General features: G+C 42.4%; 7 protein-coding genes across 7 annotated transcripts in view; 2 read left to right on the top strand and 5 right to left on the bottom strand.

Annotated features, from left to right (window-relative positions):
• The window catches only part of mRpL14 (mitochondrial ribosomal protein L14), an 89,146-nt gene extending 55,178 nt beyond the window's left edge, over positions 1–33,968 (bottom strand). The window contains exons 1-3 of the mRNA XM_080283470.1: positions 33,801–33,968; positions 27,760–27,963; positions 7,778–8,042 (exon numbers count right to left, since the gene is read on the bottom strand). Coding sequence (XP_080139596.1) covers positions 7,789–8,042; positions 27,760–27,961 — 456 coding nt within the window. The 5' untranslated portion in view covers positions 27,962–27,963; positions 33,801–33,968 and the 3' untranslated portion in view covers positions 7,778–7,788. The remainder of the gene's footprint in view (positions 1–7,777; positions 8,043–27,759; positions 27,964–33,800) is intronic.
• A 20,942-nt stretch (positions 33,969–54,910) lies between these two features.
• On the bottom strand, positions 54,911–90,698 carry LOC145413797 (inactive pancreatic lipase-related protein 1-like). Its single transcript, XM_080283450.1, has 8 exons — positions 90,523–90,698; positions 85,561–85,661; positions 78,233–78,330; positions 77,856–78,009; positions 76,834–76,946; positions 75,809–75,896; positions 58,210–58,426; positions 54,911–55,029 (listed from the first exon to the last, which is right to left on the bottom strand). The coding sequence occupies exons 1-8, from the start codon at positions 90,696–90,698 to the stop codon at positions 54,972–54,974; spliced, it is 1,005 nt and encodes a 334-aa protein (XP_080139576.1). The 3' UTR covers positions 54,911–54,971.
• A 2,069-nt stretch (positions 90,699–92,767) lies between these two features.
• LOC145413801 (pancreatic triacylglycerol lipase-like) lies at positions 92,768–169,681 on the top strand. Its single transcript, XM_080283459.1, has 9 exons — positions 92,768–92,947; positions 102,578–102,698; positions 103,088–103,242; positions 146,587–146,684; positions 155,986–156,139; positions 156,482–156,594; positions 159,394–159,514; positions 165,362–165,533; positions 169,502–169,681. Exons 1-9 carry the CDS (start codon positions 92,881–92,883, stop codon positions 169,566–169,568), a joined length of 1,068 nt encoding a protein of 355 aa, XP_080139585.1. The 5' UTR covers positions 92,768–92,880; the 3' UTR covers positions 169,569–169,681.
• On the bottom strand, positions 124,004–137,454 carry Polr2J (DNA-directed RNA polymerase II subunit RPB11). Its single transcript, XM_080283471.1, has 3 exons — positions 137,339–137,454; positions 131,676–131,825; positions 124,004–124,199 (listed from the first exon to the last, which is right to left on the bottom strand). The coding sequence occupies exons 1-3, from the start codon at positions 137,414–137,416 to the stop codon at positions 124,071–124,073; spliced, it is 357 nt and encodes a 118-aa protein (XP_080139597.1). The 5' UTR covers positions 137,417–137,454; the 3' UTR covers positions 124,004–124,070.
• Positions 169,682–180,752: 11,071 nt separating the features above from the next.
• On the bottom strand, positions 180,753–213,062 carry eIF3k (eukaryotic translation initiation factor 3 subunit k). Its single transcript, XM_080283405.1, has 5 exons — positions 212,994–213,062; positions 205,060–205,279; positions 203,051–203,152; positions 189,695–189,812; positions 180,753–180,946 (listed from the first exon to the last, which is right to left on the bottom strand). Exons 1-5 carry the CDS (start codon positions 213,053–213,055, stop codon positions 180,789–180,791), a joined length of 660 nt encoding a protein of 219 aa, XP_080139531.1. The 5' UTR covers positions 213,056–213,062; the 3' UTR covers positions 180,753–180,788.
• A 336-nt stretch (positions 213,063–213,398) lies between these two features.
• On the top strand, positions 213,399–246,626 carry BBS8 (tetratricopeptide repeat protein 8). The gene is made up of 10 exons (XM_080283473.1): positions 213,399–213,525; positions 224,248–224,432; positions 232,676–232,812; positions 233,776–233,933; positions 234,216–234,338; positions 241,140–241,291; positions 241,590–241,739; positions 243,836–244,007; positions 244,534–244,740; positions 245,618–246,626. Exons 1-10 carry the CDS (start codon positions 213,424–213,426, stop codon positions 245,732–245,734), a joined length of 1,503 nt encoding a protein of 500 aa, XP_080139599.1. The 5' UTR covers positions 213,399–213,423; the 3' UTR covers positions 245,735–246,626.
• A 1,909-nt stretch (positions 246,627–248,535) lies between these two features.
• On the bottom strand, positions 248,536–285,253 carry LOC145413806 (proteasome subunit alpha type-6-like). Its single transcript, XM_080283468.1, has 7 exons — positions 285,145–285,253; positions 276,474–276,568; positions 270,268–270,349; positions 266,848–267,003; positions 255,385–255,520; positions 252,822–252,959; positions 248,536–248,797 (listed from the first exon to the last, which is right to left on the bottom strand). The coding sequence occupies exons 1-7, from the start codon at positions 285,218–285,220 to the stop codon at positions 248,740–248,742; spliced, it is 741 nt and encodes a 246-aa protein (XP_080139594.1). The 5' UTR covers positions 285,221–285,253; the 3' UTR covers positions 248,536–248,739.
• Positions 285,254–288,358: the final 3,105 nt, after the last annotated feature.

The raw sequence follows: 288,358 nt of genomic DNA, 5'->3' as shown, positions 1-288,358 counted from the left end.
TCCCATCTACTCCATATGTTCTTAACACTTTCCACAATCCTTGTCTATCCACCCTGTCATATGCTTTCTCCAAATCCATGAAAGCCGCATACAACTTCTTTCCCTTCTCTAGAAACTTTTCCACTGAAGATCTGAGAATGAATATCTGATCTACACAACCTCTTCCCTTCCTAAAGCCTCCCTGTTCTTCTCCAACTAATTTCTCTGTTCTTTCTCTAACTCTGTCAATAAGTATCCTACCATACACTTTTCCTATTATACTAAGAAGACAAATGCCCCTATGATTACCACACACTTCTTTTTCCCCTTTTCCTTTGTACAAGGGAATAATTATACCTGACTTCCAATCCTCCGGGACTCTACCTTCCTCCCAGACCAATCTGCACATCTTCCACATCCATTCTACTACTATCTCTCCCCCATGCTTCAGCATTTCACCACACACTCCATCAATTCCTGGGGCTTTCCCTGATTTAACTTTCTTCATTGCTTCCACAACTTCTATCCTACTGATTTCTTCCTGTCTTCTCACCTCCCTCCTTCTCCCAGCCATTCCCCAGCCACTTATACTCGCATTACTTCCATCCTCCACGTTCAACAATTCCTTAAAGTGTTCTCTCCATCTGCTCACTTTTTCTCCCTTCTCCACTAGTAATCTACCATTTTTATCTTTCACTCTCCAGCTAACTTCACTTCCACCCTGTCTTACTCTTTTCACCTCTTTCCAGAACATTTTCTTACAGTCCCTCCACTTTACACTCAAATTCCTTCCAAATTCCACATCCACTCTCTTCTTACTCTCTCTTACTAATCTTTTCACCTCTCTCTTTCTTTCTACATATAACTCTCTCTTCCGCCTCTCAACTTCTTCCACGCCCCTATTTTTCATTACAAACTTTATAAACTTCATGAATTACTTTTATTACCACTTACTATTATAAAACTTATTGATATAATGTCATGAGTCATTTCAAAGCATAGACGCAAAAATGTTTGCCAGCTAATGCGCTTAGCATATGACTTCTTTGATTATAGCAAAAATATCACTAAATCACTTGTATTTTATCACAGTAATTCACAGTATAATATAAAATTACACTTTCAGCCACCACAGTATGATTTCACTGCAATTTGGGTGCATATTACTTCATATTTTTACCAGAGAGAGAGAAGAGGGGGCCGCAAACTGGTTTAGACCAGCTCATCGAGGGTGTGTGTACACGTGTGTGCATGTACGTATACTATTATTTACACCCACTGAAAATTGACTTAGGACCTACACACAGAATTGCTATGGGAGAGTTGTCTGTCTTTGCTTTGTGTTTCCATCTCTACCAAGTGAATTTTTTGGGCAAGAAGTAACTGGCAACTCCTCTGGTGTTGGCAGGAGGCAGTGAAATACTCAGCACGTCAATGCTTGCCCAGAAGCAAGAGTGGGAGTGTATGTTCGCGTCACTCTGATCTTGCACCTTCCTCTTTTTTCATATACATTACTGTTTGCCCTGTTATTTTCCTAGAGTAAAGTTGTCATGCCTGGAAAGTACTACTCAAGGGAATGAGAGGGTCCATATCATTGCATGGAGGCAGGATAATGTCCGTATCAACATGATCTGTGAACGAACTGGATGCGCAAAGTCGACCGTCATGAAGATTCTTGCTGCAGCGCGCGGCCTGCCACCTGATGTCGTACCAGAGCACAAGCATGGCGGTGGAAAGAAGAGGACGACTTCCAAAGGTACAGATACGCTTCTGAAGAGGGAAGTAATCAAGAATCCTCAACTAGCAGCAGCAGAATTGAAGAGAATTCATCCCCAGCTGTTACAATATGTCTCAATTCGAACTATCCAACATCGCTTGCAGAAGGAACTGGGTTTGCCAAGCCACACCACAGCCAAGAAACTGCTTCTCACTGACTGCATGAAGAAGCAGAGCATTCAATTTGCCAAGAAATATGCACACTGGACATCGGATGAGTGGAGAAAAGTTATGTTTTCCAATGAAAACACATTTCTAGTGTTCCAGGTGCGTTCTGCCAATGTTCGTTGCCCTGTCTCCCATAGTCGATATGACCCTGCTTACATGGTGCTGACTGTTAAGCACCCACAATCAGTAATGGTATGGGGGTGTTTCTCAGGTGAAATGGGAAGGGAAGGCCTCTACTTTCTTCCTAAGAACTTGATGATGAATGGTGACCGGTATATTCAAGTTCTGAAAGATCATTTGTTAAACTTTTTTCCTATTCATGGGTGCAACTTTTTCATGCATGATTCAGCTTCATGTCACAAGTCAAGAAAGGTGACAAAATGGCTTCAGGATAATCGGATTGAGGTCCTCGACTGGCCTAGCAACAGTCTGGATCTAAATCCGATTGAAAACTGCTGGCCAGAGATGAAGAAAATCATGGCAGAGAAGAAGACACCCAATCTAGACAACCTCAAGACTGAACTGACAATTGTTTGGTGCAAAGAAATGTCCTTAGATTACTTCACACCTCCACAGGCAAACCCACCGATCTTTCACACACCATCCAGTCCCCCAACTCCTCTCATTCCAACCCATCCTAATCCACCTCAACCCTAACCTCCATCACAACCTCCTCCTACCCCTTCCCCTCCACCTCCCCCCAGTGCTGCAACAGCCAACACACATTGCACACACAACATAAACATCCTTCAGTTAAACACAGATGGCATAAACACCAAAAAACAAGAACTCATACAATTCATCAAACAACAGAACATACACATTGCCATCTTACAAGAAACAAATCTACACAGAGCACAGAAAACACCGACATTTCATAACTTCACCACCATTCAACAAGAAAGGGCCGATGACGGTGCCGGTGGACTCACCACCCTGGTACACAAATCCATCAACTTTGCAGATACCAGTGCATACACAAAGTCACTTCTCCCCCCACATGACACCACAACAGAAATACAATTAAAATACGCACTGGTAACAAATCACACATAACAATCGCTAACACATACATTCCCCCCCAATCGTCTCCCACAGTACTGTACCACACAATTACTCTCCACAGATACACCACATCACTAACATACCCATCATCATCCTGGGTGGTGATTTCAATGCCAAGTCGTCGGCCTGGCATGTCAACAACCCTGACAGAGACAGAGGGCTGGTACTACAATCCCAGACAGATCATCTTTAGAACAATCTAGACTAATATACCCATATCCCACACCAAGCCCTCTTCCTCCCATCGTCCCCAGACATCACCTTCTGCTCCCCAAACCTCGCCCCCACAATATCCTGGAGACTGGTCAAAACCCTAGGTTCTGATCACCTCCCAATCATCATCACTACCAAAACCAGAATCACCCCAGCTGGCCACAAACACACATACACTAATTATAAGAGAGCCAACTGGGAGGCCATTGTAAATGAAACAGAACAACATTTCGAAACACTAAACAGTACACCCATCACAGATATCAACACTGCTGTGCACACTTTCAATACAATTATACAAAACACAGACAAAAGACACATCCCTAGAGGCAACAGAAAGAGACACAACCCCAACTTCACACCAGAAATTCAAGGCTTCATCAGACAACGGGACACACTGCGACACTCCCCAACACCCTATACACAAGACACCGTACAACAAATACAAGAACTCAACATTCAAATAAACAATAAAATATCAGAACAGCAAACACTAAACTGGAAAAATTACCTCTAAACACTTGACCACAAAACAAACATCAGCAAACTCTACAAAACACTAAACAGCATCACAATTTCCAACAGCAACACCACACAATCACATGCTGCCATCACAACAACAGACACCATACCCTCAAACAAACAAGCAAACACTCTTGTCAATCAATTTTCACAAGTCAGCCATCTAAACCCCCATTCCGAAGACCGATGTATCATCCAATGTAAGAGACAGTTCCCCACAGACCCAGACTACGCACCTTTCACTTACAACCAGACGAAGCATATCATTAACAACCTTATGCACTCATCTGCCTGTGGACCTGACAACATAAGCAACATTCACCTTAAACACTTTGGACCACAAGGCATACAAGCACTCACCAACATATCAAACTACAGTTACTCACACAACATAATACCCAACATCTGGAAGCATGGCATTATCATCATTATCCCTAAACCCAACAAAGACCCCACGTTACCCTCCTCACACCGCCCCATCACACACCTCTGCACCCCCTCTAAAGTCACTGAACGACTGGTCCTACAACTATACAGTACCCTCGCGTCCAACACGGTAATATTGTCATGCATGGGTCACGTGTTGGACCAAAAACGTGTTGGACAAACAATAGAACTTATGGGGAAAAATGAATTATGTCAGCAACCCTAGGAAAAGTCACCCTAAATACCTACCATATACCTATACATATATTGGTACTATTGTAATCATAATAAATGGTACTATGCTATGAATGATAACTAACCTTTTAGGATAGTGTTGGTGGGCTTGCTGGGAATGGAAGGTGGTATCCAAGGCTGTAGGTAGTCGTACTGGGTCCCCGGAGGATTTCAGCTGGCATCACTAGCGGGTAATGGCTGCTGCTCCTCCTCAACCTCCCTCATAAATTCTTCGAAATCACACTCAGAATCACTATCTTCGTCCACAGCCATGGAAGGTCCTGCTTCTGCCTGTCCTAGCACTCTGTAAGGTATCACATGGTACCTCGTATCAGGAACGGCCAAGGAAGATTTAAGTGGAACAAAACTTGGACATTATCACACATGTTCCTCGTATCCTCGGCAAAGGGCATGCTTCTCACACTGTTGCCAGAGCCCCGTCTCGTGACTGTGGAAAGTGATCACTGTCGCTGACTCGGTAGAGAATAAGGAGTAGCAACTTTGTTTATAAACTGGTACGCACGCCAATGAGAAGGGTTTCAAAACAACTGATATTTATTCTAAAATATTAATATGTATTCAGTGTCAGGCTAAATGTTCAGTGCTGTAGTACGATACATTCTCTGTCGAGTCGCCTGGGTTTTGGTCACACTGTTTTGCCCGTCGGATCCTCGGCAGGAATCCATCCAGATGAATTCTAAATGCCCGTGGTATCGTCGGCAATTTTACCACGTTACCGTTCCGATTTACCATCATATCCTCGGCAAACCTGGTATGAAGTGCCGTGTGATAGCCTTCGGCTGCCAGGATCTTGTCTTGGTTTTTTATTATGGTCCTCACGTTGGCTTCATTCATGTCGTAGGCCTTGGCAATGTCAACTTTCCTCTCCCCTTCCTTCTTCCTCTCAATGCTTTCTAGCTTGGTAGCCTGAGGGAGGTGCCGACGCTTCTTGGGGTTCTCAGAAGGCTTCCTAAGCATCGTGAGCAGGGTAAAATGCAGTAACAAGGGCAGAAAATGCAGCAAGAAAAAAGCACCTTCCAATGTGAATTATGCAACTGAGTGGCGCTGTGGCGGGAGAAATTTAAACATCACGTGACAGCAGAAGCGTTTTTAATTGGGCGGCATCATGATCACGTCACGATAGCGGGCGGGGAAGACTACTTGATCAGAAGTTTTCATTGGCTATCATCATCATGGGAATGTCCAGTATGACCGTGTTGGACTGTGGGTGATCGTGCTAGAGGTGAACTCTGGGGATTTCGCCCACTTCTTGGAGCTCTGTGCGTGTTATGCTAACACATTCGTGTTGCAGTAATTAAATCGTATTAAATACTGTAATACTAATTATTTGCTCTCCGTGCTGGACGTGAATCGTGCTGGACTAACACATGTTGGACGCGAGGGTACTGTACATGCCCCACATTCCCCTCGCTGAATCACAACATGGCTTTAGGGCACTACACTCCACAAACACCCTTCTTACAGACTTTACACAGAGAGTTTTTGATGGCATAAATTCCGCTAGGCCACCAAACAGAACACTCCTAATCACACTAGACATCAGCAAAGCTTTTGATGCTCTCCCCAGCCACAACCTCACAAACATGCACAATAACACAAAAAGATGTTTGACAAACTACTTAGCAGGTGGATGTGCACAATTAACATTTGCCGGTCAGTCTTCTAACGTCAGAAACTTCACAAACGGCATCCCCCAAGGATCTGTTCTGTCCCCTACACTCTTTAACCTATACATGCACGACATACCCACACCCCACACACCACAGATACACTTAGATTCCTATGCAGATGATATAACACTTACATGTACACACCAAAATGCAAACACAGCTGCACACATCATCCAACCTTACCTCAACACACTACTCGAATGATTCACCACAAACAGACGCAAAATAGCCCCAGCCTAATCTACAGTTACCCTTCTCACAAACTGGACAGCAGAAAACAGTCACATCCCACACCTCACCATAAACAACACTCCCCTAACACACACACACACACACAAAATCCTTGGTGTAACATACAATACATCAATGTCATTTAAACAACACATCACAAACATTAAAAATAAAATAACACCAAGACTCAATGCCTTAAGGTCACTTGCCCATACAACATTCAGACACAACAAAGAAACCACCACCACACTATACAAACAATACATACGTTCAGTGATGAATTATGCAAGCCCTGCCTGGGCTCTTAACCTCACCAAAACACACTACAACACTCTACAGACCATACAGAACAAGGCCCTAAAAATAATCACAGGCTGCACAGCTACTACACCCACAGACCACCTACATGAAGAAATCAAAGTCCTCAAAGTCAAGGATCACCTAGACATGAGAGGCACCCAGATTCTTGCTGCAGCTTCCACAAACCCACAACATCCACTACATTACATGGCAACACATCCACCCACACCAAGGAACATTAAAACAACACCCAGCACACGATATCATTCACAAATACTGTCATCTCTCCCCCCTCGCCCACCTTAGACCAGCTGCCAGAAGCATATCCACACTCAAATCACTCGCCGCTCCATTCATTCACTTAATGACAACACACAGCTGCAAACACGGCCTCAGCACATCCATCCTTCTGAATCCTATCTCCCTCGTGAGGACAGGGTCAACCTGGCCAGGCTGAGATGTGGGCACCATCCAGCCCTCTTTAAGCTACCAGAAGAGGCTGGATGACTCTGTCGCTGATGCCTGTCCAGGATGCAACACAGCACCCCATACTATTAAGCACATTATGGACGACTGCATTACACACAATCACCTACGCCAACAACACAACATACATTCTTTGAGAGCTCTGTGGGAAAGCCCGGTCTCGGCCATGGCCTTCCTAAAGGACTCGCGGCTGTTTGGCCAGACTGCCTAGGGAACAACTACTACTACTACTACCATTTCATCCACTTGGCACTCATATATAAGAAAGTGAGGAATGTGGAGAGATAAGGCAAATCGGAACAGTGATCAGGTGAATGAAGAATCTTGGTACAATGACAGACAAGAATGACAAATAATGAAAGAGGAAAATAATATGACTCATTACAGAGTTCCCCCTTCTGCATCTTCCTGGCCATTTCACATTTTGTTACATCTCTAATGCAGCAATCCATCAGCTTATGCACTACAAACATAAAGCTAACAAAACTAAGATTCTTCTTCTCTGCTTCCACTGTTACTTTTGTTACCAATCAACAACATAAATCTCAAAACAAAACTCAATTACGTGAAGGAAATCAATATAGTCAACTATTACAGACACAGATTCATTGTGTTAAAATTATACATGACATACTGAAACTGTAACTGCTCTAATGTACTTGATACAACAATAATAAAACTAATACCTTCTACAGCTTTATACAAATCTTGTGGCAATTGCTAATATTTTTGTATAGTCGGCTCCTTTTGGTCTGGACATATCTGTCAGTTTGCGACGCAGCATAGTAGGGATAGGGACATGTATCCTGGTGCCCAGAGGGGATCCATTATCATCAATGAGGACAATGTTGTTGGTGTCAAATTTGGGTACCAGTGGCTTCTGATCCTGATGGCACCCTGTCAAGATGGCTTGTCTCTTCTGCCCTTTGATGGCTACAAGCACTTTGTCTCCTGAAACAAAGCACACACACAGCATCACAGTAGAGGCGCTGTAACAGTAATACTGTATTTACGTTATGGATGTAGGCAGGATTGGATGAATCTGAGAAAGATAGATTTTGGGATGATTTAATACATGTAGTAGGTGGTATGCAGGATGATGAGATAGTGGTTTTGGGAGGGGGCTTAAATGGTCATGTTGGTGAAGCAGCACAGGGTTATGAAGGAGTACATGGGGGATGTGCATATGGTATATGGAATGCGGAAGGGGAAAGGATACTCGAGTTTGGGGAGGCAATGGACATGATTGTGTGCAACACATATTTTAGGAAAGGAGAGAGTAGGTTAATTATGTATGAGTCTGGGGAAAATAGCAGTCAGATAGATTATTTTCTGGTAAGGAGGGCTGATAGGAGGTTAGTGAGGGATGTTAAAGTTATAGGAAGTGAGGAGTGTGTGCAGCAGCACAAACTATTGATTTGTGATATGGTGCTTAAAGAACGAGCGATCAAAATGAGGACTTGTGTGCCTAGGAGGAAAATATGGAAGCTGAAAAACCAAGTAGTAGGGGCTGCCTTCTATAGCAATAAGGAGAATGGTGGCTGATTAGGGAGCTGTAGACAGAGGCGTTAATGAACAATACAGAGCCCTCAGGAACAATTTCTTGAGAGTTACTGATGTAACATGCGGTTGGACAAGAGGACCACCAAGACATAAAGTAACTTGGTGGTGGGATGAGGGTGTAGAAGCTGCAGTTAAGGAGAAAAGAAGGCTTTTCCGGGAATGGAAGAAGGGTGGTAGCAAGGAGGGATACTTGGCTGCCAAGCGTAGGGCTAGAAGAGAGGTATACAGGGCGAAGTCTAAGTCACAGAGACTTTTACTTGATAACCTAAATCATGGGGAAAGGAAAAATATGATATTTAAGGTGGCAAATCAGATGAAGAGGGATAATTGGGATATTATACAGTAGGTGAGCAGTGTGTGAAGAATGATGATGGAAGGGTAGTGGTGAACAGTGAGGATATTAAAGATGCATGGAGAGAGCATTATAGCCGGTTGTTGAATAAGGTGTCTGACTGGGACAGGGAAGGTTTGGAGCCAGCAGATCCAGTGTTTGGCCCTTGGCCTTTGATTGATGCTGCTACTGCGAGTGAGGCAAAAGGCAGGATGAACGTGGGGAAGGCAGCAGGTGTGTCTGAGTTGCTCTCATAATGTTGAAGGCGTCAGGAGATATAGGGGTGAGGTTAGTCACTGACCTGATAAATATGATTATTTATGAGTGTGGTGTCCCAGATGATTGGCTGAACAGTGTAACTGTAAATGTGTATAAAGGGAAGGGTGATGCCCTGGAAAGAGGAAATTATAGAGGTATAAAGCTTTTAGATCAGATAATGAAGGTAATGGAGAGAGTACTAGAAGGTATGATTAGAGAAAGAGTGAATATTGATGAGATGCAGTTTGGGTTTATGCCAGGTAGGGGGACCACTGATGCCATACTCATTGTTTGACAGCTTCAGGAAAAATATACTGGTAGGAGAATGGATCTGTATTTTGTTTTAGTTAATTTGGAAAAGGCCTTTGACAGAGTCCCTAAAGAGGTGGTGAAGTGGGCAATGAGAAAGCTTGGCTTGGAGGGGTGGCTGGTTAGGGTGGTTATGGCTATGTATGTGGGTGCTCGCATCCAGGTAAGAGTGAATGGAGATTTGAGTGATGAGTTTTCCGTGAATGTTGGTGTGCATCAGGGGTCAGTTTTGAGTCCCATGTTGTTTATCATGGTACAGCTCCGGACAGATGAAACGGCTACACCCCATCCACCAGCGACTTGGTTTGGGTCTCAGTGGTTCTGGTAACAGTTGCAGGTGGAGGGAGGGGGGATGTGGGAGGGTGAGGAGGGGAGAAATGTGGGCGGAGTTATATAGGGGGTAGTGTGGGAGGGTGAAGAAGCAGCACAGTCTGGCTGGTGGGAGGGGGAGACGAATGGTTGGGTAGCGGAGACGAGAGTCTGCTGGAGGATAAGACAGGTGAGTGTGATTAGATGAAAAGAAATTACAAAAAATGAATTATTATAATATCTGCTGCATATATTGCATTTTATCTACTAAATAAAAACACTGTCTATTATTCACCACCGTATTTGGGTATCCTACTCATTATTATTATCCTTTGGATATTAGGCAATAAATAGAGATATTGGACGGTCTTTCGGACCCGAACCAATTTTTTCATAATTTTTTTCTTCAGCTATTTCCGTATTCCTATTATCCCTCGTGCTTGAAGTCTCCCTTTTTATCACTTTCTCCTACGCCCTACATTTTTTTTTAGGCATAAGGCAGTTTAACTTTCTCTTTAAATAACCATATTTGTCAACAAATATTCCTTTCATTAATCTATTTAATTACCTGTTTTCTTTCAATATGCATTTGTCTAATAATGGGTGTTACACCTTAACTGGCGCCGCTATTTGACGTTTTGAATAAATTTGGTCTAAATTTACGCATATATTGCAGTCTCTCTCAAGTAGGCTGGCAACCTCACACATCCTCCCCCCTGCTTTCTCCTTCTCTCGCTATCCGTTCCCTCCTTTCCTTTTGTAGTACTGTTTATCTATTCTTTCTCATATTTTTAACCTCATTCCTTCTTACAAACTTTTAGTGCCATAGGAATTTCTCCCTTATCACCTACAGTCCTACTACATGAAAGTGGAAAAAACTGCCATCGGGAAAAGAATAACTGGAAATTTATGGCGAAGGCTACGATATTAGTTATTTAGAATGAAAGTGTTGGCAGATACGCATTCTTGACGTGATTATCACAGCCACAGCATTTCGCCTTCATAAAACAGAAGGACTATAGGTTTCATGCATTACCTCCTTACGTCCAGCATTACTGTGCATAACGCCATGTATAACACATTAAGGACCACAAGGACAGTACTGGTAGTCATCGTGATTCTCATGAATCTCTCCATAGGCTATTGAAAACAGTGCTTTATGCTCAACTTCAGAAATGTTCTCATCATGGCAATGATAGGCAAAGATAAAAATAACAATATATACAACCAAATTATCATTAATTATACAACAAAGCTCAAACTGCCTCCGTGCTACCTGAAAAAAATAAATACCTGATAGATATATATATATATATATATATATATATATATATATATATGGATGATGCCATGTCGTAGCGCTTAAGGGAATAACAGGGATGACGACGTTGATAATTGTCGCATGGGAACGAGATGAAAGGAAAATTTTCTCTACCTGAAGTAAATTCTAATGGACAGTAATAATTCGAGACCCCGTTTATTGACAATAATTTTTATAGATCTGCATGTCGCCGTTATTGCGTCTCGGAACATTTCGGTAGATGATATAACTGATATAAATTGATAAATGGGTAGAGAGATATCCTTATCGTCTATATTACGTGATAAGTATGATATAGTAATGATAATCGGTCCTGATAGAGTAAATCTCGCTGTGACGGAAGGATATTTGTAAAGCGAACTAATTTATACCACAGACTGTATCAGAAGTGTTTCTTCTTCGTAAATTGAAGCTCGATGAATACTCTAGACTGTATGCCAGGAAGCAGGTGACCTTGGTGTTTCTCATGAGGGATCCGGTTCGTGGCATAGTATGGAGGATGCATAGAGCTCAAATTTATCAAATAGATAGTATCCTCGTAACTGGCCACCTCTTCACCCATTTCCTGAAACTCAGACATGGAGTACCGGGGTGAGAATAACGCCATAATGACTAATACACCACAAACACATGGATATTTATACATCAACGAGAAACGGCTGTGGTTCACTTGTATTTTCTATGGACTGCAATAAACACCGTTACTCAGGGCAGACCACCAGTTCCATGTTTTGTCAGTATATACTGAGATGAATGATTCTAACCGAATCAGGTAGATCCTCTCCGTCAACTGAGACAGTGGCATATGAATTAATTGTCATGTCTGGTTATTCTTTAGAAACAGTAAAAAAAAATAATGACTTTTTGTTTACCTGTAGAAACAAATAAAATAGTAGTTAGAGGACAAACTTGTGCCACGTGACACTATGCGAAGTCTATCATTGCCATGATGAGAACATTTCTGAAGTTGAGCATAAAGCACTGTTTTCAATAGCCTATGGAGAGATTCATGAGAATCACGATGACTACCAGTACTGTCCTTGTGGTCCTTAATGTGTTATACATGACGTTATGCACAGTAATGCTGGACGTAAGGAGGTAATGCATGAAACCTATAGTCCTTCTGTTTTATGAAGGCGAAATGCTGTGGCTGTGATAATCACGTCAAGAATGCGTATCTGCCAACACTTTCATTCTAAATAACTAATATCGTAGCCTTCGCCATAAATTTCCAGTTATTCTTTTCCCGATGGCAGTTTTTTCCACTTTCATGTAGTAGGACTGTAGGTGATAAGGGAGAAATTCCTATGGCACTAAAAGTTTGTAAGAAGGAATGAGGTTAAAAATATGAGAAAGAATAGATAAACAGTACTACAAAAGGAAAGGAGGGAACGGGTAGCGAGAGAAGGAGAAAGCAGGGGAAAGGATGTGTGAGGTTGCCAGCCTACTTGAGAGAGACTGCAATATATGCGTAAATTTAGACCAAATTTATGCAAAACGTCAAATAGCGGCGCCAATTAAGGTGTAACGCCCATTATTAGACAAATGCATATTGAAAGAAAACAGGTTATTAAACAGATTAATGAAAGGAATATTTGTTGACAAATATGGTTATTTAAAGAGAAAGTTAAACTGCCTTATGCCTAAAAAAAAATGTAGGGCGTAGGAGAAAGCGATAAAAAGGGAGACTTCAAGCACGAGGGATAATAGGAATACGGAAATAGCTGAAGAAAAAAGTTATGAAAAAATTGGTTCGGGTCCGAAAGACCGTCCAATATCTCTATTTATTGCCTAATATCCAAAGGATAATAATAATGAGTAGGATACCCAAATACGGTGGTGAATAATAGACAGTGTTTTTATTTAGTAGATAAAATGCAATATATGCAGCAGATATTATAATAATTCATTTTTTGTAATTTCTTTTCATCTAATCACACTCACCTGTCTTACCCTCCAGCAGACTCTCGTCTCCGCTACCCAACCATTCGTCTCCCCCTCCCACCAGCCAGACTGTGCTGCTTCTTCACCCTCCCACACTACCCCCTATATAACTCCACCCACATTTCTCCCCTCCTCACCCTCCCACATCCCCCCTCCCTCCACCTGCAACTGTTACCAGAACCACTGAGACCCAAACCAAGTCGCTGGTGGATGGGGTGTAGCCGCTTCATCTGTCCGGAGCTGTACCTGAAGCTCTCTCACGTGACTTTAGAAACGGACTCCCGTGGGAGATGTTGTATGCTGATGATTTGGTGTTGATTGCAGAGAACGAAAGGGAGGCGGAGGAAAGGTTTAGGAAGTGGAGAGATGGTATGGGGCACAAGGGCTTAACCCCTAAAGCGGGGGTCGTCGCGTTTGCAACTATCGCCAAAAAGGACATAACGGCGGATCGTCGCGTTTGCGATTCGAGTTAATTTTGAATAAACGCGGGCAAGGACGTTCCAGCTGGTATTGTCTATCAGTACCACCACCCTTTAGCTACAATTAGTATACTTCAGCTTTGTACTCTTGACCTCCGTTGTTGCCAAGTATCGCGTTTTTCCCCCCTCCCCCCCCCACCACAGCCCAGCCAGCCTGGCTGTGATATATGGCAGCGCTCTGACTGTTCAGAACTGTAAATCTGCGCTCTCCTCTCACAAGCAGTTTATGCTAATAGGAAACGCTTGTTTCCCCAGTTGTCACACTAGCTTTTTTTTGCGCGGTTTGCCCCTGTTTAGCGTCAGTTTACCGCAGGCTTTCAAAGTGACATTATGGCGAGTTCTAGCTCTTCCGAGTCAGTGTGAGCGGCCGACAGGAACGAGAATAAAGTGACGGGCGTAAGGCAGAATAAAAAGCGCGCCGCGGTGATCTTTTGGGAAGTAATATGATTGAAAATAATGTAGTATACGTGTTTTTAGCTGTGAAAATGGAAATGTTTGTTAAGTGACGGGAAGACCGCCGCTGCGCTGCATGTCGGCCATACGCTTCATTGAGTTTAGCCTTATTTTCAGTGCTTATTGTACAAATACGGATTCCAAACTACCTGTACGTTGTAGTATAAAGTTTACTGTGACAGTAGAGGGGAAACCGGGTTGCTGGAGGTGTGAAAGTGAAGTTTTTGTTACCCAACTTTGCAAGTCTCCACAAGTCCTTGGGTAGTCCACGAAGGCTCAACACCTGTCTCTGGAGAAAGATGAATGTAAGTACTATCTGCCATACCAAGTATAATGTTCTAGGGTTAATCTCTGATTTTTGGCTAATATTTTCCAACAGGTACTCAGACTGCGATACAACCCCGCCACCCGGGGGGGGTTGGCTGTCCATTGGCCACGCTTTAGGGGTTAAGGGTAAATGCAGATAAAACAAAAGTGATGATATCTAGGGTTGGTGGCGGTACTGTCAAAGACAAGGGAGAGTGGCCATGTGCAGTTTGCCACAAGGGCATGGGAAGTAATTCCACCTTGTGCAGTGTCTGTGATAATTGGGTGCATAAGACATGTAGTGGTAATAGAGGCAGACTGGGAGATAATGTTGATTTTACGTGGAGAGCAGGTGGTAGTTAGGCGTGAAAGGATTGAAGATGCTGGTGAGTCTCTTAAGTGTGTGGAAGAGTTTTGTTATTTGGGAGACATGTTATGTGCTGGAGGTGGGCCTGGAGCTAGCTCTGTGGCTAGAGTAAGAAGTGGTTGGAAGAAGTTCAGGGAGCTATTGCCTCTCCTTACACTGACAGGGCTCTCCCTCTGTGCTAAGGGATCTTTGTATGTGGCATGTGTTAGGAGTGCAACGCTGTATGGCTGTGAAATGAGGGCAGAAAGGAAGAGGATATTCACAGGCTCAAACATACAGAAATGACAATGATTTGGTGGATGTGCAGTGCGTCCCTGCAAGCAAGGCCTGAGTTTACGATGGAAGAGTTAAGAGATTGGGTGGGACTGGAGTGTATTGGTATTGTGATAAGGAGAGGTAGATTGAGGTGGTTTGGGCATGTGGAGAGGATGGGGGATAATAACTGGATGCAGAATGTGAGAAGCGTTAATATTCGGGGTGGGGCTGCGAGGGGTCGACCGAAAAAGACGTGGGACGAGGTTGTTAAGTGTGACCTCAGGGTTAAGGGACTGAATAGGGAAGCTGCCATAGATCAAGCAGCATGGAGAGCCGCCATTAGGTGACCAAGGCTGACACAAGTTGGAGCCTTAAAAAATGAAAACGATATTTTATATATACATATGCATATGTATATACTATATACAGTAATCACTCCAATATCCGGATCAATAGAGCCATCGGTAGGTTCGGATATTGGTTTTGTCCGGATATTGGGCCCCAGCTTATGGACTTGTACTTACGGACCCTAACACAGAGAAACACCTATACAACTCCCTCCGGACATGCATAGCACCTATTTAACACCCAAATCACACCAATAAGGCACATAAATGACTGAAATAAATGCAATAGACACATAAAATGTGGGTTTAGAAGTATGTTCATACATTAATAAACATTCTGGTACTTATGGACTCTAACCGAACCTAACCTAACCGAACCTAACCGAACTCTGAAAAACCCATTCCTACTGCACATGCATGAGGTAAGTTTAGTATGGAAAGAAGTACAGTATGACACTTTCTGGTAAGTATAGTATGGGAAAAATACAATATGAAACATTCTGGTAAATATAGTATGGAAAATAGTACAACATGAAACATTTTGGCTACTTACAGCAAGTCCCTGGCCACCTCGATGAATAACCGCCTCCTCTCGGACTCTGACAGTAAGAACGATTTCCTGAAGCACTTGCACTACACTCTTCCTGAAGTCTTGCACTGAACTTAGTCACTAACACACAGAAGTCCGTTCTTTTCACAGTGTTCACTTTAGTCCAAATAATGTTCCATTAAATTTAAGTGTTGCACATTAACTTTTCCCAAGTTTTTTTAAGTTTCCAAAGCCAAAACAAAGAAGGTTAGTTACGTTAAATTTCTTTTCATCTTACTCATTTACCCCAACTTGTAAACCATAACACAACACACCGTTTTTTTCACTGCACAACACTCAAAATTCCCGTGTGGTCTAGTGGAGAAGTTCTTGCTGTTTATTCACTGTCAGAGCCCGAGAGTATCACTGGCAGGCGTCCAAGGGGTGCATCGGTGGGTAGTGGTGATGGCGTACCGACTACAGAAGACTCTGAAGACAGCTGCAAACTTCACGCCGAAAGGTGACTCCACTGTAGCTGATGTGCTGGGCTGTGGCTCGGAGCATGAGGGCCTGTCTTGGGGAGGCAACGGAGTGGAACCAGGGCTTGGCACAGCGGGGGTCACGGGCCTGAAAAACTGTCAATCGTTGACTGACGCAAGGACCGACGATTCTGGCGATTGATGATGCGCTGCCGGAAAGCACGCACTTCCTCCACGAGTCCCAAGGGCCCCATCTCCCTGTCGCAGTCCGGGTGTTCCAGGTAGTCTAGGGACGAACTCTAGATGTTCCCGGAGTGCGCTCAGCTTGGGGATGGCTGGAGTAGTGTCCTGCTGGGCGGAGTCTGCATCATCATCGCCTTCGTGCCGGAATCTTCAAGTTCGGGACTGACACCAGCAACCGAAGACGCGATCTCGATATCAGACAACGTCTGATACCCAGGATCGCCCTCGTCGTCGTCCAACCACTCACGAACATCGTCCACATCAACATCGTCGCCGTGCGTAGCCGTGCATGGAAGTCATCCACGCCAAACCCTAGGAAATCGTACTCCACATCTGTTCCGAGAAGCAGACGAGACCAACCATTTTCAAGAGTTTTCACAGGGACTTCCTTCCATGCACTAGCCCAGTTGTACAGCGCAGACTTGATGTTGTAGCGGCGAAGGTTTTCCAAAGTCCGCTTGCCTCGAGTGTCACGTCCTTCCCTGCGCTCGTCCTCGGTCCTCGAGAACCACCATCACCTCGTCCAGGAACTTCCGACGGTACAGGCGCTTTGTTGCCACGATCACTCCTTGGTCCATTGGTTGAATGAGAGCAGTCGTATTAGGTGGCAGAAACATGCACCTAATACGGCCATTCTCAGCAACCAAGTCCTTGTCGCACGGGTGGGCAGGTGCATTGTCGAGGAGAAGGAGAGCCTTTACCTGGTCGCGAGGAATTCCCAGTGTCTTCGTCTGGTAATGTATGACCTCCTTGACGAAGTGATGGTGAAACCAGTCTTTGAAAATCACAGCTGTGAACCATGCTTTCAAAGAATGGTACCATACGACAGGAAGGACATCCATCACCCCACGAAGGCACCGAGGCTGCTTTGCACGGCCAACAATAACGGGCTTAAGCCGGTGCATGCCGTTAGCATTGGCACAACACAAAGCAGATATCCGTTCCTTAGAAAGCTTGCGGCCAGGTACACGCTTCTCCGTCTCATCGGCGAGAGTGTTCGTTGGCACCGAGCGATAGAATAGGCCAGTTTCCTCACAGCGTTATAGACTTGACCGAGAGTGAGGCCCACCCTGTCGATCAAGCCTTTCACCTTGTGCCGAAACTCGTCCACTCCATCCTCGTTAGCGTCCAATGCTTCGCCATGTGCTTTACTGTTAGTAAGGCCATGTCGCAACTTGAACGCGAAGAGCCAACCCTCGGATGCCTTGAAGTCTAGGGCGTCGTGAAGCCTTGCAAACTTCTCAGCAGCAGCCTTCAGCTCCGTTCCACGTACCATCACACCAGCTGCACGTTGCTGTCGATACCAAATCAACGTGGAGGCGGTCGATCTCTGCATACTTGGGAGTAAACATAACCTTCCTCTCCACGTTGCTTGCTTCTCGACGAGAAGTCAGCCGTGTACTGCATGAGCTTGTCTCGGGAACGCTTGATATCAAACAAAGTCGACCGGGCCAGGTTGAACTCGCGGAGAATGCGAGAGGAAGACCAACCCGCATCAACCTTCTCCAATATCTCCCGTTTCTTCTCCAGAGTCAACACCACTCTCTTCCTTTTTCTCAGGAGGCGGGGCCATCATCACACACACTAAGAGTAGGGCAGAGAGCAGCAGGAGGCCTTGCAGCAAGTACGGCACCACCACAAAAGCGAGCACGTGGGCAGCCATTACGAAGAGCGCAGGTCCAGTCGCGGTGAGAGACAGGCGGGAAGTGGGGAGGATGCAGCGGCGCTCTATCGGACGTCGGAGGAATGACGAACCAAAACAATGCTCTCACGCGGCGCGCGCGGCAAGTTCAAATTACGGACGGCAAAAAATCGGTTTTTTTTCCAATTTTTTTGGATTTTCGGACCATTTTGGGAATGTTTGATCCCAGGACGATAAGGTTCGGTTAGTGGGGATGTTCGGTTATTGGGCGTCCGGATATTAGAGTGATTACTGTATATATATATATACTTGTGGTAGGTGGGGGCGCTCACCATCCACTCACTCGATGTAGCGCTGCTGTCTGGTATCTGCCCTTTCCTCTCCTCCATCCTTCTTTCCTTCCAGCCTCTGCTGTCTTCCTTTACTTCATTCTTTCCTTGTCCTTCTGCCTACGGGTAATTATACACTTCCTTTTCTGTCTTTCTTTCCTTCATTCTTTCCTCTTCCTTCTGCCTGTGGGTGACTCTACACTGAGTGACAAGCCAAATGGCTTCCTGTACACCAGGAAACCATTTACTATGCTGGGTGGTAATCATATAACCAAATTTTGGCGCCTGGTGGTTTAGTGAGTAATTATTGCGCTCCAATAGGATTGAACCAGTGAAGGTTTATATCCAAGGGGTGGTTGGGGTTGATTGCTCATGTAATGCCACTCAGGGATGAATGAGGCTGGTCACTCTCATCTCAAATGCCGGGACCAACTGCTTAGCCCCGGTCTCCTACGCTCCTCATTGGGCAATGTAGGATTGAATGATGGATGGATATATATATATATATATATATATATATATACTGTATATATATACAGGGAGTCCTCAACTTACGAAAATAATTGGTTCCTGAAGGTCTTTATATGTGCATATGCATATATATATATATATATATATATATATATATATATATACATACACACAGGGAGTCTTCAACTTACGAAAATAATTGGTTCCTGAAGGTCTTTCATAAGCCATTTTTTTTTTCCTAAACTCCTATCAATCTTAGTAGCCCTTATTTTCATGCATGTATGGTTAATTTAAACAAGGTTAAATACAGAGACTGTGATATTTTTTTTTTCCCTTAAACTTCTATCAATCTTAGTAGCCCTTATTTTCATGCATGTATGGTTAATATAAACAAGGTTAAATACAAAGACTGTGATATATTTACGTATTCTGTATAGTACTGCGTAAGAGAAGTTCCTTGTCCTTTAAAATTGTTCTTACATTTGAAAGATTCAGTTTCAACACACGTGCCACATCACTCAGCCTCTCTCCTCTCTCCACTCCTGTAATTATGTCCAGCGGAGGCGGTGGCTCAATTGGTAGTGAGGTGGCCTGCAGTCCTACTGGACCCAGATTCAAATTCCTGCTGGGGCAGGGAACAGTTTAAGGATTTGAATTTCATGTAAAGCAGACTTTACCGATCTACCAGAAGACCTGCTGACATGTCGTAAAAACACCCCCGCTAATACCAATACAGGTACACCAGTCCTGTATGAGACAGCCCTAGCATGTATTCAATATGGATGGTGGGGTGTTAGCGCTGAGGTGGTGACATGTAGAGGTGTATGGTACGTAGGAGGACTACTGGGCCTTGGGAGCAGGCTGTGAAGCCTATGCCCAGAGTTGAGGGAAAAAAAAAAGAAAAAAAGTTTCCATTGCAATTGCATGCCGTTTTCTCCTGCTACTACCACCATTTTCACTACTTTCCGTTTCTGAGACATTTGGGGCAAAATGATCCAGTCTACAGTGCTCGACAAAAGTATTAAGCGCCCTGCGTCCCTCCTACGAAACAAACCTTTCAACATTGAAAAAGCATGTAAATAATGCATTATATTTACCTTTAATGCTTGGTAGGGTATCCTTTGCGCTTCTTCACGGACCTGAGACATGTGGATGTGAAAGGGCGAGGTTCCTCAGGTGCTGGGGTGGTATTCTTGCCCAGGACTCACGAATGGCTGCTTCCAGCTTAGGCAGAGAGCTCACGTCCTTCCCTTGGAGATTCTTCTTTACGAGGTACCAGAGGTTTTCTATCGGGCTGAGGTCTGGGCTATTGCCTGGCCAGTCTTTCATGAAGGAGACCTCGCAGTCACGAAGCCAGTTGGTGACAGATTTGGTTTGTGAGCAGGTGCACCGTCCTGCTGAAACACTCGTGCACCTGTGGGCTCGAAGGACTCAGATAAATGATCACCAAGAAGCTCCAGGTAAACGTTCTGATTCACCCTGCAGTTCTTGGGAAGCACAACAAGCTTCCCCAAACCCTTCCCAGAGAAACAACCCCATACCATAAGTGAATCAGGGTGTTTAACTGTGCTCTCCACCCAACGGGGGTCAAGCGGGTCACTACCTCTGCGCTGGTACACGCACGCTCCTTGATTACAGGTAACAGTAAATGTTGCCTCATCAGACCACAACACTGACAACCATTGGTCCTCACCCCAGTTAAGGTACTTGTTACCAAAGGCAACCCTACGAAGTCGCTGGTTACATTAAAGAAGAGGCTTTCTCACAGGCCTGTGGCTTGTGTAACCAAGTTCATAGGCTCTTCGAGAAACCGTGCGCACTGAAACCTCACCAAACACTTCTGGGTTGGTCTCCTTAATCTTCCTTGCACTCACACAAGGATTAGACTCCACTGCACGTTTTAACACATTAACAGATCTCGGGGAAGTTTTCCTGGGCCTACCAGACCGCAGTTTCTTTGTAGGAACGTCACCACTATTTTCCACTCAAAAACGAGCACATCACCTCCGCACTGTTGATCGAGCCACACCAACCAAATCACTAAATTCCTTCGTGGGGTGGCCTGCCTCCTTTAGAGCAATTATCTGTGATATGATTTCACTCGACATTTCACGGGTAGGGGCCATAATAAAGTGACGAAAGCCAAAACACTGCGGGACACTAGGTAAAAAATGGCGCAAGAAGAGAGGGAGGAGCGACGGAGTTCCTCTCTCTCACGCAGCCTGTAGGCAACTGAGGCAGCAGCCAACCAGCGCGCAGTAAGGCTTCAGGCTGCCGTGACGTCATATTAGCGGCCCAAACTTCTGGCTCAATTTTTAGTCCAAAAAAAAGGGTGATTCTTTTTTCAGCAAAAGTATTGCGCACCCTGACATAGGCGCTCGATACTTTTGTTGAGCACTGTAAATGCCAAAATTGCAGTTGATGTTACATATGTTGATAACAACAATGCTCTAGGTTTCCAAGCAGGAAGAAGGCTGGAACGCACAGTCAGCATTTGTTGGGGACCATGGACTTGTACTTGGCACAGTTTGAATTGGTAAGACAGTTTTTTTTTTCTTTTTCTTCTTTTTTTTACCCTTGAAAATTATTTCTTTCGTATCTCCAGAATTTTCAGAAGTCGATACTTCGTAAGCAGGTCTGACCTTGTGTGTATATATATATACAGGGTATATATATATCCTGTATATATATACAGTATATATATACTGTATATACAAAGTAATCCCCGTACTATCCGGACGCCCACTTTCCGGACATCCCCATTACCGGACATTATCGTCCCGAGATCCAATATTCCCAAAATGGTCCGAAAAACGCAAAAAATTTGAAAAAAATCCGACTTTTTCCCGTCCGTAATTTGAATTTGGCACGCGCGGGGCGGGACAGCTTTGTTTTGGTGCATCGTTCCTCCGACATCTGCTAGAACACCCCTGCATCCTCCCCATTTACCGCCCGTCTCTTGTCGTGAGTGCACGCTCGTCGTCATCGCTGCCCAAGTGCTCGCTTTTGTGGTGGTGCCTTACCTGCTGCAGGCTCTCCTGTTGCTCTTGTGCCTCTTCTTCGTGTGTGTGATGATGCCTAAGAAGAGGAAGAGAGTGGTTTTGACTCTGGAGAAGAAGAGGGAGATATTGGAAAAAGTGGATGCAGGATGGTCTTCGTCACGCATCCTTCGTGAGTTCAACCTGGCCCGATCTACTTTGTTTGATATCAAGAGATCGCGAGACAAACCCATGCAGTACACGACTGACTTCTCGTCGAAAAACAAACGCAACATAAGAGGAAAATAATGTTTACTCCCAAGTATGCTGAAGTCGACTGCTCCACATTGATTTGGTATTGACAGCAATGTGCTGCTGGTGTGATGGTGCGTGGCACAGAGCTGAAGGCTGCTGCTGAGAAGTTCACAAGGCTTCACGACGTCCTAGACTTCAAGGCATCCGAGGGTTGGCTCTTCGCATTCAAGTTACGACATGGCCTTACCAACCGTAAGTCTCATGGCGAAGCTTTGGATGCTAACGAGGATGGAGTAGAGGAGTTTCGGCACAAGGTGAAGGGCTTGATCGACAGGGAGGGCCTCACTCTCGGTCAAGTCTACAACGCTGATGAAACTGGTTTATTCTATCGCTCTTTGCCTACAAACACTCTAGCCGAGGAGACGGAGAAGCGTGTACCTGGCCGCAAGCTCTCCAAGCAAAGGATATCTGCTTTGTGTTGTGCTAATGCCAACGGCATGCACCGGCTTAAGCCCGTTATTGTTGGCCGTGCAAAGCCGCCTCGGTGTCTTCATGGGGTGATGGATGTCCTTCCTGTCGTCTGGTACCATTCCTTGAAGGCATGGTTCACAGCCCACATCTTCAAAGACTGGTTCCACCGCCATTTCATCAAAGAGATCATACATTACCAGATGGAGAAACTGGGAATCCCACACGACCAGGTAAAGGCCCTCCTTCTCCTCAACAATGCACCTGCCCACCTGTGCGACAAGGACTTGGTGGCTGATAATGGCCACATTAGGTGCATGTTTCTGCCACCTAATACTACTGCTCTTATCCAACCAATGGACCAAGGAGTGATCGTGGCAACGAAGTGGCTATACCGACGGAATTTCCTGGACGAGGTGATGGTTGTTCTCGAGGACGAGGACAAGCGCAGGGAGGGACGGGACACGCAAGGCCAGCGGACTTTAGAAAACCTTCGCCGCTGCAACATCAAGTCTGCCATTTACAACTGGGCCAGTGCATGGAAGGAAGTCCCTGTCAAGACTCTAGAAAATGGTTGGTCTCGTCTGCTTCTCGTAACGGATGTGGAGCACGATTTCCTAGGTTTCGAAGTGGATGACTTCCATGCACGTCTACGTGCGCATGGGGACAATGTTGATGTGGACAAAGTGCATGAGTGGTTGGATGACGACAAGGGCGATCCTGGGTATCAGACCCTGTCTGATATGAAGATCGCATCTTCAGTTGCAGGTGTCAGTACCCAGCTTGAAGATTCCGATGAGGACGGCGACGATGATGCGGACTCCTCTCAGCATGACACTACTCCAGCCATCCCCAAGCTAAGCGCACCCCGGGAACACCTAGAGTTCGTTCTGGACTACCTGCAACACCCGGACTGCGACAGAGAGATGGGGCCCTTGGGACTTGTGGAGGAAGTGCATGCTTTCAGGCAGCTCATCATTAATCGTCAGAATCATCGTTCCTTGCGTCAATCAACGATTGACAGCTTTTTCAGGCCCGTGACCCCCGCTGTGCCCAGCCCTGGCTCCACTCCATTGCCTCCCCAAGACAGGCCCTCATGCTCCAAGCCACAGCCCAGCACATCAGCCACGGTGGAGTCACCGCTCGACGTGAGTTTGCGCCTATCTTCAGAGTCGTCTGCAGTGGGTACGCCATCACCACGACCCAGAGACGCACCCCTAGGTCACCTCCATGTGCTACTCTCAGACTCTGACAGTGATTAAATGGCAAGAACTTCTCCACTAGACAACACGGGAATTTAGTGTTGTGCAGTGAAAGAAAAACAGTGCATATTGTTAAGAAATTAGAATTCTGAGTGAAAAGAGACTGATTTAATAGACTTTCAATGTAGCTAAAATTAACTAGTGTGTGTTATGTTTAGAAAATGGATTTATGAGTGCAAAGACTTTAAGTGCAGAGTGCAACACTTATTTCATAAAATTACAATGGAGCATAAGTAAGACAAGAGTGTGCAGTGTTAAGCGAATGGAATTCTGAGTGCAAATGACTAAGTTCAGTGCAAGACTTCATGAACAGTGTACTGCAAGTGCTTCAGGAAATCCTTCTTACTGTCAAGAGTCTGAGAGGAGGCGGTTATTCATCGAGATGGCCAGGGACTTGCTCTAAGTACTCAGAATGTTTCATATTGTACTGTACTGTATTTTCCATACTGTACTTACCTCTAACACCTCATTTCACTCTTTTATGTCCCTTATTGGTGTGAATAGGGTATTAGGTGCTATGCATGTGCATTAGGGATGTGTTTTTCTGAGTTAGGCTAGGTTAGGGTCCATAACTACCAGTCCAGGAGCCAGGGACTTGTTAAGTACCCAGAATGATTAATATTGTATAAACTCACCTCTAAAACCTAATTTTATGGTTCTTTTGCATTTATTTCAGTCTTTTATATCCCTTATTGGTGTGATTTGGGTCTTAAATAGGTGCTATGCATGTCCAGAGGAAGTTGTATAGGTGTTTTTCTGAGTTAGGGTCCATAAATACAAGTCCAGGAGGCTGGTGCCCACTATCTACAGGACCACTTTTTGGACATGCCTTTGTCTCTATTACGTCGGATAGTGGGGGGATTACTGAGTAATCCCTGTACTTTCCAGACACCCACTTTCCGGACATCCCCACTTACCGGATATTGTGGGCCTGGACCTTCCGAACCCCCCCCCCCCAAAATCTGAATTTTTTCCCACCCGTAATTTGAAATTGCCGCGCAAAGCTGAACAGCTGTTACACCACAGACCCTCACCCCTTCCTCCCCCCTCCCCTCTCCCCTGTCAGGGTTGCCATTTGGTATTTTTCATTAGCAAATGTGGGCCAAATTGATCATGAAATATTCGTTTGGTAATGAATCAGAGTAATGCATTACCAAAAGGATTTTTCACATGTATGAGGATACACAGGATGGAGATGGTGGATTGTTTGCTCTCTCTGATTAATCTCCTAACGTACATAGTGTGAAAATAATCAACATGCTTTTAATTATAAGAGTGATTACATTTACTTCCACTTGTATATATAATTAGTGAAGAATAAATGTTAGCTTTACGAATTTGGTAATGAAAACTGAGGAGTTTGGTAATGTGGCCCTTGCAATCTGGCAACTCTGTTTCCCCCTCATCAACACCCAAACAGTTATTGCCTAACTCTGATCGCGAGTGGTAGCTTATCGTAATGGAAGCCACACATGTTCATTTATTTATGAATAAACGGTGAATAAACTGCAATACCTCTCCACTAGACCACACGGGAATCTACAGTGTTGTGCAGTGTTAAGAAATTAGAATTTAGAGTGCAAAGGATTAACTGTGGAATGCAAACCTGGTGGTTGAAACTGAACTGATGCAATTAACAATGTGCAGTATCAAACAGTTATAACTCACAGTGAAATGAATTACTGTAAGTGCAGCACAACACTGGATTACTGTACATGCTTCAAGAGCATTTTCACCACTGCCAAAACCTTACAAACGGCGGCCACAAACGTGCTGTAAGTACCCTGGCTGAGGTACAGTCACTTCTAATTCCTTATTCTTTGGTTCCTTTTCATTTATATCATGCTTTATGTCCATTATTGGTGTGAATAGGGTCTTAAATAGGTTTAAATAGGTGCTATGCATGTCCGGTAGGGAGCTATTTAGGTGGCTTTCAAAGTTAGGCTGGGTTAGGGTCCATAAGTACCAGTCCAGGAAGCAGGGGCCCACTATCTGGACGGGACCACTTTCTGGACATGCCTTTGGCTCTATTACATCGGATAGTGGAGGGATTAGTGTGTGTGTATATATATATATATATATATATATATATATATATACACACAATACCCTCACATCCAGCACGGTAATATTGTCATGCATGGGTCACGTGTTGGACCAAAAACGTGTTGGACTAACAATAGAGCTTATGGGGAAAAATGAATTATGTCAGCAACCCTCGGAAAAGTCACTCTAAATACCTACCATATACCTATACATATATTGGTACTATTGTAATTATAATACATGGTACTGTGCTATGAATGATAACTAACCTTTTAGGATAGTGATGGTGGGCTTGCTGGGAATGGAAGGTGGTATCCAAGGCTGTAGTTAGTCCTACTGGGTCCCCGGAGGATGGCTGCTGGCGTCACTAGCAGGTAATGGCTGTTGCTCCTCCTCAACCTCCCTCATAAATCCTTCAAAATCAAACCTCCCTCATAAATCCTTCGAAATCACACTCAGAATCACTATCTTCGTCCACAGCCATGGAAGGTCCTGCTTCTGCCTGTCCTAGCCCTGTAATCCTTGGCAAAGTGCATGCTTCTCACACTGATGCCAGAGCCCCGTCTCGTGACTGTGGAAAGTGATCGCTGTCACTGACTTGGTAGAGAATAAGGAGAAGCAACTTTGTTTATAAACTGGTATGCACACTGATGAGAAGGGTTTCAAAACGATTGATATTTATTCTAAAACATTAATATGTATTCAGTGTCAGGCTAAATGTTCAATGCTGTAGTACGATACATTCTCTGTTGAGTCACCTGGGTTTTGGTCACACTGTTTTCCCCATCGTATGCTCGGCAGGAATCCATCCAGATGAATTCCAAATGCCCGTGGTATCGTCGGCAATTTTACCACGTTACCGTTCCGATTTACCATCGTATCCTCGGCAAACCTGGTATGAAGTGCCGTGTGATAGCCTTCGGCTGCCAAGATCTTGTCTTAAGTTTTTTATTATGATCACGTTGGTTTCATTCATGTCGTAGGCCTTGGCAATGTCAACTTTCCTCTCCCCTTTCTTCTTCCTCTCGATACTTTCTAGCTTGGTGGCCTGAGGGAGGTGCCGACGCTTCTTGGGGTTCTCAGAAGGCTTCCAAGGCATCGTGAGCAGGGTAAAATGCAGTAACAAGGGCAGAAAATGCAGCAAGAAAAAAGCACCTTCCAATGCGAATTATGCGACTGAGTGGCGCTGTGGCGGGAGAAATTTAAACAAAACATCACGTGACAGCAGAAGCGTTTTTAATTGGGTGGCATCACGATCACGTCACGATAGCAGGTGGGGAAGGCTACTTTATCAGAAGTTTTCATTGGCTGTCATCATCATGGGAATGTCCAGTATGACCGTGTTATGCTAACACACTCGTGTTGCAGTAATTAAATCGTATTAAATAATACTAATTATTTGCTCTCCGTGCTGGACGTGAATCGTGCTGGACTGACGCATGTTGGACGCGAGGGTACTGTATATATATATATATATATATATATATATATATATACCGGTATATATTTATATATTTGTCACACTCATCTTAATGTCAGGACAACTTGCCAAGCCCCGGGTTCCTATGCTCCTCATGGGGCGACACAGGACTGGATGAGGGATGGATAGATGTACTGTATTTTTTTAATGCAATATAGAGTAATGATGAAATAAAATACAACACTATGGTAAGAAATGGTTATAGCACCGGACAAGAAACTATATACAGTATATGCAGACCAACCTGTATATCCAAATCCTGTCTTGTTATAAACATGGATACACTTAGGTGGTCGTCCTTCCAACATGGCTGATTTCCCAAGCTGACTATTATCCACCACTCGCAGCCGGGTCTGTTTCTGGATATATTGAAGGGAAGCACTGGTGTGCAAATGCATGCTCTTCCCACATCTCATCATCTTCTCCATTCTTGGTGCAACATTCATATCTGAGCAACAATAAATGTGACACAGTTACAAAAAAATTCTATCATCTGAAAAGTTTTATTAATACTGTAAAATACAGTAGACATCCTTTGGCTGAGACTTTATGAATGTTACTTCTAACCTCATATGCCAAGGACATCTCTGTTACGCTGAATAAAATCGTTTGGCATTACCTAGAGAGAGAGAGAGAGAGAGAGAGAGAGAGAGAGAGAGAGAGAGAGAGCATTCTGAGGCTAACAGAATAAATACTTTCAAACTATTCTTTCATCCCCAGAATGTCCATGCTTAGCTGCTAAAATGTGATCATGGTAACTGTTTGTCAAAATGAAATGATTCTCATTACTGCACCTACTGAAGACTTGAATTCACATGTGAAATGTCTTATAAAACCACTCCCATGGGCCTACTACCTACCAATGCTAAGCTACTGTAACATAACCCAACCTGCACAGTGTTCTCTACAGTGACCCAAATGGTCCCAGCGATTCTGTAGAAAATATCACAAAATTTAATATACTGTACAACTATATGAACCAGGACTCTATAAATTCAAAATAAGAATATAAAACTGCTTGGAAATAAAGCCACCTCGTTTGTAACGGGTCTTATCTTTGACCCGTGGGTGAAGGTAGAAAGCTCCTAGTGATGCCCCAAAAGTTTAGGTGGAAAGATTTTTGAACTCGAGAACAGGAAGCTGTTTAACCCATTAACTGCTCTATGCAGCCTAGGCTGTGCCGAGTGCAACTGCTCAATACAGCCTTGGCTGCACATGTGAATTTCGAATATAGTGCCATGGTGACCAAGGCCAACCCATGCAAGCATGTTTGAGTCTTCAAACCGAAGCCGAAATCGAAACCAAAAAAGCAAACGAAAATCATACATTCCAATAGGGAATCAGACACTTCGATGTTCTTCCACAGCTTTGCCAAGGTAAATATTGAGCTAATATTTCGTTACTATAGACTTTGGCATATGTTCTCTCAATTCCTAAGACAAAATTTGGCCCTTGGGAAATTTCATATTTACCCCTATGTCTGCCCACCATGGACACCTCCAAAAAACCGCCATGTGCAGTTAACGGGTTAAAGATATGAAGTAATGTTATATTTTAAGCAGCAGAAATACTGTACCTTGCCAATTTACTTCCTCTTCTTCCTGGATGTTTTCTATATTTTTCCAATCATTTTAATGATGGTAAATGATAGTTTTCTGTTGATTTTGTTTACCTAATAATTATATCAATACTCGGTAAAATTTCACAAGTTGCCAATACACCCCCCAGGTTGTGCAGTATATTTTGCTGATAGTTTTTTATGAGATTTGAGTGATTTTGACCATCATTTTTGTCGGAAATGCTTCATTTTGCCTCTTTTCCAATCATGAACGTTTACTGCATGTGGAGGTGAAATGAATCATTTTTGACAGAAAACAAAGGCAAAAATCACTCAAATCGCATCAAAAACCACCAGAAAAATATATTGCACAACCAGTTAACCTAACCTAACCAACAGAAAACGAAGGCAAAAAATCAATCAAATTGCAACAAAAAACACACAAAAAATATACTGTACAACCTGTCAACCTAACCAAACAGACCTAACCTAACTTAACCAAACAGACCTAACCTAACCTAACCTAACAACCAAACAGACCTGACCTAACCTAACCTAACTTAACCAAACAGACCTAACCTAACCTAATGTAACCAAACAGACCTAACCTAACCTAACCTGACTGACAGAAAACAAAGGCAACAATCACTCAAATCACATAAAAAAACACCAGAAAAATATACTGCACAACTGGTTAACCTAACCAAACAGACCTAAACTAACCAAACCAAACCTAACGTGCTGCAGCAGAATGCTTACTTTAGAGATACATTGGTCTAGGTTGTGCAGTATATTTTTCTGGTGGTTTTTGATGTGATTTGAGTGTTTTTTGCCTTCGTTTTGTCAAAAATGCTTCATTTCACCTCCCCATCCAGTCAAAGTCAATGATTGGAAAGAGAGGCAAAATGATGCATTTCCAACAAAAATGAAGGTCAAATTCACTCAAATCTCAACAAAAACTAGCAGAAAAACTACACCATGTTTTCTCAATAACTCAACGATATCCTCAGGTTCCAAGTGGAAATGCTTAATAAAGCGTAAGTAATCAATATTACAACCGGTGCACAGCTCACGTCCTACTTCGTCGGAAACCATAGTGAGAAGGATTTGAATTTTCCACCCAGAAGGAATCAAAGACCGTGCTTCAAACTGATTGGCAGAATACCATCATGTGACATAAAGTATGCCTATGAGTTGGTGAAACAGACCTAGCAGACATATGCGCAGTCGACGTTATGAGAAACACACATACAAACGCATGCTTTCTTACACGGACTGGCTGAGTCAAGATCCACGGTATGGTTTTGGGGAAATTTTAATTAAATTCATTATCTCTGTAAATATCAATTTCCAAATGGGCTTATGGGGGTTCATTAGCATTCCTAGGTAATATACTATGCGGTTATGGTGGTAATATCCCTGAAATGCACATTGGCAACTTGTAAAATAACACCCAATATTCTGTATTTCTCTAAGTTTGTTTCTCATGTGCAATGGTGGCAACTTACCAAAAACCTACTCATGTCTACCAAAATTTACAGACTAACCTATCTTTAAATAATAACAACCTAGTCTTACCCAACCTAAATTAACCCACCCCTTACCAATCAATTTATTACAAAACCAACCCCCAAAACCCGACAAATTTTCACCTTTTTTTTTTTTTTTTTTTTTTTTTTTTTTTTTTTTTCCCCCTCAATCCTCTGCTTTTGGTGAGAAACAATGGAAAATCACCAAGAAAGTGCTCACCTGTGGTTAAAAATGGTCTAGACAGGTGCCCCGCTGAACATGTGATCTAGTGTATTTTCTGTAGCCGTGCTGCTACTGTCACGTTTTCTATGGTAGGGTAACTATTGGAAACCACTCAAAATACGTAGATATTTATTAATTTGGTACAAATTTACATGTGGTACATGAATATATTGGTTTTCACACATATATATATGCGATACAAGCGTTGTTTCATTCACGAACACATGAAAATCGCTGAATTCTTGCACAACTGACTCACTATGACTGTTGTTTCAACTTACATTCTATTTTTCAACTTACATTATACTTTTCCACTAACATTATACCAGTTTCCACCACAGGCCTTGCTATTATAGTGAGCATCATATTATCGCATATTTACAGGCCTTATAATTATTGTGAGCCTAGTATTATCTCAAGCACACATATTATCAGTAATGTACTAAGGTGTGGTAGAGGAAGGTGTCCCGTGTATGCATACCCAAAATCACACACGAAATTTGAATAATGTACAAACAATGGACCTTGCAACAGCAAAACGTACATCGTACACTGTGAGGACTGAGCGTGAAAGAAAGTTGCAACATGCATCGTACGTTGTGGGTACCGGATGGGTTAACTTTACATAAGTTCATCTAAACGAACATTAACCTAAATCTATCCTAACCTAACAAGCTAACCCAAACGAACATAACCTGATATAGGTATTATTTTACTTTATTCCTACCCGGCGGCTGGAAATTATGACTTTCCTCTATATGTAGGGTGTATTGAATACATCATTTTCTTCTCAGTACACATCCGTTGCAAATAAATATTTTCCGAAATCTATTTTTTTTTTTCTTATCTGAAGGAGCCAGGATGCTGCTCTAAGGTTGGCCAGCATGGTGGAGTAAACACCAGGTTCTGGTCCTGCCACCTACTGCCAGATTCTGGTAACTAAAATTGAACTTAGTCAATCACATTCCATGACGTCATTTCAAGTCAGTCACATGCCGAGATTTCGTATGTGAGCCCGCGCATGTGCGGGAAAGTTTGAACTCAGAACTGATTCAGTTACACGATAGCTGCCCTTTGTGATGGTTGTTCCCCAAGTTTCTTTGATGTAATTAAATAAACACACAAAGATAACGTGGCCAGCCTTCACATTTTTAGAAACCACGGGATACTGCCGAAAGTAGTAATGTGTCCTCAGTGCAACGTCATGTGCAGCTACAGGGAGGACAAGAAAGTTTGGAGGTGCACCAGGAAATACCTACTCCCCAAGACCAAGAAGAGAAGGTATTGTGCCTTCGAAACCACAGATTGTAAAGGATCAGTCCAGTGAGGAGAACAGTTAAGGTACGTGATTAGGTTAGGTAGGTTAGGTTAGGTTGTTATTTTAGTAAAGTGATGGAGATATATATAAATGGTGTGTAATATCTGTATATTTCGGCTGCTCTTAGTAATTCGGTGCCGTTTAGGCCGATGTGGGTTGTTTCGAGTAATTCGGGAGCTGTTCCTTTAGGTTGGTTGTCATTTTCACTTTCACGGGAGTTTCAGAATGCAATGTTTTATAGTGTTATTCATGTGATTCTGGTGGTCATTTTCAGTGCAAATTACTCGTTTTCGTTGTATTTTCCTTATAACCTTGGTACAGTGGGGGGGGGGTTACGGAAAACGAGTGATTTGCGACAGAAATGACTATCAGATTCACATGAAAAACACTATAAAACACTATAAAACATTGCATTCTGAAACTCTTGAGAAAGTATGGCAGGGTAGGACTAAAGTAAAAAATTACCCTAATATAACCTGACAAACTACTGTATCTATCTATCTATAGCCAGATGCCATAATACTGTATGGGAGGAGCTATCTGTCTTTGAGTTGGTGGTTTTACAGGGAGGGGGCACTCACTGTCCGCCAACCCACTTGCTGACACGTAGTGCACGTGTGGGTTGGTTATACGGTTACCACTCAGTGCTGTAAATAGTTTCCTGGCTTACAGGAAATCATTAGGCTTGTCAATGAATGTAAAGCCACCTGAAAAGAAGAGTAATAAAAAGTGACAAGAAATAGGAAGAGTGGAGGGCAAACAGAAAAAGAATGATAATGATCAAGGAAAAAGTAGGCAGCACTACATCAAATGAGTGGATGATGGCACCCATCACCTACCACACTAACCTGTCAAATTGCAAAAGTATATGAATTTCAGTCTTTTAAAGTAGGCTATCCTAAGTGTCTGCCATTAGGCCAGTGAAACAAGATGCATCAGAAAAGTCAACAATAGAAAAAAAAAGAAAAAAATGGAGACAAAATCACAATAAAGTGATTATTTACTATCTATCTATCTATCTCTTGCCAGATGCCACAATCCTGCAAGGGGTGGCCATTTGACTCAAGTTATTTGTTTTACAGGGAGGGGCACTGACCCTCCACCAACCCACTTGTTGACACATAGGGAGCATGTATGGTTTGGTTATATGGTTACCACCCAGCGCTGTAAATGGTTTCTTGCCTAACAGAAAACCATTTAACTTGTCACTCAATGTAATGTTACCTGTAATGGAAAGAAAGGCAGTAAGAAATGACAGGAAAGATGGAAGAAATAGGAAGAGAGGAGGGCAGGCACAGAAAAAGAATGGTAAAGGCTAAGAAGTAGGCAGCACTACATCAAGTGAGTGGATGATGGTCACCACCACCTACCACTTATTATTTACCAACCAAAAAAATAAACTGAAAGAAGTGATTTGGTATGCTCTTTGATACCTAAACTAAACCCTTATTTTAGTTAGGAAAAAAAAAAAAAAAAAAGGTACCTCATACCTGCACTGTTTTCCAGTTAGCATAATTTTCAAAAACATCAATCGTGATGGAAGACTTGGGAGTGAGGGGAGGGCCTGGACCCCCCAACTACTGCAGTATAATCACCTCATACTATGCCTAAATACGCTTTGTGAATAATAATAATAATAATAATAATAATAACGTACCCTGTATCGAAATCGATGGCTGTGAATGCTTCTTCTCTACTGAGCCTGCCGGCCTGCCCGCAAAGTCGCAAGGCTCTTTTCAGCTTCATTCGCCGTCACAACAATAACATGACGCTGTCAGGACGATTCCCCGTCAACTATGGCCGGTCAGAACAAGAAGCTGGATGTTGTCATTCGAGATGAATATATACTTGTAACTCTTTGGTGTCTGGCAATAGATAGATAGATAGAACTCTTCTGTCATTTTAAAATATACCCAAGATGTTGTAGTACCAGTAAAAATGAATGAAGACAGATATGGGTGACTATCTATCTATCTATCTATTGTCAGATGCCTTAATCCCGTAAGGGGTGGCCACAAACAAATCTCCTCCATGTCGCCCTGTCATCCGCCATTTCACTGCCCTGCTCCCAGCTCACACACCCCTCTCTCATATGCCTCTCCACTCCAACCCTCCGTCTCATCTTTGGCCACCCCCCTCCCTCTCCCCTCCACCTCACTCACATGCACTCCTCTCGTTAGTCTCTCACTTTCCATCACTCAGCATGGCCAGACTACCTCAGTGTGTTTCTCCTAACGCTTCCTATCACATCCACATCCACACCACTACGGTCCTTCACTTCCTCATTTGTCAGTCTGTCTCTCCATGTGACTCCGCATGTTCATCTCATTTCCACTGCTCTCATCTCACTCTTGACTTCTGTCCCTCCAACAAGGTCCAAGCTTTACTTCCATACGTTAGAGTTGGTATCACAATACTGTCATGTAGTAACTTTTCACTTCCCTGATTCTTATCACTGCTTTCAAGGAACCAGCAATCTTTCTTCCTTTATGAACCCTTTCAGGCACTCCACCCTCTAAACTTCCATCCATACTCAACACACTGCCCAAGTACTGAAACGCACTTACATTTTCCATTTCCTTCTCATCCAACCTCACTGTACATTCACTGACTTCACTTCTCTCGAAGACCACAACTTTACTCTTCCATACATTCACCTTTAGATTCCGTTTCTTACACACTCTCCCAGACTCATCCACCAAGCCTTGTAACTCCCCTTCGTCTTCACATAACAACACAGCATCACCTGCAAACAACAGTACAGGGAGTTTCCAAACACTGCCCTCTCTCAGTAGGACCGCTCCAACATCCACTGCTCTATCTTGTATCTCTTTTACAACCCCATCCATTTACATATTGAACAACCATGGAGACATGACACATCCCTGCTTCAATCCACCCTTCAAATAGAAAAATTCACTCGGTTCACTATCCACACTCACTGCAGCCTTAGCATCGTCATACATACTCTTCAAGGCACCCTATCTACTCCATATATCCTTAATACTTTCCACAATCCTTGTCTATCCACCCTGTCATAAGTTTTCTCCAAATTCATGAAGGCCGCATACAACTTATTTCCCTTCTCTAGAAACTTTTCCATTAAAGATCTAAGAATGAATATCAGATTCTGATCTACACAACCTCTTCCCTTCCTAAAACGTCCCTGTTCTTCTCCAACTAATTCTGAAATGCCCACACCCCCGGGACACCCAGGGAAAGGTGTCACAACACCCACCCCGGGATGGACCCACGGCCCCACACCCACCCCAGGAAGACTCCACGGAGGGGCATATGAAGAGAGCGTCTGGCCCAAGCAAGACGGGCCTAGGTGGCCCAAGGACCTATGCTCCTATTTCACGGAACACGACCACCCGCAGGAAAGCAGTCCCGGCCAACTACAACGCAGCCGGACCAGCCCTCGCCAGGATCGGGGTAGGACTTGTCCACAGACAGTCCCAAGCAGCACCGTGGTAACGACCACTGTACATACCAGGAAAGGGACGGCCACTGTACGCCCTTCAGCTGTTGCCCCCTGCAGCACCACGGTAACGGCCACTGTATGTACCGGGGAAGCGACGGCCACTGTATGCCCATCAGCTGCAGCCACCCCTGGAACCTGCACCACGGTAACGGCCACTGTATGTACCAGGGAAGGGACGGCCACTGTACGCCCTTCAGCTGGAAAACCAGGCAGAGGCAGAACCACGGTAACGGCCACTGTTACGTACCAGGGAAGGGACGGCCACTGTATGTACCATGGAAAGGACGGCCACTGTACGCCCTTCAGCTGTCGTTCCTAGGGTCCGTGGAACCATGGTAATGGCAACTGTATGTACCAGGGAAGGGACAGCCACTGTACACCCTTCGTCCATGGCCCTTGGAACTACCCCTTCGGAGGAAGTCCCTGGCTCAGCCCATTACCCATCCAGAGGACGAGTGGGACGCCTCTCTCCTCAAAGGTGCAGTCCTTCAGAGGAGCTGCAGCTTAAGGAGCTGTGGCATGGACCTCTCCTGGACATGGGGATCCACGCCTTATGGATCGCCCTTGGACGACGCCCTACACTGACGGATGCTGCAGGGAAGGGATGCGGTAGGCAGCTCCTGACAGCGGTCCAACCAAGTGGTGACTGCAGCCCCCAGCCCTCCAGGGACACCCCCAGGACCCCGGGGCGTGACCTCCGAAGCTCCAGTTCCAGATGACCCTCTGCCAGGTGCCAACATGGACAGGCGCTCCCATTGGCCCTGTTTGGTCCCAGTCCCGAGGGCCACACCGCAGGTCGAGGCCCCACCAGGAAAGGGCCTTCCTGTACACTGACCCGGGGCCAAAGCACAGGTCGAGGCCCCACCAGGGAAGGGCCTCCCTGTATGCTGACCCACGGCCCCAGCCAGACAACCTCTCCCCTGGCAGTAGTCCCGTGCCTCCTGAGGGAGGACATGCCCGATGACCTGCCTCCCATGCCTGGGCACCACCTATAACCCAAGGCCTTGCTGTAACCTACCCAGGCCCAACAGTTCAGGAAAACTGGACAGTGTGTTTCCCCTGTGTATAGTGAACCCTGACAGTTTCCCTAGTACCCCAACCATATAATATCGTGTGCTCCCAGGCCTTACAGTATCTATATCTATCTGGCCAATCACTGTTGCGTATATCTAGCCCTGACAGTGTCCACATCCATCGGGCTGTATAGTGTTGTGTGTACTCGGGCCTAACAGTTTTATATCCATCTGGCCAAATAGGCCTACCATTGTGCATATCCAGGCCCATCAGTGTCCAGATCCAACAGGCCATATGATATTTATGAGAAACGGAACCTGACAGTGTACATATCCACCTGACCATATGTTATTGTAACAGCATGTATAGTGTGTGTATAGCTAGGCCTGCCAGTGTTCATATCTATCGGGCCACATATTGTGTCTATCGAGGGCTGACAGTGTCCCTCCTTACGTACCTATATTATTGTGTATAACCAAAGCCTGACCGTGTCTGTATAATATTGTGTACAGTATATACCTGTTGTGTATTGTTAAAGGTCAGAACTAAGGCAATATATGTGTTATGCTAGGTGTTTTAAGGGCGACTTCTCGTCTTAGAAACACCAACGATAGATCCAGGGTCCTCTTTTGAGACCGGAGCTAGAATACACAACGAGAAGAGGACATAAAAACTCTGGACAACAACCTTACACGTGTATTTTCCAAATTACAACCTTCGCACAATGTGGATGGGAGTTGTACACGACACACTATTTACTATCAACTGTGCTGGGCAGACTAGAGGGTCCTGACTGGTTTGTGGGTATCACACAGGATACTAGCCAGTCAGAAGGACACTGGATGGACACTGCACAATGAAGGGTATCAGATTTCACACAGTTTGTTACTTGGGCTCTGACATCAGTCTGAATACAAGTGTCTCACCACATATCACACAGTGGTAAAAGCACTAGTACAACACAGTATACACACAGACACGTAGGCATACTATATAGTCACTAGGGCACTAGTTCGACACGTACATATATATATCACGAGCACACTATAGATCTGGGCAGTCACTATTACACTGGGTAGGCTGGGGGACTCCAGCTAAGCTTTAGGGGCCGGGTGGTCTTCATGTGTTGGAGGGATCCCGTCTGGTGACCCTTCTCTCAAGGGCCATGGGATGACCCTCAAAGGCGACGTCATCTACTGGGAGCTGTGGTCGGGCGTGGTGGGAGGTACTCTACTCATGGGGCCTGGCGGGGTAGTCTGATCCTTGGGGCTAGGACCAAACAGAACAAGCAGGTGCGCTTGTCTGTGCCTACCCTGGGGAGAAGGTTGCTGTTGTCTGGGGCTGGAGAGGTTGCACCCCGGGGTTGTAGGGGCGCCTCAGGGAGTCCGGCGTATCCGGTATCCCTTCTGTTGGGCTGCCATCAGGGTAGGACTGCAGCGTCGCCTCCGGCAGGAGTCCATCAGGTGGTCATCTCCCATGGGCACTGGCTGGATGGCACACACTCCCAGGGACAGTACAGGACCTCGCCACACTTCCTCCAGGCAGGGAGGTTCCTCCTGAGGACTGCCTCGGTGGAGAGGGGTGGAGGAGCATCCCGCTTGGCTACAGGAGGGGTGAGTGAAGCGAGGGTCGACCTTCACTGGGGAAGTCACAGAGGGTGAGAGGCTTTGGTGGTGATGCCTCTCCCTGGCGCAGCTGGAGGCAATCACCGAGGTCCCGTAGGCAATGGGGAGGGCGGCTAGAGGCCGTCCCTTCCCTGTCAGTGCGGCTGGAGGCCACCACTGAGGCCCGACTTCCTAGCAGGACCATAGGCTAGGTGCGGGCGGAGGCCATCACCTGTGTCCTGCAGGGGGAGTGACGTGTAGTCGAGGTGTGGGTGGAGACCGTCACCTGCCTGCTGGTGTGGTTGAAGGCCGTCACCAGTGTTGTACTCCCACAGGAAACTGCAGGAGAAGGGATGTGCCTAGCTCTCCCCAGGCATGGCTGGAGGCCATCGCTGGTTTCTGCAGGAGAGGGGGGGGGTCAAGCAGCACCTGAGCGGCTGGAGGCTGTCTCTAGAGCTGTGCAACTGAAGGCCGTCGTGTACATTTGGTGTGCGGCTGGAGGCTGTCACGTTTTGGTGTGTGGCTAGAGGCCGTCACTATTTTAGAGCGGCTAGAGGCTGTCTCCTTGTTTGTGCGGCTAGAGGCCATCGCAAGGGTGCTGCACGGGACTGTTTTTTTAGCCCCACCCCAAACCTGTCGAAGGCTAGTCCAGTCGGAGGGTAATGCGTGTGGACTTCGGCACTCCCACTGGGTCTGTTCCGAGTAATAGGGGCACAAGGTAGTTGGGGACATACGTCCGTACTGCCTTGACATTGCGCGTGCTCTCGGAGCCCCTCCGTGGTCACTTCCTGGGGGGGTGTCAGTCTGTCCCGGTGGTGCTCAGTTGCCACAGTCGATATTTCAATATGTATAAGGTTGGTCTGCCGAATTTTTATACCCTGTTCCTCTAGTAGTGTGTTCTAGTCCTGGTCTTGAAAGAGAACCCCACTCAGTAGCTAGTGTTCTTTGGATGAGAAGTAGACCTAAAAACACCTAACATAACATATTCCTCTGTTATTTCCTTAACTCTGATTATCATATACTTCTTTGTCCCTTTTCCTTTGTACAGGGGAATAATTATACCTGACCTACAATCCTCCGGGACTCTATCTTCCCCCCAGGCCAATCTGCACATCTTCCATATCCATTCTACTACTATCTCTCCCCCATGCTGCAATATTTCACCATACACTCCATCAATTCCTGGGGCTTTCCCCATTTTAATTTTCTTCATTGTTTCCACAACTCCATCCTACTGATTTCTTCCTGTCTTCTCACATCCCTCCTTCTCCCAGCCATTCCTCAGCCACTTATACTCGCATTCTTTCTAAAATGCAGTATAGTGTCCCTGAGAATGCCCAGACACCCCTACAAGGAGCCCACAGAGGAGCAACGACAGCACGCCGGGACTCGGAGTGACAACGGCATAAGTCAGCCCGGGCCGCGCACCCCTATGACCCAGAGCTTGCCTGCCGTCACCATTGCAGGAATACCAGACTACCTTCCGGGCGAGCCTTCACCAATCAGCTAAGGAGTGGAGCTGCCTACCCAGCTCCTGCCAGCACCCCAGGGACGGCCTGTAGCTGCTCACCCCTCTTTAAGGAGACGGCCTGTAGCCGCTCTGAGAGTTCAAAGGAGACGGCCTGTAGCCGCTCTGAGAGTTCAAAGGAAACAGCCTGTAGCCGCTCTGAAGGTGTGTTCCTTGAGACGGTCTGTAGCTGCTCGCCCCTCGCTAAGGAGATGGCCTGTAGCCACTCGCCCCTCGCTAAGGAGATGGCCTGTAGCCGCTCGCCCCTCGCTAAGGAGACAGCCTGTAGATGCTCTGAGAGTAATCAGGAGACGGTCTGTAGCGGCTCCCGCCTTCGTCAGGAGACGGCCTGTAGCCACTCTGAAGGTGCTCTTCCGGAGACGGCCTGTAGCCACTCCGAAGGTGCTCTTCCGGAGACGGCCTGTAGCCACTCCGAAGGCGCTCTTCCGGAGACGGCCTGTAGCCACTCCGAAGGTGCTCTTCCGGAGACGGCCTGTAGCTGCTCCAACCCCCTCCTGAAGGAGACGGCCTGTAGCCGATCCCACCTTCACCAGATGGCCTGTAGCCGCTCCGAAGGTGTTCCCCCTGAGACGGCTTGTAGCCGCTCACCCCTCCTGAAGGAGATGGCCTGTAGCCGCTCTGAGGGTAACAAGGAGACGGCCTGTAGCCATTCCGAAGGTGTTCCCCCTGAGACTGCCTGCGGCCGCTCAACACCCCTCCTGAAGGAGATGGCCTGTAGTCGCTTCCGCCTTCGCCAGACGGCCTGTAGCTGCTCCGAAGGTGTTTCCCCTGAGACGGCCTGAAGCTGCTTAACACCCCTCCTGCAAGAGATGGCCTGTAGCCGCTCCCACCTTCGTCAGACGGCCTGTAGCCGCTCCGAAGGTCCCCCTGGGTTTGCTGGCTGCCACCCACCCTCTCAGGCCACAGCCAGTAGCTGGGACTTGGCGACGGCTTGTAGCTGCGCCCCCAGGAAGCCACAGCTAGTAGCCAGGCCCTACGGCAGGAGGCGGCTGGTAGCCACTCCGCCACCTGGAATTGATGCCCGTTCCCCGACCCCTGACACAAAGGGAGTCTTGGGTGTAGAGGAGTATTGGAGAGGCCCTGTAGTCTCACCCGGCTCTGCTCCCTACAGCTGGCTCTGGAGGAGACCCACCTGAGGGACCCTGATGCAGATCGGTGCCGCAGCCCCTTCCTGTCGGCACCGCCCAGCCCTGGGGACCGCAGTCCTCGGGAACCCCAGACCACCCCCAGAACTCCTGGGCGGGAACTCCCCACACCTCGATGACGGAGGCCCTCATCCTCCATCAGGAGCCTGAATGACTGGTTCAGACAATTGTTCGGCCCCAGCCCTGAGGGCCGCACTCCTGTCCCCAGCCCTGAGAGTGTGGGACCCTTCGCCACCCACAGCCCTGGACGAGAACGGACGCCCCTGCGTATGATCCCATGCCCTCTGAGCACGGAGTCTCCCGGTGGTGCTCAGCCCCGTCAGTAGCAGAGCTGTGTCGCCCCTCCGCCGCACCCCTGGCACCAGATTCAATCGGAGTGACAATAATTGTGCAATGATAGTGATCGAGCAGTGAGAAGGCAGAGTAGTGAATTGACAGTGATAGTACCAGGTGTTGGAAAGAAGAATGGATACAGTGAACAGTGTACGGAATAATTCAGTAGTAATATCAACCCCAAAGCGGTGAAGTAAGTGATAATTGTTATGCGGGGTGTTTTTAGTCTGACTCCTCGTCCTAAAAACGTCCGCAAGAGCAGGGTCCTCTTTCCGGACCGGAAATAAAGTACCCACAAAGGAACAGGGCATAAAAACTAGGCAGTACACTTTCACACATCTATTATCTTAGTTCAATACACCGTTACAACATAGAAACGAAGAGATACAGGATATGATTAAGACAGGTTTACAGAGTTAACTTCTCAATACAATGTGCACATATACATCAAGGGCAGAACGCGGGGCTTTTCAGATATACCCAGATGGTGAGTTGTAAATACACAATACCCGTATTATGGTTATAGGCAGAACTGATATTTAATATTCTAAACCAGATGCACTAGGAGTAAAAAAGGGCCAGGGGTCGAGAGAGTGAATGTTACTATAACTTGTCAGGGTGCAGGTCGCGACACTCGGGATAGTCACTTAGTCGCGGTAACACTGTTCACTGGTTTTAGGTTTTTCTCGGCATACCCCCAGTTCTGATCCACTGTTTCTGTATGTCTCTGGGCCCGTGTTCACTAGTCTTTTCTGTTCTTCCTGGATATTCGTCTCACTGTGTGTCACTTATATTATTCTGACCTCACTCTTTCACTGTCACTGTTCACTCCCGTCTCGGCAGTTTAAGACACAAGAGATGCATTGAAATCACTACTTGCCCTTGTTTCCTGGGCTTAACAGAGGAGGCGCCCAGGTGTGGGAGGGGGCCCTACTGGGGAGCCCTCCTGTAGGAGGCAGTGCACCGCCCACAGGGGCGTCACTGCCCGGGCCTTCTTTGTCAGGGGGGTGCAGGGAGGCTCTCCCATCTGGGGGCCTCGACCTGATAGGAGGCCCTCGTGCTGGAGCCTCGTCGGTGGGGTGCAGGTAGGCCCTCAGGTCTGGGGGCCTCGACCTGAAGGGCAGCCCTCAGGGCTGGGGCCGAACAGCTGCAGGAGGCAGACCTGTCTCCTCTTACTCTGGGCGGAGGGCTGTGGGGGAGTGGAGCCCAAGTGGCCCTGCTCTGGGACCTGCTGGTCAGACCTGGGAGTCCGACTACTGTGGCCGCCTGTAGGGTGGGGCGCCGTCAGGAGTAGACTGCGGCACCTGTTCTGTCGGGCATCCGTCAGGGGCCGGGACCATCCAGGGGTAGGCGGCAGGACAGAGACAGGACCACGCCACCACTCCGGCAGCACCTCCAGGGAATCACACCTGGAGGGAGAAAGTAAAGGGTGTCCCACGCAGCCGAGGTGGAAGGCCGGCCGCGCAAGGGACCTCCTTCTCCGGGAGGACCCCAGGAATCGCAGATGGAGGGCGTACAGTGGCTGCTCCTTCCCCCACACGTACAGTGGCCGTTGTGGCGGTTCCGCAATTCCTAAGGTCTGCAGCTGAAGGGCATACAGTGGCCGCTCCCTCCCCGGGACGTACAGTGGCCGTTCCCGCAGTTCTGCCTGCCCAGTGGGAAGTAACTGAAGGGCGTACAGTGGCCGCTCCTTCCCCGGCACGTACAGTGGCTGTTACCGTGGTGGTACTCCCGTAGGAGGAGGAGGAGGTAGTGGATGAGGGGCGTACAGTGGCCGCTCCCTCCCCGACACATACAGTGGCCGTTATTGCGGTTCCACTCCTTCTTCCTTTGCCAGTCGGAGCGCGCTCAATAGCTAATGCTCCAAGGCCATCTCCAGATGTGGCTGTAGCTGAAGGGCGTACAGTGGCCGCTCCCTCCCCGGCACGTACAGTGGCCGTTACCGCAGTGTTGTCTGGGACTGAATCTGGTTCAGTCCCACCCCGAACCTGGTGAAGGCTGCTCCGCCCGCAGGGTCATGTCTTTCTCCTGCGTGGTCGCTGTCGGAACGGTTGGGTGGAAGAGGGACTTAGGACAGGGGAGCCCCGGCACCCTTCTCACTCCGGGTCAGTCTCCCAATGACCTGGCCTGCCGTGGTGTCCTCCTGGGGTGGTGGTGAGGCGGTGGCTCGGTGGTAGGGAGGGGGGTGGCGGCTTGGTAGTAGGGTGGGGGGTGGCCGGTCCGGCAGCGGCAGAGTTATTTCAATAATTACTGATAAAAAGTCACATACGAGTAGAGGGTAACAAAGTAAATACGCTACCATCAGAAACTACCTCGTACTACCATAATCATAATCAGACCCCAGTGCCTTACACAACCCTCCCCATTGAGAAATAAGTTTACCCGCTCCACCCGCATAAAGACCCGGGACTTCCCTGATTTAGAACGTTCTCCTCAAATGCTATTTCACTGTGACCCCAAACAGTATCCAGCGAGATACTATTAACCATATCTAGATATAAGAGTTTATAATCGCCCAGTATACTTGTGTTTGTAACATCTACTGATTCCCCTGTCTAACTAAGCAATATACGTGTAAGGTTGTTGCCTGGAGTTTTTGTGTCCTGCCTCTCTCTTACTTGTCTAAGCCCCGGTCTCGAAAGAGAGCCCCGCCTGTAATGCTGTGTTTTTAAGGCGACTTCTCGCCGTAAAAACACGAGCACTGGGACGGGGTCCTTTGGCTAGACCGGATGTAATGCACTAACAAAGGACCAAGGCATAAAAAGAGACAGTACACCGAATCACATCTATTGCTTAAATTCTATCCCTTTCAGTGCTACATACACAATATTTGATACACAATAACACAGAGATACAATAATACACTTATAATTGGATTCAATCTACTTTTGCACAGGGCACAGGGCAGTCAGGGATATGGGTTACTGTTATTGAGGAGAGATATCACTTCACTGCGATGGTCAATCGAGAACATTTGTCGTGTCACTGGTGGATAATAATAAACAGGGGAGTTTCACTTATATTCACTGTGATCGGGAGTCTGTGGGGGATATGATACTATAATAAAGGTAGGGTGCGTGTGGCGACATCCGACACCGTTACCTAGTCGCAGGGGAGCACTTCACTAGCCTTTCGGCTCGCTCACACACCTACCTTCGACTCCACAGAAAACTCCCCGCTTCCTTTCTGAGAGGGGGAACTGAACTGTTTAATGTTCAAGCACGACTTACTCCGATATCACTGTTTAACATAACTTTTATTTGTCACTGCCACTGTGCATTGGATCACTGTCACTGTATTAGGGGTCACTGTCACTATCACTGTTCTACCCGTGTTTCTTGGGTAGTTGGGTCACTAGTACTTACTGTCAGGGAGGCTCCCTTGTTTAGGGCCTCGACCTGAGGGGCGGCTCCTTCCTAGGGCCGCGCTGGTGGGGTGCAGGGAGGCCTCGTAGTCTGGGGGCCTCAACCTGATCGGGGGCCCTCGGGACTAGGACTGAACAGGCGGAGGATTCGGGCCTGCTTCTTCTTCTGCCAGGGCATGAGAGAGCCTAGGTCGCCGTTGTCGGGGACCGTGGTGGAAGGCCTGGGCGTCCGGGGTCTGCAGGTGCTCAGGGGGAGAGGCGCCGTCAGGGCTGGGCTGCGGCAGCGACTCCTGTAGGGCTCCAACAGTGCTAAGGAGCGTCCGGGTGTGGGCAGTAACTCCGCAATCGGGCCTTGCCACTGCTCTAACGCCTCCGCTTGGCCAAGAAGCCTGGATGGCGACGAAGGGCTCCCCGGAGGGAAAGAGGCTTGAGGGAGACTCACGCTCTTCGTGGTTCCCTGAGTGTGTTCATTGGGCTGAGGTGGGGCTCCACTTCCCCTAGTATGGACTTTGGCTGGTGCCGTGAACTTGTCCGGTGTGTGAGGGACACCAGTAGGGTGATCGGGGTCGCCCTTTCGCCGAGGCAAGCGGCCGTCAGCATGGTGTTCCTCCCGCAGTAGGGAACAAGCCGGAGTGAGGGGCACGAGGGCCGCACTCTCTCTAATACGGACAGATCCTACCGTCAGGGAATTCTCCACCCTGGTACGTGCCCCAGTCGTAGCTGAGTGTCTGCCCATACGGGAATCGACAAAACGGAGAAACGGGATCACCCGTCTGCTCCGGCGAGAGGCCGGCCCCGAGTCGCCGCTTTCGTAATTGGGTAGCGCTACACGTACGGTAGCAGGGTCTCTCTACCCTGGACCGTATTCTGGCCGTACCAAAGTACAACTGGAGAGGGATGCACACAGGCAACTCTCTTTCCTCAGCGTGTTAAGGTCTGACGGTCACTACCCCGCCCGCACAGTAGTTCAGTTTGCCTGAACGCCTGGGGTTGGGGCACTTGCGGGGAATAGGGGCTCAGGGTCGGGATGCCCCGATGACCCTCTTGCCCGGGGTCACTAACCTCACCGGTGTGTCCTCCCGGGGTGGTGGTGGGGTGGCGGCTCGGTGGTGGTGTGGGGGGTGGTGAGGTGGGAGGTCCTGCGGCGGGCATTTTACCACCTTCCGCGTTGTTGAAGTCACGGCCCCGTGACTGGAGGTGGTAGGTGGTGGAGGTGGAAGTCTGGTAGGCCGGGGTGAGGTGTTGGGTGAGGCTGACCCAGTGGGTGGTGAAGGTGTTAGCCTCCTGATGGGGACTGAGAGTGAGCCGGAGGGAGGATGGATGGTTGGTCCGGCGTAGGAGTCGGAGAAGGTGGTGGGTCCCTCAGATTCTGACAGGTGGGCGGTCGTGGCGGCGCCATAGCACTCTCTCAATTTTTGTTTCCGGTTGTAAGGTGTTGGTGGCGGGCGTAGCGGGCGGTGATTGAGAGTGGCGGGTTGGAGGAGATGGGGTGGTTGCGGTGAAGGATCAGAATCGGAGGAAGGTGGTGGTGGGTCAGGCAAGGGTGACGTGGGGGAAGGGGTTTGTGGGTATGGTGAGGTTGAGGGTGGGGTGAGGGAAGTGAGCGAGGAAAGAGAGGGTGTGTAGGTGGGAAAAATGAGTGGCGGGGATGTGGTGGTGGTGGGTGGTGTGGGGTGGTAGGTGGAAGGGAGTAGACAGGAGGAGGCAGTTTTGGGAAGTGGGTTTGGGAAAGATGGGGTAAGGGTTCTAGGGGGCCTGCGAAGGGGGAGGCAGGCTTTGTGTTGGGGAGGAATAGGAAGGGGGGAGGCGGTAGTAGTGGAGAAAGTGGTGTGTGAGGTGGGAGGGTTAGGAATAGTAGTAGGAATAGGGGAGGGCAAAATAGAAGAGATAGTGGGAGGAGAGGAAATGGAAAGATCACGTTTTCCCCTGTCATCGACTGGGGGAGATGTGAGGTGGCCCCCGTCATTACGGTGAGATGCGGGGGCAGTAGGGGGGCGCCTTCTGTGACTTCCTCGTTTCGCTTTTCTTCTTTGAGGCTTGGGGCGATCGGCGTATGGTGGGGAGGCTTGTGGGCGCTCTTGGTTTTAATTTTGCTGCCCCGGGCAGCTTTTAGCTGCTCACGAATGTCGTGGATTGGGCACTCAGGGCAGCAAGGAGTAAATTCCCAAGGATTTACAGGGATGAGATCCGTGGGGAAGTGGTTGATGATGCCGATGCGTTTGGGGGAGGAGTGGACGGTTAGAAGGCGCCTTATTAAGTTGATTTGTTTATCCAGGTCTCCCGTCGGTTCATGTATTATGAAGTGTTTTTTAATGAAATCGGGGAGGATCCTGAGGAGTTTGTGGAATATGAGTTGTTCCCGGGTTTTTGCGTCTGTGCCCGGGTACGCAGCGGTGACGAGCCGCCTAGCCTGGATGAAGGTGTCATCGAGGCTTCCGTCGTATGTGAGGGCGTCTAGTTCCGACAAGGCTACAACTGTGCCCAGAGATGGTGTCGCCGCCTGTTTCACAATTTGTTTGAATTGATCCCATTTTAGTCTCGGGACGATTTTGGGAGAGACACTAGTGATTATTTTACCCAGGTTAGGTAGAGTGACAGCGATCTTTTCTCTGTCTGAGTCAAACCCTATGTCCAGGAGGGGTTTGACCATGTCCAAATATACGTCTATGTCACACTGGTCCGGGTTGAACCTCGGCAATTGGATGTGTGGTTTAGCTGCCATTGTAAGTTCCCTTTCGTGTTCCTCCGTGCGTTACTCGGATCTAGAACCACCGCTTGCCACCAGTGTAAGGCGACTTCTCGTTGTAAAAACACGAGCACTGGGACGGGGTCCTTTGGCTAGACCGGATGTAATGCACTAACAAAGGAACAGGGCATAAAAAGAGACAGTACACCGAATCACATCTATTGCTTAAATTCTATCCCTTACAGTGCTACATACACAATATTTGATACACAATAACACAGAGATACAATAATACACTTATAATTGGATCCAATCTACTTTTGCACAGGGCACAGGGCAGTCGGGGATATGGGTTACTGTTATTGAGGAGAGATATCACTTCACTGCGATGGTCAATCGAGAACATTTGTCGTGTCACTGGTGGATAATAATAAACGGGGGAGTTTCACTTATATTCACTGTGATCGGGAGTCTGTGGGGGATATGATACTATAATAAAGGTAGGGTGCGTGTGGCGACATCCGACACCGTTACCTAGTCGCAGGGGAGCACCTCACTAGCCTTTGGCGACATCCGACACCGTTACCTAGTCGCAGGGGAGCACTTTACTATAAGTCTGACAAATCTAAACGTAGGGTTTTGGTGGAGTCACCCCCTCCCTGCACTGTTGCCACGTTTCCGAGCTGACCTCTCCATCAGCGATGACCTTGACACTGTTTCCCTCTTGTGATCTCCGTTTTTCTAATACCCCCTATACCCCTGCCACCAACACCCCCTATACCCCTACCCCCAACAACACCCCCATCAACAACACCCGCTATACCTCCACCACCAACACCTCCTATAAATATAGACCCCCACCATCAACACCTGTATAATAATTAGCCGTTGATAATTGCTATACTTTTATTGAGAGCATACATTCTACCCTATTGCTCAAACTCCCTAATCTTACAATCCCATCTGTCTTAATCCTTCCCACTGCCTTCGTTCCTAAATCCCTTAATTGATCTATTTTTAACCTAAGTGTCCCCACACCTTTTAAACCATTTACCTCTCTGTCACTATTCTCCACCATATGTATCAACTTGTATTATATTGTGTATAGAACTTTCATACTGTATGCTGTACTACTGTATAATGTATAAGAATACCCACTGTTTAGTGGAAATAAAGTTTTATTATTATTATTATTTCTCTCTCTCTCTCTCTCTCTCTCTCTCTCTCTCTCTCTCTCGCTAGATTTTGTTATGTGTCATCCATGGTTTTTTACTTCCATTTTTATGTATGGATTATAATTTTGACTTTATTTCCGCACCACCCTTGAGGTAAAAGTCACGGCGCGTTTTTTTTATAGAGGTTTCCCCAATAGGCCTAAATCCTGTAGGGGGTTGGTGACCTCCCATAGCGTACACACAAACACGTGTCGCGTGAGTGCTGCCACCCCAGAGCTGTTTGATATATTTATTTTAATTATGAAAGGATCGCCTCTTCCCACTTTTATCCCTTCAAATTTTCTTGCAATTATACTTGCTAAATTAATTAGCAATGTTAGAAGTGTTGGGGAAGTAAATAATAATTAGAATATTTTTAGAGCAACACTGCCAAATTTTTATGCCACGTTTCTCTATTATCGTATAATATAGTATGCAGAATAGTTTTATTCTTCCTTGATACATGTCAGCACTTTCATTACAGTTATATTAGTATGAGTTATGTTTATGTATCATTCCTACTACACAAACCACAGGCGTTATACATCGTAGGGTTAGGAAACATGGCAATAGTGTAGGGAGGGGGTGACTCCACCCAAACCCTACGTTTAGATTTGTCAGACTATAGCCTTTCGGATCGCTCACACACCTACCTTCGACTCCACAGAAAACTCCCCGCTTCCTTTCTGAGAGGGGGAACTGAACTGTTTAATGTTCAAGCACGACTTACTCCGATATCACTGTTTAACATAACTTTTATTTGTCACTGCCACTGTGCATTGGATCACTGTCACTGTATTAGGGGTCACTGTCATTATCACTGTTCTACCCGTGTTTCTTGGGTAGTTGGGTCACTAGTACTTACTGTCAGGGAGGCTCCCTTGTTTAGGGCCTCGACCTGAGGGGCGGCTCCTTCCCAGGGCCGCGCTGGTGGGGTGCAGGGAGGCCTCGTAGTCTGGGGGCCTCGACCTGATCGGGGGCCCTCGGGACTAGGACTGAACAGGCGGAGGATTCGGGCCTGCTTCTTCTTCTGCCGGGGCGTGAGAGAGCCTAGGTCGCCGTTGTCGGGGACCGTGGTGGAAGGCCTGGGCGTCCGGGGTCTGCAGGTGCTCAGGGGGAGAGGCGCCGTCAGGGCTGGGCTGTGGCAGCAACTCCTGTAGGGCTCCAACAGTGCTAAGGAGCGTCCGGGTGTGGGCGGTAATTCCGCAATCGGGCCTTGCCACCGCTCTAACGCCTCCGCTTGGCCAAGAAGCCTGGATGGCGACGAAGGGCTCCCCGGAGGGAAAGAGGCTTGAGGGAGACTCACGCTCTTCGTGGTTCCCTGAGTGTGTTCATTGGGCTGAGGTGGGGCTCCACTTCCCCTAGTATGGACTTTGGCTGGTGCCGTGAACTTGTTCGGCGTGCGAGGGACACCAGTAGGGTGATCGGGGTCGCCCTTTCGCGGAGGCAAGCGGCCGTCAGCGTGGTGTTCCTCCCGCAGTAGGGAACAAGCCGGAGTGAGGGGCACGAGGGCCGCACTCTCTCCAATACGGACAGATCCTACCGTCAGGGAATTCTCCACCCTGGTACGTGCCCCAGTCGTAGCTGAGTGTCTGCCCGTACGGGAATCGACGAAACAGAGAAACGTGATCACCCGTCTGCTCCGGCGAGAGGCCGGCCCCGAGTCGCCGCTTCCATAATTGGGTAGCGCTACACGTACGGTAGCAGGGTCTCTCTACCCTGGACCGTATTCTGGCCGTAGCCAAAGTACAACTGGAGAGGGATGCACACAGGCAACTCTCTCTCCTCAGCGTGTTAAGGCCGGAGCTTGTCAGGCCGTAGCCTGTGTCTATTTCTCTTTTAAGGCCGTAGCCTTGGGCCTCTTCCAGTCTTCCTGCCCTAGAGGGTGTAGCAAGACCGTCAAGACGGTGTTACTTGGGACTGACCTCTTTTCAGTCCCACCCCTGGTCTGACCCGTCACTACCCCGCCCGCACAGTAGTTCAGTTTGCCTGAACGCCTGGGGTTGGGGCACTTGCGGGGAATAGGGGCTCAGGGTCGGGATGCCCCGATGACCCTCTTGCCCGGGGTCACTAACCTCACCGGTGTGTCCTCCCGGGGTGGTGGTGGGTTGGCGGCTCGGTGGTGGTGTGGGGGGTGGTGAGGTGGGAGGTCCTGCGGCGGGCATTTTACCGCCATACGCTAGGCGTTTATGGAACGGGAAGCCGAGTCAAAAAACACCTACCATTACACTTTCATTCTCTATGTTCAGCAATTCCTTAAAGTGTTCTCTCCATCTGCTCACTCTTTCTCTCTTCTCCACTAATAATCTCCCATTTTTATCTTTCACTGCCCAACTAACTTCTTTGGCACCCTGTCTCTCTTTACCTCTTTCCAGAGCATTTTCTTACATTCCCTCCACATTACACTCAAATTCCTCATCCACTCTCTTCTTACTCTATCTTACTAATCTTTACACCTCTCACTTCCTCACTACATATAACTATCTCTTCCGTCTCTCAACTTCTTCCACGCCCGTTTCTCATCCACTCACTATATGCTTTCTCTCTTTTGTGCCACAGCCTCTCACCTCTTCATTCCACCATGCTGTTTCCTGCACTCCCTTTCGTCTTCTCTTAACCCCACACACCATCTCACATGCTGCACAGATATCTTCTGTGAATATCTTGCCCACACCTCCCACGTCCTCCATCTGCTCCGATCCATATTTACTTAATCGCTCCTCCACTTCCCTTACATATTCTGCCTTTTTTCCATCCTCTCGTAACCTTTCCACTCTCTTGTATGAGAAACTTCCTCTTGTCCTTCCCTTCCTCTATTTCTCCATTTCATTTGGACATTGATTCTTGGTGGTCAGAAAGTCCAATCCCCCAACCTCTATACGGTATACTCTTGCATCCATTACACACCTTCTCATCCTGTCATCCACACACACATAATCAATCACTGCTTTCCGTTCATTCACTTTACCATCCACCCTTCTCATCACTCGCCATGTATACCTATGGATCATTTTGTGCCTGTAGAGGGTATTGGCTATCACCAACCCCCTCCCAGCACAATGTCCACTAAAGCACTGCTATTCTCATCCATCTCTACAGGCACACCCCACTCACCAACTACTCCATCCACCTTCACAGTCCCTATTTTTCCACTATCTCCGATCTAAAACACTCACTCCTTTCGAACTTCTACATGCACGCTCTTCTCTCTTCCTGCACGATCTTGCGTTGGCACACACACACATTCGTAATCCAACTTTCAGTCTTACCCACACAATCTTTGAGCCAGCTAATCCATATTCTCTTTATATTCACTTTCCATCTGTTACTCAGAACAATACACACTCCTTCTGGCCTGCGAGGTAGAAACAGTGCAACTTATACATAATACCCAAAGCCTGCGCTATTGAATGAACTGCCACTTCTAAAAACTAAAATTCTCATGAATCCTACCTAATTTCTCCCACAAAATCCCACAGAATTGTCCAATTCCCACAAAAATTCCCACAAATAATTTCGGACTGCAGTGATAAAACACACACACACACACACACACTGAGCAGTGCTCACCACGTATGCAAATTGTCCCTCTACAGGTCCAAGACAATAATTTCCTCACCCGGTTCTTGGTCCTCTGTCTCTGGCAGATCTTTGCTGCAGAAACTCTTTATCATTTCATTTGTTGGTATGAAGCTTGCACATGTCCTGGATTCCATCGTTAACCCATAGCGAATTTGCGGCCACCCTTTGCGGGATTAGGGCGTCGGGCTACAGATAGATAGATAGACTTCCACCGATCTTACACTGAAAAGATTCCGGGAGCAAGGCACGATCTGATCAGACGCTAATATTATTCATAGAGGTGTCGGCGCTTGTTCGGTCAGTTTTAAATTTCAGAACCATAATTATCACATTATTGATACAGATGAATATCACATTACATCTGACAGTTCCCACAGATTCAATGAAACTCCCTCAAAATTCCCACAAAAATCTAATTCCCAGGACACCTCCCATGTAGCCCTCTTTCTCCCACAAATTTGTGGGAAATTCCCATGAAGTGGCAACACTCACAGACCTTGATAGTTCTAAAATGACGGGGAATCGTCTTGGGTGCGAATTGTCCTGACGGGGAATGTTTTGACTGCGTTTTGTTTGACGGCGAATTTTTCTGATGGCGAAATGTCTCGGAACCGTTATGGTAGGCTGTAGTGTCTATTTGTTTGTTTATAGTGTATGTTTGGTGCATAGTATTGGGTTGAGGAGGGATATTTTCAAAGGCATATTGTGCAGTGTTGAGAAACTGATTACATATTTCTTGGTGGTGATGGAGCAAAAAACCACAAGGATGGGATGGATATTGTGTTTTTGAAGTGTACTGTATACTGTACCTCTGTTATCCATAAACCCCATCAGATAATACAATTCATAATCAGTCCATTCTGCAGTTTCTGTAATGCAACCCCTCACACCACAACATACTCATGCATTTCATTTTTACAGCACAGACCACAAAAAATTATAAATAAAAACATCTCAATAAGTGTCCTAAGGGACCAGATTCGTGCAGTCCATTAGATTTGCGTCTGGATGAACCAATAGTCTCAACAGCTACAACGGTCTTCATCTCTGACCACAGCTTAAACATTTACGTCACAAAAACAAATATAAGACAACCGCAGTCACATAAAGCACTATCCAGTTTGTTTATTGTCTATCTGTCTATTGCCAGATGCCTCAATCCCATAAAGGGTGGCTACAAACAAGTTGCTTCCATGTTGCCCTGACCAATGCCACTTCACTGCCTTGCTCTGAGCTCACACCCCCATGTCTCATTTACTGTACCTCACCACTCAATCCCACCATCTTATCCTCAGCCTCCCCCTCCCTCTCCCCCCCCCTCCACCTTACTCATATTCACTTTCCTTGTCAGCCTCTTGTTCTCCATCCTCTCCACATGACCAAACCTCCTCTATATTTCTCCTAATGCTGTCTATCACATCCACACCACAATGCTCCTTCACTTCCTCATTTGTCAGTCTGTCTCTTCATGTAACTCCACACGTTTATTGTGCCATCATCTTGTAATGGGGTGTATAAAAGCCCGCATTGCCTAGAGGCAAAGTGGGGATCCTCTCTTTGGCTCAGTGGTAACATGCACGTGTATGAAGCGCAGGGATCTGCAATCGAATTCCGGCCAGGACAGTGATTCCTATGTTTTCATTTCATTTATTACAGTCTAATACCAGATCCTGTGAGAGATAGACTAAAAGAAAGATCTTACCCTACTACAGTATAGAAACTGCTCCTTCAACAGTACATACTGGTAATTCCACCATCACCATTACAAAGACATTGTCCAATTAAAAGTTGTGAAGTATGAAACCTCAGCCTCAGACACCCATATCTCAGAGGGGTAATATGGGACTGGCAGTTACCCCTTTCCTAAAATACAATAACCAGCTGTACCCAGTGCTGCACCACTGACCTCTGCCTGTCTCGGAACATTTAACTCCCATGACCTTCCAAACAGCCTGGTGATTTCTCAGGGATAGTAATCAAGGATGAGAAGAGTTTCACATGGGTCAAAAATCACTCTTGGTAACTATTTAAGTTTATTCAACATACAACTGTAATTTTTTTGAAAAATTATAAGCCCGCTGGGAAAAAAAAAAAAAAAAAAATAGCTAACTGCAAAAATATCCAAAGCTTATTTCTGCAGTTCATATTAATATATTTTCTAATTATCTTTTAACTGGTATACTATGTTGCTTTTTATTAGCACTAGATAATACTATATATATATATATATATATATATATATATATATATATATATATAGAGTGTAATTTTTAAGCTTCCCCTACAATAACAACAGGTACAGTAGTACCATACAATACTTGACAGTAGATCTATTAATTTTATTATAGAACATACTGAATGTTTTGTAAGAATTATACAGTACTGTACAGTAATGACATGTTATTCTTCACATTAGATTACAGGTGTTCAGTAGTTTAATACAAAGGGAGAGAAACATTTCTCAGTGGTGAAAAAAAGTATGCACTGAAGAGTGTCACTACTCAAGGCCAAGGCTGAATACTGTAGTTACCATAATTCTGACAGTCACAATGAGACCTCTTTATTACTTTCAGTATAATTTTACATTCCATACTGTTTCTTGTATACTAATATTTTCTTTTACAACAGAAATGAATCAAAGAATAGTGATTGTATGGTTAACCTAAATGTCATTTTTATTCTTTGTATGTACTCATACTGTAATTTTATTTTAGAATAATTAACTATACCATTATATGTGTGTAAAAGTGTGATCATATCATTATTTTAGTGAATGTGGATATCACTTTTTTTCCCAGTGCAACTTCGAGTTTACAGTATTTATATTGTAACAAGTTTTGCAACAGTTGTCTGTTTTGCTGACTACCAGTCCTATTACCCCTGAGCATAAGGTGGAGCACTGTTGGTCCACAGGTAGTATTTCCCAGCCAAGCTGAAACAAAGCACATATTACATCAGTCAGTCACTGCCTGTACATAATGTTTGTTTCGTTTTGTTTCGTTTTTAAAGGCTCCAACATGCTTGCATGCGTCGGCCTTGGTCACCTAATGGCGGCTCTCCATGCTGCACGATCCATTGCAGCCTCCCTGTTCAGTCCCCTAACCCTGAGGTCACACTTAATGACCTCGTCCCATGTCTTTCTCGGTGTACCATACTCCTTGTAACCCCAACCCCAATATTAACACTTCTCACCTTCCTCATGCAATTATCATCCCCAGTCCTCTCCACATGTCCAAACATCTCAATCTACCTCTCCTCATCACAACACCAATACACTCCAGTCCCATCCTACCTCTCAACTCTTCCATCGTGAACCCAGGCCCCCCAGACCTTGGACGCAGGGACGCACTACACATCCACCTAATCATTGTCATTTCTGTACATCTGAGCCGGCGAATGTGTTCTTTATCATTTATTTTGTCAGGACTCTACAATATCATAAAACATACATACCTGGTACAGTACGTATTCTAGAGGTTAAATGAAAGTCGTATGCTAGGCCCTGGAGGAAATGGTGTTTGCACATTCCTTCTGAGGAATGCCATATACATCACCTCGTGACGCTTGGCCAGAAAGCCACGACACACACACACGCACGCACACACACACGTACGCACGCACAGAGGCTTCTAGAACGTTCGACAAGTGTAGTCCACGTGACGGAAGTTCTTGTATACGGAAGGAAAGAGGAGAAGACAGAAGGAGTTAGAAGGCTGGAGGAGAAAAAAATGAAAAGGAATTAGGAAAGCGAGGGAGAAGGGGGTCTAGACTCTATAGAGAAGCATGGTGGTGTTAAAAAGAGGTCAGGCTCATGAAGTTAACTTAGTGTAAATTTTCAGATATCCCCTTGAAGAAAATAAAACTACAGTCAATCCCAGACTCATCTTTATCTTCTGTCACCAACTGCAAATGAACTGAGGTTATCTCCTACAAATTAAATAACTGTCTACTAAACCTCTGCTACGACTATGATTTAAAAAATTACGTCTGAAAAATTCAGCCAGAAAAAATAAAAGAAGAAGAAGAGGATGCACATAGATAAATAGGAACAGTCAGTCCCACCCTACATCATCCACTTAAAGGCATAAGTGCCCAAGGTTAGGCTACCACAGATCAGAACCAATAAAGGGTACAAGACTGATCTACCTTCACAGAATTCCGCAGTAAAAAATCTTCAGTCACCTCTTTAACTCTGGATGCTTCAAGAGAAAATATTGAAATTTTGGCTGAAACTGCATAGTCCAATAAGAAAGGAACAATGAACAAAAATGTAAGGTTTTAATGATCTGTAAAGCCAGCTTCATCGCGGGTGTTGTGATCACTCAGCTAAGTGTATACAAGTGACTTGTCACAGGCACTGATGGCCTGACCAATAGGCATAATACAGTGGATGCATTGAAGCCATACTTCTAGGAAAATGAAGCACTGTTTTATGGCAAGAAATATAGTACAGTAATCTGACAGTTTAGATTGTGACTGTTGTCATGTGCAGACTGGTGTTGAGCTGAGTGCAGTACATTATTGTAAATGAGCAGTTTTAAGAATACAACCTAGGAAGTAAGTGGTTACCACAATCTTTGGGAGATACTGTACTGTACTGTGGTGTGGGGGCAAAAGTTCAGTTGCTGACCTTGTGAAACTACCCCAGGCAAGGAACCCAACCATACTTATACAATAAAGTGTGGTATGAGGGACATCTGTACTACACACTTAAACAGCTAAAATCTTCCCTGGTGTTGGATGGACTTGTTAAACAAGCCTCCAGCGGCAACTGATGTACCGTATAAGAAAAACTCCAGATTGAAAGTGGCCCTAGGTAAGGGTCAGTGACAGTCAGGCCAAACAGCCAGTAAAAAATGAAGGTAGGCCCTCCCACACTACTTTCTGGTAGCACACCAGAAGGACTGGAGCTGCACAACATCAAGTTTTGATGTTATTGCCATCATCCTGTTAAAAAATATGTAGCCTACACATGCAAGCATGGCCAAGGCCTTAAAAAAACTAACATAAGACAACATTTGAACATTACAGCTCCTTCAGCACAGTGACACCTTAATTATTTTCTTCCTACCACTACCCAGCTGTATTCAGGTCAGGAAAGGTTTTTCAGATTGTAAGAGTTAGATACCGGTACAACTTTTATTAATTCATTCACTTTTATGGTAGGACCGGTATCATTTTCATCATCATCATCTCATTATCCTGCCTCTTCCACCTGCAGGTGGGGTGAGGTAGGGTACAGGAAACCGAAAAAGGAATGGTTATGATAGTGGAAGAAATAATCAACAGAATGCCCAATGAAATGGGCCACACACACATTCATTCACCATTCAAGCTCTTGGAATTCTGGCTCCACGCAATATATACACGAATTCCACATGTTGTTTCACGCTTACCTATCCAGTAGAGTAAATTTGATGACTGTCAGATTAACAAAGGGTACTGGACAAATCCCTGGTCAGACATTCAGACAATCCTCCCTACAAAATTCATCATGTCAGTTTTCTAAACTCTCTTTCTCACACACTTATTTACCATATCTGTCCACCTTCTTTGCTTACCATGCCTCCTCCCTTCTTCAAACTCACACAGATGTAACTCTGTCAGCACTCAGCACAACCATTCTCTCCACATGACTGTACCAACTAAACACACACTCTTCAACTTTGGTGTCCTTAAATTTCTTTACTCTGAATCTTTCACAAATTACATTATTCCTTATCCTATCCACTCTATGGACTCCACATATATTCCTCAATGGTCCTCCCTTTCCACTGCTCTTACTTATATCTTTTCATTTTTATACCAAACCACTGTATCACACACATATGTTAGGGTAGGCACCAAAACTCCTTCTTGCAAGCCTCTCACAGCTGTCACACACAAACCTTTGGTTCTTATCAGGGCCTTCACAATATCAGTGTGCTGTTAACTGAAATAAATCATCTGCTAGTATAAAAAATTAAATATACATGATGTCCTTGGGCTGAATGAGTTCATTCTTGTGATTTGCTCTAAAAGTATTTTATTTTTATTTTTTTTAAGTTAGTTTCATTACAAACAAGCTTATTTTAGCTGTTATTTCTAATTAATTAAAATGCTATCTACTCACTTGCATTCAACATGGAACCCCATGTTAAGGCAGCCTAGGCCACAAGTAGGACACTCGCCTGCCACGAAGGAATCCCAGCTATGACAGGGACGGGATGTAAATGGTATGTTACCATTGATGCTTTCAATCCAGTAGTCATGAGCTCGTCCATGGCTGCAGCCACGAGTGCTGTCATCCTCCCCTTCCTGCCACCTCTCACCTGCCACAATAGTCATGCCTGTATCAAAAACTTACTGTCATCATCATCATCAACATATTATCAGTGTTCATTTCCACCAAAAAGATGGAGCAAGTCAGGAACCAGAAACAGGCAAAACAAAAAAGGAGAACTTGTAAAACAATATTTCCTGTGATTGGGCCATACATCGATATGCACATCATTCATGCCTTCAAAATCATGGCTGTGCCCTAGAAGCAAAACCATTTGTACTGTACTTTTCTCTTTCTCTATCATCCAATCTTTTACTGGCCCATAAGGAGCAAAGAGGTATGAAGCTTGGGTACTTGAACCTGACACTCAGGGCAAGGGTGGCTAGTCATTATTCCCTGAGTGGCATTATAAGAGCAATAAACCTCAACCATCCCTCAGATATAAACCCATATGGGCCACATACATTTAAAGCACTTCACTTCACTGGACTCCAAGGCATCTACACTCAATCCTCGTAAATCGCATGTTTATAAATCAAGGCTAAGCGGCTGTCAGACTGCCGGCACCCTTAAATTGCTGTTAAGTCACGAAAATTGTGGACCATGGCACCGAAGTGGGCCTTTTCCAAGGAGAATCGTAAACCGCGGCATTCAAATTGAAAATCGCGACCCAACAACCAATCACCGCGCGTCCCTGGTGGCATATGTGCATACTAATGCCGCCATGTTGTTGTTCTTGTCCCGCCAGTCCGCACACTACAGACCGTCACCGTGGAGTACGAAAGCTAACTGCCTTTTTTGTGCAACTTCCCCCCGCCTCCTCCCTGCCATGGCCCCTCCCGACCCCCCAATGTCGCACTCTAAGCAGTCTGGCGTCAGGAAGCTGCCACAGTTGTTGTACAGTCAATGTTTGGAGCTCATTCGTCGTGCTGAGAGGGGAGAGAAGTTTTCAAAGCTGGCGAAAGAGTTTGAGAACTGTGCTGAGAGGTTCTAAGTTCTTCCCAACACTACCCCACTCCATTCGCTTAAGCAATTTTGTCATAGGATTAAGGTGAGATCCCTTAACATTGCTTATTTCTATTAAATACATGCACTGAATATTCCTAAATTTGTATGTTTGTGTTTGATGGTGCCTAGATAGGTGTAGGTAGGGTGCTGTGGGGGGTGGTTGGCCAAAGTCCAGACCCAAATTCATTTTTCACATAAGAGTTATTATTTATAAACCACGTAATTTGTAAATCGCGGCAGTGGTCCAGACCCAAATTGCCGCGATTTACGAGGATTGAGTGTACCTGGTTATTTGCTTACTACTAAACATAATACTGTACTGTAAATGGTTTCCTGGGCTACAAGAAATCATTTCTTATTTCTTCTTTGTGAAAAGTGGCACTCCATTCCAAAGAATGAACAGTAGTTTTTAAAACACAAAAGCAACATAAACAGTAAAAACTAAATTAAAGCTTAGATATGAAAATTAAAATATGTAGAATACTTGTAAGTTTTAGGCTAAAACCCTGTATCTGAATGCCCTAGCTCACAGACGACAACTTTTAAAATGTTTGGCTTCCTCCTCAGAAACCTTTGAAAAGCTATGGCCACAACAGAACAGTCTCCAAGTTACTATGTCATTACAGTAATGACCCATTTATTGATCTTAATTCAGCCATGACCCTGCTGAACAATGCATTTTGACAGATAATGCTGTACTTTACTACCGTACCCCACTAATCCTCAACAGGGGCCATAATCCCTCTAAAGCCCTATATTGGACAGGTCTTCCTCATTACTGACAAGAGTTACATTCCTATGATACCATTGATTGGCAAAACCTGTCAATACCAATTTTCCCATGGACACCTTTATGTACCGTATACAGTAATCCCTCGATTATCCAGACATCCATAATCCGAACAATCCATTACCCAAACACTGTGATCTGGCATTTTGAAACCATTATTAGTACATTTTTCCATTTTATCTGGACAAAATGCTTCCGTCCGTGAGGAAATTATGGCCATGCGAACATTTTCGCCTGGCCAGGCCCTGCGGTGGTGATTGCTTGTCTGTGGCTGATGGGTCTGCTTGACCATGGTAATTGCTTGGCTGTGGTTTATAGGTCTGCTTGACCAGACAGAGTAGTGTGAACCAACAGGAACAAGTGTTGTACAATGTACCATACTTTAGTGGCCTTTTACAAAGGCTTTCAGAGTTAGTTGTGTAACAGGGGCCAGGGGAGAAGTCCATTATCAGAATGGATCTACTTTCCGGATATGCCTTTGGCTCTGTTACATCGGATAATCGAGGGATTACTGTATTCATTTTATAATTCTAATGCAACAACTCATGTTAATGTGCTTTTGATGATTAAAAAAGCTTTTCCTTTATACATATCATTCAACCATAGACCTGTCTCATCTGCAATGAATACTTGCTCAGTTACAGGCACTAAGAATATTGATATTTATGTAAAATGAATGAGATATGTAGATGGAAATTAGTAGAGCTGAAAGCAGCTGACTAGCTGTGTACCATACTGTACTGTACATAACACAAAGAAGACAGGCTTGCACCACCTGCATGGATATTTATCTAATCATTTTATTATTTTCTGCAGAAGGAGCTACAAGCACTTAGGATTGGTGTACCTGTGTAGTGATAGACTGGCCCTGAGGTCACTCACACCAGGCAGTCCAACCAGCCACCCTCTGGATGGGCCCACCTACATCAGATTCCTATTTACTGTAAGGTTAACAGGGGCATTTTGTACTAGGAAATTGCCCATCTGTCTCATCTTGCCCAGCACTAAGAATACAGTAATCCCTCCACTATCCGATGTAATAGAGCCAAAGGCATGTCAGGAAAGTGGTCCTGTCCGGACAGTGGGCCCCTGCTCCATGGACTGGTACTTATGGACCCTAACCCAGCCTAACTTTGAAAGCCACCCAAATAGCTCCCTACCGTACATGCATAGCACCTATTTAAACTTATTTAAGACCCTATTCACACCAATAATGGACATAAAGCATGATATAAATGAAAAGGAACCAAAGAATGAGGAATTAGAATTGACTGTACCATAGCCAGGGTACTTACAGCACGTCTGTGGCTGCCTTCTCTAAAGGCTTTGGCAGTGGTGAAAATGCTCTTGAAGCATGTACAGTAATCTAGTGTTGTGCTGCACTTACAGTAATTCTTTGCACTGTGAGTTATAACTGTTTAACACTGCACACTGTTAATTGCACCAGGCCAGTTTCAACCGTCAGTTTGCACTCCACAGTTAATCCTTTGCTTTCTAAATTCTAATTTCTTAACACAGAACAACATTGTAAATTCCCGTGTGGTCTAGTGGCAAGGTATTGCAGTTTATTCACTGTTTATTCACAAAAAACGAGCACGTGTAGCTTCCACTGCGATAAGCATCTGCTCACAATCGAAGTTAGGCAGTAACTGTTTGTGCCTTAGTGGTGACGGGGAAACAGAGTTGCCAGATCACAATGGCCACATTACCAAACTCCTCAATTTTCATTGCCAAATTTAACTTTTCATTACCTAATTCGTAAAGCTAGCATTTATTCTTCACTAATTATATATACAAGTGTAAATAAATGTAATCACTCCTTATAATTAACAGCATGTTGATTATTTTCATGCTATGTTGGCTAGCAGATTAATCAGAAAGCAAACAATCCACCATCTCCATCCTGTGTATCCTCATACATGTGAAAAATCCATTTGGTAATGCATTACTCTGATTCATTACCAAACGAATTTTTCATTACCAAACTGGCCCACATTTGGTAATGAAACATACCAAACAGCAACCCTGACAGGGGAGGGGGGAGGGGGAGGAAGGAAGGGGTGAAGGGTCCGTGGTGTAACAGCTGTTCGGTGCCGTGCGGCAATTTCAAATTACGGGTGGGAAAATATTTGGATTTTGGGGGGATTTTTTTTTTTTTTTGGCCATTTTTGGGTTCGGAAGGTCCAGGCCCATAATGTCTGGTAAGTGGGGTGTCCGGAGAGTGGGCTTCTGGAAAGTACAGGGATTACTGTATTTTGTTATTTATTACAAGTGGGAATGAGAGGCCTACATGGATATGAGTAAAGCCAAAAGCAGGTGACTAATTTATGTAATGCAGAGTAGACAGGCTGACACCAACTGTATCAATATTTGCGTTAATAACGATAGTGTACTGTACTGTGTATCTACTGTAAGTTCGTTTTTGCTTTTAAAGACTCCAATATGCTTGCATGCGTTGACCTTGTTCACCTAATGGCGGCTCTCCATGCTGCTCGATCTCTGGCAGCTTCCTCCTTCAGTCCCTTATCCCTGAGGTCACACTCAGTGATCTCCTCTCTGTCTTATTCGGTCTGCCTTTCGCAACTCTACCCCTAACGTTAACACTTCTCACTTTCTGCACCCAGTTATCATCCCCCATCCATTCCATATGCCCAGACCATCTCAATCTACCTCTCCTCATCACAACACCAATACATTCCAGTCCCATCCTACCTCCCAATTCTTTCATCATAATCCTAGCCCCCCCAGGCCTAGCACTCAAGGAAGCACTGCATATCCACCTAATCATTGTCATTTCTGTACGTTTGACTCTGTGAATATCCTCTTCTTTTACTTCCCAAGTCTCACTACCATAGAGCATTAGCTCTTAACGCATGCTGCAAACAAAGATCCCTTAACACGGAAGGGTTGCCTTCTCAATGACAGGAGAAGAAACAGCTCCCTGAACTTCTTTCAACCACTCCTCACTCTAACCACAGAGCTAGCTCCATCCCCACCTCCAGCACATAACATGTCTCTCAAAGAACAGAACTTCCACACACTTAAGAGACTCACCAGCAGTATCAATCCTATCACACCTGACAATCTCCAAATGTTCTTCCCAACGTACTGCAAACACGAAATCAGCATTATCTCACAGTCTACCTCTAATACCAGTACATCTCTTATGCACCCAGTTATCACAAACACTGCACAAGACGGAATTACTTCCCACGCCCTTGTGGCAAATCACACATGGCCACTCTCCCTCTTCTTTGACAGTACCGCCACCAGCCCTAGATACCATCACTTTTATCTGCATTTACTCTTAAGCCCTTGTGACCATCTCTCCACTTCCTAAATCTTTCCTCCGTCTCCCTTTCATTCTTTGCAATCAACACCAAATCATCCGCATACAACATCTCCCACTGGAGTCCATTTCTGAAGTCATGTGAGAGAGCTTCAAGTACCATGACAAACAATAGACTCAAGACTGACCCCTGATGCACACCAACATTCATAGAAAACTCATCACTCAGTTCTCCATTCCTACCTGGGTATGAGTACCCACATATATAGCCATAATCACCCTAATTAGCCACTCCTCAATCCCAAGCTTTCTCTGTCCACTTTGCCACCTCTCTAGGGACTCTGTCAAAGGTCTTCTCCAAATAACAAAAACAAAGTACCGTATAGATCCCTTTTCTTCCCTATATATTTTTCCTGAAGCTGCTGAACAATGAATATGACATCAGTGGTCTCTTTGCTTGGCATAAACCCAAACTGCATCTCATCAATATTCACTCTTTCTCTAACCCTACCTTCTAGAACTCTCTCTATTACCTTCAGTCTCTAGTCCAAAAGCTTTAGGTCTCTGCAATTTCATCTTTCCAGGGCATCACCCTTTCCCTTGCCCTTGCACACATTTACAATAACGCTCTTCAGCCAGTCATCTGGGACAACACACTCATATATCCATCCATCCATCCATCTTCTAATCCAGTGTTGCTCCATGAGGAGCGTAGGAGCCTGGGGCTAGTCAAGCTGGTCCTAACACTTAAGATGAGAGTGACCAGCCCCACTCATCCCTGAGTGGCATTACTTGAACAATAAACCCCAACCACCCCTTGGATATAAACCTGCACAAGCTCAGTCCGATTGGAGCACCTTAATTACCCCGCTGTACCACCAGGCACCATAATTTGGTCATGTGGTTACCACCCAATGTAGTAAATGGTTTCCTGGTGTACAGGAAACCATTTGTCACTCAATGCAAAGTCACCTGTAGATGGAAGGAAGAGGAAGGAATGAAGGAAAGAAAAACAGAAGAGGAAGAAAGAAAGGAAAGAAGGAAGGATGACAGGAAAGGGCAGGCACCCGAGAGTAGCACTGCATCGAATGAGTGGATGGTTAGCGCCTCCACCTACCACTAACACTGCATAATCATATGTATCAAGTCAGTAACTAACCCTACTCCTATATCTCCTGAGGCTTTCAGCATTTCAGCAGTCAGTTCAGACTCACCTGCTGCCATCCCCACCTGCATCCTGCCTATTGCCCTGCTCACAGTAGCAGCAGCATTCAAAGGCCAAGGGCCAAACACTGGATCTGCTGCCTTCAAACCTTCCCTGTTCCAGTCAAACTCTTCATTCAACAGCCGATTGTAATGTTTTCTCCAGGCGTCTTTAAGATCCCCACTGTTCAATTTCCTTCATCAATCTTCACACACTGCTCACCTATGATATCTCTATTTTCCCTCTTCATCTGATTGGCCACCTTAAATATCAAATTCTTTCTTGCCACACTATTTAGGTTATCAAGAAAAGTATCTGAGGCTCAGATTTTGCCCTGTAAACCTCTTTCCTGGCCCTACACTTGGTAGCCAAGTATTCCTCTTTGTTACCATCCCTTTCCCATTCCCAGAAAAGCCTTCTTTTCTCCTTAACTGCAGCTTCTAGACCCTCATCCCACCACCAAGTTACTTTATGTCTTGGGGGGGCCCCTTGTCCATCCACACACTGAATCAGTAACTCTCAGGAGATTGTTCTTGAGAGCTCTGTACTGTTCATCAACACCTATGTCATTGGCTCCCTGTTCAACCACCACTCTACTCATCTTGCTGTAGAAGGCATCCTCTACGGCTTGGTGTTTCAACCTCCATATTTTCCTCGTAGGTTCATAGGTCCTCATTTTCATCACCTTCTTCTTAAGCACCATGTCACATCAATAATTTGAATTGCAGCACACACTCCTTGCTCGCTATAACTTTAACATCCTTCACCTACCTCCTATCAGCCCTCCTGACCAGGATATAGTCTATCTGGCTACAATTTCCCCCAGACTCATATGTAATCAACCTACTCTCTCTTTTCCTAAAATGTATGTTGTACACAAGCATGTTCATTGTCTCCCCAAATTTGAGTATCCTTTCCCCTTCCTCATTCCTTGTACCAAATGCACATTCCCCAAGTACCCCTACATATCCTTGCGCTGCTTTACCTACATGACCATTTAAGTCCTGTCCCAAAACTATAATTTCATCATCCCCCATACCATTTACCATATGTATTAAGTTATCTCAAAATGTATATTTTTCTAAATCATCCAATTCAACCTGTCGAGCATATACTGATATAAATGAAAATGTAACCCCACAGAACAAAAATTTCACTACAGTACTATTATCCTTTCACACAGTCTCAATACATTCATGACATATTCCACTTATTTCTCCTTAACCAACACACACATACCACCATATCCATCTGCCCTACCCTGCCAAATTATCTTGTATCGACAATCTCTCCCGCCAAACAATCTGGCTGATCCTCCTGTTTCTATCCTCCTGCACCCATCCAACATTCACCCACCTCCTACTCAGCATCTCAACCACATCCCCTGCTCTACCCCTCAAAGTATGAGGTCTGTTCAGTAAGTAGCCGACCTTAGGCTCTTAAAAAAATAAATAGCTAACCTGTTGAGCTAGGACACCAATCCTCCTCAAAGTAGGCCTCCTCTGACTTGACACATGTAGCCCAGCGTTCTTTCCACTGCCTGAAACAGTTTTCAGAGTCGGTTTTCAGTATCTCCTGCAGGTGGTGAGTCTCATTCGTCACGATCTCTTCTCATGGATGAATGTTGCTCAGGACATGTTGGAGTGTGCACATAACAATCCAGACTTTCTGAAGACTGTTATCACAGGAGAGGAAACTTGGGTGTATGGATATGACTCAGAAACAATAGTACTGTCATCCCAGTGAAAGCATGCAGGATTGCCTCAGCCAAAAACACGACAGGTCTGCAGCAAGGTGAAATGCACTCACATACTGAGTTTATTTTTGACTACTGAATACACACCAGATGGTCAGACTGTCACCTGACATTACTACCTCGACATTATCCGTCGTCTTCATGACAAAGTTTGGGTGAAGAGACCAGACCTTTGGAAAGCAGCAAGTAGGAAGCTGCACCATGACAACGCCCTACCCATTCTTAACTGATTCAGGAATTTTTGGCCATGCAAAACATCCTGTGGATCCAGCAGGTTCCCAACTCACCAGACATGGCTCCGTGCAACGTTTGGTTATTCCCCAAGTTCAGAACTCTGCTGAAGGGTTAGCTATTTACGAGAAGGGAAGAGATCATGAAAAATGTGATGAAGCACCTGCAGGAGATAATGAACACCAACTTTTAAAAATGTTTCAGGCAGTGGAAAGAATACTGGGCTACTTGTGTCAAGTCAGAAGGGGCCTACTTTGAGGGGGATTAGTGACCTAGCTAAACAGGTTAGCTGTTTGTTTTTTTGAGCCTAAGGTCAGATACCTTCTGAACAGACCTTGTACCCACATACCAATATGCAGGATTACTGTACATATACAGTACAGTCATGACCCAGAATGTGATCCGGTTATGTCAAGTAAGAATCAATTACATGCCATTAAATCATAAATCAATGTTGATTTAACAAGGGTTCGGTGGGGATACACTGGGGGTCAGTGCCCATACAACCTAAAATCTCAAGAAAACACTTCTGCCACTCACCTGAAGTACAGTGAATCCTTGCTTATCCCGCATAATGGGTACTACACCAAGTGCGTGATAACGAAACTGCACAATAACGAAGACACAGAACCTGTGGGATTTATCCTAATTGATACTGGGCACCTCACTTGTAAACCCAAGTTTTCCCATTTACAATTGTATGGAAGCAAAGCATGGACCTTGTTGGAAGGACAAAAGTCAAGAGATGGCAGTGGAAATGAGTTATTTGAGAGGTGCATGTGGAGTTACATGGACAGACAGACTGACAAGTGAGGAAGTGAAGGAGCGATGTGGTGTGGATGTGGATGTGATAAAAAGTGTATGGAGTACACTGAGGTTGTTTGGTCATGTGGAGAGAATAGAGAGAGAGACTAACTAGGAGAATGTGGGTAAGGAGGAGAGGAAGGGGGAGACCAAGGATAAGATGGAGGGATGGAGTAGAAAGGTATATGAGAGAGAGAGGGATGTAAGCTGGGGGGAGGACAGTGAAATGGCAGGGGACAGGGCGACATGGAGGTGATTTGTCCCCGGCCACCCCTTACGAGATTGAGGCATCTGGCTATAGATAGACAGACTGACAAAAATTCAGACCCACCAAGTACTGTACATACATACTATTCATCACTGATTCATTCATCATGTAATCCAGTGTTGCCCTATGAAGATGAATCCCTACATGAAGAGTTAATCCCAGGTGGTGGAGACCACTATCTCCCCACCCCCAAACCTCAGAACCCCTTACCTCAAGCTCATCTTAGGTAACAGTATGTATGTATGTATATACATATTATTATGGTAGGTAATAGAAACACACACAAGCATAGTTAAGTCAACAGAAAATAGTGTAATGGGCACAATGAGTAAGAAACATATATCATATTGAGATCTAAGATGAGTTTGAGGTAGGGGGTTCTGAGGTCAGGGGGTGGAGAGATAGTGGTCGCCACCACCTGGGATTAACTCCTCAAGCAGGGATTCTTTTAATCCCCCAGAGCCATCAGAAACCACAGATTCTACATCATCATTGTCAGCAGAAACCAGCTCAGGTGCACGATAAGGGAGTTTTTTAGCCAAAAAAATGCACAATAACGGCAGGAGTGCAGATTTTCATCTTGCAGTGATTATGAAAACTGCTATAACCAAGTGCACAATAACCATGGGTGATTTGCCAGATTGTTCTGGCTGACAATCATGCAAGCAGCCTGCCATGTAGGATCAGCAGAATGCTGAGGCAGCCAAGCCCTGGTGTCACACTTCCAAATAACCCCCAGACTCTCCTTAACATGCCCTACCAGTCCCCAGGGGTTGTCCCAGTGGTAGACAAGTAGGAGTTTTAGGTTAAGGTCCCCATCTGCATCTGAACCAATGAGGAGTGTGAGGCAGTTCTTGGCTGGCATAAGGCCAGATGTACATCATTCTTCCCAGCTGATATAGGTTCTTCAGGAGATACGTTTCCAAAACAGGCCTGTATCATCAAAGTTGAACAGAGTATCCCATTTCCTTGATGATTGCCTTCAGCTGGCCAGGGAAGGCTTCCACTGTGACTGGTCACATATCTAAGGCTAGTTCAAACCTTAAACCTCTCAAACCACCCTGTGCTGGTCTTGAACTGCTCCTTTACTTCCTCTCTCATCTTCTCCTTGAGATCCTTCCACAGATCAAGTTCCTCTATGCAGATGAAGCTATGCTGCAGGGGCTGCTTCACTTGGGTTTAAGTTCATGAACTCACAGCACCAGGAAATTATCTCCTCCATACTGGGGTCCCCAGCTTTTTTTTAGGCACTTAGCAGTCAGGGTGGTCACATTTTGTGATGCAGATAGGACAACCTAAGATTTTATTACGGTAGAGACCGTGGACTGGGACAGCTCAAGGGCTTCTGCAATCTTGTATGCTCCCTACCCAGACTTGTGACTCTTAAAAATGTCTAATTAAAATCACGGGAAAAGCTATGCCTTAACCTTTTAGGTGTGCCCTTGGGACCTTCAGTATCATCATGCTTTCCACAAGAGGTCAGCATCCTTACCTAATGTGCTTTCCAAGTCACAAGTTTCAGTATTTCAAACAAAACAATTCTTTCTCCATGTAATACTGCACACTGCACTATTCATTGTACACTAGCATTGTTATTCTGACAATGATAGTACAGTATTTTGATGGCCTTGCATGTGCGAGATTTGTTGTGTAACAATGGGGAATGCCAGGGAGACAGTCACAGCTGTGGGCCACATGAGAAAGTGGATGAGTGATGCAGGTTCTTCAGAGAGGTGGCAGGAAGGAGGGCATGTGTGCAGAAGCTTCAGATGGGGGTTCTGTACACATAAACACAATGCGACCATCTTGGCTCAAACATATGACTGTCAGCTTGTGCAGGGGGCAGTGCGTCCAGCTGTGATTGTCATAAATGGCAATCACAAAAATCATATAAGCAATTTTCATGATCGTTTACCAGAAACTGGGCATAAGTTTTCATCAAACATTATAGTAATCAGTTGCATACCAAACATTTGTATACCCAGTCATGATTGTAAAGTACAGTAAACCTCGATATAACGGACTTCAGTATACCGGATTCGCTTTTATCACACTCGAGGAGCCTACCGGACTAAATTCTTATACATTGGGAAAAGTCCAATAAAGCCAAAGTCAGTCCGGACTGCCTGACCTCAGTCCCGAGCAGCCTTAGTGTCACTCTTATTTTTCAGGAAAAGTCCACTAAATACGACTTCAATCCTGACCGGTGACACCCGGACTTCCCCCTTTTTTAACCCAGCTGCACTCTCACTCCAGTATCAGTTTCACACCACACCTCTGGCTCTGAGAATGATGTCTCCTTGCCATCACTTGCCTCGACATCGTCCCTGCACATCATTTCCCTGGAAGTCCCTGATACTGTATACTGCTCGAGAATGACGAATGATAAGTGAAATATACAAAGTGAACATCTTTAGTTTGTAAGATCGTAAATCATCATCACCATCATCCAGGCCTCCTTTCCCACCCTAGGGCAAGGCGAGGAATAGCAATGTTCAGACAGCCCAAATTTGGCCAGTCCAATGGGCCACGCTTCCATTCACTCACCATTCAAGCCCCTAGAATCCAGGCTATATCTGATGGAGGGGGATGGCATAAATAATAAGGTGTATAAAGTGTACAGTTGTATCTGAAAAGTGGTCTACATTAATATTAAGTGCTATTGTTAATGAACACTTTTAGTTGTAAGTGTATAGTACTGTACAGTATAATTAAAGTTTCAAAATTAAGTTCTGATTGTATGCTTCAAAGTACAGTACATTACAATACAGTACTGGTTTAGTATAAATGCCTTTAAGTTAAACAACTGCATTACATACCTCTCCAATACAATCATCTCTACTGTACAGACTCCATCAATGGCCCACTTCAGCTGTGTTCACCATAATGAGGTAAATAAATGACATGTTTATCAGAATACTGTACAGTATTACTGTATTATAATATTAAACCATTTGATTATTGTAGTGGATGTATAATACAGTAAAGTACTGCAATGGTAGTGAAGCAGTTGGTGACACCACAGTGAAAAACCATTAGTGTGATCCGGACTAATATTTGATATATCAGAAAATGTCTGGGTTAGCAGGGGGAAGTCCAAAAGTCGCTTTTTTCAGAGTTTTGTTTTTTTCGGACTGACTTGGGCCCCAATTAGTTCATTATAGTGAGGTTGTACTGTACATACAGTAATTCATGCTGATAAAATAGACATGCAGTAGAGCAGTTTGAAAAATTCGGTTTCCATGCACCCTGCCAGTTAATGATGTCAAAGACAGATATTACTTAAAGTCAGCCAGGTTTTTTGCTGTGATGGATAATGACTTACAGTAAACCTTCGCTATAATGGACTAATTGGGGGAAAGTCAGATCCATTAAAGCTGATAGTCCATTATATCCAAGGGTCCCCCTGAAGTAGGATTTCAAGCATGTTTGAAAATGAATTAATACAGTAGCATGTTCTAGTACTAAAAATGTAAAAAGCACCCATTTCACACTAACTTGGTCCATAATTTTGCGCTTCACCTTAATCAAAATCCTTGCCACAGTACTACTCGTACATCATGACCAATACAGCATTACTATAATCTGTTGTTACAGCTCAGCAATCACACCGAGGAAAATGTAACTTCAGGCCAGGTTGGAATAAAAAAAGGAAGGAAACACGTATTGTGACCAGTTGCACCCCAATTAATGGACAATGTTCATGATGGCTAATGAGAGTCTTGTGGCTTCTGTGGCATCCATTTAATCTGATATCCGCCATGCCAAGGTTTGTTATAGTGAGGGGTCTATTCTGGTTAATGCACGAGTGGATAAATAGGGGGTTATTGTACACACTTCTGTCACTCGTCACTACTCTTTCTCTTCTCCTTCTATCCATACTAAACTCTTTTGTTCTTTTCGTATTTATTCTCTTCTGTGGATTCTACCCACCTGAAAGTAATGTAAAACTGTTGTTGGATGATAATGATGGAAAATGAGTAAAAGATGTACTATGTTACAGTCAAGGAAAAGGTAAGCAATGTATCCAAATCAGGAAAGATAGACAGGGGTTAGTTTCTGAAACACAGAAGATAAAGCATGTTTTCATCTCTTGAAAAAGAAAAGGGGGGGGAGAACAAGTATTCCAAGTTAACAAAAGTGTGTACAGTACAGTAGTAAATACATAAATACAGGTATACTTTGATATACAATACCCCTAGATGCAATACCCCAGCTTAACGATGGGAGTAGAAATACCATCATACCCCGCCTAACGATGGCCAAAGCCCAGTGTAATGATGGGTTTTGATTTTTTAAAACCGATTTTGATGATATTTTAGACTAAATTTTGTGTGTTTAGGTTGATTTATTAACTGTTTTTAGACTTAGATTAATGTGTTTTAGCCACAGTTGGGGTGAACACTGTCATTTTGGGGTACAATTTACTAAGCCTGATTTTTTCCGGACTTATATTTGATGATTTTCAGATTTTATTTTTTGGTTTTAGTGATCTATTTACTGTACTAGTGTTAGGCTTAGGTTAGCATTTTTTTTTTAGCTGTTTGGCCATTTAGATTGGCTTTAAACTTGTTTTTGGGCTCATTTGGGTGGGTTTTGGACTTGGTGGGGGGGGGGGGAACCCATGGCTGAAAATTTCATCCCATTACTTTACATGTTAAATTTTCCCTGCTATATGATACCCCGCCTAACAATGAGTTTTTACCTAACCAACTGCATAGTTAAACCAGGGTATACCTGTAATTAGTGTATTTATATGAGTAAACATAATATTAAAGTGTACAATGCCTAAAAAAGGTATCCTCACTTGGGGGTAGGTAGTTGTGAAATCATACATTCACCTCTGTAATAATATAGTAGTCTCTCATTTACCTGCACATACAGTATCCAGACGTCTTCATTATCCGGATGCTAAACTTTGGCTCTATTAAACCATTATCCGAATTTACTTGCCATCATCCAGACATAAAATTCCCCGAGAATTTCGTCCGGCCAGCCAACATGTTCAAACATTCGGCATTGTGGCTGCCGGGCACGAACTATGAGCGGGAAGTAAGCCGTAACCCACAAACAGAGCTAAAATATCAGTCTGCCCCTGTACTGGATGGTCAAAGTTGCGTGCTCGACCGATCACTCCCAATGAACCTCCAGCACCTGAGTAATACTACTGTAACCCACAAGCGGTATCAAAACATCTGTATCCCCACCCAATGTCCAAAGCCGTATGGCTACCAGGCTAAGTCTTTCCTAACTGCCCCTGAGATTGTAACACAGACCGCAAGCCACGAGTACATGTTCAGTGACACGAGCCGTCTGCCTCTCTACCGAATGTCCAGAGTCCCCCGGTCACTGTGAGTTGTGTTTCCACATGGCCACTCGGCATCTAACAGGCCACAAGCAAATGTACTGTAAAAGCACCTGTCTGCCTCGTGACAGAAGGGGAGGAATCCTGCCCACAGCCTTGCTTCTCCCCCCCCTACCGTCCCTCCTCCATACCCTCCTGGCTCCCCCCTCACTCCTTCAGTCCATACCCTCCTCCATGGAGATAACACTGACTTGTGAGTTTTTACTTTTTTTTTTTTTGCAATTTATTTGACTACTATTGGTTGAAATTCCACAAAATCCATGAGAAAGCTCATGAAATTCTGCATCTAAATACTGTATATGCTTAGCTCTTGGAAGATGCTGGCAAAATTTTGACCAGGATGGTGGGAAGTTATATGAAGGTATGTTTTACTCCTGAACGCTTTATTCTTACTGCATTTCTGTACTTTTACTTACCAGTTTTATGTTTTTTTTTTTTTTTTTAGCATATCTTATAGTATAAACGGCAGCGAAGTTGATGGTATACCATTTATACCAATATAACCAATTTACGGGGAATATTTGGCCGCGGAATTTTTTTTGAGTCAAGGGAGCAATTACTCATCACAGATAACTGATTTTCAAGCCATTTTCAGCTTTTTTGTGGACTGCGTTGTTTATGCATTGTTTTCTTGATGTTTAGCATTAGTATGGATAGTCCTACATGTGTTTTGATGTCCAAATATGGTAGAATGACCAGAAAACTGCCAAAATTAGGAGGGCTACTGTACATACAGCAGTGTATAGGTAGGGTGTTTTGTGGTTTTCGTTTTTTTTTTTTTAATGGTGTTTAGCTTTGCTTTGGATATTCCTGTCTGTGTTTTGATGTCTAAATATGGCAGATTGACCTTATTACATTGCCAAAATTAGAAGGGGTACTGTACAGTCGTGGTCATAAATAATCACCTATCCTCCTGTACCTCGTTCCTCAGGCTGGCTCCTTAATGAATGGCAAGTCACAGTGGATTAAGAGGGGCTGAGAGGGAGAGGCCAGGGAGAGAAGGGAAGGTAGGTGGGGGGACGAGCGATGGTGAAGGGGGGGGGGAACAGTGAGGGAGGGGAAGGAGGGTAGGTTGAGGAGGGAGAATGAAAAGCAAAGTGGTGGTCAAATTATCTGTCTGTTTTATTAAGTGCACGATATAAAGGAGTTAATATTTGGTAGATGCTGCTGCAGTATACCTTGTACAGCAGCGTCAGCTAACAAGCATTAGATAGTTGGTGATATCAAGCGCTGGCTCGTGAGATGCATACTGACGTGACAGATCAAACATTAGTGTGGAATCAGATATTTGTGTTTATCCGTGTACTTTGACTTCGGGCACAGAATGGAATCTGAGTGGCTTAGACTTCCATAATGTTTATGTAAGAGATGTCCTCTACCCTTACATGTAATTAATTTTTGGAAGTCAGTATATACAACCTTTGACATGGTTGTGTCCATGGTAAATATGTTCATCCTCTCAGTATACACTCCCTCTGTACAGTCTCAATCATGTCAACTATTTTATGGTATCTCTTTATGAAATGTCTACTTAAAATAATTGGGCATAAAAGGTAAATTAATCTGATGTCTGTGCATATGGGTGGATATATTAACGATATGTCTCATTAATCTCTTGCTTGGACTGCATGCTGGTATGGGTTTGAATGGCCAACCAACAATCTCAACACCCTTTCATCACCACGGAATGATATTTTTTCTCCGACAAAAAATAGCTAGTTACAAACTGGTGGACAAGGCAATAATGTGTTGTGCTGGAAACTTCTGGCTCTGCACTAATGTTTGATCTGTCACGTCAGTATATTTCTCTCATGAGCCAGCCCTTGATATCACCACCTATCTAATGCTTGTTATCTGACACCACTATATAAGGTGTAATGCAGCATAATCTACCAAATATTAACTCCTTTTTATCATTCCACGAATGAAAGAAAATAGACAAATAATGTGACCACCACTTCGCATTTCATTCTCCCTCCCCTCCCTCACTCCACTCCTGCACCATCGCTTGTTCCCCCACCCACCTTCCCTTCTTTTCCTGGCCCCTCCCTCTCAGACCCTCTTACTCCACTGCGATTTGCCGCAGATAAAGAAGCCAGCCTGAGGCATGGGGTACCGAAGGATAGGTGATTATTCACGACCACGACTATACATACAGTAGTGAATAGGTAGGGTGTTCTTTTATTTTCTGTGGTTTTTCTGCATGTTTTTCTTGGTGTTTAGGATTAATTTGGATATTCCTGTATATGTTTTGATGTCTAAATATGCCTGAATGACCGGAAAACATTTCCAAATTAAGTATAGGTACTGTATAAATAGGTTAGGTATAGGTTGGAGGTTGGGTATATGTAGGGTCTGGGTATGGTAAGGGAACAGTGTTCATTATCTGGATGTTGCCATTACCCGGACATGCCTCTGGCTCTGTTATGTCTGGATAAATGAGGGATTACTGTAATATACAAGTATTAAATATAGCACTGATGTGTCACAACTGTAGGAAATGCCTATGATAACACATAGCATAAATATGTCACATGGCAACTGGGATCTTCAGGCCTACCAACACATTTCACAAGGTCTCAGTTTGTTTCAGATCACATCACTGATTTTTCAGTTTGTTTACCACAAAGTTGTTTGGATACCTTTTTAGGCACTGTACATGTAGATCATAATGAGTGAAAATCAATAAATCTTCCTTGAACTGTCCACCAAATGAGGCTCTGACTGTGCTTACCAGTGGGACTTCGACACCCTGGCTGATGTTCTCCACCATTAGGATAGAAATCCACGTCCCCTACTGGATCCTTCAGTCCTAAACATGTCTGAAAGAGGAAGCGCTGAGTTAATTATCCTCTTCGCTGTAAGATTCACTTTCCTTATTCTGAACAAAATTATCTGGTGGTAGGAGAAATTATTATAAATAAATAAAAAAAACTTCTGTTAGATCTCTAGCAGTCTAGTGGAAGAGCAGTAAAGTCAGGATTGAAGACTGTGCATTACATGCAACAGTACAGCCTTTCAAGAGGTGGATGGAGGTTTTTCTGTCATGTAAAATGGCACCCACTATCCATTCACTTAGTGTGGTACTACCTTCAGATTACTTTATACTGAGAGACAAGCCAAATGGTTTGCTGTAACCTAGGAAACCATTTACTACACTGAGTAGGAACCACATAACCAAGTGGACATATGGTACTGTCATGGGTTAAGGCATACCAACTGGATATGGCCTTTAGTGGTCTATATGAGGGATGCTAGGATTTATTGCTCACATAACACTACTGGAATGAGCAGCTGGTCACTCTTGCTTTAGATGTTAGGCCTGAGTTGCCTAACCTCAGGTTTCTGTGTTCCTGATTAGGTAAAGGAGGACTGAATGCTAGACAGATGGAGAGATAGATGGCTAGAGAGATAGATGTGGCTATTGTATGTGCCCTCAAAACACAAACTGACAAAATAAAAATATGCGATGCTTGATGTGAAATCATATTTTACATTTACTGTCAACCCACATCACTTAACCCCTTTGCTGTGACAACATCTGTTTTATTTTTACTACTGCCAGAGTGCTTTAATCAATTAGGGGGAGATCCATTAGCCTCTACAGTATAATGACTTCAACTATATTCCATTCTTGCTATTGCTATACCATTTTATTATGCAAAGGGGAACATTTTTGCTGTGAAGCAATAAAAATTATTGCAACCAACAGCAACAACAGCCACACTAACCATATGGTAATCTGCCACCTACCCTCACCTCAACAATGGAGCAGGCTTCAGTGTGAATAACCTGGACAAACTCCGCATCTGTAGGGTCAAGACGATACTCTGGAGGTTTATCGTAAAATTCAGGTCCTGCTGGATCCAGTCCTGTGGGTTGAGAATAATATAAAAGACGCAGGCCGGACTCCAAACCGACTGAAAGGAATAAGCTATAAAAATGGTAATAGTCAGTCACACAGTACCTCCTTTAAAGTGCCAGAGCCTGTATCTCTATCTGTATCTGGATGTATGGGGTCCACTGCAGGACCAAACATTCTCCCCAGAGGGATAGTGATAACCAAAATGAAGCTTTCTTCACATGACAGGAAATAATCTGGTTAAAGAAAGATGTGTAGTTAAGAACTCTGTTGAAAACGGCTGAATGTGCTTAGATGGTATGGTAATAAGAAGAGACTGGATGTAATTAAGGTGGTGGTGGTGTTTGTTGTTGTTGCTGTTATAACCCCAGGCTCTTGTGTGGACGTGAACCATATGGACTGCAGGAAACAAGTGACTTTAAACCGTTCACTCTCAGAGATCCACTGCTGAAGCTATGTTGAAGGATTGTCTCTGTTGAGACAGGACAGTGCATTACACTAGCAAGTATGGTGTAGTCTGGCAGGGTGCATTACTATGAGAGTACAGTACTGTACACTGTTTGCATGTTGATTTTATATTGGTACTGTAGCATGGAAGGGTAATGTCTGGAAAGGCACTACTTTTTCAACCTGATAGTCAACAAACTGAGTTTATCTGATAGGTAATGTCGATGTGAAGTGGATCTATGAAGTAAAAACGTAAATGTGTGTGGATGGTCATGCCCGTAAGGTGAAGTTAGAACTCATGGACCTGAGTGGTGAGTGAATGGGCATGTTATTGATTAGTTCTCTTTCTCACGTTTTCTCCTTATCCTTGGGAGGGTAAAAGAAGAAGGAGGAGGAGGAGCTCTGACTGATGTTACCTGTGAGTGACAGAAAAGACACACGTCACCCATTTCAGAACATAACATAAACTAACCTGTAATGAAAGGCAATCGAAACTGAACTACATTCTGTCCAATTGCCCCAGCCACATGTGCCCCAAGGGAGTGTCCAACTGCCTGCACTAGGGAAACATCCAGCTCTCCATCTCTCTGTAACCATTCCAGTAGTCGAGCAGTGTAGGCACCCACCTGGTTATTGTATTGAAACATAGAGTAAATCGGTGTATGTCATGATACAATAGTGCCACAGTATTACAGGGGTAGCAGTGACACAACTTCCTCCTCTTATCTTGACATACTTCTCTCACTCTATCTCTGGAATTATTGTTCAGCACTTAGCAGAAACTGGAAGCTGGGAAACAGCTGTGTGTTACAATATCATTTATGGAAGTGTACAATAACAGCGACTTACCACACCCACATTTTCAACAACCTCAGGGTACCAGGGACCTTCAGCCAATTCCTCCCAGTCCACTGACAGCACATTGTACTCCCCAAGCATCAGCAACTCTAGGTAAAAAATGGCAGACTTTAGGGAAAAAGCTGTTCTCATTATAGCATTTAATCACTGCAGGAACCAGTCATTTGTATTTGAAGATTACCAGTAATTACACAAATATTACCCTAACCTTACTGTTATTTAAAGTACACTGCTACTTGCTAGTGCTACATTATCATAACATCCAGCTGCAGACTATAGGTCAAAAACACAAGATATGTTTTATAATTAAATCTTTAGATGCCTAATGTTCCATTGAACCAAGGCACTCCAACTGGATGTGGCCTATAAGGACCTACTTCCAAGGGATGGTTGGGGTTTATTGCTCACAAAGTGCTGCAAAGGGATGGGCAACGAGACTCTCTTGCCTTAAATGTATCATTGGTGTAGTCTCACCCTGGGACCTTATGCTCCTAACTGGGACTGGGTGATGGTTGGGACAGATAGAGAAGGGTCAGGAACCAATTCAGATAAATTTAACATGCCATACTGTACAAATAAACTCTCTCTCTCTCCACACAGCGCTAGCACGCACACATGCACACACACACACACACACACACACACACACACACACACACACACACACACACACACACACACACACACACACACACACACACACACACAGAAAAGCACATTAACAAGATAGTTGGAGAGACTTATAAGCTCTTGACTAACATAAGAGTAGCATTTCATTATATGGATGAGGAAATGATGAAAAAATTGATAGTGGCCATGATCCGCCCCAGGTTAGAATATGCAGCGGTAGTGTGGTGCCCACACAAAAAGAAAGATATAAACAAGATTGAGAGAATACAAAGAACAGCAACCAAGATGGTCCCCAGTCTGACAGACCTGTCATACAGAGAGAGGCTGGAAAAACTGGATTTGTCTTCGTTAGAGGAAAGGAGAAAGAGGGGAGACATGATTGCGGTGTTCAGGACCATGGTGGGAGTAGATAAAATTGACAAAGAAGATCTGTTTGTATGGGATAAGAGAGCAACAAGAGGACATGGAATGAAACTGAAAAAGTCAAGCTGCTTGAAGGATATCAAGAAATATAGCTTTCCTTACAGAAGTATAGACTTATGGAATAGCCTGGACAAAGAGATCGTCCAGTCTAAAAACTTAAACGAGTTTAAAGTTAAATTCGACTTATTGAGAAACAGCGACGGAAACCCACGAGCATAGTACATTCCGTGTATATCACAATTAGGTATATTCTTAAATATTTGGAACGACTTAGACAAAGAGGTGGTGCATGAGAAAAACATTCATGTGTGTAAAGGTAGACTTGATAAATGTGGATATGGAGACAGGACAACACGAGCGTTGCTCAATTCCTGTATACTACAATTAGGTAAATACACACACACACACACACACACACACACACACAGCAATCAACTTTTTTGCAGCACATCTTTACCCACTTCACTTCAGTGACATACAGCGGGGAAAACCAAACCTTCCAGGGCAATACTCAAGTGCCATAAGATAATGAAAAAAAAAAAAAAAAAGTATTATAAAATTATATGTAGAACCTACATATTGTCGGCCTGTTTTTATATTTGTAATGCACAACTTTGTTTCCAAGTATAAAGATGTTGCCCCTTGAATATACGTGTAGTCTTAAACCTTGGAGATCAAATGTTATTCGTAACAAGAGTACAAAATATAAAGACATTTCAGTCCAGCATGCCCTTATTTAACAATGAGGATGCATTAAAAAAAACATCCAGTGCATAACAATTTATCATATATCGACAATTATAACATGGGTTCAGTGAAGATTCATTGTTGGCCAAGAGTGACCCATCCAACCAATTCTTAAAAACAGGCAACTCACCTAAACTGCTTGTTATTTCACTTCACTGCACTTCACTTGCTGCTTGAACTCCAGCACCACACTAATGTTCCATCACTGACACTAACACATCCAACAGTGACAACTGCAAATGCTATCTTGGGACAAATAAATGACAGTAGACTTCCATGAGGGTGATCATATAAGTGAAAACAACAATTGTATATCGATCTGTGAGGCTTCATATAGGATCATAATCATTGAACACGTGAAATTTTATTGTACACAATATTAAAAAAGGTCCTAACTTTTTTGTCACTATGTAAGCAATTCATCACTCACTGGTTCATCATACAGCTAACATGGGTCTGCTGTACATCATGTTTTACTTTATCCCTGCTGCCTCCAAACAATTTTTACCAGCTCAGGAATGACAGCTCATAATGAATGGTTTAAAACAGATCTTGAAGGAGTCAGCAGAATCAAAATATCTTACAGCAGTAGTAGTAGTAGTTGTTCCCTAGGCAGTCTGGCCAAACAGCCCCAAGTCCCTAAGGAAGACCACAGAAGAGACTGGGCTTTCCCACAGAGCTCTCAAGGAGTGTATGTTGTGTTGTTGGCATAGATGATTGTGTGCAATGCAGTCTTCCATAATGTGCTTAATAGTATGGGGTACTGTGTTGCATCCTGGACAGGCATCAGTGATGGAGTCATCCAGCTTCTTCTGATACCTCGAGAGGGGCGGATGATACCCACATCTCAGCCTGGCCAGATGGACCCTGTCCTCACGAGGGGGAAATGATTCAGAAGGGTGGATATCAGGAGGCAGTGCATGCAATTGTGTGTTGTCTTTAAGTGACTGAATGGAGCGGCGAGTGATCTGAGTATGAATATGCTTCTAGAAACTGGTCTGAGGCAGGCAAGGGGGGAAAGATGACAGTATTTGTGTATGATATCGTGTGCTGGGTGTTGTTTTGATGTTCCTTGGTGTGTGTGTGGATGTGCTGCCATGTAATGTAATGGGTGGTGTGAGTTTGTGGAGGCTGCAGCGTGAATTTGGGTGCCCCTCATGTCTTGATGATCCTTGACTTTGAGGACTTTGATTTCTTGGTGTAGGTGGTCTGTGGGTGTAGTAGCTGTGCAGCCTGTGATTATTTTTAGGATCTTGTTCTGTAAGGTCTGTAAAGTGTTGTAGTGTGTTTTAGTGAGGTTAGAAGCCCAAGCAGGGCTTGCATAATTCATCACTGAACATATATATTGTTTGTATACTATGGTGGGGGTTTCTTTGTCATGTCCAAATGTTGTATGTGCAAGTGACCTCAAGGCATTGAGTCTTGGTGTTAATTTTTCTTTAATGTTTGTGATGTGTTGTTTAAATGACACTGATGTAGTGTATGTTACACAAAGGATTTTGTGTGTGTGTGGTATGGGAGTGTTCTTTATGGTGTGTGTGTGTGTGTGTGTGTGTGTGTGTGTGTGTGTGTGTGTGTGTGTGTGTGTGTGTGTGTGTGTGTGGTATGGGAGTGTTCTTTATGGTGAGGTGTGGGATGTGACTGTGTTCTGCTGCCCAGTTTGTGAGAAGGGTCACTGTAGATTTGACTGGGGCTATTTTGAGCCTGTTTGTGGTGAACCATTCATGTAGTGTGTTGAGGTAAGGTTGGAGGATGTGTGCGGCTGTGTTTGCGTTCTGGTGCGTATATGTAGGTGTTATGTCATCTGCATATGAAGCTGTGTGTATCTGTGGTGTGTGGTGTGTGAATATGTCATGTATGTATAGGTTAAGGAGTGTAGGGGACAAAACAGATACTTGAGGGACGCCATTTGTGAAGTTTCTGATGTTTGAAGACTGACCAGCAAATGTTACATGTGCACATCTGCCTGCTAAGTAGTTTGCAGTCATCTTATTGTGATATTGTGCATGTTTGTGTTGAATATTTTGTTTGTGAGGTTGTGGTAGGGGATGGCATCAAAAGCTTTGTTAATGTCTTGTGTGACCAGGAGTGTTCTGCGTGGTGGCCTAACTGAATTCATGCCATCAAAAACTCTCCATGTAAGGTCTATAAGAAAAGCGTTGGTGGAGTGTAGTGGCCTAAAACTGTGTTGTGATGGGGCTAGGGGGGTGTGAGGCATAGCTAGTTCTAGTACCAGTCGTTCAGTAACTTTGGAGGGGGGAGTGTGATGAAGCGGTGTGAGGAAGGTAACATGGGGTCTGTGTTGGGTTTGGGGATAGCGATGACAGTGCCATGCTTCCAGATGTTGGGTATTATGTTGTGTTAGTAGCAGTAGTTTGATATATTGGTGAGTGCTTGTATGCCATGTGGTCCAAGGTGTTTAAGGTGTATGTTGCTTGTGTTATCTGGTCCACAGGCAGATGAGTGCTTGGGGTTGCTAATGGTGTGCTTCATCTGGTTGTAAGTGAAAGGTGCAAATTCTGAGTCTGTGGGGAACTGTCTCTTACGTCGGGTGACACATCAGTCGTCGGGATGGGAGTTTAGATGGCTGACATTTGAAAAGCGATTGATGAGAGTGTTTGCTCGTTGTTTGATGGAAGGTATGGTGTCTGTTGTTGTGATGGCAGCGTGTGATTATGTAGTGTTTCTGTTAGAGAGTGTGATGCTGTTTAGTGTTTTGTAGAGTTTGCTGGTGTCAGTTTTGTGATCAAGTATTTGGAGATAATTATTCCAGTTTAGTGTTTGCTGTTCTGATATTTTATTGTTTATCTGAGTGTTGAGTTCTTGTATTTGTTGTATGGTGTCTTGTGTATGAGGTGTTGAGGAGTGTCGTAGTGTGTCCTGCTGACTAATGAGGCCTTGAATTTCTGGTGTGAAGTTGGGGTTGTGTCATTTTCTGTTGCCTCTAGGAATGTGTTTTTTGTCTGTGTTTTGAATAACTGTATTGAAAATGTGCACAATGGTGTTGATGTTTGTGATGGATGTACTGTTTAATGTTTCAAGTGTTGTTCTGTTTCAGCTGTGAATGCCTCCCAGTTGGCTCTCTCATAATTAGTGTATGTCTGTGGCCAGCTGGGGTGATTCTGGTTTTGGTAATGATGATGATTGGGAGGTGGTCAGAGCCAAGGGTTTTGACCACTCTCCAGGATATTGTGGGGGAGAGGTTTGGGGAGCAAAAAGTGATGTCTGGGGATAACATCCCCAGTCCCTAATTGTTTGTCACGGTGAAGGGGGAAACCTGTACTGTACACAGGAAAAATCATCTGGTAAATTACCAATATGCTGGGAATCGAACCAGGGACTCTCAGATGAGAGCCAGGCAGCATACCACTACACCACAACCAGGTAAAAGTTAACTCACGTTGTCACAATCTTGTAACCAACGTCCCTCCGCCCCCACTGTGGGCATCAAGAGGATGAGTTAACCCCCTGGCACTCGGGCAAGTAGATGCTTTTAATCTATCCCAAACACTTACGGCAAGTCAGAATGAAGGGGGAAACCTGTACTGTACACAGGAAAAATCATCTGGTAAATTACCAATATGCTGGGAATCGAACCAGGGACTCTCAGATGAGAGCCAGGCAGCATACCACTACACCACGACCAGGTAAAAGTTAACTCACGTTGTCACAATCTTGTAACCAACGTCCCTCCGCCCCCACTGTGGGCATCAAGAGGATGAGTTAACCCCCTGGCACTCGGGCAAGTAGATGCTTTTAATCTATCCCAAACACTTACGGCAAGTCAGAATGAAGGGGGAAACCTGTACTGTACACAGTACAGATGATTTTTCCTGTGTACAGTACAGGTTTCCCCCTTCATTCTGACTTGCCGTAAGTGTTTGGGATAGATTAAAAGCATCTACTTGCCCGAGTGCCAGGGGGTTAACTCATCCTCTTGATGCCCACAGTGGGGCGGAGGGACGTTGGTTACAAGATTGTGACAACGTGAGTTAACTTTTACCTGGTCGTGGTGTAGTGGTATGCTGCCTGGCTCTCATCTGAGAGTCCCTGGTTCGATTCCCAGCATATTGGTAATTTACCAGATGATTTTTCCTGTGTACAGTACAGGTTTCCCCCTTCATTCTGACTTGCCGTAAGTGTTTGGGATAGATTAAAAGCATCTACTTGCCCGAGTGCCAGGGGGTTAACTCATCCTCTTGATGCCCACAGTGGGGGCGGAGGGACGTTGGTTACAAGATTGTGACAACGTGAGTTAACTTTTACCTGGTTGTGGTGTAGTGGTATGCTGCCTGGCTCTCATCTGAGAGTCCCTGGTTCGATTCCCAGCATATTGGTAATTTACCAGAGGTTTGTCACGGTGCTGGAAGCTCCCTCACGAGACTTCAGAAATGGTCTCCCATGGGTGATGTTGTATGCTGATGACTTGATGTTGACTTCAGAAAATGAAAGTGAGGCAGAGGAAAGATTTAGGAAGTGGAGAGATGGAATGGGCCATGTGGATTTGAGAGTAAATGCAGATAATACAACAGTAATGATATCTAGGGCTGGTGGCAGTACTATCAAAGCAGAGGGAGGGTAGCCATATGCAGTTTGCCAAAAGGATGTGGGAAGTAACTCCATCTTGTGCAGTATTTGTGATAAGTATGTTTGTAAGATAGGTAGTGGTATTAGAGGTAGACTGAGAGGTCATCCTGATTTCACGTGCGTGGTAAGTCAGGGAGAGCATGTAGAGATTGTCAGGTGTGAAAGGATTGATTTTTCTGGTAAGTCTCTTGAGTGTGTGGATGAGTTTTATTATTTAGGGGACATGTTATGTGTTGAAGGTAGGGCTGTGTATGATATGGTGGGTGGAAATTCAGGGAGCTGTTGCCTCTCCTGACACTGAGAGGGCTCTCCCTCCATGCTAGGCATCTTTGTAAGCAGCATGTTTTACGAGTGTACTGCTGTATGGTAGTTAGACCTGGGCAGTATAGGAAGAAGATATTCATGGGCTCAAACACACAGAAATGACAATGATTGGATGGATGTGTAGTGTATCCTTGAAAGCAAGGCTTTAGGGGCAAGGTTTATAATTGAAGAGTTGAGAGGAAGGATGGGACTGGTGCATATTGGTGTTATGATGAGATGGAGTACATTGAGATGGTTTGGGCATGTGGTGAGGATGAAGGATGACGACTGGGTGCGGAAAGTGAGAAGTGTGAATGTCAGGGGTAGGCTTGTGAGAGGCAGAACACAAAAGATCTGGAACGATGTCATAGTGTGTGACCTCAGGGATAAGGGACTGAATAGGTAGGCTGCCAAAGACTGAGCAGCATGGAATGCCACCACTGAGTGACCATGGTCTATGCTTGCAAGCATGCTGAAGCCTTTGGAAACAATACTTAAATGATACAATTACTACACACTCTTGACAATTATTCAGCCAAATTTACACTAAATAAAGCAGTTTTGTGCACTGTTATAACCAGTTCAGTAGCTATGAATGTAATGAATGAACGTAGCATTATACAACTCACCAGTTTTGGCTTCAACTGACCACCCACTGTGTCCATTTGAGTTATAGCCATGTATGATGATGACAGTTGGGCATGAAGGATTAAGAGGGGCAGCAGCTAAGCTGTTATGTGGAAGGGAAAAGGATGACTTTTAAACAGAAGAAAATAATAATTTCACTGAGGTTACTATGCTTCATCGTAGGTAATATCCTAATTATATTACTGTAATTCAAAATATTTCGTCATCAATCTCAGTCATGGTTCTATGTAAACAAGTGGTGAAGAGATTTGGAATTTAGCTCTTTAGACTCATATGTGACATGATTCAAAGCATATGAAAATGCTAGCTCTCTCCCTCTCCCCCCTTGTACACACTATCTGTCTATCTGTATACCTAGGCTGCTTCCCCCAAGGAAAGGGAGGTAGCCAAGACAGAATGACACACTCCCAATTTACTCATCCATTCAAACACATTCATTCACATCTTAGCCCAAAAGGGGAGAAGGGACAGATCCTCACCGCATCACACCGCACAAGGGTCAACTGTGCAGTGCAATCAGTGATATCCGCAGCAGGGCCCAACAGCAGAGCTGGTTTACCCCTGCCACATCATAACAGACCCATCCCCTTACCCACACCTGACCTGACTAGCTGATCAGACCAAATGTGGGAGAATATCCCCTCAGGGCTGCATCATCATTTATTCATTCATAATTTCTCTCCATTTATTTCTGTCATGCACAGCCACTCTTCCTTGCTCAACAGACATCCCTCTTGCATCCAGCGCTCTTTTCACACTGTCCATCCATCCTATTCGTGGTCTCCCTCTCAGCCTTACACCTCTCACATCAGATCATAGTTATCTTTTTCACCAATCGCTCATTTTCCATTCTCTCCATATGCCCAAACCATCGCAACACCCTCTGCTCAACTCTACCAGCCATCTCACTCAAGAAAAATCATTACAGGAGGGTCCGATGAGTTTCATACTGAACAATCCAGCTGTCTCGGTAGGGTTGGAGGAAACGTTTCATTCATGGTGTTAGTTTGTAACATGCAGAAGGTGTAACGATACTTGTTTGAGTGTGTGTACATTTGCATCATGTTCTTATGCAAGCAATGTAAGAGTTTAAAATATTTCCATTTCCCTCATGTCTTTCTTACCATACTTGCATTTTACAATATGCAGGGAATACAGGTAGGTGGGTAATAATGTTCAGCAATGATACCTTTTTTCCAGTTCCCAAGAACAGATTTACCACTAGTTGTACTAAGTATTTGCATATTATAATCCAAATAGATTATCTCGTGAAGTCATTAAAATATCTATCTATCTATCTATCTATTGCCAGACGCCTCAATCCCATTCGGGGTGGCCACAAACAAATTGCCTCCACGTCGCCCTGTCCCCCGCCATTTCACTGCCCTGCTCCCAACTCACACCCCCCTCTCTCATATACCTCTCCACCCCATCCCTCCATCTCATCCTCGGCCTCCCCCTCCCTCTCCCCCCCTCCACTTCATTCACATACACTCTCTTCGTCAGTCTTTCACCCTCCATCCTCTCCACATGGCCAAACCACCTCAGTGTATTCCTCCTAACGCTTCATATCACATCCACATCCACACCACAACGTTCCTTTATATCCTCATTTATCAGCCTGTCTCTCCATGTGACTCCACAGGCTCCCCTTAAATAACTCATTTCCACTGCTTTCACTCTTGACTTGTGTCCTTCCAACAACGTCCAAGCTTCACTTCCATACATTAGAGTTGGTATCACAATACTGTCATGTAGTAACTTTTTCACTTCCATGCTCACTTCTCTGTTTCTTATCACTGCTTTCAAGGAACCAGCAACCTTTCTTCCCTGCTGTACCCTTTCAAGCACTTCACCCTCCAAACCTCCATCCTTACTCATCACACTACCCAAGTACTTAAATGTACTCACATTTTCCAATTCCTCACCATCCAACCTCACTGTACATTCACTGACTTCACCTCTCTCAAAGACCATCACTTTACTCCTACATTCACCTTTACATTCCATTTCTTACACACTCTCCCAAACTCATCCACCAAGCCTTGCAGCTCCCCTTCGGCTTCACTCAACAACACAGTATCATCTGCAAATAACCGTACAGGGAGTTTCCAAACACTACCCTCTCTCACTAGGGCCACTCCAACATCCACTACCCTACCTTGTACCTCTTTTATTACCCCATCCATGTACAGATTGAACAACCATGGAGATGTGACACATCCCTGTTTCAACCCAACCTTCAAAGAGAAAAATTCACTCAGTTCACTATCCACATGCATTGCAGCCTTAGCACCATCATACATACTCTTCACAGCATTCAATAACTTCCCCTTCTACTCCATATATTCTTAATACTTTCCACAATCCTTGTCTATCGACCCTGTCATATGCTTTCTTCAAATCCATGAAAGCCGCATACAACTTCTTTCCCTTCTCTAGAAACTTTTCCACTAAAGATCTAAGAATGAATATCTGATCTACATAACCTCTTCCCTTCCTAAAGCCTCCCTGTTCTTCTCCAACTAATTCCTCTGTTCTTTCTCTAACTCTGTCAATAAATACCCTACCATACACTTTTCCTATTATACTAAGAAGACAAATGTTCCTATGATTACCACACACTTCTTTTTCCCCTTTTCCTTTGTACAAGGGAATAACCTTCCAATCCTCCAGGACTCTACCTTCCTCCCAGGCCAATCTGCATATCTTCCACATCCATTCTACTAGTATCTCTCCCCCATGCTTCAGCATTTCACCACACACTCCATCAATTCCTGGGGCTTTCCCCAATTTAACTATCTTCATTCTTTCCACAACTCCCATCCTACTGATTTCTTCCTGCCGTCTCACCACCCTCCTTCTCCCAGCCATTCCCCAGCCACTTGTACTCGCAATACTTCCAACTTCTATGTTCAACAATTCCTTAAAGTGTTCTCTCCATCTGCTCAGTTTTTCTCCTCCACTAGTAATCTACCATTTTTATCTTTCACTCCCCTGCTAACTTCACCTGTCTTACTCTCTTCCCCTCTTTCCAGAACATTTTCTTAAAGTCCCTCCATTTACACTCAAATTCCTTCCAAATTCCTCATCCACTCTCTTCTTGCTCTCTCATACTAATCTTTTCACCTCTCTCTTCCTGTCTACATATAACTCTCTCTTCCGCCTCTCAACTTCTTCGACGCCCCTATTTCTCATCCATTCATTGTATGCTTTTTTCTTTTGTGCCACAGCCTGTCCCACCTCTTCATTCCACCACACTGTTCCTTGCACCCCCCTCCGTCTTCTCTTCATCCCACACACCACATCACATGCTACACATATTTCTTCTGTGAATATCCTGCACACACCTTCCACGCCCCCCATCTGCTCCAATTCATATTTGCCCAATCGTTCCTCCACTTCTCTCTTATATTCTGCCTTTTTCTCATCCTCTTGTAACCTTTCCACTCTCCTTGCAAATACTCCATCTTCCCATCCTTCCCTTCTTCTATTTCTCCATCTTATTTGGATCTTGATTCTGGCCACCACCACGTAGTGGTCAGAAAGTCCACTCCCCCAACCTCTATCTCTATACACTCTTGCATCCATTACACATCTTGGCATCCTTTCATCCACACACACATAATCAATCATTGCCTTCCTTTCATTCAGTTCACCACCCACCCTTTTCATCACTCGCCATGTATACCTATGGATCATTTTGTGCCTGAAGAGGGTATTGGCTATCACTAACCCCCTCCCAGCACAAATGTCCACTAATGCACTGCCATTCTCATCTATCTCAGCAGGTACACCCCATTCACCCACTATTCCATCCACCTTCACATTCCCTAATTTACCATTCATATCACCGATCAAAAACACTCTCTCATTCCTTCCAAACTTTTCCATGCACACTTCCACATTTGTCCAGAACTCTTCTCTCACTCTGCTTGCACGATCTTGTGTTGGAGCATACACGCACACAATCACCCACATTTGTATTCCAACTTTTAATCTTACCCACACAATTCTTGATGGAGGTTTGGAGGGTGAAGTGCTTGAAAGGGTACAGCAGGGAAGAAAGGTTGCTGGTTCTTTGAAAGCAGTGATAAGAAACAGGGAAGTGAGCATGGAAGTGAAAAAGTTACTACATGACAGTATTGTGATACCAACTCTAACGTACGGAAGTGAAGCTTGGACGTTGTTGGAAGGACACAAGTCAAGAGTGAGAGCAGTGGAAATGAGTTATTTAAGAGGAGCCTCTGGAGTCACATGGAGAGACAGGCTGACGAATGAGGATATAAAGGAGCGTTGTGGTGTTGATGTGGATGTGATAGGAAGCGTTATGAGGAACACACTGAGGTGGTTTGGCCATGTGGAGAGGATGGAGGGTGAAAGACTGACGAAGAGAGTGTATGTGAGTGAGGTGGAGGGGGAAAGAGGGAGGGGGAGGCCGAGGATGAGATGGAGGGATGGGGTGGAGAGGTATATGAGAGAGGGGGGTGTGAGCTGGGAGCAGGGGAGTGAAATGGCGGGGGACAGGGCGACTTGGAGGCGATTTGTTTGTGGCCACCCCAAACGGGATTGAGGCATCTGGCAATAGATAGATAGATAGACAATTCTTGACCCAACTGATCCATATTCTCTTATGTTCTTCTTCCATCTTTTACTCACAACTATACACACTCCTTCTTTTGCCCTCTCATTCTCAGCTATTCCTGCACATATACCCCATCCATACTGCCATTCTCACACTCTCACCTCGCCATTTAGTTTCAGTTACTCCACATACATCAACTTTCGCACTCTCAAGCACCTGGACAATCTCTCTCTCTTTCACCTCATCATTCGCACCTTTTAAATTAAAATATACAGTATATATAATACACTACTATAATATTATATTGGGAAAGCTAATCTGGTTCAATTCATATTTTTACAGTATCAAAAACACTAACCTGTCCGAGTCATCCAGCTGAAGTAAGTAATACTCATCATCTCCTGGGTTGTCAGGTGTCCACAATATAAAATGCAACTCACTTGGTTGTCCTGCTGCTGCATGCTTCACTGGCACCACCAGTACCAGCACTGCTGATGTAAAAACTATTGTTATGTCACCCTTCTGTGTCCCCATTCCATCTCTTTCTTTGTCATTCCCTACAGTGCCAGTACCTTACCCTTGTTCATAGGCTGTGTTCACTGCCCCCTTTACATACTCCCCAGTAACCCTTCCCTATGTCCCCTCCTTGCTGTGGTAATAAATTTATTTGAGTACACTCTTCAGTTCAAAATCATGATGAAAGGAAACATAACATCAGGAACTGAGTACTTTTTCATGTACTTCTAACAGTTCAAACCATCACAGACATTAATTTTCCTATACTGTGCCTTCATTACTTTCTCTCTGTTGCACTGACCACCTGGCTATATCCATGATGTGTCCTTGCCTTCCTTCCTTTAGTTAAAGAATATGTATTTCAGATGAATACATGTATTTGAAGTAATGGCTAGTTTTATTATTGGAAGATATCATTTCTACAGGATACTTTTGCTTTCTCTTTAAAGGAAGGAGGGGTAGATTGAGATGGCTTGGGTATGTAGAGGGGATGGAAAATGACAATTGGGTGCAGAGGGTGAGAAGTACAAACGAAGGGGGTAGGGCTGCAAGGAGCAGACCAAAAAAGACCTGGGACAGTCATAGAGTGTGACAGGGATATGGGACTGAATAGAGAAGCTACCACAGATCGAGCAGTGTGGAGAGCTGCCATTAGGTGACAAAGGCCAACGCATGCAAGCACGTTCGTGTCTATAAACGATATGATACGATAAGACATGTACCAACTGATGCAAGTACATAGTAATTTTACTTTTCCTACAACATGGACATCAAACTGTATAATAGTTTGTATATCTTTGCATAGAGCTCAAGAGGATTTTTTGAAAAGTTCTTGATCTCAGTCTCAAGTCTTTGAAAAAGACTGGCCACAACCTTAACCTCATGATTTTCTGTAAGCCTTGCCCTTGATGCTTAAAATAAAGTATTAGCCCCATGCCTACACCCATATAATGGCTCATCAGGAAAGAGGAGGCACAGAGCTATACAGTAATTATTATACAGTACAGTAAACTACAAATGTCTCATACTGGGGATACATTTCACATAAAGTGTAATTATGGAGATATATAATAAAAAGCATAAACGGTATAGTATCAGTACTGAGTAAATTATTAGTATTCAGTATTATCTTGTTGGTATATATTGCTTTCAGCTATACATTAACTTCCTAAAACTGCCATAAAATTATTTTACAAAAATTAAGACAAATTAAGGTATGGTATTTGTCATTTCTATAATTATCTCAACCAGTATTCTATACAGATGATACTAAAGGCTACAGTGCTTGGTTGCAAAAATAATTCTATTCCACAAATAATTCTCCCAGACTAAAAAGAAAATCACAATGAAAAGTCTTATTTAATTACCCCCAAATTTCTCCCAGGCTTCTAAATAAAATCAATATGAAAAGTTTTATACTGTATAATTACCCAAGAGACAGAAGTATGACATAACAGGCAGCTTGTCAATGCAGCAGGCAATTAACAGCAACAAGGATAAGCCTGAAAATCTAGCAGGGTGTAGTTAGCAATTAACAAGGTCTCACTATAGAATACAGTATAATATTAGCAACCAACAAACATCACATTCCATTAATATACTTGGGGAATTTTGTTATCACGCTTGGTGGGAACTCTAACATCTGTCACTTCTCCATGGCCTTGGTGATTTGTTTACCTACTTGTAGATTACATAATGTATAAAGAAACTGCTGAATATTTCATTACATATTTTAACAGGATGAAATAAAATCCATGACTTGTAATATGTCTACTGCATTTAATTTTTTAGGTGTGACTGAAGTGATTTCAGGATTTTATTCCATGATTTTATCTCAGTACTAACATTATACAGAACAATTATCATTACCATGTCTGTTGAGATACCTGTGCATAAAAGTACCCGGTACACATATAGAAAAGATGAAAAGCAATTGTGTCCAAAGCAACAGGGAAAATGCAGAAAAATGAGACTACAAAATTAAAGTGTGATGGTGAAGTGCAGTGACAGCTAACTGTTGTACTACTTAAATGCTACTTTACTAAAAGAAAATCAAGGAACAGGTTTATATGCTGATAATGATATGAAAAAAGAAAGAATCCTTAAGGCAGGTAAACCAAACTAGCCACCAGAATGAAGCCTCACTAGCTTCACTATTTTGAGATAAGATAGGGGCAAACAAAGATGGAAACAAAGTAAAATGGGGAGCATCAGTGTCCTTTACTTCACCACCATGGCAGCACACATACTACTCACAACACTCACAGGTTAGTGGGAAGGTACAAGTACCCCAAAATGTCTTTAACATAATTAACAGTTCCCAGTTTTAAGAAGACAGTTACAATTGCAGTTTAACAGCACTTCCCCATGAATTCTGTATAAATTTTTCTTAAACATGATTCAGTGCTTTGAGTATAGCTAAGGAATGAGATTGCTAACTACAAATGATTAATGAACCCTCCTCTAAGTGAAGCTGCCAGAGCAGAAGTACTGTATATAAATTTACAGTCACCAACATTTAGTTACTGCAACAGATCACACTGACCTCTGTCCAAGATCCATCTACAGCTAATGAGAGGTAGCTACAGACAAAGTCTGACTTCATCAAGTTCACTGATACATCATAACACGTATCTCATATAGCTGTGGAGGGTCTTCAGGGTGTCCAGCATCCACACACCTAATGCAATGCTACCTTCATCTGATGTGAAACAAACAAGCCAAACTGTTTCTTGTACTCCAGAAACCAATTAATGTACTACAGTGGATGGTAACCTTATAACCAATAAACTTGGTGGTCTACTCTCTAGTGGTAGGTAAAATTACTTCCACCAGGGAAGGGATGGGTTGAGTGAATTGGTGTTGTGATGAGGAGGGACAGACTGAGATGGTATGAGCATGTGGAGTGAATGGAGGATGACAACTGGGTGTGGAAAGTGAGGTGTGAACATCAGGGGTAGGGTTCAACGAGGCAGACTGATAGAGACCTAGGATGAGATCACAGAGCTAGACCTCAGGGATAAGGGACTGAATGATAAAGCAGCATGGAAAGCCATCATTAGGTGACCAAGGCTGACGCATGCAAGCATGTTGGAGCCTTTATAAATAATGCAGTTCAAGATGTGACCCAAACTGGTTTGAATCCAAGGAGTGACTGGGGATTGCTGCTCACATTATGCCTTTCAGGGAAGTGACTGGTCACCCATACCTTCAGTGCCTAGATTAAATACACCTATAGTTCATTCACTTGTATTAAGTAACTGATTAAATACTTAAAATTCATTCTGTAAGTAGGTGGAGATTTTCGTCCTTATGCAGTTTATTGCCCGTAGCTCAGTGACAGAATTAATATGGCTCAATATCTTTACAGTAGTATTTCTTCTTGACTGGCATCATATTGTAATGGTAATCTTTGTTATTCTTCTCTCCCTCTCTCTCTTCCCACTGAGTGATGAACCAAATGGTTTCCTGTAATCCAGGAAGCCATTTCTTATGTTGGATGGTAACCATACAACCAAATGCACCTGGTGGTTTAGTGGATTAAGTTGATCCAGCCAGATGGAGCCTGTATGGGATCCCTCTGAGGGATGGTTGGGGTTTCTTGCCCACATAATGCCACTCAGGAGCAAGTGAAGCTGGTCACTGTTGCCTTAAGTGTTGATACTCAGCAGCCTAGCCCTGGGCCCCTGCACTCCAGTTTATATGGAACAAAATGGAATTAAATGTTGTTATTATTATAGTTGTTGTGTCTTTCAGCTCAACTGGACATGAGCCCAGTAGAGTGCAGGCTGAAACTGCCCTTCTGCAGTCCACCATTCCTTTCAAGGAATACAGAGGGAAATGAGGGACTTCTGTACTGTATAACTGAGGAGCTCTGTTGGAGAGTCTGATCCCACTACACCTAGCATATTGTCAGACTTCTTCCACCTTTCTAATTCTCTGGATACCTCTTCCTTTATTTCTAGCTTGTAAGTGCCACCAAAGTTATCCACCTAATTGCAGTTCTGCAAAAAGAAAATATCAGTCCTTGTACACATCTAATTTTTATTTCTAGATATTACAGTATATCTTTAGAGAATTAAAAGATTAAGAGATGGGATGGAGTCAAAAGGGCAGAGAATGACTGTGGATTAAACAAAAGTGATGATCATTTGAGCTAATCTGTTCTTGGAATGGAAGCTTTTACCAGCTCTTTGATCATCTAAAACAGATTTCCATTTTCTTGGACTTCTCCCTTCAGGTCTTCCTTCAATTACCACTCTTATCAGTCCCCTACCATACAAGTGTCCTATCCACTTTTTCTTACTTGCATGGTCTTCATGAAGCTCTTTTTTCAAACACTTGCTGCAAAGCTGCATCACTGCTTTTATGAGGTCCATTCAGATTATTATTATTATTTTTTTTTTTTTCCCATGAGTCCGACTCCGGGCAAAGGCCCCACAGCCTGCTTTCAAGGCCCAGCAGCCCTCCCACGTACAGCACACCTCCACATGTCACCACATTGGTGCTAACACCCACAGTCCATACTGAATACATACTAGGGCTGTCTCATACAGTACTGGTGTACTGGTATCAGCGGGGGTATTTTTACATGTTGGCGGGTCCTCTGGTAGATCAGTAAAGTCTGATTTTTATAAAATTTAAGTCCTTAAACTGTTCCCTGCCCCAGCGGGATCTGAACCCGGGTCCGTTAGGACTGCAAGCCACCTCTTTTACCGATTGAGCCACCACCTCCCGATCTTAGACTCTAAAAATATAAATAGTTAACTTGTTGAGGTAGGACACTAATCCCCCTCAAAATAGGCCCCTTCTGACTTGACACAAGTAGCCCAGCATTCTTTCCACTGCCTGAAACATTTTTCGAAGTCGGTTTTTGGTATCACTTGCAGGTGCTTTGAGGCATTTGTCATGATCTCATCTCTCGTCTCATATTGGGAACCCTTCGGCAGAGTTTTGAGCTTAGGGAATACCAGTAACCAAAGTCGCATGGAGCCATGTCTGGTAAGCAGGGAGCCTGCTGGACCTGCGGGATGTTGTGCTTGGACAAAAATTCCATAATCAGTTGAAAAGAATGGACAGGGGCATTGTCATGGTTCAGCTTCCAACTTGCCATTTTCCAAAGGTCTGGTCTCTTCTGCTTAACTACATCATGAAGACAATGGAAAACGCTGAGGTAGTAATATCTGTTGACAGTCTGACCCTCTGGTGCACATTTGTGATGCACAACACTGTCTGACCCTATGGTGCACATTTGTGATGCACAACACCATGGTAGTAAAAAAAAAATGTTAACATATGAGAGCATTTCATCTTGCTACAGACCTGTCATACTTTTTCTGGTAAAGACGACAGTGCATGCTTCCATTGGAATGACTGTGCTTTGGTTTCTGGGTCATACCAGTACACCCAGATCTCATCTCCAGTGATAACAGTCTTCAGAAAGTCTGGATTGCGATCTGCATGCTCCAACATGTCTTGAGCAACATTCATCCGAATGAAGAGATCACGACGAATGTGACAAAGCACCTGCAGGAGATACTGAAAACTGACTTTGAAAAATGTTTTCAGGGTTTCAGGCAGTGGAAAGAATGCTTGACTATGTGTGTCAAGTCAGAAGGGGTCTACTTTGAGGGAGATTAGTGTCCTAGCTCAACAGGTTGGCTATTTATTTTTTTATAGCCTAAGGTTGAAAACTTTCTGAAGAGACCTCGTGTATTCTCACCAGCTTAATCACATCATCCAGATCCAGATCCACATCTTGAATCTTTTCAAGAGTTTCTTCGTAGCTTTTCAGCTTAATTATCTGTATAATGCAAAATTCTGTATCAAGCCCTTCACTAGGTTCTTATTAACGTCTAATTTCATGCTCTCAGCCAGCAATCATTTAAAGTTTTCCAATACTGCTTTTCCCATTGCTATCCTGCATCTTATTCCCTTGTTACTGTCTCCTCTATTTAGTTATCATACCCATCTGTTATATGAATTGTTGAGCTTATTCAAGTGTCCTGTTTCCTATAGTTATGGTTATTTCATTACCTTTTCTTCTTGCAATTTGTATTACCCTAATTTTGGCTCATCAGCAACGAGGAATCATTTGTAATGCAAATCTTTCAGTACACATGAGTATTGTAAACTGTACATGCCTTATTAAAGTTACTACTCCACCTCCTATCTCCAGTTCATTTCATTTTGTTTTAAAAGCCTTTCTACACTTAATTAAAGGAAAGTATCTGTGCAGTCTGTGTATATGTTGTCAGAAAATTAAAAAAGACACCAAAGATCATGGCTACTACAAATGCTCAGTGTTTGTACCCTATGCTGGAAGACCTGCTTGCACAAGTATGTCATAGATTGCTTGCCTGTGACATTTCCTAGTTCATATTATCATCATAAGCACATTCAGATAACAGCCTACTCTTCTTGGGACATGACTGGATATAGAGTACTGATCCATCTACTGTATTTTTCAATCTGTCTATTTATCTGTCTATAGACTGATGCCTTAATCCCAGAGGTGGCCACAGACAAAATGCCTCCATGCCACTCTGTCCTATTACTCCTATACCATCAGGCTGCCATTCCTCTAGCTCATATTCCTTCATATACTTCACGCAATTCATAGTCTCTCACTCCCCCCCCCTCCACTTACACATGCTCTCCTAGTCAATCTCTCATTCTCCATTCTTTCCACATAGCCAAACCATCTCTAAGTACTTTTACATCCACATCAGCACCACATTTTTCCACGACTTCCTTCTGTGTGATATTTTGTTGGCCATAAGTACATGCTTTCATGTGCTGGCCTTGTTCACCTGATGGCAGCTCTGCATGTTGCATGATCTCTAGCAGCATTTCTTTTTAGTCCCTTAGCTTCGAGGTCATTTTGTAGGACCTCATCCCAAGGCATCTCAGATCAACCCCTTGGTGTTCTACTCTATACATGGACCCAAATACAGTACAGTGAAGTCTCTTTTATCTGAAATTCTTTTAACCGTAATATGCCATTAACCGTAAGTTTTACTAAAACATTCTCATTTTGATTAACCGCAAAAATCTGAAATCTATCTGAAAATTCAAACACGGCTGGTTTGTTTCGCGGCACTAGCATTAGTTTACGATTGCTCCACTAGTCTCTAGAGCGAGTTGCCCACTCCCTCACCTGCATCCACCACCTCGGAAGATTTGGATGATGTGGGAGATGATGTGGAAATGATTGAATAAGGAAACAGAAAATATGAAAAAACAATTAGGTTTATGACTTTATTTGTTCGAATTGCTTACAGTGAATTACGTAATTGTTTTGGTGAAGGTTTAAGTTTATTTTGAGTGAAATTTTATTTAAGTTGACAGTTTCTATTACAGTTACAAAAGTGCACTTACATACGTAGTTACTACAGTGTATATATTAAGTGTTTTGGTGATGGTTGAGTGGCTTTTGAGGTGTTGGTGGTGGTGGTGGGCTAGATGTCGCCAGAAATGGGTGATGAGTGAGTACAATACTGTTCCCTTGTATCCTACATATTACGGTATCTTTTATCTGAAAAAATTGATTAATCGAAGCTTTGAAAGTCCCATGATTTTTGGATAAAAGAGACTCCACTGTACATCTTTTCACCCAGTTTTCATCCTCCAAACTCTCCTTGTGTTCAGATCATCTTTATCTTTCCCTGCAGATCACATCACTAATGCCTTCAATTCCCAGGCAATTGAATCTGCTCATTTGCAATTTTGACACTTGAAGTCTGTTATTCACAAAAGAACTACATGTCTTTCTAGCCAGCCTAATCTCTGTACACATATCCTCAGCCTCTACTGTCTAGTTTCACTACAAAAAATGTTGCACTCTTCATACAAGCAGCATGCAATCTTCCCTTAATATAACATAAAAGTCCTCTACATGGCAAGAGATGACAATTCCCAATATTTCTTCCATTCATACCTAACCCTAGCAGTGACGCTCCCTTCCCAAGATAAGACATAAATCGTCAAATGATATCAAAATGATGCCGTGCTTTCTCTTATGGAATCCTCATACTAAGGTTGGCCATTGTATAACTGATGTGTTCTACATACTGGAAGCTACAATAACAGCCAAAACCAGTTAATTACTTCTTTAAATTTGCTGAAAGATGTTGGAGGAAAGGATCTGGAGATGTGTAACATAACTTGTAACAATGTTTGAATCTTTTCTTGAACACTGTATTTACTTGTGGCGGAGTTTCCAGCTTATGAGTAACTGATCCTGCTACTGTGAGCAGGATAATTGGCAGGATGAAGTTGGGGAAGGCAGTGGGTGTGTCTAGATTGACTGTTGTGATGCTAAAGGCATCAGGAGACAGAAGAGTGGGTTTAGTTACTGATTTGATAAAACTGATTATATATAAGTGAGTTGTTCCAGTTTACTGACTTACGAATGTGATTGTAAATGTGTATAAGGAGAGGGATAATGCCCTGAAAATTAAAAGCTATAGAGACGGGCCAGCTACTGCAGGAGGTGGAGTGGTCGTGGCAGTGACTGGCCAAGTTACTCCTGATGGACCAGCTACTGCAGGAGATGGAGTGATTGTTGCAGGAAGTAGAGCGATTGTTGCAGGTAAAGTGGAGGCTGCAGTTGAGGGACTGGTTGCTGCAGGTACAGGTGGTCATTGTTGCATGGGAAGGTCAGGGGCATGGTGAAGGGCATGACCCAGTGCCAGCTGCTCCTCCCCCCGGAATGCCAGGAGTTTGTGGCATATGTGCTCCTGGAATTCTAGGAGAGTCATAGGCCTGGTGGTGTTCTTTTTATACAGGATGTAGGCACTGAACAGGGCCATGTAGATGAAATAAAAAGTCAGTTTCTTGGACCACTTGACCATCCTCCTTTGGGCAGGGTAGTATTGGATCATCTAATCAAAATGTTCCACCCAGCCCATGTGCCTGTTATAGTCCTCCACCACGATGGGCTTGTTCAATGTTTTCAGAAACGTGGTGGAATCTCCCATCTGGACCCTTGACTCTCCCATGCACCTGCTTAGGGATGGTGGTGTCGCTCTGGAAGGTGGACACCATACTTACAATACGTTTGTCCTTCCACAGCAACACCATCACATTGCCCTTGTGCCTAGCTTCCAGTCCATCATCAGGAAGGCATTTAGCACTGCTGATGTCCTGCAGCTCCCTCGGTGCTCCCCTTGCCAGTCGTACTGTGCCACACACATACACTCCCTCTGTGAAGAGGTGTTCGCACAGTGATACAGAGTTGTAATAATTGTCCATGTACAACTTGTATCCTTTGCCCTTCAAAGGTTCAATGAGGTCCCACACTGTGTTCTCTAGAGACTTCGTCTCCCCGTGTATACTTCAAAGTTCCAAATGTAACCACTCCTTGCCTCAGCCAAGATGTTTAGTTTTATGGCATACTTTTGGGGCTTCATAGGGTTACATACACGGAAGGAGAGCCACCCCTTCCAAGCCAGAGATCCCTCATCCAGGCTAAGATGTTTGGCCGGGATGTAAACCTCCTTGAACCTCTGAAGGAGATACTGCATCACTGTGCGAATCTTTATTAGCCGGTCCTGATTGCCCTCGCATATGGCGAGACTATTGAAAGCACGAAAGTGCTTCAGGATGGCCCTGAAGTGCTTTCCACTCATAGCTCACTGAAATATGGGGTATTCGTGAACCTCTGCTGAACCCCAAGTGTCTTATGGTTGGCAGTTCACAAATCCCCATAAGAAAGTATAATCCAAGGAACCGGGCCATTTCCTCCTCGTTGCAGAGGTACCAAACATCTAGTGCAGTCTCCAGGAACCTGGCATAGTTGTTGGTTTCGACCATCAGGTAGGTTAGCAACTCCCTGGTAAAAAAAAGTTGGAAGTATTTGAATGGCGTTGTTGGTGCTACCACTTTCAAACCTGGGGTTTCAATGAAGGGGCCAGCATTGGGTGTGAGTGACCCAGAACTCCAAGCTACCTCCTGACGGTCATCACCTGGGGAAATGCTTGGCTGTATACATGTGTGGTGCACACAACCCTTAGACAGACGACTATGTCTTGGCCACCCACCACTACCTCGCCTAGGCCCACGCCGCCCTCATCTTTGTGATAGGTAGGGAGATGGTGATGATGATTGTGTTGATGATAGCTGGATGAATGAAGATTCAGGTGATCGTGGTGATGGAGATGGTTGTGGTGATGGTTGTGATAAAGATGGTTGTGGTGATTGTTGTGATGAAGATGGTTGTGGAGGAGATGGTTGTGGTGGTGGTGCTGCTGCTGATGATGATGCTGGCTTATATTCAGGAGGAATGAAGTCTGAAGGGGACAGTGACTTTCCTGCTTTAGCAGGAGAAGATGAAATGGAAATATCTTGGATGGGTGGTGAGATGAGGGGAGGTTGGAGTGTGGTGAGAGTGTAGGGTGACTCTGGGGGTAAAGAGGTCAGTGTTTGTGGTGGTGGTGGTGGGGGGGGGGGGGTGAGAGACGTGGCAATAATGTGGTTCAGTCTCAAGGGTCAGGGTGGTTCCAGTGGTGGCAGGCGTGACACCAGTGGTGGTAGGACTGATGGCAGTGATGTCAGTGCTATCTGGGAGTCACAGGACTGATGTCAGTGCTATCTGGGAGTCACAGGACTGATGTCAGTGCTATCTGGGAGTCACAGGACTGATGTCAGTGCTATCTGGGAGTCACAGGACTGATGGCAGTATTGGTGGTTGTCACAAAAGTGATGGCAGAGGTGACAATTGTCCTAGGAGTGATGGCAGTAGTGACAGGAGTAGTTATTACACCAGTGGTGAAAGAAGTGGTGGTAGTGATGGTGCTACTACTCTCTGTTGTGTTTATCACCGTGGCCTTGACCGTGGCTTTGCGCTTATCTCCCTTGGGGTCAGATTTAGCCCTCACTCTCCTGCTCCTCACTCTTCCTCAACATTTACACTTTCCATATCACTTTCACTGCTTTCTTCACTCTCACTTCCACTGAACAAATATTTCATGTACTCTTTCTCAGATAAGCCCTTGCAAAACATTTTCATGTATAGTGTAAAACAGGAGGGGAACAGTAAAAATCGGTTAGGAATTTTCAAATCTGGCTTTCTCTGAAAATTTATAAGTAACACTTATAAACCTTCCTCACAAGCACACTGCACTATATATAACAAAATATCACTATAATACACGTAAGGTATGGATGGTACGGTAGTATGAAACGAGGGTTTAAATGGCCGGCTGCACACTCACACACCCTTCAAGGCTGACTGCCGGGAGAACACTGAGTTAAATATAGGCCGCTTTCCCCTCCAATAAGCTCCTGGGAGTTGCCATATATTTCCCTTAGACCTGGTCACCCTCAGCTTTGACTCAACCAAATTTGATGCAAATCCATCCACAGGAAAAGTTTCTACAACCATTTATAGAGAATTTGCATCATGTTGTGTCATTGGTTACTCTTCAGACTGCAAGGATTATGACTCGCAATGCGTCATCGTGCTCAAAAGGGTTAAGTGAACAGCATACAACTCCCAAGAAAAGTTGCCCCTAAAATGTCAACAGTGCCTCATGAATGATAAGGAGCAGATCCCTGGTGCATACCAAATTTTACTGAGAATTCATCATTCATGCTACTATTCCATCTCACTTGAGTACCGGTACTTGCACTCTTTCACATTGTCCTAACCACTTTGGGAGTTAATTCCTCAATACACAGTTTCCTCATTGCTCATTGTACCACCTCTCTAGGTATTCTATTGAAAGCTTTCTCCTGGTCAGCAAAAATGAAGTACAGCTCTCTTTTCTTACCCAAGAACTTTCCCTTGAGTTCCCCAACAATTCTTGCAAGATATAGTATTCCTTTTACTGATGCATATGAATATTTGGCACATATCAATGTAACATTACTTTCATTGCTTTTACCCTGACTAGTTGTGGTGTTGAGTCAAGTGTGCTGGAGCTCTGATCATAACCAGCTGAGCAACAGCTTGCCAGTCATCCCTCCACCTCCCACGGGTGACCTCTCTGATGTCCGTTTCCTCCTCTGGACCAGGTCTGTACTAATCAGCAAATATTCTGTAATATTATCACCATCTAGTGAAATATACATACACAAAAGAGAGAGAGAGAGAGAAAAAAAAAAAAAACTGATACCATTAGGTTACATTAATGTTTTACACTTTAAAGCAACTCTCATATGCAACTGAACCAAGTCTTGACAAGAAAATGTATATGACAGATAATTATCTTTAATTCCATTTCTTTCTATTTCAGAGTGAGTGGTAAGATCCAAAAAAAATGGAGAAAGATAAAAGTAGAATTATGTCAGGAAAACTTCTCTGAACACTTTAACCTCGCACTAAAAAAAGAAAGCAGAAAGAATATACTGCATACAACCTAATTACTGGACTTGATTTTACTGTCTTTTTTGCACGGGTGCAGGAACAACCCAGATGATGGGGAATATTATCGTTTGGTTCCTGGAGACCTGAATAATCTGCAGCAGTCTTCCTTTCACCCTGAACTCCCAACATTCTTTATGTACCATGGTTTCAATGATGACGGAGAGTGTGGCTGGATTCTTGATTCCAAAACAGGTGAGTCCAAAATTTTTGAAGATATAACAGTCTGTATATGAGGTCTGTTCAGAAAGTATCTGACCTTAGACTCCAAAAAATTGCTAACCTGTTGAGCTGGGACACTAATCCTCCTCAAAGCAGGCAGAGTTTTGAACTTGGGGGAATAACCAAAAGTCACACAGAGCAATGTCTGGTGAGTAGGGAGCCTGCCAGACCTGCAGGATGTTGTGCTTGGCCAAAAATTCCTGAATCAGTTGAGAAGAATGGGCAGGGACATTGTCAGGGTGCAGCTTCCAACTTGCTGCTTGCCAAAGGTCTGGTCTCTTCAGCTAAACTGCAACATGAAGACAACGTAAAATGTCAAGGGAGTAATGTGCGTTGACAGTCTGGCCATCTAGTACATATTCATTATGCACAACACCATGGTTGTCGAAAAAGACTGTCAACATACATTTCACCTTGCTGCGGACTTGTCTAGCTTTTTTTTTTTTTTAATAGATAATGAATGGAGGAAGGAAAAACAAAGGTGGAAAAAAAAAAGGTCCATGTTCCTAAAGGCATCCTTCATTCATAAAGTATTTATAACAACTGGATTTAAATTGAAGTGGATTAAATGTTTGTGGGAAACAACTCCCAGGATGTGAATTCCAGACAGTAGTAGTTCTGGGGATAAATGAATTTTGATAAGCAGAGGTTCTGCATTACGGGGGAGAGAGTGTGAGTTCATGGGTGCTCCCAGATGCCCGAGTATTTCAAGAGAAAATGTGAAGGGGAGGCACAATTGAAGCCAGTTCTTCAGAGCACTGACGGTAAATATATCGATAAAATAATGCTAAAGTAGCAACATCTCTGCGTACTGATAATGGAGGAAGGTCCTGCATAATGGCAGGATTATTGGTTAATCTAATGGCTCTATTTTGAATTTTGTCCAACTGCCTCAGTGCAACCGCTCCACATCACAGCGGTGAACAGTATTCAGTCAGAGAACGCACATGACTTTTTGTATATTGTGGCCATCTGCTCGTCAGTGAAGAACTCACAAACACTGTACGTTAGTCCCAATTTTTTGGAAGCATTTTTAGCAAGGAATTTAATCTGTCCAGCTTAGGTTGGGGTTTAGTGTAACACCTAGGATAGCAATTATAGTGGATATGGGAGTACAGTATTGACATCATTTAAAATTATGTGAGAGTCTGAGAGATTCTTTCTGTTGGAGAAATTAATGTATTTAGTTTTCTGAGCATTAAATGAGACCAGATTTGTCTGTCCCCATTGATTCATCTTGGAGAGGTCCTGGGTCAGAGAAATTGCTGTGTTTATTTGGGAATTCATAATATCAAATTGTGTAAAGGAGGTACTAAATGTGAAAGAACTATGAAGGATCGAGTCATCAGCATAAGAGTGTATTGGGTTGTGAGTGGCAGATAGGAGGTCATTTATATGAATGAGAAAGAGGTTGGCACCAAAACTGATCCCTGAGGTACACCAGCATTTATGGAATGAAACTGAGAATAAATTCCATCTACCATGACCCGTATTTTTCCATTATGAAGGTAAGAAGAAATTAAAGGAACCAGTGATGCAAGGCCATAGTGTGACATCTTAGACAATAAGGCCCAGTGCCATACTCTGCCAAATGCTTTTGATATATCAAATGTTATTGTGTATGTTTCACCGTGTTGGTCTACTGTTTTGTTAATCTGATGGGTAAGAAGGCAAAGAATGTCTACAGTTGAACGTTCTTGTCTAAATCCATACATATACTGCCAATCATTGATTAACTTATTGATTTCTAGATGCTTCATTATGTGTTTGTTAACCCGTCACGACCCGAGGTTTTCCACACCTCCGACATCCCCCAATCCCGAGCTATTTTGAAAAAAAAAAAAAAAATTAGCTAAAACTTCCACTTTGGTTGAGAAACAAAGGAAAATCACCAAGAAAGGGCTTACCGTGGTCCATAAGTGGTCGGAACAGGTGAGGTCCCCCGCGCCAGGTATCGTACTCTATCATTGACGTGTGAGGCGCTCACGTTTTCTATGGTAGGTAATATTGGGAGAAACAACAAACAACACCTCTACATTTATTGAATTTGAACTAATAAACATTAAGAGTAGCAATATAATGAATTTCAAACACATATATATGAAAAATATGCATTGTATCTTCGCGCGAGCATAACGAGTTAGGTCCGAGTGGTAACATGCTATGTGCTAAGTTTCTTGTATCAGTCAACATATCATTTTTTCTACTTGTATACTTCTGTTTCATTGACATTTTACCTATTTTTACTGTTTATAAATGTTTTCAGATGTTTTCATTCATTACAATGACATGCAGCATAAGTATAGCGCACATCGGCTTACTATGCGCACTCGCTATGACTCGTATTTCAACATACCCAATTGTTTTATCACTTTCCTATTATTTTTTCCTTTACATAGAACCTTTCCTCCACCACTGTAAATGTTTTCAATTATTTACATTCATTACAAGGGCATTTAGCGAAATGCTAGCGCACAGTCACATAGCAAGCACAATCTCAAACACTCGTGTTTCATCTTCTACTTTATTTTTTCACTCCAATTATACTTTCCCACTTACATTACACACGTTTACACCCCTATACTGCACTATACATAGTTACTGGCATTATTTATTCAAGTGAGCGTCAGAATATCGCATGAAAATACCCTCGCAATGAATGTTTCGACCAACATAATACTCAAACACTTACATACAAATTCTTCACATATATTACACACTTTCCCATTTGTTGACTTCTATTTTCATAATTACGGGCCTTATTCATTCCACTGAGCGTCAGGATATCGCATCTCTATACACACGCTAGGAATATTTTGACTTAGAATATATTTCAGCAGTTACAATAATTTGAACTTATACCCGTTTGCATTTCCAATAATAATATTCACATATTTACGGGCCTTATTTATTGCACTGAGCGACAGAATATCGCATCAAAAAACCCTCGCTAGGTATGTTTCCACTTACAGCATATTTATACACTTACATACAATTTTTGCACTTATGTTATACCCGTATGCACTTTATACTAATATTTGCAGATCAACATGACTGATAATTTCACTGAGCGTCTGTTTGTCACATTTACTTCATAGTTTCAGCGTCCTATCGCATTCACACCATATTAGAATTGCATCAAGGTGTGATATTCGCTGAAACATGGGTGAATACAGAGACCCACGTCACACTTGACGCACTTATAGCGGGTGTCCTTCCTCTGTGTGGAGAGTCTCACCCGGGAATTGCTACACACGTGACACCTGCGTTGGGGCCTAGGTCTGTTTGGCTGGGGAGGGATAGGAGTGGGGAAATGGCGGCCGGATATTCTCAGGGGAGTTTGGGCAATAGGGGCAGTGCGGGTGCGATGTTGGGGCCTTTCAACAGCATACCGTGCAAACATCTCTCTTGTGAGCTCCCACACAATCCCTGCAAAGGTTTCCTGAACTCCTGTTGTCATGGCGTGAAGGTGATGGCAATTCAGAGCAGTGATGTTTAGCAAGTGAAAGAACAGTTTCTTATACCACTTCACTGTGGTCCTGGCACACTCTACCGTCGATATCATGGAGTCTGACTGGTCCACCAGGCGCATGTTTATGTTATAGTCCATGACACACTCAGGTTTCCAAATGTGACGCCTGTTCTCGCTCCGGTAATCAACGGAATCAGTACGGTGCATCAAGGGGCGGTGAACCGTTGACAAGAGGCTTACTTCTCTATTATGGTTCCACACAGTTGCAAGGATGTTGTTGGCTTTGAAGAAAACAACCTCATACCTGTCAAGTTTCCACCCTACCTTGACCATGTGACGCCGGTTCACCTTCACGGTTCCACAGGTTCCCGTTTCATGCATGTGTAGATAACGAGCGAGAAGAGGGCTAGTGTACCAGTTGTCCAGGTAGAGGACATGACCACGATGAAGGTAGTCTTCTATCATTGTCATTACCACTGCTCCCGACAGTCCAATACTCCGATCTTCTATTATGTCTGTCTGTGCACCGGTGTACAAGACTATGTCTTGCACGTATCCAGTCCTACAGTCGCACATAACAAAGATCTTGAACCCAAAACGGTGCCTTTTGCTGGGTATATACTGCCTAAATGAAATATTACCTCTCCACAACACGAGACTCTCGTCTATGACGAGGTCTCTATAGGGATAAAATGACGAAAGAAAGGTTTGCCTCAGGTGATCAAAGACCAACCTAATTCGCCTCATCTTATCTGTGTTGTTTGCATTTGCAGGATCATCAGCATCATAGAAATGGAGGCGACTTAGAATTTGTTGAAAGCAATTACGGCTCATGACTTGCCCAAATATTGGTGTAAACATAACAGGGTCCGTTGTCCAGTAAGCCGGAATTCTGTTCTTTCGTATAATACCCATCAAAAGGACCAGGGCAAAAAATAGGAACATTTCTGAAAGGGAGACAGAGTAATCATATATGATAGCATGCCTGCTCCTTGTTCCCAATCTTTCACTCTCACGGCGCTGGGTGCTTGCAAAATGGTTGGTTTGGTCAGCAGTCTGCTCCACAAATGCCTCACTAAAAAACAGGTGGAAAAAATCCATCCTGGTGGAATTACGGTGAATTCCGGGAGCAATGCAGGCAGCGTGCCCTTGCTCAGTGCAGGGGTGAATGAGGGGAGAAAAATCACTCCCATCCTCCCAATTCCATCCCACAAATCCCTCATTCCCATCATCCCCATCACCGCCTTCGTCTGGGTGGGGAGGAGATGCTGGTGGGGGAGGTTGGGGAGAAGGAGTGCGGAGGGCTTCCCCACTCTCACTCCTCTTCCCTCTGCCTTTACCCTTTCCTTTTCCCTTACGGCCTTGAGGAACATTAGGGGGCTGTGGGGATGAAGTTCGGGAATATTGGGAAGCATAAGACGTGCTGGGGAGTGGTTCCTCCCCACCTTCCCCCTCCATCACAACACCACATGATTTTTCACGCACCCTAACTCGCCCACGTGTTTGGAGATATTGGGGAGCATAAGACGTGCTTGGGAGTGGTTCCTCCCCACCTTCCCTCTCCGTCACAACCCCACGTGATACAGAACACACCCGCACTCGCCCACGTGATACACCCCGCCGCCTCACACTACCTAGGGAGAGCGATGACTCACTCACGCCACTCTCACTTTCCATACTCCTCTCTGCACTTTCCCTTTCACTCCCCACTCCCTCCACGGCACTTCCCACCTCCCCAAACAAAATACTAGGCCCATACCTGCTCATCCGACGTGGTGTGCGCTCAGGGCCACGATGAGTAATCACCTCACGTCCATACCACGTGGCAGCACGTCCCACGGCTACGTCCTCGTCCTCGTCGTCAAATTCGGGTTCCACATCACGTTGGGGCTGGGCACAGGATGTTGCACATGGTTTTTTGGCTGGCTGCCCCTCTCTAGCAGCACGGTAAGTCACGTACTGCCACTTCCTGGGGAACGGGACTTCTTCATCACTGCTGGTGGTTTCCTCCTCCTCTGGCTGCATATAATCTTTGTCAACAACCTCGTCGTCTAGTGGGGAATCACTGTTGCCTGTAAAGGCGTCCAGGGCGGCTTGAATTTCAACCTCTGAGAGACCTCTCGTCGCCATGTCTGAGCAGGACCATTGCTAACAGGTGAGTGAACGAGCCGCGGGTTGGCGCGGGTCGCGCAGGGTTGCCGAGTGTCCTTGCCTGGTGGCAGGTAGGGGAAGGTCAAGCGACGATACGTACCGAAAATCAAGCGCGAAATATGAAAATTGTGGAAATTATGCACTTTGCAATTGCACGACGTACCAGTACGTCGCCGGGACTGGCAAATGCAAAACGTTGCAACGTACCCATACGTCGACGGGACGGGGCGGGTTAATTAGTGTCTCAAAAAATTTACCAAGAATGGAAGTTATTGCAATTGGTCTATAGTTTGATGGATCAGAAGTTGCCCCCTCTTTAGGAACATGATGGATATTTGCTTCTTTAGGCTGGAAAACTTGAGGTACAGATGCATAAGCGGAAAAATTTTGCCATTACAGGAGCCAACACTGAGCAGCAGTTTTTAAGTACTGTTGAAGGAATTGCATCTGGACCAGTAGCTTTGTCTGCAGAGAGATTCTGTAATACAGCTTGTACGTATCTGGTGTGAATCATTAAAGGAGGTATTTGAGGCGATCTTGCATGCTTGCACTGGAATGACTGTACTTTGGTTTCTGGGTCACACCCATACACCCAAGTCTCATCTCCAATGGTAACAGTTTTCAGAAAGTCTGGATTGCCATTTGCACACTCCAACATATCTTAAGCAACGTTCATCCACAGAGCTTGTTGTTCACATGAGAGGAGCTTTGAAATGAACTTAGCGGCAACTCTTTGCATGCGATGGCTCTGGGGGTGGCGATGGAGTATGATGCGATGATAGAGGAGGTGGTGTGGGAGACAGCTGCGATGTTTGGTGAGGTGGCAAGGGAGACCACTGCAATAAATGATGAGGTAGCGATGGAGTCAGTTGCGGTGGCTCTCATTGTGGCGAGGGAGACTGAGACAGTGGCCGAAGTGGTGTGGGAGATAGAGGGTGAGACACAGGTGACACGGGAGACAGCGATCAGCTGGAGGTTAGGTCCAGCACAACAGGCCGAGCATGTCCTTGGCGAGAGGTGTCCCTCAGTGTTTCTCTGCTGGCTGAAGGTTGGAGAGATGCTCTGCTGGTTGACGGCTGGGGAGAAGTTCTGCTCATCAAGGGTTGGGAAGATCCTGTGCGACTTGCTGGCCTGGTGGGGGCCTACTTAAAGAAGGCTGTGATTGTTGTCTGCCTGGCTGCCTTCTTCTTCTCTTCCAGCTTTGTCCTGTACACTTTCATACCCTCCTCAAGCTGATTAGCTGTGTCCCTGCTTTGTCCTGGGAGGGAGTCGTGTGCTTTCATAAGGTCTAAAATCTCGTCCAGCTTCATTAGCATCTCCTTCAGGATCTTGATGTTGAGAGCTCGGATCTCAGGCACAACCTCCTCCTCCTCTGCCTCCTGGTGCGCCCACTCGATCTCCATATTGAGGAGCTCCTCATTGCTGAGCTCCTCCCTGTGGCTCTTGAGAACCTCCTCCGTGTCATCATCGTCGACCTCCCCGAAGCCCGCCTCTTGCGACAACTTGACAATGTCCTGCCGCACGCACTGGACAGGCGGAGGTTGCATGCCCTCGGAGAAGCCAGTGAAGGAGTGCACACACTCTGGCCACAGCTTCCGCCACACACAATTCATCGTCACCTGGCTCACCTCGTCCCATGCTGCAGTTATATTCTCCAGGGCATGATGTATGTTGTACCCTCTCCAGAACTGCTGTACAGTTGTTCTGTCGTCACTGTCGCAGGCCCTTACCAACTGCTTCATTGTGCAGCAGAGGTAGTAGGCCTTAAAAGGCAGCAATCACCCCTTGGTCCATTGGCTACAACAAAGACGTGGTGTTGGGAAGTTGGAACACCACCTCAATATTGCTGGCCCATTCCTTCATTGCGGGCGGGTGGCTAGGCGTGTTATCCACAACCAGGAGAAATCTGTTCACCAGATTTTCATGAGACGCACACCTCTTCAGCACACAGGAGAGGTACAAGTGAAAATATGATGAACAGATATCTGAAGTCAACCAAGCCTTCTTGTTCAACTTCCAGATAACCCCAAGGCTCTCCTTAACCCGCCCCATCCCGACCACTTTTCCACCACTGACTCCCCCAATCCCGACCATTTTTGGAAAAAAATTTTTTTGGCTCAAATCTCCGCTTTTGGTGAGAAACATCGAAAATTCATAGAGAAATCGCTCACCTGAGGTTTAAAATACTCGATACAGGTAGGAGTACCTCCTTATCTTACTGGGTTTTCTAACAGGCTGGCACCAAAGAAAACGAGTTCTATGGGAGGATAACTATTTCACACCACTCATAAAAGGTATTTATTTATTTACTTGGTACAAATTTATATGTAGTACGAGAATATATTGATTTTCAAGCAGCAATATAGGCATTAGAAGCATTGTTTCACTCACTAACTCATCACCATACCTGACCTTTTTTTGCCACATTACCTGATTATCATTTCTGACTGTTTCTTCCTCAAATGCTATGTAAAGTTTGTCCTCCACATTGTCACTGATTGGGGAATCACTCTGGCCCTGAATTTCGTACCGTGGCATGACATGGCTTTACTGGCCAGGTCACTGATAACAGGTGAATTGCTGAGACAATGGCATGCAGGGGGGGAAGGAAGTCATGCTGGGTAAGGCATTGTCCCTGCCTGGCATCTTGTAGAGGAAGGTGTCACGTGTATATGTACCAAAAATCACTCGCGAATTGAAAATTGCGCAAATTAGGGACCTTGCAATTGATTCGCGTTTACGTACGTTGACGGGATTGGCAGTGACAAAACGTGTGGACGTTAAAGAACGTCGATGGGACGCCGTGGGTTAACATACCCCACCAAAGCCCTGGGGTTCACCGAGTGGCAGACTAGGAGCAGCTTCAACTTGAGGTCGCCCTTGGCATTGCCCCCCAGCAGCAGTGTCAGCCAGTCTCTCGAGGACTTGAATCCTGGTGTAGACCTTTCCTCTGTTGCAAGATATATCTTGGAGGACATTCTCTTCCAAAAGAGCCCAGTCTCATAAAAATTCAACACCTGCTTCGCAATACAGCCACCCTCCACGATGATGCGTTTCAGCTCATCAGGAAACGCTGCCGCCACCACATCTGCACTCGCCGCCTCACCGTACATCTTCACATGGTGGAGATTTGCCTGCCTCTAAAACCAGTCAAACCACCCATGGCTAGCCTTAAAGGTCTCACTTTCATCAAGCTCAAGCCTTACCTTGAGCTCGTCCCAGAGCAAGAGAGCCTTAGTGCAAATAATAGCCTGTCTCATGGGTGCCTTGCACTGGTTCTGATCTTCCACCCACGTGTGAAGCATCCTCTCCAGCTCCTCCATCGCAGGCTCTCGTTGATGGGTGATACAGGAGGCAGATAAGGTTGCAACCTCCCCAACAGCAGCCTTAATGGCCTTCTTCTTGATGATGGTGGAGACAGTCGACTGGGCCAGGTGGAGTGCCGAGGCAATAGAACACGCATCTTCGCCTTCATCGTGCCGCTTAAGGATTTCCAATTTCACCTCCAGTGACACAGTCTTTCAGACACGCTTCGCGGGAGCATCACCAGCACCACCACTAGCAGGACACTTACCACCACGACTAGGGCCTCCACTAGCACCACCACGTGCAGCACCCATACCAGACATGATCACACTTATTTTGGCTAAAATTCACACAATATCGCGTCACACACACAATTAGAATCATTGCTCTACTCATGGCACTGCTCGAACACAGGTACGATGCGCTGTGATAGCAACTTGCGTAATGGTGGTGGTGCAATATGATACGTAGCAGGCGAGCATAAGGGAGATCCTCACTCTGAGATGGCCGGTACGAGAAGAGCGATATGGGTGAGTGCGGGGTGAGCGATGTGTATGGGGCCTGCGCAAGCATTTCTGCGCATCCTGGGAGGCGCGCGGGCTCAGCTGGCCGTGGGAACGCGTGCAATTCATAACATCGGCCTGTCGTCTGCAGGCGCGACATTGGAGGGCCCAGTGCTAAATTGGGGCTCGCCCATCAGGTATCGGGGCCTGGTGCAATTTGTACCCCCATCGCTAAGCTGAGGTATCAGATCTAGGAGTATCGTATATCAGGGCATTACTGTACTGTTAAAGTACACTTACTGTGCCAGGAAGGGATGCTGTTGGAGCACACTTACTGTATCAGGAAGGGATGCTGTTGTCACTGTGGGCTGATTCACGAACTTCCCACGCATCTAGTGAACTTTGTTTGCAAAATCCGGGGGGAATTCGGTCGCAATTTGGCCATTCACTATATCCAAAATTCGCAATATCAGAGTTCATTATATAGAGGGTTTACTGTGTATGTGAAGATACAGGCAACCAATGCTGTAGGTCACTGGGTTGCTACATATCAGTTACTGTTGTAATGGCATGCCTCGTGGTGACTGATTCACACGGAAACAACCCGAAGCACAATTTATGTACAGTACTCCACAATCACTCATAAACTGTCTCAGTAACTACCAGTGATGGAAATAAGAATCTGACGACCATGGCAGTACTGGTAATTAAGAATAAATTGAAGTGGTGATATGGTATTTAAGGGTAAACTTAATTAAAATAATGAGAAATTTGATAAGTATTGTATTCACAAGAACAGAAATTGATGAGAATGGTAAATTGTGACACTCTGGTATTCACAGACAAAATACAGTACACCCTCAATATAAGGAGCTAATTGGTACCAGACCCTTGACGTTAAAGCCAAACACTATGCTGTTTGGTAATTTCCCAGGCATTGTAGCTTTTACTGAACAAAGATCGTTAAATACAGAGCATCGTTCGGCAGTACAGTCGTACACAATAACATACAGCTAGGTCTAAATGGCCCTTTTTCTCAATAAAGGCCCTATTAATGGTTCCTTTCACAATGCTGGTCTTCCAGAGACCGATGCGGCATTCTGAAAGACGCAGAGGAATGTGTGTGTATTTACCTATTTGTAGCATGATGGAATTGAGCTAAGCTCGTGTTGTCCTGTCTCCATATCCACAGTTATCTAGTCTGGTTTTAAACACATGAATGTTTTTTGCTTGCACCACCTATTCGTCTAAGTCATTCCAAATACCTATGCTTCTCTTTGGGAAACTGAACCTTTTAAGATCATTAAGACATCTACTTTTCCTCAACTTGAAGTCATGACCTCATGTTCTTCCATCATGCAACACAAAAAGATCCTCTCTACCTACCCTTTCCAGTTCTCTTACATTTCTAAACATTGTGATCAACTTACCTCATTCCCTTCTCTCGCACAGTGTTGGTAACTTCAGTTTTTCCAATCTTTCCTCATAGTTCAGTTCCCCAAGCATGATATCATCCTTGTTACCATTCGCTGAATCCTCTCATTTATCAATATGCTTCTTCAAATGAGGTGACCATACCACAGCTGCATACTCTAGTCTTAGTCCTATCATGGTCACTATCAACTCCCTGAGCATTTCCTCGTCTATATAATTAAAAGCCACTCTCATGTTGGTCAGTAATCCATAAGTGCCTCCAATGATTCTGTTTATATGCTCTTCTGGTAATAAGTCACCCTGAATAATCACTTCCAAGTCCTTCTCATCTTTTCATTTACAAATTATCTCATTGCCCATTTTATATGTCAAGTATGGTCTTTTTTCACTCATTCCCATTTCTAATACATGGCACTTCTTGGCATTAAAATCAATTTCCCAAGTCTTGCTCCAGCTGTGAAGTTTGTCCAAGTCCTCTTGCAGTTTTTTACAACTATCAATACATTTAATATGTTCCATGATTTTTGCATCATCTGCGAACATACTCATGCAACTATTCAAGCCTTCTGGCAAATCATTTATATATATATATATCAGAAACATTATTGGGGCTAAGACAGAGCCCTTGGGTACTCCACTAGTCACATTTCTCTATTGTGAAACCTTGTCTCTTATAATTGTTCTCATCTGTCTTCCGATCAAATAAACTCCCATCCACTTTAATAGTTTCCAATGCACCCCTCTAAAGGTCTTCAACTTCCACAGTGGTCTCTTATAGGGCACCCTGTCAAATGCTTTCTTGAGATCAAGCTAGACACAATCTGCTCATCCCTTTCTCTCTTGAATGACATGTATTACCCTACTGTCTTGGTGTTATCACTTCATTTTCTTCTAAATACTTTATCCATCTTCTAATAATTTTCTCACAGATTTTACAAACACCACTAGGAAGTGATACAGGTCTGTAATTGAGTGGATCTTCCCTATCTCCCCCCTTAAAGACTGGCATAATATTTGTTCTTTTCCAGTCTTTAGGTAACTGTCCATTTTCCAGAAAGCTCTTAATGATGACAAACAGGCCACACTAATTGGTCAGCACATTCCTTCAGGATCCATCCAGCCACACTGTCTAGTCCTATTGCTTTCCTCACATCTACGTCCATCATCAACCGTACTGTGTGTGTGTGTGTGTGTGTGTGTGTGTGTGTGTGTGTGTGTGTGTGTGTGTGTGTGTGTGTGTGTGTGTGTGTGTGTGTGTGTGTGTGTGTGTGTGTGTGTGTGTGTGTGTGTGTGTGTGTGTGTGTGTGTGTGTGTGTGTGTGTGTGTGTGTGTGTGTGTGTGTGTGTGTGTGTGTGTGTGTGTGTGTGTGTGTGTGTGTGTGTGTGTGTGTGTGTGTGTGTGTGTGTGTGTGTGTGTGTGTGTGTGTGTGTGTGTGTGTGTGTGTGTGTGTGTGTGTGTGTGTGTGTGTGTGTGTGTGTGTGTGTGTGTGTGTGTGTGTGTGTGTGTGTGTGTGTGTGTGTGTGTGTGTGTGTGTGTGTGTGTGTGTGTGTGTGTGTGTGTGTGTGTGTGTGTGTGTGTGTGTGTGTGTGTGTGTGTGTGTGTGTGTGTGTGTGTGTGTGTGTGTGTGTGTGTGTGTGTGTGTGTGTGTGTGTGTGTGTGTGTGTGTGTGTGTGTGTGTGTGTGTGTGTGTGTGTGTGTGTGTGTGTGTGTGTGTGTGTGTTTTTGCCTAATTGTTCATCCGTAATTGTATCTTTACAGGAATGAGTCAAGCTTGTACTGTCCCATGTTTTGAACCATTTTTATCATACATATCTTTGAATTTATGAATAGTTTTAGCACATCCTATTTCAATCAGTAGTGCATTCCACTGATCAGTTGCTCTGTTTGGGAAAATGAATTTCCTTACATCTTTATCACCTCTCTTTTTGTATAATTTTTTGCTGTGTCCTCTTGATGTTGCTTCCTCATAGGTTATATACTCATTTATGTCTGTTTTCTCTTTTCCTGTGATGCATTTATATGGCATAATCATGTCTCCTCTTTTCCTTCTTTCTTGTAATGTTGGTAAGTTTAATTTTTCAAGTCTTTCTTCATAGCTAAGATCCCTTAAACTTGGTGCCCATCTTGTAGCCGCCCTTTGTACCTTCTCAATCTTATCTAGGTGTTTTTTGAGATGTGAATTCCAGACAACAGACGCATACTCCAGAGTTGGTCTAATGAATGGCATGATTATCTTTCTCAGCATGTCTTCATTTATATATGTGAATGATACTCTCATATTAGCAAGCAATGTGCACGTTTCGCACTTTCTCATTGATGTGGTCAGCCGGAGATAGTCTATTATTGATAATCACTCCTAAGTCCTTCTCCCTTTCTGATATATGTAGGGTTGAACTTCCTAGCTTATAATCCCAGTCTGGTCTTTTATCACTTTTACCAAACCTGATTACATTGCAGTTGTCCACACTAAATTCCATTTGCCATCTACTGCTCCATTCATGAAGCTTATTTAATTCTTCTTGTAATACTACTTTGAATTTCTGCATCATCAGCAAACATATTTAGATTGCTTCCATTTCCAGTGCTGCTGTCTGATATTATATATATATATACTGTATATATTGTGATCCCTACCCTGACGTATGGAAGCGAGGCGTGGACCTTGCAAGAGGGGAACAAGTCAAGAGTGAGAGCAGTGGAAATGAGTTACTTGAGAGGAGCATGTGGAGTGACATGGAGGGACAGGTTGACGAATGAAGAAGTGAAGGAACGTTGTGGGGTGGATGTGGATGTGGTTGAAAAGATTAGGAGAAATACACTGAGGTGGTTTGGACATGTGGAGAGGATGGAGAGTGAAAGACTGACTAAGAGGGTGTATGTGGGTGAGGTGGAGGGAGGGAGAGGGAGGGGTAGACCGAGGATGAGGTGGAGGGATGGAGTTGAGAGGTATATGAGGGAGGGGGGGGTGAGTTGGGGGGAGGGGAGTCAAATGGTGGGTGACAGAGTGACTTGGAGGCGTTTTGTCGGCGGCCACCCTTTGCGGGATTAGGGCGTCGGGCTATAGATAGATAGATAGATATATATATATATATATATATATATATATATATACAGTACTAAAAACAAAATTGGTGCCAGCACTGAGCCCTGTGGGCCTCCACTAGTCACTTCTTTCCATAACGAGTAATTTCCCCTTAGTACTGTTCTCATTTCCTTCTTTCTGAGAAAATCTTGCATTCAACAGTACAGGTTACTTTGGATTCTTCCTTGACAGTACAATTTCCACAGAAGTCTTTGATGTAGTACTCTGTCAATTGCCTTTTTGAAATCCAAATAGATGCTCTCTACCAAACCTTCTCTTTTCTGTAGTGTTTCTGCAACTCTGTCATAGTAACGTAATAGATTAGTAACACACGATTTACCTCTTCTAAAACCGAGCTGTCTTTCTGTTATTATGTTTGTCCAGATGATTTACCCAAATTTTCCATATCAGCTTTTCTAATATCTTACTTATGACAGTGGTTAGTAATACTGGTCGGTAGTCAAGTGGATTTTGTCTGTTTCCCTTCTTGAAGAGGGGAACTATGTTTTCTTTCTTCCAAGTATCAGGTAGTTTACCTTGACCTAAGGATTCCTTGAATATTAAATGTATTGGTCTGCTTGACTCTTCTGCACATTCACGCAATACCCAACTTGAAATTTCGTCAGGACCATTTACTTTTCTTTTGTCTAATTTACTTATCTCTTCCTGGACCTCTTGTTCCGATAAATGCATATTGTATTTGCTAATATGTGTGGGCAAGCTTTTCATTTTCATCTCTCTCAGATCTACATTCTTCTGTAAAAACTGATTGGAATTTTTTGTATTTTTTGTTTAGTATTTCACAAAATATCTTCTTCATTGATACAGATTTTCCCCTCATCCATAATAGGCTGTATTTTAAATTTGACTTTAGTTTTACTAAAAACAGCTTTGGTTGATCAGTATTTTTATTTATAATGTCTTCCTCAAACTGCCCTACAGCTTCTCTCCTTATCCTTTTTTAATCATTTCTTGTCTGCTTGTAGTTGTTATATGCCCTCTCGCTATTAAGTCATCTGTATCTAATCCTCAGCAAATCACTTTTCTCTTTTGATTTTTTACATTCGATATTAAACCAATTCTTTATCCTTATTTCTGTTTGTTTGTGCTGTGGGATAGACTTTTGGATTCCTGTTTCATAAACTTCAGAGAATTTCAATATATAACATTTACATCTTTTCCTCTTAGCTCCTTTTCCCAATCTAATTTTATAAAGTACTTCTTTAGGTCATGATAGTTGCCCTTTTTGTAGTTTGGCCTCATTTTGTAATTTTCATTATCGCTAACAATATCATATGCTATCCTGAAATTACAATCTAACACTGCATGGTCACTCTGCCGAAAGGAGGGTAATAAACTGCGTTGTCAGATTCATTTTCTTGCCTAGTAAATATGAGATCTAATAATGATGGTTCTTTTGGTCCTTTTTTTCTGGTTTTCCTTTACACATTGTGTAAGGAAAAACTCCTGTATAAGATCTGGGAGTTTTTGATCCCAACAGCTTTCATAGCTTCCTACATCTAGAGTATTCCAATTTATAGAGCTTCCTACATCTAGAGTATTCCAATTTATAGATGTGTTAAAATCTCCAGCTAGTAAAACTGTTTTGGATTTTTCCTTCATTCAATGTAGTAGGGCAATTCTGTACTGTACTTTCTGCTAGGTCTTCATATTCACCCCTATCCCATGTGTTAGTCTTGGGTGGCATATATAAATTTGGCACAGTTATTTTCCCTTCAGATGTGTTAATCTCAGGTGCAATTAATTCTATTTGTAAGGGTATATCAAAATCTGTCTCTTTGTCTTGGAGTTTTTTCTTTGTTAGTATCATAACTCTTCCTCCTTTTTTTAAGCTGTCTCTTCTCCACTTATATATATTGTATTCATCATAATTTAAGGAGTCATTGGATATCCTTGGGGTGAATTTAGTTTCTGTTTGGCAAATAATATGAAGTTCCTTTTCTTTGATATACAGTAGTCTTTTATCTTTAATAATTTGGATATTATTCCATCTACATTTGAATACATCAACTTGGTCATGTTGTTTATTTATTTGATATTGGTTGAGTCTCTCTATTTTTCTTTTTCTTTTTTTTTACTCCTTGCTGTTTATGTGCCATTTTCTTAATTGTAACCCAACTACTTTGTACAAAAAAATTTACTTCTCACTTCATCTGACCTTTTATCACTTTTTATTTTTGCACCTTCCCTCTTTTCTTTTAATAATCCCCATTGTTTCTGAGGTTAGCATCTTTTTATCCATATTGCTTTTAATTCCTCTTATTCCTTAAGTTTGCTAGCATTTTTTAACACTTCTTCTACAGTGTTCACACTTCGGAAGGTTGCTTTTAGGAATCTTCACTTATTTCTCTCATTTTCCCCTAGCCTTTTAAATTCCTCTATGTCTCTTTCACAGATGTCCTCTGATATTTCTTTTAATATATTCATTATATTTACCATTTCCTTTTCGTCACTAGAGATTCTGTTTCTTATTTCCTCTTCATCTTTGCCCATGATTATTGTAGTCATTTATCTTAGCCAATTCTTTAATCAATCTTGGGCTGTTTCTAATGTTTTCTTTCACTTCCTTTCTTATGCTTTTTGCTCTGACCTTGTTATTTATCTCTTGCTTGCCTTTTGCAACCTCTGCTTATATACTCTGTACTTCCTTTTGCAATTTCTCATAATTTCATTTGTCTAGGTTATCTTCTCAATATCACTGCTTTGTTCTATTAGACTACAGTACCTGCTTGCCTAATTATATCTGTATGATTTTTGAACTCCTCCAAAACTCTCACGGCTGACTACTGTACTCCCCATTTTGCTTATTTCCTTTTCAGAGTGTTCACCTCTGGTGTGTGCATGCGTGCGTGCGTGCCTGCGTGTGTGTGTGCATGTGCATGTGTAGGGTTGCCACACAGGTCGGTGTTTCCTGCATGTCCATTCTTTTATCGAACGAAAATTCATTTCATAAACGCAACGCTCAGCCAGCTCATGGTGGTTGTTTAAACCGAAGTTCATTAGAAGTGGGTTCCATACATTGAGGGTTTCCTGTACACTGATAACAATGCCAGCTCACGAAGTTAGTTAGGAGAAATAAGAGAGCAAACGACCATCTGGTTCATGATCAAGAATAGCACAATTGGTGTAAACATTGCTAATCCAGTCCCTCCAGTTGTTTTATGGGTTATTATTCAGGTATTAGGCAAAAAGGTGAGTGTAAACTTGTAGAGCCAGAACCAAACATTTATTCCAGTTTATTGCTGCATTTGGTTATTGAGGGGTTCTGTCACTGGTAGTTTGGTGGACCAGTTAACCATGACCAAGGAGGTTTGGTTTGACTGTATTGGAAAAGACAGGTGTTTATGCATGACACCACACATGATACTTGCATCTTAATTAGATGCTGTAGCTAGGGTTAAATGTAAGTAAAATGAAACAAGGATCAGACAAAATATAGAGATCGCCACCAAGACTCTGAGCACACGCTCCACTCAGCACTATCTGTGGTCATCCAGTAAACTAGTCTGATGGGATGTTCCTCCTCGTAATTTTGTCTGGATAAAAAGAGGTGCCATACCATCCGATTCCAGAAATCTGGTATTGTACTAGAAAAGAGGAATTGTAGCACAGAACACTAGTCTGTATCCATTGTGATTTTGTCATTAAACAGTACAACACTCCACATTTCTTCTTCAGTACACTATTGGTTGCCCTTTTATCTTAAGTATCATCATCAGTTACTGAAATACAAAAATGACAATGAGAATTGTCCCTCTAAGCACAATTATGTATGATCTCTTCACATAACTCATCAGCATCAGTATTAGAAATCTGAGAAACACCTGCACAAAAAATACAAATTAAGAATGCCTTTACATGGTGGGACCAGTATGTCCAGGCATCAGCTACCCAGCTATACAAAACATATCATCTCCCTCCCTATCCCTTAAAATGAGGATGGTGGACTTCAACCTTCAGTCCACTAGATTCACATTCAGTTGAGTGCTGGACCATAACAACATGACCCCATTTCGCCATACTGTGAATGAGTCATCTTTAAGATTATCTTGTCTAGTCTCAAGGCATTATCATCAACAGGAAAGGGAAAATAAGAAATCTTTACAGACCTTGTATATATTTCAACATTTATCTCCTATGAGAATGATGATGAAATGGGTGACATGTTAATATAAAAACTAAATGTGAATCATTCTGCAGAACTTCAAAACTCACAATATTAAAGGTACTTATTAGTAACAGAAAGGAAAGAATTAATCTGATGACTGACATATGGCACTGTATTCACTAAAACTGATATTGTATTTACTGTACTTAGGCTGCATTTACTTTTGCATATAGTTTTGTTTCTAAATGTAAATACTGTAAGACAGAAAATACAGAGAACTGATCTGTATCTAGTGCAGGTCATAATGAACACAAACAGTAATGGAACGTGACTGAAAAAAAAAAAAAATAATAATAATAATAATAATAATACGGTATAGTACTGCAACAAAATTGATACAGCAGCATAAATGTTTGTGACATCTAAATGTATTGCTATAACCTATTCAATACAAATTATTTTTATCTTTTTCCAAAACTACAAGTCAGTAATATTTAATTTAAACCTTCCAGGCATATTAATGCTTATGTGCAAGAAAATTTCTGCCTGTATTCACTGTGAAATTTGCAGTGCTTTCAGCATTTCAGCTCTGGATTTCAAGTCATCTCAAGGTTTGTCAATAATAAAAACACTGTGTAAGGTAGGCAGATTCAAAACTCCCAGTGTTTGCTGTGAGTGTAGGTTTCAAATCTTCATATCTAGTGCAGTTTGTTGTGGAATCTGCATCTGTGTGGAACACACTGAATATGCATGCCTCTGTCTGAAGGGGCTAAGATTGGCCCATTGTCATGAAAGCGATAAAACTGTCCCTGTGATGCCCTATAGTTTTCTTTTTTTAATTCTTGCTACTGCCTACAGATTTTGTAAGCTTTGGAAAGACACATTACAGTGAAATGATTATGGAAAAGTTATAAATGCTGCTTTTTAGCATTAAAACTGCATTATTTGTTCCAGTATTCATTATACAATAAAGGCATTATACTTTTTAACTCATGACACTTTAAAATATCATCCATAGATATTACTCCCATGCCCCCTGTGTGATGTTCTCAAGTTGGCACATTTTCCATGCACAGACTGAATGCCCAATGACACTCTTTATGATACAATTACTACTATTATGGCTCTTGCCACAAGAAGGAAGTGTGACTGATACCTCTTCCACTCAACAGTGTACTGTCTATCACTTTGGTGGCAGTCTGTCTGACTCATGTGTAACCATGCAAGACTGTCAGTCAACTTTTGATCTTGCTCACTCACCCCTCCCTCTTTCTGCCTTTCTTTGTTTCTTTTATACTGTTGTATGGCTACAAATTAATACTGGTGAGAATATAAGCCAGGTACAGTACAACATAATAGTCTTATAGGACAAGATGCTAAAAATAAATTTATTGAAAGAAATTGGTGCTGTAATCAGGTCTATGTATCATTGGTACTTGCTGTACAGTACTGAATCCTTACCACGAGAACTAGACAGCAATATTGCCTACAAGTCTATGCATTACCTACTGTCCAGTACTGCCAATCCTTAACACAATGAGAACTGGACAGTGATGCCTTCACATCTGACAGCCAAGTGCTTTGGCCCAAAATTATCCCACTACTTTTCTTGACTGTGTGCTACTTTTCTAACTCAAAGCCATAGGATATGCTTTAAATGGAGAACAGTATATGATTTTCTTACTTCCTTTTCATTATTTTATCACTCACAGCCACAAGAAAGGCTTTACGTATACTTTTTTTTTTTTTTTTAATAACTCCTATGCCACTATCCTGGGGCAGAGGAGTTATTTAAACAAAAGAGGAGTTTTCCCACATAAACAGTACAGGGTACAAGTAAACCACCATATTAATAAAATAAAAATAATAATTTAAAAAATGTTAAATTCTGCACTAAATTTTCTGTATACTGAATATACATATACATATATACAGTAAAACCTCGATATAATGGACTTCAATAGACCGGAATTCGCTTTTATCAGACTCGAGGAGCTACCGGACTAAACTTCTATATATTGGAAAAAGTCCAATAAAGCCAGAAGCAGTCCGGACTGCCTGACCACTTCAGCTATGTTCACCACAATAAGGTAAATAAAAGTCATGTTTATCAGTGTGCAGTACAGAATTATTATACATATTATACCATATGATTAATGTAGTGAAGTTAAACACAGTACAGTACTGCAGTGGTAGTCAAAACTGTTTAAAAAACGTTCATGCGATCCGGACTAATGTCTGATATATTGGAAAAAGTCTGGAATAGCAGAGGGAAGTCTGGATGTCACTTTTATCGGAATTTTGCATTCTTCGGAATGGTTTGGGCCCCGATTAGTCCGTCATAGTGAGGTCTTACTGTACATTCATACATACATACATTTATATATATATATATACATATATATATATATATATATATATATATATATATTCATTCATTCATTGCCAGATGCCATGTATCCCAAACAGGGTGGCCAAGGGCTTAGAGTTAATTGTTTTACAGGGAGGGGCACTAATCCTCCACCAACCCCACTTGACACGTAGGGATGCCAACAGCATCTGGTGTTCCCAGGCGGTCACCCATCCAAGTACTAACCAGAGCCATATATATATATATAATATATATATATATATATATATATATATATATATATATATATATGGGGGTACTGTATTCAATGAAAAACATGAAATGAGTTTAAAGATGATAATAAATTACATGGATTAGTCAAAGCCCTCCTTCTTTTCTCTGATGGCCTCTCTGAAGCGCTCCTCAAGCAGAGAAAGCTCTGAGATGAGATCAGTTATGGCGTTCATGAAGGCATCATGGGGAGTGTAACTGGCATCAGATGTCTGCAATAACATACAGAACAAATGCAAGAAAAGCTGAATATTTTAGGTAAATACTGTATGCTAATAAAATACTGTATTACACAAGACAACAGCTATGAAACAATGTTCTTTTAAAAAGGTAAAGAGCTCTACTGCATGTGCATTAACTGTCATGTGTGAAAAGGAAAAACTTGTATCCACCCTATGGACTTCTTTCTTTTTTCTTCCACTCCTCTTTCAATCCCCAAATTCCACCAAGCTATTCCTTTCTTATTAACCAGCTCCCTTACAGTATCACACAAAGTTTCAGCATTCCAAAGTTCCACCACCCCAACCATCACCCATACCTTCATCACACTCCATCACCCAGACCACATCATCACCTAAACCGGATGTTCACAAGCTTTCCCTGGTCATTCCCTATTTTTGCGACAAAATCTTTGATGGTTACCCCCCCCAACTGCAAAAGGGGAATTCACCCTCTTACAACTTATTTTAAATACCTCAAAATTATGGTTATTCGATTCCATTTAGCAATATTTTTTTTTTTTACGTGTAACAGCAAGAAATCTAGTACTATGGGAATTTTCCAAAGTTTTGGGAATATTATAGAGAGTTGTACTTTTACCAACCATAATAGCTATTTGAGGATCAAAATTCATATTTCACTGTTAACCCGTGGACTGCGCAATTACCTTTTTTTATCTCACCCCGTGGTGTAAAAAAAAAAAAAAAAAAAAAAAAAAAAAAAAAAAAAAGTCTTTGTTTATTATAAACTTGAAGATAAACATCCAAGGCATTATCTGATGAAAAAAAAAAAATCTCTCTCTCCGTCTTTGCATAGTGCCATGTGTAAGTTTGCATAGGAGTGTCGCGATTTTTTTTTTAGTTTTTTTTTATGCAAGAAAGAAGGAACCAAAGGCCAGGAACCTGCAAACCATTCCTTCCAAGAAAAAATAAAAACAATATGAAAGAGAGCGAAATTCAAGATCTGTTCATTTGGAGATGCCTGGACACACTGCATTTGAAAGACCGGAGATCATAGGAAGTAGAGAATACAGACAGAGGGAGACAGTTCCAGAGTTGACCTGTTGCATAACTGAAGGATTGGGGGTAATGGTTCTCTTGCATTAGAGAGTTGGACAGAAAAGGGATGAGAGCTTGATGCTAGACGGGTAGCATACATTGTTGAGGTGGAGGGATGCAAGCAGATAGTTCAGAGAAGCAGTGACCATTGAAGCAGCAATAGAAGAGAGATAAAGATGCAACAGTGTGGCGAAGAGACAGAGGTTGAAGGGAGCCTGTAAGAGGAGGAGAGTTGATGAGACGAAAAGCCTTTGATTCCACCCTATTGAGAAGAGCTGTATGTGGGAAGCCTCCCCACACATGACAGTTGTACTCTAAACAGGAGCGAATAAAACCTGTGTATAAAGTCAACAACTGTGCAGGGGTAAAGAAGGTACGGAGTCGGCTTAACACACCTTAATCTCTTGGAAGCAGATTTTACAAGAGATGCAATATGATTTTTCCAAGATAAGTCCTGAGTGAATGAAACCCCAAGGATGTTCAAAGATGATGCAGGTGTCACGAATCAAATTTGCGACATTTCCCTTTTGTGAGAAGCCACGAACTATTAGTGGAAAACTCACTGTGTATCATTCAGTTAACCGCTCATTTGGACGGAAGCTTTGTCAAATCAATTTTTCATTGTCATACGTGATCGTCTTTGTGTGAGACATTAGCGCTTCTGCTGAGCGATTTGTTTTGGCCGCGTTTCACTCACTCGACCTTTAGAAAAATGCACCTAGTGCTCCGCTTTTGTTTCCCACGACTTATTGAGTCAAGCGTTTGCTGTGACGGAGAGAGGTCCTGTGCTCCAGCAGTGTGAGAGGCCAGCTAGTACCCAAACTCTACTAGACCACAGTTATCCAGTGCTCCCACCTTAGTTGGTGATACACAGCATTCACTGACCAGTATTTCCTTTCGTTTTCCTAGTCTTCAGAGTTTAATTAAGGTGTTATTTTCTAGGCGTAAGAATTTAGCTCTTGTGTGAGTGAGTAAGTGCAATCTCATTAATTTGATTTGATATGTAACGTTAAATTTATTTTTGTAATCAATAAATTTAACAGTTCTTTTTCTTGAGCTTAATGTAATGTAAACTCTTGTTTCATTTCTCCACAATTAAGCTTATTTTCCATATAGCTCCTAGCTTGCATAAACGTTTTGCTATTCATAACTGGTACTTAGGCCAGTCTTGTGGATTAAGCTTAGAATCCGTTGTGCCTCCTAGGAGTCAAGCATCAGCAAGAACCTGATATTATTATTAGTATTAGTTATTTATTGTCAGGGGTGAAGTAACTTTCTCCAGAGGCTAACAGTCCCTGCTCTTCAATATTATTTAATTGATAATAATATTCAATAATATTGAAGAGCAGGGACAATGATTGTCTTACTACATCAATCAATGATTACTTTATGCTGGCCTGCTTCACACGATTCTCTAAGAACGAGAATTTATAAACTTTCCCAACAGTACACAGCAGAGACTAATTACTCACAAATGCTGATTACTAGTACTGTTAGCCTCTGGAGAAAGTTACTTCACCCCTGACAATAAATAACTAATACTAATAATAATATCAGGTTCTTGCTGATGCTTAACTCCTAGGAGGCACAACAGATTCTAAGCTTAATACACAAGACTGGCCTAAGTACCAGTTATGAATAGCAAAACGTTTATGCAAGCTAGGAGCTATATGGAAAATAAGCTTAACTGTGGAGAAATGAAACAAGAGTTTACATTACATTAAGCTCAAGAAAAAGAACTGTTAAATTTATTGATTACAAAAATAAATTTAATGTTACATTTCAAATCAAATTAATGAGATCGCACTCACTCACTCACACAAGAGCTAAATTCTTACGCCTAGAAAAAAACACCTTAATTAAACTCTTAAGACTAGGAAAACGAAAGGAAATACTGGTCAATGAATGCTGTGTATCACCAACTAAGGTGGGAGCACTGGATAACTGTGGTCTAGTGGAGTTTGGGTACTAGCTGGCCTCTCACACTGCTGGAGCACAAGACCTCTCTCCGTCACAGCAAATGCTTGACTCAATAAGTCGTGGGAAACAAAAGCGGAGCACTAGGCCGCATTTTTCTAACGGTCGAGTGAGCGAAACGCGCCCAAAACAAATCGCTCAGCGGAAGCGCTAATGTCTCACACAAAGACGATCACGTATGACAATGAAAAATTGATTTGACAAAGCTTCCGTCCGAATGAGCGGTTAACTGAACGATACACAGTGAGTTTTCCACTAATAGTTCGTGGCTTCTCACAAAAGGGAAATGTCGCGAATTTGATTCGTGACAGCAGGATTGAGCTGGATATTATTAAACACAAGTGGGCACTCCTGTGGAAGATTGTGTCGGTTTGATAGGTGTAAAAACTGAGTTTTTGATGCATTAAAAACAACAAGATTATTTTTACCCCAGTCAGAGATATGAGCCAAGTCAGACATTAGGTGTGCCACAGCCTCATCCCTTGTTTGTTGAAGTAACTGCCGAGATGGACGTTGCGGGAACCGAATGGAAAGGTGAAGGGTGGAATCATCAGCATACGAGTGGATAGGGTTAGATGCACAGCTTAGGAGGTCACTGATGAATAAAAGGAAGAGAGTTGGTGATAGGACAGAGCCCTGAGGAACACCACTGTTGATAGATCTAGGAGAAGAACGATGGCCGTCTACAATAGCAGCTAAAGAATGACCAGAAAGGAAGCTATTGATGAAGGCACAGACAGAAGGATAGAAACTATAAGAGGGCAGTTTGGAAATTGAAAATTTATGCCAGACTCGATAGAAAGCCTTTGAGACGTCAAGTGCAGTTGCAAAGCTTTCGCCAAAGTCCCAAAGGAGGATGACCAGGAGTCTGAAAGGTAAGTGAGAAGATCACCAGAGGAACGTCCCTGGCGGAACCCATACTGACGATCAGAAAGAAGGTCGTGATAGGAAAGATGCTTTAAAATTTTTCTATTAGGAATTGACTCAAAAACATTTGAAACACAGGATGTTAAAGCAACTGAACAATAGTTTAAGGGTTGGGAATGGTCACCCTTCTTTGGGACTGGCTGAATGAGAGCAAACTTCCAGCAAGAAGGAAAGGTACAAGTTGACAGACAAAGGTGAAAGAGTTTACCTAGACAGAGTGTAAGCACTGAAGCACAGTACTTGAGGACAACAGGAAGGACTCCGTCAGGCCCATACGCCTTGTTAGTACTGTGGCCAGTGATGGCAGAAAATACATCAGCTGAAGAAATTTTAATGTCAGCCATGGAGAAGTCTGAGGGGCGAAGTGATGGACGAACAGCACTGGAATCGTCTAAGGTGGAATTGGAGGAGAAAATCTGAGCGAAGAGATCTGCTTTATCAGTAGAAGAAACTGTTACAGAGCCATCAAAATAGAAAACAGGAGGGAAGGATGATGAGGTCAAGTTGTTAGAAAGGTTTTTGGCAAGGTGCCAGAAGGAGCGGGAAGAATTCGAGCTGGAGAGTTGAGAGCATAGTATGGATGAAATTATTTTTGGCAGTGTGAAGAACAGACTTACACAATTTGGGCAGAAACATAAACAAGTTGTCATTCAGAGGTGGGTTGGTTCTGGTACCTTTTATAGGCCCTCTCCTTGTTGCGGACAGCATTAGAACAAGCATGATTAAACCAAGGCTTTCTTGCATTAGTCAAAGAAAGAATGTATGCTTCCATGCCAAAGAGAATAACCTCCGTAATGCATAAGGCACACTCAGATGGCTCCCGACAATGGAAGCAATAATCATTCCAAGCAAAATCAAAGAAGTACTGTCCAAGGGCCTTCCACTCTGCAGCTCCAAAGTGCCATAGACGACATTTCTTTGGAGGGTCCACAGGCCGTACTGAAGCGATAGGACAGGTTAAGGTAATTAGGTTGTGATCCGAGGAGCCCAACAGAGAGGAAAGATTAACAGTGTAAACAGAAGGATTAGTTGTAAGGAAGAGGTCAAGTATGTTGGACCTCTCTCCAAGGCAGTAAGGGATACTGGTAGGGTGCTGTACAAGCTGCTTTAGGTCATTAAGGATAGAAAAGATGTAGGCTTGCTCACCAGGAGCATCAGTGAAAGGAGAGGAGAGCCAAAGGTGGTGGTGAACATTTAAATCTCCTAGAATGGAGATTTCAAAGAAAGGAGAAATGGATAGAATGTGTTCCATCGTAGAAGATAGTCGAAGAATTTTTGATAGTAGAGTCAGGGGATAAGTGAACAGCACAGATATATTTTGCCAGAGAATGACAAGAAAGCCGAAGCCAGAAAGTAGAGAATTCAGAAGAATCAAGTTCAGGAACACGAAAGAAAGATAAATCGTTGCATGCATATACACAATATCCACCTTTGGCTTTCAACTGAGTAAAGAGAAAGTAGAAGGAAACAGAAAAGGGTTTGCTGTCAGTTGCCTCAGACAGCTGAGTCTCTGTCAAGAGGAGAAGGTGAGGTTTAGTGGAGGAGAGGTGGTGTTCGACGGAGAGAAAGTTAGAGGAAAGGCCATGAATGTTGCAGAAATGAAGAAGAAGTGAGTCAGACAGTGGTTCCAGGCATCTCTCGGAGCCGTCACAAGAAGAGGGGCTGATGGTGGGGGAATTATGGTCCCCCCCCCCCCTGGGAACTCCGAGGCCTGATTTCCTGATGCTATTTTACTTTTAATTTTGAAATTTTTAAAAGGAAGCGTAGTGTGTCGTGTGCATGTAATTTGGTGTCGACAGTTAGTGAAACCTGTACTGGAGAGCATGCTGGCCTACTCTCTGTGTTAATGAGACACTGAAAGAGTTCAGCAAAGGGGGATCGTCAGGAACTAGTCCCGAGGGCTGATGAAACAGGAGCTCCAGCTCTCCCTGTCATCAGCTTTCCATCCTTGGGAGTACTGCCCTGCTCGACTGCTGATAAACATCCACGGCATCATCTGATTTATTATTTAAAAAAAAAAAAAAAAAAAAAAAAAAAAAAAAAAAAAAACTCTCCCTACGTCTTCGTGTAGCGCCAGGCGTAAGTTTGCATAGGGATGGAGTAGTTAGCAGTGATGCACAGCCATTGGAAGGTTAGCACTGCCTACACTGTGGCTCGCAACGCGGTGCTTCCCAGGCTGAGCTGTGGCTCACAATCCTCGGGTTAAAAAGCCCATATTAGAAGCCAGAATGCATTTGATCATAAAATACAAGTTGTCCCCACTATAACAATGAGATTCATTTGGGAAAACCCATGGTTCAGCCAGGGTATCGTTAAACGGGGACATTATAACATAGAAAGTATAGGGGTGCATTTGGGAGCCTTGGGATTACCCCACCCCAACCACATCCAAAACCCACTCAAATGAGTCCAAAAACAAGTTTCTAGCTAACCTAAATCCCCAAATAGCTTTAAAACAGGCTACACTAAGCCTAAAAGCAGTTTATAACTCACCTAAACCCAAAAATAAAATCTGGAAATCATGAAAAATGTGGAAAAAAATCATACTTAGTAAACTGTACCCAAAAATGACAATGTTCACCTCATCTATGACTAAAACACATTAATCTGAGTCTAGAAACATTTTATAAATCAACCTAAACACAAAATTTAAGTCTAAAATATAATCAAAATCAGTTCAATAAAACCAAACCCATCGCATAACCAGGGACTGGCCAACAATAGGCTGGGAAGGGTGTTAATTTTTTCATGTCACTATGGCGGGGTATTGTGTAGCGATGGATCATATAGTTTTTCATGTCATTATGGCGGGGTATTGTGTAGCGATGGATCATATAGTTTTTCATGTCACTATGGTGGGGTATTGTGTAGCGATGGATCATATAGCAGGGAATGCCTGTATATCAAAACTTTAACCAATAACTCATCAAAAAAGCAACTTTTGCCATTTTGGCCTTACCTATCAATTCCCTTCCTAAACTGTCCAAATTTCTCCCCAGGGGTAATCTCTCCCCCCTGTTGGGACCCCTGACTTAGACCATTACCCACACCACTGATAAGGCCTTCACCTCACATCATCACTCAGACCACATCATCACCTAGAGAACTAGACAGTCACTCACACCATCATCCATATCATACCATCACCCTACACCAGTAAGCCTCTGACCAGTCACATAGCAGATATATCCAGTGTCATATAATGCCATATTTGGGTCTTTGCCCTATAATTCTAGTGAATATAACTGCCTTTCAATATCTTTGATGGCCTAACCAAGTACATAACCTACCATATTATATACTTTCAGTGTTGTAAGTGAGCTGTCTATACTATCATATTCAAAATTTTGATGTTTCTGATTTTTAGAGGTCTGAATTTCTGAGGCTGCAATAGTATATAAAGTTACATCTAACATACCAAATATCTCACAATGTCAGAGCACTCTACAGGGAATTTATTGCAGCTAAATAATTATGTCAATTAACAGTGTCACAAAAATTACAAACCTGGATCCTGAGGACAACCTTGTGCTCCAGAGGGTGGGGGTTCTTGTATCCAGCAAACATGACATTGGGATCCTTGAGTAACTGCATGCGAATCATGTTACCAAGGGTGTGATCTTCCTTGTTAATGGTGTAGATGGCAGCATTTGGCACCTGGGGATAGGTGCAAATCATATACTTAGCACATACTACTATATATGCCATATAAAAACTATTATCATCACTATTAGAAACTAGCAGACTTTTTAGTTTTATCAATCAATGTTTGGTTTGTTTTGTTTATAAACATGCTTGCATGTGTCAACACTGGTCACCTACTGGTGGCTCTCCATGCTGCTCAATCCCTAGCGGCCTCCCTATTCAGTCCCTTATTCTTGAGAGGTCACATTCTGTGACCTCATCCCAGGTCTTTTATGGTCTGCCTCTTGCAAACCTACTCCCAGTATTCACACTTCTCACTTTCTGTACCCAACTGTCATCCCCCATCCCCCTTTAGTTTAAAATTAAATCCATCATAATTCATAACTTAAGTCTCCACAGTGTTACAGAGCAGCTTAAAATTTTGCTGGGATAAATCCATTTCTGTCCAGGGTCGGCCAATTGTATGATCATCAAAATTAGGTTCAGTCTATTATATGGGTGCTGCTAGCAACTACTGTACAAAAATAATGAAAAACTCGAGTGTTTCCAATAAAAATTCTGATACAATTTTGGGATAAGAACTTCTGACAATCTGAGTACCACTGAACTAACACTAGGCTCAATCACATATCAACTGGGAATGTTTGTTGAACCAGTCTAGACCTATCCATCCATCTATTGCCAGACGCCTTAATTCCGTAAAGGGTGGCCACAAACAAATCACCTCCATGTCACCCTGTCCCCGCCATTTCACTGCCCTCCCCCCAGCTCACATCCTCCTCTCTCATATACCTCTCCACTCCATCCCTCCATCTCATCCTCGGCTTCCCCCTCCCTCTCCTCCCCTCCACCTCACTCACATACACTCTCCTCATTAGTCTCTCATTATCCACATGGCAAAACCACCTCAATGTATTTCTCCTAATGCTTTCTATCACATCCACATCCACATAATGCTCGTTCACTTCTTTATTTGTCAGTCTGTCTCGCCACGTAAAACTACAAGCTCCTCTCTAGTAACTCATTTCCACTGCTCTCACCCTTGACTTGTGTCCTTCCAACAAGGTTGGAACTTCGCTACCATACGTTAGAGTTGGTATCACAATACACCAAGCCCTCGTTTTTCGACCAATCGTTTTTCGACAAATTGTTGTTTTGACATTTATAAATCTATATCCTTTTACCTTTTTTGGCATGGTTATCCCTGCCACTTTGACATTTCAAACCGCACGCCGCCAGAGAGACCAGCTGAACTGCCTCAGTCTCCTGCGCTCTGCCATGCCCATCAGTTGCCTCTTCGTCCGTCTGGATTTCTATTTGGTCTCATGGAATACTACAGCACCACCATGGCTTCACCCAAGACCCCTGCTATTACCCCTGTCAAGCACAGTCATGTGCTTACTAGCCTGAGTGAGCGTTTCGCCATCGCATGGTCGGGTGACGACTGCGCCAATGATTAACAAATGTTCTTAACGCATGATAATGTTCTGGCACCAGTTTTATGTAATGCACATCTTACTTTACACTAAATTAGATAAGTGGGCGGTCCTGGAGGTGAAGTCCCCCAATTAGGTTTCAGCGCTGCCAGTTTGACTTCCACTGCTATTTATGGTTTTAAAATGAATACATTTGAGTTTGTTTGGTGTGGTGATGTCATGTCCAGTCAGAGGGATCAGCAATAAACACTATCGAAGGCATTCAGGTGGCTTTCTTTAATATCGCTAAGTAAGTATACTGGTAAGCCCTTAATTCACGCGAGGGTTACGTTCCCAGACCCTTCGCGTATGTGGTAAATTCGCGTATACATTCTGCCCTTGTGTGCACAATTACGCATGTCTACTAAGTATATTACATCTGAATAATACTGTTTATGCACTACATACACCTTATAAACTAGCATAAAGTATGAAAAACAACAAAAATGTAAGAAATTTAACACTGAAACCTGACAAGCAAAGGGGTAGGTGGAGACACTTCAGCAGTCTGGTGCACAAACCTTCACTGCCTCCCATATGCTACATTCTGCCTTCTTTATTGTCCAAACAGTTGACTCATTCTATAGAGCAGTTGACTGCTCTATACAGCCTAGGTTGTTCCGAACACGACTGCTCAATACAGCCCTGGCTACGCAGGTGAATTTCGAATATAGTGCCATGGTGACCAAGGCTGACCCATGCATGCATGTTGGAGCTTTCAAAACCGAAACCGAAACCAAAAAAGAAAATGAAAACCATATATTCCAATAGAGTATCAGACACTTCGATGTTCATCCATGGCTTTACCAAGGTAAATATTAAGCTAATATTTCGTTACTAAATACTTTGGCATGTGTTCTCTCAATACCTAAGACAAAATTTGGCCTTTGGGAAATTTCATTTTTACCCCTATGTCTGCACATCAGACACCTCCACAAAACCGCCATGCGCAGTTAACAGGTTAAGAAGTCACTGCATGATAGTATTGTGATTCCTACCCTGATGTATGGAAGCGAGACGTGGACCTTCCTAGAGGGGAACAAGTTACCTGAGTTACCTGAGAGGAGCATGTGGAGTGACATGAAGGGACAGGGTGATGAATGAAGAAGTGAAAGAATGTTATGGGGTGGATGTGGATGTGACTGAGAAAATTAGGAGAAATACAGTGAGGTGGTTTGGACATTTGGAGAGTGAAAGACCAACTAAAAGGGTGTACGAAGGTGAAGTGGAGGGACGGAGAGGGAGGAGGAGACCAAGGATGAGATGGAGGGATGGAGTTGAGAGGTATATGAGGGAGGGGGGAGTGAGTTGGGGGGAGGGCAGTCAAATGGTGGGTAACAGAGCGAATTGGAGGCGTGTTGTCAGCATCCCTTTGCGGGACTAGGGCGTCGGGCTATAGATAGATAGATAGATGTAGATATGCTGTCATTTGGCAAAATTTTTCGAGCTTCATTGTGAAGCACAGGATGGGTCTAGGAAGCTAACAATTGCATTGCCAGGTGCACCAGACATTTCTCTTCAATTTACCAAGAAAAAAAAAATCAGTTTTTGAAATCTGGAAAACTGATGCCCGGGCTGGCCTGTGGGTCCCGACGAATTTCAAAGGCTCGGCCACTGAGGGGTTAAATACAAATTTCTAATGGAAATGCCACAGAGAAGCCCCCCCCCCTCTATTCTGATCAGAACATGTCACTGAACACACGAGAAAAACCATCTGACATTTGTGAGCTCTATAAAAAAAATACCATCTAAACTAATTTAACCTAACAAAGCAATACAGGTATATCCTAACTAAAAATAACCTAACCTAACCTATCCTAACTTAACCCATTCTATCCTAATGTACCGGGTAATGAACAGTAATTTAACCAAACACCCTGACATGGAAAACCCAAATTAATTTTGATACAGTTGCGTAGCTTTTAGTTAGTATCACCCATTACAGCCAAGAAACAACATGTGTTGGGGAAACAAAGATCAAAATGAAGAAAGAAAAATCACCATGAAAAAATTATTTACCACCATAAAAAATAATCAGAAAAACATGAAAAACAAACTGTAGTGATAAGAAGCTAAAAGGTTTGGTCTTTCTGCTGGTTAAGTTAAACTGTGCATTTACCGTTACCCATAGGTACCGGTAATGAAAAATGCATTTGCAATGGATTTGCATAAAAAAATTGCCTAAATCTGAAAAATGAAACTGGTGAACATATTGATTTTTGTCCCCATTAGTTGGATGTACTTCCAAAATAATACTGATACCCAGTACTGAAGTTCAGGACAAACTGCATGAGAGCTCCCAATAACAAATGACAAAAATTTTGTCAGGTTTATCTTTCATAACTGTAAATTCATTTATGACACCCAGATTCTGGGAAAATATAATTTATATTACTAAAGAATATATAATTCATTCATTACACCAAATCCTGCAAAAATAATGTTACTCAAGCACAAAGCTAGGTTTTGACATCAGCAGTGGCATTTTATAGTGGGCAGTAGGTCAATTTAGACCTGAAACTCATTCATCCCCAACTGGTTCAAGTTAGTTTACTCACGTGGTTGGCTACCCTACTACAATTAACAGTATGGCTCGGTAGGAATCTGCTTTTCAAGAAGTAGGGCAGCCCATACCTGCTGGCATGCCAGCCCCGTTTCCTATATACATCATCATCAGAATAGACTATTGATTAGAGGCTGAGTTTTGTGCCATATGCACGGTAGTTGCACTACTTGAAGGACTTCGAATTAAGAGTCTTAGTTATTCAATATAGTCGAACAGGATGTGACCTAGTTGTGAGCGGAGGGACTTTTTAAATGATACAACTGAGTCAGCGCTAACAGCATCATCTGAGAGAGAGTTCCAGAGGTCTATACATCTGATGCTGAAAAACCTGTGTCTACACTCGGCAGAAGTGCGGGGCTTGGCCACCTTGAATCTATGGCCCCTGGTGTGAGTTAATGAAGGAAGAGAAAAAAGGCTCAGGCGGTGCAATTGGGGACTGGCGATGGAAAATTTTCCAGCATTTAATGAGGTCAGCTCTGATCAGTCTCCCTTTTACAGAATACAGGCCCAGGTTTTTCAGACGGTCAGTATAACTGAGTTCGGACAGGCCATTGATTTGCTTAGTCCATCTGCGCTGTACAGACTCCAGGAGCCTCTGATCTCCGTGGTAGCCTGTGTTCCATACAGTGGAGCCAAACTCCATGATGGGTCTGATGTGGGATTTGAATAAAGTCAACATAAAATCTCAGTCTCAACAGAAGGTGGACTTACGTAAATTATTTGACAGGCCTGCTGCCTTTTTTACAGTATTTCTTATGTGCGAATGAAATTTCAGTGAACTGTCAACCAAGATACCCAAGTCTTTGTGTGTAGTTTCTACAGAGAGGCTGGTGTTGTTCAGGTGATAGTACTGAAGTGCGCCAATAGAATTCCAGTCTACTGGGCCTCTCTGACATCGCAGAACAGTACACGTTAGGTAAAATTAAATTTTGGTTCGATAAGGTTTGAGTGGGTCATATTAGGTTGGGTTTGTGGGGATAAAGGATTAGTGACAGACTGACCATGGAGCCAAATCAATCATGAAGTCTGACATGGTGGGAAGCCACTTGCCACAGTCTGCATATAAAACTGATGGACTTACCGTACAGTATAGCCAGTATCTTCATAATTATCCATTTTTGCATCTTTTAAAGCTGTCTTAATGAGAATTACAGCAGGGTTTATTGGGAAAAATATACACTTGGAAATTTTATGCTTGTAATCTCTTCTGCAGTTTCACTGTTTCCAATGAGTTTTACTAAGCATTGTCTCGCTTGCTGATCACCTCTCGCCAACCCGCCGTTTTGCTAGCGAGCAGATAACGAGCAAAGTTATCATGATCACCATATCAAAAGACTAGTGGTCAGTTCACCAGCAATCACGTTAGCTTTAGGGTAGGATGAATGCATCCCTGATTGTTATAATAGTACACAAATACGGGTCCAGTGCAGCCACACGTCAACAATTACTCCATCCTTCTCTTCCCTCCGACGTTACACACTTACCTTCGTATCAACTTCTTTGATGATCTTCTTTTCTCCATCGAAAAGAAGAAACGATTCGAATGTTGGTGGGGCATTCATACTAACAGCTTGTACAAGATTATGCAGTCGTGCGACTTCCCGTCGCCTTATTTATTTATTTTTTTTTTTTTTTAAGTGAAAAACAAAAGACAACTGCAACGCGTTCAGCTGCTCGTTCCTTTCGGTTCCGTTTTTTGTATTTACTTCAGGGGTGTAACCTCTCCAACGGCGTACTTTTGATAATATTATTTTATTGTTGAGAAAGTTATAGTTTTAATGTGTTCTGTTTAGCTTTTGGTAGATTTTTTCTTCTATGAGTTTCTCATCAAATAAAAGTTTATCCACCCACATTTTATCTTTATTTGGTTTATCAGGCTCCACTTCACCAACATTGAGTGGCGCTCTGCAGAGCCGCCAATATTGAATTGAAATATTTATTATTGTAAAAGGTACTAATACAACAAAAGAAGGTGGTGGGTTGTGCCCAGTGGTTGTGCCACACGCCTTCTTCAGCCACAGTTGTGTGGCCACACTTATTTTGTGTAGCCACATACCCTTTGATATAAAAAAAAAAAAAATAGGTTACAGTCCATATAATGAAATACAGAAGCATTCGTATGACGTTTTACATACAGGAGTGGTTTTACTAAAGTATAACATTGATACAATTATTGCATTATAAAAATATTAAAGATCATAAATCTAGGACTAGGTAATAATAAAACTTAGTAAAACTTAATAGTAAAAAAACATGGTTATACTTACTTAAAAGTTATAAGAACTATAATCGTAATTCCGATTCAATAGTGCCCACTTTCAATAATACGATACACTTGACATAAGATATTAGGCTAATAATCCCCTGACACTTTATAGTAAACAACACAGTCGTATTGACTTACTCATAATAACACAATAAAGTCTCCAATCAATTTAATACTGTTCACTTTACAAAATTTCATAATACATAATCTCTAATACATGTACAGTACGTGTCCTCCATATCATAGCAGTCACCAAACAAGAATGTTTTTAGTCTCCTTTTAAACAGATTCACATTATTACTACTCTTAACAGCACCTAGTAGTCTATTATATAGTCTTGGAACACAATTTTTAAAGGCTCTAAAACCAATGTCTGTTACACCTTGGTCTATAGCTATCAGAAGCCTGTCTTACTACAGTATCTGTCTGTAATTCAAATGGTTGTAATAATTTCTTCAAGTATTCTGGTTCACTCTCCCTACATGTCAAGTGGGGTTGGTGGAGGATTAGTGCCCTTCCCTGTAAAACAACTCTAAGCCCTTGGCCACCCCGTTTGGGATACATGGCGTCTGGCAATGAATGAATGATTCTGGTTTCCAAGTCTTCATTGCCACATATGTCATAACACAAATTTTATGATTCTAGCCTTAACTGGCAACCAGTTTAGTTCAGTGAGAACTGGTGTAGTTCTTTCATATGCTGGCAAATTCATTATTAATCTACCTGCTTTGTTCATAATAATTTTGCATTTTCTTCAGTTGATATTCACGCAAATTGTAGTACAGAGAATTACAGTAATCTAATCTGTTAATGACATAGTTATGTATAAGCATCTTAACATGATGTTTATCCAAATATTTGCTTATATAAATGCAATATTTCGTAAGTTAAGTCGTGCCACTTTTACAGTTCCATTTATTTGTTCATTGAAATTCATATGTTTATCAGTAATCACACCTAAGTCCTTGACCTTCTCAGATATATTGACAATATTTCCATTAAAACCCTGCAAACCATTCAACCCTCACAAGACACCCCAGTTACCAATAATCAAACATTCTATTTTATTTTCACTCAGTTTTAGTTGCTTACTATCCATCCATTTCTTGATATCTCCCATAATCCTAGTCAACAGAGTTTCAGTGTCTAGTACATTATTCATAGACAAGAAAAACTGAGTATCATCAGCAAAATGGTTAAAGGTCACTCCATGTTCCCTCAGCAAAAGTGAAAGTTCAATAGTGTAAATACAGAACAGTACAGGTCCCAGTACACTGCCTTGGGGAACACCTCTTCTAAGTGTACCATGTTCAGAAAAAGAGTGTCCCACCTGTACACAGTAACTTGTCTAAATAACTTTCCAAGTAACTGAGTGCCCTTTGTGTCACTCCTATAGCCCTCAAATCTTCCAACAATAACTCATGTACTACTGTGTCAAAAGCAGCACTTAAATCTAATAATACCTGTATTAAGACTCTGCATTTTCCCTCATCCATCCATCCTAGTAGATCATTAGTGACACTGCACAATAATGTTTCTGTTGAGTACAATGGCCTATAAGCAGACTGATTATCTGGTAATACATTAATGTTCACCAGATATTCCATCAATTGATCAAGTACAACATTCTCAATAATTTTGGACATATATGGCAGATTTGAAACTGGTCTATAGGAGCTGAAACTCTGATGATCTTCATTGCCCTTTAAAGTAGGCTTGACAATTGCCAGCTTTTCACTTTGTGGAAACACATATTCAGTAATACTTAAATTCACAATTTTCATGATCAACTGCACAAGACTAGGGAAGCCTTCCTTGTTAGCTATATCCGACATTGGGATTGGTTCAGTATAACAATATCTCATTTTAACTCTTCATCAAGGTCTCTAATTTCACAAAACTAACTTCCTTAAAGCTACACAAACCAATAGATGGGATGTTTGGCAAATGCACTTGGTGGACCATAGGTCCTACACCTTGGAAACTGTTGACAATACTTAAGATTTTCTCATCAAAATATTTCATTAATTTATTTGCTAAGTCCGCATCAGAGAAATTATCAGGAAGCTTCTTTGTTCCTATATGCCCTATCAAGTTGGCAATAAGACAATACAGTCTCTTCACATCTGACCCTGCTACAGCAATTTTCTATCTAAAATACATTCATTTTCTTCTCCTTATTAGTTTATTTACCTCATTCCTTGCATTAATGTACCCTCTCCTGGATTCCTCCATTTGTAAAGTACGCCACAGTTTTTCCTTACGCTTTCTAATTCTACTAGCATTTGCAACCTCAGAGTTAAACCATAGGTGTTGTCCTTCTCAATAACCTCTTTCTCTATCACTGGACACATGTTCTCATATTTGCTTTGTAGTGCACCTTTTTATAATAAGATCATACAACTCAGACATTCACCCTTTTGTATTATAATACTATTTGTATGTGTACAAAAATTATGAATATCCTCTGACATTCTATCAAGTATTCTATGAACCAATACTCTATAGTCAAAATTTCTTTTACTTCTGAAAGTTATAGTTTTCTTGATCTACTTACCCTTACAAACATCAATACCGTAAGTAACCAGTTTGTAATAAGGAGAAATAGAGAAGTCAGGCTCCACTGCAAGATGTCAAATTTTTTCTAACTCACTATCACAAAAGACTAAATCCAGCATATGGCCAGAACATGAAGTTATATGACTAACTTTGTTTGCAAATTGCTGAGAGTCCATCATATCAATAAATTCTTTCCAATGATGATCATTGTTATCATCAATCCATAAATTAATATCTCCACAAATAAAGATCCACCTATTTAAGTGATCTATTCCCTCTAAATATGTTCTAAAGTCAACAATAAAAGATATTCGATTCATCTCTGGAGGTCTATAAACTACTGTAAATTTTAGCTTTTGATTACTGTTTATCATAAAAGTCACCATTGTATGTTCAAATGTGTTAAATTTTGGAGAGACCAGCAACTGTATGTGAGAATATTTCTTCAATATAAATATCCCTACTCCTCCTCCTTTTCTGCTGACCCTAGGAATATACATGAAAATGTGAGTAGTAGGATTCATTTCATGGATTTTTGCACAATCAAAATCATTTAGCCATGTTTCTGCTACAGCAAAGACGTCAAAAGCCTTCTCAGTAATTAGCTCCCATATTTCAATAGTTTTATTACCAACAGAGTGTATATTTATAAATCCACATTGAATATGATTGGTGTTTCTAGTATCCATGGTTAGTCATATCTCTAATTTTATTAAGTTCCAGTTCTAGTGACTTACAACCTCTACTATTCACTACATGATTTGTTTCAGTTCATGAGTGCCTGATACAGTTAATACATTTAACACAGTCATTGGTACAGTCTTTGGTTTGATGATCCCCAGCACACTTAGCACAACTAGCAGCATCACCATTCCATTTAAATTTACAATCTTCCTCAGTATGCCCATATCTTTGACAGTGGTACCAGTTAAAAACATGATATCTGTCTCTGGCCATATATCTGGCCCATTTCAAGCACACAACATCCCCATGATTATGTATCATCTTTCTTATTTCTGGTGAGCATTTCAGTATGTACCAGTAGTGCACTGTCTCTCCAACTGCTGGTTTACTAAATACTAGCTTAATTTTGTTATGCACATCATCAACCTTCTGTAAGTACCCATTCTTTGCAATCGGATAATCCATGATGTCATCCTTATTCTCCTCCTTGGAGACAGTGCATACCATGATTTTTGGAGAGATCTTCTTTGTGAATTTCATTTTCATGTTTTCTGTTCCATTACTGATGCTCCTTGCTGCAGTTTCCCTCTCAGACTCACTACCAAAGTTCATACAGTAATAACATTTCCATCATTAGTGAACTTTGTATCAACCACAGGTATTTCTTTCAGTATTCCAGCAAGCTCCTCCTTTCTATTAGTTGCACCACATTCCTTATCAGTAGATTTAGCAACAAGTAGATTTTTCTTCTTAGTAACTGCTGCATAGGTGATGCCACCACTGCCATTACCCTCATTCTTTGTGCTGGCATGCAAATTTACCATGGAGTTAATAATCTCATCCTTCGTATCAGCCAATAGAGTTAATAATCTCCTCCTTCATATCAGCCAACAGAGTTAATAATCTCATCCTTCATATCAGCCAACAGAGTTTTCCTTCTCTTTATTTCTCTCACAGCAGTAGGTACTTCATTATCATCAGCATTAGTATAACCATCATCGAGTGCACTAGTTTGTAGAGTAACCATAGTAGTAATTACCTCATCCTTTACATCATCCAATTTCTGATACAAGTTCTCAGTACTTACTACTAACTTAAACATACTTTCACAAATATCTACAGGAGTCAGTCCACCATGTTCCACTTTCTCCCTCAACACTGTATTTTCACTTTTTAACATTTCATTTTCTTTTTCCTGTTTCTTAACCATCTCTCTTAGGTTTCTATGCTCACAATAGCATTCAGTCACAGTTTTTGTGCATAATTTACACATCCAGTCTACCTTGCCTAGGTCAGCATCCTTAACATCTTGGAGATACACATTTTCTGTGACACCATTTCTCACATAAGTCACAAGCCACCCATTTAGAGGAGACTTCCTACCCCTTATCACAGTGCTGACATAGAGTTGGACCAGCCATACTTGCAGCTACTAATATACATAATATGAGGAAATTGTAGAGCTCAGCCTTTTCTTCGTGTGGTTGTCTAAACAATGGATTTTTCTCTCTCACTGATTTATACAGTGGACAGAATGCAAGAAATGATCTAGATCTTCATTTTCTTCCTCACATCGTTTTCTTATAAATCTGTATAGTTGTACATTTGAAGAGTATATCTGATGCTGGTGTATTATTAGAGAATTTTTCTTCTGTTATCTGTGATTTATTTCTTCTGTACATTTCTAAACTTCTCTGCTGCTGCTGCCACCGCTGCTGCTGCTGCTGCTCATCCAGTTCAGTTGATATGCGGGAGTATTGCCTTTGCAGCTGCACTCCTGATGTGTTATTATTCTTTCCTGCTTTTTCTTCTTTGTTTTCTTTCCTTCTACAGTCTGTATTTCTTTTCTTTTTTCTCAGTTATGTTGTTGAACCCTTCTTTCCTTTATTTTCCAAAAATTGAGTTGTGTTCTCTTTGTCTCTTCTATACTGTCACTGTCGAATAAAAATTTTCCTATAACTTGTTCCTCTTCTTCATAAAGGCGTTGAAGTCTTGCACATATCTGTCTTTCTGTTGCATAAGCTGGACACCACATAATGATGTGCTTCAGGTCTTCTCTTTCTTCTCCACACATTTCACAACTTGTCTCTTCATTTTTAAACCTATTCCTATCCTTCAAACTTTAATTGTTTGTCCTACATTTAATATTACTGAAGCTGTTTTACTATCATTTACCCTTTCTTGTCCTCCAATCTCTCTTCTCCATTCTTAATATATTTTCAAACTTGTTTTTTCACTCATTTCCTGCTTCCACATTTCTGTGTCCCATTCTCTCATTCTCTTTTTTATTTCTTCACAAGGCACTGTACTTATACTTCCACTGTCTCTTCCTGCCTCTTTCAGATCACTGATAAGCTTATTCAGCCACTTACTCTTCCCCTGTTCTCTCATTTCATCAATTATACTCATCGTCAAATAATTACTCCATACTCGAAGCAATGTCACATTACCATGACACCATCAAGATCCTTTCATGCCTGACAAACTCCACACGCTTTCTGCTACACATTGCACACATGAAAGCAGCATTATCCCTCAGTCTGCCTCTGATACCACTACATCTCTTGTGCACCCACTTGTAGCAAACACTGCACAAGATAGAATTACAGTTGGATAATGATATGCTGAATACTGTATACTCATTCACCCCCTACAGAACTAAGGCAGTATGATTGCAGTGTCATCTCACTGGACTGGAAGATACTCGTCATTGCACCATGGTATAATTATGCAGTATAGGTGTTTCATTATTTACCTTTGATTAAAATGCCAGAGTGATTCATCCAGCCTTAGAGTTACAGTACTTCCCACACCCTTCTGGTAAACTGCACATGGCCACTCTCCCTCAGCCTCCGCCTCTGACAGTACCGCCACCAACCCAAGATACCATCACCTTTGTTTTAGCTACATTTACTCTAGAGCCTTTGTGCCCCGTACCATCTCACCATTTCCTAAATTTTTCTTCTGCCTCCCTTTCATGCTCTGCAATCAACACGGAAATCATTATCATTCATCTCCCACATGAGTCCATTTCTGAAGTCACGGGAGAGGGCTTCAAGCACCATGATAAACAATATGGGGCTCAAGACAGACCACCAGTGCACACCAACATTCAAGGAACACTCATCACTCAATTCTCCATTTGTTCTTGCCTGAGTGTGAGCACCCACATACACAACCATAGCCATTCCATCCAGCAACTCCTCGATCCCAAGCTTCCTCATTGCCCACTTTACCACCTCCCTAGGGACTATGTAAAAGGCTTTATTAAAATCAACAAAAGCAAGGTACAGATTCCTATATATTTTTCCTGAAGCTGTAGAACAATGAATATGGCATCAGTGGTCTCTTTGCATGGTATAAACCCAAGCTGTCTCATCAGTATTCACACATTCTTTAATCATACCTTCTAGAACTCTCCCATTATCTTCATTATGAGGCCCAAAAGTTAAATACTTCTATAATTTTCTCTCTTCAGGGCATCACCCTTTCCCTTGTACACATTTACAATCACACTCTCCAGCCAGTCATCTGGGATGACACACACTATATATAATCACATTTGTCAAATCAGTAACTAACCCCACTCCTATATCCCCTGAGGCCTTCAGCATTTCAGCAGTCAACCCAGACACACCTGTTACCTTCCCCACCTGCATCCTGCTTATTGCCCTGCTCACAGTAGCAGCATTAATCATAGGCCATGGGCCAAACATTGAATTCACTGACACCAAACCTTCCCTGTTCCAGTCAAACTCCTTATTCAGCACTCAGTTCTAATGGTCTCTCTGGACATCTTTAGTATCCTTACTGTTCACCACTACCTTCCTTCATCATTCTGCACACATTGCTCACCTATATATTTTTTTTCCCTCTTCATCTTATTTGCCACCTTCAATATCATATTCTTCCGTTCCACATAACAGTATTCAGGTTATCCACCAAAAGTGTCTGAGACTCAGATTTTGCCCTGTATACCTCTTTTCTAGCCCTATGCTTGGCAGCCAAGTATTCCTCTTTGTTACCATACCTTTCCCATTGCTGGAAAAGCCTTCACTTTTCCTTAACTGCAGCTTCTACACCCTCATCCCATCACCATGTTACTTTATATCTGGGGGGGGGGGGGCCTTGTACATTCACACAGTGAATCAGGAACTCTCAGGAGATTGTTCTTGAGAGCTCTGTACTGTTCATTAACACTTCAGTCAACAGCTCCCAGTTCAGCCACCACTCTACTCAAATTGCTATAGAAACCATACCTTACTGCTTGTTTTTTCGGCTTCCATATTTTCTTCCTAGGTGCATAGGTCCTCTTCTTCACCACCAGCTCCTTAAGCACCATGTAACATATCAGTAATTTGTGTTGTTGCACACACTCTTTGCACTCTATAACTTTAATTGCTTTACTGCCTGGAATCCAGTTGCAGGTGGTAGCAACCATCATCCACTCACTTGACGTTGTGCCATCTACTTCTTCCATCCTCTTTCTCATTCTAAAAGTGCCTGCTCTACTCCTCATACAGCTCCCTTTCCTTCATATCACTTTTATCTTCTTTCCACTCTTGGTGGCTGCATACTGAGTGACAAGCCTAATGATTTCCCTAACCCAGAAAACCATTTACATTGCTGGGTAGTAATCATATAACCAAATTGCATGGTAAAATGGAGCCTGCTATGGTGCCCCTGTTAACTGGGTGGAATGACACAAATGCTGCAGCCACCCTGTGCCTCACTGTAGTGAGGTGCTGTCAGCCACAAGGAGGCATCAGTTCACCACACAGGACAACCTTGCAGGAGCAGTTGATTGCCTGTGGTTGACAAATCTTCTTGCCCGGATGGACTGGGGCAACAACAGCAACAACTAATTGGAATCCTTGTACAATATCTTAGTAACAGAGACTAAATGTATACTAAAAGAATCAACCTCACTCCACAGTGAATCACTGGATTATCATGCCAGCATTCATGCCATTTAGTCATAAGTTATGCCCCATTTCACCACTGCTCACCATGGTAGTGTTAATGAAGAATGAGAAATGCTTTTAGAGTACATAGTGCATGCACTGACCCTTCAGGCTGAGAGGTCTACCTCAAGCTGAATAATATTGTTTGGTAGTAATAAGAATTTTTAAAAACTTTGTAATGAAAGACCTAAGCATGAAATTAATAGCAGCTGATATAATATACTGAATACTGTACAGTATACTCATTCATCCCCAACAGAACTTCTAAGGCAGTATGACTGCAATGTCATCTCAGTGGACTGGAAGAAACTTGTCATGGCACCATGGTATAATTATGCAGTTAAGAATGCCTACAGGGTAAGTAATGTTGTACCAGTAATAAACATTCATTATCAAATTATTACCAGCTTTGTCCACTCCTGACCAATTTTAAGTTTGGAACAAAATCATGTATGAAATCTTATAATGTTGCAACTGTTGTAAGATGATAACTGGGGCTGGCAGCAGTACTGTCAGAGCAAAGGGAGAGTGGCCATGTGTGGTTTGCCACAAGGGTGTTGGAAGAATCTCCATCTTGTGCAGTAGTTGTGATAAGTGGGTGCATAAGAGATGTCACACGTGAATGAGTTGATCATGCTAGTGAGTCTTCTGAGTGTGTGGAAGAGTTTTGTTATTTGGGAGACATTATTATATGTTGGAGGTGGGGTTGGAGCTACCTCTGTGGCTAGAGTAAGGAGAGATTGAAAGAAGTTCTGGGAGCTGTTGTCCCTCCTGACATTGAGAGGGCTATCCCTCCATGCTAATGGATCTTTGTATGCAGTGTGTGTCAGAAGTGTAATGCTGTATGGTAGTGAGACCTGGGCAGCAAAGGTTGAGGATATTCATAGGCTCAGACATACAGAAATGACAACGAGTATATGGATGTCTAGCATGGGACTGTATTGCTGCAAAAGGAGGTGCCTTTTTTTTTATGTAAAGAAGAAGGACCCAAAGACTAGAAGCCTGCTAGATTCCTCCATCCAAGAAAAAATAAATTAACAGAGAGCCAAATTAAATATCCGTTCATTTTAAGATGCCTATTTAAAAAACTGGAGGTCGTAGGTACAAGGAAATACAGACAGAAGAAGACAGTTCCAGAGCTGATCTGTTGCAAACATCAAGTACTGGGGGGTAATACTGTAGTTAACTCGTGCATTAGAGAGTTGGACAGAAAAGGGATGAGAGTTTGCTGCTAGATGGGTGCTACTCACCGCCATAGTAGTGGAGGGATGCAAGCAGACAGTTCAGAGGAATAGTGACCATTGAAGTAGTGATAGAAAAGAGGAAAAGATGCAACAGTGTGGTAAAGAGACAGGGGTTGAAAGGAGCCAGTAAGAGGAGGAGAGTTAATGAGATGAAAAGCCTTTGACCCCACCCTGTTGAGAAGAGCTGCATGTGGGAAGGCTCCTCACATGAGAGTTGTACTCGACACAGGTGAGTAAAACCCGTGTATAGACCCCGAGGATGAGGTGGAGGGATGGAGTTGAGAGGTATATGAGGGAGGGGGGGGTGAGTTGAGGGGAGGGTAGTCAAATGGTGGGTGACAGAGCGACTTGGAGGCATTTTGTCTGTGGCCACCCTTTGCGGGATTAGGGCGTTGGGCTATAGATAGATAGATAGATAGATAAAGACAACAACTGTGCAGGGGTCAAGAAGGCACGGAATCAGCTTAGCACACCTAATTCCTTGGAAGCAGGTTTTACAAGAGAGGTAATATGATCTTTCTGAGATGAATCCTGAGAGAATGAAACCCCAAGCATGTTCATAGGTGATGCAGGATTGAGTTGGGTACTGTTAAAAATTAGAGGATACTCCTGTGGAAGATTTTATGGGCCAGAAAATGTAAGAACTAAGTTTTTGATGCATTAAGAACAACAAGATTACTTTTACCCCAGTTAGAGATGTGACCCACGTCCAACATTAAGTGTCCCATAGCCTTATCCCTTGTTTGTTGAAGTAACTGCTGAGATGGATGCTGCAGGAAGTGGATGGAAAGGTGAAGGGTGGAGTCATCAACGTATGAGTGAATAGGATTGGATGTACAGCTTAGGATGTCATTGATGAATAGAAGGAAGAGAGTTATTGATAGAACAGAGCCCTGAGGAACACCACTATTGATAGCCCTCAGAGAAGAACAGTGGCTGTCTGCAACAGCTATAGACCGACCAGAAAGAAAGCTAGAGATGAAGACACAAGTAGAAGGATAGAAACTGTATGAGGGAAGTTTGGAAATAAAGATTTATGCCAGACTTGACTGAAAATCTTTTGAGATGTAAAGTACGATGGCAATGCTTTCACCAATGTCCCGAAAGGAGGATGACCATGAGAGTGAAGGGTTGGTGAGAAGATTACCAGTGGATCATCCCAGGTGGAACCCTTACTGATGATCCTAAAAATTATGATAGGAAAGGTGCTTTAAAAATTTTTTCATTAAGAATAGATTCAAAAACATTAGAAATACAGGATGTTAAAGTAATTGGGCAATAATTGGAGGGCTGGGAATGGCCACCCTTTTCTGGGACAGGCTGAATGAGAGCAAACTTCCTGCAAGAAGGAAAGGTACAAACTGACAGACAAAGGCAAAAGAGTTTAAAGAGTTTACCTAGGCAGAGTGTATGGACAGAAACACAGTTCTTGAGGACAACAGAGGGGGACCTCATCAGGTCCATATGCCTTGTTAGTACTGAGGCCAGTGATGGCAGAAAACATCAGTTGAAGAAATTTTAATGTCAGCCATGAGGAAGTCAGAGGGGGGAAGTGATGGAGGAACAGCACTAGAATCATTTAAGGTGGAACTGGAGGAAAAAGTCTGAGCAAAGAGTCCAGCTTTATCAGTAGAAGAAACAACTACAGAGTCATCAGAACAAAAAAGAGGAGGGAAGGATGATGAAGTAAAGTTGTTAAAAAGAATTTTGGTAAGGTGCCAGAAGGAGTGGGAAGAATCTGAGTTAGAAAGCTCAAAGCATTTAGCACAAGTGAAATTATTTTTAGCTGAGTGAAGGACAGACTTTGCACAATTCCGGGCAGAGGTGGATGGTTATCATCATCCCTGGGAGGTACTGCCATGGGAGTGGTGTGAGGCCAAAAGCCTAGTAGCTGGCTGTGCATATCACTCCGAGGCAAATCAAAGTTAGGACTGAGACTATTGCACATACATGTCTCTTCCAGAAAACTACAGTCTATTCTCTGGGGTAGGCTGAAATTGTTAGCCTTGAATTGCAGCTGACCTAGGAGGTGGAATACTTCAAATTCAAACCCAAGCTCTTAAGTAGGATTTGCAACAATATAAGTACACAGCTGTTAAAAAAAAAAAAATGCCCCAAGTTACCTGCAGACATACTGGTGGTGCTGTAAATGCCATAAACAGATGAAAAAAGCTTTACACATGCATGTTTTGTGAAGACCTTCAAAAATGTCAGCATATAGACATGAATTTTGTTCTCCCCTGAAAATGTGAATACAATAGACTATTGCTTTACCATGCCCTGCTAGACTGAGTATCAGATTTAACACACTCTGAGGTCCCCGGACAAACTGTTGTATATACCGTATACCATCCAGTAAGTGGGAAAAACCATGTGGACCTTTCAGACAACTCTGGCCCACCAAATCAAATCACATTGCATCTCATGTGCAAGGCGACTCAGAACACAGTTACAGTACCAACGCTGGCGGCAGTTCTTTCCACCCGTTTGGGCTGGTCATGAAGAAGTACTGAGGTGCTATGATAAGGATGTGAAATTATGGGCCAAATAAGTGTAAAAGGGGTATAGTTTTCATTTTTAGTACTAGAATATGCTATTTCAATCATTTATTTTCCATTAAGTGCTTGAAATCCCACTTCAAGGGAAGACCATCCAACTTACCAGATTATCTGTTTTATCAGATCAGACGTCCCACCAATTGATTCAATATAGAGAGGGTCTACTGTACATGAAAGTGTTCTGGATATTTTTGTGTTTCCTTTTTCCCTTGTGGATATCAGCATACAGTATTTATGAATCACATGTACCCGAGAGATATATTTGCACATTGTAGACATATGGAGGCTGGATAGGTAGGTCATGGAATAAATGGTTAAAAGGTGAAGGTGTGAGAACTTAATTGTATGGGGCACCACTGAGTATTATTCTTAATTTAGAGCTATAATTCTGAATTCTGGTAGGTGGTGGTGACTGTCATCCACTCACTTGATGTAGTGCTGCCTACTTCCTTAGCCTTTATCGTTCTTTTTCTGTGCCTGCCCTCCTCTCTTCCTATTTCTCCCATCTTTCCTGTCACTTCTTATTACTTTTCTTTTCTTTACAGGTGGCTTTACATTGAGTGACAAGCCAAATGGTTTCCTGTAAGCCAAGAAATCATTTACAACGCTGGGTGGTAACCATATAACCAAACCATATGTGCTCCCTACGTGTCAACAAGTGGGTTGGTGGAGGTTTAGTGCCCCTCCCTGTAAAACAAATAACTCAAAGTCAAATGGCCACCCCTTATTGGATTATGGTGTCTGGCAATAGATAGATAGATAGAATTCTGGTTAAACATGGGCTTGTCTCCCTATAAGAGGAAGTTGACAAACAACTTTCTGTCACTGTCTTCCAACTCTTTGTTCAGGGCCTTTTATTTAATATATATATTAGTATAGGTTTTGGCACAGTTTTGAAAGCATTGTTTGTGACTATTCCTTCTGTAGTGCATGTATTCAAACCTGACAAAGACACTAAATGCCTTTCAAATTAGTTGATGCCCAAGTGTAGTCAGATGGGAGAGGGGGGGGGAGAGGCTCAGCTGGACTGGTAAGCAGGGAGACTTCTACACCTTTTCAAAGGCTCAGCTAATTTCATAAAATGACAAGTTAATTTTAAAGTTGTCAATGGCCCACTTCCATCAGATAAAAACAAACCAATTACCTTATGATATTTAATGGTGACTGTTTCTTGTTGAAACCATTTAAGATAAGCAGTCCAACTGGAAAAGTGTGTGGTGTTGGAGTGCTTGGGTCAAGACCCATGTTAGGAATCAGACACAGTGGATGGTGATAATGTGCAGAGCAGATATATTGGACTAAATGGTGATAGGCTCTTGGATGGCCTGTCAGGTTTTAGTTCAGGGATGATGGTTGCTTTTTTCCAAATATTGGGGATTTGTTACTGAGTCTTAATGAAGTTAAGTGAGTCAAGATGTTTCAGATGAATTTTGTGATCCGATATGGTCCTGCTACTTTTGATGTTTAGCATTTTTTACCATTAGCTGGACTTGCTGTGATGTGAATGGAGGTGTATGTGTGTTACAGGAAATAAATACAGTATGTGCATCCAGAGCAAACTCATTTGTCAGTTTCTGGAAGTACTGCAAATAGAACAAATCAAGTACCGTAAAACGCCATAACTTCGGACGGCGTCCAAACTTCGGACATTTCGCAAAAAAATGTAATAATTCAAGTTTATTGGAAGAGAGTGCGATATTTGCAAAAAATAATGATGTGGGTAGGTAGGGTAATCCTCTAATACTATTATGTATTAATCCTATTAAACTGGCTTGAATATGTGTGGGTGAAAAAAATTCATGAATCCATTGGAAAAAATTACTGAATTTTCTTACCCTGCAAAACTTTGTTCACACAGAACAAACAGTTTCAATTGTAAGAAAGTGAACAGTACGATTATATGTAGAAAAGTGCTGTAAGTACTGGGAAGTAAACTGTTTCAAAATATATGCATGGATAATCTTGCTATGCCTGCTTTAATGAATATTTCTTTATTTTGCAGAAAAAATTCCTAACTTCGGACAGACAAATTATTTGAGCCAAATAAAGTCCAAACTTCGGACAGACAATAATATTAATGGTAAAGTGATGCTAATTATATAAACAGAAAAACATGGCTAAAACAGCGAAATCTCCTATAAAGAGGAAAAGAGCCTACACAAGTAAAGTGTCCAAAAGTGCCCTGGAAAAGGCTAAAGATGACATAAATAACAAGAACATGAGTGTGCGCAAAGCAGCTGAAAAATATAAATTAAAAAAGAGCACATTACATGATTACCTGATACAAAAACATTGCAAACAAGTGGGACGTAATACTTCATTGAGCCATGATGAAGAGTTACTGGTGTGTCAGAGAATCCTCACATTGGCAGAATGGGGATTCCCACTCGACAATTTGGACTTGAGGATGTTAGTGAAAGCATATTTAGACAAACGAGGGGTTGTTGTGTCACGATTCAGTAATAATGTACCTGGTGTTAAATGGGCCCATTCCTTCTTCAAGCGCCACAAACAAACCCTTAGTAGACGATTGTCCCAGAATATAAAGACTGACAGAGCCAGAGTGACAAGAGCCATGCTAGCCGAGTTCTACAGTAACCTGAAAAAATCACTAGAAGGTGTGCCTCCAGAGAACATAATAAATTTTGATGAGACCAATCTTACTGATGATCCAGGTAAAAAGAAAGTCATAGTGAGGCGGGGCACTAAATATCCAGAGAGAATCATGAACTCAACAAAATCCTCAATATCTATTATGTTCTCTGGAACTGCATCTGGTGTGTTACTCCCTCAATATGTAGTGTATAAAGCTATCCATCTTTACGATACCTGGACTGAAGGGGGCCCTCCTGGAACACTATACAATAGGTCCCCCAGTGGATGGTTCGACTCGTGTTCATTCGATGACTGGTTCCACAAAATTATCCTCCCCTATGCTAAACGCAGGACAGGTAGAGCTGTCATTATAGGAGACAACTTGGCAAGCCATGTATCACCCAGTGTTATTGAGTCAAGTGAGAAACGTAATATCTCCTTTCTTCTCTTACCACCTAACTCCACGCACGTGACACAACCTCTCGATGTTGCTGTGTTCCGGCCTCTAAAAGTGCACTGGCGTAAGATCCTCGAGAACTTCAAGAAAACTACTGTTGGTAGGCTGAGTGCTTCATTACCTAAAGACTGCTTCCCAGCACTACTGACCGAACTGGTGGATAAAGTTAAAGGGACCATTGCTGACAACCTACGTAGTGGGTTTAGGAAGTGCGGCATTTATCCTCTTGATCCACAGAAATCCATCTCAAGACTTCCAGAAGATTCAGTCCAAGATACAGCTGATACTGGTACACCAGGACCATCTACCAGTACTGCCTTAGACAGCTCAGTGTTGGAATTGTTGAAGGACATGAGGCATGGAACCAGTCAGTCAAGCTCAAGTCCAGCTATAGCGAAACCAAGGCGAAAGAAAAGGTTGAATGTGTCACCGGGCATGAGTATTACTACAAGGGCACTACAAAATGAAACAGAGAGCCAGCAAGAAGAGTGTGAAGTTGATGATCCACAACCCCAGCCACTGCAGCCACAAGAGGATACAGCAGAGATAGCAGCACAGCCTTCCACTTCCACATCTGCACCCAACCATGAAGCACAAGCATCTCCCCTGACAGTCACCTCTACCCAGATTATTGGGGATGAAGTTGTTCCCTCAGATTGGGTAGTTGTGAGGGTTCCCTTTGATACCAAAGACAGATATAGGCATTATATTGCTATCATTGTTAAGGTAAAACCAGAAATACATGTCAGGTTTCTCAAACACGTTCAGGGTACACCTCACACATTTGTATACCCAATGGTTGATGACAGCAGTGACATAGACAAAGAGGATATACTGAAGGTGTTACCAGAACCAACACTTGACCGAAAGCAAAGGATGATTTTTGATGTAGATGTGAACCTTTGGCCTAAGTAATGATAATAATTTTGATACAGATCTGTAAGATACCATAGTCAGTACTACCAGTACCAAAGTTATTGCCAATAAGGTGCCTTAACCAGTAATGAGGTTTATTTTAAAGAAAAAAGTGATACTATATATTTTGTTACAGTATTTTATACTGGTAGTTAAGGAATAGTTTTTTGTACTGATGTGCTACAGTTAATATGTTCCATGGTGCCTTCATAACATGTGCCAGTGTGTGCGTGTGTCTGTTGATTTGTGTGTGTGTGTGTGTGTGTGTGTGTGTGTGTGTGTGTGTGTGTCTTTAGAACCTGTAAGAAATGTTCAACATCATATTATGTTATTTCGGTATGCATTTGTTGAGTCAATGAGGTAGATACTTGATAATTAAGTGAAGTTTTGTTTAGGAAAATGAGGACAGTTCCTCTTACAATTTTGGGTATATGCAGTGCATTTTTATTTTATTTTTTCATCTCAAAAAGTTCGTGAATAGTTCTTAGTTCTATTTACAGCCAGAATACCTCACTACAATGTGATATGATGCAATTTAATGTGATATGAAATTACGAGCTTCAAAAAGAAGATATTTTGGGATACTTCTCTATATATATGTATAACTCTGGTCACGAGTGCCCAATATTATTTTTTACATTTTTTAAAAACTTCTCAAGTGTCCGAAGTTTGGCCAGTGTGTCCAGAGATAGATCCCATTAACCATTCTCATGTTTAAAGGGAAAATACATGGATGTCCGAAGTTTGGAAGAGCTGTCCGAAGTTAGAAAATTTGTTCCTAACTTTGGACACTTGAAAATGAAAAAAAAAAAGCACAAGTTTAGCTTGGCTAATTTTTTTAAATATATGGATTTAGTAGGTACTCTCCCTGGCTACCACATGACACCAACAGGAATAAAATTGCACCATTCTACAAGGAGTTATTCATTAAAACACATAAAAAATGTCCGAAGTTATGGCGTTTTACGGTAACAAATACTGTTAATCAGTTTGCTGCAAAACAGTCACTGTATTCCATTCAAGTTAATGTCATACAGTTTTGCTTAGTCATGATAAATGTCAGCAGCCAAGGGGTTAAATATCTTCACTTACTTTTTCATCATCATCATCATCATCATCATCATCACTACCCTTTCCAACTAATGAATAGAGTGGGAGGGTTCATATATAGCAAAAGGGTAAGTAGGAAAGCAATAGAACTACTCACTGTCCAATGAAATAGATCACATACCCATTCATTTATCACTCAAGCCTTCAAAATACAGTACCTAGGAAATACAAGTATTCATGCATTCATGCCTTCAAAGACTCATGCAACACACATCCATTCATCCAAAAATTCTGTGGACAGAGATCCATTCACCCATAATTCATATATGTCACCCCCCCCCCCTTTTGCTTTCATCAGGAGCATAGGGATATGACTAGGCTACTTTGTCATGATGTTTAAGGCAAGCGTGACCTGGCTCACTGACCCCTTTGTGATATGTGGGCATTAAACCCAAAAACTCAAACCATCCCTTGGATGTAAACTCTTACAGGTCCCATCTGGCTGCAGTGCCTTAACCCACTAGACCAGTATACTTCAATTTCAATATTTAATTACCACTCATTGTAGTAAATAGTTTCCTGGGATACGGGAAACTAGTTGGCATGTCACTTAGTGTGAGGTCATCTGAAGGTAGCACATATCAAGTAAGTGGATGGTAGGCTCTCTCAGTTATTCACACTTTCAAAATTCTTGGGACACACATATATTTATTACCACTTAAACCTTTGATATTTTCAGCTCCACCTTACAAGCAAACCACCCACAAAGCATTTTTCCTTTAGGCACTCACAAAAGCTGAATGTTCATTGTATTACAAACAACCCTACCACTCATCCAGACAGCCAACTACACAGCTGGCTTCATAGACTGGCTGGGCAGCATTGTTGGACTGCAGGCATCACAGGTGCACATCACTGGTCACTCTCTGGGCGCCCACACTGCTGGCCTTACTGGCAAGTACGTCACTTCAGGCATCATCGCCAGAGTTACAGGTATGACACTCATTCCCACTTCCCATCAGGTTTGCAGAGTTATGACAAACATTACCACTCCTTTAGCATTTAATCTCAAGGATGTCTTTATTTTATTCTGGCTAATTTGGCTGTCATTGCTTTCACTCATACAGTTGACTTCATCAGAAAAAAAAAAAAAAATGTAATGTTCATTCTTTTAGATTCCCAGTTATTCATCAGAGCTGATTCAGCAGGAAAACTACCTAATTTCAATACTAAAAATATAGTGATATACTTTGATGTATAAGTAAGAATATTGTACACTGCCACTTATACAGTAGATGTCTGGTGAGTGTGTCATATGTTTACTCTTATCTCTAGGCCTGGACCCAGCTGGACCCTTCTTTTACACCAAGTCTCCTGACCAACGTATTGACAAGTCTGATGCTGCTTTTGTTGACATCATGCATGCCAACTCTGGATCTATACTTGAGGTATGGTTACTCATAGATCATTTTATATGCAGTCTATGAAGAGCTGTATTGTAAAAAAAAAAAAAAAATTGACCCTTGTAGGACTTTTGTACTCAGTTGAGTACAATGTTAAGAAACCAATAGCACAAAGAATTAATATCCTCAAGTGAATTAGTCTGGTTAGTACTTGGATGGGTGACCGCCGGGGAACACCAGATGCTGTTGGCATCCCTACGTGTCAAGTGGGGTTGGTGGAGGATTAGTGCCCCTCCCTGTAAAACAATTAACTCTAAGCCCTTGGCCACCCCGTTTGGGATACATGGCGTCTGGCAATGAATGAATGAATGAAATGAATTAGTGCTTGAATTGTCTTCCATCCTTGTAAACTTTGTAAACACTTTATTTATGCCTTGAGGTTACATGGCTATTGCTTTCACTATTTGGCTTCAATGAAGCCTCAACCATCATTAAGACAGGGTCTATGTGTTGTCCCAGGGACTGGGAACCTGATGCCTAGGACCTCCTTCTCAAAACTGTCTACATATACGCATATTACTGTTGCTGATTGTTTACATTAAGTCAGCATAAATGAAAAAGTATGTGATGTAGATTATTTTGATGAACATAGTTGCAAAGACTATTTACTGTATACTGAAATATGAATTGTTGCTTTTGTTTTCTAAATAAGATAATATATACACTGTACTTTATATCAAAGTACTGTATCCACATACCCGGTATTCAATGAAGATACATAAATGGAATATCAAAGATAACTTTGAAAGTGATTATGGGTACTAAGAGAAGAGAAATTCGTTACAGTATGTGGTATAGAAGTAGAGATTGGAACATCACTCTGGCAAGAAAGAAGAGGAAATGTTAAAGTGAAAGAGATATTTGTGGAGAGTGTAGCCTGGCTGCATTTTTGCCACATGCCGTGTATCCTGTTTGGAAGTTTTCTGGAGACAGCAAGAGATTAACAGTGACAGTGATGAAAGTATTTTTTTATTACTCAACCTGGTGAGTAGAGTAAAAATGATTCCTCTGTGAAGATATGGGAGACAGAATGTCTTCCATATTTTGTATTCCCTAGATGTCAAAAAGGGACAAAGAAAGATATGGAAGAACAGGCCTAAATATGCCCCCACAGGAAGGATATTGTACTTGGGACTTTCTTCCCCCTCTGTTTAGTTTCAAAAGATAAGAACAGCTTTGTTACAGATTTTTCCATGATCATCATCATCATCATCATCATCATCTAATCCTGTGTTGCCCCATGAGGAGCATAGGAGCCTGGGGCAAGGAGAGTTGGTCCTGACATTTAAGATGAGAATGACCAGCTTCACTCATCCCTGAATGGCATTATGTGAGCAGTAAATCCCAACCACCCTTTGGATAGAAAACTGCACAGGCTCAATCCCATTGGAGCACCTTAATTGCCACCAGGCACCATAATTTGGTTATTTGGTTACCACCTAGCATAGTAAATGGTTTCCTGGTGTACAGGAAACCATTTGGCTTGTCACTCAGTGTAGAGTCGCCCATAGGCAGAAGATGAGGAACGAATGAAGGAAAGAAAGACAGCGGAGAGAGCATAAAGCCACTTGTAGGCAGAAGGAAGAGCAAAGAATGAAGGAAGTAAAGACAGAGGAGGAAGGAAGGAAGGAAGAGAGGAAAGGGCAGTCACCCGAGGGCAGCACTACGTCAAGTGAGTGGATGGTGAGTGCCCCCACCTACCACAGAGATTTTCCCATCAAAAGTAAAAATAGAAAACAGAAAAAAACAAAGTAAAAATGATGATTTAGCAAGGAAAAGATATTCATTAAATTTTTATTATTTACATCACCATTTTTCTAGGTGGGGGCACTCACTATCCATTCACTCAATGTAGTGCTGCTGTCGGGTGTCTGCCCTTTCCTTTCCTCCATCCTTCTTTCCTTCCATCTTCCTCTGTCTTTCATTCCTTCATTCTTTCCTTGTCCTTCTGCCTACGGGTAACTTTACACTCCCTTTTCTGTCTTTCTCTCCTTCATTCTTTCCTCTTCCTTCTGCCTGTGGGTGACTACACTGAGTGACAAGCCATATGGTTTCCTGTACACCAGGAAACCATTTGCTACGCTGGGTGGTAACCACGTAACCAAATTTTGGCGCCTGGTGGTTTAATGGGTAATTATTCCGCTCCAATCTGATTGAACCAGTGAGGGTTTATATACAAGGGGTGGTTGGGGCTGATTGCTCATGTAGTGCCGCTCAGGGATGAGTGAGGCTGGTCACTCTTATCTCAAATGTTGGGACCAACTGCCTAGCCCCGGGCTCCTATGCTCCTAATGAGGCAAAGTACAATTGGATGATGGATGGACCATTTTTCTCTAAAATGAATACATACACAGTAAAACCTCGGTATAACAGACTTCAATAGACCGAAATTTGCATTTATCGGTATCGAGGAGCTACTGGACTAAATTCTTATATACTGGAAAAAGTCTGATAAAGCCAAAAGCAATGCGGACTACCTGGCCATTTCAACTATGTTCACTGCAGTAAGGTAATTAAAAGACATGTTTATCAGTGTAACATATTATATACTGTATTATACTATTTGATTATTGTAGTTGAATGTATAATGCAGTACAGTACTGCAATGGTAGTGAAAACAGTTTAAAAACTGTTGGTGCAATCTGGAGTAATGTCTATTAGAAAAAGTCCAGGTATGCAGGGGGAAGTCTGGATGTCACTTTTATTGTAATTTCGCTTTTTTCGGAATGGCTTGGGCCCCAATTTGTCCATTATAGTGAGTTTTTCTGTACTGTATTTTGGCAGGGATGTATTGGTCTGTTCAAGCCTGTAGGCCATGTTGACTTCTACCCCAATGGTGGGAAACACCAGCCAGGCTGTGTCATCACACCTGAAAATGACATTGGTGATTGGCTGGACCTGTTTGGTGAGTATAGCACCCTTGTTCAAAATGTGGTAAGGTTGAAGGGGGGGGGGTTGCATGACCTCCCAAATACATTTTAGACCCATGGAAGTAGACTGTTCAGGAGAGTTCGGTGTGGGTCCTAATAAGACCCGTTAAATATGTTCATTGTTATTACAAGGACATTATTTATCTAAAGTATGTATTCAGTCATTGAATAAAAACATAGACTTTAGTATTTTCATTTTGAAAATATATAATAAGGAAACATAACAGTTCACATGCAACTGTTGCCAGTGCTCATCACATTGTGAAGAATTAGCAAACTGCCAAGTATGTAATATTGTTGGCCTTTAATATTTTCATCATCATCCAATCCTGTGGCACCCCATGAGGAGCATAGGAGTCCGGGGCTAGGCAAGTTGGTCCTGACATTTAAGGTGAGAGTGACCAGCCCCACTCATCCCCGAATGGCATTACGTGAGTAATAAACCCCTACCACCCTTTGGATACAAACCTGCACAGGCTTAATCTGATTGGAGTGCCTTAATTACCTACTAAACCACCAGGCACCATAATTTTGTTATTTGGTTACCACCCAGCATAGAAAATGGTTTCCTGGGATACAGGAAATCATTTGGCTTGTCACTCAGTGAAGAGTCACCCATAGGCAGAAGGAAGAGGAAAGAATGAAGGAAAAGAAGACAGAAGAGGAAGTGTAAAGTCACCTGTAGGCACAAGGAGGAGGAGGAATGAAGGAAACAAAGACAGAATAGAGAGGAAGGAAAAATGAAGGGAAGAAAGGAATGGGCAGACACCTGAGAACAGCACTACATCAAGTGAGTGGATGGTGTAGGAGAGAACAATTCACTAACAATTCACTGCTAGTGTTCATTACATTGTGAAATTTGAACAGTTGCTAAGTTCATAATATTGTCCCAGCACTTATCACATGATAATTTTTAGCTAATCTAGCTTCAGTCTGTGAAATATGGCAACATCTCATGTGCAAGAAAATTAGGAATTAAACTTTCCTAAAGCTTACTATTCTGGGGAAAGTGTGAAGATGACACATTGTTATCATACATGTTTAATGATGACAAAGTAAATTATATTTGGAATACTGCATTTGAACATTAGAAAATGGTTGGATATACTGTACATTATCCACTGGAAAGGGCCTCATATTGCTCAGATATTATAACTTATTTTTTTCCCACAGGGGGCTCACAGCACTCAGCTGTAAAGGCTTACTCTGTTTACCCCCCCTCCTCACAAGGTCACTACTTTTAAGGGTGATGACTCCCTCACTTCCAGTACAGTGTCCTATTTCGAACACTGTATAGTACAAGGAATCATGGGACATGTTTTCTGTTCAAGCTTATATCTTTATTCTGTGATCATTTTAATGAAGCTCTTTATTGCTTTATCATACCTAGTGTAAAATTTAAGCTCACCAACTGTAATTTAATTAATTAATATTCTATATAAATGCCTTATTAAATCTAATTAAGCTTAGGTTAAAATTAATAATAATTCTGAAAGGTTATTAAGGATACTGTGTGTAAATTATTAAGATAGTATGTTTAATTAAATCTGTGTTATCAGCTTGTCATGGACATTAAATACAGTACTGTGGTTTATGCTAAACATAGAGAACCTCTGTTTACCAATAAACCACAGCAGTGTGTGAAGAAAGAACTCTGCTACTAAACATCATCATAATTAGTCTATTGCCAGACGTCTTAATCCCGTAAGGGGTGGTCACAAACAGATTGCCTCCATAAAGCCCTGTCCCCCGTCATTCCACTGCCCTCCTCCCAGCTCACACCTTCCTCTCTCATATACCTCTCCATCCCTTCATCTCATCCTTGGCCTCCCCCTCCCTCTCTCCCCCCCGCACTTCATTCACATACACTCTCCTCATTAGTCTCTGGCTCTCCATCCTCTCCACATGGCCAAACCACCTCAGTGTATTTCTCCTAGCACTTTCTATGACATGCACATCCACACCACAATGCTCTTTCACTTTCTCATTTGTCAGTCTGTCTCTCCATGTACCTCCACATGCTCCTTTCAAATAACCCATTTCCACTGCTCTCACTCTTGACTTGTGTCCTTCCAGCAAGGTCCAAGCTTCATTTCCTTTCGTTAGAGTTGGTATCACAATACTTCCATGCAGTGATTTTTTTTACATCCATTCACACTTCCCTATTTCGTATCACTGCCTTCAAAAAACCAGCAGCCCCTCTTCTCTGTTGTACCCTTTCAAGCACTCTATCCCCCAAACTTCCATCCTTACTCATCACACTACCCAAGTACTTAAATGCACTCACATTTACCTTTTCCTTCTCGTCAAACCTCACTGTACATTCAGTGACTTCATTTCTCACGAAGACACTATAACATTACTTTTCCCTACATTCATCTTTAGATTCCATTTCTTACACACTCTCCCAAACTCATTCACCAAGCCTTGAAGTTTCCCTTTGTCCTCACATAACAATACAGTATCATCTGTAAACAACAGTATAGAAAGTTTCCAAATGCTGGCCTTGTTCATTAGGGCTGCTTCAACATCCACTGCCCTACCTTGTATCTCTTTAATAACCCCATCCATATACAGACTGAACAACCATGGAGACATGACACATCCCTGTTTCAGTCCAACATTCAGACAGAAAATTCACTCAGTTCACTATCCATATGCACTGCAGCCTTAGCACCCTCATACATACTCTTCACAGCATTCAGCAACTTCCCATTTACTCCAAATATTCTCAGTATTTTCCACATTCCTTGTCTATTGACTCTGTCATATGCCTTCTCCAAATCCATGAAGGCAGCATACAAATTCTTTCCCTTCACTAGAAACTTTTCCAGTATCGACCTAAGAATGAATATCTGATCTACACAAACTCTTCCTTTTCTAAAACCTCCCTGTTCTTCTCCAACTAATTCATCTGTCATTTCCCTCTGTCAGTAAGTATCCTCCCATATATTTTTCCTGTTACACCCAGAATACAGATTCTTCTATGATTACCACACACTTCTTTTCCCCCTTTTTCTTTGTACAAGGAAATAATTATACCTGACTTCCAATCCTCCGGGACCCTGCCTCCCTTCCAGGCCAATTTGCACAGCTTTGACATCCATCCTACTTCTGTCTCTCCCCCGTGCAGCAGCATTTCACCACACACCTCATCAATTCCTGGGGCTTTCTCAATTTTGACTTCCCTTACTGCTTCCATTACTTCCATCCTACTGATCTCTTCCTCCCCTCTCACCTCTCTCTCCTTCTCCCAGCCATTCCCCAACCACTTAAACTCACATTACTTTCATTCTCTGTTTAACAGTTCCTTAAAGTGTTCTCTCCATCTGCTCACTTTTTCTCCCTTTTCCACTAGCAATCTACTGTTTTTATCTTTCACTCCCCTCCTAACTTCTTATCACCCTGTCTACGAAGGGTGATCAGAAAGTAATGACAGTTCGTGCTATAACATGAAAACCTTGAATGATGGGAGGTAGGGGAGCAAGGAGAGTGCAGAGTTGTCTGTCCTTAAGAGTTTGAACTTGTCGCCGTATACCTGACTTTTCTTGTTTTATTGTTGTGAGTGAATGCTTCACTCTTGTTTTTGCTCTCTGGCCAGAAACATGGATTACTCGAAAGAAGGCTGCAGGTTCTACATTTTTACGAGGTGGAAACTGGGAAAGAAAGCAACAGAGATTCGAGGGGAATTATTACAAGTTTATCCAGACACTACTTCTTCCCTGGAAACTGTTTCCCGCTGGATTCGTGCTTTCACAGCAGGAAAAACTGAAATGAAAGATGAACAACGCTCTGGACGTCCCCGGACATCCGTGACCGAAGCAACAACTGTCCGTGCACGGTCCATCATTGACGAGGATCCAACTGTAACTCTTAGGTTCTTAGCCTTGGAGCTTGATATCAGTTATGGGAGTGCATATGACATCGTGCATGAACAATTACACCTGAGGAAGAAGTGTTGTCGATGGATACCCCATTTGTTGACTGATGAGCAAAAGGCTGAACGGGTGAGGATTTGTCGTGTCTGGCTTGCTGAATTTGAACCAAATGGTCCAAAACGGTTCTCAGATGTTGCTACTGGAGATGAGTGTTGGATTTCATTCTTCACAACCCGTGACAAGCAGTCAAACATGGTGTGGTTGAGCGATGAAGACCCTCGACCTCAGATTTTGAAGGAAGGATTTCGCAGCCGGAAGCGCCTTTTCACCATCTTTTTCAATTCTCAAGGACCAATATGCGTGGATGTGATGCCTGAAAAGTCCACACTCACAGCCCAATACTACACAGACCAGGTCCTTCCACAAGTCTTGGAACACAAGGCCAACACCGCACCAACCTGCCGTCGGTCTCGCCTTTTGCTGCACCACGACAATGCTGCACCCCACAAAGCTCGCCTCACTATGCAGTACCTGGAACAACAAGGTATGACTCTGCTCCCCCACCCACCCTACTCCCCTGACCTGGCTCCCTGTGACTTTTGGTTGTTTCCAAAAATTAAATCTGCCATCGCTGGGAAGCAATTTCATCGCATCCAAGACTTGGCACGGACCGTCAATTCAGAACTCCGAAGTATACCGTCTTCAGAGTACCACGCTTGCTTCATGAAGTGGAGAAAGAGAATGGAACGCTGCATAGAGGTTGGAGGGGAGTACTTTGAAGGAATGTGAGTCATAGTTTGATAGTTCTTCATGCTAATAAAAGTTTATGGACTCACTGTCATTTTTTTCTAATCACCCCTCGTAACTCTCTTTTCCTCCTCCCAGAGCATTTTCTTACATTCCCTCCATGTTACACTCAAATTCCTTCCAAATTCCTCATCCACTCTCTTCTTACTCTCTCTTACTAATCTTTTCACATCTCTCTTTCTCTCTGCATATAACTCTTTCTCTTCCATCTCCCAACTTCCTTCATGCCTCTGCTTCCTGTCCACTCATATGCATTCTATTTTTGCACCACAGCTTGTCTCACCTCTTCATTCCACCATGCTGTTCCTTGCACCTCTTTTTGTCTTCTCTTCACTCCACAAACCACCTCACATGCTGCACATCTTTCTTCTGTGAAAATCTTGCACATGCTTTCCACCCCTCCCATCTGCCCCAAATCATATTTACCCAGTTGCTTCTCCACTTTTCTCATATTCTGCCTTTTTTCCATCCTGTTGCAACCTTTCTACCCTCCATATATGGACTACTTTCTCCAGTCCTTCCCTTCTTCTGTTCCTCCATTGCACCTGAACCCTGACTTTCACCATCACCACTAAGTGGTGGTCAGAAAGTCCACTCCCCCAGCCTCTGTATGCTCTTGCATCCATTACATACTTTCTCATTCTCTCATCCACACACACATAATCAATCATTGCCTTCCATTCATTCAATTCATAACACCCACCCTTCTCATCGCTCGCCACGTATATCTGTGGATCATTTTGTGCCTAAAGTGGTTAGTGGCTATCACCAACCCCCTCCCCGCACAAGGGTACACTAAAGCATTGCCATTCTCATCCACTGCTGCAGGCACACCCTACTCCCCAACTACTCTGTCTACCATCACATTCCTACTTTTCCATTCATACCTAAATAATTTCACTCTTTTTATTACTGTATGAAAACACTGAAAAGTAGAACATACCCTAAGTAATACAGTACAGTATTATTTTGAAACAACTCAAGATTCAGAGGAGAAAAGAAGACAGTGATAGTATACCCACTGTCATCATCAGCCAGTTTTAGTTTACAGAAAGATCACTTTCAGCTACCAGGTAGCTAAATGCACTATGTGTTGTATTATTTATTGATCTCTTGTGTTACTGTTGTGTTGTGCAGGTGGGTGTAGTCATGCCCGGGCCACAGCAATGTGGGTTGAGAGTCTGGCTGCCTTACCTCCTGCTCCAGCCTTCACTTCGTGGCCATGCTCAGACTGGGATACATTCTTTGCTGGCAACTGTACCTCCTGTGGACTTGGCTGTCTCAACATGGGCTTCCATGTAGAACAAGGGTCAGTAATTCTGCTTTCAGTATGCTATACTGTATATGAGCAAAAAAAAAATACCATATCAGACTTAAACATAAAAATTTCATGTCAGATCACTTGCTAAAACCACCTCAAAGAAACTTGAATTACTGTACAGAGTCCGTACCTTCTTCACTGACAAGCAGTTAGCTATAATTTTCAAGAGTCATGTGCACTCTCAGCTTGAATATTGGTCACCCTTGTGGAATGGATGTGGAGAGGTTGCATTAAAACAACTAGACAAAATTCAGAACAAAGCTGTTGGAATTAATAATAACCTTGCTATTATAAACAAACTACCTCCCCTACAGGTAAGAAGGAATGTTGCCTCCCTTGCATTATTTTATGGATATTTTTATGGCAAATCCTCAGACAAAGTTGTGTCCATGGTGCCACCTCTCCATGCCTTCCCTCGTGCTACACAGGCAGCTGGTAGCGCTCATGACTGGAACATCACTCAGCCATATTGCAGAACTTCTGCCTATCAGAATTCTTTCATTCCCCAAACTGCATCTCTGGAACTTACTTCCCCAGAGTTGTTTCCCTCCAGACTTCAGCCTACAGCTGTTCAAGTCCAACTGTTACAGATATTTTATAAATGGAAGACACCAGTAATCTGGTACATGGATAATTGTTTTTTTTTATTAATTTGTTTTTTCTTCCTCTGTTCTATAAAAAAATAAAAAATAAAAATAAATCAGCTATCTGACTGCTCAGAATTACTGAGCTTACATACAATACAATACCAATACTGATATACAGTACAGTGATTAAAAAAAAAAATTGTATTGTCAAAACTTTTTCTGTCATTAGTGGATCATATTTTGTTAACTCTTCTTGTTGCATTCGGAATACCTGAAGATCCTCTCTGATTGAACAGACCTATGGCAGGGACAGTCAGTCAGCTCCACTGAGGAAGATTGTAGATTCTGAGTCCCTGGTAGAGTCTGCTGGTTTGTCGTTGTACTGCAGGTATGCTCAGTCAGAGCACATCATGAAGTGGCCCATCTAGTACTGTAATCCCTCATTTATCTGGACATGCAGTATCTGGACCTGTTCATTATTCAGATACTGGACCTTGGCTCTGTTAAACCATTATCCGAATTTACTTGCTATTATCCTGATGTAAAAGTCCCCATGAACTTTGGCCAGCCAGCCAACATGTTCAAACATTCGGTATTTTGGCTGCTGGGCTCAAGCTGTGAGTGGATAATAGGCTGTAACCCACAACCAGAGCTAAAATGTCTGTCTGCACCTGTACTGAATAGTCAAAGTCACGCACTGGTCTGATCACTCCTAACGAACCTCCAGCACCCAAGTAATTCAACTGTAACCCACAGGCGGTGTCAAAATGTCTGTATGCATCCCCACCAAATATCCAAAGTTGCTTGGCCACCGAGCTAAGTCTCCCAGGTGCCACCACGCATCAAACACAGACCACAAGCCACGAGTACATGTTCTGTGACAGCAGCCATCCGCCTCTCTACCGAATGTCCAAAGCCACTCGGTCACTGGGAGTTGTTTCTGAATGGCCACAACGTGTCTACCAGACCGCAAACCACAAGTAAACGTATGGTAAATGTAAAAGTGCCCGTCTGCCTCGTGACAGATGGGTGAAAGTCCTGCCCACAGCCTCTCTTCCCTCCTCCATACCCTCCCAGCTCCCCCCTCAGTCCCTCCCCTCCTTCATGCTGATAGCACTGACTCGTAAGTTTTTAATTTTTTTTGCAATTTATTCAAATACTATTGGTTGTATCAAAATCCTGAAGTTACTACAAGAAAGCTCATGAAATTCTGCATCTAGATGTATGCTTAACTCTAGGAAGGTGGTGACAGAATTTTGCACTAAGATGGTGGGAACTTACCTGAAGGTAAGTTTTACCCTTAACCACTATTTATTCTCACTGCATTTCTGTACTTTTACTCATCAGTTTTCTGTGTTTTTATTTGCTTATCTTATAGTATAAACACCAGCGATGATGATGGTGTTTATACCAATTGAACTAATTTCTGGTGGCATATTTGGCCATGGAATTTTTTTTTGTGGCCCAGGAGCTATCATTGGTGTTGGATAACTGATTTTCCAACTGTCCTAAGGTTTTTTGTGGATGTTTGTTTTTCATGCATTGTTTCCTTGGTGTATAGCATTAATGTGGATAATCCTGTGTGTGTTTTCATGTCTAAATATGGCAGATTGACCTGAAAAATGTGCCAAAATTAGGAGTACCATACATACAGTGGTGTATGGGTAGGGTGTTTTTTGGTTTTCAATGTTTTTTTTTTTTTTTATGGTTTTCTTGGTGTTTAGCATTATTTTGGATATTTCTATGTGTGTTTTGATGTCTAATTATGGCAGATTGACTTGAAAACAGTGCCAAAATTAGGAGCGGTACTGCATATACGAGTACAGTAGTGTACAGGTATATTATTTTTTAGTTTTCAGTTTTTTTTTTTTTTTCATGGTTTTCTTGGTGTTTAGCATTACTGTACTTTGGCTATTCCTATGTGTGTTTTGATGTCCAAATATTGCTGAATGACTGGAAAACACTGCCAAGTAAGCATAGGTACTGTACAAATAGGTTAGGTATAGGTTGGAGGTTGGGTATAGGTAGGGTCTGGGTATAGAAGTGGGATGTTGTTCATTATCCAGACATTGCCACTACCCGGACATGCCTTTGGCTCTGTTACGTCAGATAAATGAGGGATTACCGTGCAGATAAAAAAAGGTCTAAAATTACTGCAGCTAGTACTACTGTTTTCCATTGGCAGATGTTTCCCAAAGCTGTTTAAAGTCATCTGGTATTAGTCAGCATCATCATTGTCATTGTCGTTTTCATCGTGTTTCTCATGTAAAGATGAGATGAGATGGGATGATGTTAATTGGATGATATACATAAGTTGTTGGTGCTGTTGAGTAACCCTAGTCTGTCCAACTGAGCAGACCCATCAACCACAGGCAAGCAACCACCCCCACAGGGCCGTCCCATGCAGTGAACTGATGTTCCCTTGTGGCAGACAGTCAGGCGTGGGGAAGTGTGGAGGTTTGGTTTCAGATTAGACACTACATTTGCATCTCTCCACCCACTTAACAGGGGCAGCATAGTAAGCTCTACATCACCTGGTTTTTTGGTTATATGGCTACCACCCAGCATTGTAATGGTTTCCTAGGTTACAGGATACCATTAGGCTTGTCACTCAGTGTAGAGGCAACTGAAGTGGAAAGAAGAGTAATAAAAGTGAAGTGACAGATGGAAGAAATAAAATGAGAGGAGGACAGACATGGAAAAAGAATGATAAAGGAGAAAGGAGAAGCAGGCAGTATTGCATTTAGTGAGTAGATGATGATTGCCACCATTTACCACCAAAATACATAAAAGAAGGGGTTAAGAAATTTTATAGCATCTCAAAATCTGCTGGCCACTTACCATCCATGGATTATCATGACATTGCCTATGGAATCATACACCATGTTGCAGTATGATATTTTAACTGCCAGCTACTACTGCAGCAACAGAGACATGAATGAGATTCCAGCCCACTTAACTGGGCAGACTTTTCTTAGTTCCTCTTCTATCAGGTATTTTCTTGTCCTCTGGACCCTGCCTCATCCTGTCCTTTTGTGGAAAAAAGAGATATGGATGATGATGATGATGATGATGATGATGATGATAATGATAAGTATAATGGTGGTGGGAATCAGGGTTAAGATCATTTTTATGAGGAAGACGTTGATTAATACTGTACTGAATTTAGCATACAAACTATGCATTACATGATTTTGAGATTGAGTATTTAAATATTAGTACTGAACACCAAAGTAGTACCCAGTGCAAATACAGAATAATGAAACCAGGAGGACAGCCTGGCCAGAGACATGAAATAATTTTATGCTGTAACTCTTACTTTTTTACACTGAAATTTTGCTAACCTAATCCAATTATTTGTTTTCTTAGGTTAACTGGTTCATACTTCCTGCGAACCAACCCAACCTCCCCCTATGCTTTGGGGGACAATCAGTAACATCAGCCCCTGCCACCTCCACCACTTACACCACATACTGTACTGAACCTAGCCTCTTCCATCACTGTGAGTGTGATAGTAAGCTTTGACATGAATAATGTATACACGGACTGTACTGCATACTGATATACATAATATTGTCTTATGGCTTAGTTTCTCTGCCAGTACATGCACCTAGCTGTCTCCACTCAAAATCTGCATATTCACCGTCACAGATTTCTTTCATGTAAGGAAATAATTGGTACCGTGAAAACTCGTGGCCAGCCCGGCCCTGTGTGGCAATGTGTGCAGTATAGGATGTATGCGAAGAAAATCAGGCAGGGTTATCAAATTATTACTCACTGCAATTATTTGATATTGTCCACTTATATGGTACAACTAAGGCATATTATTACTGACCCTAATTTATGGCTCAACATTTGATTATGTCAGAATTACCTTGCAGATACTTGGACTACCTCAGAATTACCTTAAAAATGCCATTACCTTAAAATTACCTTAAAGGAGGCATGATTATGCTAATCTGAGGTAATTACCTTAAAAATGAGAGCCCTGGACTGAATGAGAGTGGTAGACAAGATGCCAACTATGCCAACTTGTATTTGTGAAGAAAAGTAAAATTCACTATTGGCAGTATTTATCACAATGGCATATAAAATTAGCAGTTTTATATGAATGTATTTGACTGCATTTGAAGCAAATATGGCAAATACAAGACTCAAATACAAATATGCAACTTTTAACATTCTCAAGTACAAATAAAATACAAAGATCGATTTTTGTGTATTTGCAAATACAAGTACGTATTTGACCCCATCCCTGTATAAGACACCTCATACAAGTCAGCTCGGGGCATGTGACCTCCCTCATATGAGTGGGGTTTCCAACAATGCACCACAAAGTTCTTACAATTTACAAAGATTCCAAGCTCATCATGCACTTGTTACGAGATAACCTGACACTTTGATCCTCAATTCACCTGATGAGGCGTGTCACCTAGCTAAACAGGATATTAAGCTAAATATCACTTCTCATTCCCACTCCTTAAGTTGAGCCCAGAAACATAGTAACAGCAGTTAATGTGAACAAAATTCATGCACTTGTTGATTCATTTACCATGGTGTTAGCACCCAAGGAAGACACAAACCTGTCTCAAGAAACTTTTTTTATTATAAAATTCAATGCAAGGCAGACAGTGGCTAACAAGAGAAAGATTAAATAAATTATCAAAAGTAACACCTCATGTTCAAGCTATGGGCTGTTTGACTAGCTGGAGACTCACCAAAGCTTAACAGGAGTAAGTCCCGCTCATGTAGTTGCCGGCTTCCCAGCAACTGGGAAGTTTCCGACAACAATAACTCTGTAAGTTGAGTGAGGCGAGCAAAAATATTTTATAGGTAGATGTGTAATACCATTTCCATGAAACTGATGTATTTTTAAAGTCATTTTGCACTGGTCGGTCGATTGGTTATATTGCCGCACCTCAGAATCTGTTTTGCCTTCCCCCCTGCCGTAGTCCATGAGTTAACAACATATTGATGAAGGCTGAGAATTAACAAAAATGTGTATAATGTGCTTTAGTTGCAATATTACAGTATGTTTAGAGATTGCTGACCAAGTTAGCGTGTGTACGTCTTTTCACTTGATCGCAGCTCACCGTGTGTCATGAGCTTTAGCCATTTCCCCCTTCTCAATTCCTATCCCAGCAGGGTCTCACCCCATGTCTTCCTTGATACCCATGTCTTCCTTTATATACCTCAGGGCAGGGACAGTCTTTCCTCCACATTCATACCTGTGACTCTACACAGCCATATTTAGTGGAGCTTCAATCACTTTCCAAGAGTTCTTTCATCACCCAACTGGTAGACACTCTTTCAATATGTCTGTACTATCCCTTCCCTTTATCCACACTACAATACTGTACCTTCCTCCCACAACTACTTTTTCCATTCCACAGCTCTCCTAAACCCTTCTGTACAGTGACATTTGATAAATTCCCTCTACCATCAGACAACTTTATTCAGTTTGGGGCAAACCTCTAATAATCCATACAGAGTTAATTAATTTGGACATTCTGCAATTCATAACGTTAAGTGCTGCAAATCATAGATGTGTGCTCTTATTATTATTATTTTTTTTTTTACACCATGTAAAACTATACATTTAGTGGAACAAACAGGGGGATAATACTTAGCATAAGAAATTTACCATGGACATTTTAGAACAGTAAGTAGAGCACATGAACTTAAGATTTAATAATTTTTCAATTGTTCTACAGCAGAGCATCTGGAATGTTATAAAAGACTGTACCTGCAAACACACACACACACACACACACACACACACACACACACACACACACACACACACACACACACACACACACACACACACACACACGTGTGCAAGTATTTGGAATGACAAACAAAGAGGTGGTGCAGGCAAAGAACTTTCATGTATTTAAAACTAGACTAAATAAATGTAGATATGGAGACAGGACAACACGAGCTCAGTTCAATTCCTGTATACTACACACACACACACACACACACACACGTAGTATTGGAAGTGAACAAAATATAAAACAAGAGGATAGAATGATTCAGCTGCTAGTTACCAAATTTTAAAATACTGTATAATAAAATCAATAACAGGTTCCCTGTTCAGTACCCTTCCATGAGGTTTAGGCATGGCTATGGACAATTGAAGGATTAACTAAGTGTCATAACTAACTGTAAAGTTACTTCCCAACAGTTGCTGGGAACTATGTATGTATCTATTGCCAGATGCCTCAATACCATAAGGGGTGACCACAGACAAATTGCCTCCAGGTCGTCATGTCCCCTGCCATTTCACTGCCTTCCCCCAGCCTACACCCCCCCTCACATATACCACTTCACTCCATCTCTCCACCTCATCCTTGGCCTCCTCCTCTCTCTCCCCCCTCCACCTCACTCACATACTTTCCTTGTCAGTCTCTCGCTCTCCATTTCCTCCATATGGCCAAACCACCTCAGTGTATTTCTCCTAACAATTTCTATCACATCCACACCCACACCACAATGCTCCTTCACTTCCTATTTGTCAGTCTCTCTCTCCATGTACACATACTCCTCTTAAATTACTCATTTCCACTGGTCTCACTCTTGACTTGTGCCCTTCCACCTTCCAACAACGTCCAAGCCTGACTGCCGTAAGTTAGAGTTGGTATCACAATACTGTAGTATCATGTGGCGAGTACTTCCATGCTCACTTCCCTAATTCTTATCACTGCTTTTAAAGAACCAGCAACCTTTCTTCCTTGTTGCACCTTTTCCCTAATTCTTATCACTGCTTTTAAAGAACCAGCAACCTTTCTTCCTTGTTGCACCTTTTCAAGCACTTCAGCCTCCAAACTCCCATCCTAACTCATCACACTACCCAAGTACTTCAATGCACCCACATTTTCCATTTCCTCATCATCCAGCCTCACTGTACATTCAGTGACTTCATTTCTCTCGAAGACCATATCTTTACTCTTCCCTAGATTCAGTTTTAGATTCTGTTTCTTACACACTCTCCCAAACTCATTCACTAGGCCTTGCAGTTCTCCTTCGTTTTCGCTTAAGGACACAGTAACATCCGCGAACAACAGTACAGGAAATTTCCATACGCTGCCTTGTCTCACTAGGGCTGCTCCATCATCCACTGCCCTACCTTGTACCTTTTTTATAACCCCATCCAGATACAGATTGAACACCTATGGAGACATGACACATCTCCGTTTCAATCCAATATTCAGACAGAAAAATGCACTCAGTTCACAACCTACACACACTGCAGCCTTAGCACCCTCATACAGTACATACTCATCATGGCATTCAACAACTTCCCATTTACTCCATATACAGCAATCCCTCCACTATTCGATGTAATAGAGCCAAAGATGTCCAGAAAGTGGTCCCGTCCGGAAAGTGGGCCCTAGCTTCCCGGACTTGTACTTATGGGCCCTAACCTACCCTGACTCAGAAAAACACCTATACAACTCCCTACTGGACATGCATAGCACCTATTTAAGACCCACTTCACACCAATAAGGGACATAAAAGACTGAAATAAATGCAAAAGAACCAGAGAATGAGGTTTGAGAGGTAAATATATACAATATTAAACATTCTGGGCACTTACAACAAGTCCCTGGCTCCTGGACTGGTTACTTATGGACCCTAACCTAGCCTAACTCAGAAAAACACCTCCCTACTGGACATGCATAGCACCTAAGACCCTATTCACACCAATAAGGGACATAAAAGAGTGAAATGAGGTTTGAGAGGTAAGTATGGAAAATACAGTACAGTATGAAACTTTCTGAGTACTTACAAGTCCCTGGCCATCTCGATGAATAACCCGCCTCCTCTCAGACTCTGACAGTTAAAAGGAGTACCTGAAGCACCTGCAGTACACTGTACATGAAATCTTGCATTGAACTTAGTCATTTGCACTCATAAATCCACTTTCTTAACACTACACACTCGTCTAATTTGCGCTTCATTGAACGTCAATAAAATTAGTGTTGCACTCTGCACCTAAGTCTTTGCACTCAGAATTCTAATTTCTTAACACTGTGCACTGTTTTTTTCACTGCACAACGCTGTAAATTCCTGTGTGGTCTAGTGGCGAGTTCTTGCTGTTTATTCACTATCAGAGTCTGAGAATAGCTGATGAAGGTGGCCTAGGGGTGCGTCGCTGGGATGTGGTGATGGACTACCCACTGCAGACGACTCTGAAGAGAGGCGCAAACTCACGTCCAGTGGAAACTCCACCGTGCCTGATGTGCTGGGCTGTGGCTCGGAGGATGACGGCCTGTCTTGGGGAGGCAATGGTGTTGAGCCAGGGCTGGGCACAGCGGGGGTCACGGGTCTGAAAAAGCTGTCAATGGTTGATTGACGCAAGGAACGACGATTTTGGCAATTAATGATGGAAAGCGCGCACTTCCTCCACAAGTCCCAAGGGCCCCATCTCCCTGTCGCAGTCCGGGTGTTCCAGGTAGTCGAGAACGAACTCCACGTGTTCCCGGAGCGTGGTCAGCTTGGGGATGGTTGGAGTAGTGTCACGCTGAGAGGAGTCCGCATCATCATCGCCATCCTCATCAGAATCAAGTTAGGTACTGACACCTGCAACTGAAGATGCGATCTTGATATCAGACATGGTCTGATACCCAGGATCGCCCTCGTCGTCGTCCAACCACTCACGCACTTCGTCCACATCAACATCGTCGCCATGCGCATGTAAACGTGCATGGAAGTCATCCACATCAAAACCTAGGAAATTGTGCTCCACATCCGTTCCGAGAAGCAGACGACACCAACTATTTTCTAGTCTTGACAGGGACTTCCATGCACTGGCCCAGTTGTAGATTGCAGACTTGATGTTGTAGTGGCGAATGTTTTCCAAAGTCTTGTCCCTCCCTGCGCTCGTCCTCGTCCTTGAGAACAACAATCACCTTGTCCAAAAACTTCCTTCAGTACAGCCTCTTCGTTGCCATGATCACTCCTTGGTCCATTGGTTGGATGAGAGCAGTCGTATTAGGTGGCATAAACATGCACCTAATGCACCCATTCTTAGCCACCAAGTCCTTGTCGCACGGGTGGGCAGGTGCATTATCCAAGAGAAGGAGGGCCTTTACCTGGTCGCGCGGGATTCCCAGTGTCTTCGTCTGGTAATTGATGACCTCCTTGATGAAATGGTGGTGGAACCAGTCTTTGAAGATCTGGGCAGTGAACCATACCTTCACAGAATGGTACCAAACGACAGGAAGGACATCCATCACCCCACGAAGACACCGAGGCTGCTTTGCATGGCCAACAATAACGGGCTTGAGCCGGTGCATGCCATTAGCATTGGCACAACACAAAGCAGATATCCGTTGCTTGCAGAGCTTGCAGCCAGGTACACGCTTCTCTGTTTCCTCGGCTAGAGTGTCCGTTGGCAAAGAGCGATAGAATAAACGTTTCGTCAGCATTGTAGACTTGACCGAGAGTGAGGCCCTCCCTGTCAATCAAGCCCTTCACCTTGTGCCGAAACTCCTCGTTGGCGTCCAAAGTTTCGCCATGAAACTTATGGTTGGTAAGGCAATGTCGTAACTTGAACACAAAGAGCCAACCTTCGGATGCCTTGAAGACTAGGGCGTCGTGAAGCCTTGCGAACTTCTCAGCAGCAGCCTTCAGCTCCGTGCCACGCACCAGCACAACAGCAGCACGTTCCTGTCGATACCAAATCAATGTGGAGCGGTCGACTTCACCATACCGGGAAGTAAACATCATCTTCCTCTCCACGTTGCTTTTGTTCTTCGACGAAAAGTCAGCCGTGTACTGCATGAGTTTGTCACGGGATTTCTTGATATCAAACAAAGTAGATCGGGCCAGGTTGAATTCACGGAGGATGCGTGAGGTTGACCATCCCGCGTCCACCTTCTCCAATATCTCCCTTTTCTTCTCCAGAGTCAAAACCACTCTCTTCCTCTTCTCAGGCGGTGGGGCCATCATCTTATACACTAACAAGAGGCAGGAGTGCAGCGCGAGAGCCTGCAGCAAGTAGGGCACCACCACAAAAGTGAGCACGTGGGCGGCCATGATGACGAGCGTGCACACACAAGAGAAGGGCGGTAAGTGGGAAGGATACAGGGGCGCTCTAGCTGACGGCGGCGGAACTACGCACCAAAACACAGCTGGTCTGCGCCGTGCCGAGTTCAAATTACAGGGGGGAGGGTCAGAGTTTTTTTGAATTTTTTGCAATTTTTGGGAATATTAAATCCCGGGACCAAAATGTCCGGTAAGTGGGGTGTCTGGAAAGTGGGCGTCTGGATAGTACAGAGATTGCTGTATTCCTAACACTTTCCACATTCCTTGTCTATCCACTCTGTAATATGCTTTCTCCAAATCCATGAAGGCCATTTACAGCTTCTTTCCCCTCTCTAGAAACTTTTCCACTAAAGACCTAAGGATGAATATTTGATCTACACTACCTCTTCCCTTCCTAAATCCTCCCTGTTCTTCTCAAATTAATTCCTCTTTTATTTCCCTAACTCATTCAATAAGTATCCTACCAAATACTTTTCCTATTACACTAAGAAAACAAATTCTCCTATGATTACCACACACTTCTTTTTCCCTTTGTCCAGGAGAATAATTATACTGTATCTGACTTCCAATTCTCTGGGACTCTTACCTCCTTTCAGGCCAATCTGCACATCTTCCATATTCATTCTACTATTATCTCCATGCTTCAACATTTCACCACACACTCCATCAGTTCCTGGAGCTTTCCCCATTCTGACTTCCTTCACCGCTTCCATCCTACTGATCTTTTCCTCCCTTCTCACTTCACTCCTTCTCCCAGCCACTTGTATTACTGTACTTTCATATTCTTCGTTTAACAGTTCCTTAAAGTGTTCTCTCCATCTGCTCACTTCTTCTCCCTTCTCCACTATCAATCTGCCATTTTATCTTTCACACCTCTATTAACTTCTCTATCACCTTGGGTACTGTTGGGAAAATGTAATTTAGGATAAGTAATAAGATTCATAAGTGTGCAATTCTCAGCTTGGACTTGATTATTTACTTGTTGGTAATTATCTGCCTCCAAAAGAGAACTGTTTACCAATTTACCAAGCTTGTAGCCTTATTTCGCTCACATCATAGTCAGTTACCACCTGGAACCAATGGTTGCCAATCATGTACAACTGTGCCAAATTTTACCTTTATAAAAAGTTATATATATATATATATATATATATATATATATATATATATATATATATATATAATAAATACTGTATGTTTAGACAGACAGATATATGAGGTATGTTCAGAAAGTATCTGACCTTAGGCTCTAAAAATATAAATAACTAACCTGCTGAGCCAGGACATTAATCCACCTCCAAGTAGGCCTCTTCTGACTTGACACACGTAGGCCAGCGTTCTTTCCACTGCCCGAGACATTTTTCAAAGTCGGTTTTCAGTATCTCTGGCAGGTGCTTTGTCACATTCGTCTTGATCTCTTTTCTCGTCTCAAATCGGGAACCCTTCAGTGAAGTTCCAAATTTAGAGAATAACCAAAAGTCAAGCAGAGCAATGTCTGGTGAGAAGGGTGCCTACCGGACCTGTGGGATGTTGGGCTTGACCAAAATTCCTGAATCAGTTGAAACGAATGGACAGGGGCATTATCATGGTCCATAGGAAAGTACAATGCATGTTGACAGTTTTGATGCCTTTTTTGACTACCGTGGTGTTGTGCATCACGAATACACATCAGAAGGTCAGCCTGTCAAGAAACATTATTACCTTGATGTTATCCATCATCTTTGTGACACAGTTCGGGAGAAAAGACCAGACCTTTGGAATGTGGTAAGTTGGAAGCTGCACCATGACAATGCCTCTGCCCATTCTTCTCAACTGCTTCATGAATTTTTGGCCAAGCACAGCATACTGCGTGTTCTGCAGGCCCCCAAATCACCAGACAAGGCCCTGTGTGAATTTTGGTTATTCCTGAAGCTCAAAACTCCACTGAAGGGTCCCTGATATAAGAGATCATGACGAATGTGACGAAGCACCTGCAAGAGATACCAAAAACTGACTTTGTAAAATGTTTCAGACAGGGGAAAGAACACTGGGTTTTGTATGTCAAGTCAAAAGGGGCCTACTTTGTGGAGGATTAGTGTCCTGGCTCAACAGGTTAGCTATTTATTTTTTTAGGGCCTAAGGTCGGATACTTTCTGAACAGACCTACAGACCTTGTGTGCCATACAAGTAAAGTCACAAACAAATGAGGAGTTGAAGTGTTAAAGCAGAATACACCTAGAAGTATCATTACAGGGGACGACAAGACAGAAAGAAGGATTTTGTGCAGTACTCTGTACTCATATTCATAATAACAGCACGAGTTAAGCTGAAAAAATAGGAGGAGAGGTTACTACTTAGGAAGAATGAGAGAATAATTCAGTGAAGTACAGGCAAACCCCGATTTACGATACCCCTAGATCCAAAACACTGGAATAGTGATGGAGGTAGAGATACCAACCTACCCTGCCTAATGATGGCTAAGCCCCGGTTTAATGATGGGTTTTATTTTTTTAAACCAATTTTGATGATATTTTAGACTTAAATTTTGTGTTTAGGTTGATTTATAAACTGTTTTTAGACTTCATGTGTTTTAGTCATAGGTGGAGTGAGCACTGTCATTTGGGGTACGAATTCTTGCTCATCAGACAAGGTACAAAACAGTAAGGACAGCTATAAGGCAGCTCAACAAAGAATATTTCATGTTTGACCACTGAACATCTAACCTATCATGGAATACACAATAATAATATTAAATAAATATTAATAATTATGAAAGCCTTAAAGAGTAAATACTTCATGCACTGTTGAAAACTGACATCGATAAATCATGTGTTTACATTCAGGCTGTTCATGGGAAAACACTTTGAAAATACAAAGGAACTTCTTAATAAATGTTGGAAAATAAGAGAGAAGAAATTAAAGGAGCTCAACAACCAGAACAGTAACTAAAACAGTATAAAGAGGGGCCAATGAAAAGGGTATCTCGATCACCATCGACTGCATTCCCCATCAAGACATCAATGATTCTCCGTCATGACAATTCGTACTTTGGATGATTTTGCATCATTCATACATTATTATTATGCATATCAGATGTTTATTCAACTGTCCCAGGACCATCTGATAGTGGGATTGTGTACAATGCTACTGTTTCTTTTCAACCGAGTTTGAATACGGGTCAGAGTTTGCATTCTCCAGTGACCTTTACTGGGTACAAGCGAGACAGGCACTGGTTTTAGGCTTAAGTTAGCTTCTTTCCCGGCTGTTAGGCCATTTAGAGTGGCTGTAAACTTGTCTTTGGACTCATTTGGGTGGGTTTAGGACTTGGTTGGGGGGAAACCCAATGCTCAAAAATGCATCCCTATACATGTTAAATCAGCCCCAATTTACTGTACCCTGCCTAGCGATGGGTTTTTACTTAACCAATTGCATTGTTAAACTGGGGTTTGCCTGTAATAACAAAATGGAGACAGAAAAAATATTGAGTGAAGATTAATCTTGTTGTTGTGGCCCCAGGCTCATCTGGAATGTAAACCTGTTGGACTGCTGGCAGAAGTTACCTCTCTCCGGCTGTCCACCATCCTTCTTTCTGGGGATAGAAAGGAAACTGAGGGACGTTTGTATCACTTGACAGTAGAACTGCCCAACTAGGGTATATAGGTGCCACTGCTTTAAGTCAGTGATCAGTAATAAACTGCACTAGGGCAAACAAATAATTTAATAACAAATCTATCTGCAGATTAAGTGGATATTACTATCTACGCACCAACTCCACCTCGCCATTTGCCCTCGGAGATCTCCAGTAACAACTGCTTGAGAAAAATTACCTTATCCTCTACAGTTCTGAAAATAACATAGCAGTAACCACTTTTTTTTTCTTTTAAACAGAAAATAAACAGAAAGGAAAAGCAAATGATTAAAAAAATAATCCATACACCAGATTAAAGGTGTCCTCCAATCATATAAAATCTGCAACAGTGGACTTGAACAGCCATAGGTTTAAGTTTAAGGGGAAAACCACTCTGGGGATGCAAGTTCCACAGAGATGCAGTTTGGGGAACAAAAGAATTCCAACAGGCAGAAGTTCTGCAATATGGCAGTGTGACAGTCCAGTCATGAGCACTACCAGATGCCTGGGTAGTGCGAGGGAAGGGTGTGGAGGTGGAACAATGGATGCAACTTCGTCTGAGCATTTGCCATAAAAGTACTGTATCTGTAAAATAATGCAAGGGAGGCAACATTCCTTCTTACTTGTAGGGAAGATAGTTTATTTGTAACAGCAGGGTTATTAATAATTCTTACAACTCTGTTATGAATTCTGTCCAGTTGTTTTAGTGCAACCTCTCCACATCTGCTCCACAAGGATGATCAATATTCCAGCTGAGAGAGTAAATGACTTGTAAATAATAGCTACCAGTAACTGCTCATCAGGGAAGATGTTACAGATTCTGTACAATAATACTTAGAATGAGCATAAATATATTTTGTGTAAGTTCTGTCACCATGTAAACCATTAAAATTTTATTGTAATCCAAGCAAAGAGCATGACAATAAAAAGATAAGTTCAGATAAAACATTTATTCCACAATGCTCCTCTCACTGCATTACTGCTAAAGTAAGCTTATCTACAGGCAGCCATGATGCCTGCAACAGAGTCAAAGTCTATCTTTTCAGTGATGTTCTTGGTTTTAACGGTCTCCTCTTGATTAGCAATGAAGACACTGCCATCCTCATCTTCTTTCCACCCATACTTACTCATCCAAGCTTGTAGGGTGACATCTGTAGGTAATGGAAACAAGGTTGATGATGATAATGGTACACAGCCAAATGGATTACAACTTTTACTTAGGGTACTTGACAGTACTTTGCTTCCTGAAAGTTCCCTTTAATCTCTACACGCCGGGGGTTTTCTGATGTCACACGCTCCTCCCTACGGGAGATTTCGTGATATTGAAAACAATACCCCTACTTCAAACCCTAATATCTGCAAAACTATAAGAACTAAAGAAAAAATTAAAAATACATAAGACTCACCAACTCTTCCTCTTTCAAATGAAAGTATCCCCACATCTCCAGGTGGTCCCGTCAATGAGTAAGGATAAGTTAAAGTTCAAAGGGTGGCAGGAAGACGCTTGCGGCTATACACGTCAACCGGTGTTGCTCCATGCCCAAATTCGAGAAGGTTATATGCATCAACGGGCGTGTAGGGGCTAAAAGAACCCTGCAGTTTCCAAAAAATACTTACACCCAGGGGCACTCACTGAAATCTCTAGGTGATAGCATGGGTGTGTGTGCTCACTCTCCCATTAAGTGACTACACAGAGTGACAGATCTATTAGTTTCCTGTATCGCTGTATCCCAGGAATCCAATCACTATGCTGGGTGGTAACCACTTAACAAATGACACTTGGTTTAGCAAGTTGAAGCACTCATATCAGCTGGGGCCAGTAGGGATTCATCTGATGGATGGTTGGGGTTTACTGTTCACATAATGTCACTCATGCAAGCAAGGCTGGTCACTGTTGTCTTAAATTTCAAAACCAGGTAGCCTACTCCCGGGCCCTTACGTTCATATTTATATGGGGCAAAATGGGATTAGGTGATGGATGGAAAACTCAAAATTTAAAAGAACTGGGGTGCCTTAATACATACAGTAAGACCTCACTATAACGGACAAAGTGGGGCCAAACCATTCCGAAAAATGCGAAATTCCAATAAAAGCGACATCCGGACTTCCCCCTGCTAATCTGGACTTTTTCCGATACATCAGATACTAGTCAAGATTGTATATATAGTTTTTAAACTGTTTTGATTACCATTTTGGTACTGTACTGTGTTATAACTTCACTACAATAATCAAATGGTACAATATATACAATAATACTGTACTGTACACTGATAAACACGTCTTTTATTTACCTTATTGTGGCGAACACAGCTGAAGTGGTCAGGCAGTCCGGACTGCTTCTGGCTTTATCGGACTTTTTCCGATATATATGAATTTAGTCCGGTACCTCCTCGAGTCTGATAAAAGCGAATTCCGGTCTACTGAAGTCTGTTATATTGAGGTTTTACTGTATTGGATATTAGTCTGATGAGCTATGATTATATACACTACCATGCTGTACAAGGAAACCTATATCATTTTAGATGTGCACTAATGTATAAATATGAATAACTTTTAGCAAAATGACAACAGCTGGATATCTTATAAAAACAGCTAATACCCTTTGAATGACATGCAAAACAACTTAACCCCTCTGGTATGCAATTCTCCAGCCTTGACTACTCACCCAGGATGCAAAAACAGGCCTATTTTTCGATTTTCTCAAAGGTTAAAAGTTTTATGCCCGATATATAGAGCCTGAATTTACACACCTGAAAACGCAAACCCCACCCTCCTAAACGCAACAGTTACCGAGCTATGGCCCGTCAAAGTTGATAATAGTTACCCATCGCGGCCTGGATGAGAAAGAAAAATATGGTGGGAGGGGTAAAGATACTTCATGCTAGGGTGGGAGGGTGGCAAGACCAGGAGGGGGTGTACAGGGATGGAGGAATGGAAGGAGACCACCATCTGACACAAAAGAAGGGCCCCACTGGAGTACAGGAATGTGGAGGGAGGGTTGGGGGGAAATACCCTCCCCCCAGATAACTGAAGGGGGGGGGGATCCACATTGGAGGGGTGGAGGATGCATGAGGAGGGTGTGGGGGGGGTTGTGGTGGTGGTGGTGGTGGTAAGAACAGTTGGAGGTAGGGAAGTAACAATGTAGTGATGACGAGGGACACAGTGAGAGGGAGGTGGGGGGTACACCGCCCACCACCTGGGTACAGGCCTGGATCCTCCCTTCCACATGTCCAACACTTAGTTCTGATTGGTCAGAAGCCATCTACGTCACAGCCGGAGTGGAGCAAGCTGCTGCCAGTTTTTTTGTGGAATCTGCACAATCAACATTCCTCATCCATTTAAAAACTAGTGAAAAAATGTCGATCATCGAGCTTAGTACTTTGGGGGTTAATACTATGGCAGAACTTTCCACACATTCCCTGATTCATGTTACACTACATACTGTAGCTTTATATTTTTATGGAATACTGAACTGTCCATTAAATGTCACATTTACTTAAGAATTCAAACAACAAGGATCATATGTAACTCGTATAACTCAATTACACGAACCATATGTTATATAAAATTATGTACATATAAGGCTCCTATTCACACAGTTGGTCACACGCCACTTTTCTCAAAATTGAGTTAAATACATCATGACCAAGCGACACCATCCTGTGGAACGCAGTTTGACTGAATATGCAGCCAGCAGAAGGTCAAAAATAACATTTCTATAAAGGTAGTGGTGGTCCGTACCGTGACCTCACCCCCTTTTTTTTTTCTACACACTTGGCTAACGTCGCCCAATGAATGGCATGGTTGCTAAGCTAGTGGGACATGATTCAGCAGGCACTCCCCATCATCGAGACAGACGGCTGGACTAACTATGTCTACAGTCATAAGGTAAAAAATCCAATACATGCACATTTTCTAGTGTCACTACTGCCTCGCCACTCCCCAGAGTTCCAATTGTTAGCCACAGATTTGGCTAAGTGCCTTGAGCTGAGTGAGCCAATGGCGTGCTGCGTTTTGTACCGTGCAGGCTGCTCTCGACCAATCACAGACTGCGTGAGACGGCAGGGCTCTTCAGTTTCGTGTTTACACCTGGTCCTGGATGTACTCACAGCTTCACTCCTGTGATTTTGAGTGATATTTTCGTGGGAAATCAGCCTGACTATCACATAAGTGTGGGAATTTTTTTCTTCCATCCTCTTACTATTCCTCTTTTGTTATTTTTTACCATTATCCACAATGTGCTTCGTTATTATTTTGTATTTTTCATGTACTGGTATCATGACTATGGTTTTACCTTGCCCACAGTGAAATATGGTTTTCTTTACAAAGTTATGATGTACTGACATTCATGTATGTCTTTAACTTAAACATACATGAAAATAATAGCGATATCATTAACACTGTAGGTGTTATTAACCATTTTAGTACAGTATGGTGTCATTGTTTGAGACAGGGGTCGACAAAAAACGCAATCACTGTTTCAGCTTTCAATATGCCATTATATGACTATAATGACATTAACCCCTTAACCACGGGGTGTCACTTTTGTGACGCTCGGGCGCAATGGTTCATACTGCGGGGCGTCACTTTTGTGATTCTGTGTTATTTTGAATTCTCCCGGGCTTACAAGTGGTGGCTTGTATCATCTACCAGTACTGCCAATATCTAACACTAGTCAGCACTCCTAATCTCATCTGTACTCCCATCCATTGTTGACAATTTAGCCATTTTTCCCCATTCTTGACTCCCCTCCCTACCTCCCCTCCATTACTGTTTCCTCTCGCCTGCCCGGCCGTGCTGCACTAAGCAAATCTTCCCCGGAATTTTCCACTGATTTTATCCATTGAAATAAGCCCTATGCCCTATTCTTATACAAAATAATACATACAAAAAAGAAATAAGGTAAGTAATAGTGCCATACACCTGGAATAGACGAGTTGTCGGTTCTGGGTAAACATGGCCAGTGCACTCTGCCATGTACTTAAAAACTTACGGTATATGTATCTTTTAATTTAATTTATCATTTGCACTGAACAAGACGTGATAACTTTAATTCTTTGCGGCTGGAGGGAAGGAGCCGCCATGTTGGCGATGACGTCAGCATCCACACTGCAGACAACGCTCCAATCCATCACGCAATACTTTACCAGTAACAGAGATGATAGTTGTACCTACATGGCCACCGTAGATCCAAACTACCCCCTTCAGGTATGTTGTGAAGGAATATTTTGCATGGTGTAAATGGATGGCACCTGTTAGGTAAGTAAATTGTGGTGAAATCGACCAAAAGTAGCTTACAGCTCCACCATTCCCGAGCAGTGCTCGTACCTCATGAGGTGGGAAGTGTTAAATGTATGCCGTACAGTATCAGTTGTATGAGTTTATGGTGGTATTATACTCATATTTAATATCTGACCTCTTCATTATTAGTTTTCTAAAGGAAAAAAAAAAGTTTCAGTGACTCAACTACAGTACTTCAGGGGAGTGTGATGAAATACCGAATCGGCGCTCATTTACCGAATCAACACCGAATTGGCACTTTTTAATTGGTAAGTGTTATAGATTTTATCACCACAGAGGTTCATACTCACCTAATTATTCGAAATCTGGTAAAATTTTTGTATTTAATTTTACCTTGTAAAAAATCCGGATTCACAGCGAAAACGAGCTAAAATTAGCGGAAGTGTTTCTCCTTTAGCAGAACAGCTTGCCTTGGCAGACTTCTGCTTTGTATAATTATTAATTTAACATACAAATGCACTTATTTGCACTTTAAATCAGTATCTGTGCAAAACAGAAGTCTGTCAAGGCATGTTGGCGATCTAAAGTAGAAATACCCGCCAACCTTAGCACATTTTCGCTCTGACTCCTAATATTCTATTAATAATTAAATAAAGCATATTTTTTTTTACTGAATTTCAGATAATTAGGTGTGTATGAACCTATATGGTGAAGAATATAATATTTTCACAACAGTAAAGACTGCATTACAGCACTGGGAACTTCCGACGAGCAGCCAGCCACCACTGTTTTCGTTTATTGTTATTGGCTGGTATATAGAGGAATAATTTCCCTACTGTGCTTTTGTCAGTGCACTTACACATTGGAACGAAACATTAGCAATTATTCCTCTTGTCACTGGACATTCTTAGAGGTCAGAAATAAGCACAGTGTATCCTGGCTAAACGTTAACAAAGCAGACTATATTGCCTCAGTGTGAGTAGTGATGTCACGACCAATCACAGGCCGTTTCAGTGTCACGTGGTTTTTCGGCTACTTTATCTATTATTTCTTCATGTTTCTGCACATTTTTATTGGAAATAATGGTTGACATAGTTATTTTCTGAGTATCTTTTACCCATACAAGTATCTAACTTCAAAAAAATTTTGACCAAAAACTCGTCTATTGGCTAATTATCACCTGACAACACCTCACGTGCACTCGTTCGCTAATTTCCCCCGGCAATTTCCCCTTGAAATATGCCATATAATCTATTCTCGTAATAAAAATATATATATGAAAGGAAGGGAGAAGCCTAAGTGACATTTACATTCACCTGGAACTACCTAATTTATTATGTATTGTCCAGATTTCCTGCCAATCATTTCATAGCGTATATATTAGCAGCTGTCACCATGCTGACATTGGCAACCCTTCACTACCCCTAGGCAGCAGCATTCAGTTTACTGTTGTCTTTCAAGGTGAAACCAGGTCGGATTCGCGCCAGTCCACTTCCGCCGTTTTTTAGCCCCATACAAAGGGCCCTATGACCTCTACCCCTACTAAGCCTTGTGTGGAAAGGGGTAAAGGGCTAAGTGACTGCTGTGGAACGTGAACTGGCTAATTTATCAATGATAATGATGGACAATGACTACGATCTTTCTGGTGACTCTAAAACAGTGCAAGTGGAAATGTAAATAATGTGTAAACAGCAAGTGAAAGCAATGAATGTAAATATAACTGAACAGTGGAAAATACAGTAGTTTTATAAGTTACTGCATGTAACAGTGCATAACATAGTGTAAACAAAATAGAAATGTAAGTAATGTAAATAAAATAGAGAATGTAAATAGAAATGTAAATGAGTAGTAATATAAGAATAAGAGTATATACAGTATACTAGGAGTAATGAAAGTGAAAGTTTCACTCTAGCATGTATGAATACTATGAGTTATGAAAGTGAAAGTGACAGATTCGCTCTCAACGCAAGTATACAGGACGAGAAAGTGAATGCTACGTATTTTACTGAAAGAGAAATTGAATGCCTACAGTGACAATAAACTACTATTACTGAAGGAAACTTATGGATAAAGACTGCAGATATATGTAAGTGTTATATAGTAATAGAAATATAAAGTATGAGTGTTTTTATGAATAATAAATGACAAAATACCAGCGGTCAATGGGCACAAGTGGGAAGCTGGTACGCGCTCATAGTTTTCATTGCATTCACAGTGTTTTTTTTTTTGGAGTATGGATTCCAAACTATTTGAAAATCATAGAATAGTGTTTCAAGTGATAATATCAGGCTGTGAAAATCATATTACGGGGTGTTGGAAAGTGTAAAGTGGAGACTTTGTTACCCAACTTCAGAAGTCTCCACAAGTCCTACGGTACTTGACGAAGGCTCAACAAACATCCCAGGTGAAAGCTAAAGGTATGTGCTATATGCATATGTAAATATAATATTCTAGGACTAATAACTGATTTTTGGCAAATATTTTTACAAACTCTGTCGGAGTGCGAATATCCCCGCAGGACACGCAAGGAGCGCAAAAAAAAAAAAAAAAAAAAAAAAAAAAAAAAAATCACTTAGATATCTTTGCTGGTTACCGAGATATGGCATTTTGAAAGTTGTGAAACTCTGAATGCGTTTTTCTCCATTTTTTATGTTCGGCGCTTGACCACCTCTGTTAATAGGAGCCTCATATATTATGGGTGAATGAAGAAGTCTTGACAGGGCACATCTTTTCTTCATTGAGACTAGGAATCATATTAACAGGGAAAACATTCAGGACTGACTCAACAGTTGCGAGATATTGCGGTTTACTTAATGTTATCCACTATTTCATGGTTACAGCATCCTCTAATTTTCTGACCAATTACTAATAATATATGCTCTCACTCACACTTCTGCCAAGCCATTCTGTAAGTTTGTGAGTGTTTTTCTTGGCATTCTGTTTGTTTTTATGATATGCAACATGGCAAAAATAGTTGCAACTTCACTGGCGTCCACCTCAATGGAATTTACTGTTGTACTAGTTACATATATTGTGTCAGGTGGATTCAACAGTGAAGATGGTCGTCACATCTCATTCACTTGCATGGTGCCATTCACCTGGTTTTTCCTGCTGGAAGAATCTGGAGCAGAATAACTTGCATGACCTGTCTGGAAGAATTTCACTACCTTGCAGACTGTCAATCACAGCTTTAGTAACTGCAAACATTAACTCACAGGAATAAGGAGGACCAACAACTTTACATTTTTCAATCATGTAATGCCATTCAAGGAGGTAAGTCACTCATATCTTCTTAAATGTACATAACCATGGTAGCCATCTCCAGCTCCTACAACTTGAAGTGGGTAATAAATTGTGGGACTGGCTGTTGCCTTTTTTCATATTATACACTTGTCACAAAATACAAAAGCTATTAATTTCAAAACTTCACAGCACCTTTCCTTCTCATACAGCATTAATAAGCATTATCAAACCACCCCATAATATCTTCTGTATCATACTAATTAACTTCTCTTCCCATTACTCTTCTACATTAACACCCTCACTACAAGGATGCCAATTATATTTCATTCATACTAACTGACGATGATTTAATTAAGCTTTAAATAGAATATTCAAACTAGAAGGGGTGGATATAACCAACATTAATCACTTTACTACAAGACTGTTCTCTTAAACTGAACAGTCACATGGTTGTAGCAACACCAAAGAAAAATTATATCCTCATGGTGAAAGAATTAAATTTATTTTCATTCACACTGAGGAGAGGATGGGGGATGAAAATTGGGTGCAAAAATTGAAAAGTGTGAGTGTTGGGGAAGGGTTGCAAGAGGCAGACCAAAAAAGGCCTGGGTAGAGGCTAATGAGTGTTATGTCAGCGATAAGGGACTGAACAGGGAAGCTGCCAGAGATCAAGCAGCATGGACAGCCACCATTAGGCGACCAAGGACGATGCATGCAACCATGTTGGAGCCTTTATAAACAAAACGAATCTCTTTTGACTATACAGTACACCCTCAATATAACGAACCAATCAGTGCCAGACCCTTGACATAAAGCCGATGGTTCATTTATGCCAAACAACATGCTGTTCAGTAATTTCTCAGGCGTTGTGGCTTTTACTGAACAAAGACTGTTAAATATGGAGCATCGTTTGGTCAAACAGTCGTACACAATAACATACAGCTAGGTCTAAATGACTCTTTTTCTCAAGTAATGCTCTGTTTATCACTCCTATCATGATGTTGGTCACCCAGAGACTGATGCAGTGTGTGTGTGTGTGTGTGTGTGTGTGTGTGTGCGCATGCGTGCGTGTGCGTGCATGTGTGTGTGCGTGCGTGCGTGTGTGTGTGCGTGCGTGCGTGCGTGTGTGTGTGTGCGTGCGTGCGTGGGTGTGTGTGGGTGTGTGTGTGTGCGTGCATGCGTGCGTGCATGTGTGTAGGGACGTCATGCTGGTCGTTGTTTTACGCATGTCCATTCTTTTACCGAACAAAAGTCATTTAGTTAAGAAAAATTCAGCCAGCTCAAGGTGGTTGTTAAAACTGAAACTCATCAATAGATGGTTTGGTGTATTGTGGGTTTACCACACTACAAAGGAAGAAGAAATATCAATGTCTCTTAACAGTAGGCTGTCTAAGGTACTCCTCTCACTAACATACCATCGATGTTGCCTAGGAGCTGGGCAAGGACATGCTTCTCAATGTGCTGGTAAGTGATTGTGATGACGTGGCAGATGTACTTCCGGATGCTATCGTTGAAATCTTTGATCCCCGTTGTCTGTGGAATGGCCAGAAATGTTACTGGGGTAATTTTATTATGAGCCTTACTTTTATATGAATACCTCACTCACTGAACATAAAAATAAGTAATATCTAACTATCTACTGCCAGATGCCATAATCCCCAAAGAGGTGGCCATTTGCATTTGAGTTAGTTGTTTTATGGGAAGGGGCACTAACCCTCCACCAATCCACTTGTTGACACATAGGGAACACATATGGGTTGATTATATGGTTGCCACCTAGCGCTGTAAACGGTTTCCTGACTTGCAGGAAACCATTAGGCTTGTCACTGAATGTGATGCCACCTAAAAAGGAAAGAAGAATACAGTAATAAAAAGTGACAGGAAAGATGGGAGATATAGGAAGAGTGGAGGGCAGACACAGGAAAAGAATGACAAAGGTGAAGAAGTAGTAGGCAGCACTACATCAAGTGAGTGGATGATGGCTGCCACCACCTACTACAATATATAATATACAGTAATAAAAAGTGGACATAAACCTGATTGACTGCAGAATGAATTTGTCCTTCTCATACAGTCTACAATCCTCCTTCCGGGGGATATGGAGGGAGTTAATAGATGTTTGTATAACCAGGACAGTGCTGCTGTCGTTATATCAGCACCCTGAATAAAAGCTTCTCTCTCCAGCACCTCATCTGATAAGTTGGCTCTATCAGATACATTTATGCAAAGCTACAGAATGTGGTGAAGTTTTTTTGGCCTATCTGATGGAGCCAGGATTACAAGGGCTAGTGTTGCTATTTAGTTTTACAATAAGACATAACACTGTGAATCATAACCTAAGGTGAACAAAACACTTTTTGAGGTTATTCAGATTTATTTCCTATAACTCGGACAGCCTTCCACATCCTACAGAGTGAGTTAGAAGGGTTCTACTTTTTTTTTTTTTTAACTTTTTTTTTTTATATGTGGAAGGGAGAAGGAGCCAAAGGCCAGTGGTGTGCAAATTGCTCCCTCCAAGAAAAAAAACAAAAACAAGACATGAGAGAGCCAAATTCAAGATCCGTTCATTTTGAGATGCCTGGACACACTGTGTTTGAAAGACTGGAGATCGTAGGCAGTAGGAAAAACAGACAGAAGGAGACAGTTCCAGAGTTGACCTGTTGCATACACGAAGGACTGGGAGTAGCAGTTAACTCTTGCATTAGAATGTTGGACAGAAAAGGGATGAGGGTTTGTTGCTAGATGGGTGCTATGTGCCCGCTATAGCGGTGGAGGGATGCAAGCAGACAGTTCAGATGACCAGTGACCACTGAAGTAGCGACTGAAAAGAGATAAAGATATGCAACAGTGCGGTGAAGAGACAGAGGTTGAAGGGAGCCAGTAAGAGGAGGAGTTGATGAGACAAAAAGCCTTTGACTCCACCCTGTTGAGAAAAGCTGTGTGTGGGGAGCCTTCCCACACATGAGAGCTGTACTCTACACATAGGCGAATAAAGCCCATATATAGTTGATAACTGTCCAAGGGTAAAGACGGTATGGAGTTGGCTTAGCACACCCAAACTCTTGGAAGCAGATTTTACAAGAGCAGTAATACAGTAAAAGTCCTCTCATTCGGCATCTGGTCTTACGGTATTTTTGGTCTTTTGGCGGTTTTTATAAATAATCCCATTACGAAAGTTATCTGCTCTTCTGGTACATATGCTGAGCCAATTAGCACCCATGATGAGGTCTCCAGCTCATCGCTGGTACTGTGTGCCCATAGTTGCCAATTTGACGCTGTTGGTGCTGGATCTAGCGTTTTTCATAATAATTTGGCACCAATAAATATTAGATTTTCTTCTATAACTAGCATGTTTTGAAGTCCAATTTACCGCGAATATTTAAACAGTTCACCTGTAGCTTGGTGCATTTTAAAGCTGAGCTTAGCGCTTTTAAAGATTTCTGCTTGCCAACACTGCATGTGGCCTTGCCCATCATGACTCGTGAGTGCCTGGCTTTGTGAGCGTGACCTTTCAAAAGTTTGGAACCTTTGTCATGCTATTTACAGTGTACACCTGCAAGCACTAATTTCTCCCCCCCTAGTAACCGGAGTCGTGGCCAGTGAGTGACCAGGCGATCAAACAGCCCACACTCACCGCCACTACCCCAGCCCCAGTGTAAGTGTTGTTGGATAGATGTGGAACGGCCAAAGCTGGTGATGTTAAAATGTGTCATGATTGTTTTTATAGACAATCAGAACCAGTAGGAGTAAGTATATAAAGGTATTTAATGAGTAATACTGTGCTGTTACCCACAACATATGAGAAAGGCATGAAAATGAATGAAGACCTACAATGTATTATGTGTTATTGACTATATACTTACATTCTGTATTATTTATGATTGAATGTGGGTCAATCGTATATATAATGATATTGTGTCCGTTTTGACAAGAGGTTGGCACATTTTTGTTAAGGCAGAGAGTTTGTGGTTCATCAGTGCCGATCCCTGAGTTTGGCCTTTCCACATTCATCCAACAACGCTTACACTGGGGTTGGGGAAGGGGCGGTGGGTATGGGGTGTTCGATCACCTGGTTGTTGCGGCTCCAGCTATCAGAGGGGAGGGGAGGGGGGAAACTAGTGCTTTCGGGTGAACATACGTAAATACACCTAGGTAAAGGTAAGTTCATATGTATTTTATCATTAAACACATTAAATATACCGGTAAGTTGTTTATTAAATATTTAGTGCTAGACACTGTGATTGCATTGGGGTGACCGACCATGACTGCTAGATACTTTCTGGCAGGTTTTCCCGGTCATTCGGTAGTTTCTGCTCTTCTGGCAACTGCCTGGTCCCGAAGATGCCAAATGAGAGGACTTTTACTGTACAGCATGTTCTTTCTAAGACAAATCCCGATAGAATGAAACTCCAGGTTCATTTAAAATGATGAAGGATTGAGCAGGCTATTGTTAAAAATTAGTGGGTACTCCTGTGGGAGATTTTGTCGGGTTGATAGACGTAAGAACTGAGTCTGGGATGCATTAAAAAAAAAAGGTTATTTTTACCCCAATCAGAGACATGAGCCAAGTCAGACACCATACCTCATTCTAATTAAACTGGCCAGGCATGTATGGCAACAGCCGCAACACTGTTCCCCCCGAGATTCTGATTGGCTGGAGGTGTTTGTTCGATTTTGTTGTTGCTTAAACCGATACTCTCTTTATAATCAGATGTGATACTGAGTTTGTCGACAATACAATCGTCAAAAGCAATATGAAATCCGTTATATACTTAGCAACAATGAATTTCTTGTAGCAAGATAGAGATTTGCGTCAACAGAGTATTATGATAGTCCAAGTCAAGGTCAGCATTCGAACAATTCCTTTACATCTCCGGCACTCTGTAATATAACAGAAAATTAAGGAAACCTGCTTAAACTGAGCATTGGTATAACACATTTAAATTATAAGATCAGTCTGCACTCTTAAATCGTGCCACAACTCTGAATAATTAAAAATTTTAATGAAAAGACGAACTTCCTTCCTCCCCGCAGAACTCGTCATTTCATCAGAGTTTTTAATTATTCAGAGTTGTGGCATGATTTAAGAGTGCAGACTGATCTTATAATTTAAATGTGTTATACCAATGCTCAGTTTAAGCAGGTTTCCTTAATTTTCTGTTATATTACAGAGTGCCGGAGATGTAAAGGAATTGTTCGAATGCTGACCTTGACTTGGACTATCATAATACTCTGTTGACGCATATCTATACCTTGCTACGAGAAATTCATTATTGTTAAGTATACAACGGATTTCATATTGCTTTTGACGATTGTATTGTCGACAAACTCAGTATCACATCTGATAATAAAAAGAGTACCGGTTTAAGCAACAACGAAATCGAACAAACACCTCCAGCCAATCAGAATCTTGGGGGGAACAGTGTTGCCATACATGCCTGGCCAGATTAATTGGTATGAGGTATAGGTGTGCCATTGCCTCATCCCTTGTTTGGTGAAGTAACTGCTGAGATGAACGGTGCGGGTGTGAATGGAAAGGTGAAGTGTGGAGTCATCAGCATATGAGTGGACAGGGTTAGATGCACAGCCTAGAAGGTCACTGATGAATAAAAGGAAGAGAGTTGGAGATAAGACAGAGCCCTGAGGAACACCACTCTTGATGGCTCTTGGGGAATAACAGTGGCCGTCTACAACAGCAAATACAGAATGACCAGAAAGAAAAGCTAGAGATGAAGGCACAAATGGAAGGATAGAACCCATATGAGGCAGTTTGGAAATTAAAGATTCATGCCAGACTCGAAAAGCCTTTGAGATGCCAAATGCAATGGCAAAGCTTTTGCCATAGTCCCAAAAAGGAGGATGACCAGGAGTCTGAAAGGTAGGTGTGAAGATCACCAATGAAGCATCCCTGGCGGAATCCATACTGACGATCAGAAAGAAGGCTGTGATAAGAAAGATGCTTATTTTTATTTTTTTTTTTTTTTTAAGAATAGAGTCAAAAACTTTTGAAATACAGGATGATAAAGCAACTGGATGATAGTTAGTGGACCGGGAATGGTCACCCTTCTTTGGGGCAGGCTGAATGAGAGCAAACTTCCATCAAGAAAGAAAGGTGCAAGTTGACAGCTGAAGGTAAAAGAGTTGACCTATGCAGGGTGTAAGCACAGATGCACAGTTCTTGAGGACAACATGAGGGACCCCATCGGGCCCAAATCCCTTGTTTACCTGTATTTCCGTAGTTATGATATACAGGAAATGAGTACGCTTGTGGGGTTCTGTCTACGTGTCTCAACCGGTCAAATTTTGCCTTTGGACTTGATGATCTATCTGTTCAGGCTACTCCACAGGTCAATGCATCGGTATGGAAAACTGTATTTCTTGATATCCTTCGAACAACTTGTCATTTTCAATCTCTCTCCATGTCCTCTTGTTGCTCCCCCATTCCATACAAACAGATCTTCTCTGTCAATTTTGTCTGCTCCCATCAAGGCCCTGAACACTGTAATCATATCACCCCCTCTCTTTTTTCTTCTAAGGAAGGCAGACCCAGCTTTTCTAGTCTTTCTATGTACAAAAGACCTGCCAGGCTGGAGACCATCTTGCCTGCTGTTCTTTGCATTCTCTTGATTTTGTTTGTATCTTTCTTTTTATGTGGGGACCACACCACTGCCCCATATTATAACCTGGGGCGGATCATAGCCACTATCAATTTTTTCATCATCTCCACATCCATGTACTGAAATGCAACTCTTATGTTTGTTAAGACTTATGTGTCTTCCTGACAATCTCGTTAATGTATTTTTCGGGTGACAAATTATCCTGGACCAACACTTCTAGGTCCTTCTCTTCTCTCACCTCACTTTTGTGATTGTTTCCTTTCCCATCGAATAATTCAGTGATGGCCTCTTGGTACTTTTATGCATTTCCGATATTTTGCATTCATTTCATTTCCCATGCCCGGCTGCATCCATAAATCCTGTCCAGATCCTGCTGCAGCATTTTACAATCCTCTTCAACTTCTACTTTCCTCATGAATTTTGCAATGTCTGCAAACAGACTTGCATAACTGTTCATTCCATCCACCATATCGTTTACATAAATCAGTTACATTAAGGGCGCCACCACCGAGCCCTGTGGGACTCCACTTGTTACTTCCCTCCACCCTGACATCCTGTCCTTTATTACTGTCCTCACATGTTGGTCTCTCATCCACTCCAAGAGGTTCCCCTTCGGTCCACCTATGTGCTCAAATTTCCTCATTAGTTGCTTATGGGATCCAGTAGGTCATCCACACCAAGAGGCTCCCCTTCGGTCCACCTATGTGCTCAAATTTCCTCATTAGTTGCTTATGGGATTCAGTAGGTCCCCATAGTACGCGAGTATGTGGGCAGCAGAGGACGTTGCATACTAGGAATTCGCGTACTCCGAATACATAAACTTATGGAAAAAATTACATATTGGTAGCACTCCCCCTTCATGGGCAACCCTTGAGACTCCTTTCAGACCTAAGTAGGCCATATTACCTAAGATAAAGTAAACCAACAAGATTATGGCTTTCCTAAAAACTAAACCAACAAGAATATGGCTGCTCACCTTAACCCAAGAGGTCAACAGGCTTAATGGAGGTAAAAAGGGGATCCAAGGCAGGGTGAGGCACCTAGCGTGTGTTTCAGGAGAATTCGCCGTCAAGTCCATTCGCCATCACAACAGTAACAGGACAATTCACTGTCATTAATGAAGTCAGCTATGGGTGATGCTAGAATATGTATTCAAATGCAACTACAGCGTGGAAGAAACAAGTTAATTATTGTCTGATGGCGAATTAACTTGATGGCGAATTTTCTCAGAACCCTAGCATGCACCTGCACCAGCTGCCACACCACTCTCATGACCAGCACTTTTAACACTTTCACTAGCTAATGCACTCACTTCATTCATAAACCCTTCAAAGTGAAGTCATCACTTCCTCCACTCACAACTGACAGTGTTTGATGTTCTTGAATTCTTCCTTGAATTTATCTAGGGCACACAGTACCCGGCTGAGCTCCATCATCAACAAGTCACCACTCTCCATCACCAGTGATTGGCGCTTCTTGGGGTGGCAATGTCACGTGCTTGGGGTAAACCCTGGATTTGGGCCACTATTCACTACCGTCTTGCCTACAACGAGTTCAATTTGCGCACTATTTAAAAATGCACTAAAATTCAGAAAAAAATAGGCCCTCGCGTACAATGAGGATCGCATACTCAGAACTCGCGTACTGTGGGTAACTTCTGTACCTTGTCAAAGGTTTTCTCCAGATTTAAGTACACACACTGTGTGTGTGTGTGTGTGTGTGTGTGTGTGCGTGTGCGCGCTAGATGCCCTTATTCATCGTGCCAAATTTAAGTATTGTGTTGTTCAATCAGTACATGGATGGGGTAATAAAAGAGGTACAAGGTAGGGTAGTGGATGTTGGAGTGGCCCTGGTGAGAGAGGGTAGTGTCTGGAAACTCCCTGTACTGTTGTCTGCATATGATACTGTGTTGTTGAGTGAAGACGAAGGGGAGCTGCAGGGCTTGGTGGATGAGTATGGGAGAGTGTGTAAGAAACGGAATCTAAAGGTGAATGTAGAGAAGAGTAAAGTGATGGTCTTTGAGAGAGGTGAAGTCAGTGAATGTACAGCAAGGATGGATGGTGAGGAAATGGCAAATGTGAGTACGATTAAGTACTTGGGTAGTGTGATGAGTAAGGATGGAGGTTTGGAGGGTGAAGTGCTTGAAAGGGTACAACAGGGAAGAAAGGTTGCTGGCTCCTTGAAAGCAGTGATAAGAAACAGGGAAGTGAGCATGGAAGTGAAAAAGTTACTACATGACAGTATTGTGATATCAACTCTAACGTATGGAAGACAAGTCAAGAGTGAGAACAGTGGAAATGAGTTATTTAAGAGGAGCCTGTGGAGTCACATGGAGAGACAGGCTGACAAATGAGGATATAAAGGAGTGTTGTGGTGTGGATGTGGATGTGATAGGAAGCATTAGGAGGAATACACTGAGGTGGTTTGGCCATGTGGAGAGGGTGGAAGGTAAAAGACTGACAAAGAGAGTGTACTGTATGTGAGTGAGGTGGAGGGGAGGAGAGGGAGGGGGAGGCCGAGGAGGAGATGGAGGGATGGGGCGGAGAGGTATATGAGAGAGGGGTGTGTGAGTTGGGAGCATGGCAGTGAAATGGCGACTGACAGGGCGACGTGGAGGTGATTTGTTTGTGGCCACCCTGAACGGGATTGAGGCGTCTGGCAATAGCTAGATAGATAGTTTGCCTATAAGTGCTGACAACATTCTAGGGATTCTTGTGCCTTGAATTAGTCTGATCAGATCTAAATAATTTTCTCCATAAGGTTTATTATTTGTCCAGTACAGACTTAGTCTAGTAAGGCAATGTTTTATGATTTAATTACCATACTGGATGTGACACCACTGTATATACCCATGCCCACGCAAACACACACACACACACACACGGATCAGGGACTAGCACCTGCCACGAACACAAGGAAGATAAGCATTTTCATGTAGCTGTGTGTAATGCATAGGATGTGAATGGTAAATCCATGAGAAGTGGTGAATGTGTTCAAGAGTGTAAGGTATGTTATGATGTGGCTGTGTGAAACAGATACAGGTATAGTTGCATGTGAAGTGTGTGAGGCAGTGTATGAGTGCATGTGGATGATATATGGAAGTGACTGCTCTGTTGATGAATGGTAATAAAAAGGTGGGTTTGAGAAATAGCTAGATGGGATGACAGGACAGATGCACAAGAGTTTGTGCTTGTGGTGGGTGATATGAATGGGAAAGCTGACACCAGTCCTATGGATAATGGAATGGGTTGTTGCAGCATACCAAGGGAGGATAATAATGGAAGGTGACTGATGGATGGATATCAGGAAAGGAGGTTATGCATTACTGATTCACATTACAAGCACAAGGAAAGAAAAATAAACATTATTTGGAGAGACTGGAGAGAATGCTTATGGGAGCTGACTGATGACATGCTTGTAGAAAGAAGATGCATTGGAGTGATGATAATATGAGAGCAGTGAGAGGATGATGTGGATTACCTGAGTATATGACTGTGGTATACAAGGGAAAACTGGAGGGAGCCTGGCAGATGGAGAGGGACTGCAGAAATCAGGGTGAAAGACTTCAAGTGGAAAAGATGGGAAATGAAGTAGTATCAAATGAATACCAGTTCAGGTAGTGGCGTTAAAGTCAATGAACTGGGAGGAAATGGATAAGAAAAACTCATGATATACATAGAGAAAGCATTTGGTTAGGAATATTAATCCTGTGGTATCATGCTGAGAGATCAGCAACTACTGGTAGGTCACATTATATGTGCGTTCAGAGGCAATTCAGACTCAGCTTTGGTCATACAAGCTTCCAAGCCCCACGAATCTGATGATATGAGAAACATTTAGAAACGAGAGGAAAATTTGCCTTTTACGGTATGCGTTGCTGACATAATTATTATTATTCAGGGTTACTACATCTCATGTTTAGAAGCTGTGCTCAGCCACTAGTCAGAGTTTGGGGTTTGTAGACATGGATGTAATTTCAGTGGCATTTCTTGGGGATGTTTATGCTTCCATTACAGTAGATATGCATTAGTACAGGTCATATGTTAAGGCTGTATGCATGTTTTAGTTGTAGCTAAAGTTTATTACCAGCCGCGACAGCAAAGCTGGTACAGTATTGTTTTCGATATGCCAGTCTGTCTGTGCATCTGTTAGCACGACAACTTTGTAACCGCTCAAGACATCATCACAAAATTTTATAGGTGTGCAGCAGGGAAGAAAATCTCCTACGAGTTCGAAACTGGTAAAAGCATTCGCGCAATAAGCAGATTTTCATAAACCTAACTACACCTAACATTAGGACCCTCCCAAACAAGGTATATTACCTTACATCCTTAGAGAAAATGCACTTGTAGTGCATAGTATGCCTAGTACACAGCAGTGTCAACAATTTCTCTCTCACCTTTAGGGCACAATATCTATACAAAAAAGCAGCCTGACAGTTGAATGCAAGCCAAATCTAATGTTATCACTAAGTAAACTGTGCTCATTTGTACAACACAGCTCTTATGCTGGGCACCTCCTGCAAGAAATTTTGGGCAATTATTTACGAAACGGGCGCACTGATTCCACCTATATTATAATCCATCCATCCATCATCCAATCATACGTTGCCCCATGAGGAGCGTAGAAGCCCGGGGCTAGGCAGTTGGTCCCGTCATTTAAAATGAGAGTGACCAGCCTCACTCATCCCTAAGTGGCATTACATGAGCAATTAACCCAACCACCCCCTGGACATAAACCTTCACTGGCTCAATCCGACTGGAGTGCAATAATTACCCACTAAACCACCAGGCACCAAAATTTGGTTATATGGTTACCACCCAGCGTAGTAAATGGTTTCCTGGTGTACAGGAAACCATTTGGCTTGTCGCTCAGTGTAGAGTCACCCACAGGCAGAAGGAAGAGGAAAGAATGAAGGAAAGAAAGACAGAAAAGGGGGTGTAAAGTTGCCCATAGGCAGAAGGACAAGGAAAGAATAAAGAGAAGAGGATGGAAGGAAAGAAGGATGGAGGAGAGGAAAGGGCAGACACCCGACAGCAGCACTACATCGAGTGAGTGGATGGTTAGCGCTCATTATCTCAAGGTAAGTAATTCTGGTAAAGATGCAACACACACAGTTAACTACAGAGTTGTGACTGCAGGAAGTAATTGGGAAAAGACAAAATTGACCTATTTTGTGGTATTTAAGGAAGCGACCAGACCGCCCACATTTATCGTTAATCTCCCCATCTACCCGCGCTGTTCACCAACCATCGCTTTGACTGGACGTGTCAATGCATCAAACATACTCAAATATGTGCAACAGGAGACATTGGAGTCAAAGCTATGGAAAACTTAGCGATTTAGCCAAACCTAACGTAACCGAATCTAACTTGACCAAAGCTAATTGGGGGGTTTTGCCTCCCCAACCCACTATACTTTTAACCTAACCTAATCCACCCTAACTAAACCTAACTCCCCCCGAATTTGGGATTGCCACAAAATATTACACTGAAGATCCCAAACCCATAAAGGCAAAATGCAACTCGGTAAAAAAATCTATCTATCTATAGCCCGACGCCCTAATCCTGCAAAGGGTGGCCGCAGACAAAACGCCTCCAAGTCACTCTGTCACCCACCATTTGACTCCCCTCCCCCCAACTCACCCCCCCTCCCTCATATACCTCTCAACTCCATCCCTCCACCTCATCCTCGGTCTACCCCTCCCTCTCCCTCCCTCCACCTCACCTACATACACCCTCTTAGTCAGTCTTTCATTCTCCATTCTCTCCACATGTCCAAACCACCTCAGTGTATTTCTCCTAATCTTTTCAACCACATCCACATCTACCCCACAACGTTCCTTCACTTCTTCATTCGTCAACCTGTCCCTCCACGTCACTCCACATGCTCCTCTCAAGTAACTCATTTCCACTGCTCTCACTCTTGACTTGTTCCCCTCTTGCAAGGTCACGCCTCGCTTCCATACGTCAGGGTAGGGATCACAATACTATCATGCAGTGACTTCTTAACTTCCATACGCACCTCCCTATTTCTCATCACTGCTTTCAGTGTACCAACAACCTTTCTTCCCTGCTGTACCCTTTCACGTACTTCATCCCCCAAAGTTCCATCCTTACTCATCACACTACCCAAGTACTTGAATGTACTCACATTCTCCATATCCTCACCATCCAACCTCACTGCACACTCTGTGACTTCATTCCTCTCAAACACCATAACTTTACTTTTGTTTACATTAACTTTCAGCTTCCTCCTCCTACACACTGTCCCAAATTCATTCACCAAACCTTGCAACTCCCATTCATCTTCACTCAACAATACTGTATCATCAGCAAACAGCAACACCGGAAGCTTCCAAATCTCACCCTCATTCATTAGGGCCACCCCCACATCCACTGCCCTACCTTGTACCTCCTTAACAACCCCATCCATATATATATTAAACAGCCATGGAGACATTACACACCCCTGTTTCAGTCCCACATTGAGATCAAAGAACTCACTCAGCTCACCATCCACTCGCACCGTAGCCCTAGCTCCCTCGTACATACTCTTCACAGCACTTAACAATTTCCCCTCCACTCCATATATTCTTAATACCTTCCACATACCTTGCCTATCTATTCTGTCATAAGCTTTCTCCAAGTCCATGAAGGCAGCATACACTTTCCTTCCCTTCTCTAGATACTTCTCCACTAAACATCTTAGAACAAATATCTGATCTACACACCCTTTTCCCTTCCTAAATCCCCCTTGTTCTTCTCCAACTAAATAAAAATAAAAATAAAAAAAAGTTAATATGCAGGAGGATAAAGAGCAGCTGCAGCCAGAAGCAACTCCTGGAATGCCACTTCTTGCAGTCTGTTGTGTCCTTGATAAGCAAATGGCTATGTATTAAAGGAAGCAGTTGATGTAAACCACTGCAAATAACAGTTTCACCAAAGTCATGGTACATCCTGTACACACCATTTGGAAATCGCACCCAGAGTAAAATGTGTGCTCACAGCATCTGACATCCAGCGATGGACATGGCAATGTCGGAGGAATATTTACGAATTCAAAATCCTAAATGACAGCCTTCAGGGTAAGTAAAAATCCCCCGTAGGTATAGTAATCCAGGAGAGGTGCCAATTACCCTGTGAAAGACTCCTTTCAACAGAAAATATGGAAAGGTCACGCCCATTTGGTAAAAAAAAATTACCAACTTTGTTTTTCACCCTTCTGATAGCATTTCAGACATTAATAAAAATGCTATGAACACAAGAAAAAATCGAGAAACAAGCAAATACCTTGTTATATAAAATTCTCCTTTCCAACTACCAAACACTCTAATAACTGATGTGGGTTTTGATTTTTCATTTTGCTGATTGTAGGCCAAATGCTTCCAGAGTAACCTGTCTTCTCATATTAAAATTCATACCATATATTAAAAGACTATAAAAATTTTTTATATCGGCAATAACTGCAAAATGCAGCTTTAAGTTAAATATGTTTTGTTCCATGACTGTAGGTTGAAAGCGCATGTGCACACACACACATGCATGCAAAGATGCATGCATACACACATATATGTGTTTCCATGCATGTGTACAGTACATCCTACGTAATACTCTAAACTTTTTGGCTTATTCAAAAATAAAAAAAGCTAAGTTCATCATTAATATGATTTTCAGTACATTCTTCAAAGAGTGAAAGAGCTTGATTATACCATATCATTTATAAAGGCTTCATCATGCTTGAATGCATTGGACTTGGTCACCTAATGGCAGAGCTCCAAGCTGCTTCATTTCCGGCAGCCTCGTTATTGAGCCCCTTATCCTTGAAGTCACACTCTATGACCTCACCCCAGGTCTTTTCTCATCTGCCTCTGGCAACCCTACTTCCAATGTTCACACTTCTCACTCTCTGCACCCAACTGTCATCCTTTATATGCTCAACATGCTTAAACAATCTCAATCTACCCATCCTCATCATGGCACCAATATATTCAAGTCCCATCCTTCCTCTCAACTCTTCAATCACAATCCTAGCCCCTTAGACATCATATTCAAGGATACCCTATACATCCATATAATCACTGTAACTTCTGAATATATAAGCCTATGAACATCTGAATAAATGACTAATGAAATAAACATGTATTTGACTCACCAAATCTGCATATTGATGTTTATCTTCCCAGAAGGTGCGGAACTGACACATTTCCAGCAGATCATGGAGGTACATTATGCGCTTGATGTTGTTGTCCTCCATCTAAATAATGAACAATTCTTGCTATATCATGCAAAACACACATAAATCTGCAATTTATAATATGACACAAAACACAGTATAGTACATCAGTCTTGGCTCTGTGCTCTTTGGACTGCACTGAATTTATAAAACTCATACTTGAAGCGATATACTGTTAGTGATGGCAGTTATATAATTTATCTACACTAAGTAGTAAACAAATGCTCTCAGTAATTAAAAGTCTATCTATCTATCTATCTATCTATTGCCAGACACCACAATCCCACAAAGGGTGGCCATTTGACACTGAGTTAGCTGTTTTACAGAGAGGGGCACCAACCCTCCACCAACCCACTTGTTGACACGTAGGGAGCACGTATGGTTTGGTTATATGGTTACCACCCAGCGTTGTAAATGGTTTCTTGACTTACAGGAAACATTGGGATAAAGATAAAATCTGAGTCGTATAAAGGATCACATACTGTTATTTATCTACTGTCAATTCTCCATCTGAAAAGCAACATTTCTTCCCCTCAGTCATCCACAATACAGGAAATAAATACACATTACTACTTAGCAACTCAAATTCAGAAACCTACATCAGCTGATGACAATGATCAAAGTCAAAATATTTTATTTAGCCAAGGAATAGTACAATTATCAATAAATATATTTTCTTAGATGGAAACATGGCTGAGCCCTTTAAGAGTGATCACTCTCCTTAAAGGGACCCTAAATTAACACTTTTGGATATATGTTTAGTTTTTAAGGCTAACATATAATCCCAAGCATAATGGTAAGTACATTATTTACAATTAAATATGGCTATTAAATTTCTTAATAATATTCAATTAATAATGTAATAAGAAGACAAAGGGAAGAAAGGACTATAAAATTAATCATAATTGTAAAAATAATGTTAATAATGATAATAATAACAACAATAATACAATAATAATAATCCGTCCGTCCATCATCCAGTCCTATGTTGCCCCATGAGGAGCGTAGGAGCCCGGGGCTAGGCAAGTTGGTCCTGACATTTAAAATGAGAGTGACCAGCCTCACTCATCCCTGAGTGGCATTATGTGAGCAATAAACCCCAACCACCCCTTGGATATAAACCTTCACCAGCTCCATCCGATTGGAGCGCCATAATTAACCACTAAACCATAATAATAATAATAATAATAATAATAATAATAATAATAATAATAATAATGTGATATTACAAACAATTACAAACTTCTGCTTCCTGGGAACCAAACCTGACCATGGATGTGATATCACAAGCACCAATTACAATCAAGCTGGTGTCGGAGAAGGATGCCTTCATGCCATGGTACCATTATAAACAGGCAGCTGTAGTGGTTACAGAACTGTCCCTCAACTCTCCCCATCTCCCAGAGGAGGGTGATGGACTACAGATGAAAGGCAACTTCAATCTTTAGTCCACTGGGTTCACATTCAGATGAACCTGGGCGTACAACTATTAATACTACTATTACAAACATTTGCCTGCCCTGAAAGCCAAGTCTGAAAATGAATTACTTTTGTCTGAAGGTGGGAAATGACTCTCCTTTGTGCTGTGCAGGTCCATCATATATGCCAGTAATAGCTACCCACACAAAAGTGACTCCAGTGAGCTCATATGCTACAAAAATGTCCTCATGTGATCACTACTTAAGGAAAGATATACAGAGAGGACGGGGATAAAAGCAGGAAGGTGTAATTTTGTACGAAGTATAAAGTATTGGGAGGTGGAAGAGAGGTAAAAAAAATAAATAAAAAATTAATAACAGAATCATTTTGCTCCAAGTTATGACAAACAGTAGTCAGTAAATGTTGTTCTGTTTATATGGAAAAAAAAAAAAAAAAAAAAAAAAAAAAAAAACTCTGACAAATTCTGTCCAGAAAAATGATTAACAAACCTGATCCTGGCCAAGAAGACACTTGCAAAGAACAAAGTCAGTGTGTGGGAGATTGGTGAGAGCCTTCATAAGGATATGACATGCCACTGTGCTCTGGTAAGTACCAGGGTTGAACTGGTAAAGCTTCAGCAGTGCCAAGTTTGCCTCCAAATCGTAAGTATTCTCCCGTGCTTGTAGCTCCACATACCGCTCTAGTGTAGCAATGTTTTCTGGGTTGTACCTGCAGGCATAAAACATGGTACAGTATAATCATCTGACCAAAGATTCCGTTTTCATTTTATATTTTTAAAAAGATGAATAAGAAGACTTGCCTCTAAAATCAACACAATTTAACATCAGTACTTTCCACTGGCTCTAGCTGGAAAGTGAAAAGATCTAAATCCCTACTGCATAAATTTTGCATGTATCATGACAAAGCACTTACACTTAGGGTGTATCTTCACAATTCATGGGCTAAGATCACCAGGAATGCCAGTGCCATATCATGTGAAGTCCTTCTTATTTCTGGCAAAAATCAACATCAAATGAACCATAAAAAAAACTAGGCTATCAGATAATCACACTTTCAGTTCAGAAAAAACAAAAAATTATGGGCGAACTTGTGGTAGGACGGGGCGCTCACCATCCACTCACTCAATGTAGTGCTGCTCTCAGGTGTCTGCCCTTTCCTCTCCTCCATCCATCCACTTCTGTCTTTCTTTCCTTCATTCTTTCCTCGTCCTTCTGCCTACGGGTGACTTTACACTCCCTCTTCTGTCTTTCTTTCCTTCATTCTTTCCTCTTCCTTTTGTCTGTGGGTGACTCTACTCAGAGTGACAAGCCAAATGGCTTCCTGTTCACCAGGAAACCATTTACTACACTGGGTGGTAGCCATATGACCAAATTGTGGCGCCTGGTGGTTTAGTGGGTAATTAAGGTGCTCCAGTCGGATTGAGCCGGTGACGGTTTATATCCAGGGGATGGTTGGGGTTTATTGCTCACGTAATGCCATTCAGGGATGAGTGAGGCTGGTCACTCTCATCTTAAATGTCCCGGGCTCCTATGCTCCTCATGGGGCAACATAGGATTGGATGATGGATGAATGGATCAGCAAATCTTGAACATAACCTCAACACAATATCTCCATGTAAGGTGTACAGGAAACCATTTGGCTTGTCACTCAGCGTAGAGTCACCCACAGGCAGAAGGAAGAGTAAAGAATGAAGGAAAGAAAGACAGAAGAAGGAGTGTAAAGTTACCCGTAGGCAGAAGGACAAGGAAAGAATGAAGGAAAGAAAGACAGAAGAGGATAGAAGGAAAGAAGGTTGGAGGAGAGGAAAGGGCAGACACCCGACAGCAGCACTACATTGAGTGAGTGGATGGTGTGTGCCACATGACAGTATTGTGATACCAACTCCTATGTATGGAAATGAAGCTTGGACGTTGTTGGAGGGACACAAGCAAAAGTGAAAGCAGTGGAAATGAGTTATTTGAGAGGAGCCTGTGGAGGCACATGGAGAGACAGACTGACAAATGAGGATGTGAAGGAGCATTGTGGTGTGGATGTGGATGTGACAGGAAGCATTAGGAGAAACACACTGAGGTGGTTTGGCCATGTGGAAAGAATGAAGAGAGACTGATGAAGAGAGTATGTGAGTGAGGTGGCGGGGAAGAGAGGGAGGGGAAGGCAAAGGATGAGATGGAGGGATGGAGTGGAGGTATGTGAGAGAGGGGGGTGTGAATTGGGAGCAGGGCAGTGAAATGGCGGGGGACAGGGTGACGTGGAGATGATTTGTTTGTGGCCACCCCGTATAAGGGATTAAGGTGTCTGGCAATAGATAGATAGATAGATTTCATTTCCCATATCCCAACTGAAGGTCACGTTAGGGAAGGTTATGTTGGGTTAGGTTTGGTTAAATTGTTGGGTACAGTTAGGCTAGGTTAGGTTAAGTTCAGTTAAATTGTTAGGCTAATTAAGCTTATGTTCTCGTGGGTTAGAATACAGTACGTTACTTTGTTAGGTGATAGTGATTGATGTACATTTAGGTCATATAAGCTATGGACAGATTATGTTACACAGGGCTAGATTAGAATATATTTCGTTAGGTTAAGTTATTGTCTCTTTGTGTAAGCTGTGGAAATTCTCAATTATCATGAATCAAGATGGTGTACTAAAAGACGCCCAGGACACCAAGCCACAAACAACAGCTGCTTCCACAATTATGCAGAGGATTCAAACAAGATCTGATACAGCAGAATGGAGTAAAAAAATAAATAAATACATAAAAAAAAAACGAGTGGGTGGGAGATACATTTAAAGGAACGTCGCAGTTAAGGGGTTAACAAGAAACATTCATATACCACCCCAGAAATAATGAGAAAAATATAACAGACAATCAGGAAGAAAAACTAATTTGGTAAGGTGCTTGAACTGCTTAACCCCTAAATGGCTGATGGCATCGAATGACGTTTTACCGAAGCATGGCCAGTGACATCAATGCAGGGCGACCTGTAAAAAACTGTGAACAATTTTGGAAGGGGAACGAAGGTCTGGGAGATGTCGACACAGATCTACTCCAGTCTCCAAACCATTCAGGTGCTCGGTACAATCTTGTAAATCAGTCATGAGTGGATGTCCATCTTTTGCTCCCCTCAAGGGAAAGTGTATGCAAGAATAAGACAGCAAGAAAGCCAAGAACAGGAAGAAAGTGTGTTTCCCAGACAATGACTGCTTATCAATGTTTGCTTCTGACCTGGGAAGGGTGGGGAAAGATATAGGCATCCCTGGCACTCCCTCACTCTCCCCACTCTACAACCCCCAACACTACAGCGTAAAAGGTAAGTTGTTTTTTCCTTTACTCATTTGTTTCATTATTTCTTTTACTGTAGTTTTTTCTTTTCTTTTTTTTTGTATTTGTAGGAAAAATATTCATTTTCCTTGTTTACTGTACCTACAGCTACAACATAAAGTACATCATCCCCTTACCCCGCCTTCCCCAGCTCACCGTTCTAATCTCTATCTATCTATCTATCTATTGCCAGACGCCATAATCCCGTAAGGGGTGGCCATTTGACTTTGAGTTATTTGTTTTACGGGGAGGGGCACTAACCCTCCACCAACCCACTTGTTGACATCTCTAGCCTTATCATTTTAACCACCAAAGTTGTCCCTACACAGTTGCATCCATTATTTTTCTCTTCTTTCCTAAACCACCCAGAGTTAAAAAAACAACTCCATACAGGAATAAACATTATCAACATAAAAAAAGGGGGAAAACATTCATATTTATATTTTTATTTATAATTACCGTACATACAGGTATATCCCAAGATATGATACCTGGCTTCGTAATGGGGGTAGAAATAACACTATATCCAGCCTAACAATGGCCAAATACCGGTTTATTTATTTATTGTTTTTTACCAATTTTAATGATATTTTACACTTAAATTTTGTGTTTAGGTTGATTTATAAATTGTTATTAGACTTACATTATTGTGTTTTAGTCAAAGGTCGGATGAGCATTGTCATTTTGGGGTACAGTTTACTTTCTGAACTTTTCCAGACTTATATTTGACGATTTTCAAATTTTACTTTTGGGTTTAGATGAGTTATAAACTGCTTTTAGGCTTAGTTTAGCTTGTTTTAAAGCTACCTGGGGGGAAGCCCAAGGCTCAAAAAAGCATCCCTATACTTTACATGTTAAATCTACTCCGCCTAGCGATGGGTTTTTACTTAACCAATTGCATCGTTAAATTGGGGTATACAGGCAAGTCGCCTAATTCGTGTATCTGTAAGATGCAGATTTGTAATCCGCGGTACTTTGCCCAACCAGACCCTATTTATTTTATTCTGCAGAAAAAACTCAAAAAATGCGGTTCCTAGATTCCAAAGTGGCTCATTTCCGAGGAGATTTATAATACCCAGGCATCCATGATGTACTGCGCGGCTGCTAGCCAATCACAGACAACCTAGACCCAGCAGCCAATCACAGCACAGCCCTGGTGGCAAGTGTGCACACTACAGCCGCCATGTTTTGTTTACCTCCTGTCCTGCCAACTGCCAACTATGTGTGTTCCCCCGTGAGTTCTGAGTGCTACCTGGCCCTTTTTTTTTTTTTTTTTTGTCAAGGTTACCTCTACCTGGGTTGTTATGGATGGTCCCAACCCCCCAAGGTGACGTCGACCCAGCTGGGGTCCAAGAAGAAGGCTTCTCTCAGTTATTGGCAGCGTTTGGACATTATTCATCGAGTAGAGAAAGGAGAGAAATTTGCACACTTGGCCAGGAAGTATGGCCTGAACGAGTATTCAGCAAGTACAGCCTCTTAATTATTGTTTATTCCCACTTAATTATTGTTTATTTACATTAAATACATGCATTGAATATTTCTAAGATTGTCTGTTTGTGTTAGCTGTTGGCTAGTTAGGTGTATGTAGGGTGCTGTAGGGGGGTTCCACGAAGGTCCAGACTAAATATCCTTTTTTCCCATTGGCTCTTAACTTTGTAAACTGCGGAATTCATAATCCACAGGTAGGTACTAGTCTCTGATTGCCGCGGATTAGGCAGCTTGACTGAACTTGCATACTGTATTATGTCTATCTATAGCCTGACGCCCTAATCCCGCAAAGGGTGGCCGCAGACAAAACGCCTCCAAGTTGCTCTGTCACCCACCATTTGACTACCCTCCCCTCCCTCATATACCTCTCAACTCCATCCCTCCACCTCATCCTCGGTCTACCTCTCCCTCTCCCTCCCTCCACCTCACCTACATACACCCTCTTAGTCAGTCTTTCATTCTCCATTCTCTTCACATGTCCAAACCACCTCAGTGTATTTCTCCTAATCTTCTCAACCACATCCACATCCACCCCACAGCGTTCCTTCACTTCTTCATTCGTCAGCCTGTCCCTCCACGTCACTCCACATGCTCCTCTCAAGTAACTCATTTCCACTGCTCTCACTCTTGACTTATGTACAACACTGAATTTGTTCATCTTACAAATTTCTTGTTTTACACAAGCATTTCAGCAAAATATGAGGTGTTCTCGTGGTGAATATATGGATGTGAAACCTTCCCTTCCCTTCACACTTATTCCCTAGTGCGAAGTGCTAACTGCGGGTTGTATCGAATTTTGGTCACTGCGGTTCAAGCCTGTACAGTACTGTACACACAAAGCAGGACCCTTCTCTGGCTAGAGTCTAAAAATACCATCTCTTGCCTCTCTCTGGACACAAACTAAACCACCCAGAAAACAGAAATATTTCAATACTTGCAAAAAAAAAAAAAAAAAAAAAAGTGAAAAAATTTAACAATAATTATTCTTTTCTTATGAAACTTCCCACATTCTGTACTGATTTTGTTTGTAATACACACACCTAGTCATTTCAAACCATTTCAGCACCAATGAAATATTTTTGGGTGACAATATGGATATTTTTTAGTGCGATGCTTTATCACTCCTCTGGTTAGTTTTCACCAGTATGTATGCAGTCATTTGATGAGATTTTTATCACTTCATTGCAAAGCACAGGATGAGTTTGGGAAGCTAAAAATTGTATTGGTAGGTGCGCCAGATGTCTTATCAATTTGATGGAAAAAAATTATATATATATGATTTTTGAAAATTGAAAAAATTGTGCCCGTGTTGTATGCATGGAGTAACTTAAGCAGGAAATTACCGTTCCCTTCTCTATTTAGCCTAAATAACCAAACCGAAACTAACCTAATCCTTGATCAATCTAACCTACATGAACCTAAAATAAACGGTCAAATTTAACACATTGCCCTCATCCAATTTTCGACTTTTCGTTAACATTTTCTAGTAGAATTGGTAATTCTAAGAATCTTTTCTTCTATGACATTTCTCTCACATATTGATTATAAACGAGTTTAACACGATTTACTTCCGCCAATCACAATCACAGATAGGTGATACTTTTTCGTACTTTTACCCACTTCACTGACAACAAAAGTGGCTAACTCTCCTTATACTTTACGCAGTTCTAAGCATTTTTTCTACTATGACACTTCTGTCTTAAATCAACCGTTGATGAGTTGTGCAATTTATTACACTTATTATTTTCTATGGTCGAGAGGTTTTCCCTGCCATGGTCGAACAGTTGTGTGTGTTCGTTGGTGCGTGTTATGTGCGTGGGTGGATAAAGTGCATGCGTGGCACATGAATCAGCCAATCACAAAGTAGAATTTCAAATGCCCCACGCTAGGGCCCGCAAGATTTGAAAGTCATTTCGTCTCCATTCATGGACTGAGAAGCCTGCAAAATTTATTACTTCACTGCTATTTCACAGTTCTACCAGCAAGAAGATAAAACTGTAGCCTTTGTGCGATCGCATGGTGTTTTACCTTCAACAGAAACAAAGTACCCAAATCAAGGCAAAAGTCTCATTTTAAGTGAGGATCAGAAAGTGTTGCACTGTTCCCCGCCACCAGTTGCCGTTACAGCTACAGACGACTCTTCAGATGCAGACGAGGAACTGTAAACTGCTAGGTAAATGCATTATTTCTTATTTACACCCGGTTAGGTTAGGTTAGATGAGGTTTGGTTAATGTCATGGGGGGTCTGGGGGGTGAAGCCCCCCAGTTGGGAAGCACGGCCAGGGTTGGGAGGTCTGGGGGGCAAAGCCCCCCAGTTAGGAAACACGAACTCCCTAAGAAGCTTAAAATTATTTTCTTCCGAAGGATTTTAGTGTTTTCCGTTTGATTTTGATAACAGTTCCAGTATGAAATCACTCGCTTTTGCGTTTTTCCCCCACCCAAAACCCCGGTTTCCCACGTGTCCCCCAGTATTCTTGGGGGGAGGGGGAAAAAAAACGCAAAAAAATACGTTTCACGTGATTAACAGGCATCCAACCTGAGTGTTTTGTTGTTATTGTTGATTTCGACCGGTCCTTTCCACCGGAAGTCACTAGTGGCGTTCAACAAAAACTAGCGACTTGCAATAGAAACAAAGATCAAAATCGATCGAATCACACCAAAAACAACAGGAAACACTCAGGTTGGATGAAAAAATCGGATGAGGGCAACGTGTAAAATTGACCAAATAAACTAACCTTAATTCACGAAATGACTGATTTCACACTATGCCTGAAACATACATACTGTATATGTATATTTATTTACATACACCTATATACCACCTATAGCTACATATAGGTCAGAAGACATCCAACTATCTTCCTGACAACACACAATATTGTTGATAAATGGCACAATACTTGACATGCTGATATTTTCAGCAAGGCAGCTAAAAAGGACACTCAGCGCATGCACACTGAATGGAACGGTAACTTCCAGCATAAGTACAGTAGTGCATACGACACTGAGGCCAACCAACGGGTCCTGACGATATCCAGATCCACAGCCACCAAGAGGTTAAAGTGTATACTGACCCAGTGTCATGATGTTATTAAACTTCGATCATTTGCTAATGGGAGTTTGGTTCTATCATTTCAACCCCTAACAGAATTACGAGTTTTTGATCCATTTTTTCAGTATTTTAGAAAATTCTACCTGACACTTTTCTTCTATGACAATTTCATCGCAAATTATTTTTATTTTACTCCTGAAGGTTAGGTTATCTTCTAGAGTAAAATAATTTGCGACAAAAATGCCAAGTTGGAAGAAGCGTCTTAGAATTGTCTAAAATATCGAAAAAATGGGTCAAAAACTCGTAATTTTGTTAGGGGTTGAAACGATATTACCGTCAGTTCTCCTACAGTTCGCCCCCAGGATCTTTAACAGCGTCCAAATGAAGAGGCCAGACTCCATCAGTCCACTTGGTTCATGCCTTGGCTTTAAGCGCTGGGGAACACCGACGACTATCTGGACATCCTAAGCACAGATGTCGTTCGTTGAGAGAACTAAAACATCAGTACAAGGCAGAGTCAAGGTATACAATGCTGTATAATTACAAAATTATCTTAATATACACACCGTTCTATGCCACGAAGCATAGAAGCAACAGTAGCCCTCATTGCTTCCGCTTGTTCAGCCATGATGTGATGAGAGTGATGACAACAAAGATTCGAACGTTTTTCAAAACAAATAAAACCTTTATCTTTTTTGTCTTACTCAAACCGTTTGGATATTATTGTATAAAATTTGTTAATGTTTTTCTTGCATAAATACCACGTTCTCTTTATCACCAACATAAAAACGAAAGCAGAAAAATCTGTACTCCACGACAAATCCGTCATGAGCTTTTGTCAGTAATACTTTCGTTATACAAATCAGCTCATTTACTATTGCAAAGGTTCATTGGTTCTAGTTGTACATTCGCTGACAACATACTCGAATGCATAAACTGTAACCATGGAAACAGAAGTAAACAAAACATTCCTCAACATTTTAGACAGAGGACAAAATGGACCCATTATTTTTGGCTCTGAGCTGCTTCAGACGAAGAAAGCTTGACAAGTGTATAGATATTTGTACAGAAATGTTGAATAAGAATCCTCTTGATCAGGTAAATTGATGTGCCTTTGTGAATGCCAGTTGTATTAATAAGCAATTAACCAGACCTCATTATATTGGTTGCTCATAAGGTACAATACACCATAGCCATCATCATCTCGGACTTTTTTTACCATCTAAGGGTGGGGTAAGGGAGGGTTCAGAAAACAAGAAAGGAGGAAACATGATAGAGGGGGACCAAATAAGCCACATATACCTGGTGATATGAACTACTCATTCAGTCACCATTTAAACAGTGACTGCTTCGCAGACCAAACTTTCTACACCTTTTTTTTCTTTAGGGATGCACTTCACATTGCTGGCTAGACTGAGTCAATAGTATTAACTGCGTTTAAGTTAAAAAAAAAAAAAAAAGTTGGTAAACCCTTGTCATGTGGTCCTTTGTACATAATTTCTCCAGTCTAACTTGATCTCCAGTCATTTCCCAAGCCTCACCAACATTCATGTCTCACTCTTCTACACAGCCATTTACTATGTCTATTCATCCTCTTCTTGGACTATTGTACACACCTCCTTCTAATGGTAAGCTCACAAATACGCATCCTCTTAGAGCCATGTCTCTTTGTGACCATAGTTTTTTTTTTTTTTTTTTTTTTTAGATAATGAATGGGGGAAGGAAAAAAGATAAGTCCATGTGCCTAAAGGCATCCTCCATTCATAAAATATTTATAACAACTGGATTTAAATTGCAATGGATTAAATGTTTGTGGGAAGCAACTCCCAGGAAGTGAATTGCAGAGAGTAGTAGTTCTGGGGATAAATTAATTTTGATAAGCAGAGGTTCTGCATTGCAGGGGAAAGAGTGTGAGTTCATGGGTGTTCCCAGCTGCCCGAGCATTTCAGGAGAAAATATGAAGGGGAGGCACAGTTGAAGCCAGTTCGTCAGAGCACTTATGGTAAAAACATCGATAAAATAATGCTAAAGAAGCAACATCTCTACATACTGATAATGGAGGAAGGTCCTGCGTAATGGCAGGATTATTGATTAATTTAATGGCTTTATTTTGAAATTTTTCCAACTACCTCAATGCAACTGCTCCACACCCACTCCACAGTGGTGAACAGTATTTGATCTGAGAATACACATGACTTTTGTATACTGTGGGCATATGCTCGTTAGTGAAGAACTCACGAACTCTGTACGGAAGTCCCAATTTTTTAGAAGCATTTTTAGCAAAGGATACCATAAGCTGTCCAGCTTAGGTAGGGGTTTAGAGTAACACCTAGGATAGCAATTGTAGTGGATATGGGAATATTGACATCATTTACAATTATGTGAGAGTCTGAGGGATTCTTTCTGTTGGAAAAATTAATGTACTGTATTTAGTTTTCTGAGCATTAAATGAGACCAGATTTGTTTGTCCCCATTGATTAATTTTAGAAAGGTCCTGGTTCAGAGAAATTGCTGTGTTTATTTGGGAATTTATGATATCAAATCGTGTAAAGGAAGTACTAAATGTGAAAGACCTATGAAGGGTCGAGTCATCAGCATAAGAGTGCATTGGGTTGTGAGTGACAGATAGGAGGTCATTTATATGAATGAGAAAGAGGGTTGGCGCTAAAACTGATCCCAGAGGTATGCCAGCATTTATGGAATGAAACTGAGAATAAATTCCATCTACCATGACCCGTATTTTTCTATTATGAAGGTAAGAAGAAATTTGAGGAACCAGTGATGCAAGGCCATAGTGTGACATCTTAGACAATAAGGCCCGGTGCCATACTATCGGTATGTCAAATGCTTTTGAAATATCAAGTCCTATTTTGTGTGTTTCACCATGTTGGTCTATTGTTTTGTTAATCTGATGGGTAAGAAGGCAAAGAATGTCTACAGTTGAACGTTCTTGTCTAAATCCATATCTGTTGAGCACCACCTCTCCTCCTCTAAACCTCACCTTCTTTTTCTAACAGAGACTCAGCTGTCTGAGGCAACTGACAGCAAACCCTTTTCTGTATCCTCCTACTTTCTCTATACTCATTTCAAAGCCAAAGGTGGCTGTTGTGTATATATACGCAACGACTTATCTTGTTCTCGTGTTCCTGAACTTGATTCTTCTGAATTCTCCACACTCTGGCTTCGGCTTTCCTGTCATTCTCTGACTAAATATATCTGTGGTGTTTACGTATCCTCTAATTCTACTGACCATCAAAAATTCTTCGACCATCTTACTTCTACGATGGAACACATTCTATCCATTTCTCCTCTCTCTGAAACCTCCATTCTTGGAGATTTCAATGTTCACCACCACCTTTGGCTCTCCTCTCCTTTCACGGATCCACCTGGTGAACAAGCCTACATCTTTTCTATCCTTAATGACCTAGAGCAGCTTGTACAGCACCCTACCCGTATCCCTGACCACCTTGGAGAGAGCTCCAACATACTTGACCTCTTCCTCACAACTAATCCTTCTGCTTACTCTGTTAATCTTTTCTCTCCCTTGGGCTCCTCCGATCACAACCTTATTACCTTAACCTGTCCTATCACTCCGGTACGGCCTGTGGATCCTCCAGGGAAACGTCGTCTGTGGCATTTTGGAGCCGCGAACTGGAAGGCCCTCAGGCAGTACTTCTTTGATTTTCCCTGGAATGATTATTGCTTCCATGGCCGTGAGCCATCTGAGTGTGCCTTGCGCATTACGAAGGTTATTCTCTCGGGCATGGAAGCATACATTCCTTTCTCATATCCTTTGACTAACGCAAGAAAGCCTTGGTTTAATCATGCTTGTTCTAATGCTGTCCGCAACAAGGAGAGGGCCTACAAAAGGTACCGGAGCCAACCCACCCCTGAATCACATCATCTTTACGTTTCTGCCCGGAATCGTGCTAAGTCTGTTCTTCGTTCTACTAAAAATAATTTCATCCATACTAAATGCTCTCAACTCTCCAACTCGAATTCTTCCCACTCCTTGTGGCACCTTGCCAAAAATCTTTCTAACAACTTTACCTCATCATCCTTCCCTCCTCTCTTCTGCTCTGATGGTTCTGTAGCTATTTCTTCTACTGATAAAGCAGGTCTCTTCACACAGACTTTCCCTTCCAATTCCACCTTAGACGATTCCGGTGCTGTTCCTCCATCACTTCCCCCCTCTGACTTCCTCATGGCTGACATTAAAATTTCTTCAGTTGATGTATTTTCTGCCATCACTGGCCTCAGTACTAACAAGGCATATGGGCCTGATGGGGTCCCTCCTGTTGTTCTTAAGAACTGTGCTTCTGTGCTTACACCCTGCCTAGGCATACTCTTTCGCCTTTGTCTGTCAACTTGTACCTTTCCTTCTTGCTGGAAGTTTGCTCTCATTCAGCCAGTTCCAAAGAAGGGTGACCACTCCCAACCCTCCAACTATCTTCCAATTGCTTTAACGTCCTGTATTTCAAAAGTTTTCGAGTCAATTCTTAATAGAAAAATTTTAAGGCATCTTTCCTATCACAACCTTCTTTCTGATCGTCAGTATGGGTTCCGTCAGGGACGCTCCACTGGCGATCTTCTCACCTACCTTTCAGACTCCTGGTCATTCTCCTTTTGGGACTTTGGCGAAAGCTTTGCCATTGCACTTGACATCTCAAAGGCTTTCGATCGAGTCTGGCATAAATCTTTAATTTCCAAACTGCCCTCCTACGGTTTCTATCCTTCTATCTGTGCCTTCATCGCTAGCTTCCTTTCCGGTCGTTCTATAGCCGCTGTTGTAGACAGCCATCGTTCTTCTCCTAGATCTATCAGCAGTGGTGTTCCTCAGGGCTCTTTCCTATCACCAACTCTCTTCCTTTTATTCATCAATGATCTTCTAAGCTGTACATCTAACCCTATCCACTCATACGCTGATGACTCCACCCTTCACCATTCCATTCGGTTCCCGCAACGCCCATCTCAACAGTTACTTCAAGAAACAAGGGATGAGGCTATGGCACACCTAATGTCTGACTTGGCTCGTATCTCTGACTGGTAAAAATAATATGGTTGTCTTTAATGCATCTAAGACTCAGTTCTTACACCTATCAACCCGACAAAATCATCCACAGGTATACCCACTAATGTTTAATAATATTCAGCTTAATCCTGCATCATCCTTGAACATGCTTGGGGTTTCATTTACTCGGGACTTATCTTGGAAAGATCATATTACATCTCTTGTAAAATCTGCTTCCAAGAGATTGGGTGTGCTAAGCCGACTCTGCTCTTTCTTTACCCCTGCACAATTGTTGACTCTATACAGGGGTTTTATCCGCCCCTGTGTGGAGTACAACTCTCATGTGTGGGGAGGCTCCCCATATACAGCTCTTCTCAATAGGATGGAGTCAAAGGCTTTTCGTCTCATTAACTCTCCTCCTCTTACTGACTCTCTTCAACCTCTGTCTCTTCGCCACACTGTTGCATCTTTATCTCTTTTCTATCGCTACTTTAATGGTCATTGCTCCTCTGAACTGTGTGCTTGCATTCCTCCACCTCTACGACGGGCGCATAGCACCCGTCTGGCAGCAAACTCTCATCCCTTTTCTGTCCAACTCTCTAATGCAAGAGTTAACCGTTACTCCCAGTCTTTCATTTATGCAACAGGTCAGCTCTGGAACTGTCTCCCTCTGTCTGTATTTCCTGCTGCCTATGATCTCTAGTCTTTCAAACGCAGTGTGTCCAGGCATCTCAAAATGATCGGATCTTGAATTTGGCTCTATATTGTACTGTATTTTGTTTTTCTCTTGGAGGGAACTGTTCCTGCGGGCTCATGGCCTTCGGTTCCTTCTTCCTCGCATTAAAAAAAAAAAAAAAAATGTACTGCCGATCATTGATTAATTTATTGATTCTAGATGCTTGATTATGTGTTTGTTAATTAGTGTCTCAAAAACTTTACCGAGAACGGAAGTTATTGCAATTGGTCTGTAGTTTGATGGATCAGAAGTTGTCTCCTTTTTAGGAATAGGATGGATATTTGCTTCTTTCCAAGAGGCTGGAAAACTTGAAGTACGGATGCATAAGCGGAGACAATACAGGAGCCAGCACTGAGGAGCAATTTTTAAGTACTATTGAAGGAATTTCATCTGGACCAGTAGCTTTATCTGCTGAGAGATTCCGTAATACAGCTTGTACGTATCTGGTGTGAATCATGAAAGGAGGTATTTGAGGGGAATCAAAATCAAGTGTACAGGAATATTGTGATTTTCTGTATTTAGGGTTGAGTTTGTTGAAAAATTGTCAACAAGAAGGTTGGTTTTTCCATGTAGGTCACTTACTAGATTTCCACTGGGGGACTGTAGTTGTGGAATGGTAGAGGTGGTGGCGAAGATAGTTTTGAATGAATTAAGGGTTAACCAGAATATTTTGTTACCGTTTGGGTTGTTTAGTAGTTTGTTAGCTTGTCTGTAGAGAAATTTTGATTTAGAAAGAGTGATAATAGTTTTGGCATGGTTTCTGATATTTCTATAAAAGTTAAAGGCTTCTTTAGTTTTGGTCCTTGTATAAGTGTTATAGGTTATTGTTTTATGTTCTGTTACTCTAGTACAATTGTGGTCAAATCATTTAGGAGAATAACATCTTTTTCTGTAACTATGATGGGGAATGAATGTTTCCATGCTGACTTTAATAAAATCCTGTATGTGGCCCAATGTGGAATTTGCATCTTGGGAGAAGGAGGTCCAAGGAACGTCCATGAAAAAATTTTGGAGTCCCTTCCAGTCTGCCTTGTAGTGCCATTTAGTCACCATGACAGGTTCAGAGCAGGAGGGTGTGGTAGATGTTAAACTGGTGGCTTGAATCAGACAGTGATCAGAGGATCCGAGGGGGGACTTCACTTCGACATTATAATGATCTGAATTAGTTGTTAGAAACAAGTCCAATAGGTGGGGATTTTGATCGAGGTTGTCTGGTATACGGGTGGGTTGACTGACTAACTGGGTGAGATAAAATGAGTCTGCAAATAGCTCGATTCAAGACCAGAGTCATCAGTTCTGGCTGAATAAGTGAGCCATTCAACATTATGGACATTAAAATCACCCAGAATAGTCATTTCCGATGCAGTATTAATGTTGAGAACACTTAGTTGTGAAGACAGAGAGTCAAATAAACTCAGCTCTGGAGGGGCATCAGGGGAACGATAAACATAATAGAGATGTTTAATTTTAACAAAAGAATTTAATTTGTATATGGAATAGTTGAAATAAGAACAATTAAATTTAGTAATCTCCTCCAGGGCAATTTCTGATTTAGCAAGGCAACATACGCCTCCTTTGGGTCTGAAATTTTGAATCAAGATATAACCAGGAAAATTAAATATAGCTAAATCAGCGATGGTGCTTACTTGTATCTCTGTCAAAAATAGCAGATCTGGGGATTGAAACTGGAGGAAATTTTGAACAGAGTTGATGTTGGAGTGAAGTCCCCTAATAGTGCAAAAGAAAATTTTACTGCACTGATGAGCAGATTTAGGGCGCCGCAACACCGGAGGTGGCACAGTCGTTTGATGACGACGGGGAGGGCCCTGTGCAGACAACCCAACCCTGCTGGTGGTGATCACCCGAGAAACCACCGCACTAATTCCCAGTATAGCAGCAGCCATGGTTCTTTTTATGGGGGGGAGAGCAGAGATGTGTTGTGGAATGTGTATGATGTGTAATGACAAGATTGGTGTTTTATGGAGAGAGGATAGCAGGTTTAAGGCAATGTGATATAATGTGGATGTGTGTGCTGTGTAAAGAGGGTAGCCTGATGCCCTGTGATGTTTGAGGCAGAAAGATGTTTAACCAGCTACTAAGGCCTAGGAGTGAAAATGGAATCCAGGCTATTCCTTGAGTCTCCCGTTACCTTGACGGTAGTACTTCCCTGAGCAGGGCTGCCTACCCCTACTACTACACATTCCTCAGTTCTGTTGATAGAGTTCCTTACTCCACACATTTCATGAGTTACCGGTACATTATATGTATCTTATTCATTTCATTTTATTCATTCAGTACAAATTCCTCAACAGTCTCATATCCACGACTCTTACTCTTTTTTTTTTTTTTTTTCCTTACAGCACACGTGTCACACCCATATGCAGTATGCTTTTATATATGAAGACTATAACCCTTTCATAGCCATCTTGCAGCCTTCATTCTTCAACATTTGTTAACTATCAAGGCCGTCATAACACCAGCCACTGCATTTTCCCTCTCTGTATCACCCTACCTTCCATTTCCTGTGCAGACATTCCTCTCCTTTCTCTTGCACCTAAGTAGTGAAACTCTCTCACCAATTCATCTCTCCATACAACAGCACATAACAGTAAGAGCCACCCACCCTTTCTCTCAACAACCACCATTTAATTGTTTTCTACATTTAATTTCAGTGCATGATGAGGTAGTTGATGAATAGCTACCATGAATCTTTGGAGGTACTACTATGAGAGTGAAATGTGGCTCAATCGGTAGAGAGGTGGCTTGTAGTCATAACGGACCCGGGTTCAAATCCCGCTGGGGCAGGGAACAGTTTAAGGATTTGAATTTCATAAAAATCAGACTTTACTGATCTACCAGAAGACCCGCCGACATGTCGTAAAAATACCCCCCGGTAATACCAATACACCAGTCCTGTATGAGACAGCCCTAGCATGTATTCAGTATGGACGGTGGGTGTTGGTGCCGAAGTGGTGACATGTAGAGGTGTGCGGTATGTAGGAGGGCTACTGGGCCTTGCAAGCAGGCTGTGAAGCCTATGCCCAGAGTAAAAAAAAAAAAAAAAAAAAAAAAAAGGCCACACAATCATCACACCCTCAGGCAGGAAGCATTCATCTGCAAGTACCATCACGTGATCATCTTTTTTCTGAGTGACTATACATAGTCAGAGCCCAAGCTGAGGCTCACATTGTTACAAATGTAATTTTGCATCTATTTTTTTTTTTCTAACAGCTTTCAGTGAATGTTGGATTGGAAGTAGCTACTGTAATTTACTGGTTTGATACTTGGTTGAGCTTCTGGTCCATAGAAAATATCAGCTGTACTATGGTCAACCCCAATATCGAGAAGCATGACATAATTTGTTTGTTTGCATTCCTTGGTAACAAATGATATAGCACAGAATACAGTGTATTGCAGCTCTGTCATACATTATTCTGTACTTTAGTGTTCAAATTCATATTCTAATAAATGTTTCCAAATTGAGTTTGCCCTAAACAAGGAAGCAACATAACAAAATGGACAGCATATTGGTATTACAGCTGTCAGCAGCTTCATTAGGTATATATGCAAAATTAATAATGTTCCACCATTATGTAAGGTATATACCATATTCCAGTTTAGCTTTATCAATGTAGGTGATGCAGCTCAAGGTTATGAAGGAGTACATGGAGGATGTGTGTATGGTATAAGGAATGCGGAAGGGGAAAGGATACTCGAGTTTGGGGAGGCAACGAACATGATTGTGTGCAACACATATTTTAGGAAAAGAGAGAGTAGGTTAATTACGTATGAGTCGGGGAAATAGCAGTCAGATAGATTATTTTCTGGTTAGGAGGGCTGATAGGAGGTTAGTGAGGGATGTTAAAGTTATAGGAAGTGAGGAGTGTGTGCAGCAGCACAAACTATTGATTTGTGATATGGTGCTTAAGGAATGAGTGATGAAAAAGAGGACTATGTACCCAGGAGGAAAATATGACAGCTGGAAAACCAAGTAGTAAGGGATGCCTTCTATAGTGAGATGAGGAGAGTGGTTGCTGAACAGGGGGCTGTAGACAGAGGAGTTAGTGAACAGTATAGAGCCCTCAAGAACAACCTCTTGAGAGTTACTGATGTAATATGCGGTTGGACAAGAGGCCCACCAAGACATAAAGTAACTTGGTGGTGGGATGAGGGTATAGAAACTGCAGTTAAGGAGAAAAGAAGGCTTTTCCGGAATGGAAGAAGGGTGGTAACAAGGAGGAATACTTGGCTGCCAAGTGTAGGACTAGAAGAGAGGTATACAGGGCGAAGTCTGAGTCACAGAGACTTTTACTTGATAACCTAAATCATGGGGAAAGGAAAAATATGATATTTAAGGTGGCAAATCAGATGAAGAGGGATAATCAGGATATTATAGGCGAGCAGTGTGTGAAGAATGATGAAGGAAGGGTAGCGATGAACAGTGGGGATATTAAAGATGCATGGAGAGAGCAAAATATCCAGTTATTGAATGAGGAATTTGACTGGGACATGGAAGGTTTGGAGCCAGCAGATCCAGTGTTTGGCTCTTGGCCTTTGATTGATGCTGCTACTGTGAGTGAGGCAATATGCAGGATGCAGGTGGGGAAGGCAGCATGTGTGTATGGGTTGACTGCCGAAATGTTGAAGGACTCAGGAGATATAGGGGTGAGGTTAGTCACTGACCTGATAAATATGATTATATATGAGTGTGTTGTCCCAGATGATTGGTTGATGAGTGTAATTGTAAATGTGTATCAAGGGAAGGATGATGCCCTGGAAAGAGGAAATTATAAAGGTATAAAGCTTTTAGATCAGATTATGAAGGTAATGGAGAGAGTTTTAGAAGGCATGATTAGAGAAAGGGTGAATATTGATGAGATGCAGTTTGGGTTTATGCCAGGCAGGGGGACCATTGATGCCATATTCATTGTTCGACAGCTTCAGGAAAAATTTATTGGTAGGAGAAGGGATCTTTAGTTTGTTTTTGTTGATTTGGAAAAGGCCTTTGACAGTCCCTAGAGAGGTGGTGAAGTGGGCAATGAGAAAGCTTGGCTTGGAGGAGTGGCTGGTTAGGGTGGTTATGGCTACATATGGTATGGGGCACAAGGGCTTAAGGGTAAATCCAGATAAAACAAAAGTGATGATATCTAGAGTTGGTGGCGGTACTGTCAGAGACGAGGGAGAGTGGCCATGTGCAGTTTCCCTCAAGGGCGTGGGAAGTAATTCCATCTCTTGTAGTGTTTGTGATAAATGGGTGCACAAGAGATGTAGTGGTATCAGAGGTAGACTGCGAGATAATGTTGATTTTACGTGTGCAGCATGTCGGAGAGAGCAGGTGGAGAATGACAGGTGTGAAAGGATTGAACTTGCTGGTGAGTCTCTTGAGTGTGTGGAAGAGTTTTATTATTTGGGAGACATGTTGTGTGCTGGAGGTAGGGCTGGAGCTAGCTATCTGTGGCTAAGGTGAGAAGTGGTTGGAAGAAGTTCAGGGAGCTCTTGCCTCTCCTGACATTGAGAGGACTCTCCCTTCATGTTAAGGGGTCTTTGTATGCAGCATGTGTTAGGAGTGTAATGCTGTATGGTTGTGAGACCTGGACAGTAAAGGAGGAGGATATTTGCAGGCTCAGACATACAGAAATGACAATGATTATGTGGATGTGCATTGTGTCCCTGCGTGCAAGGCCTAGAGGGGGCTGGGTTTACGATGGAAGAGTTGAGAGGTGGGATGGGACTGGAGTGTATTGGTGTTGTGATGAGAAGAGGTAGATTGAGATGGTTTGGACATGTGGAGAGGATGGGGGATGATAATTGGATGCAGAATGTGAGAAGTGTTAATATTGGGGGTGGTGTTGTGAGGAGTAAACAGAGAAAGACGTGGGACGAGGTCATTAAGTGTGACCTCAGGGTTAAGGGACTGAACAGGGAGGCTGCAATAGATTGTGCAGCATGGAGAGCCGCCATTGGGTGACCAAGGCCAATGCATGCAAGCATATTGGAGCCTTCAAAAACAAAAATGATAGCAGCTTCATCAATATTTGTGTCATCAAAATTATTATAGAATAACTACTTTCAGGCTGTATGGAGTCTAAAAACTCGAGCCCTGACAGAGCAAGTGTGGGTTGATGAGTGTGATGGTGAGGAGGAGGGCCTAGCAGATGTTCTGATGGATGATAACACCATTGCTGCAGTGGCACGGCCAGGCACCTCCCTCCGTACTGCACCTCCCTCCTCAGCTGGTGGACCCTCACAGACCTTCAGGTGTTAGATTTAGACACTGTTGAAGAAGCTCTTGAAAATTCTTGTGGAGGGCCGCAGTTATAATATACTGTATATCTGGGATGGAGACTGATATAGATCAAGCAGCGTGGGGAGCTGCCTGTAGGTGACCAAGGTTGATGCATACAAGCATATTGGAGCCTTTAGAAACAATGCAATACGATACGAAGGATCAGATTTTGTTTCAGAGCATAGTAAGAAGGTTTCTTAAGTACGGTACAGTGATGAAACAAAGTCAGAACTTCTCTGTCAGGGAGTTTGTAGGAGGAAGCAAAGCATTATAGAGGATGATGATGAAGTAAAGAAAGGATAAGTATATAGTTTTCATTGCTGCAGTTTGCAAAATATTATAACCTCTGACCTACACTGCACAGTTACTTGTTTGTGGGGGTGAACTTCCAATCTTAACCCCTTCAGATATGAGCATGCTTTTTATCCGTGTTTTTCATTCAACCAGTATCCAGTCCTATGTTGCCTTTTTTGGAGAAGGAATGACAGAAAACAGTCTACAGAGAGTTCATTAGATTGAAAATACTGTACAGTATGTCAGTCTAATTTATTGCCAGACACCTGAATCCCATAAAGGGTTGCCACAAAGAAATCCCCTTCATGTTACCCTTCCGCCTGCCATTTCACTGCCCTGCTCCCAGCTCACATGCCTCTCTCTCATATAGCTCTCCACTCCATCCCTCCATCTCATCCTTGGCCTCTCCCTTTCTCTCTCCCCACTTCCTCCTCACTCACATACACTTTTCTCCATGTAACTCCACATGCTCCTCTCAGATAACCCGTTTCCACAGCTCTCACTCTTGACTTGTGTGTGTATATTGACTTGTGTGTGTATATTGACTTGTGTGTGTATATATATACTGTATATATATATATATATATATATATATATATATATATATATATATATATATATATATATATATATATATATATATATATATATATATATATATATATATATATATATATATAAATATATATAAATATATATATATATATATATATATATATATATATAAATATATATATATATATATATATATATATATATATATATATATATATATATATATATATATATATATATATATATATATATATATATATATACACAGTACCCTCGCGTCCAACACGGTAATATTGTCATGCATGGGTCCCGTGTTGGACCAAAAATGTGTTGGACAAACAACTGAGCTTATTGGGAAAAATGAATCATGTCAGCAACCCTAGGAAAAAGTCACCCTAAATACCTACCATATACCTATACAAATATTGGTACTACTGTAATTATAATAAATGGTATTGTACTATGAATGATAACTAACCTTTTAGGATAGTGTTGGTGGGCTTGCTGGGAATGGAAGGTGATAACCAAAGCTGTAGGTAGTCCTACTGGGTTCCCGGAGGATGGCTGCTGGTGTCACTAGCCTGTAATGGCTGCTGCTCCTCCCCAACCTCCCTCATAAATCCTTCGAAATTCTTCTCCCCTCTCTTCTTCCTCGATGATTTCTAGCTTGGTGGCCTGAGGGAGGTGCCGCTGCTTTTTGGGGTTTTCAGAAGGCTTCCTAGGCATCGTGAGCAAGGTAAAATGCAGTAGCAAGGGCAGAAAATGCAGCGAGAAAAAAGCACCATCCAATGCGAATTATGCGACTGAGTGGCGCTGTGGTGGGAGAAATTTAAACAAAACATCACGTGAGAGCAGAAGTGTTTTTCACTGGTCGACATCATAATCACGTCACGATAGCGGGCGGGCGTGGCTACTTGATCAGAAGTTTTTATTGGCTATCAGCATCACAGGAACATCCAGTATGACCGTGTTAGACCAGGAGTGATCGTGCTAGAGGTGAACTCTGCGGATTTCGCCCACTTCTCGGAGCTCTGTCAGTGTTATGCTTACACACCCGTTTTACAGTACTTAAATCGTATTACATCGTACTAATTTTTTGCTCTCTGTGCTGGACGCGAATCATGCTGGACACACGCGTGTTGGACGCGAGGGTACTGTACATATATACATATATATATATTTATATACATTTATATACAGTTGCATTGTGCTTGGCTTTATTAAAGCATTATCCAGCTTAATTACGCAATATCCGGCTCAGAAACAGGAAGCAGTCAGCCCTCTGGCTCAGACATGGGAGCCATTTGTTGCACAGGCAGACCCCACAACGCTCCATCCAATCACAATGCTTTGCATTGTAATAACTGAAATGAAACTTAACAGATTAATCACTGATCTGATCGAGATTCGATCCCAGGCCCCTGTGCTCCATATGCATGCATGTTACCACTGAGTCAAGCAGAGGATCCCCACTTGGCCACTGGGCAACACGAGCTTGTATAGACCCCATTACATTACTCTTTTCTCCCCTTGATGACTAATTTGGTCAGTTTCGAACACACATCATAGCGTAGCATTGGAGGCCACCACTGGGGACGCTCTGGACCACACCAAACATCTCATCCCTGGAATGTAAGGACTAGGATGCTGTCAACTAACCAACAACATCATTGCCATCCAAGCCTTGCCTCACATCCCACACTGCTGCCAACCACTATAATAGCCAAAATGAAACCCAGCAAATTAATCAGCGGTCTGACTGAGATTCAATCTCAGGTCCTCGCGCTTCACACGTGTGCACATTACCACTGGGCCAAACAGAGGATCCCTGCTTTGCCTCTGGGCAACATGGACTTTTATAGACCCCATTACAGCAGGAGCGGCTCTCCTGGCGGTCTGAGCCTACCATTGCTCTCTTAATCTCTTCTGTGGACACCATACAGTGAGGACATAGGTGTGCGCTATGCTCTTGTGACTCACGGGGTGGCTAAACCCTACTGTGTGACTTAGTCTGTGCCCTCCCATGCCTCACTTGTTGCTGTAGTCCTTTGACTAACCTTGTGGCCCCTCAGTGCTCTGTGCTGTAGTGCTGTAGCTATTGTACAATGAGGACATATCTGTGTGTATCTCCTCCATCGATGCCAACGCTAGGAGAGTACAGTATGATTATGATTATAATACAGTATAATCATTCAGTACATAATATTATTATGTACTGAATTGCTGTGCTGTACGTACTGTATTCATTTCAGTACTGTACTGTATTGTATTTTAGGCTTAATTTTAATCTTTTACTTAAGTGTAATGTTTTAGGAAAGCTTTTAGGATAGAGGGTCGAGATGGATAGTAGCACATTATCTGGCTCGATGCTGAATGTTTAGCCAATGAGTGGATACTATGTAATATCCGGCATGGGGGTTGGCTGAATTACGCCTGATAGTTGAGAGTTTACTATATACAGTAAACCCTCAATTATCCATTGTAATTCAGCCAAGCTCTATGCCGAATAAAGTAAAATGCCAAATATTGCATAGTACCCACCATTGGCTCAACATTCGGCGTCGAGCTGGTTACTGTGGTACTATCCATCTCGACCCTCTATCCTAATAACTTTCCCATGAGTAAAAGATGAAAGCTAAGCATAAAATACAATATAGTATTGATACAGTACAGTACAGTTCCAGTTAACCGGAAGCTTGGAGAATTTACCTTTCATCTTTCTGTGTTTTTACTTTCATCTCCATTCTTCTCTTTGTGGTTCATTTTTTAATATTTCTTGGCTTTAATTGTATTAGCTTATCCTACTACCTCCACTGATTCTCTTAGTACTTTTGTTACTAGTCTATCTTCCAACTCATCAGTGTCACACTCAGCATAACTTGGAGCCTGCAGTCTGTTTGTTAAATCTAAGTAATAGGCTGCTTTGTTTTTGCTTACTTTTATTCGGCATTTCTTTTTATTTTTAATCAATGTCCTTCTTTCACTTCTGAAACTGGATATGACTGTGCAGCCCACCAGTCTGTGGTAACTTCCAGTACACTACTTACTTTGTTGATTACTGTGACATTTATGATCGTGTTATTCTTATCTGCTATAATGAAGTTGATTTAATTCTTTGTTTCTCCATGTGGACCTCTCCAGGTCCATTTTTTCCCTGTTCTTTTGTGAAAGCATGTGTTCATTACTCTTATGTTATACATTTCATCAAAATTTACCACCATTTCTCCTCTGTCATTCCTTTCTTCCACTCCGAATTTTCCCATACGTGGTTCTCCATTTTTCGATTTGCCAACTCTTGCACTGAAGTCATGAATACAGTACTCGTCAAAAGTATTCAGCATTGTCCGCCGGGCGTGCAATACTTATGGCCCAAAAAGAATCACCCATTTTGGGGGGTAAGAATTGAGCCACAAGTTTGAGCTCCGAGCATGACGTCACGGTAGCCTGAGGCCTTCCGACGCGCTGGTTGGTTCCTGCCTCAGTCGCCCACGGGCTGCCTGAGAGAGAGGAACTCCGCCGAGTGTCCCTCTCAAATTGCGCCATTTTTTACCGAGTGTCCCGCAGTGTTTTGGCCTTCAAAACTTTGTTATGGCACCTACCCGTGAACTATCGAGTGAAATCGTATTCCAGATCGTTGCTCTAAAGGAGGCAGGCCACCAGACAAAGGAAATTAGTGAATTGGTTGGTGTGGCATGATCGACAGTGCGTCGTTGGTGTGCACGGTTTCGGGAGGAAAACAGTGGTGAAGTTCCCACAAAGAAACCGAGGTCTGGTAGGCCTAGGAAAACTTCCCCAAGGTCTGTTAATGTTTCAAAACGTGCAGTGGAGTTTAATCCTCGTGTGAGTGCAAGGAAAATTAAGGAGAGCAACCCGGAAGTGTTTGGTGAGGTGTCAGTGAGAACAGTGTCTCGTAGAGTGCATGAGCTTGGTTACACAAGTCACAGGCCTGTGAAAAAGCCTCTTCTCTCTAGCAGCCAGAGAATTCGTAGGCTTGCCTTTGCTAATAAATATCTAAATTGGGGTGAGGAGCAATGGTTGTCAGTGTTGAAGTCTGATGAGGCAACGTTTAGTGTTACCTGTAACAGAGGAGCACGCAAAGGTAGTGACCCACTTGACCCACGGTATGTAGAAAGCACAGTTAAACATCCTGATTCACTCATGGTATGGGGTTGTTTCTCAGGGAAAGGTTTGGGGAAGCTTGTTGTATTTCCCAAGAACCTCAGAGTGAATCAGGATGTTTACCTGGAGCTTCTGTGTGATCATTTACCAGACTCCTTCGAGCTAACACGTGCACGAGTGTTTCAGCAGGATGGTGCACCTGCTCACAAGGCCAAATCGGTCACCAATTGGCTTCGTGACTGCGAGGTATCATTCATGACAGACTGGCCAGGAAATAGCCCAGACCTCAACCCGATTGAAAACCTCTGGTACCTCATAAAGAAGAGTCTCCAAGGGAAGGACGTGAGCTCTCTGCCTAAGCTGGAAGCCGCCATTCGTGACTCCTGGGACAAAATACCCCTCCAGCACCTCAGGAGCCTCGCCCTTTCACTTCCAAGACGTCTCAGGTCCGTGAAGAAACGTAAAGGCTACCCTACGAAGCACTAAAGGTAAATAAAATTCATTATTTATATGTTTTTTCAATGTTGAAAGGTTTGTTTCTCAGGAGGGACGCAGGGCGCTCCATACTTCTGACGAGCACTGTATAGTACTGTATATCTGGTCTTTTCATCTTCCATAATCTGGGAGATGGCATCATAGAATGTTTCGGTTTCTTTATCTAAGTTTTGAGCAGTCAGTGCTTATGCAATACAGTACTTTTATTACTGTCAGGGTGTATCTTTTGCCTAGTCTAATTACAACCCAAGCTACTTTGTCAGATACACTGCCAAATTTAATAGTGTTCTCTGCAAGATTTCTGTTTAGAAATCCCACACCACTAACTCTTATATTGCCTTCCTCTGTAGTAAACTAGGATGGTTGCTGTCTTGGAGCTGATTTAATTTGTCTTCTTTTCTGTGGATCGGATTTTTCAGATTTCAGATTCAGTAATTTATTGTCATAAGAGAATACAAAGATTTACAACGTACTGTATAAACTAAACAATATTTGGCCAAGCCTACCAAGTTGTGGTAGACAGAGTGATACATACAAAAGGTTAAGGCATTACTGATTGGTAGCACAACAGATCACGATCATATCAAGTGACATCAAACACCAATGATCATAAATACAATAAATAAAAGGTAATCACCAACTTTTGTGTTACAACGTATGATCATTTTAAAATAAAACAAAATGAACGTTTTACACTGTTTTTGGGGGGCTTCTAAAAGGAAAATTTTCAGTGTTCTTTTAAAAATGAGAACAGTTTGGAGACATCTAATATTATGTGGAAGAGAGTTCCATATGGTGGGTGCATTATAAATTACACTTTTTTGTACAAGAGAAAGTTTGGAGAGGGGAAGCACCATAGGAGAATGCCTGGTGTTATAAGCATGGGTTACATAACAAAAAAAAAACTTCTAAAGAACTGAAGTGCATACATTTATGAACTAGCAAACAACAGAAGAAATTATATACAAATTCAAATTTTAGTAATTGTAATTGATCAAAAAAGAGGTTGTGTATGATCATATTTTTTAGCATATGAAATGCATCTTATAACCCGCTTCTGCCCCATTATTGCTGGATTAAGATGAACATTCCATGTCCCACCCCAGAGAGTAATACAATAGATTAAATGACTATATACCAAAGAGCAATAAATACATAAGAGAGCTTCTTTATTTAAACGATTTCTAACTAAAAATAACATACCACATATTTTAGAAATTCTAGCAGCTGTCTGTTGGATATGCACATGCCATTTCAATTTCTCATCTAAAACAAGTCCAAGAAATTTCATATGATGAACTCTAGGAATTAGAGTATTTCCAATTCTTACAAGCTGTAGCATATTTTGTGAGGTTCCACAAGAAAATAACATATATGTAGTTTTAATTACATTAAGTGATAATTTGGTACATACTATCCACCCATGTACTTTTGCTAATTCTTTATTTGCTGATAAGAAGACATCAGTCTCACTCAGACCTACAATATCCCAACTAATGTTTTCTAATTCAATCATTAAGATACCACATTTGTAAGCTTCTGTGAGGCCTCTTACATTGTATGTGTAGATCTTCATGGATTTCTGTTTGTTTGATGTCCTCATCTCTGATTTGCTGAGACAGTGCCTACTCATATTCTGTGGCACACTACCCATAAACACAGGAGGCAGTGCAGTTGGACTTTTAGTAGACGATGATCTAACAGGAACACCCTTGAAATCATTAACAGCAGAATTCATGTTTGGTTGAAGGGATTGTGGCAGATAAAATCACCTCCCTTGCACATAGTTTCTGGTGAGATGTAATTTTTGTGCCACCTTATTCAGTACAGTGTATTTGGTGGAGCCCTATATTTCTACAGGGGGTCGTGTGGTCCACTCTGTCTAAGACGGTACCTTGTATATACCTGCAAGACCTTCCCCTATCTACCACCCAGGGACATGCTAGGTAGCAGTGGGATCCTGCCCCTAGATGTACTATATGTATAGATAGATGGATAGAAAGACAGGTATTGATGTATAGATAGGTAGACACATATGAATAGGGTTTTTAGTGAGGTAAAACTCTAGTTATGAAGAGAAAGATGAGGATGGTGTTGAATGGTGAAGGATAGAGTATTTCAGATCTATTGTATGCAGATGATGCTGTGAGCAGTGTGACTTGAAAGTACAGTACCTGTACATGTAAACATGAATAACGTGATGGTTGTTGAGAGAAGTGACTTTCATTGTGATATACTACAGTAAAACCTCACTATAACAGACTAATTGGGGCCCAAGCCATTCCAAAAAAAGAAAGTCTGAAAAAAGGGACATCTGGACTTCCTCCTGCTAACCCGGATTTTTTCCGATATATGAGAGATTAGTTCGGATTACACCAACGATTTTTCACTGCCACTGCAGTACTGTACTGTATTATACATTCACTGCAATAACCAGATGGTATAATATATATAATAATACTGTTCTGTACACAGATAAACATGTCTCTTATTTACCATATTGTGGCGAACATAGCTGGTCAGGCAATCCTGACTGCTTCTGGCTTTATCGTACTTTTTCTGATACAATATAAGAATTTAGTCCAGTCGGCTCCTCAAGTTCAATAAAAGTGAATTCCAGTATATTGTAGCCTGTTATATCGAGGTTTTACTGTAATGTTTTTTTTTTTTAAATACAGGATGTGGACTGAGCATTATCAGTACTCACTGCTGTTTGTTATTCGTCCTTATGCTAGTCTTAATGTATCACCAGGCCGTCCACTCAGTCTGGACGTCCACTGAGTGGAGTGGTGAGGCCAGGTTCCCAGGGAGGTCGGCCAGGCACTATGGATCAAGCTCTTCGTACACCACGCACTGCTCAGACTGCACGACCAGTCTCTGCGACCTCAGGTATTGCATGTGTTCCAGGTGTAATTACCTGTATAATCTTGCAGTACGTTTTTGCACAGCCTAGGCATTTTCGATGTTTGTTTTTGTGTGTCACATATTCGTACCTGCTTTAGGTAATTGAAGTAATGCAACAGGAACAAAACAGACAACTGATGTAAGAATGCCATGCAAATGCCGTTAGATTTTGCAATACAGTACTGTATTTTACTTGGTATAACTCTTGATCTAAGAACTATCTATCCATTTTCTCCACATGCAATCTTTTCTCTATGAGTATTAGAAATTACATGGAAACAGGAATAACAATGGTTGATTTTTATGAATGAAATCAGATATTTTTCTTCCATTGCACCTTTTTCATGCCTTCTTGTGCCCTGGGAAGAGACAAAGTTGATCCAGAGCAGCAGTTTCTCTGATGATACATGAAGTAATTACAGTACTTTATCACTGTAATAAATCCACCACAGTGTAGTGAAGTTTTTTAATATGACTTAATTTCAAGGACCACTAAGGGGTGGATGATGTGTAAGCAGAAGGAATGGAGAACTAGCGGTAATTGTTGGTGGCAGGTTTTGTGGAGAGCAAGTGGCCAAGAAGCACTTATTGGTAGTGGATTATGTCAATTACACAGGTACTGTGCTTACATTAGATTACCTTTCTTTTTGGGACATGTCTGTTTCTCCTTATGGTGCAGTACAGTATAGTTTTTAAGTAAGAATATACTGCTTCATACAAATTACAGTACAGTACAACTAGATGCCTCAGTATTTGTCTGAATGAGAAAATATGAGGTCCATAATGGTACAGAAAAGTCATTTTAATTCGCTGTAGGTGTTGTTTAACTTGTTCTTGCTTGGGATGCTTCAGTTGTATGAAATGAAGATTGGATTTATCTAAGGATTGTATGCCATACACTTACCTAAACAACACAGCACTGTAATACATTTATTTGGGTCCTTACAGGGAGACATGTGCGACTGGGTACAGCTTCCATGATGCCAACCGGGGATGGACCGTTCATAAATCTGGCAAGGCTAAATGTTGCAAAGTATGCAAGTCAGCAGAATATTGCAAAAGCTTTATTTGAATACATTTATTTCCACGAAAATGATGTTCGACATGTAAGTATGTACATTTATTTTGAAAATATAATTTTGTATATGAACAAAAATTTTGAATATGAAGAACCTTTCCAGTATTTGGCCATATGAAATTAAAACTAATCCAAGTGTAATGAGACTCAAAGCCACAGTTTTGTTTTATAGTTTTTGAATAGTTTACTCTTGTACTTCATGGCAGAACAGCAAACTCATTACAAGTACACTGGTTGTTTATTTTGCTATTCTGTACTGCATCTTAATGGTTGCTTGTCCATTGTTCTTATAAGACTGTTGAGTTTTTAGGCACTGGATCTGGCAGCCCAAGCCACACAGGCAATGGAATTCAAGGACTGGTGGTGGAAGGTGCAACTAGGCCGCTGTTACTACCGCCTTGGCCTCTTCAGGGATGCAGAGAAGCAGTTCAAGGTAAGATCTGTAACCATAGCTTCCATACTCGGTTCCACCAGTAAAGACATTTATGAAAACCCAGATCGTTCTTTATATTATAATGGTGAGTTAAAAATATTAGCATATACCCATTGTAATTCATAATTTTCACATTATAGCACAGTATATGTTTAGTGCATATTTGTAAACTGAAGTGGAAAAAGGTTAAATATCATCCACCTTATATGCAGTACTTTTATGTATTTACATCCAGCAAAGAAAGTAGCCGGCCCTTAATGTTCAACAAATAAGAGAATGAGCAAATATTTGATAGATGGATTTGTTGGACTGGTACCTCAGACTACAGTATACAGTTTAATGTCCTACATCATGCTGTTTTCTGAAATTCCAAGTACAGTACTATGAAATACCATGAGTGTTATTTGCATACATCAAAGGGAGGCTTATATATCAGAATACTTAACACCCACATAGCAAAATGTTAAGCATGATAAATGGTGCAATACAGTGACTCCTCTGATTACACAGGTTCCATTTTCAATTTTTACCATTTACTTGGAGAGATAAACCCTACCCTGATTCTTGTTAAAAAGGAAAGAATCTGGTTTGCATGGGAAAATCCCTAAATTGCCCCCTCCCCCTAAACATGGTGTGCCAAGTGCCGCAGTTCAAAGTCCCACAGAGTGACATGTCAACCTGGCCTGGCACTGAGCGTCTGCGTGCATGTTTACGTAAACATTTTATTAATTCCCTCATAATGAGCTACAGGCACTAAGAATATTTTATAATTTGTTAAAAGTGAGTGAGCTGCATAGATGGATATGAGTTGAACTGAAAGCAGGTGACTAACAATGTAAGTTTAATAACACAAAGGAGGCAGCCTGGCAGCATCCCCCTGGCAATGTCTGCATGCATGTTTATGGAACTAATTTATTATTTTCCACAGATGGAACAACAGGCATTAAGAATATTTTATTTATTAAAAGTGAAGGTGATGCACCCTTCCCCAACACCCAAAGTGATCACCACTTACCACTTTGTACACTCTAATTAACCCTTTTTTGTGCCCAGTGATATTCCTAGAGGTTGTATATGTACAACAATAAATATTAGGTATGACCTGGGGGGATAAAAAATTTGTCAAGAGGACAAAATGGGGAACTTTGGAAAATTTTTGGATTTCTCCCTACCAATTAGCCTTGTAACTTGGGTTTCTATGGTGTCATTTGTGCGAATTCCATTTCTGCAGAACTGTTCAATGATTCATTAGCAGCGTAATTGGAGGGGTCACTGTACAGTACTTTTTTGTTGACGGTACAGTACATTGGGCAACGTGGGCCCACTTGACAGCCCACCTCTATACTTGTGTCTTTGTACAGGTGGTATGATTTATTTTTTTGTTTTTAATGTGAACCATATCATGAGCAGGACCTTGTGAAATCATACCAGTCCCATCAACAGAACTGCGGTTATAAATAAAGAACAGCATTACAATTTTAGTCACCAAACCTTTGCATACCCCTGCTACATTTCAGCATATCGTACCCCTATATTACATACAGGTGATTATTTCATTAATCACATCACTGACTGAGACTGTTGCAATTATAGACAACCAGGTTATCAAAATGAGAGGTGGGGCATTCTAATTCCTGATAACCACTGCAAGAGCTAAATGTGGCATAGAAGTGTCCATCCATCCGTCATCCAATCCTGTATTGCCCCATGAGAAGCATAGGAGCCTGGGGCTAGGGAAGTTGTTCCTGACATTCAAGATGAGAGTGACCAGTCTCACTCATCCCTGAGTGGCATTACATGAGCAATGAACCCCAACCACCCCTTGGTTATAAACCTGCACCAGCTCAGTCTGACTGGAGTGCATTAATTACTCACTAAACCACCAGGCGCTATAATTTGGGTATATGGTTACCACCCAACATAGTAAATGGTTTTCTGGTGTACAGGAAACCATTTGGCTTGTCACTCAGTGTAGAGTCACCCATAAGCAGAAGGAAGAGGAAAGTATGAAGGAAAGAAAGACAGAAGTGGGAATGTAAAGTCACCTGCAGGCACAAGGATGAGGAAAAAATGAAAGAAAAAAAGAACACAAAAGGAAGGAAGGAACAGAGGAAAGGGCAGACACCCAAAGCAGCTCTACAATGAGTGTGTGGATGGTGAATGCCCCTACCTACTACACATAGAAGTATCCAGGTTACTTTATCTTAACATGGTTCCCTTCCTCCCATCACTGTCCTGTCCCACCTAGCAAAAGCTGTTGTAATGTCTGAAGAAGAGGCATTCTTTCTATTTCAGCATTGCCAAAAAAAAAAATTTGGTAGAACCGTATTCTTATGGATAATGTCCTGTACCATGACTCCACTTAGCATAAGGATGGTATAATCACAACAGTCTAACTCATTCATCTGGCTTGCCATTCCATACCTGATCTAGTACATACAACTCTGTTAATTACTGTTAATGTTTTTCATGTTCTTTTTTTGCCCTGGTCTGCAGTAAAATGCAGAATAGTGCCTATTAAAATTTGATTGCTGCCTATAAAACTGATTTGCCAGTTTCTTCCAATTTACAGTATCAGCCGATTAGAAAAAGTTGTGATATTTTGGAAAACTCTTTTGGCATATTATGAGGACTTTACACTTGCGTTTATTTACAGTACTAAGTACTGTATGTACAGTACTGCATCCTAGATGACCAGCACCTCACTCACTCTTGCCTATAATTATTGGTTTCCATTTCTTAATCTCAACAGCATTCTCTCAAGAATTTCATCAGCATTTTTGAAGGTGATGTAATGCCAGTACATCACATCACATCACTGACATCGAACCTACTACAGTGATTCATTCCTTACATATGTGAACAGCTTCTGAGGGGTAGACTGTAGCACCAGTTGAGCAGGGCAGTACTCCCAAGGTGGATGGAAAGCAGATGACAAGGAGAGCGGGAACTCCTGTTTCATCAGCCCTCGGGACTAGTTCCTGACCATCCCCCTTTGCTAAACTTTTTCAGTGTTTCAGTAACAGAGAGAGTAGGCCAGCATGCTCTCCAACACAAGTTTCTCTGTCAACACCAGTCTACATGCACAGTACACACTACACTTCCTCTTAAAAAAAAAAAAAAAAAAAAAAAAAAAAAAGACGCACCCATACCATGCCTCAGAGTCCCTGGGGGGGGACCATAAATGCCTCCACCATCTGCCCCTCTCCTGGTGATGACTCTTTGAACTGCCTGGATCCACTGTCTGACTCACTGCTTCTTCATTTCTGCAACATTCGCGGCCTTTCCTCTAACTTTCTCTCTGTTGAACACCACCTCTCCTCCTATAAACCTCACCTTCTCTTCCTTACCGAGACATAGCTGTCTGAGGCAACTGACAGCAAACCCTTTTCTGTATCCTCCTACTTTCTCTATACTCATTGCAAAGCCAAAGGTGGATGTTGTGTGTATGTATGCAACGACCTATCTTGCTCTTGTGTTCCTGGACTTGATTCTTCTGAATTCTCTACTCTCTGGCTTCGGCTTTCCTGTCATTCTCTGACTAAATCTGTCCGCGCTGTTTACTTATCTCCTAATTATACTATCAAAAATTCTTCGACTATCTTACTTCTACAATGGAACACATTCTATCCATTTCTCCTTTCCCTGAAATCTCCATTCTAGGAGATTTCAATGTTCACCACCACCTTTGGCTCTCCTCTCCTTTCACTGATCCACCTGGTGAGCAAGCCTACATCTTTTCTATCCTTAATGACCTAGAGCAGCATGTACAGCACCCTACTCATATCCCTGACTGCCTTGGGGAGAGCTCCAACATACTGGACCTCTTCCTTACAACTAATCCTTTTGCTTACACTGTTAATCTCTTCTCTCCATTGGGTTCCTCCAATCATAATCTTATTACCGTGACCCTTCCTACCGCTCCGATACGGCCTGTGGACCCTCCAAAGAAATATTGTCTGTGGCACTTTGGAGCTGTGGTTTGGGAGGCCCTCAGGCAGTACTTCTTTGGTTTTCTCTGGAATGATTATTTCTTCCATGGCCGGGAGCCATCTGAGTGTGCCTTGCGCATTACGAAGGTTATTATCTCGGGCATGGAAGCATACATTCCCTTCTCATATCCTTTGACTAATGCAAGAAAGCCTTGGTTTAATCACACTTGTGCTAATGCTGTCTGCAACAAGGAGAGGCCCTATAAAAGGTACCGGAGTCAACCCACCCCTGAATCACATCTTTTTTATGTTTCTGCCCAGAATCGTGCTAAGCCTGTTCTTCACTCTGCTAAAAATAATTTCATCCATACTAAATGCTCTCAACTCTCCAACTCGAATTCTTCCCTCTCCTTCAGGCACCTTGCCAAAAACCTTTCAAACACCTTTACCTCATCATCCTTCCCTCCTCTTTTCTACTCTGATGGCTCTGTAGCTATTTCTTCTACTGATAAAGCAGATCTCTTCGCTCAGACTTTCTCCTCCAATTCCACCTTGGACAATTCTGGTGCTGTTCCTCCATCACTTCCCCCCTCTGACTTCCTCATGGCTGACATTAAAATTTCTACAGCTGATGTACTTTCTGCCATCACTGGCCTCAATACTAACAAGGCATATGGGCCTGATGGAGTCCATCCTCTTGTCCTCAAGAACTGTGCTTCTGTGCTTACACCCTGCCTAGGTAAACTCTTTCACCTTTGTCATTCAACTTGTACCTTTTCTTCTTGCTGGAAGTTTGCTCTCATTCAGCCAGTCCCAAAGAAGGGTGACCGTTCCCAACCCTCTAACTATCGTCCAATTTCTTTAACATCCTGTCTCAAAAGTTTTTGAGTCTGTTCTTTACAGAAAAATTTTTAAGCATCTTTCCTATCACAACCTTGTTCCTGATCGTCAGTATGGCTTCTGTCAGGGACATTCCACTGGCGATCTTCTCACCTACCTTTTAGACTCCTGGTTGTCCTCCTTATGGGACTTTGGCGAATCTTTGCCATTGCACTTGACATCTCAATGGCTTTCGATCGAGTCTGGCATAAATCTTTCTGCTCTCTTACGGTTTCTATCCTTCTATCTGTGCCTTCATCTATAGCTTCCTTTCTGGTCATTCTGTAGCTGCTGTCGTAGACGGCCATCGTTCTTCTCCTAGATCTGTCAACAGTAGTGTTCCTCAGGGCTCTGTCCTATCACCAACTCTCTTCCTTTTATTCATCAATGATCTTCTAAGCTGTACATCTAATCCTATCCACTCATACACTGATGATTCCACCCTTCACCTTTCCATTCAGTTTCCGCAATGTCCATCACGGGAGTTACTACAACAAACAAGGGATGAGGCTGTGGAACACCTAATGTCTGACTTGGCTCGTATCTCTGTCTGGGGTAAAAATAATCTTGTTTTTAATGCATCAAAGACTCAGTTTTTACACCTATCAACCTGTCAAAATCTTCCACAGGAGCACGCACTAATGTTTAATAATGTCTAGCTGAATCCTGCATCATCCCTGAACATGCTTGGGGTTTCATTCACATGGGACTTATCTAGGAAAGATCATGTTGGATCTCTTATAAAATCTGCTTTCAAGAGATTAGGTGTGTTAAGCCGACGCCGTGCGTTCTTTACCCCTGCACAGTTGTTGACTTTATGGAAGGGTTTTATTCACCCCTGTTTAGAGTACAACTGTCATGTGTGGGGAGGCTTCCCACATACAGCTGCTCTCAATAGGGTGGAGTCAAAGGCCATTCATCTCATCAGTGCTCCTCCGCTTACTGGCTTCCTTCAACCTCTGTTCCTTCGCCACACTGTTGCCTCTTTATCTTTTTTCTATCGGTACTTCAGTGGCCACTGCTCCTCTGAATTGTCTGTTTGCATTCCTCCACCTCTACGATGGGCGCCTAGCACCCGTCTAGCAACAAACTCTCATCCTTTTTCTGTCCAACTCTCTAATGCAAGAGTTAACCATTACTCCTAGTCCTTCATTTATGCAACAGGTCAACTCTGGAACTGTCTCCCTGTGTCTGTATTTCCTACTTCCTATGATCTCCAGTCTCTCAAATGCAGTGTCCAGGCATCTCGAAATGAATGGATCTTGAATTTGGCTCTCTTTTGTATTGTTTTTGTTTTTTTTTCTTGGAAGGAACGTTTTGCGGCCTCAGCCTTTGGTTCCGTCTTCTTCGCATTAAAAAAAAAAAGCATTATACAAGAACCTTGTTTGACTTAGTAACCTCTCTCTTGTTCATTACAGTCCATGCTAATGCTTACGCTGTCCAGTTATGTACATTTTTGTCAGATTTCATTTGGGCATTTGGAAAGTGCACTGCTTCCCTTTGCAGTCTTTCCTTAATTTGTCCTTGAATTTTTTGCATCCTTTTCCAGTCATATACATCTTTTTTATACTGAACAATATTCTGCAAACAAGGTCTATAATATTTCGTACACTGTTAGTAATTGCCCATCTTCATCTGTCCAACTGTCATCCAGTCCAGTGGTGCTTATCAAGTGTTGTACCAGAACCTATTGCTTCCTTTGCCAGTCTTTTAGTACCTTCTCCTGTATCCTTGGACTAGTCTGCTGATCTCAGGCATTAAATTTAAAAAACATTCCCTTTTATTATGATATTTTTTTTTTACAACTTTTCCTTTAATGTCAGCAAGTGTGGCTAATTAAATTAACTGTGCTAAGTCTAATTTTGTGATGCCTATTGAAATTAGAAAATGATTATATTCCCATTCCTAATATTTGAATTTCTTCATGTCCTTGTGCAAATCTGATCCTCAAGTTAAACTACTTTTACTGTTTTCTTGGTTGCATGCTCAGTCTGCCCTCAAGCAACAGGATAACATCAACAGCTTTCTCCTTTTGGGCCGAGTATACATCCGCCTTGACCAGCCCATGGCTGCTCTTGATGTTTACAAAGATGGCCTTGATAAATTTCCTGGGGAAGTTACTCTGCTAACAGCAATAGCAAGGTATTGCACAAATGAGGGTTTGTTTTATACTGAGTATAGTACAATATCATTAAAGTGGCTGTGCCTTTCAGAGAACTTCATCCGTGTTCCTTTTTCCCATTATGCTGTAAAGCTTTGCAGTATATGTAATGAATTATGCTTGTCACCATAGTTATCATCTATTTCTGACATCCTCTTCACACGCAGAGCTTCAAATTGACTTTCACATACAGTATCCTGTTGTGTTTATTACAGAACTTGTTAGGGATTTAGCTTCCTCTCAAATTCAGTACTGTACCTCAGCTTAATCTCATGGCAGGATATATGAGGGTCTGCATGACTTAACAAAAGCTGTCAAGTTCTACAAAGATGTTCTTCACAATGATGCCACACATGTTGAGGCCATTGCTTGTATTGGGACCAACCACTTCTACAGTGATCAGCCTGAAGTAGCACTCCGTTTCTACAGGTGTGTGGGGTTGTGCCCTCTTTACTGAGTGTTCATCAGCAGGCACTGCTGGACTAACAATGTTGGTGGATATGTATGTGAAAGGAAAGGTTGTTTGATGTGAATGTTTTTGGGGGCAGCAGGAGGGGTACTGAACTACTTCTTAGTTGAAGCAGTTATAAAAAAAAAAACATGCAGTGGCTTTGTTAGAAGCAGGAACAGAGTCAGAATGAAGTGGCAAAAGTGAGGAACTTTCAGATGAGGTGTGTATGGTTAGGTATCAGGGAGGAATTACAGGAGAGTGGTTGTAGGTGAAAGAAATTATTAAGAGGGGTGAAAGAAGATGTGCATAGGTATGCTAGGGATTTGTATGGAATGAGAAGAGTGGCTGGAAGGAAAGGAAAAAGGTGTGTAAATGATGGAATAAGGAAGGCAAAGACCTGGTGAAAGAGAAAAGGCCATAGGGAATGAGTCTGTAATTGTAAGAAACGAAACCTGAAACTGAAAGCAGTGAAGAACAGTTATGGTTTTTGAGAGGAATGAAGTAACACATGCATATTGAAGCTGAATGGTCAAGAAAATAAGAACTTGCACATCTTCAAGCATCTAGGTGGTGTAATAAGCCAGGATAGAAGTTTAAAGGATGAAGTGCAAGAAGGGTACAGCAGGGAAGATAGGTTGCAGGTACACTGAGAGCAATGACAGAATAGGGGGGGTGACCATGGAAGTCATTTCACAGCAGTATATTAATAATCATACATGTACATGGAAGTGAAGCTTGAACTTTGCTTGAGGAATTCAAGTGATAGGTAGTGGAACAAGTTATATGAGAAGAGCATGTGAAGTTATGTGGAGAGAGAGAGAGAGAGAGAGAGAGAGAGAGAGAGAGAGAGAGAGTGAGAGAGACAAAGGAAGAACTTTGGGGAGTGTTGTAATGATGGCGAAGGATAGTTCAAAATGGGTGATTTATTCATGACCATCCCCTCTAGGATAGGTGTCTGTCTGTAGACAGATACAGTACCCTCGTGTCCAACACGCATTTGTCCAGCACGGAGAGCAAAAATTAGTATGATTTAATATGATTTAATTACTGTAACACGGGTTCGTTAGCATAACACGGACGGAGTTCCGAGCAGTGGGCGAAATCCGCAGAGTTCGCCTCTAGCACAATCACCCCTGGTCCAACGCGGTCATACTGGATGTTCCTGTGATGCTGACAGCCAATCAAAACTTCCGATCAAGTAGCCTCCCCCGCCTGCTATCGTGACATGATCGTGATGTCGCCTAATTAAAAACGCTTGTGCTTTCATGTGATGTTTTGTTTAAATTTCTCCCGCCACAGCGCCACTTAGCCGCATAATTCGCATTGGACGGTACTTTTTTCTCGCTGCATTTTCTGCCCTTGCTACTGCATTTTACCCTGCTCACGATGCCTAGGAAGCCTTCTGAGAACCCCAAGAAGCGGCAGCACCTCCCTCAGGACACCAAGCTTGAAATCATTGAGAGGAAGAAGAAAGGGGAGAGGAAAGTGGACATTGCTAAGGCCTATGATGTGAATGAAGCCTTGGTGGGGACCATAATAAAAAACCAAGACAAGATCCTGGCAGTAGTGAAGGCTTACAGAGTGCTAGGACAGGCAGAAGCAGGACCTTAGATGGATGTGGACGAGGATAGTGATTCTGAGTGTGATTTCGAAGGATTTATGAGGCTAGATTGAGGAGGAGCAGCAGCCATTACCTGCTAGTGACGCCAGCAGCCATCCTTCAGGGACCCAGTAGGACTACCTACAGCCTCGGATACCAACTTCCATCCCCAGCAAGCCCACCAACACTATCCTAAAAGGTTAGTTATCATTCATAGTACAGTACCATTTATTATAATTACAGTAGTACCAATATATGTATTGGTATATGGTAGGTATTTAGGGTGACTTTTCTTAGGGTTGCTGACATAATTCGTTTTTCCCCATAAACTCTGTTGTTTGTCCAACACGTTTTTGGTCCAACAAGGGACCCGTGCATGACAATATTACCGTGTTGGATGCGAGGGTACTGTAAATAGATTAACCTTCTTGAGGATTAAATTATGGAAAAAATAAACAGTAATGCATGTTTCAGACGACTGCTTCAGATGGGTATATACAACTGTGAAATCTTCAACAACTTGGGTCTGTGCTGCTTTTATGCCCAGCAATATGATATGACCCTCACATGCTTTGAGCGTGCCCTGAGTTTGGCTACTGACAAGAGCATTGCTGACGTCTGGTACAACCTTGGACATATTGCCCTGGTCAGTATCACACAAGACAAGTAGTGAAGAATAATTAAACACAGAAGGGAAGCATTGTTAACAAAACACAAATACCCTAATGCCAGTACCTGCAGTTATATATACCATATATATATATATATATATATATATATATATATATATATATATATATATATATATATATATATATATATCTATATCTATCTCTATATATATATATATATATATATATATATATATATATATATATATATATCTATATCTATCTATATCTATATCTATATCTATATATATATATATCTATATCTATATATATATATATATATATATATATATATATATATCTATTGTGTACTCAAGAGGTGATGATATACAGTAATTTATTCATTTTATACGTAATGTGTAGCCTATCAGTATAATGTTAAAATTATAGATAATACTGTCAACATAGGTCATAATTATATACATCCTGACAAAGTAACAAGCCAAGGGCTCAAAGCAACACAGACAAGTACTGTAACATATTAAACCTGAATATTGTCAGGGCATCGGAGATATCAACCTGGCATACCAGTGCTTCCGGCTGGCACTAGTGTCAGACAATGATCATGGGGAATCCTACAACAACCTTGGGGTTCTGGAGTATCGCCGAGGAAATTTGGAAACTGCTCGAGCCTTTTTCATGACTGCAGCCAGCCTTGCACCCCACATGTTTCAGCCTCATTACAATCATGCTAAACTTGCACATAAGGTAATTTTAGCCTTATAATGCAATGTATAATACTGTGATGACAACAGACGTACTTGTGTGTGTGTGTGTGTGTCTGTGTGTGTGCACGTATATGGGATTTAAGTTCGTATTGTTCTGTCTTCACAATTAATCCTTTACAATTTAGCTTCAGACATAAAGATGTTTGCTAAGACCACTGCCCCATCCACAGCATTCCAAATATCTATACTTCTGTTTGGAAAACTAATCTGTAAGTTTATTATTTTGACATCTTTTTTGCTGTTTATATTCATGTCCTTTTATCCTTCCCCTCTGCTCGCATTTTTCCTGTTCTCCAATTCCTTTCAGCCATCTGATGGTGGCTAGAATAAAATTAATATTACATTCTCTGGATAAGGTTCATTTGTCAGAATAAGAATCTATCTATCTCTTGCCAGATGCCTTAATCCTTTATATGGGGTGGCCTCAAGCAAATCGCCTCCACGTCACCCTGTCCCCCGCCATTTCACTGCCCTGCTCCCAATTCACACCACCTTCTCTCATATACCTCTCCACTCCATCCCTCCATCTCATCCTTGGCCTTCCCCTCCCTCTCTCCCCCTCCACCTCACTCACATACACCCTCCTCGTCAGTCTCTCACTCTCCATCCTCTCCACATGGCCAAACCACCTCAATAAGAATACAGTAATAAATAAGTTTCATCTCATGGGAAAACAGTTCTCAAGCTTTTTTGGTAGGTTATTACAGTAATACTGCAGACTGAATTATGATTCCTTACATCTCTTACTAGTACAGTACCAGTATTTGATTAAACTTTCTTGTTCTCCATTATGCACTGCAGTCTCGTTATTCAGTCCATTTACCCATTTCTTCTCTAATAAGTTTATAATTTTCCAGGTTGGAGATCTACAGACAAGCTTCATCATTGTCCAGAAAGCTCTTGCACTGTTTCCTGATCATGTTGACTCAAAGGAACTCTTGAAAACACTAGAAAATCACTTTCACACACTGTAAATAACCATGTGACCTTTGTGTGAAATGCTGATAAGCTTTGGTATACTCTACAGTAAAATATTTACCATTACCTTTTCAAGGCACATTATATTCATTATATAATTTTGGTAGATACTTAATAACATCATTGTTTAACTTTGTCTGCATATGCAGTTATTGTGCTGTGCTTTATAATTATCAAGTAGGTAGACCTTCAGTGGTATTCTTATGCTGTTAGAGAGCTTACTGGCATCCCTTTATAAGATTTATTTTGCTTATTACATTTCAGCATTATCTTTGGTTTTATTTATATATCTGTGACAAGGATATATTTTTAATAATTTGCCTACTAGAGAATATGACCTTGACATATGGAAAACTAAAATGGTAAGTACTGGGTAATAGTACGCAAAAACCTGCTAAGCTAATGAGAGTACAGATCCTCGCCTCCTCTTAGGAAGCCTGATGGGATGACCATCATGACCTAAGTAGAAATTCCTCCTGACAACTGTACTTAATTTTTATATATTCTGTATTCTCTTACCCATCAATATTTACAGTACTACTGTATACTAATTTGTATTGTGAAAAAAAGGTGCTACCTCAAAGACTTGCTCCCTCCTAGAAACTCCATGCTCCCACTCCCAACAGTGAATGGCTAAAACAAAACAACTTTCAGGCTACTTTGTTGTCACATACATCTCACTCCCTCAGTCGCTCCTCTCTCTGCTTCCGTACAACAGATGGTCTTCCTTTTCCATCAGTTTTACCCTTGGTCTCACTTCTGTGGAATTTCTTTGGCACCCTGTCTGTGTGCACTCTTTGAATATGTTCAGACCACCTGAGTGAATTTTTCTTTATCCCTTCAGTAATACCACATCCCATTATCTCACTCATCATGCCATTTCTTCCATTGCAAAATACTTATCCATCCAACCATCCATCATCCAATCCAACGTTGCTCCATGAGAAGCATAGGATACATGTTTTTATTACTTTTACTGTCTATCCTCCTTACAACTGCAGCTGTTATGAAAAAAATAAATAAATAAATAAGCTTTATATTTATAACAAAGAAATACAGTTCTCTGTGACACACTGCCCATGTTTCACTCCCATATGAGTGCCAACAATCACACACTTTAGCAGTCATCTTCACCTCCAAACAACATGCATCCCTTCAAAACACTACTAATGTGTCCACTTACTATTCTCCCCCCTGAAGTGACCTGCCTTTAAACTCACACATAACTTTCTTAAGCACCTTGCTTCCCATTTGTACACAACACTGCATCTAACTTTCTCATACATTCCTATACTGCATGATAAAATTTATCATATTCTCCTCTATAAAATACCAACATTTTGCTTTTGTTTGCATTCACTGTTATTGTAAACTTACATTTTTACAATTTATACCCTTAAATTTCTAGTAATGAATACTACTTTAAGTATATACAAAGTACTTTGTTCTTTAGAGATGGGGTAATTAACATTACGATAATTCTCTCTGATCAGTGCTTTATGTCCATCATCATCATCATCATCATCATCATCTCATCCAGACCTCCTGTCCCACCCTAGGGCAGGGTGAGGAGTAGAAATGTCCAGACAGCCAAGTCTGCCCAGTCCAATGGGCCACGCTTCTATTCACTCATCATTCAAGCCCCTGATATCCTGGCTCTACCTGATACACCAAAAACATTCGCCACATTTTGTAGCTTTATATAAGAGTATCCGATATTATTCATTTGATTTCAATATCATCATTATTTTGACTCTCTACCTAAAGATGACGTAAAATCCAGAAACAATGAAAGTAGGACAGTGGGAGAACTACCAAAGCATCCCCAGCACAATGAGCCAGTCTTTTATACATCAATAAAGGCCTAGAATCCTGGCTCCATATCCCAAGTCTTACCACCTACAAATATTTTACCTCCTACAAATATCAACAGGAGCCAAAATTGTCACCTGTAAGCATTAACTATATTAACTTTAGGGTTAATTTACTTTAGTCAAAACTTTGCCAGGTTATGTGGCATACAGTAGTGTTCAGTAGCATCCCTACCAGAAGTATTTATACACAACATCCAATAAACATCAGAAATAAATACTTGTGGCAGAGAACCAGGGCTCATTAAAGTATTAAGGAAAACAGTGAACTTGATTCAGTGGTCAAAATGGACACAGTCAGTTCAAGTAATACTATAAAAGACAATCTAGCCCTTTACCTCCCCTTAGGATGTTGCTGATACTCAACCTGCCCTAGGGTGGGAAAGGAGGTCCACATGATGATGATGATTACTTGAAAGGGCTGACATTAATGTTGTTCATATTAACATTTAAGACAGAAAATGACGTTGTCATAAGAAACTAGACTGATCAAGTGGTAAGCATTAAAGATCCTCCATTTTCTTGCATCAGCCTAATAAAAATTTATGAAACTGTCCCTTCAGCATGCTGTGAAGATAATACCTTATCCAAAATTATGTCACCTTGTCTAAAGCCATTCATTAACTAAGTTACTTTTTATTTTTCCAGGGCATTTTAATCCTTGTGGAGTTATGGCAGCAGTATTGCCTCAACAGATGTATCCTATAATTTAAGCTTCAAATAAACAATATCACTGAATCTCTCTCATCAATATTGCATTATAAGTTTCAAATAAACAATGTCACTGATCAGCTTTCAACAATAAAGTGCTTTATCTTAATACTGTAAATGTCAAGCAAAGACAATAATGCATCAGTCAGTAAATATGGACAAGCCTTATTTTCTGCATAGCACTGTAACTGGTTCCTAGAAAATAAAAAGAAATATCTGATTTATCAAACTTTACTTGATATATTTCAAATACAAAGAGTGCCAGTTACTGGAGGTATCTGAAATCCTCCAATAAAATGTATTGAAAAAACAACAAAATAGTACTGCTTAAAAGAAAAATGATCTAAAAACAAAAATTATCTACAAATTTCAAGGTAAAACTTCCTGATTTCATGTCTGTGTGAGTCACTGGGGTTGTACTAGTCCCTCTCAGCGATGGCAGTCAGATGGACATCTATCTCCTGCTCTGTCAGAGTTCTGCAACATCATCATACAACCAAGGAGTAAACATATGAAAAACAAGACATCCACATTTTTTTTTTTCCCACATACTCTAAGAATAATGATTTACCAACTTTTCCTCCATTCATCATTAATACATGTTACACTGTCCTTCCAATTACACACCAGGTCAACTATAGAACATCTTCAGCCACCTGTCTCTTCTTTCACAATAAAATCAGCTTAAACTGTAGAGTGTGTAGTTATCACAGCCAGGGGCAAAATATTACCTATCCAAAAAATGTACCTATCTGACACCTCATCCTGAAGGTTACTAGAAGTGACAACAAACCATCTTCATGACTCCTTTCTAAGCTGCTCCTTCATGTACTTCACCATCTTTCCATCTCTTCTTAATATTTGTAATAACTTTGCCTTAAAAGCATTCTAACTGCTAACCTTTCCTCCCTGAGGTGGCCAACATATTCATACCACCAAAATATGCTACTTTAATCTTTATTTCCAGATTAAAGCTTGCAATAACACACTGAACTAATGAACTGCAGAATTTAGCAATGAGGCTTAAAGCTACACTTTTCATTTATTTGCAATGTTAATATTACAACCATCAATTTGTGCGATGGGAGTTCCAACCCATGATATCAAGAGATGGACACCAAGAATAGCTACTTTACTATTAGTTCCTTGGAGCTATACTAGCTGACAGTAATCAAAATGTCACTCTTATACTCAAGAATTTATCTAAATTTGTTGATTCCTTTAGGTTCCAATAACCTCACACACCTAATTTGGGGCATCTAGCAAAAATCGTAATAAAATCTTTAACCCTATTTGGATGAAGTATATAGTTTTAGACAGACAGCAAATCTGATGTGCTTGTTAGACAATTCTTCAGTTATCCATCCACTGTCCGCTCCTTCCACACACTATCCTGATCAATCTCATTCTCCATTCACTCTACATGGCCAAGCCATCTCAGTGTTTCTTTGTTTTCCCACATCAGTCTTTATACCATATTCTTCACAAATCCTCTCATTTCTCTATCGATCTCTCAAGTTAACTCCACAGGTACTTCTGAGGTAACCTGTTTCATCATCTCTCAATTTACATTGATGTTCTACAAGCATCATCCTTTACTGCACACTGTGTTAGTGTTAGAACTTCATCATCATCATTCGACCTCCTTTCCCACCCTGCGAGTAGCACGTCCAGACAGCCTAACTTTGTCCAATACAATGGGCCACACTTCCATTCACTCATCATTCAAGCCCCTCGAATCCTGGCTCTATCTGAAATGCCAAAAACATTCACTACATTCTGTGGCTTCACATAAATGTATCCGATAGAGTCAATCTGGACACTGTCGCGTTAAAATGGGGTGCTGAACCCTGATGATGCACTTCTCACAACATTCATCCAGCCAGCTTGATCTCTTGTCATTCTTCTAGCCTCACCAACTTCCATACCTCTCTTCCTCACACACTAATCCACCATACCTTTCCGCCACTTCCTTGGCCCACCTCGCCTCCTCCTTCCTTATTTGCTCATATACACCTTTTTCACCACTCTATTGCCATCCATTCTCTTCACATGGCCATACCATCTCAGTATACTCTCTTCGATTCTGGTGTCCACAGACTTCCTCACTCCACATCTTTCATGAATCACATTATTTTGTATCCTATCCACTCTCTGTACTCCATGTACATTCCTCTGCAGTCCCATCTTCATTGCTCTTGCTCTTGACTTTTCATTTTCATGCCACACCATAGTCTCACATCCATATGTTAAAGCTGGCACTAACATTCCTTCATGTAAGCCTCTTGCAGCTGCAACACTCAAGTCTGTGTTCTTATCAAGGCCTTCATAGCACCAGCTACATTTCTTCCTGTGTCACTCTACTTTCCACTCCTTTTGCACATTTTCCTCTCTCTTCTATCACTGTACCCAGGTATTTGAACTCTCTCGCCAATTCCAGTCTCTCTCCATTCACAGTAACATCACACTGAGATTCACCTTGTCTCTCAATAACTATCACTTTCCTCTTTTCTACATTTACTCTCAAGGCACGACACTCACAGACATTAGCAAAACTTTGCACTAGTCTACTAAGTTCTTGTCTGGTATTTGAAAGTTGTACAGCATCATCAGCATACAACAACTTAAGAGATATTCCATCCATCACCATTCATTACCAACACCATCCCTCTCTCCATTACTCGTGTTTTTACTACTCTCATCACCCCATCCATATATATATATATATATATATATACTGAATAATCATGGGGACATCAAACACCCTCGTTGCACACCCACACCGATCGTGAACCATTCACTTAGATTCCCATTTACCCTTACACATGCTTCACTACCATCACAAAAACTGACAGCACCTAGCAGCTTATCATCTACACTGTACATCAACAAAACCTTCCACAATCCTTCGCTGTCTCTTTTGTCGTATGCTTATTCCACATCCATGAATGTCATAAACACCTTCTGGTCCTTCTCACAAGCCTTCTCCACTATCTGTCTTACTGAAAATATTTGATCCATACATCCTCTACCACTCCTAAAGCCACCCTATCGATCACTCACTAGGACTTCTGGTATCTCTCTTACTTTCTTTATAATAATTCTTCCATAAACCTTCCCTACCACACTGAATAAACTTATGCCACGATATTTCTTGCACTCACTTCATTCATCTTTATTTTTGTACAGGGGCACAATCACAGCCTTTTTCTACTCTGCTGGCTCAGTTTCACTCATCCATGACTTTTTATATATCTCCAACAAGCACTTCATTCCACTCTCTCCACTAGCCTTAATCATCTCTGCATACACCTCATCAACCCCGGTTGCTTTCCTATTTTTCAGCTGCTTCATAGCGTTCTTCACCTGTGCGAGTGTCACGTTTCCTGGCACTGCATTCCTTCTCTGCATACCCTCAAAACCAATTATGTTTACAGCCACTCTGCCTTCTCTATTCCCTTTCATCAGGCTTTCAATATATTCTTTCCATCTGGTCCTCAATTCATCCACTTGGGTTAATAATCTACCACTTACATCCTTCACACTTTCACATTTCCTTCCACTGCCACTTCTACATTTCCGCACCTCTTTCTAGAATATTTTCCCACTTTCAGAGTAATTTGCATTCATTTTTCTTCCTAGGCCATCATTTACCTCCTTTTTTCCTCTTCGCTAGACTCTTTTATGTGCTTTCTGCTCTTGATATATTCAGTTCTCCACTTCTTCCTCTTCTCCTCCACTGCTCTCTTAACTTCTTCATTCCATTACGCAGAACCTTTCTTTTTTGTTGTAACTCTTGCCACATCACACACCACTTTAGCATTCCTAACTAAGCAATCCCTATATGCATTCCACAGGCTGTCCAGATCCATTTCATTCCACTTCATTGATTCTAACTCCTCCCCTACTTTGGTTCTATATTCATCTGCCATTTGTTTGATCCTCAGCTTCTCAACTTTCAGTCTCTCCCTGACTGTTCCTCTCTCTCCTGGTCCCCTCACTATTACATTACATAAACTATTACATCACATAAACTTCCAAAATTTTCTGACTGTGACATCCACTCCACTGCCACTATTAGCAAAACATCATTTACAAACAGAAGTGCAGAAAGTTCCCACGCATTACTTCTTTCTTCAGAATCATATACCTAGCTACCAAGCTTTCATGCTTTCACCTCCCTCAATATTCCATCCACATCTAAATTACGCAACCATGGTGACATGACCCTTTGTTTCAGTCATTCAGTAAAGCTGAATCACTCACACAGCTCAATTCTTTAATAACTAAGATCTTTGCCAATGTTAACCTAAAGCTATTGTTAATTTTAATTTCATTAACACTGGCTTCACAACTGTGGATTCTTAATTCCACTCTTCACACAAACATTTTTATAACCCACAAATAATATTTAACAACTCTGAAACAATATGCATCATACAAACTCAAACAAATTCATATTTGTTTTCACGTTCACCGTACTAAACTACCAAATCCCTACCTGAATTTGGGTTCCTCCTTGGAGACAACAGCAACTTCTATTTCAGTGGGTTTGAAATCAGCTGAAAGTACCGTCATCAGGCAGGTGATGGCCAACTGAATTGTCTCATCATGACTATAGTTGGTCTTTTTGCGGAACCTGAGGGGTTAACATGTTGTAATGAAGTTATTTGGCTCCATACTGATGGCTTCAATTAACAATTAACACCTTCACTACGGGGCACATACTTGTCAGCCAAGGCAGTTCTCTACCAGTTCTTTCTTGGTACAGTAATAAATTTTACATGGTACATCTTTGTATTATCATGTTTTTATACCTTTGTGAAGTTAACACAATTAGTACAAGACTACTGACATACCCTGTGCACAAACAAACTGATAAGTGGACCAATTAGAGATCTTCCTAGGGTTCAGGGAAACTGATAAGATGACGCAAGAATAGAATACAAAAGATGAGTCAGTATTAACACAGTTATGGCAGGCTGTTTCTGACCTTTTCACTATCAAAGGTCTCTCCATCCATCATCCAATCCTATGCCGCTCCATGAGGAGTGTAGGAGCCCAGGGCTAGGCAAACTGGTCCTGACATTTAAGATGAGAGTGACCAGCCTCACTCATCCCTGAGTGGCATTACATGAGCAACAAACCCCAATCAACCCTTGGATATACACCTACACAGGCTCGATCTGACTGGAGCGTAATAATTACCCACTAAACCACCAGGCACCATAATTTGGTTATATGGTTACCACCCAGCGTAGTAAATGGTTTCCTGGTGTACAGGAAACCATTTGACGGAAGAGGGAGTGTAAAGTCACCCGTAGGCAGAAGAAAGAGGAAAGAATGAAGGAAGGACAGACAGAAGAGGAAGGAAGGAAGACCGGAAAAGGCAGACACCCAAAAGGGTACTACACTGAGTAAGTGGATGGTGTGCACCCCCACCTCTCCTAAGCAAATTTGATCATTTGGTGACAGATTAAATGTGCAAGGAGAAATGGAAAGTAAAGTTTGGATAGTAATTTGCTTGAGGATGACGGCATGGCTAAGATATGAAGAGAATATTTTGGGTTTATGACAGCAGCAGATAAGAAAAAAACAAGTTAGATGTTGAGGCATGGATAAGGGTGGTGGCAGAAAAAAATGATACTGGAATCAATAAGAAGAGGGGAAACACTTTCGGCAATTATTTGCTGAAGTTATAAAATGCAAAAAGAGTGGATGGCATCTGGAGACAAGCCAGTCAGAATAATTCAATGTGTGCAGACTGGCATCAGATACAGAGTGTACCAGAAAAAAACAGAAAAAGCAGTTATAGTTCTTTGGTCTGAAGGCAGTAAGGAAGACTGTATCACAGAGCAATTACGGTACAGTAGTTCACTAAGCATACCACGCAAACTGTACAGAAGAGAATTAATAAAGGATGCAAAGTATTACAAAAGGAAGGTTATTAACAGGGTGAGTTTATAAAGTGTGGGGGTGAACAGATCAGATACATGCAATGAAATTACTTTTGAAAGACTGCAAGGAATAAGAAGCTGTAGGCAGAGACATGTTTACCCCAGGGCACATAGGGCATGTGCCCATGGGGCCCCGCATATAACAGAAAAAATAAATGCATACTGCATATAAATATTTAGTTCATATTAATTACAACAGTACTACAGAGTTCTAACTCTGCTATACAAATAATGGCTGTGCTCTCAGTTTGCTCTGCATGAGATAAATTTATCTATTCAGCAAACCATGTGGGGGTAGAGAGAGAGAGAGAGAGAGAGAGAGAGAATGATCAGAAGTTTACAACAGGATGGTTTGTGTTACAATAGCTCTTGCTTGCTTGTTCTCTCTCTCTCTCCCTACATACAGGGGCAAAGTGTGTGTGTGTGTGTGTGTGTGTGTGTGTGTGTAATTCACCGGGTCGGTCAGGATCACTTGACAGTCATGATGGTCAGCTTTTACCCTCCCGGAAGGGAGCTGAGAGCTCATATAGTCCAATCTAAGGGCAAGGCTGTGACCTTCACACACGTACACACCCGTCCCCTTGCTCAAGGGGGACAGTAACCACCCACTTCGTCAGTGAAACTTTCCGCAACCTGAGCGAGGCGCGAACTCCCGTCCACCAGTTGGCAAGCAGGAACGTTACCACTGCACCAGCGAGCGGTGTGTGTGTGTGTGTGTGTGTGTGTGTGTGTGTGTGTGTGTGTGTGTGTGTGTGTGTGTGTGTGTGTGTGTGTGTGTGTGTGTGTGTGTGTGTGTGTGCGTGTGCATGCGTGCGTGCGTGCCTGTGTAAGGTGGCTACAATAAAAAATAAAATCTCATCCATGGAAATTTTTGAATGAAGTCTGTCCAGAGCTGAAAAAGATTATTATCCTTTAATAGCATTGTCAAACAGAGAAAATAAGTGAAGGCAGGATGGAAAATTAGGTACCATATAAATGAGTTCAAAGGTGAATCTCCCCTAGAGGTGCTAAACATCACATTTCTTGATAGATTGTGAAAGCAACCACTCCCTACAATTACAAAGGTATGTGAATAACATCGAGGGAGAGTTGCAAACAGAATCATACTTTTTTTCAAGAAAGCTGTTTGCCTCAGTCTGTTTGACACCAGCAGAGCAAGCACGGTGGCCGCAGTAATATCCAGCTGGGTCTGTCTTGTACACACATGCTCCAAGCTCGTCATCATATCCAATCAGGATCATGCCTGTAACATATGAACAAGTCAACTGGCATCCACAATAATTGAAAAAAATGTAGTATTCATTACTAACACCTATGGCAAAGCTAACAGTACAGTACAGTACAGTAACTCTTCAGTTAACACATTAAGCTAGCACAATTACTGTATGTTTAACAGGTATACAATACAGATACCTCTCGATTTACACAAGTTTAAATTACACGTTTTTGAAATGCAGTAACACGATGTAAAAGTTCTGCCTTTTTGTTTACAATATACATTTTTCTTAAAATAACACAATTTAAGAAAAAGGAAAACTCGTGCCATAAGGCATTTCATTCTGCGGCCACCAGAGGTCTCACATGGTCAGTCAGAGCAAGAGACTGATTCTGACGAGTTACTGTAATGTCAGCTGCCTGTGCCTCTCCTCTCTATCTGTACTGTGTGTATTGTATAACTATTTTATTTACCACACAGTACTACAGAAAGTTCACATAACCTAACTCCTTCACTTAATATGTATTCTTGTGGGAAAGTTATGTTTAAATTACACAAAATTCAAATTACACGACTTCTTCTGGAACACAATACCGTGTAAATCAAGAGATACCTTCCGTATATTAATTAAGAAACACTTTTCAAAGGTCAAGGCTGAGACCATTATACATACATTAGAACAGATAGCACTGATACTGATCAATTAGCTCTTAACCCCTGCAGTCTGGTGATGCATTTTTATTTTATTCCCTGCTATCTGTTTTGGGTTCACCATTTTCTTTCTTTCCTGCTGCCAACACCAGTAATACTGCACCTCTACCACAAGCTTATGGTGGTATCTATCACTTCAATGCAGATGATACACAGCTTTATGGGAAATAACAAATTATAAGAATAATGAGGTGTTCATGAAGTCTCTGATGTCCGTTATTAAGATACGAATGTCCAGGAAAAAACTTTAGTTAACTGAGAGTAAACCTGCGATTGTCATTATTTGAAGAAACGGAAGAGATGATGGCACAGATATCAGGTCTGTTTACTCAGAAAAATACAGCTCAGTCTTGATTATGTAAATAAGAGGTACAGTCTCCAGCAAAAACAGAGTGACCGGCTCGACGAGCAGGTTGGTATATGTGCCACCGCCGCACCCCCAGTTTCACCCCACCCCCTCCCTCCCTCATTCCCATTCATTCATCTACCCTCCACCCTCCCCACATCCAAGGGCAAGAGAGTAAAGTAAGGCCTACTCGCATTGTCTCAACCACTCTTCCATCATCCTGTTGTCCTGGGAAATAATGGTTTTGTTATGGTAATGAATAAAAACACATTACACAGTGTTTCGCTTCACAGAATAGTTATTTATACACCACGATCTGAATGCAGGGTGATATAAAATAGTAATATATTGGTATTACAGGGAGGTCTAACATCATACAATTTACCATTTTGACAGTTGTATCCAGCCAATGTGTAACATTAAACAGTCGGAAGCTATAAGTAGATGTTTGTAGCGGTCGATAGTGTGTGTGTGTGTGTGGGGGGAGTAGCTGGCTGTCACACGTTGTGGTGGGGGCATGGGGAGAAGGAGATGGGCCCGGGGTCGACGGCTCTGCCCAGGGTGGATAGTGTGTGTGTGTGTGTGTGTGTGTGTGTGTGTGTGTGTGTGTTTTCCACTAATGCTCATAAACACATCTTCATTATCACCATGAAGTATGCATTACAATATTGTCCACTGTGCCATATAATAGTGATATTTATTGTTTAAAAATATGGAAAATTAGCATTTAATGATTGGTACACAGTAAGACCTTATTTTCTAAATGTTATTCAGTCAGATACCCAGTGCAGAGTACAATACATTAGAGTCTGAATGTAGCCTTTAACTCTGCAGGGTAAGTCAAGCTGGAACACCAGGTCTCTAGTAAAATATTCAATATTATCACTACACCACAGGTTATTGTACGGCAACTAGACCAGGGCGATAGCAAAGGTGGTGGGTGGTCTTACATGATGTTGACAGGGTTACCTTATCAGTCCCCTAGTTACCCACAACATTCCATTACCATATAAATCCAATGTCTGACCCCATTGTTTCATATAGTTTTAAAATGTGTTCTTAAATATACCGGTAGTCAGTTAGTCTTCCTTATTAAATATTTGCGTATCCAAAACCGTTTGTCTATTTTAACGTCCTTCCCTCTCTGAGGCAATTGACGTTTCGGCTGACGATATTGTAGTTAATGGGAAAAACCATGGCCACACAGAGATAGAACGTAGTAACAGACATACTGTAGGACACAAGTTGAAGAGTAAATAATCATAAGGTTAACCTGACCGCTAGGTCTATTACGTAGCTATAAGTAACACTGACCAGTGTGAACTGTCAAACCTTTGTTGAAAACGTTTTCGCTGAAAACGAATAAATTGAATAATCTGTTGCATGGAACGATAATATTGATTGGCATAAGCTGAGATCAAGACAAGTTTGTTTGGTTACCATGCAGATCATCCATTTGGCCAATTTAATTATTGGTTACCTTTTTTGAAATACGTCGTGTTATAATCGTGTAAATAGCAAATTACACCCTATTGTAGTTATAAGTATATAAGGTAAGGTTATATTCCTGATATTGTTATCAGGAGGTGGCAGGACCCTTGCTGGAGTGAATGACGATAAGTGGCTGAGGCATGGGGTGGAGGGGGTTGGTTGTATGCAGCGCCGGATTAACCATGCTGTGGCCTGGTAGGCAATGCAGACTGTTGGTCTGCAACATATAGATCTCTTTCTGTTATTTCCAGTGAAATGTTGCCATGACCTATAATGGCCTCTTTTGATGGCCTGATGGGTGGTGACACTAATTTGGACACCCAAAGCATATATTTATTCAGCTCTGGAAGTCTGGATGGCCTGTGACAGGCCGTGGCCTGGTAGGTAGTTGCCCATTTTGCCTATACCTGGTAATCCAGCCCTGGTTGTATGGTGTGCGCGGGGTAAGCACACCACGCGGCTCACTCTGCTGTTGGCTATCCTGTCTATGAAATTGATCTCGATACTCATAATACTGTCAGCAGTAAATACATTATTGACTGACCTTTGGTAATGCCAGCAACCATGTCATGGCCTCAGCTTAACCACCAGACAAACTGTCATCCAGTCCCTGTTGCCCAACATTATCCGATATCTTGTATTAAGACATCAATAACCAAGATATTACTGATCATGTCTTTTACTTATCAGCAACACTTTGCTATTATCACACATTGGGTACTAGTAGTAACTAATGGCACTTACCTATAACAGAGTTTGTAAAGTAACAGTGATTACGTCGAGTAACAGAAGGAGCACACCACCTACCACTACAAACATCTACTTATAGCTTCCGACTGTTTAATGTTACACACTGACTGGATACAACTGTCAAAATGATAAACTGTATATTTACAGACCTTCCTATAATACCAATACACTTATATTACTATTTTATATCACCCTGCATTCAGATCGTGGTGTATAAATAACTATTCTGTGGAGTGAAAAACTGTGTAATATGTTTCTTTTCTTCATTGTCATAACAAAACCATTATTTCCCAGGACAACAGGATGATGGAAGAGTGGTTGAGACAATGCGAGTAGGCCTTACTTTACTCTCTTGCCCTTGGATGTGGGGAGGGTAGACGAATGAATGGAAACAAGGGAGGGTGGGGAGGGGCTGAAACTAGGGGTGCGGTGGTGCCACACATACCAACCTGCTCGTCGAGCCGGTCGCTCTATTTTTGCTGGAGACTGTACCTTCCCTGTGGTAGGTGGGGGGTCACCATCCACTCACTCGATGTAGTGCTGCTCTCAGGTGTCTGCCCTTTCCTCTCCATCCTTCTTTCCTTCCATTCTCTACTGTCTTTCTTTCCTTCATTCTTTCCTTGTCCTTCTGCCTACGGGTGACTTTACACTCCCTCTTCTGTCTTTCTTTCCTTCATTCTTTCCACTTCCTTCAGCCTGTGGGTGACTCTACACTGAGTGACAAGCCAAATGGTTTCCTGTGCACCAGGAAACCATTTACTACACTGGGTGGTAACAATATAACCAAATTTTGGTGCCTGGTGGGTTAGTGGGTAATTATTGCACTCCAATCGGATTCAGCCAGTGAAGGTTTACTGTATATCCAAGGGGTGGCTGTGGTTGACTGCTGATGTAATGCCACTCAGGGATGAGTGAGGCTGGTCACTCTCATCTTAAATGTCGGGACCAACTGCCTAGTCCCGGGCTCCTATGCTCCTCATGGGGCAATGTAGGACTGGATGATGGATGGATGGATGGATGGACTGTACCTTCCATATATTAATTAAGAAACACTTTTCAAAGGTCAAGGCTGAGACCATTATACATACATTAGAACAGACAGCACTGATACTGATCAATTAGCTCTTAACCCCTGCAGTCTGGTGACATATTTGTATTTTATTCTTGCTACCTGTTTTGGGTTCACCATTTTCTTTCTTTTCTGCTGCCTACACCAGTAATACTGCACCTCTACCACAAGCTTATGGTGTTATCTATCACTTCAATGCAGATGATACACAGCTTTATGGAAAATAACAAATGACAAGAATAATGAGGTGCTCGTCAAGCCTCTGATGTCCGCTATTAAGATACTAATGTCCAGGAAAAAACTTTAGTTAACTGAGAGTAAACTTGTGATTGTCATTACTTGAAGAAAAAGAAGAAATGATGGCACAGATATCAGATCTGTTTACTCAGAAAAATACAGCCCAGTCTTGATTATGAGAGATCTTGAGGTGTACTTAACTCAAAAAGATATACTGTATTTAAAAGTGAAATTTACTGAGCATACTGAATCTTTGGTGGAAACTTCAAATTTTCATATTCAAAAGCTGTATGCTATAAAACAGTTCTTAGATCCTCAGTGCCTCTTGACACTGCCTCACTCGATCATTTTGTCTCACCCTCAGTACTGTTAACTCTTTGTGAAGTTGGTCTGCCAAAGAACTTAGGCTGAAAAATGTTCAATGATAAGTGAACAGGGATGCTACTTATTTTTTATCTTCCTCCTAGGACTCTTACTATAGTACTCTACTCCTAACTGACACTGCAATGGCTTCCAGTATGTGCCACAATTAAGTTAAACTATGGTTCATGACCTTCAAGGCTGTAACAATATTAGAAAATATTAAGTGCGAAAGAAGTGGAAAGCAGAGTGACACAAGGAAGGAAAGTAGCTGGTGCAATGAAGGCCTTGATAAGAAACAGTGGCTTGAGTGTTGCAGCTGCATGAGGCTTACATAAAGGAGTGTCAGTGCCAACTTTAAAATATGGATGTGAGACTATGATGTGGGATGAAAATGAAAAGTCAAGAGTGAGAGCAGTGGAGAAGGGACTGCTGAGGAATGTATGTGGAGTACAGAGGGTGGATAGGATACGAAATAATGTGATCTGTGCAAGATACGAGTGAGGAAGTCTGTGGACACCAGAACTGAAGAAAGTGTACTGAGATGGTATGGTCATGTGGAGAGAATGGATAACAACAGAGTGGTGAAAAAGGTATATCTGAGCAAATCTGAAAGAGGGAGGAGGCAAGGTAGGCCAAGAAGAAGATGGAGGGATATGGTGGATGAGTGTTTGAGGAAGAGAGGTTTGGAAGTTGGTGAGGCTAGGAGACTGACAAGAGATCGAGCTGGCTGGATGAATGTTGTGAGTAGAAGTGCATGATCCGGGATTTGGCACCCCTTTTAACTTGACAGTGTCCGGATTGACTCTATCGGATAGGTTTATGTGAAGCTGCAGAATGTGGTGAATTTTGGGCGTAACAGATAGAGCCAGGATTCCAGGGGCTTGAATGATAAGTGAATGGAAGTGTGGCCCATTGGACTGGGCAAATTTGGGTTGTCTGGACGTTGCTACTCCTCACACTCTGCCCTAGGGTGGGAGAGGAGGTCCGAATGATGATGATATGATTCATTTTTTTTCATTCATTGCCAGACGCCATGTATCCCAAACGGGGTGGCCAAGGGCTTAGAGTTAATTGATATGATGATTGTTGTTATTATTGGAAAGTCACTCAGAAATATTTAAATTTGTATATACTGCCCAGTTAATGATCCAGTAAATGGGTTTGATATTTAAAAAATTTAAATTCAACCAGTACACACAAAGGCTACCTCAGACACACATCCTGTCTCACTGTTGGCCACTAAATCTTATTTATTATATGGATTATTCATTTATACACCTCTGCTTGATGAAGTTTTGGATTTTATTCAAACTACATTGTGACAAGTGCCCACAACATTATAAAGATTCAAAAGTTTGGTGAGCCTACGTATCTAGTCTTTTGCCACAGCCGCGTTTTCGCGACATTAAAAGTCAAGATATTTTGCCTAATTTTGATATTGCATACTGACTATTGTGCTGATTTCCGTTTTGGCGAGCACCAAAAGTCAATATGATTTTGAATTTTGAGCATGACTAGTCAAGATTAGTCAATGTTCCTCCCAAGGTATTTTGACTGATACTGACTTTCCATTTTGTAAAGAAACCCAGCACTCCCGAAGTCAAGCCAAACTCAATACAGAAGAAGAAAAAGCTTATGGCCTACTGACAGAAGAGTGGTCCCATAGAAGTTTATTTGACATGGAGAATCCAAATTTGCTGTCAGCTGACACCTCTGGTGGTGCCACCAAGCAGCAACTTTAGAAAAAGTTCTTCATTTAAGCCCATCAAGACATATAAGTGGTCCCATATACAGTAAGGTTATTTGACATGGATAGTTACTTTTTACAGCAAAATGTTTGTAACAAGAGCATTGCAGCAGGCCCTAGAACAATTCTACCCGTTTTTCCCTGATGCTATCACAACGTGAGGGTCTTGAGAATTCTGACAATTTTACCTTGTGAGCAACAACATTGGTACAGCTGCCCTTTCATCTAATGCCAAATTTTCAAGCAAGAGCCCCGTGTGGTCGGTCGCATGACAAATTATATAATTTAATTCCTTCACTTGCAGAAAACCTCCCAAAGCAACCACATGGCACACAAATGAATGTTTACTGTATAGAGGGCTTTGAGGTAAAGGCAATACAATAATGCTGACCCATTTTTGCAACACTCACTAGAAACTCAGTATCAGTCAAAATGGATATCAAGATGATCTCAACTTGAAAATGTTGCAAAAACACGACTCATATGTTATGGAATAACTTAAAGCCTTGAGAAGCCTACAGCAGAAATGTCCTTTTGCTTCACAATCTTCTTTGTATACAATCATATACTGTACAGTATTTATAAAAAATAATGCTATGTTTCCTCTTAAGGAATTCCCCTACAAGGGTTGGCCATGATATGGCCAATTTTTTCTATGGAATAGAAGTTAAACCAAATCTCAAAACCAGCTGATTATATTACAACACTAATAGAAGCTTCTTGGAAAAAATAAATTTAATATGTGTAATAAGATCCATAACGATATGTAAGTCACAACTTGGACTCTGACTATGTATTTGTAGCTGAGTGTTTCCTGCCTAAGAGTGCTGATCGTGTGGCCATGTACCAAGATTTCAGCCACACTCCACATTCACGGCAGTACTTACCAGGGTCGATGGTAACCACCCATTTACTATCTTAATTTTCGTATATAGCACCCAGATTTAATATCTATACAGCAATTTACCTCTCTCGAGTTATTTATTGGAAAACTCAAAACTCTTCTTTTCCTGATAACTTTTGAACTGGGGATAGCATAGCATTGGAAATTAGCCCCTCAAGACTGATGCCGCACGATCATGCTTTTGTGTAATTTGACACACCAGCCTATACCGCACAATCGATAAAGACACACAAAAAACTGGGGTAGGGTAACTCCGCCCCTTTGGTGATGTATATGGGATCAGACCAATGAGAGCTAGAGTATCTGGGACGGTATGGCGTGATTGGCCCCCTAAGGTGGGGGAGAAGGAACCCCCCACCACCACCATCACTTTACCTCCCTCAGCTCCATTGCATCATCTCCACATTGTCCCCTCCCAACCAACCATATCCCAACATACCCCCCACAGTGGTGTGTGCGCACAGCAACCCTTCTCCCCTCTCCCTCCATCCTCCTCCCCCCTCCAGCCAGACAAAATCCACCTCCATTTATAGCCTGGCTTGTTTTGTTGCTATGGGCATATGCAACACTGACATTTCATGTCTAGGGAACACTTCACACTGACATTAGTTAGGTATATATAATCATTTACTGTAAATAATGCATTTTCTGTACATTTTCTATTTTCTCCCATGGGGGATTGGTAACTTATTTGCATCTTTGACAGGCGATTGTGCAAAAACTATTTGGTCAATCTGACTGAAACATACATTTTCAGGTGTGTAAATTCAGTCTCTTGAAATGTAGAAGACAAATTTTTACCTTGGTAAAAGCCGAAAAATCGACCCTGTTTTGCAGCAGGAGGGACACAGCAAATTGCGTACTTTAGGGGTTAATAGGTTCAGTAGGTGGCACTGCTCTGAGGCAATACTAATAAAAAACTGATAATCATACTGCTACTTCAAGGTTTTGAGCACTGAAAAACTTTTTGGAAGAACTGCTGCTTTTCAGAAACAAAAGATCAACCATTATTATTATCGCTACTACCGTATCATCATCATTATTACAATCTCCAGATAAATTTTTCCAATTCTGAAGAGACTTTTCAAACTGGAGGGGTTAGATATAGCCAGCCTTTATTTACCCCTTTACTACAGGAGGTCTCCAAAAACTGATTAAAATCATCCAGATGAAGCAAGAATTTATCAATGATACATATCACCAGACTGACGAGGAGAAGGCTAGAAACTGTTTGTGTACCCTTATATTTTTCACACATGCATGTACTTCACTCCAAAACATGAGATCTATTGATCTGATACAGTATTTACAATAAAAAACAGGTTCTCATGTAACACAGCTGTATATAGGAACATATTTAGTGTTGTGTAAAAAATTACTGTGCATTATTACACTTAATAACATTTGAAAACCTTGATAATTCTGGCTGCACTATGAATCAATCATCCATGCATCCATCAATCATCCAATCTACTACTGTCTCATCAGGAGTCTGAGGATATACCACTCAGTCCTGACATTAAAGAAAGAGTGACCCATCACTTTACCCTCACAGGCATTGTGCATGCTATAAACCCCAACCACTCCTAGAAAATATGAGGTCTGACCAAAAAGAAACCGAATCTTTTAAATAATGTTCCAATGAGCCGGTGTAGCACGCTCACGACAGGAGAGATATGTAGGAGCAACTCTGAGCTTTAGTCTAACACTAGCCCAAACATACCACGTCATTTAGTCATCGAGGTACCTGCACCTAAGTGAACGTGTGTTTAGTGCACTTAGCAATTTGCTGCAAGTTGGACAATGAAGGAAGCTGAGGAGCAACATGTTCATGTGAAATTCTGCTTCAAATTGGGAAAAACTTTGAAGGAGACTTTTCAAATATTGCAACAGGCTTATAGGGACGATTGTTTGCGCCATATGCAATGTTACAAGTTTTTCCAGCAGTTTAAACTGGGAAGCATTTCCACCAGAGACGATCCCAAACCCGGATGGCCTTCCACATCAACAGCTGACAATCACAAGAAAGTGTGTCCTGTGATCTATGAAAACTATCGCTTGACTGTCTGTGAAGTTTCCGAAGTAGCCATCTGTAAAAGTTCTTGCAACATGATTTTAAATGAAAAACTAAAGACGCATCATGTTGCCGCAAAATTTATGAAGTGGCTGCTGACAGAGGTGCAAAACAGAACAGTGTCACAGTCGGTCAGGAGCTGTTTGACTGTTCAAATAGCGATGAAAACTTTCTGAAAAATGTCATAAGTGATGAAAATTGGGTGCACAGCTACAATGTTGAAACAAAATGGCAGTCATCACAGAGGGCTGGAACAATGTCGATGCGACCAAAAAAGGCATGTCAGAGTCACACATATGTGAAAGTGATGTTGACTGTCTTTTCTTATTGGAAGAGGGGTGTTGTTCCATGAATTTATTCCATGTGGCCAGACAGTCAATGGTTTCACTTAGATGTCCTACAGCATTTGAGGGAGGTAGTGTGACAGAAGAGGCCTGAGGTGAGAATAAACAAAACCTGGATAGGATGCTGCACCATTACAATGCACATGCTAATGTTTCGCTCCCTATCTATGACTTTTTGGTGAAGCTTGAGATGACTATCATCCTCCAGGCACCCTACTCTCTGGGTTTGGCCCCTGTGGACTTTTTTTTTTTTTTTTTTTTTTTTTTTTTTTCCCCCCCCCCCCCCAAAGGTGAAATCCAACCTGAAAGGAAACCAATTTCAGATAACCGTGAAGATATAGGAAAATTCGCAAAGTGCACCAAACATACGTTCACTCAAGCGCATATGCCTCGATGACTAAATGATCTGGCATGATGCAGCTAGTGTTAGCCTGAAGCTGAAGTTGCTGTTACACAGCACTCCCATCGTGATTACATTATGCTGGTTAGTAGGTGTGCTATTTAATTCTGTTCCTTTAGGACCACATTTCATTGTAGTCCCTTGTCTCACAAGACCACCCAGCAACTAAAATTTTATTGGAGTAACAGAACTAACGTACTGGGTTTGAATACAGCACAAACACCTATCCCTGATCTCCCTATGACTACCAGTGAACTATTCTAAAAAGGGGACAGTAACTAAGTGCAACAGAGAACAAAGGAGTTAATCAGCCTCAGAAGGAATAATACAGGTATGCCCCAGTTTAATGATGTAATTGGTTAGGTAAAACCCCCATCGTTACGAGGGGTATCGTATATTGGGGTACTTTTAACTTGAAAAGCATTTATCAGCCTTGGGTTTCCCCCCTAACCAAATCCAAAACCCACCCAAATGAGCCCCAAAACAAGTTTGAAGCCAATCTAAATGGCCTAACAGTTGTAAAGGAAGCTAACCTAAGCCTAACCTGTAAATAACTCACTGAAACCAAAAAATAAAATGTGAAAATCATCATACATACGTCTGGAAAAACTCAAGCTCAGTAAACTGTACCCCAAAATGACAATGTTCACCCCACCTATAGCTAAAACACATTAATCCAAGTCTAAAACCAGTTTAAAAATCAACCTAAACACACAATTTGTCTAAAATATTTTTGTCTAAAAAAAAAAAAAAAAAAAAAAAAAAAAAAAACAGCATTAAACCGGGGTTTGGCCAACGTTAAGCAGGGTATAGTGGTATTTCTATCCCCATCATTAAGCCGGGGTATCGCATCAAGGGGTATCATATATCAGGGTATTACTGTACTCTTCTTATAAGTAATCTGTCATGCATACTCACTACACCCAAGGGGCCTCATCTCAGCATTCTGTGTGTAGACCTGGTTAATGTCAGCCATACGGCGGCAAAGGTCATTGATAGGCATGTCATAACGGTACCGGTACTTGAAGTTGTTGGCCTCATGCTGTGCCACCATCACTTGATACCGGCTGTCTCCTGTAAAACAACCAGACCACCATCAACACAATAATAATTTTTTAAATGCAGTTAACACCTTGGTAGATGTAAATGCATACATGCATTTTTTAAAGTTTTATAAAAAGTTTACTACATAATGATGAATACAATGTCTATATGCATCCTTGCAAAGATGCATCACTTGTGAATCAATTTGCTTGAAGTTCTTAAGTTCTTAATGTGCATTTTAGTCTCCCAAAACTTTTGACCAGCCCTGCCAAAAGCAGTGACCACCAAACAATTATGACATTTGGTAGTTTAAGTCAGGTGTCCACCAAGGTGTTAAATGATTACACAGGCATATGAAGCAGGGGATCTGGGGGGCTAACGCCCCCCCCCAAGGGTTAGGAAAACATGACTTTTGTCTTTTTCAAGGAAGATCCTTCCTGATGGTGTACTGGTAACTTTAAAAGGATTTTTGTTTTAAACTGTTTGAATTCATACAATACTAAGAAGTTATTCTCTATAATGTGTGAAGGTAAACTGATTTAACTGTTTAAGTTTGTTCTGATATATTCATTACCCACTATCAGTTTTCATATGAATTCTAATCTGAACATGAGTTGTTAAACCGTGGATTGTGCAATAATCTTTTTTAAATCCCACCCTGTGGTGTGCAAAAAATGAAGGAAAAGAAAAAAGTTTTTATTTTAGTTTTTGCTTAAACTTGAAGATAAACATCCAGGGAATCATCTGGTAAAAAAAAAAAAAAAAAAAAAATCTCTCTCTCCCCATCTTTACGTAGGGCCGCTGATGAACACAAGAAGTTTCCAGTATCCCCTGGGCATGAGTGATTACTCAGTTACTGAGAAGTAGGGGGGGGGGAAGGGTACAGGAGAAAGAAAATACACAATAGGACTGATGTGATTAGACTGTATTGAAATGCTGATTTTGTTTCCAAGACAATATTTTTCAAAGTGTTGACTGGAGTGAAATGAATATGGTGGGAAATATCCATGAGAAGTACAGAACAGTGATGAATGCACATAAGAAAGGGCTGGGTATTTATGCCCCAAAGTAGTGCTGCTCTTGGGTATCTGCCCTTTCCTCTCCTGCCTCCTTTCTCTCCTTCCTCTTCTGTCTTTCTTTACTTCATTCTTTCCTCGTCCTTCTGCCTGTGGGTGATTTTAGACTCCCTCTTTTGTCTTTCTTTCCTTCATTCTTTCCTCTTCTTCTGCCTATGGGTGACTCTGGTGGTTTAGAGGGTAACTGCAGCCCTCCAATCGGACTAAGCTGGTGAAGGTTTATATCCAAGGGATGGTTGGGGTTATTGCTCACTTAATGCCACTCAGGGATGAGTGAGGCTGGTCACTCTCATCTTAAAAGTCAGGACCAACATGCCCAGCCCTGGGCTCCTATGCTCCTCATGGGGCAAGGTAGGATTAGATGATGGATGGATGGATGTTCTCAAAAAAAAAAAAAAAAAAAAAAAAAAAAAAAAAAAAAAAAAAGTTCAATAACATTTGTAAGAATGCACTTGGGGTAAAGAATAGAACATGGAACAAGGAGCAAAGAAGGTTTTGTGAAAGACCTTGGAATTACTATAAAAAGGAAAGAGAAAAAATCAGTAATGAATTGGAGGGAGGAAGAATGGAAATATGAAATGGATATTGTATGCAAATGTAAAATATAACAATTTGTTTTAAAGGATTTGTTAACAGTAAAATGAAAGTATTTAAGACTGAGAAATGGAGGTGTAACATATGAAAAGAAAGCTGCTTGAAATAATGAATGATAGTTCACTATCATCTTAAATCACTCTCATCTTAAATGTCGGAACCAACTGCCTAGCCCCGGGCTCCTACGCTCCTCATGGGGCAATGTAGGATTGGAAGATGGATGGAAAGACTAAAGTAACAACACTACTGTATGGTATTTTAACCAGTACTATGCTAGCAACATAGATCTACGTCCCCTTCAAAAATGTTGGTGATGTAGATCTACGTCCCCTTCAAAAATGTTGGTGATGTAGATCTACGTCCCCTTCAAAAATGTTGGTGATGTAGATCTACGTCCCCTTCAAAAATGTTGGTGATGTAGATCTACGTCCCCTTCAAAAATGTTGGTGATGTAGATCTACGTCCCCTTCAAAAATGTTGGTGATGTAGATCTACGTCCCCTTCAAAAATGTTGGTGAAGTAGATCTACGTCCCCTTCAAAAATGTTGGTGATGTAGATCTACGTCCCCTTCAAAAATGTTGGTGATGTAGATCTACGTCCTGCAGCAGTGAGAAGTCATTGCAAGCAACCGAAGTAAATTGGAAGGTAATATCACATCCTGCTAACTTCAGACATTTCCCCACTATGCACACAATACTGATTTTGGAGTGCGGGAGGTGAGTTAGTCTTCACAGGCTCAAAGCCACTCTGCTCTGTCTGTAACCTTGAAGATTTCAGAGGTAGAATGGCACCAACCTGACTCAATTCAACCTACTTTCTGGCTTTGGTGATTACTTTTACCAGTGCCAGGGATCTTATGTTCATATAAAGCCCATTTACCCACAAAAAATATCCAAAATCGGTTCACGAGATCACAAACGCTTTGCTCTCTCAGTAACCTTGAAGATTTCAGAGGTTGAGTTGCACAAACCTGACTCAATTCAACCACCTTTCTGGCTCTGGTGATTACTTTTATTAGTGCCAGGGATCTTATATTGATGTATTAGGCCCATTCAGCCAGAAAAAAAATCTACAATCAGTTCAAAAGCTCACAGTCACTCTGCTCTCTCAGTAACCTTGAAGATTTCAGAGGTAAAGTGGCACCAACCTGACTCTTCAACCAACTATCTGGCTTTAGTGATTACTTTTATTAGTGACAGGGATCTTGTATTGATGTATTAAGCCCATTCAGCCAGAAGAAAAAAAATCCAAAATCAGCCAGGTAGAGAGGTATCATTTTTTTTTTTTTCCCAAGTGCAGTACAGGTAAAAACCAATGTCAATAATGGATCTGAGGAGTACAGAAAGCATCAAGATATAAAGTAGCACAGACACGTATAAATGCAACAATTCACACTGATAAAGACTGCTATGATTAATATGTCCTGTCTACAATAATATGCAATGCTGGATAGAACCATAACAAGAAACCTCAGGGTTTGGAGACTTCCCAGAAATGCTGCAGGAGACTAAGCAGCTTGAAAAGTAGCTAACAGATATACAAAGCTGATCCTTGCAGGTACAGAACACTGCTTTTCAACTGCATTTTATGAATGGCATGCATGAACAATACTTATGGTCTCACCCTGCATGCCAGTCATCACACAGCCAACATTTGGTGTCAGCTGGTACATGTGTGTCACTGTTGAGGGATCCAGTAGCTTGTCCTGGAAAGAGGAGAATATGTCAGTTCTTTAAAATCAGTACTATAATCACAATCATTCCACTACCTTTTCTGAGTTAGGTAAATGTACATTTTACTGTAAGCAGCTGAAGGACCTTACCAATTCAATCGCTATACAGTACTCTAGTTTGTTTTCTGTATTTTTCTATTTTCATGGTGGTAAACAATTGTTTTCCATTGACCTTCTTTCCTCTTATTGTTATCATCATGTTCCTTATGCTTCACATATGCTGGTAATGGCGGACTTGCTACAACTTACTCGAATCTTGGTTGTTAGGTCGGGTTAAAATGTAAGGTTCAGAGGAGGTACTAAAGGAAACCAGGATGTACGTTGGAAGTGTCCATCATTACACTCGAGAAACAGTTGATATTGTGGAAGGAACATGACTAAAAACAACTGGGAAAGAAACTGGACATGAAACATTCCTTTACCCCCCCCCCCAAATAAAACAAGAAAAAGCAGAACTGATCTGGTAAGAAGCTTCTGCCATTTAAAGTATATACTTACCCTAAGGTAGTTATGTACCTGTAAATACTTAAGAAATTAGTTTGATCACATTATACTTAGTGAATATAGATTCATAATCAATCTGGACCGTGGATTTTAACACCATACTGTAATGTACAGTAATCACTCCAATATCCGATGTAATAGAGCCATAGGTAGGTCCGGATATTGGTTCTGTCCGGATATTGGGCCCCAGCTTATGGACTTGTACTTATGGACCCTAACTTAGAGAAACACCTATACAACTCCCTCTGGACATGCATAGCACCTATTTAAGACCCAAATCACACCAATAAGGCATATAAATGACTGAAATAAATGCAAAAGAAACATAAAATGAGGGTTTAGAAGTAGGTTCATACAATAATAAACATTCTGGTGACTGGCTCCTGGACTGGTACTTATGGACCCTAACCTAGCCTAACTCAGAAAAACACCTTCCTACTGCACATGCATAGCTCCTAACACCCTATTCACACCAATAAAGGACATTAAAGAGTGAAATGAGTTAAGTATAGTATGGAAAAAAGTACAGTATGAAACATTCTTACGTCCGGATAGTGGGGATGTTCGGATATTGGGCGTCCGGATATTAGAGTGATTACTGTATATACAGTAATCACTCCAATATCCGGATCAATAGAGCCATCGGTAGGTTCGGATATTGGTTTTGTCCGGATATTGGGCCCCAGCTTATGGACTTGTACTTACGGACCCTAACACAGAGAAACACCTATACAACTCCCTCCGGACATGCATAGCACCTATTTAACACCCAAATCACACCAATAAGGCACATAAATGACTGAAATAAATGCAATAGACACATAAAATGTGGGTTTAGAAGTATGTTCATACATTAATAAACATTCTGGTACTTATGGACTCTAACCGAACCTAACCTAACCGAACCTAACCGAACTCTGAAAAACACATTCCTACTGCACATGCATGAGGTAAGTTTAGTATGGAAAGAAGTACAGTATGACACTTTCTGGTAAGTATAGTATGGGAAAAAATACAATATGAAACATTCTGGTAAATATAGTATGGAAAATAGTACAACATGAAACATTTTGGCTACTTACAGCAAGTCCCTGGCCACCTCGATGAATAACCGCCTCCTCTCGGACTCTGACAGTAAGAACGATTTCCTGAAGCACTTGCACTACACTCTTCCTGAAGTCTTGCACTGAACTTAGTCACTAACACACAGAAGTCCGTTCTTTTCACAGTGTTCACTTTAGTCCAAATAATGTTCCATTAAATTTAAGTGTTGCACATTAACTTTTCCCAAGTTTTTTAAGTTTCCAAAGCCAAAACAAAGAAGGTTAGTTACGTTAAATTTCTTTTCTACTTAGTCTTTTCTCCCAACTTGAAAACCTTAACACAACACACCGTTTTTTTCACTGCACAACACTCAAAATTCCCGTGTGGTCTAGTGGAGAAGTTCTTGCTGTTTATTCACTGTCAGAGCCCGAGAGTATCACTGGCAGGCGTCCAAGGGGTGCATCGGTGGGTAGTGGTGATGGCGTACCGACTACAGAAGACTCTGAAGACAGCCGCAAACTCACGTCGAGCGGTGACTCCACTGTAGCTGATGTGCTGGGCTGTGGCTCGGAGCATGAGGGCCTGTCTTGGGGAGGCAACGGAGTGGAACCAGGGCTTGGCACAGCGGGGGTCACGGGCCTGAAAAAACTGTCAATCGTTGACTGACGCAAGGACCGACGATTCTGGCGATTGATGATGCGCTGCCGGAAAGCACGCACTTCCTCCACGAGTCCCAGGGGCCCCATCTCCCTGTCGCAGTCCGGGTGTTCCAGGTAGTCTAGGACGAACTCTAGATGTTCCCGGAGTGCGCTCAGCTTGGGGATGGCTGGAGTAGTGTCCTGCTGGGCGGAGTCTGCATCATCATCGCCTTCGTCGTCGGAATCTTCAAGTTCGGGACTGACACCAGCAACCGAAGACGCGATCTCGATATCAGACAAAGTCTGATACCCAGGATCGCCCTCGTCGTCGTCCAACCACTCACGAACATCGTCCACATCAACATCGTCGCCGTGCGTACGTAGCCGTGCATGGAAGTCATCCACGTCAAACCCTAGGAAATCGTACTCCACATCTGTTCCGAGAAGCAGACGAGACCAACCATTTTCAAGAGTTTTCACAGGGACTTCCTTCCATGCACTAGCCCAGTTGTACAGCGCAGTCTTGATGTTGTAGCGGCGAAGGTTTTCCAAAGTCCGCTTGCCTCGAGTGTCACGTCCTTCCCTGCGCTCGTCCTCGTCCTCGAGAACCACCATCACCTCGTCCAGGAACTTCCGACGGTACAGGCGCTTTGTTGCCACGATCACTCCTTGGTCCATTGGTTGAATGAGAGCAGTCGTATTAGGTGGCAGAAACATGCACCTAATACGGCCATTCTCAGCAACCAAGTCCTTGTCGCACGGGTGGGCAGGTGCATTGTCGAGGAGAAGGAGAGCCTTTACCTGGTCGCGAGGAATTCCCAGTGTCTTCGTCTGGTAATGTATGACCTCCTTGACGAAGTGATGGTGAAACCAGTCTTTGAAAATCACAGCTGTGAACCATGCTTTCAAAGAATGGTACCATACGACAGGAAGGACATCCATCACCCCACGAAGGCACCGAGGCTGCTTTGCACGGCCAACAATAACGGGCTTAAGCCGGTGCATGCCGTTAGCATTGGCACAACACAAAGCAGATATCCGTTCCTTAGAAAGCTTGCGGCCAGGTACACGCTTCTCCGTCTCATCGGCGAGAGTGTTCGTTGGCACCGAGCGATAGAATAGGCCAGTTTCGTCAGCGTTATAGACTTGACCGAGAGTGAGGCCCTCCCTGTCGATCAAGCCTTTCACCTTGTGCCGAAACTCGTCCACTCCATCCTCGTTAGCGTCCAATGCTTCGCCATGTGCTTTACGGTTAGTAAGGCCATGTCGCAACTTGAACGCGAAGAGCCAACCCTCGGATGCCTTGAAGTCTAGGGCGTCGTGAAGCCTTGCAAACTTCTCAGCAGCAGCCTTCAGCTCCGTTCCACGTACCATCACACCAGCTGCACGTTGCTGTCGATACCAAATCAACGTGGAGCGGTCGATCTCTGCATACTTGGGAGTAAACATAACCTTCCTCTCCACGTTGCGTTTGCTTCTCGACGAGAAGTCAGCCGTGTACTGCATGAGCTTGTCTCGGGAACGCTTGATATCAAACAAAGTCGACCGGGCCAGGTTGAACTCGCGGAGAATGCGAGAGGAAGACCAACCCGCATCAACCTTCTCCAATATCTCCCGTTTCTTCTCCAGAGTCAACACCACTCTCTTCCTTTTCTCAGGAGGCAGGGCCATCATCACACACACTAAGAGTAGGGCAGAGAGCAGCAGGAGGCCTTGCAGCAAGTACAGCACCACCACAAAAGCGAGCACGTGGGCAGCCATGACGAAGAGCGTAGGTCTTGTCGCGGTGAGAGACAGGCGGGAAGTGGGGAGGATGCAGCGGCGCTCTATCGGACGTCGGAGGAATGACGAACCAAAACAATGCTCTCACGCGGCGCGCGCGGCAAGTTCAAATTACGGACGGCAAAAAATCGATTTTTTTTCCAATTTTTTTGGATTTTCGGACCATTTTGGGAATGTTTGATCCCAGGACGATAAGGTTCGGTTAGTGGGGATGTTCGGTTATTGGGCGTCCGGATATTAGAGGGATTACTGTACAGGAAAACCTCAATATAACAGACTTTAATATACCATAATTCGCTTTAATCGTAAGCGATGAGTTACCAGACTTAATTCCTATATATGAGAAAAATTCCGATAAAGCCAGAAGTGGTCCAGACTGCCTGACCCCGTCAGCTATGTTCACTACAATAAGGTAAATAAAAGACATGCTTACCAGTGCGCAGTAGAGTATTAGTAGAGTATTATTATACCATTTGATTATTGCAGTGAATGTCTAATAAAGTACAGCACTGCAATGGTAGTGAAAAGTATAAAAACCATTGGTGATATCTGGATTAATGTTTGATATGTTGGAAAAAGTCCAGGTTAGCATGGGGAAGTCCAGATGTCATTTTTACTGGAATGGCTTGGGCCCCAATTAGTCCATTATAGTGAGGTTTTACTGTATTTGCATACACAACACCATCTGTGGACATTATTATGAACGATCCTAACATACTGTACAGGGTAACACCAGTGTCATTTGAAAATCTGAACCCCAGGTCACTTCCCTATACAGAAAACGCCCTCGGGGCACTTTTTCTAGGATGAAAACCTGCCCTTCCCTGTGGAAAACTGACCTCTCATGTAAATATTTCAAATCTGAAGTCAGGTAAGTTGGGCTATGTTAGGTAAGACTGAGTTAGGTATGTCACTTTTCCAAAGGGGAAAATACAGTATCCTATCTGACACCAGTACCATACAAAATAATAAATACTGGAAATCTTTGTTATTAACCTATGCTCCCTGAAGAACATCCTCAGATGAACATACTTTTCCCCTATTTTTTTGCCCATTTCCTTCATATATATATATATATATATATATATGTGTGTGTGTGTGTGTGTGTATATATATATATATATATATATATATATATATATATATATATGATACTGTAGTTCTCTTGTCATTCCACTCCGTGCTGCCTGGGACACTGAGCAGTAAGGATGCCTGCAACTACCCGTTAGGTCCCACAGGCCCCCAGTGTCCAATAGCTAAGTGTCCCCCCCCCCCCACACAGTGGTCCAATTTTACTATACTCCAACCTGTCACCATATCAAGATGACAAAATCTATAGAAGCATCTTTCATACCTATTTTGATAAAAAAGAATGTAGTTATCATACACAGTATGTTCATAGTTTCCTTTACAGTACTGCTTCCATTAAAGAAAGAAAAATGGTAAAAGATGACTGACAACTGTGAGTATGCTAGGAGTGTAGGGGTTAACCCATTCAATCCTGAAGGGTATTTTGAAACATCCCCTCACACTGGCACAAGAAGTGTTGTTTCCAGTTTTGTAAACTGCATTTTTTTTTGTGTGTGAGTGTGGAATCACAGAACTACGGTACCATATGTCTGTTGCACTGGGCAAACCTGTGCTGTCTGGTCATTGCTATTCCTCACCCTGCCCGAGGGTGGGAAAGGAGGTCCGGATGATGATGATCATGATATTTATGAGCCTTGCACTGCATGCACTATCATTATGAAAATGAATAACACTGATAAAAAATATCAGCTATGTAAACATAGAGAAAACTATTTAAAATTTTTAACATATGTGAATATACAGTAAACTGGCAGCTATATGGTATTATATATACACAGTATTACGAATATACATACAAATACACTGTGAATAAATACCTAACAGCATATAGCAAAAAGTCACTCGGACATCTGACGTACTGTGCTGAATAGCACCCACAAAAATGTGTGCACTTCTTAAATGCACCTGATGTCAATGGCAGTAACTCAGGGATGAGTCAGTTGATGCCAACAGCAGTAAAAGTGTTCATATACAAAAATAACCAAAGGTATCTCAAAAGTCACTAGCATTCAACAGACCAGCAGCATAAGGCAACTCACAGGAACTTTCTTCTGTGTAACGCAGACAGCTGTGTCCTCTCCTTTACATGCCACCGAGGTCAGACCTTCCTGGTTAATTGCCTTAAATGCATATTCTGTAAGAGAAGTAATAACTGATTATACTGGCAACTACCGCACCACAGAGGAAGGTTATCATATAACTAAAACATGAACCATGATATATACGGTACATACAATAACCAAAAACAATTAAAGCTTCCCCTTGCAATGAGGATATACTGTACTACTTCAGTGTGGCAATATCAAGATGTCAACCATTAATCTATACCAAGTTCAAAGATGGTGAGTATGCATGCTGTAGTTATCAGTTTGTAATTTTCAGTAGCGATATAACCTTATTATCTATTACTGCTGGCTTCAGTTACATACAGCTTGATTACTGTTTGCTTTGTTTAAATTTTTAGTACAAAATTTATCCAGATCACCGAGTGACAAGCCAAATGGTTTCCTGTACACCAGGAAACCATTTACCATGCTGGGTGGTAACCATATAGCCAAATTTTGGCACCTGGTGGTTTAGTGGGTAATTATTGCGCTCCAGGCGGATTGAGCCAGTGAAGGTTTATATCCAAGGGATGGTTGGGGTTGACTGCTCATGTAATGCCACTCAGGGATGAGTGAGGCTGGTCACTCTCATCTTTAACTGTCGAGACCAACTGCCTAGCCCCGAGCTCCTACGCTCCTCATGGGACAATGTAGGATTGGATGATAGATGGATGGATTTACCCAGATGTGATAGGATGCATCAGAAGAAACACGCTGAAGCGGTTTGGTCATGTGGAGAAGATGGAGAGAGAGACACTGACAAGGAGAGTGCATGTGAGTGAGGCAGAGGAGGGAGGGGGAGGCCAAGGATGAGATGGAGGGATGGAGTGAAGAGGTATATGAGAGAAGAGGGTGTGAGCTGGGAGCAGGGCAATGAAATGACAGGGGACAGGGGGACATGAAAGCGATTTGTTTATGGCCACCCCTTACGGGATTATGGAGTCTGGCAATATATTGATATATAGATGGCTTACGAATATTTACCAAAATTGTTCATAATTCATCAGTACAATATAATCTGCATGAGTTTAAGTTATAATATGATACTGCTATAGGGTACTTTACTAATATGTCAAAAGTTAGAAACTTCCCTACTCATGACAGGACAGAACTTCCCAAGTCACAAATTCTCCAACTGTACAAACAGTGTACTAATTGAGACAGTGAACTGATTGACAGATGATACTGTTTCATTCATCTTTAAAAATTAACATCTGGATAAGAGAAACCACTAAATTTCATTCTGGTACTATATACACGTACCGTATTTTATTTCATCTAGAATATTTTTACGTACCAGCAGGCTTGCAATGTTGGCCAATATGAAGTAAAAGAACAGACTATGACTGGCTGTAATATCATCAGCCACAAAGAAGTGACCTAACTCTGCTCAGCTGTCACAATCATGCAATGGTGTGGTTGTACTATACACCACATAAGCTACCGGTGCTGTATATGTTTCTTCATGGCAATGGCAGCAGACAATCCCATACTACCCTCTTTTGAGCCATGGAGGGCCCACAACACAGACGAGCCTCAGGCTAAGCTACTGTGATTCAGATCATTATTCTTGCTAACAATAACAGAGCCTCAACTGTTAATCTTTTTTGTCATTGCCATGATGATGCCTATGTAGTCTGGTGGTGCAGGTCTCAGGTTAGAAAAGGCTGTGTGATAATGCAGCCTAATCTAGTATCTTCCTTGCGCCTCCCTATGGTGAGGCAAAGTCCACCACAAGGAAGCATCAGCTCACTGCACAGGATGGTCCTGCAGGGGCAATTGCTTACATGCAGTTGGTGGGTCTACCCAGCCAGACAGACCAGAGTACCTCATTAACAATACTGTACCCTATTAAATCAAACCAAACTTGGCTCAGTTTTTTTTTTCTTTCTTTCTTTAACACTTCATTATGATAATGTAGAGACAGAATGAGGTACATGGGTTTGAGGGTCTATCTATCTATCTATCTATTGCCAGACACCATAATCCCTTAAGGGGTGGCCATTTGACTTTGAGTTATTTGTTTTAAGGGGAGGGGCACCAACTCTCCACCAACCCACTTGTTCACATGTAGGGAGCACGTATGGTTTGGTTATATGGTTACCACCCAGCGTTGTAAATGGTTTCTTGGCTTACAGGAAACCATTTGGCTTGTCACTCAATGTAAAGCCGCCTGTAAAGGAAAGAAAAGCAATAAGAAGTGACAGGAAAGATGCGAGAAATAGGAAGAGAGGAGGGGAGGCACAGAAAAAGAAGTTTGAGGGTAAATGTGGATAAAACAAAAGTGATGATATCTAGGGTATAAGGTGTGTGGCCATGTGAAGTTTGCCACATGGGTGTGGGAAGCAACCCTATCTTGTATAGTGTTTGTGATCTGTAGGTGCATAAGGGATGTAGTGGTACAGTATTAGAGGTAGGCTGCAAAATAATGCTGATTTCGTGTGTGCGTCAGGGAGAGCATGTAGAGATTGTGAAGCATGAAAGGACTGAGCTTGCTGGGGAGTCACTTGAGTGTACGGAGGGGCTTTGTTATTTGGTTCGTTTTCATTTTTAAAGGCTCCAACATGCTTGCATGTGTCGGCCTTGGTCACCTAACGGCAGCTCTCCACGCTGCACAATCCATTGCAGCCTCCCTGTTCAGTCCCTTAACCCTAAGGTCACACTTAATGACCTCGTCCCATGTCTTTCTCGGTCTACCCCTCATATCCCCACCCCCAATATTAACACTTCTCACCTTCTTCACCCAATTATCATCCCCGATCCTCTCCACGTCCAAACCACCTCAATCTACCTCTCCTCATCACAACACCAATACACTCCAGTCCCATCCTACCTCTCAACTCTTCCATTGTAAACCCAGCCCCTCCAGGCCTTGGACGCAGGAACGCACTGCACATCCACCTAATCATTGTCGTTTCTGTACGTCTGAGCCGGTGAATATCTTCCTCCTTCACTGCCCAGGTCTCACTGCCATACAGCATTACACTCCTAACACATGCTGCATACAAAGACCCCTTAGCACGTAGGGAGAGCCCTCTCAATGTCAGGTTGACATGTTATATGTTGCTGAAGAAGCTGGAGCTAGCTCTTGCTAGGGTAATGTGTGGTTGGAGGAAGTTCAGGGAGCTGTTGCCTCTCCTATCTTTGAAAGGGCTCTCCTTCAATGCTAAGGGACCCTTGTATGCAGCTTGTGTTAGAAGTGTAATGCTGTACGGTAGTGATACCCGGGCAGCAAAGGCAGAGGATCTTTGTAGGCTCCAATGTATATAAATGACAAAGGATGTGCAGTGCATCCTCGACTATGATACCTGGGGGAGGAAGGTGGGGCAAGGATTGTGACTGAAGAGTTGGGAGGAAGAATGGGACTTGAATGCGTTGGTGTTATGAGGAGGGACAGATTGAGATCGTCTGGGCATGCTGAGAGGATGGAGGATGACAATTGGGTGTAAAGGTGAGAAGCATGAAGTTAAGTAGTGGAAGCAATGAAAAAAGTCAAAATGGGGAGAGCCCCAGGAACTGATGGAGTGTGTGGTGAAATGCTGAAGCATGGGGGGAGAGATAGTAGTAGAATGGATAAGGAACATGTGAAGATTGGCCTGGGAGGAAGGTAGTGTCCTGGGGGAATGGAAGTCAGGTATAATTATTTCCTTGTACAATGGAAAAAGGGAAAAAGATGTGTGGCAATCATCGGGGCAATTATCTTCTTAGTGTAATAGGAAGAGTATATGGTAGGATACCTACTGACAGAGTCAGGGAAATAACAGAGGAAGTAGTTGGAGAAGAACTGGGAGGTTTTAGGATAGGAGGAGGTTGTGTAGATCAGATATTCATTCTTAGTTCTTTAGTGGTAAAGTTTGTAGAAAAGGGAAAGATGTTGTATGTGGCCTTCATGGATTTTGAGAAAGCATATGACTGGGTGGCTATACAAGGAATATGGAATGTATCAGGGATATATGGAGTAAATGGGAAGTTGTTGAATGCTCTGAAGAGTATGTATGAGGGTGCTAAGGCTGAAGTGCATGTGGATAGTGAACTGAGAGAATTTTTCTATTTGAATGTTGGATTGAAACAGGAATGTGTCATGTCCCCATGGTTGTTCAATCTTTATATGGATGGGGTTATGCAAGAAAATCAAGGTAGGGCAGTGGATGTTGAAGCAACCCTAATGAATGAGGGCAGCATTTGGAAACTCCCTGTACTGATGTTTGTAGATGATACTGTACTGTTAAGTGAAGATGATGGGAAACTGCAAGGTTTGGTGAATGAGTTCGGGAATGTGTATAAGAAACGGAATCTAAAGGTGAATGTAGGGAAAAGTAAAATTATGGTCTTTGAGAGAAATAAACTCCCTGTACTGATGTTTGTAGATGATACTGTACTGTTAAGTGAAGATGAAGGGAAACTGCAAGGTTTGGCGAATGAGTTCGGGAATGTGTGTAAGAAACGGAATCTAAAGGTGAATGTAGGGAAAAGTAAAATTATGGTCTTTGAGAGAAATAAAGTCACTGAATGTACAGTGGGGTTGGATGAGGAGGAAATGGAAAATGTGAGTGCATTTAAGTACCTGGATGGTGTGATGAGCAGGGATGGAAGTTCAGAGGATGAAATGCTTGAAAGGGTAGCTACAACAGGAAAGAAAGGCTGGTTCTTTGAACATAGTGATAAGGAACAGTGAAGTGAGCATGGAAGTAAAAAAGTAGCTGCATGACAATATTGTGATACCAACTCTAACCTATCGAAGTGAAGCTCTGACCCTGTTGGAGGGACACAAGTCATGGGTGGGAGCAATGGAAATGAGTTATTTAAGAGGAGCATGTGGAGTTACACGGAGAGGCAGACTGTCAAATGAGGAAGTGAAGGAGCGCTATGGTGTGGACGTGAGAGAAATCGTTAGGAGAAATACACTGAGGTGGTTTGGCTATGTGGAGAGGACGAAGAGCGAGAGACTAACAGGGAGTGTATGAATGTGAGGTGGAGGGGGGAAGAGGCCAAGGATGAGATTTTTTTTTTTTTTTTTTTTTATGCGAGGAAGAAGGAACCAAAGGCCATGAGCCCGCAGTAACAGTTCCCTCCAAGAGAAAAACAAAATACAATACAGAGCCAAATTCAAGATCCGATCATTTTGAGATGCCTGGACACACTGCGTTTGAAAGACTGGAGATCATAGGCAGGAGGAAATACAGACAGAGGGAGACAGTTCCAGAGCTGACCTGTTGCATGAATGAAAGACTGGGAGTAACGGTTAACTCTTGCATTAGAGAGTTGGACAGAAAAGGGATGAGAGTTTGCTGCCAGACGGGTGCTACGCGCCCGTCGTAGAGGTGGAGGAATGCAAGCAGACAGTTCAGAGGAGCAGTGACCATTAAAGTAGCGATAGAAAAGAGATAAAGATGCAACAGTGCGGCGAAGAGACAGAGGTTGAAGGGAGTCAGTAAGAGGAGAGGAGAGTTAATGAGACGAAAAGCCTTTGACTCCACCCTATTGAGAAGAGCTGTATGTGGGGAGCCTCCCCACACATGAGAGTTGTACTCCACACAGGGGCGGATAAAACCCCTGTATAGAGTCAACAATTGTGCAGGGGTAAAGAAAGAGCGGAGTCGGCTTAGCACACCCAATCTCTTGGAAGCAGATTTTACAAGAGATGCAATATGATCTTTCCAAGATAAGTCCCAGAGTAAATGAAACCCCAAGCATGTTCAAGGATGATGCAGGATTAATCTGAATATTATTAAACATTAGTGGGTATACCTGTGGAAGATTTTGTCGGGTTGATAGGTGTAAGAACTGAGTCTTAGAAGCATTAAAGACAACCATATTATTTTTACCCCAGTCAGAGATATGAGCCAAGTCAGACATTAGGTGTGCCATAGCCTCATCCTTGTTTCTTGAAGTAACTGTTGAGATGGGCGTTGCGGGAACCGAATGGAAAGGTGAAGGGTGGAGTCATCAGCGTATGAGTGGATAGAGTTAGATGTACAGCTTAGAAGATCATTGATGAATAAAAGGAAGAGAGTTGGTGATAGGACAGAGCCCTGAGGAACACCACTGTTGATAGATCTAGGAGAAGAACGATGGCCGTCTACGACAGCAGCTATAGAACGACCAGAAAGGAAGCTAGCGATGAAGGTACAGATAGAAGGATAGAAACCGTAGGAGGGCAGTTTGGAAATTAAAGATTTATGCCAGACTCGATCGAAAGCCTTTGAGATGTCAAGTGCAATGGCAAAGCTTTCGCCAAAGTCCCGAAAGGAGGATGACCAGGAGTCTGAAAGGTAGGTGAGAAGATCGCCAGTGGAGCGTCCCTGACGGAACCCATACTGACGATCGGAAAGAAGGTTGTGATAGGAAAGATGCCTTAAAATTTTTTTTTTCAGAATTGACTCGAAAACTTTTGAAATACAGGACGTTAAAGCAATTGGACGATAGTTGGAGGGTTGGGAGTGGTCACCCTTCTTTGGGACTGGCTGAATGAGAGCAAACTTCCAGCAAGAAGGAAAGGTACAAGTTGACAGACAAAGGCGAAATAGTTTGCCTAGGCAGGGTGTAAGCACAGAAGCACAGTTTTTGAGAACAACAGGAGGGACCCCATCAGGCCCATATGCCTTGTTAGTACTGAGGCCAGTAATGGCAGAAAATACATCAACTGAAGACATTTTAATGTCAGCCATGAGGAAGTCAGAGGGGGGAAGTGATGGAGGAACAGCACCTGAATCGTCTAAGGTGGAATTGGAGGAGAAAGTCTGTGTGAAGAGAACTGCTTTATAAGAAGAAGAAATAGCTACAGAACCATCAGAGTAGAAAAGAGGAGGAAGGATGATGAGGTAAAGTTGTTAGAAAGATTTTTGGCAAGGTGCCAGAAGGAGCGGGAAGAATTCGAGTTGGAGAGTTGAGAGCATTTAGTATGGATGAAATTATTTTTAGTAGAGCGAAGAACAGACTTAGCACGATTCCGGGCAGAAAGCAATAAGATGATGTGATTCAGGGGTGGGTTGGCTCCGGTACCTTTTGTAGGCCTTCTCCTTGTTGCGGACAGCATTAGAACAAGCGTGATTAAACCAAGGCTTTCTTGCGTTAGTCAAAGGATATGAGAAAGGAATGTATGCTTCCATGCCCGAGAGAATAACCTCCGTAATGCGCAAGGCACACTCAGATGGCTCACGGCCATGGAAGCAATAATCATTCCAGGGAAAATCAAAGAAGTACTGCCTGAGGGCCTCCCAGTCCGCAGCTCCAAAATGCCAGAGACGACGTTTCCCTGGAGGGTCCACAGGCCGTACTGGAGCGATAGGACAGGTTAAGGTAATAAGGTTGTGATCGGAGGAGCCCAACGGAGAGAAAAGATTAACAGAGTAAGCTGAAGGATTAGTTGTGAGGAAGAGGTCAAGTATGTTGGAGCTCTCTCCAAGGCGGTCAGGGATACGGGTAGGGTGCTGTACAAGCTGCTCTAGGTCATTAAGGATAGAAAAGATGTAGGCTTGTTCACCAGGTGGATCCGTGAAAGGAGATGGAGGGATAGAGAGGAGAGGTATATGAGGGAGGCAGGCAGGGCCGGATTAACCCTGCTGTGGCCTCACAGGCAACGCAGACGGTTGGCCAGCAACATACAGATCTCCATTTTCCATTACTGTACTTTGAGTGAAATTTTGGCATGACCTACAATGGCCTTTTTTGATGGTCTGATGGGTGATGGCCCTCATTTGGACGCCCAAAGCGTATATTCCGCCCTGGAAGTCTGGATGGCCTGACAGGCCGTGGCCTTGTTGGCAGTTGTCCATTTTGCCTGTACCTGGTAATCCAGCCCTGGAGGCAGGTGTGAGCTGGGAGCAAAGCAGTGATCTGGCAATGGACAGGGCAACATGGAGGCAATTTGTCTGTATTTACTCCTTATGGGATTGAGGCATCTGGCAATAGATGGATAGATAAACAAATATGGTAAACATCACTTTCTTTAAGGCAGTAGAAGCACCTTACCAAATCAGTTCTTCCTGATAGTCTGTTGTAATTTCTTGATTATTTCTGGGGTGGTAAATAAGTGTTTCACATGAAATCTGTTTCCCCATTGTTGTATCAACTTGTCTGTTTCATCTGCGTAATGGTGGAAGGGACTGTCTTAACCTAAGTGTTTAACTAAATCTAACCTAACTTAACTGTAACTAATAATTTAATCTAACCTAACCTAACCTAGCATCCACTTGGGAAACAAAAACCACCTGTAAGTACACTGAATGAGCCAAACAATAACAGGTATAGTTTAAGGCACGTGATGATAAAAACAATGGGAAATATTTCAGCAGGAAAAGATAATTTATAACCCTGAAAATCGTCAGAAAAATACAGAAAAAAAAATGGAGGAATATGAAATGAACTGGTATGGTCCTTCTACTGCCTCAAGTAAAGCGTACACTTACCAAGAGCTATGCTGTGCTCTGAGTACACTATACTCTAGGTATTTTAAATGAATGTCTTCCATTTAATACTGGTACCATTCGTTGGCAGTATTCGTTAAGCGAAGTACCAAATGTCCAAACTCAATATTACACTAAACAATTATGCCTCAAGAAATGTTACCACTCAGTACAATATGTCTGCCTGAAGAAAAACTTACCAACTTGGTACAGCCTTCCTTCCGGACTGAATATAGTAATATGACGATCAAAACCGGCGCTTGTTCCTCGAGCCATCACCGCTGTTCTAAATGACGGATTTCAACAACTAGAACAATCTGCGTTTGGAGACGATACTACAATGGTACGTAATAAAGATGCTTTCTCCAGGAAGTTCGTAGATTATTAAATAAAATTAACTTTAGTATTGTGAACCTCGTTTTATTTTAAAATCGATGAATACATTATAGCCTTCAATGACAAAAAGCTTACGACAGTTCCAGATACAAGATAAAGCAGAGTAACTGACTGTTTACCTTCTCAGGGTCACAGCTCGACTTCGTATATATTTTGTAAAAATAAATACCGTGACAATCATACTATCGACGTATCTAAACAGAACATCTTTGAATTATCATATTCGCATGTATCACTCAATATCTTTTCAAAGAATATAGGAATGACAATGAAAGTCGAAGGTTCATATCAGAGAGCATCCGCAGCTAGAGTGTAACTTTGGCCGCCATATTGAAACACCATCATTCGTCCACCCTCCACAATTTAGCTTGCTGTTTCTGTTTCGCTGTTGCTTACATAAGACAAACAGTGGGCCATGGCACTATATTTTCCGAATTCATCGGCTGATTTCAAAAGATGTGGGCGTCAGTGATGTAGATAAACAACACCGGCGCCGCCCTGGGCCCCTGGCGAGGTTACACAAACTACATGATGTTACCCATGGGAAAGCATCTCTGTAGAGCTCAGTGGAGAGACCACTGAGCTGTATAGTATGGAGAGGTTATCTCCATTGCGGGCGTGTGATTTTGGCCACCACATTGAAACACCAGCACTCAAATTAAAATACTTTATTTTCACTAAGCAGTGGTTATAAATGCACTCGTCGCTTTTAATACAGAAAACATATATGGATTGTTTTTTTCCCCCCTAGTTTAACGAATTATATCGGGTATATTTAGTGAAATACCGGCCATGGCAACGAAGGACACCACTACACCCCCAGGAGGAGACTACGGAGAGGTATACGCGCGCACCGTCCTTACAATATGGACTTAAGTTCCGCTGGGTCCCGCGCCCCTATTCCTCGGAGTGCGCCAGGCGCGGCCACCCCAATCTGAGCGCACTACCTTTCGGCCGAGCTAGCTTTTGCAAGGATCGGGGTGGAGCTGAAAACACAGCTCCAAGCAGCACCCCAGCGAAGGCCGGTAGCTGCGCAAAGCAAGAGATGGCCTGTAGCCACTCCCATTTGATGGCCGGTAGCAGCACATTAATAAGGCGACGACCTGTAGCCGCTCCAGGTGCTGCTGAACCTCCCTGCAGAACCCATGATGGCCTGAAGCCACACTTTGGGAGAGAATGGTTTGCCCCCTCTCCTTTTGCAGTTGCTTCGGAGGGCATGACACCGGCAACGGCCTGTAGCCGCGCCAGTAGGCAGGAGACGGCCTGTAGCCACTCCTTGCCTACACGTCGCCCTCCAAACGGGACTTTGGCGACAGCTTGTAGCCGCATCCGTAGGCAAGCGACGGCCTGTAGCCACACTTCGTCTGTGGTCCCATCAGGAAGTCAGGCCCCAGTGACGGCCGGTAGCCGCACTGACAGGGAAGGGACGGCCTGTAGCCACCCTCCATCTGTTGCCCAAGGACCTTGGTGTCAGCCTGTAGCCCCGCCAGGGAAGGATGCCATCAAAGTCCCTTGCCCCCTTTGACTTCACTACATGAGGGCGACCTGTAATCAGCCCTGTCTACCGGCGGGGGTGCAGGTAGCATCTCTGTCCACCAGGACCGAGGCAACCTCCAGGAAGAGGACTTCCAACCCAGGGACTGGTGGAGAGGCCAGGTGTTATCCCTGGGGTTGTTCTCCATCCAGTCGGCCCCCAAGGAGGGCCCACGCCTGACAGACTCCTGACGGGAATGACGCTGCAGCCCCACCCTGACGGGTGCGCAGCACGAAGGATACCGCAGCAGACGGACCCTCGAGGGCGCCCCTAGGACCCCAGGGTGAGACCTTTCCCCTCCCCAATGAAGGCGACGCCCTTCCCCCACTAGGCATCTGTGGGAGCGCCTACAGAACCTGTTTGGGCCCAGCCCTGAGGGCCAAACTCCAGTCCCAGCCCCGACAGTGAGGGGCCCTTCACCACGCCCAACCATAGCCCTTGACGAGAGACGACGCCCCTGCGAATTGTTCCATGGCCACGGAACGAAGGGACTCCTGAAGGGACTCCACCTAGGCCAGGCCGACAATTGTGAGTCCCCAGGCCCTCCCCCTTCCTCTTGCCCCGACCAGTGATTGTGATACATAGTCCCCACAGACAGAAAGTGAGAGGTAGGACAGAGACTGTGCTGTGCAGATATGCAGTGAAGTCCAGTGCCATTGATAAGGACTCTTGTGACAGTGCATACCCACCTTGTGCGAAACGAGAAGTAAAACGCAGTGTCATGGTAATAACTCTTGTGACAGTGCATATCCACTTTGTGTAAACTGAGAGGTAAAATCCAGTCACAATATATACCCACTCGATATTCATAGAAACGGAGTCAGTGCCAGAATAAGGACTCTTGAACTATCCTGTGCACAGTAAAACCCATATCTCACCCTCTGACTGTGAGACTAGCCCCACATAGAAGGACTGTGAAACTGTGTATTACCTATTTCCCTAGACTGAATCTATTGTCTACCTTGTATCCTGCATGATACACGTAATCCATCTCCCGGCCTGTGTATTAACTTTGTGTAGCATATCGTGGGAACTGTCTTCCCGTTCTGTAGCAGAGAATGTGCCAATATATATGTAAAGTTGTTGCCCTGTTTTTATGCCCTGTTTCTGTCATGTCCTGTTTTTATGCCCTGTTTCTGTCATGTAAGCTCCGTCTAGAAAGAGAACCCAGCTATACCCTAGGGATTATTAGGGCAGGAAGCCGACCTAAAAACGCCTAGCATAACATTTAGCCTATGAGTATAAAACGCCATAGGTTGCTACAGTGCAGAGCTTACCTTTATGGCACTATCCATGTCATGGAACCGAATGTCCAGATTGACAAAGACTTGAAGAAACATGGAAATATCTACAAGAGAGTGTGAACAGTAGAAAAGAGGGCATGGAGAGAAAGACTGGAGATAAATGGGCCCGTTTTAGTGGCCTCGTTCATCCAGGGATTCTAGGGAAGAATTTTCCCGCCCCACCCCAGGGGGCAGTAATGG

The sequence above is a fragment of the Coenobita brevimanus genome, chromosome 97, assembly GCF_032717465.1.
Source record: "Coenobita brevimanus isolate Jiangsu-jjx chromosome 97, ASM3271746v2, whole genome shotgun sequence".
Lineage (NCBI taxonomy): Eukaryota > Metazoa > Arthropoda > Malacostraca > Decapoda > Coenobitidae > Coenobita > Coenobita brevimanus.
This window is presented reverse-complemented; position numbering and strand designations above follow the sequence as displayed.

Coding starts and splice junctions, on each gene's coding strand:
- LOC145413797 (XM_080283450.1), bottom strand. CDS start 90,698: ATGGGGACACAGAAGGGTGACATAACAATAGTTTTTACATCAGCAGTG. Junction 76,947..77,855: donor TCGATTGCCTTTCATTACAG/GTTAGTTTATGT, acceptor CTCAACCCACAG/GACTGGATCCAGCAGGACCT. Junction 55,030..58,209: donor GGGTTCCATGTTGAATGCAA/GTGAGTAGATAG, acceptor GCTTTGTTTCAG/CTTGGCTGGGAAATACTACC.
- LOC145413801 (XM_080283459.1), top strand. CDS start 92,881: ATGGGGAGCATCAGTGTCCTTTACTTCACCACCATGGCAGCACACATA. Junction 92,948..102,577: donor ACTACTCACAACACTCACAG/GTTAGTGGGAAG, acceptor TACCCTGACTAG/TTGTGGTGTTGAGTCAAGTG. Junction 103,243..146,586: donor GATTCTTGATTCCAAAACAG/GTGAGTCCAAAA, acceptor CATCCCCAACAG/AACTTCTAAGGCAGTATGAC.
- Polr2J (XM_080283471.1), bottom strand. CDS start 137,416: ATGAATGCCCCACCAACATTCGAATCGTTTCTTCTTTTCGATGGAGAA. Junction 131,826..137,338: donor TCAAAGAAGTTGATACGAAG/GTAAGTGTGTAA, acceptor ACCTATCCCCAG/GTGCCAAATGCTGCCATCTA. Junction 124,200..131,675: donor AGGTTGTCCTCAGGATCCAG/GTTTGTAATTTT, acceptor ATGTTATTGCAG/ACATCTGATGCCAGTTACAC.
- eIF3k (XM_080283405.1), bottom strand. CDS start 213,055: ATGGCTGAACAAGCGGAAGCAATGAGGGCTACTGTTGCTTCTATGCTT. Junction 205,280..212,993: donor ATGCTTCGTGGCATAGAACG/GTGTGTATATTA, acceptor TTATGCCTGCAG/GTACAACCCAGAAAACATTG. Junction 203,153..205,059: donor GTCTTCTTGGCCAGGATCAG/GTTTGTTAATCA, acceptor TTCATTATTTAG/ATGGAGGACAACAACATCAA.
- BBS8 (XM_080283473.1), top strand. CDS start 213,424: ATGGACCCATTATTTTTGGCTCTGAGCTGCTTCAGACGAAGAAAGCTT. Junction 233,934..234,215: donor ACGAAAATGATGTTCGACAT/GTAAGTATGTAC, acceptor TTGAGTTTTTAG/GCACTGGATCTGGCAGCCCA. Junction 241,740..243,835: donor GTAGCACTCCGTTTCTACAG/GTGTGTGGGGTT, acceptor TGCATGTTTCAG/ACGACTGCTTCAGATGGGTA.
- LOC145413806 (XM_080283468.1), bottom strand. CDS start 285,220: ATGGCTCGAGGAACAAGCGCCGGTTTTGATCGTCATATTACTATATTC. Junction 267,004..270,267: donor TGTGATGACTGGCATGCAGG/GTGAGACCATAA, acceptor GTTGTTTTACAG/GAGACAGCCGGTATCAAGTG. Junction 248,798..252,821: donor AAGGAGGAACCCAAATTCAG/GTAGGGATTTGG, acceptor ATGATGTTGCAG/AACTCTGACAGAGCAGGAGA.